Source organism: Callospermophilus lateralis, chromosome 9 (assembly GCF_048772815.1).
Source record: "Callospermophilus lateralis isolate mCalLat2 chromosome 9, mCalLat2.hap1, whole genome shotgun sequence".
Taxonomy (NCBI): Eukaryota; Metazoa; Chordata; class Mammalia; order Rodentia; family Sciuridae; genus Callospermophilus; species Callospermophilus lateralis.
In genome coordinates, this window is record NC_135313.1 from 53,305,205 (window position 1) to 53,517,778 (window position 212,574).

At 37.5% G+C, this 212,574-nt stretch overlaps 1 protein-coding gene across 11 annotated transcripts; it reads right to left on the reverse strand.

The window, feature by feature from the left end:
- Window positions 1-19,960: 19,960 nt before the first annotated feature.
- Osbpl6 (oxysterol binding protein like 6) lies at window positions 19,961-207,648 on the reverse strand. 11 transcript variants are annotated; one of them, XM_076866737.2, is made up of 27 exons: window positions 207,477-207,648; window positions 124,230-124,426; window positions 96,992-97,240; window positions 79,662-79,754; window positions 74,221-74,343; window positions 71,577-71,630; window positions 70,371-70,484; window positions 70,085-70,255; window positions 65,838-65,970; window positions 61,898-62,001; window positions 61,279-61,371; window positions 56,679-56,753; window positions 51,303-51,468; window positions 49,308-49,441; window positions 48,512-48,535; window positions 40,233-40,340; window positions 38,497-38,634; window positions 32,097-32,184; window positions 31,356-31,609; window positions 30,498-30,635; window positions 30,089-30,152; window positions 28,266-28,344; window positions 26,390-26,534; window positions 25,177-25,321; window positions 23,509-23,635; window positions 21,932-22,054; window positions 19,961-20,907 (listed from the first exon to the last, which is right to left on the reverse strand). In XM_076866737.2, the coding sequence occupies exons 3-27, from the start codon at window positions 97,091-97,093 to the stop codon at window positions 20,799-20,801; spliced, it is 2,904 nt and encodes a 967-aa protein (XP_076722852.1). In that variant the 5' UTR covers window positions 97,094-97,240; window positions 124,230-124,426; window positions 207,477-207,648; the 3' UTR covers window positions 19,961-20,798. The 11 variants fall into 11 exon arrangements, with proteins under 11 accessions (XP_076722852.1, XP_076722842.1, XP_076722843.1 ...); XM_076866727.2 differs by lacking the exon at window positions 61,279-61,371; XM_076866728.2 differs by lacking the exons at window positions 61,279-61,371; window positions 207,477-207,648 and adding an exon at window positions 173,913-173,943.
- Between the last annotated feature and the right edge of the window lie 4,926 nt (window positions 207,649-212,574).

Sequence of the window (212,574 nt, forward strand, 5' to 3'; positions counted from 1 at the left end):
ACCATGTGAAGAAGCAGCAGGAGACTGGCCATCTGAAGGCCAAGGGGAGAAGACTCAGTAGAAACCAAACCTGAGGATACCTTGATCTTGGTAGGTAAGAGCTCTGCCCCACGCTATGTCCCCAGCCCTGACACCTTGATCTTGTACTTCTAGCTTCCAGAGCTGTGAGAAAATAAAACTAATATGTGTTATTTTATTATGGAAGCCCTAGCAAGCATTTACATGTACATACCCATAATTGAGATTACAGAATCATACTGTAATTCTATTTTAATTTTGAGAAACTATCATACTCTTCCATTGCAGCCGCATGAATTTACGTTTCTGCCACAGTGTACAAGGATTCCAATTCCTATTCTTCTTCATCAGCATTTAATTTCTAGTGTTTTGAGAGTAGCCATCCTCCTGGTATGATATGGTATCTCCTTATGGCTTTGATTTGCATTTCCATAATGTTTACAATGTTGAGCATCTTTCCCACGTGCTTGTTGGCCATTTGCGCATCTTCTTTGGAGAAATGTGTCTTTAAAAGTCCTTGGACCATTTAAAAACTTTTTTTATTTGTTCTTTTTGGTTATACATGACAATAGAATGTATTTTGACATATTATGCATATATGGAGTATAACTTCCCATTCTTGTGGTTGTACATGATGTGGAGTTACACTGGTCATGTATTCATATTATGAACACAGGAAAATTATGTCTGATTCATTCTACTGTTGGGGCCCTTTTTTAAATCAGACGCTTTTTGTTGTTGAGTTGTGAATTCCTTATCCTTTAAAAGTCTCTTTTTAAGCCTAAACCTTGGGTGGAACTGATGATCATAAAAAGAGTTTTCAAAGAAACTAATTTCAGAAAGAGAGGGAAATACCTAGAGTCATTATATAATTTGTTGTCCAAATCAGGACATTTTGGGGAACGATGTGCTAAAAAATATTACAATTTTATATTTGTTGAAACATTTCTTAAGTTCTGTAATAACTCATTTTTTTTTTCAGTGCTGGGGATTAAATCCAGGTCTTGCACATGCAATACAAGCGCTCTACCACTATTATGGTTTAGATATGAGGTGTTCCCCAAAAGCTTACACGTAAGACAATACAAGAATATTCAGAGGTAGGATGATTGATTATAAAAGGCATAACCTAATCAGTGGACTAATCCCCTGGTAGGGATTAACTGGGTGGTAGCTGTAGGCAGGTAGGGTGTGGTTGGAGGAGTTGGTCACTGGAGGTGTGCCTTTGGGGTTTATATTTGTCCCTGGTGAAGAGAGCTCTCTCCGCTTCCTGGCTTTCTTATCCTGAGCTGCCTGCATCTCCTATGCACTTCAGCCATGAAATTCTGCTCAGAGCAATGGAGTCAGCTCAATCCTTGAAATATTTCTTTATTGATCAACAAATTCACTTGATTATATTGGTAGGCCTATGAGAAGTTCTATTCCATTTTCAAAGACAAAATCTTCTTAAAAATCGAGAGTCGGGGTGGTGTGGAGGCGTATAGCTCAGTGGTAGAATACCAAGCACCACAAAATGAAAAACTAAATAAAAGTCTAGAAATTTTAGAAGCTTTATTTCTAAAAAGCATATGTATATAAGTACTGTTAAATAAAAAATTTAAACTTCTTCATATTGACTGAACAATTTTTAAAACCCAGCAGAATGATTATTTTTGCTGCATATTTGTATATGTTAATCAGTTTCTTAGATGCAGCTTTCTCTAGTACTGTGTCACTGACATTTCTGAAGTATGGTTTTAATATTTTTTAATTTTTTCTTAAAATTGTCTGAAATATTCCTTGAAGTTGCCCTTTCTGATTAAAAACTTTTGTAATTATTGACATCTCCAATTGCTTCTTTTCAGTAGACTATAGTATTTTTAACTGAAATGTTACTCTCTCTTTAAGTTCTGAGAAACTTGGCAAAATTTGCTACTGGAGGGTGTTCTAAAATCTAATCTATTGTGGGGTGACCAGCACCCCACCAGGTAGGTTCCTGCTCAGGAGGTGTGAGCTGCCAGAGAAATAGAAAATCTGAAATAATCAGTAAGAAACAGAGACAGAGCCAGAAATTAGATAAAAAGGGGGAGCACCTGATAGATCTTCCAGTCCTGATAGGAGCTGGAACTGAATGACTGAAAAATGGCTGGAATCTTTTAAGGGGGAAAAGTACATCAAAGGCAGGGATAGGATTCAGCAGAAGGAGTCTTCTTTGGTGTTTGCTTTTCCATGTGGCAGGGATCTTGCAGTAAACAAGTTGGCATTTTGGCAAGCCACACCCATCTCTGAGAGGCTGTGGGGCTCCAGGGGTTTATCCCCACCTTGGGTGCTGAACTTCTGAGGAAGCTAGGTCACATGAATTGGGCATTCGAAAACCTGCAGGGTTGTTGCTAGGAGTTCCCAATAGCACACTTTCCAGCCTAATGGCCTCCACGTTGTTTTAGTTCATGCACAGTTCGTGAATGGCTCACGGGTGGCTTCCGGCACTAATTGCTTTTTGTTGTAAAATGTGTAAAATTTCAGCCCCAATATTTTTCCAGGTTCTGTCTGTTTGCTATCAGTCAGAAAGCCTTAAGCAACAAATAGTTTTGATCAGACAAACATGTCAAATAAATTGTCTCCATGATTTTTTCCAATGGTTTGCCAATTTGGATGCTTCAAAACTACTGGGCATTAGACATTCATTTCATTTCAATAAATAATACAAATGTATTTATTTATCAATAAATAATGCAAAACAGGAGCTCCATCCAAAGACTCTTCTTACAAATACAGATGTTACAAAACTCAGAAAAATTCAAGGTTATATCTATATTGTTTGGGTCCCTCATCATGAGATTTGTTCAGTTCCTTTCTTTTGCTGGAAGGGATAAAATTCAATGTCTTATTGTTTGGAAGTATGTTTTCACTAATTGCAATGCACTAAAATTTTTAAAAGCTGAAGTTTTGGGCACTCTATTTAGAGTAATAATTTCCAACTGATTTTGAGCAAAGTGTAGCCAAAATTTAGAAGACTAATTACAAAAAAGTTCAATACTATTGTCAGATACTTAGGATTACTTACGAAGTAGTACTTCAAAGGCTCAAACATTTTTAAATTCAATTGATGACCAATAGTGAAAAGAGAATATAATTGTGCTAAAATTGCAAGGGTGCTTTTTTTCTCCCTACACATTAAGGTTTTTGTACTCATCAGTTTTTCTACAAAAATTTTGTATTTCAATTACTTATAGTAGGTAAGTGTAAATATTTATTATATTGGAGAACTACTTTTATTAGTAAAATTTCTCAGTTCATTTGAACAGTTATGAATTATGTTTGTATCACAGTCAATTCCTAGAATATTTCTGCTCTGGAGGTTTCTTAATTTATTAAGAACATAGTTTTTGCTGGGTGGCAGTGGCACATGCCTGTAATCTCAGCAACTTGGGAGGCTGAGGCAGGAGGCTTACAAGTTCAAAGCCAGCCTTGGCAACTTAATGAGACCCTATACAACTTAGTGAGACCCTGTCTCAAAAATAAAAAGGGCTAGGGATGTGGCTCAGTAGTTAAACACCCCTGGGTTCAATTTCTGGTATCAAAAAAAAAAAAAAAAAAAAAAAAGAACATTGGTTTTAACACAATACATACCTAACATAGTTTGCATTTTTGCAGCAAATTTGAACTTTTAAACTGAATTTACATTAACATTCATAAAACAGTGTGAGATATGTCACTTTTGACATAATTTACCTCTATAAAAATTTTACTTTGGTTTCTGTGAACTGGGTGAAAAAAATTGAACCACATTTGGAATTACTACAATTGATATTCTATTTAAAACATCCTTTGCCTCTGGAATAAAACTGACTTTTATTAACCATTTTTGTTTGTTTGTTTTTTAGTTCTAGATGGACAGCATGCCTTTATTTTGTTTATTTATTTTTATGTGGTGCTGAGGATTGAACCCAGTGCCTCACACTTGTGAGGCAAGCGCTCTTACTGCCGAGCCACAACCCAGCCCCTTAACTATCTTATCTTCTACTATGAAGCCATCATATGAATGGTTATTGCTCCATGTTAATGTGTACACAAAAAATTTGGTCTAAAAAGTGAGTAAAATTAATTTAGAAGTAGAGAACTGTGACCTGAATGCAAAGTTATGCTTTACAGACTACTATGAAAATATACTTTCTGCCGCTCTAATATGTTAAATCATCATCCTTAGGCATGCTGTGCTTAAAATAACAACAAAACTTTCAAAAACATGCTGATGCTTTTTCAGAAGACACACATCTTCTAGTTTTCAAATTGAGAGACTGAAGATACCAACTGTCTAGACCACAATCATATGTGCAGATGGAAGTCCCACCTGCAATCTCAGTAGCAACTAGCTTGGGAGAGAGCTCAGGATCTCTACAGCCATCAGCTATAATGATCAAGGAATGGAGGGTGCTGAGCCAGCAGAAGGGGATCCTGCCCTCTGAGACCAGGTATACAGTCAGGTGTGGTCAATGGCTGCCTTAATTTGCCTCTCTTCCAACCCAGGACCAACAAGAGAAAGTCAAAATTGCTCCCCAAACCAAACACACGACATGCCCTGCTTCTAGTTAGCCTTCCTACATCTTTCCCATGCCAATAATTTCCAAATCCAACATCTGAAACTTTTCTCAATATAAAATTTCTCTTATTCCCCTCCTGCCTTAGAAATTCTGCTAAGTATGAGTGATGGAGGCTGATTCTCTTGCAATAGCCAACCCCAAACCAAAAACCTCTATTATCATTTGGGTGACCTTCATTTATTTCCACTCCTTGGTTTCATGATGGGTGACATTTCCAATAACAGATGGCAAAACCTGACTCACATTTTGGGTGAATTACATATTCCTCATCATTTTTTGTGAGAAACCGAAATTTAATTCTTAATTTATTATTATTATTTTTTTTACTTTTAAAAACTAACTTCTCGCATTTAAAAATTACCAAATAAGAAAATAAATAAAGTAAATAGTTGCAGATTTTTTGTAAAGGTGACAGTCTTTTGCCATTTAATAAAGAAGTACTAGAGTCATTATAGCAAGAGTGAGCCAAGGAAAAGTCAAGCAAGGTGACTGAATAGAGGCACCCAGCACTCACCTGTTCCTCCACAAAGAAGATGTGAAGCAACAGGTGCATTGCTGCATGGGAGAACACTGGAAATCAACAGGAGAAACACGAAAACTTTGTAATCCAGAGGCCTGGGACAACAGTATAGTAAGAGAAAATAAAATATCCCAGTACTTGCCACCCTACCACCACATCCAGGGGAAGACGAGTCTATCCCCCATGCAGGGGTAAGGGTGAAAGGGTCCCAGCAAACTCTATCAATCTTAGCCATTGGGAAGTTTCACAGCCCTCACAGGTTTTCAGCCTAACTAGATAAGTAACCTGAAATCTGCACAGCAGGCTTGCTTTGAAAAAGGATTTCACATCATCTCCCATCTCCTGAGCCAGGGTATTGTAGCCAGGAGCCATCTTGAGAAGGGACCCCTTGTCTGAATTTGAACAGCTTTAAGGGTCAGAACTCCTGTGTGTTCCCATCTCTGGGGCCCCACAGACACTCCACTGCACTGGATCAGTGTGTGGGTAGCTGCTTCGAGAACAAGACTTAGCTCATAGAGTGACTCTGCCTCAAACCTGCAGAATGTGCGACGGGTGTTACAACAGGGAGAGGAACAGAGGACCCTGAACCAGGGCATGGGGAGGTCTGCCCTAGCAAACCAGGTGCAGAGCTAGTTGGATGCAGATTCACATCTGTGCCACCACTGAAGGCATTTACCCTCCTGGTTCCCGCCACCCCACCCCCAGCACTGTGCACAAGCACCTTTCACTCACCAGTTTGGGAAAGAACTCTGGTGGCATTTCTGCTCCGCCAACAGGAGCAGGCTGGGACAGTTTTCAGCAATGCTGAAGCTCGGGTTGCCACCTCGTCCCGGGCACACCACCTTAGAAAGTCCACTGAGAAACTCTGCCTTGTGCTGGCCGCATTATTCTCTCATTTGCTTCCAGGAGCACCTCAGCTGAAGGGAATTCTGCCCACTCCAGTCAGGGCCACTCCCACTTGCTCTCCCTGGTAGGCACTACAGCTGAACTAGTCCGAGGGAGCAAAGTCGCTGGCTGTTGCTCTGTCCCTGATGCACAGAGCCAACAGAGTTCCCCAGAGGAATTTTGGACATGGCCCATTCCTGTTCAGTACCTGGTGGGCACAACAAGTGGAAGAATTGAGGGAGAGAAAAGTCCCAGGCAATGTCCAATTCCCAAGCATGCCCAACTAGGGAGATCTGAAAAATTCCATTCCTGGGACACAAAGCAGCAAACAGGAACACAACTACTACTGCCACCACACCTGTGAAGCTCCCACCTTTGGCAGCCCTGCACTTTTCTGATTACACACTGCTGTCAAGACTGGGTGTGAGCGACACAGAAGGGGTTGCTTTGACTACTGTCCTCATCAAAATGTTAATGATATTCTTCATGGATAGGGAAAAAAATCCCAAAATTCATGCGGAAGCCCAGAAGATCCTTCATAGCTAAAATAATCTTGAGCATAAAGAGCAAGCTGGAGGTGCCCCAACTCCTGATTTGAAGACTTACTATTGGCATAAAACAGACCCATGGAACAGAATAGAGAGCCCCCAAATAGGCCCACACATCATAGCCAACTGATTCTTGAGAGAGGTGCCCAAAACATAAAGTGGAGAAAGGACAGTGTCGTCAACAAGTGAGAAAACTAGATCTCCACATGCAGAAGACTGAAACTTACCGGCTATCTTTTTACCCTTTATGGAAATTGACCCCAAATGGGATCAAAGACGTTGATGTAAGACCTGAAATGAAACTATTGGAGTAAAACAGAAGAGAAACACTTCAAGTTATTTGTACAGGCAATGATTGTGTGGATACGTCTCCAAAAGCACAGGAAATAAAGGTATAAAAATGACAAAATGGGATTATATTGAACTAAAAAGCTTCTGTACAGCAAAGGAAACAATCAACTGAGTGAAGAAATAACCTACAGAATGGGAGGAAATACTTGTCAGCTAGCTATACATCTGACAGAGGACAAATATCCAGAAAATAAAAAGAACTCAAAAAAAAAAAAAACTATTTTGACAATAAAAAATGAGTAATCTTTTTTTTAATATTTATTTTTTAGTTGTAGTTGGACACAAAACCTTTATTTTATTTATTTATTTTTATGTAGTACTGAGGCTCGAACCCAGGGCCTTGCACGTGCTAGGCAAGTGCTCTACTGCTGAGCCACAACCCCAACCCCAAGTAATCCATTTTTAAGAAATTGGCAAATGATTTGAATAGATGATTCTCAAAAGAAGAAATACAAATGGTCAGTAAATAAATGAAAAGATGCTCAATATCATTAGCCATCAGGGAAATGAAAATCAAAACTACAATGTGATAGCATATCACCCCCATAGAATGGCTATTCTAAATAAATTAATGAATAAATAAATAAAAAATAAATAAATAAATAAATAAATAAATAAATAAATAAAATGCTGGTAAGAATGTGGAGAAAATGGAATTCTTATATCCTGTTAGAGGGAATGTAAATTAGCACAGCCTGTTATGGTTTAGATATGAGATGTCCTTCAAAAGCTCAGGTGTGAGACAATGCATAATTGCCAGAGGTGAAATGATTAGATTATGAGAGGTGTGACCTAATCAATGCATTAACCCACTGATGTGGATTAGCTATAGGCAGGTAGGATGTAGCTAGAGGAAGTAGGTCACTGGGGGCATGCCTTTGGGGTTTACATTTTGTCCTTGATGAGCGGAGCTCTCCCTCTGCTCTCTGGTCGACATGAACTGGGCAGTTTTTCTCCACCATGCATTTCTACCAGGATGTTCTCCAGCAACTTGGGCCCAGAGCTATGGAGTTGGCCAGCCATGAGCTGAACCTATGAAACCGTGAGCCAAAATAAACTTTTCCTCCTCTAAATTGCTGTTGTCAGGTATTTTGGTCACAATGGCAAAAAGCTAATTAAAACACAGCACTTTGGAAACAATACGAGGTTCCTCAAAAAATGAAATATAGAACTACCATATGATTCAGCTATCCCACTTATGGGTGTATGTTTACACACACACACACACACACACACACACACAAAAGGAAATGAAGTCAGCATGCAAAAGAGATACCTGTATGTCTATGTTTATTGTAACTCTACTCACAATAACTAAGATATGGAACCAGCCTAGCCTACATGCCCATCTACAGATTCACAAACACAGAAAATACGGCATATTTACACTGAAAGAAAATGAAGGACAATAAAAAGAGAGAAAGAATCGGACATAGACCTCAATGGATCAGCCATGCTTTATTAAGCAGTGGAGGGGTACATTTTCAAGAGGAAAATGTTGACTGGCTTCAACAAGGGTCTGAGTTTTATAGGGTTAGTTGGGCCATGTCATGGGAGGAGTTTGTCAGTTACCTTTGGTGGGCTTACTTTGGGTAGGCAGAGGAATTTTTGCTGGTAAGGGAAATTATGAAAAGTCAGAGTCTTTAGTTTCCTTTTACCTGAGGGTGTTATAAATTTTCCCCCTCCTTCATACACAATGGAGTATTACTCAGTCATAAAGACAAATGAAAATTTGTCATTTGCAGCAAAATGGATGGTACCATGAAAAGTGAAATAAGATAGAAACAGAATTACAAGCATTGTATGTTCTCTCTCATATGTGGATTTAAAAAAAAAAAAGTCAATCTGTGCAGGGGCTGTGACTCAGTGGTTGAGTGCTTGCCTTGACGTGTGAGATACTGGGTTTGATCCTCAACACCACATAAAAATAAATAAATAAATATCTTGTGTCCATCTACAACTAAAAAAAAAAGAAAAAAAGACAAGAAGAAGAAAGAATGCTGGGAGCCATCAGCCAAGTAGGTATGACAATTTCCTTGCCAGCGTACCCCCATGTTTCTTTAGTGGAAGGACTCATGGAAATAGGACATTTTGCAGGACATTGCATGTAAGGTGACCTTGCTCAAGGACCAGGGCAGGATCCGTGTTTAGGGTGTTCCCCCTTTAGAATAGGGCGGTTTAGCATAATAGGAGATTAGGGTGTTCCCCCTTTAGAATAGGGCGTATCCTGCTGCTGAGTTCATCTTGAGTTCTTAGGGTCAGACAGTATTTTGGGAGACAGAAGCCCATGCGGAGTGGATTTGGGCAGAGTAGTGGATTTGGGCAGAAGTGGATTTGGGCAGAGAACGTGGATTCCCCCAGAACGTGTTTGTAGACGGCCGGTGTGAGTTCGGGAATAAAGAATTGCTGTTTGAATCTACAAGCTGTGTGGAGACTCGTGATTTGTGCCCAGCCAGAGACTGCGGCAAAAGAAAGAAAGAAATGTCAACCTGGAAATTGAATAGTGATTACTAGGAATTGGGAAGGATGCTGGGTTGGGTGGCAAGGGTGGAAAAAGGGTGGATAGATATGATCAATGCATGCTGTACGCATATATGGAAATAACACAGATAATACCTTTAATATATATCATTAGTATGTGTTGTTAAAAAAAAAAAAGAGCAAGCAAACCCTTGTACACCCTGTGGTAGGGCTTCTCAGTATCTAATGTATAGCTTTCCACATTTTATTGATTTTGCTTCATACACATTGTACTACGGTCAAGGTGACGGCCGTAGTACAATGAATAGTTATGACAAGTAATTGGCAAGGGCAGTAGCATCATCTGCTCCTCCCAACAATACAGGACTAGAAGGGGCTTAGCTGTTCCTAGCCTCGTCCTAAGCACAGTTTGTTTTATCAGAAAGTTTCCTGCCTGTTCTCCTTGAAAGGGAGCATTTAGTTATATTGAATCTGGCAAAGGTCTGGGAGAGAGAGAAAGGTTGTTATGAAGGCTTTCACAGGTCGTTCTTTCTGATTTAATTGTGTGCTAAGTGAGAACCTTGTTCATTGTACAAATCTAATTGTATTCTGCTGAGACCATGGCACTAAGTGGAAAATATACAGTAGAACTCTAGTAAATTCATGCTGGCTTATTTCAATACAAATGTTAGCAGTAAGGATTTATTAAAACTGAAAAACTTGGGGACATATATATCCAGCAGGACTCAAGGAATGCAGGCAGCCATGGAGCTGGAAGAGGCAAAACCAGGTTTCCTCCATAGCCTCCAATAGTCATAAACCAGACGTGCCCTGGCTCGATCTGCATATATGTTCACACTACAACACTTGGAATGATAGATAATGTTCCAATGGAAAAATTGCACAGTTGTCATTGTTCAAAGGAACAGTGGAATATGGAATGCTCCTGCTGCTGCCCTTGTGTCAGTGTGGCTTTCCCGGGTCCTAGAAGTAAAATAGACCTGGACAGCACTCCCAATAGAGCTCATCTGTTATTTTCTGTGATGATTAATCTTGATTGCCAGTCTGATGAGAGTCACCTAGGAAATTAGTAAAGCACACCTCTGAATGTGTCTGTAAGGATATTTCCAGAGACAACTGGCCTGTAGGGACTGTAAACTGCAGAGGGACACCCAACCTGAATGCGCCTGGCTGGAACAAAAGTGGAGAAGGAGAAAGCCCACCAGTGTGTGCCAGCTCAACTCTTCTTCAGTAGGTTTGCCAATTAATTGCTGCTACGATCTGTGGACATCAGACTCCAGCTTCTTCAGTCCTTCATTGTGGATCACACCAGTGATTCTCCAGAAAGCTTTCAGACCTTCAGTCTTGCACTGGGGCAGCATCATTGGTCCCTCTTGTTCTGAGGCTCCAACTTCTTGGACTGAGCAGCCACTGGCTCCTTGGGCTTTCCAGTGATCAGACAGCCACTGTGGGGCTATTAGTCTATGATTGTGTAAGCCATTCTAATAAATCCCATTTTAAAATTGTATGTATAGGTTTCGTTTCTCAGAACTCCAACACATTTCCATTCAGAAAATAGCTGGACGTGTGTGTGTGTGTGTGTGTGTGTGTGTGTGTGTGTATTCTCCTGCTATTGCTATTGAAAAACTATAGTTCAAATGGCATGGAGGAAAGGAGGTAACAGACATAAAATAAATGAGGTTAGGTGATCCCCTGATTGGAATTGGAAGTATCAATATGGACTCATAATGTATCTTATCATCTTAAAAAACTATCACCTGGCTTTCAAAGCTCTCAAAGATCTAAGAACAAGGACATATTGGTAGCAATAAACAATAATAAACATGTGGCCAGGTTTGGGTCTCTAGATGCCATTTTCCTGACAAGAAACACCACTCCTTAGGGAAATGACAAGTCCAGGTCTGGGACAGGAAATGTAGACAATGAGTCTTATGAGAAACGAGGAGGCTGTGAAGACTGCTGGACAGCATGTCAAGAGGCTTAGGAAGCAATCAAGAGATTCCCCCAGCTGAAGACAAGTTGAAGTAAAGATGAGAACTGTAAAGAGTTTAAAACCATGTGAATAGATTAAAATATACTTAAGAGCATTACTTCTATTTGTCAGATTATTAAATGGTTAGTGAGGGTCAATTTGTCTTTGAATAAGCATTCCATTAATGAATGAAAAAATAAATGAATATTAAAATATTTCTATTTTGCAATTCCTAATGAATCAATTCATAGAGGCAATGATCATCAATATAGTGATGTATTTTTAATTCTTCAGCTTTGGTTTTGTACAACTCAGTTCCTCCTTTGTGGTAGACTGAATAATGGAATCCAGAGATGTCCTCATCTTAATCCCTCAGAATGAATGAATATTGCCATATATTGCCAAAAGGACTTCGCAGATGTTATTACATTAAGAATTGTGACATGGGAAGAATATCCTGAATTATCTAGGTGGGCCCTAAATGTAATCACAAGTGTTCTTATAAGAGGAAGGCAGGAAGAAAGTCAACTGCAGAAGGAGAGAAGGAAATATGATTACAAAAGCAGAGAGAGGTTAGGAGTGATGTGGCTACAAGCCAAGGAATGCAGGCAGCCGTGAGGATTGGAAGAGGCAAAAATAGGTTTCCTCCACTGGCTTCCAAAAGAAACCAGCCCTACCAACACCTAAATTTTAGCCCTGAAAGACTCACTGGATTTCTGGCCTTCAAAAGTGTAACAAAATAAATATTTGTTGCTTTATGCCATTAGATTTATGATATTTGTTATAGAATCAATAGGAAGTGAAAACAACTATAGAGTTTTGAGCATCATTATAAATGAAAAGGTGGATTTCTGAATATCTCTAAAATCACTAATGTCATTCATGAGTTTGTAAGTAGTTTTACAAATTTTCCCTATTGGCTAGGAAAATTACTGAGGGATTCTCCCTTATGGTTTCCAAATCTGTTTGAGGAGGCAGTATCCTATGAGATGGCACTTTGGAGACAGGACTAGGTTCCATCACACTTTTCATCTTTAAAGTGTGGATAATAATGGTCACATAAATTTTTCAAGATTTGTCCCAGGTGCTAACAAAAAATAAAGCTTCTAAGACTGGGAATGTAGCTCAGTGTGGAGCATTTGCATAGCATGCTGGAGGCCCTGGGTTCCAGCACCAGCATTGAAAAACAAACAAACAAACAAAACACATATCAATGAATAGCCTATGGGCCTCTAACATAATATTAGCGGTCTCACTCCATTATTTTGTCTCACAGTTCTGGAGTCTGGAAAGTCCAGGAACACAGTGCAGCATCTGGTGAGGCTCATCTTGCTGGGTTGTAATCTGGCCAAAGGGCGAGTGAGCTTGAGAAGGCCAACTGGCTTTTACCCACACTGCATAACTAACCTGTTCCCTAGATAATAGTACTAATCCTTTCATGAGAGTAAAACCCTCCTGACCCAATCACTTCTTAAAGATTCCATTTTTTTATTACTGTTACAATGACAATTAAATTTCAATCTGTTTTGGAGAATTCAAACCATAGCTTTAGATACTTTCATCAGGTCAGCTATACTCTCTGTGGAAAAACATCTTCTTTACTGAATAAAATAAGAAGTTTAGAATGTTCCATTAAATATCATTACCCATGTAGGGTAGAATTGTGAAGAAGTTAGAAAATGACTTTGAACTCTCAGGACTGATACTATGAACCTGAACATTATTGACTCCTGTGTAACCAAGCCCAACATATGCTATATAGATGCCTGCTTAGGTCCTGCCTATTCAAGTACCACTTAGAAGTAACTATGCGAATCTAAACACAAAGAGTCCATAGATTGCTTTCTATGGCACTCCTTGTGAAAATATTCCTTCCTCTACCCCTTTTTAAGAAATTAGAGAAAAGCTAATAAATATCTTCTTTAACTGCATATACAGATTAAAAACAGGATACGTTGCTACTATTTTATTGAAAACGGCTTCACCCATGATAGAAAATATTCCCTATAAAAACTCAATTTCCAGATGGGTGCACTGGTGGATGCCTGTAATTCCAGTGACTCAGGACACTGAGGCAGGAGGATTGCAAGTTTGAAGCTGGCCATGGCAAGGTAATGAACTCCTGTTTTGAAATAAAAAATAAAAAGGCCTGGGATGTAGCTCAGTGGTAAAGCTCCCAGAGGTTCAATCCCCAGTACTACAACACCACAACAAATAAACAAAAACTCAATTTCTAAAAGGAAAACTATTATAGATGAGTGAAACAGATCCTTAGGGCTTTCCCAAGCGACCAGAGATTGGAAAAAATCTGAGGAATTCTGAATTTCTTGCAGTTTTCCTAAACTACAGTTTTATTCTCATGAAAAACTGAAGCCTGCTTTCAACAGCTTTTAATATAAAGAACTTCAAAATTCAGGGAAACGTTTCACATTCTAGTTTCTGCTTTGAAAACTACAAGAAAAAAAAAAGACCTGGAAATACAATTCGACTAAGTATTCAACCTTCTTTATGTTGTATCTGAAGTCTCTTACTGAAGGTAAAAAATATTGAGCAAATTTACTAATTTCTGTAAAATCAGTAATTTTATGGAAAAATCATAACAGTTATACACAGAAACAAAACCTCTTTATGTAATTTATTTAAAATTTATTGAGCTTCCTGTGCTGCTACAATCCTAACATTCTCATCAATTCTCATCCAAGAGGCAGCGTTTTCATTGAGATGACATAGGTGAGAATTTTTTTTAAACGGAATAATATATCCTTCATTAGGAAATTTAAGTACAAGCTGTTTTTCTGTAGAAAGTTGCTTGACATTCTATTCCTAAGATAAAATTAAAAATGATCTGTCTCAAAATGACATAAACAAACTACCAGTACATGACCAATGTCTTTTCACATCTTCAATTATAAGCAGAGTAACTTCACTGTGGGTCTCTCCCCCGCCCCCCAAGCAGGAAATTTAAAAATACATCGCGTTTAGGGTAAAGAATTTGGTGCTAAATCTCATTATGAAATTATCAATCAGGAGTGGACTTTGGTACCAACACTGGCCTCATCAGTCAACTCAGATGGTAGAGGCCTGTGAGGGGCAGATGAGGCGGAGACCGATCCATGTTTTGAAGGGTAAACTTCTGGTTATCTGGCTGGTGAGAACTCCTCATGAATGTCCATTGGTGCTCTCTGGTGTAACACCAGCCCTGTCTCTTAGGTTGCAGGGTTCTGCCCTCCCCACTCTTTATCTCTGTATTATAGCACTGGCATTGGAACAGAAGTTAAAAAAGTGACAAAGTAGCAAAATGAGTCACAAGTCACTGAGCTCTAATTAGTTTTTGGCTCTTGAACTAGGTTTTCTTATTGATATGGGAATAGTAAAGAATAGCAAAGAAGGCTGAAGTTGAGGCAGGAACCATGTAGTCCCTTCCTCAGGTCCCTCAAAATCCCCTGGGACAGAAGATGCTTGTTATAACGAGTATTGTTGATCCAAGTCCTGGATCTCGAGAATCTTTGGAGGGAAATTCAGAACTCTGTCTGTAAACAGACATTCCATGATTCTGTGGTCTACCTGGGATCCATCCATGTACTCCATGGACCATGATCCTTGCTCCACTTAAAGAATCTTTTCTTTCCCAGATTTCCTTTCTCTTTCTTGCCTTTTCTCTTTATTAGCATCTAATGTTAATCATGTTGCATTGGCTCACCTCTGGAATTCTTTTTTTTCACTTTCAAATAAGAGAGTTTGGGGATCAGGATATGAGGAATACACACTTTCAGCTTGCATATCCACAAGTTCACTTCCTTTCCAGTTTGTTTTCAAAATTAGGTTTAGCAACTTTGTTTTCAGGTGAGTGGGGGCATCTGACCCCACAGAAAAGCAGACTTCCTGAGCACTGGAAGTTTCAAATGTTTGTGACCACAATAGGATTATTACAGATAGCAATGTATTATTCATTTCAAAAAGCTATGAGAAAGGATTGGAAGTTTCCATTATAAAGAAATGTATACATGTATCCAAACATCACCATGGCAACATATTTATATAATTTTTGTGTATCAGTTAAAAATAAATTTAAAAGTATGATGTAAAAGTAGGGCTGGGGGAACAAGTAACTCAACATAGGCTGCTTCTCTGATCACCATCATCAAAACATCATCTCCAGTGTCATATAGGATCGCCACAGCCTGTTGACTATTTCACTAAACACCAGAGAAAAACACTTCCCAGGGCTTCCTTAGCACCCCTAGCCAGTTGTGTTAGAATTATTTTGGATTCCCAAAGCACGACAATTAATCTATGCATTTACATGGCCATTTCAAGATGAAAAGCAGTCTAGTTTTCTAAGCAAATTAAACTTTTTACTGGGCTATCAGGACCAGAGCTTAGTGGGATCCTCTTTCTCTTGCAATGTATTATTGGTTACTGCCTGATGGTTGATGTAGATGGGGTAACGGCATGGGAGGAGATGGCAGGCATTTGTCTATCCATGTACACACAGTCTTTGAAGAAAATCTTGTGTGAAATAAATATAAGAAAATTATGCAGACTTTTAAAAGTAAAATAATCAGATCAGTGATTGCCAAGGAGGATGGGGAAAGATTACATAGGGATAGGGGAAACTTTTGGGAGTGATGGATATATTCAATATTGTGGTTGTGACAGTGTCAAAATGGAGTAAGTGGTGCAATTCATATATGAGAAGTTGATTATATGTCATGTACATCTGAACCCTAAAAAAACAAAACAACTTAGCAACCACTTTGGAACAAACTGGATGAGAATAATTAAGGGGGGGGGGTACCTAAGATAAAAGAAGTAGTCGTTTTAGCATTATTTGTTCCTTAACAGTTTTAAGTTCAATTGCTTATCCTATTAACTAAAAGTGTTGAAAGAAATGGGTGGAACCCAAATAGGATTACATCTGGTTTCATGAAAACTTAATATTGTTCCTGCTACATCTAACTTATATTTAGAAGGAAGGCATGGCTAGAAACAATTTTTTTCAGAAAACAAGAATATTTTTGTTATGTTTTTTCTTGCCAATCTGTAGACACCAAAGTAACTAACATGCAGGTATTTATGGATAATTTTTAAGTGCTGAACAGGACTTCAAATGAAGTAGGACTAAATGAAGTAGCTTCTGATATTGAATGACTCTGAAATTTGTGCACCAACATGTTTCACAGTACAAAAGTGTAGACATATACATCTGTACCCTTCTCTATGTTAGGGCCAGAAGGTTGGAGAAAAATGAATTGAGTCAGGTACTATTTTAGAGAACAAAAGGATGCATATGACAGACCAGTGCTTTTCCACTTGAGTCACCTGTAGGCTCCCCCAACAATAAATCCTTATTTGCTTAAGATGGTAGGCATGGTGGTTCATCATAGCAATTTTGAAATAAATCATTCTTTAGGTCTCAGTTTGGAAGAATTAAAACTGAATTTTTCTTATGCAATTTGCCATTTTCTTTAAAAGCAGAGGCTGCAACAAAAAGGTCTTACAATTCTGTAACAAATGTATGCTCTTAAAAATATGTATTTAAATCAGGTTCCATTTAAGAAAAAGATACATGCAATGTACAGTTTAAAAGTATAAATTTTACAAAATAAATTCATTTAAGACAGAGAATCTAATCTTGGTTTGATATGCAGTATTTCTCAATAACTGGAAAGCTTTTTGGAAAACAAACAATCCAACACTTTAATTTTAGCTTCACTGACACATTTTTTCCATGTTTTCCCCCAAAGAACATTTCTAAGCACAAAATAGATTCGTAATGGTTTAATTAGATACATTTTATATATCCTGAACATAATGGCTCCCTTAGAAATAAACTAATATTTTGTACACAAACTTTATTTACTGTGCCACATTCATAATATACTGAGCCAAGAGCAAACATTTATTACACCCCCCTGGTGTGTACGGAGCTCTGCTCCCACAAACACTTCATTATCAAGGATGACAGAGAACAAGATTAGACAAGATGGATAATTAAAACCCACTAGGTAATAACAAAAATTTACTTTATATTATGATTAGAAACTCTTCTCCAGCCACAGCTGTAAGCACTATTAAGCAAAACAGTTAATCAGGTTTTCCTCCCTCATCCCGCCTCTCACTGCTCCTGGAACAGGATCTGATGACTGATTAGCAGAGCTGCTGAAAGGAATTGGGCCAGAATAATCAAGAGGAGCAAAGGATTGGAAAATTGACAACTAGGCATCTTTTGTATTAAAAAATCCCTTGGTTTCTCTTACTCAGAAAATTACATTTGGGACCCCTACCCCCACATCAATTCATCTGTATCTTAAAAGGTATCTGAAATGAGGTTTAATTTTACAATTGCTGGGTTATAGGGAAGGTTATTTTAAAGTAATCTGTGGAAAATAATAATTTAATAAACAACCTAACAGCAAAATTGGAGAGTAAATTTGCATCTTGGATAGCAGCAGCATAATCAGAATAGTTTCTGGCGGACCTCTCAGAATATTGGTGTGTGACATCCATCTGTTCATTCTGGCCAAGTCCATGGGGCCACTTTCACTTATTACTGCTTTCCTAGTGACCATCTCAAGTGAGAGGGAAAAGTTTGTAAGTAAACCATGGGAATGGGTACAGACATATCAAGTCCTCCTCTATCCTAGACTGCTCTAGGAAACAAATAAAATAGTGCCCTGAAATAAAAAAGCTTACAAAAAATTCTAAGGACATTACAGTTTATGTCTGGAGAATGAGCTAATAGTCTATCCTTTTGCTGTTCAATCTCAAAAGTCTAAATATTATGTAAATGAAAATTCCAACAGGGTAAACTTCATAATTCTGTAACTATCATGTCAATAAACAGTGAAAAAGAAAAGGGGGATGGGGCATTGCATCAAGATGAGTATTTGACATGGGAGATTGGAGAACCAGGTGTTAGGGGAGCACCACCCAAAACTTAATCCATCACTTCAGTGGGAATGATCAGGGCATCTGAATCCGCCCCCCCCCAAAAAAAAAACCCTAAATCTGGTATATTATAAAATGTGTTGATTTTTAGTTTGACAATTTTTTCTCAGTCTCATCTGACCAACATTCAACCACTTGACTTATAGCTGGACTCATCTTCTAGCCAAGGTTCTATCCACTATTTTTTTCTTAACTATAACCCAAATGCTAGGTATGGTGGTTGCATGCCTGCTGGATCCTAGGTCCTCTTCAACCTTTCAATTTCTCTATGTATGATATCTTTATTTTGCAGAATTCCTGTATTTAGTCTGTTTTGAAACTGTTCAAGGAAATGCTAGTAAGTTCAGGCCAGAATTATTTTAGTATTTTAAGCTTTGCCAATCAAAGGAAAACAGACTTCTCTATGAGGGAGTCAATAGGAAGCTAACTAAATTCTAATTAAAATTAAAGACATGCATCTGAGGATGCAGATAAAAGGACATCAAAATAAATGAACAGAAAAATAGTCAATGACAAGGGGAAGAGTTTACAACCACCTATGGATTTAAAGTGGGAGATGAAGGAATTGAGAAGCTCACAGAGGGTGTTGTTCATGTTACACCTGGAGCTGGATTGAGAAATTTAGTGGAGAGTGAAATTCCATTCTAAACAAGTGCATGGATTTATAGGAAGGGAGAAATGAAATTTTAGGGTAATCAAAACACTGCTCCATCTAGTGGAAGTTTTAGAGTTCTCCCTTAAGTTTTTTTGTTTGATGGTATATTAGCCATTATTAGCAATGCTTTGCTAAGAAGAAATAAAGCTAAAATCAATACCTCACAACAAAATATAAAATGTCATAACCTTGTTATCAGAGTTGAAAATAACACTTAAATTTTGAGGGGAAGAATCTAAGAATAAAAATCTAACAATAAAATATATGTAATTTTATAATTCTCTAGAAAACTCTCTAAGGAGACTTTTTAAAAACATACAGGCAGGGGCTGAGGCTGTAGCTCAGTAGTAGAGCGCTTGCCTGGCATGTGCGAGGCGCTTGGTTCCATCCTCAGTACCAGATAAAAATAAATAAATAAAGATATAGTGTCCAACTAAAATATTAAAAAAATACAGGCATTAATATAGACATCTATGTGAAGAAACTTAGGAATACCAATGCAAGTTTCCTACAAAACCTTCTGTATATTAGTGGAGGAAAATCAAATTCCAAAGTATGCAAAACACACTTCTCCCTCCCACCACCATTTTTTGGGATGGATAAATTCTTTAGCTTCAGGTTTTTATCTCTATCTCTGGTGAGGTAAATGCTTAACATGTAGCTGTGTATCATTCTGGAATCACTTGATAAAAATAAGAAATATGATTTTGCATAGGACTCATTTAAACAATGCAAATAAGCTACTGGCATCCTTACTTCTGTTCTCATTGAAAATTGAATAGTGTCAATGAGTTGTGGGTGGGTTAGGGATGTGTGTCCCATTGTGCTTTGCTCAAACACTTTGGCTGTTTATGGTACTACTAAGCCCATAAAGAAATTCCATGTGAATGTGTCTTTTTTTTTTTTTTTTTTTTTGTCATTCTTTCCAAAGTTTTAACACTGATGACAAATGTCCAAATCAAACACAAATTTTGCCAAATAACAGGGCACACTGTGAGGTTAGGTGGAAGAGGGATGGTTTATTATCTGAACGCAGGACAGGATAACGAGCAACGTGAATACAGAGATCTACTTAGCGCACCTTTTCCTTCTTGACCTTCAGATACACCAGATGGTAACTGACGTGTCAATGTAACATACGTGTTGTTCAATTTTCAGTCCACTTGTCAGTCAAATCATTGTTCTGATTGAGAAAGTGAATCATGCCATGATTCAAAAGATCTGTCCTTCACATAAACCTATGAGTACACATTTAAAAAATGGTTTATTGTACATCTTTGCATTTTTTAAGGCATGAACAATGGCATACAGATGGAACAGGTTCTGGGAAGCATCATGTCTTTTATAAGGAGGCCAGCCACAAGCACACCACATCAAAAATTACTTGAAGTCTGATCCAACCAACTGCTGGGGCCCAGGAGCTCCTGTGACAAGGGGATGGTGCTTCCGGACAATGGACCAAACATGTGGTTTGTGTGTTGTTTTTACTTTCTTGATCAGCTTTAAGCACCGGTTACAGTTTGTTTGTTTTTTTCTTTACAAATTCTTCAGACTTTGGATTTTGTACTCTGCTCCTTTTTATTCTGCTTTCTGAGATGGGTGTAGACTTGTTTTGTTTTGTTTTAAGGAATATGGTTGCAGCAAAACAGAAAGGATCCAAAAGTGGTTAGGGGCCTTGTCTAATGCACTTTTGAAAGTCCATTATAAAGATGAATAGAAAAGCAAATGGTAGGTTTTCAGTCGACCCAGAAACCACGCGTAGCTATAAGAAACATAATTGTGCATAGTTATTTATTCATTCAGAGTGTGATATGTGGGCTAGCTCTACGTTCCCAGTTTACCAGAGAACAGGGCTGTCTACTTTGCTAAACCCAGGGTCCTTTCGAAGCTCCCAGTAGGTGTCATTGGAAACCCAGGCTTCTCTTTGATTTGCATCAATAACTTTTCTGTGAAAATATAAAAATGAACGTTAGCCACAGATTGCACCAAAGTGACCTGATAATTGGACCCTCTCCTATGGATTACACATGTATACATAGGAGTACTTTGTAAGCCAGAGAGTGTCCCATCTGCTCACAATTGGGGATTTGACTATTTTTGAATAGGAATGAACTCATTTTTGTTGTAAAATGTTTTATGTGAAAGCAGGTAGAAGAGGAACTGAAGGGAGGGACAGATCATCTTCAGGCAGGGACAGAGAGCGAAGAGCCCCAAACAAAGTGCATACAAATATTATAATCAAGAACTTCTGGTTCCAGATTGGCAAGCATAGTTTCTGCTTTACTTTCAGGGACAAGTACTCAATATTGGTAGTTCTGAGAGCCTCTGCAGCCGTGTATAATGAGCCCACTTCTGATATTTCAAGGGCAAGGCTGCATTTCTTCCCCAGAGGGATAGGGGGGTAATGAAATGACAACTTTAAAGGATAAGAGGTTTTCTTGAGCTTTGGAGGGCAACAGATGAATTTGGAAACTACAGACTAATCTGTGTGATGTATATATAATCCTGCAAATAATCACTGACTATCGCACCCCAGAGGCACTAAATCTGAACAGATACAAGCTCCATGTGACACAAATAAGATTAAAACCTAATGAAGTCAGGGTGACCTTGTGGGTGTAGGGGCCATTCCAGTCCCTGGATGAGGGAGTGGGAACAGGTTTCCATCATTCTAAAGGGTACAGCTGAAGGAAAAAGCTCTCTGGGTAATACCCTCACTCTTTTGCTATCCACAAAAAGAAGAGACCTGTAGAGAAGAATTTCTTTTTATGGTTACTACCTTTTTACATGTGCAAAATCTGACTCAATTATTTTCACTGCTTAAAAGGAAAGTAAACAAAATTAGTTTTCTACCTTTAAGTTCCCTGGATACTATACTATCCCCAATTTTTTTTTTTATACCTGAAGTTTCTTATGGCCTATGGCAACCATCTGAAACACATGAATTGTTAAGGGAATGAACTGACTTACTTAAAAAATTTTGGTATATGTTCAAGGTTGTTTTCTTCCATATATCGTCTTCGAGATCTCTGGAGTTCCTCTACTCTTTGCTTCTCTGCCGCTGCAGCTTCTAAATTCCCTTCTTCCAAAAATCTAAGCATAAATAAGTTGATATTTCATTATGTTATCCTCTTTTTAGAAAAAAAATATCACTTGCATAAAATTACACTCTGGTTGCTGTGAACATAACATAAGGCACAGTGATATACTCTTGATAATGTCCCTTCACCTCTGTCTCAGGACACACTACCTCTTTCTGCCCATCAATTAATAAACTTTCTGTGGACATGGACTGAATTATGAAATCTAACAAAATGAGGGTAGGAGGGAGAGGGAAGAGGTTTGGCCTTGCAGATTCTCTGTGCTGTCTGGGGTTCTGCAGGTTGAGATTTTCAGGACAACTGCAGAGTTCAGGATGAGAACATCAGGCAGTTGCAAGTTGTGCTCCTTTTCCATAGTAACAAAAGCACTTGTTAAAGGTGACAGGATGGAGCATGGCAACTGGAAGCTCTCCATCTATTTCGAGAACAGATTGAGAGGCAAGGAGCTTTCCTGTTTTATTGGAGAGAGTAAGACTGGTGAAAACAGAAGGTAACAGCTGGGGAAAATTACCAAAGGCCACAGAATAGGAAATGAAATTCAGAAAGGGAATATTGGAATAGAATCAAGAAGGAAAAAGAAGACCCGGGGTGATTTGCAAATGTTTATATATCAAAACCAGAGCAAAGAACAGGGATATATCATGGTATACATTGTACAGGGTTAATTGATAAAATCTAAATGTCAAACGGCAAAACTACGTGTTCTGGAAAGAGCATAATTAGGAGAATTAAATAGAAGAACATTCAATACTGAGAACACTTTGCAGAAAACAGGTAAAACCACAAAAGTATGGGAAATAGAAAACTGCTCTTGGATGGAATTCGTAGGTCATATAGAATTTTTGGGAAAAGTAAAATGAATTCTGTAGGAGTAAACATCATGAATATTATAAAATAAAAAAATAAGAATTAGAAGGCTTTGGAGATACTGTATTTCCAGTACATCTCTCACTGTGGGACACAAAGCATGCTCGGGAAACTCTATATTTTCACTCAAAGCATTTCTTGGTATCCCTATAACTTATCCTCTTATTCTTAAGTTTAAAAGATACTCCATATTACAGGGTAATAGACACAAAGACACACACACACACACACACACACACACAAACACACACATGAAACACTGGGTTAGAAGTAATTCGGTACATAGCAGAGTTCATGGGTCTGTTGATCTGTAGTCAGTTTTGGGGGGGATTTGAAACCTTTTATTAAAACACAACCGTGTCATCATCCATGGGAACTTTGTGTTGAGATAAGTATCTGTTATGATGATACTGCAAATACTACTTTACCTAGGGTCGAAAAATCCAATACTGCTGAGTGAACAGGGAACAAAGGAATGACTGAATGAGTAGCCAACAATGGTGGTAAAGAGAGTCTCAAAGATGGTTGAAGCCCACTCCATGACCTAGGCTGCATCTCAAATGCCTCTGCCATCCCTACCTTTGATCTGGCCGAAACCGGGCGTCTGTCGGTGGAAGGAGATCTTTTAGTACAGGATCTAACTCATTGAGCTCAATAGCAAACCGTGTGAAGCCATAGTAGAGCTCATAGTTGGTTGGCATGGAACCTGGAATGAGGCCAATGAACCACTGTGAGAGGAGCAAGGCTGATAGAAAGAGAACTGGACCTACATCAGTGATGAATTAACATACGCTAAGATAGACACTGCAGTCACAAACTCTAGATTGAGAATCTGTTTCAAGTGGATTAAATTGGTTATATTTTGCTAGGTGGGGAAGTTTATGTTGATGATCAGAAGTGACAGACTTCTGTATTTAATAAAATTCAGTCTTTAAAACCTTGCACATGTAGTATGGTCTTCATTGGCTAAACTCTCCTCCCTCATATTCAATTGGGAACTAAGTGCCATTGTGGTTAACTATGAACACTAAAATTTCACCAGAAACCCTTATTATTTACTTTTTTTATAAAATAAAAAGATATAGATCTAAATTAATCCTTACTGGCACTTATTTCTTTTTCTTCTTCTTTTTCATTTTTATTTTTGGTACCAGGGATTGAACCCAGGGGTGCTTACCCACTGAGCCACATCCCCAGCCCTTTTTTGTATTTTATTTAGAAACAGGGTCTCAATGAGTTGCTTAGAGCCTCACTAAGTTGTTGAGGCTGGCTTTGAACTTGAGATCCTCCTGCCTCAGACTCCTGAGCTGCTGGGACAATAGGTGTGTGTACCACCATGCCTGGCTGAAAAGTCTCAAAGACTGCTGAGGCCCACTTCACGATCTAGGCTGCATCACTTCTTTCTAAACTGAAAGGCAGGATCTTTGTGTGCTTTGTTCATTGATGTATTTCCAAGTCCTAGAATGAAGCCTGTTGCACAGTCAGTACTCAATAAGTAGTTACTAATGAATGAGCTAATTGCTCTACTAGCAGGAAATTTAAATAGGCATCAATACCTCTTTAGGAAGCCAATAACTAATTTTAAAATTAGAGATTAATTGACAAGCTCCAAAGAAAGTAAATGTCATGTTGAAGACTTGCTCCATTTAAATATGATACACAGTTATATGTTAATGCAATACCAGAACTTTGTTGATGTCTTTTACTAAATATCAACATATTGAAGCTTTTTGCCACTTGAGTGAAAAGATCACTTATTCTGGTGAATTACTGAATTTGTGGATTTAAAGATGTTTGTAAGCTTTCCTTTGTTTTATTGAAACAAAAAAATAACATAAGGACTTAAGCTTATATATTTAAATTATTTAAACTCTTTAATAAATATACTTAGCTTTTGAAATACTGTAGGCATTACATTTAGAGTGATTTTACATGTCAGGTTTGAACATGTCATGTCACCACATATATACATATATATATATTTGTATAAATATAACTAAGCATTTTATATCTACCTATCTATCTATTTATTTAGTGGTGCTGGGGATTGGATTGAACCCAGGGTCTTGTGCATGTGAGACAAGCACTCAGTATATCAAGTAAGCCATATCTCCAGCCCCATGCACCTACTTTTTAAATCTCACCATTAAAGAAAATATAAGATGAGTTACATGGGATGACCTGCTACTTCCTTCCCCTCTGCCACTCACAGGCCTTCCTGATACAGGGCACTCGCACCAGTCTCACCTGGTCTCCAGATGCACTTTGCAGAGGGGGCCACACCACAATAGAGACCTTCATGCCACTTCCCAAATAGCCGGTGCACTACCTTTCCTTCCTGATCCATCACAACCCCCTGGACTTCATTCACGTTAGAATTCCAATAATTCACCTGGAAAAACCAAACCCCAGTCATTTTAATAATACTGATCTCTATAATTTCCATATGGAAAATTTTCCTTACCTTGAAGTCTCTTATTCTCACCATTTCCGGGAATCTATCTCAAAATTTTTTTATATGGAAGATTGGTTTTCTAAATATGTGTTAGCTTAACTTTTATTATATGCTGGTACCAATATGTCACAGTGATTCCCATTATTATTTATCATTATAATACAACAATCAATTAAAAAAAAAGAAATGGCTGATATCCACTCCAGGCTATATAGCATGGTAGCACGACACAGAGAAGGCTGTTTCTATCCTAAGAATCTAATATTAATTTACAGGTTAGAATTTTTTCCCTCAGATCCTCTTGTCTTGAATCCTCCCTTTTTTTCATAGATTCTGATGAATTTCCAATGGCTATGTTACAGAAATAACTGCTGAATTCTGTAACAGACCCAAATAAACATGGAAGTAATGCTGTATGTTCTACTTCAGACCAGAGTGTGGGAAAATGGCATCCTATGTGCATTTCTATCCCAAACATTTATTTTTGTCACTAAACAAAATGCTTTGCATTGAACGTGTTTGGATTATAAAAATGGCAGGGTTAGATAGGCTTGTAGGGACTGGTAGCTACCATTGACATGGCTGTTCTACTCAAGTATTTTCAGAAAATGACAATTGCATTATAATTGGCTCCCTAAAAAAAGATCGCTTGAACATGTTGAAATTAAGCAGGAACAGAAAAGGAAAACAGAAGACTTGGTATAGGCAAAAAGTGTTTTCTGGAATTTTACTGAATGAACTGACTAGCTACTTAGAAGATTCTTTAGAAAGAAATTCGTTTTTATTTTCTGTTCTGAAATGGAGCCTTTTTTGACTTCCACTTTTTCAGAAGCCTACATGTCTTGAATAATTCCATAAAATGGTCCTGATTTCTTATCAAAAAATGTTCTTAAGACCAATGATACAGGACAGATTTGATTGCTACTAGATAAGGTAAATGTTCTATTTCTTCCTAAGGAAACACTGTGTGTTATTTTTCCTTTTCTGTCCCATGGCATTATTTACCTTGACAAATGTGAGTTTGCAAATGCAAACGCTGCTTTTGGTATTTCTGATTGTTATTTCTCCATAATGCTCTATCCATCTCCTCCCACTGAGGATGTTGTGAATGCATGTGGTCACCTTGTTCCACACATAGTAATCTCCATACCTAGTGAGGAATAGAACATTGATTAAAAATGAGGAAGGTCACAGATATGTTACTATTTCTACTAATGAGAATATTATTTGGCCCGAGCTTCCTTTCTCCCCATTTCCCTCTCATTTTTTTCTTGAAAGTTTCTAGGCAAATATTTATGACATGATTCATTCACTTGAAGAACAGTGAAGTGTTTCTAAGGCCAGGTGCTAAAGCTACATAGTTGAAGAGGGCCTATTTGCTGTTCCTCTGGGGCCAACAGTATGGTAGGAGTACATGGACATGTAAACAAATACTTAAGGTCAAATATGATGAGGGCTGTAACAGACAAATGAACAAAGCATCATGGTAACACAGAAGGTGAGTCTTTCATCCTTAGCTCACAGGGAATCTGGGTGAGTTTCAAGGAAGATATCTAGAAGAGGCTGGGTGGATCTAAGCTTGGGTGGTGGGTAAGAGGGTACTACCTGTTGGAGAAAGTATGGACAAAGCTACAGGGGCCAGAAAAGCTTGCTGCATCTGGGGGTGTATGAGTGGTGGGCTCTGGTTGGTGGCTGTGGAGGGAGTCAGGGCAGGGAGGCCATCAATGACCTTTCAAAGAGTATGGCTTGACCCTTCAAGCATGGGGCCATTATGGAAGGATTTGTGGTGGAGAGAGGCTCAATAGGGTGCACATTTAAGACTGATTACTCTAAGAACACTGTTTCATACAGCATGTTAAGACCAAAGAAGGGAACAGTTATTTGGGGGAAAAGACAAACAAGTGGCTGAGCAAGGTGGCACAGGCCTATAATCCCAGCTACTAGGGAGGCTAAGGCAGGGGGATTACAAGTTCCAGGCCAGCCTAGGCAACTTAGCAGGATTCTGTCTCAAAATCCCTGGTACCACAAAAAACAAAAACCAACAAACAAAAACGTGGCAAGCACAAATCCACAAATCTAATGTAATTCTGAGGAGTAAGGAAAGTGAGGTTATGGAATTTCTGCTAAGGAACCAAATGACATGGCTTTAAAACACATTTAAGTTTGTACATTTTATATTTTTTCAAATGAAATGCTATTTTCAAAGTAAAGTAAAATGGCTCTAAGATTTTCTAATTGGCATGATGTAGGCACTAGAGACACTTATGAAAACTCCTTCCTCTTTGTGAATTTCCAAATATTGAAGGTTTATCTCCTTCTCCTTACCTTCCTTTATATCCAACCTACCAGGAACTCAGTCAACCAAATTGACAAAAACAAAATGAACCAAAGAAGAAACAAAAACCATCAAGTCCTTGGCTTTAATGAAAACTTCAATTCATGTAAAAATACTTATAGGCTATATCCTCTAAATCTTTTTATATACAAACCTAGAAGATACAAACCTAGAAGATACAAACTTAGAAGATACAAACCTAGAAGATCTCATCCTTCTTTTAAAACAGGCGCTAGAACTAAGATAAACTCAAAAGTGAAAATATAAAGTATATAGAAAAATAAATGACTAAAAGGAAAACCTTTCATCTGAAATGCGAAAAAGCATGGTGACTAGGACCTGGTAGGTACCTGGTTTTGGCTGATGAATGGAGAAGGAGAAATAAACAGGAAGCTTTGGTACAGTTGCTAAAGTTCTCATTTGTTTTTGTCGGGGCCCATCTCAGAACTGTGTTGAAAGTAACAGATACTTTGGGCGTACAGGGAAATGGACCTTCTGTTTTAGAAAAGCAGGGAAGACGCCAAAAGAGAGAGGAGAGAAACCTACTTTGGAAGCATGACATTCAGTGTTCCAACTGGCAGGATTTCCATGGACTTCCCCCAGAACTTGTTTTTCCATCTGATATCTAAATGACATGGGCAGAGGACAAAATATACACACGTCATATCTAATTGTTCTGTAAAAACTAACTTTTGTATTATACTTCACAAAGCATTTTTTTAATCACAAGTCTCTATATTGTAGATTTAACATGACAAGTACCTGACGATGGCCTGACATGAAAACATTAACCATAGTCCCCCCTAGTCTACTGTTTCTCCATTACCATGCTCCATATTTGTTTTCAATGAACAAAACTGAGAGAAGCCTGTAATAAGTGTTTCTGTGTATGTGTTTGTGTATCCACTTATACATACAAACAGACCTTATAGTGATCAATATCTAGATAGTAATAAATGTTCAGTTTTAATCAAATAGTAAAATATACTTAACAATTGATCAAGCTTGATGTGTATGTAAAAATAACTGCAGGATTTATATACACATTTTCCCCACCACATGGAATAGTTATGATTTGGGAGAAGAGTAAAAAATAATAATATAATCTTTAAACACAGACAAGAAAGATTTATGGGAAAGTGGGATTAACTTAATGAATACATCCCTACACTGGCAGCTGGGATACAGCCTGAAGCCCAGAGCTTCATCCTTTGGCTTCAGGTTTTACTCGTGGAGGTTTGGATCTACCTGACATTTGTGATAACCACCTTCTGTCATCTTGATGAACTAAGGGAGCTTAGTGCTGTCTCCACAAAACTTATGAATCTTGGTTATGACTAAGAAATGATTTATTGTCTTATTTTGCAATAAAGTACAGTTATAGGGATCTATCATTTTGTGTGTTTCCAGGTTAAGGAAATGCTTATGAGAAGAGTCATTCTGTGATCAACGAAGCACCCTTCCAAATGTGAAAGAACTATCTTGTGTGTGTATGTGTGTGTGTGAAGGAACTACTTATACTTAATGGTCAAATCAACATATATATTCTCTTCTTTCTAAAGGGGTTTCAAATTTTTATTTTATGCAAGTTTGTAACATTCTGAAAGAACAATGGGCGTTAATAACTAGAGACTTTAATTTAAACTCTGGAGCCCTGGCAAGTTAAAGAACACAAATTACTGCAATGTTTATATAGACATCCTTTGTTATCCATGGAGTATTGGTTCTAGAACACCTATCAGGTGTCAAGATCTGAGGATGCTCAAGTCTCTTATATAAAATGGCAAAGTATTTGCATATAACCCATGGACATCCTCCCACATGCTTTAAATCATTTCTAGATTACTTATAATATTTAAAACAATATAAATATACATGATAGTACAGATACAATTTTTTTCCAAATATTTTCCATCTGAGATTAATCAAATCTACAGATGTGGAACCCACAGATATAGTGGGCTGACTGTATATCTAAACAGACTTTGACCACAGATGATATACCATAGAACCATCCTTCAGGATTAAAATCTCTGCATGCCCCAAAAGTAAGAAGGCCATTGATCTTACATTATAGATGCAGACATTAAGGCACCATGTGATAAAACAATGGCTTCAAGCTGGCAGTCAGCATAGAGCTCTGTGTTCCATGGGCCTTGCTTCCTAGATGCACAGTCTCATCTCCCAGAGGACACAGTTTCATATATAAACCAGAAAATTTAATTTCTCAAACTGAGTTCCATACCAATTACCAATATTCTCTGAGTTCCAAAGGTAGAAATTTAAACTGAGTATAGTGTACCTTCAGAAGCTAGAAAATTTTCCATAGACTCACAAATTTGACTATAAGTTATAATTAAAATACAAACCTTGCCAAAACACAAAATTCTTTGATTCACAGTGACAGGCAGAAATGGGTGGATGATGGCTAACCTGATAATTAAAAACAAAAAAGAAGGCAATGATGGCAGTGTTAAGATTTTCATAAGTGATATTTATTTACAATGTAAAAAGGTCACCTCCCAATGAAAACCATAATCCATCCATCTCTATTAGTGAATTATTCTCAGGATGGATAAGTAAATCTTTAACTTTAAGGACTTTGTGCTTAAACACAGAGAGCTTACACATACATAGAGGAGGTAATGACACAGACAAACCAAATGAGTTTTCTGTTAACTACAACATGATGCATCCGAAACACATCTGTATCAAAAGTATCAAAAGGCTGCTTTCATCACCAAACTGCCCTCCTACCTATATAGAAACCTCACTTACTTGTTCTGAGAAAAATCGGAATCCTTTGTCTTCTCTAATGCATTCATAAGTCTCCCCAAGGACTGGGTTGAATGGCTTACTTCCTGCTCTGAAGTAGGTGGAGCAATATCCTGAAACTGCAAACGCAGCAACGAGAACCTGTTAAGACATTCAAGAAAGGAAAATAATATAGGAGCCATGGCTGCGGGGTCTGTTTGTCCCTATTCCTGTGGATTTTACCAACACTGATGGGTGTTGACTTGATGCCTTTTGCAGTTTTTATTACTTGTACAGAACTGGCCTCAATGCAGGGAGAAAAAATAAGATAAAATGAGGTTGTACTTCTTCCATGGGAACCAGCAGGCCACTGAGGTCAAGTGCTTTCCATTCATATGTCTACCCAATTTCATGAGTGTCACAGAGTTCAAAGGATCTGAAACCCAATTATAGGTTACACCATGTGCTGTTTCAGTACCACAGACAGGAGGGTGGGGCTGCTGGTGCCTGTTGGAGGACAGCAGGGCAAATTTTCCCATCTATGGAATAAAGGGCAAAGCACCAACAGCAAGTCACTTTCTTAAAAATAAGTTCCTGGGCATATGGACTGTGTTGGCATTCAGGAAAAGTTGATAAGGCAAGATCTAGCATGACTTGGCTACCTTTGCATTCTAACGTTAGGGACACTCTAGATCACAGATACAATCACAAAATGTGCATCTTCCAGTAAGGATATCTAGAACTTACTTGGCTCTGCTTGATTATGCAAACAGGCCAATTCCTCTCTTACCTATGCAGTGGGAATGTCATGCAAAACCCGAATGTGTCATCATAATGGTTTGTGGTCTAGCCAAGGACAGGTGCTGCCCTGTCATTTATTACCATGCGCTCGTAGGGATCATCCGTCTCTGAGGCCTTGTCCAGCAGCTCACTGTATTCAATTTCCTCACAGAGATGCTGCAGGGTGTTGAGCGGCTCGTTGAGCTCCACAGGCATCGAGACTTTCGACAGGTCTTTACCGATGTTGTTTCTCAAGATATTCCACAGGTTGATGTTACTAGTGTCAGGACAAGGAGCAGGCAGGCAGGTGCGACGGCCATTTCTGAAGGCACCTCCTGTGAGCTCCCCATTCAGGACTGGGAGAGGAAAATCACAGTGAAAGATACTTTTCTTTTCTGATTTCATAAAACCAGGGAAGAACTTCTTCAAACAATTCTGATGGTGATACACTTATTGAGCCTTTATTATATTCCCTTGAGACTAAATGGAGTTATTTCTTCATGAGGTATTTCACAAAACATCAGAGGATATTTTTTTTAAAACAAGATGTTAAATATACTCAAATGTTATTTTAGAAAAGACATGTCAAATTTTTAAAGGTACATTTAATAAGAAGGATTTAAAGTGAGTATAAGCAAGATGTAAAACCTTTTCACTAGACTATGTATTTAACAGATTTTGCAACCATTGATCTCAACAGATAATGCAAAATAAAATTTATGGACCAATCAGCTGGAAAAAGAATAGTTAGTGAGGGGGAGAGGGGAGTTACTGTTCATTAGTTCACCAGTGTTGTAATTTGGCATGTAGATAGAACAACCTGGAAGCTCAAATGATGCATACTTTGCCGAGAAATATTGTCCGCAACACTGGTGTTGTCTTCAGATATATTATCGCTCACATCGCTGATGTAAGACTCGTCATCTGAAGCCTAAGGAAAGGAAGAACAAAAAAATTAGAATTCTTGATCTGATTCTTGTCTTGAAAGCCCAGATAATCAAATGATTAAGAAAAAAAAAAAAAAAAAAAAGAAAGAAAGAAAAAGTGCTTAAATGAGAAGCAGAGGTGGTAATGGGAAATGTACTTGGCATATGTGCAATGAACACAGAGAGGAATTAGGGTCTTCCAGGAGCCAGGATAAAGATTGCTAAGAAGGAGCCCTTGTCTTAAATAGCTCCTTGTCTTAGTTGGGTTGGGAAGCTGAAGAGGTCAGTATATAACTAGAAATACTGGAGGACAGTACAGTAAGAAGGCCCTGGGACTCCACCTAGAGGACTCAGGAGAGGTAGCCCGAAGGAAATATTTGAACTGTTAAGAGAACGAATGGGAGATGCCCAGTCATCACCATGGTGGGGAAGGGTGGGGATGGGGAGCACAGGAAGAAGGGGCAATGTGCAAAAGCAAAGGCTAAGAGAGCAACATTTATTGTAGGAATACTAAGACATTGAGAGCAGGTTGACACAGGGTGGGGAGGACAAGCGGAGGGCATGACAACGACAGCCTTTTCAGGCCAATCAAAGGAGTCACGTAGAACTCCATGGGTTATTAAAAAAATGCAAGGGAACTCTAGAATCAGGTTTAGTTTCCAGGAAGATCAGTGGCAGCATTCCCTAAGGAGGCTGGATGATAGGGCTCTGCAGATCCAGGTGAGGAACACTGACAGCTAAGAATCAGACAGCTGCACTGAGGTTGGGGAGAGAGGAGGATTCAGCCACTCTCTTCAGGAGAAGAAAGCATGGAACTAAAGTGAAACTAAACTTAGCATAAAATGATATTAAGGAACAACATATACACTAAGGGGAGCTAGAAAAGCATATAATAAAAGAGAGGAATAAGAACTCTAACAGAAATGGGGAGAAAAAGTAAAAATTTTTACTACAAGCAAGAAAACTGTTAATACTTATTTACTATCTTCAAAGTAAAAAAGGCTATATGTTTTTTTTCCAAGCATGAAAACAAAACAATCATTTTAAAAATATTAGAAATTACATGAGGGTAAACAGATAAATATGAAAATCATCTATAATCTCATCATCCAAAGGAAACCACTTGACCATTTGGGTGGTATTATTATCCCCTGATTTCAAAATGCTTACATAGACACATATCTCTGTGGTTACTGAAAAAGGAGATCAATTTCCATGTTGTTTTGTAGTTTCTAAATACATTTCCATTACTGTGGGTATGGCTCTTCATGTTTACTTGGAAAAGTAGCATGTTTCATTATATATTTATAGCATAAGGGATTTAACCATCATTTAAGTGATTTCCAACTTTTTACTCTTCTAGACAATAGCTGGATGAATATCTTTGTAAATATGTTTTTGTAATTTTTCCTAATGTTTCCATTAAAACTTATTCCGTTTGTTTCATTCAAAAATTTTGTATATTTTAAAATAGATCAAATGGGTCACTTTTAGGTATTAGACTTATGTTGTCAAGTTGCTCTTCTCAAAGACTTTATTAATTTGCTCTCTCCAGTAGTATAGGGAAACACCCGTCTCTCCATATCTACTTAAACACTACAAATCACCATTTTTTGTCACTATCTACCTACCTAATACACATCAAAAGATCTCTGGATTTCATCGTTCATGAACTTGTTTTCTTTCACACATTTTTCTGTTTTCATATGTTCCACATTTTTTCCTAGCTTGAAATTTATTTTTTAAATTTTGTTTTTGTCAACTTCTTCTGCCATTCAAGGTTTCAAAATTGTATGTAATAAAAACAATTCATCTTTATCTCTAAGGTTACTGGATTTATTGCTAATGCTTTTAAGAATAGGGTTGAAAGGAGTATTTGGAGTGGTGGACAGCATGACTATATGTATGATGATTAATGGGAGTTTTGCTTTTGCACAGTGTAAATCTATAAGAATGGCAGGTGGAAAATAACATTTGCTTCTGACTCATAGTTTCCTGCTGCACCTGGTTCTCACAGCTCTCAATGATTGCAACGGAAAACAAACAGGCTCTTGAAAGCTAAGTTATTTAACTTAGTAGAAAAAAAAAAGTGAATGAAACTCTGAAAAATGTTCATCACACTCAATTGTATTTGAAGAAACAAATGCCTACCCCAAATCAAATTCACATAACATACATGTTTATTGTTTGAAGGTTTGTTAAGAAAACCCTCATACTGCCAGGCACGGTGGTACATGCCTGCAATCTAAGCAATTTGGGAGGCTGAGGCAGGAGGATCCCAAGTTCAAAGCCAGCCTCAGCAACTTAGCGAGGCCCTCAACAACTTGGCAAGACCCTGTCTCAAAAAAAAAAAAAAAAAAAAAAAAATTCTGGGGATGTAGCTCAGTGGTTAAGTGTCCCTGGGTTCAATCCCCAGATCCCCAGTACGAAAAAAAAAAAAAAAAAAAAAAAAAAAAAAAAAGAAAGAAAGAAAGAAAGAAAGAAAAAACCACTTGTGCTTATTTTACAAAAAACTATAAATATGTTCTATTCCTCTTTAACTTTGGACCTCTCCTAAACTAATATATCATAGAAGTGATCCAATATCACTGGTGTAAAAGAATTCTCCAACGAAGGTGGGCACTACATAAGATGTGTACACATAGTGTGTGTGTGTGTGTGTGTGTGTGTGTAGTAACTAAGTTTGGGCTGTCTTGCTATGATCCCCTTACGTTGTCCTGTATACAGCTGAAGACTCTGCAGTATTATAATAAACAATTTGTTTTCACCCCCATGATCAAGAATTCTTGGAGTCAAATATTTCTTGTTATGAACTTTGGAGTTCAGAAGAGTTCAAGAAGCTTCCCCCCATCCCCAAATGTGACCAGGGATACAGCATTGTAAAGAACTTTAAAAGCAGAGGTAAGGCAAGTAGACCATTCTGGAAGCAAGGTGACCTGTGTTTTTAAAAGGAGGCGAGGATTCATTAAGCAAAGTGCATTGGTAAATACCACTTAAAGATTTTTCCCTCACTCATGGAAAATGTGGATGTAAGACAGCTAATACCCAGATGCTCTTAATAATCCCACATTAATGTGTTACAAGCACTCTTTCCTCCATTCAGTTAGCAAATATTTATTGAGCACCTGCTCTGGGTTCACCAGAACTGTTCTAGTGTTGGATGCACAAGGGAAAGTCTCTGACTTCATGAAGCTACATTAAAGTGGGGGAGACAAAACCAACAAGTTAATATAGGAAAGACATATTCTGTTAGTGGTAACTATAAAGGAAAATAATGAGGGAAGAAGGATATAAAAGGTTAGAGGAGAAGAGGAAATGGCAGCTTTAAGTTTTAGAAAGGTCAGCTAGTGTGGGCTTTCCTGAAGGTGACTTTTGAGTAAGGAACTAAATTGAATGGAGGCCGTTAAATGTGTGTGGGAGTTAAACGTAATTTGTTTATGGACAAGGGCTCCAAACACAGTGGACAGCAAGTGCAGGGGACCAATCTCCACTGAGAGCTGTAGCACAGAACATGTTTTTTGAGCCTGCCCTGCAGTTGCTGCTAGGATTCACACAGACATGGCAAAACTCACCCAGTGGGCTTGTCAAGTCTGTTAGTATGGAGACTCGAGGAGCCTTCTGGGGGGACCATCCCAAAGAAACTTAGGGACTAGGGTGGATGAGTAACCAAGTAACCAGTAACCAAGCCTTAGCCAAAGAGGATAAGCAGCTCTGAAAACATCATTGTGACTGTCACTTGAGTTTACTTCCTGGTCTGGCCCCTTAAAATACTTAAGATTGAGGGCTATAAAGGGAGAAGGGGTACATACAAACAGTTATTTTTGAAAACCTGTAAAATAGAGACAGGTGCCAGTTCAGGTCTTCCCACAATGAGATCTAGGGGAGAATCACTCTCCTTGCTACATCAAGGGTCACAGGTGTTTTTATCAAATTGACAACACTAGAATTACCCCTTTTGCTGCTGGAGGTCTCAAGAAGAACAGAGGTAGCTTAAGGCTGCACCTGAGAACAGGGATGAGATTATAAGGGTCTTCATGTAATATCTTAAGTAGTTATATTGTTATCCTAGGGACACTGGGGGATGAGGACATGATCAGATTGCCTTTTAGAAATATTAAACAGGTTGCCCAGTGGAAAACAGATTGGAAGGGATGAGAAAAAGGCAGGAAAACTGGATTTGAGGTGGATGGGTAATCCAGGTGTGGGGGATGCGGGGGTACTGGACTGGACTGGAATAGTGGTAGTGAGGCTGCAGAAAAATGTTTGGGTCAGAGAGCACTTAGATGACAGGAGCTACAGACCCTGATGAGTGAAACAATATGGGTGGCAGTAAGACAAAAGAAGGAGTAAAGGGGAATGCTCCAATATCCAAGGTGAACACTTGGGGAAAGTGAATGAAGGGTATGGGTGCATGTTTTTTATTTTTTGGGGTGTGGTGTGTGTGGAAAGGGGTTTGTTGATAATTTTATTTGCATGTTCTGAACTATGGGTATCCAGGTGGCAATGTCTAACAGGTAGCTGTTACGTGGATCCTGAGTGGACTCAATCTGTCTCCAGACCTGCCCTGTCCTTGAGCTTTGGTCTTGCCTATTCCCATGCCTGGCAGATAACCCCTATGGACAGAGGTCCGACAAACTCATGATGCCTCAAATTGAATGATCCTCTGCATGCTGCCCTCTCTCTCCTTATCTCTCTCTCTTCCCTAGCTTCATTCTCCTGGGTAAGACAAGGGCAACACCATCTTCCTCGGACTTGTGCAATAGTCTACTTCACAGTCTCTTCATTTCTGTATCCCTAATCTAGCCAAAGAGATACCTGGACATCCAGCTGGGTGTGTACTTGGAAGCAAGGAAATAAGCTTGCTTTCTCTCAAAGAGATAAGCTAAAAAATCATCAGATGATAGGTCCAAGCTCAGATGATATGCAGTCAAGTTTAACTGTATCCTGATTGAAGGATGGAGGATTGGTCAACAATGGGAACTCAGACAAGTCAGAGTTAAAAAAGAAAAAATTCTGGTAGCATGTTTCCAGCAAGGTCATCCCTGGGGGTAAGGACATAAATGTCTGTCCAAGTGGTGGAGTACCCCAGTAAAAAGGAGGAAGTATGAAGCTGTCATATCCTGGCCCTCCTAACCTTAAGTTCACTGAACTCACTTCTGTCCCCATTTGTTGCTCACCAAGCAGCCTCTGGACTACAATTAGGTTTGTCATGAAGATTTGTCTATAGGGAAAGAGGCAGTAATAGCAAGCAAGATCATTCTGTTTATCTGTTATAGTATCAATTACCATTGCACATAACTAAACTAGCCCTCTGCACCGTGAATGGGAAGTCTCTCTGAACCCATTAATGCGTGCCTGGGGATCTGAGCAACAGCTGCAGGCCCTGGTATGCCAACAAAGTCAGCTTCTGATTCAAGAATTCTGTTTCACATTTCCCCACTATAAAAATGATATGTGTCCATTATTTCTTGTTTTTTTCCATTTTATTTTTGTTTCTAAAATCACTCATAATTTCAAGCATTCCAAAATAACTACTACTGTCAGGATGTTTCCTTCCTTCCCATCTATTTTCTATGCATACAGAAATAATATTTAGCAACTATTTTTTTGGTAAAAATGCAGTACAGACAATTTCAAATGATAAATTTCATAATTGGTTATATAGGAAAGAATTTTGGCTGCTTCCCCATACACACAACAAAACAAAACAACAACAAAACAAAGCACATTTGAGTGAATTCCAATAATTGAATCATATCCTGAAACCTGACCTGGAAAAAAGTTCCATATCTAGACCTTTCCAAGACTCATGAAAATGAACAATTCAATAAAGCTTCTGTGGTAGTGTCTAACCTCCAAGAACCACAATTACCCAGCTAGATATATGCCAGACAGTATCATTCTATGCTCAAATTCATGTTACTGGTAAAGATACATAACATGTATGTGTTTGCCTGTACACATGAATGATGGTTTTCTAATTCTCACATTTTTTTCTCTTTTAATAGCTAGTCTCCCATAAAGAACTCTATTGTCAACTATTTGTTAACTCTGAAATATGAATCACAGAAGAAAATCAGAATAAATGTGTGACTCTTTCCCTTTATTCATCAACTTTAAGAGTACTAAGCAAGCAGATGCCCAGAAGTGTTGTTAAGTGCTCAGCCTATGGGAACCAAAATGGCTTGCATACTTTTGGCTATGTTACAATTTGATGTAAACAAACAAATACAACCAGAAATTTCTACAGCTTCACTTTCTTTAACCCAAACTCAAGAGTCCTAAGCAGCTGAGACAGACACATCCAGGATCCTCACCTCATTCTCTGATGAACTTGCAGAGAGGAGCACCTCTTGGGCATCGAAGAACTCAGACACAGACTCTGACATGGAGAGGCGGCTCTCATTGGCTACTTGCTGTGAAAGGGGGAGACTGACGTGGATTTGCTCACCAGGCTACAGAAAAGAGAAGCACACTGAATAATCAATTTTTCCCCTGGTAGAATAACTTCTTTTAAATCAGCCATATTTCTAGAGAAATCCATGCTATGTGCTACAATATTGGTGACGACAAGTAATTTTCACTTGCTATGACCTTACTTTCCTTCCAATATATTTAAAGATTTTAGAAGGCAGAGTTGAAGCGGGCTGGTACCGTGACTTGATTTTAAACCTATACTCATTGATATTAAGAAGAATTTAACAGGTTAAGGTTTACTCATAACCTGCATGGGTTGCACAGATAAGTTCTTTCTCTTATTCTTAGGAATGTCATTACTAGAGACATGGTAAGAAAACAATATATGAGACTAATTTTTGAAACAGAATATGTAAAAAACATTTTCAAACTAGGTCACGAATTTTAACCAGGAAAATGACCAAAGCATTAAATACTGTATCAAATTGTATTTTTATTCACTAAATAATAAATAACTGTTTTCAAGGTGCTTTTTAAGTTTTACTCAAAAACTATGTAAGAACATACACACATATATATTCTAATGTACATTAGGTTGAAAAGAAGGTCTCATTTGAGTATTATTAAATGACTTTTGAATTATAAACTTCAGAAATACTTCCAGATTCTGGGCAGCTGAATGAATATAAATGCAATCGGAGATCCAAGGGCTTCTGGAGTTGAATGAACCTGGGGAGGCAACTTAAGTTCAAGATAAGTGGTCTTGGATAATATTTCCTAAGCAGCTGGATGGTGTAACCTTCGAACCTATAGATTGCTAGTGAAACATATGCTTTTGGTACAAATATGACTTGACTAAAGTTAAAATTCTCACCTTGGTACATGTATCACTCTGCATAAAGCTTTAATATTACTGTTGAACAGTGTTAAGTTCTCATGGCTATAAAATGATAATTTCATAAAGGGCCATAAACAGAATTACACACTTAAGTTTAACCCAAATTTTGATTGTTTTCCTATTCTCTTATCATTTCTTCAATTTGAGAAATGAAACAATAATAGTATCTACCTGAGGGAGTTCTTGGAAGTGTCAAGGGAGACAACACATGCAAAGTGGTTAGCACAACACCTAGCACACAACAAGTTCCACTTGACACCTGTTAGCTATTAACTGCCATCATCACCCTCAGTGGTAGTTACAGCAGCACCATTAGTGTTATTCTAGCAAGATCAGGCGACTTTCAAAACAAACCTTAGGAAAACTTTCATTTAGCAATTTCTCAGCTAAAAATGTTTTCTTCCAACATGTCATTGGTTATGTGATGTTAATGAGCATTTTAAATGAGAAATGTGACAGAAGAAAAATTCACAAGCAGGAGTAGACATATAAATTAAATATTTGGTGGCATCAGGTGAACACAGGAATAAATAAAATTAGACCCTGATCACCAAGAATAAATGATGTCAAGCTCATGTACATCCTTTACTCCAGATAATACTGAAGTGTCAGCATCCCAAGTATTTATGGGGGGAATCTTATTAATAGAGAAGGAACTGTATAAGAATAAGTGAAAATATACAGTGAATTTACATGCTATAAAATAGATACTCTACATTTATTAAAAATGAGTCTTACCTCATCAGGGCTAGGAATAATATTTACACTGACAACCTGATCACAAATAATAGACTCTGAGTGTATTCTGTTCAACCGACTCCTTAATTCAGCGTTCTGGTTGAGTGCCTTAAAACAACAAAAACAGCCCTTGTAATTTCTAATCAACAAGCAAGCATAAGACAGAACAAGTACACAGGTAAAAACTTAGACAACAAAGTCTGTGATATTCTTAACTCCAACTTTTGGGATCATCATGAGCCATATCTTGTTGGTAGAAGGAAATAAATGGCTCAGAACTAAGGAATTATTATTTTTTTTTATAATATAAGATCATGGCTTAGTAAGTTAGTGAGCTGAAGGAGTTAGTGGATTTAATAAAACTGATTCATGGATTTTTTTCTCTTGTAGATTCAGGCCCATTACATCCAGGCCCTAGCCTAGCATCACTTAGATATTGCTTTTTGCCGCCTGAGATGATTCTTTCATTTTTTTAGTTCTAGTTTCTAAAGTTTGAGAGTCACTTTAAAGTCAGGTGGTTATCTTAAACATTATTTGGAAGTGGAATGAAGAATGAATTGGCTTTAGTTTATAGAATTGTATTTGAACTTGATTAAAGCAAACAGTTGCATCTTAAATTTCCAGAAGCATATAATTAATACACATGTCAGTGCAACAAAACTAACTTGAGCATAAACCCAAAGATGCCTTCATGGAGCAGTGTAGACTTTGACAACCATAATAGAGAACAAAACACCAATAGTAAACCAACTCTAAGTTAGCTCCATCACACTACTTTCAACATACTACACACACACTAGCATCAGTTAAACACCATTTGCTATAACAGAGTTCAGTACATGCAGCAACTGCATTTATTATAAGAGCAGAACAGCCTCACATACAAATGGCCTCCTGATTAGGCCCTTGTGGACAAAGGTATAGTGTCCTCCATGGAGTGCACATCACATTGATGGATAGGGATATTTTCCATTTATATAATAGAGATGTGGCTTACTGGAATTATATCAGGCCTCAAATGTAACCCCTGGATGAGGATAAGACCCAGTGTAAAGATGTGCAACTCCTTTCCTTCCCATTAAAATTAGCAATTAGAAGATGGAGGTGAATAACTAACTAGAACAAATAAAAAAAAATATTATTAAAAAAAGAAGATGGAGGTGGATGTTTTAGAGGATGTATGTTATTAGGTCTTACTAAAGAAGCCATCTGCCCCAGGAAATGGGCATTCTGCTTCATTCAAGTCAATAAATACAACAAACCAATACATGTACAAATGTAAACTCCTAATTATAACTCTGAATCTATTAAACACTTAGGGTGGATACAAGAGAGTCAAACTTTATACTTGGGCAGGAAATACTCCCTGAGCATGTGTAAGGACATGCCTCTCTTCTCCCCATTCTGGTTTCCACTTCTTCCCTCTCTTCAACCCTGCTTTTGCTTTTTGAGAACAGAATTATTCACTCATGGATTTTGGCTTTTGTTTAAAGCCTTCAGATCCAGTTTATAAAATACATCAAATAACACACTTGGTCTGATGTGCCAAGTATTGGTGGATACAGATCCAACAGCCATTGAATTTGGAGATAGGAGGAAATGTGTCCCTGGTTATTTGAGAAATCACGGCTGTGTTAGAAAAAAAAAAAGAGGCGATTATGTTATTATTAAATAAACCATGTGCCCCAAAGGAAGAATCCTAATATCTTTTTGCCTTGTAAAACTGCTCAGGATCATTTTTCTTGGAGCAAAACCTTGAAAACTCAGAATTTGAAAAAAAAAATACTGTGTTAATCTTATCCTTTATGACTACTATAGACATGTTTACTTGTTCTTTTCATTATTTCTCTGCTTACACTATGTGTAAAGTTATCTTAGCTACTGAAATATCTGGAACAAGACACACTTTGCCACCATGTCAGTGGGAGGCCTCATGGTAAGATGCTTGATGGGTTTAATTGCAGAATCACTGTCTTGACCTGAGGGTTTTATATAAACCTCAACTAATGGTTCCTCTAAAGTGACTGCACCTTCTGTTGCCGCTGGAATGGTGTTAATGAAATAACCCTGCAAAATCTCAAGGGCAAGGATAAGTAAGGCTTTTCTTCAGGGTGAGAATGTTAAACATAGGTTTGCCATTTATAAGGAAAGTTGTAGAATTGTTTGCTCTGGATATTTAAAAATATTAACTTTTCATTAAGTTCTCACCTTATCCAATGCAATCCTGCTGATAAGTATGTGTGAAGGGCATACAAGATAACTTCTAGCCATTAACATCAGAAGAGGAATAAGCTAAAAGGGGTTTTTAAAAAATCACCTGAAAATAATTTTTCTTTTTTCTTAGATATAATGTGAAAAATTAAAATCCTGGCCTGGGAGTCAAAAGATGAAGTTTTCTTGATTCCAAGGCTCAGTGGTCTTTATACTTATCCCTTGTTGGGCCTCAATTTCTTTCTCTTCTCTTTTAGACAGATCTTGCTAAGTTGCTCAGGCTGGCCTCAAAGGATCCACCCGCCTCAATCTCTTGAGTAGCTGGGATTACAGGTGTTAGTCACCATGTGCCTTAATTTCTTTAGTAAACAATACTGCAGTTATATTAGTTAACCTTTAAAGTCCATTTCAGATTTGATTGAAATGCTAAGTTAGAATTTTCAACAGTGTTTTCTGGTTATCAGCATGAACAATAACTACCAATTCCAGGATAACATAAAAGTAATTCCGGGTTTGGGATGGGGGAGTTGATTTCATTGTGGTTAGCAGGAATTTTCTTGTTGTTACATAGCACAGAAAGCATGGGAATAAATAATTTCAGCTCTGGCAATCCCCATGGTGGAAAGTATAATTGAGAACCCAGCATGCAACAGCCCACTTCTGCCCATCTCACTAGACCTGGCTACTCCTTTTGCCTTGATCACAGACTATTTTTTATTTGCTACAGCTGAATGTTGTGAGCTCTGTGGTGTAGCAGTCTTGCGTTGTACTCCAGATCATATTGAGTATTTTCCTCTCTGAAGTTCACCTATTTTTTTCCTAATAATATGGAAATCTTGAAGAATTAAGTCATCACAATGGAAATGATGCCTTTAGTGATAATTACCATGAAAGAGCCTAGAAAATGGCAGAAATAATGTAGGGGTTGCACCCAAGGAGAGTGAACAGTGGTAAAGCAAGGAAAAAGGAGGCAGATCACTAGCCACTGGTGCCAGCCAATGAGCAAGGAAAGCTATGAAGACTTGTCAGTAGTAGCATTGCTTTATCAGTGGCATGTAGGATCACAGACTGACAGGGAGGAAAAACTTGGAAACTAGGAACTGTGCCTACAGCCTTCTCCAAACAGGCTTTACACATATTTCACTACTTATCTAGTGAATTTGGACAGTGCTAAAAACTCTATAGCGCATGCTCATTTCCCCATGCTTCATGCCCCTCACACACATTCAAGTCTAATATATCCAAGAAACATACCATTCTTTCTCAATCCATAAAAGAAGTTTCCATTTTGAAGTTCTGAGCCAGAATCAATTACCTAAATACATACTTTTTTAGCTATAGACCCTCTCAGATATGGGGGAGAATTTACCTTAGACTGAGTGAGACAATGGCATAAATACTAAGTGGAATGTGAGTTCTGGAAAGAAAACAGGGCTGCCTGGTGGCTGGAGAAGGATTTGAAACACATGGCAAGATGGAACCGCCATAACACCAAAGTATTTGCATAAAAACAAAACTGGTTCAGAAGAAGTGAGAAAACAGATACATCTAGGACTGCCAAAAGCCAAATTCTGGGCATCTCTTAGAAATCATCTTGTTTTTTTTCAATTAAAAAAATACTATTATATTTGGAAAATGCAAACAAAGTAGGAAAATATTTTTAAAAATTCATATCTTACTACCCAATTGTTGGCAGTTTGGTTTCTTTCTTTCTAGCTCTTTCTTAAGTGTTTTTTCCATATTGTGTACTGAGTCTGTAGTTCCCAACCTGTAGCTGCCCCTTATTCTTTGCACATAAGCATTTATTTTATATTGCAACCTTTTCACTAACATGAGTTTGATAGTTGCATAATAAGCAATGATTTCCTATTATTGGGCACTTATATGGTTGCTGACTTTTTACTAAAATAAGTAATATGCCATGAAAATTTATGTGCATAATTATTTTCTGATTTCACATTACTTCCTTAGACTAGTCATATTAACAAGGATCTACCGGATCAAGGAGTAAAAACTTTGAAAGGCTTTTAAAATATTGCCAAATTATGGATAAAACAATAGCAACTTGAGACAGAACTGAAAATGATGTAAAGGAGTTTATGAAAAATATCTTTACACATAACAAATTTGGCCAAGCCCCAGGGAACTGTGGAATTTGGAAATAAATAAATACACTTGAAACTTTTATCCCATAACAGAATATTTATTTTGGTTATGTGAAATGTTGTGGACAGGCAGAATGACAGATTCTACAATTGGGATTTTAAATTACAGTACTCTGAGCCTTAAGCCAATTTTTTTTTTTTTGCCTACAATCTCATACAGACCATATTTCACTGATTCTAAGATGCACATTTCCCCCTACACTGAGCACCTCTGAAGCACTGTGTCAGTTCAATTGACAGTAATGGTTTCTTTCTTTCTCAGTAATGCACAAAATAATGATGCATCTAACAATTGACAGCATATTGACTTAATGAACTATAGTAATTCTAGCTAGAATAGATGGTCATATTCAGTTGCTCCCATTTATATGGACCCCAATTCCTACTACATTCTGCACAAACTGTGCACAAATTCCAGGGCCAGAAATCAAACTAGTAACAGTGGTAGAGGGTAATATACTGAAGACAGACTCAAGTAGTCTTGAATCTTCTATTATTATGGTAATCAGGAGTGCCAAGGTTGACTTTGTCTTATTATATATTATTTAATTTTGGGGTTCAGAGTACTACACAAATCAGGACATGACATTAGAGCTGAAATTATAAGGACAGATGCTATATAAAATGTCCTGCCCTACAAGTGTAAGTCCAACATGGATGCTTTTGCTCCAGTGTGAAAGTTAATTTAAGTTTTATGAGGGTAAAACAACAGAATTATGTGTGCGTGTGTGTGTGTGTGTGTTTGTGTGTGTACATATATTATAGTAAGAGAAGAAGTCATCTGGCTGTCCATCTTGGCAAACTGTTACTTGCTCAAGGCAGGCAACAATTTATGCTGAGCATGTAGTGAAGAATGCTAATTTCATGTGTTTTATATACTATGTGCCTGCTAAAAGGATGATGGAATTTGCTGAAGTGATGTATCTACTTAACAGTCTCATTGAAAAGCAGCATTTTAATAATTAGATATATATCGAATAGGTCTTATGTCAAATAAAATATACAAGCTTTAAAAATGTTAGACTTTAAATTATTTAAATACCATCTCTCTCTTTCCTTCCCTCTCTGGGGGAGAGACCCAGTCATGAAAAAGTTATCTGAGGGTTTAACTGATGACATTTGAATATGGACCAAAGATATCCTTAGGCTACCTAAAATCACACTACAATGTGAAATTATGCTAATATAAAATACACTCAGAACTTGGAGAACAACTGTCTCGATGTATGAAAGCTATTTGGTATTTGTAAAAAAATTTTTTTTTCTTTTTGGTGCTGGGGATAAAACCCAGGACCTTGCAAGTGCTAGGTAAGCACCCTACCACTGGGTTACACCCCAGCCTTACTGTTCAATCTCAAGTGCTATATTAAAAAGGAGACTGAAAATAGAGCTAGCCAACTAGGATGGTTGCCCAGTTGCTTCCCACCTTCAACATCTCTATACCTGCTGGCTCTTTGCCCTCATGATACAGTCATACTAAGACACTGTCAAATTCCATGGCTGACTTTTAGTCTACATTTTATTTTCTGCTAAATTGGATGTTAACTTTTTCCTTCTTGAGATCATCAAAACTCCACCCTTTATCTCAATAGTCATCACTCCTAAATTCCTTGGTTGCTTCCCCTGGGTTTCCATCAAAGGAGCTCTTTCTTAGACTGTCCTTAAAATATTAACATTCTGTATAGCAGCTCCAGTATCCCTGAACCCCTTTTATTCTGATTGAAAACACAACTGATCAACTTCTATAACTTCACGGGTATACTAGAGTATCCACATCTTTTTCTCTGACTGTCTGTTGATTTGTGTAACCTGCTGGATGTCCCTCAGACATCTCCTTCTCTGCAAAATCACTCATTGCACAATAAATCAGTTCCTCTTCTATGATCTCTCTGAGGAGAAAGAACTATCATACAGCCAGTTATTCAAGTAAAAGGCCTGGACTTGTCTTGGCTCTGTTTTGTGGTCCCTTGCTAATAATGTTCAGCTGTAAACCAAGCTGATTATGTGTCTCTTTGTGTCTCTGAAACTGATCCCTTCCTCTATAAAGGCTGGTACTTCCTTAGTTCAGGAATATTACCTTGAGTATCACAAAACATTCTCAAATTATCTTGAATACTATGTGCCTGCCAAACTAGTTTTGCTTTAATTCTACTAAATTTCCATACTCTACAAGACTAATCTTTCTAATATACAGAAATATGCAATAATATTTCCAATCTCTGGCATTATCATTCACCAGTTAAATTTCCTTAAGTACTCCCCAACACTGAAAGGAAAAATTTAAACTCCTTCATGTAGCCCCAAGGGGCTGATTTCCACTACTTAACCAGTAACTCTTAAACTAGCTTCCTTGTTCACTCCATTCTCCATACACCTTTCCAGTGGTCTAACCATGGATAGTAATTCACCAGAAAGCAGTGAAATGTCAGTAAACTTAAATCATAGGCTGGGGTGATTTCTAAACCAGAGTCCAAACTTAGAACTTATGGGAAAGAAGGCTAAAGAGAGAAGGACTGTCCCAATTGGAGGGTCCGGATGGACACAAGAATGTGAACAAACGTGAAATTCTGTGGTAATACATAATTGCAATCACTGGATTATCTAATGAATAGGAGCATGAGTCTTTATGTCCCAAATTATTTTCATATCTTTTGATTCCTTTTAAAAAACTAAACAAAATAAACAAAACCCTCCAAACCCCAGAAAAAAGCTATTGGGGCTCTGACTTTAGATGCTAATAAATATGTCTTTGTAAGAGAGAGAAATATTTTAGCCCAAAGGATACAGAGTTGATATAATTTTGCTTGATTTTACTTTTATCATGTTAGTATCAGTTTCTTCCTTGTTTGCTCAGGAAGTCAGATCTGGACTGTGCTCTTAGCTCAGGGATCTACCATTCTTCTAAACAACCAGAGCTCTGGAAATCTGCACCACCATACTCCGGGAATAGTACAGTATGGTCCATTTAACTGTTTCTTTGGAAATACTGCTGATCTCACTAATCAGAGCACGAGCCTCCTGGGAAACAGGTGCATAGTATGCCAAATCTTGCATAATACCTAGTAAAGTCAGTTGAACGAGAAATGAATAACTTTTAAAATTTCTCTTCCTAGTCATTTCTAATTTCACCTGAAGCTCAAAAGCAAGCAAGCAGCAAGCAAGAGGCAAATTTTCTTATTTATCTTAGCATAAGCTTGATTTATATCATTAAGCTTCTATCATTAAGCCCACCTTAAAGAAACACTGAAACATTTAGGGGATCAAGAATATATTTTATGTGTATTTACAAGGTGACATTTGCATGTTTATTTGTTCACGATTTGAAAGATCAATTAATATCAGCTGAGTATTCAACAGATAAATGGCATGAGAAGAGTCCAGGGAGAACATTTAAAGTACCTTTCCTGTGTGTGTATGTGTGTGTGTGGTACTAGAGATTGAACCCTGGGGTGTCCCACAACTGAGCTACATTCCCAGTCCTTTTCATTTTTTTGAGACAGGGCTTAGCTAAGTTGCCTGGGCTGGCCTCAAACTTGAGATCCTCCTGCTTCAGCCTCTGAGTCTCTGTGATGACAGAGTCTCTGTGATTACAGGCATGCACCACCACTCTCTGCTCTTTAAAGTATTCTTATGAATGAAGCCCTCTGCAGCCTGGCAGAACAGGTGCACATGCTTCTGAGGCCCCTGGCTTAGCACTGGAAGCAGCGTATGCACCTCAGCCAACAGTGTTTCATGGTGAATGCTGAAAAGTGGCCCAGATGGCAGCACTCCATAACATGAAACAACACTGAGTATATGCTGACAGTTCAGGTACATAAAACATGTGATACAGTTTACATCTAAGTTTCAGGGACTGAGGGAAGATATTCAAGCAGGATCTGATCCACGTGGAGAACCACTTACCCAGGATTTGCTTGCTCCTTCACTCTGATCCAAGGCACCAGGAAGTGAACAATATTTTACATAAACACTGAGTTCTCACAAAAATCATACAAAACATTAAATTCTTAGAGGAAGTAAAATAAGTGCATTTACGGACTAACTGAAGAAAATATTTACTTCAGAGGAAGTGCTTGGTATAAAAAGGCATAAGCACAGCTTTAAAGGATTTGTTTCAGAAATCTCAAGTTTGATATATGCAGAGATTTGGTTAGTTTTAGCAAGAGCAACTAAATAATACATATTGATGTATAATAGTCTAGCTTCGGGGAGCATATCTTAGCTTGGAAGAAAATCCCTAAAATGAAAACCAGAAAAGAAAAGAAAAAATGGGTTCATAGTAATTGGCAATTTTCAACATATTAAAAATCTAAGTGGGAGAAATATTAAGAGTGAAGGACCTAGGAGATTCTATCTTTAACCATTGGACTGGATATATTCTAGAATATACTTTAGATATGCAAATCATCTATAAATTCTGTTTTTTTTAAACCAGGGTCAATCTTGAATAAATGACCTTAGGCATTAAGTATTCAACTGGTCAAAATAATGAATATATGTATGTAAGCAATTGGTTTATTTTCACTCTTACCTTGACATTTTGGGAAAGAAACATAATAAAATTCAATCCTGACATTGCAACATCTTGGGAGATTTCAGAGGAATGTGTCATTGCTAGGACTGACCACCTCCACCCCCATCTCTTGCCTGACAGGATTGGGACTGTGTCATGCACATGAAAACAAACACTCTCATTTACCTGAGACAGTGACTGTCGGAGCCGGGCCATCTGCGAGCTGTGGCCTTTATTGTGATCCTGCTCAGAAACCATCTGCTTCAGCTTCTCTTTCTCAATAGCTATGCTATTAAATGCAGACTTCAAAAGAGAATGTACTGGATGGGGACAAATGTGAGAAGCAAATATAAACACATTCAGAACGAATATACAAAATGATAAACTTTTCATACCTAGACATTGTTTGCAAAGGCCATGCTACACTTTAATTAAAAATCAGCTTTAAAAATGAATTTATCAGAATATCTATACTTAAAACAAGCATGGCAATTGTAATGAATTAGGGTGAAAATTTTAGGGTTTCATATCAGACAAAGCATCAAAGATTTGGAACTAGCATATGCAATATCAAAATCTACTCTGAATATCAGTATTCAGAAATGAATTTATAATGCCTAGAAGTAACAGAGAACACGTTTTGTTTGTCATATTTGATAATATTTTGAACAGTTTTGTGTAGCATAAAGTGTCATACAAATCATTTAGAGTTATTCAAAATTATTTCCCCAAAGCATACACCCAAAAAAGAGCATTTATGAATCATGTCAATATAAAATAGGCAGCTGATCTAGACGTTTTGGTTAGTTCCCTTGGCGGTAGGAAATGATTTGGCTTTAAGAACAGCACTTGGATTTCTTTCTCAGCCAAGAATGTCTAGATGTCAAAAGTACTTTGATTTAAAAGCGACAATAAAAAACACCACCTCTCCCTCCATTTCCTGCATACCTGACAACTTATATTGGTAAAATCTGAAACAGTCTTTCATTTTGAACTACAAAAAAGGATGAATTTCCAACTTCTATTTTCTACAATAACAGTTACTATAATATGCAGCTTTTAAAAATATTTATTTGAGATATATATATATATATATATATATATATATATATATAACAGAAGTGGAAAATTTTCAGCACAAAATACAGCCACTAAATCAAAGGGGGAAACTGCAGGATCCCAAGGGATTCGCATCTATTGATTTGTATGTTACATTCCATCATCCATTTAAAGGTAATAACTTGATAGCTGAAATGCATTAACCCTGCCAGTAACTCTAAAAGCAGACTCCACACCAGTTTTAAAGTTCATAATGCTTTCTAAAGAGTTCACCCAACAGTCATGGTAAACACCCTCCTCTTTTTTTCTAGCATAGAGAATTGGTATGTCTGTTGAAAAGAAAACATGTAATTTCAACAGAGGCTTTAAAAGTCTGTTGAAACTTGGGTCTCCTGAAAGCTTCAGGATTGCAACCAAATACACAACGTTTTCCTGGGGTGCCTTCAAATTAACCCATCTCCCTTTAGCAGTTCTGCTATGCTCACATGCTTCTCTCCACTCATAAATTTGCTGTCTCATTCTACCTGATGCCACCCCATCCCAGAAGTAAAAGTTACTGGCTTGAATCTATGCTATTATATGAACAAACTATTGTTGCTTTAATTGAATAACATCATTAGCATCCTGTTAATAATGCAATGAAAATGCATTTACTGGGAGTAAAAAGGCAGGTGGGAGATGTTGGCCTTACAAAATCTCAACTGACAAACAGAAAAAAAGATTAAGCCAATTTTAGGATTATGGCATGGAAGAAACATCTATGTTATCTGATGATCTCTCAAATACCTGATATCTGAAACTTGAATAGTAAGACTAATCTTGGAAGCCAAGGTTCTTGTTAAATACCCCAGAGTATCTTTGCTGATGGTTTGATTTCTTCAAGCTCAGGATTTTCAGAGACATTCTCAGGGTACACCCCTCCCTCTTTCTTTCCCTGGGCCACCATGATTTTGAGTGTTAAGAGGCACAGAGATGCTCCATTTAACTTGTATTTTCAATAATATTTTATAACTTACTATCAGCAGCCCCAGGGGAAATAAATGATTAATTCACAATTAAGTGTTAGTGACTAAAAACACAATGTATATTTCTCTTTAAAGGGCACATTACATTTGTCGTTACCTTTCTGTGCAATTAGACAAAATTCTTCTTGCAGCTTTGTATAATCTGTTGAACTTTCCAGAGGGTCAGTGAGGTGGCTGGGGGGAGTCTGAAATTCAATATCTGCGCAAAGGTTGGGGTTGGAGGAATGCAAGCGAACTGGTGACATGGTGGCACTGAAAGGAACCTGAAAGGGGAAGATACAAATTATTAAAGAGCAATAGTGCACTGTTCCACCTGCTCCTACATAGAGAAGATCTCCCTTAGTCTTTAAAATAATAGATTCCTCTCTAGTGACACACTCAGAGACTCAGTACTCATTTATTTTACAGGTAGTTGGGCTGGGACGTGGAGTCTTGTTTCCTAGAGTTGATTTAGAACTGCCATGGACTCACTGGTTTCACTGTTACAGAGAGAGATGACAACAGAATGACAGCAAGAAGAGGCATAGCCTCATCTAAGCTTCAACTCTGAACCCACACAGGTACCTGAAAAATAACTGTCAGAAAACTGAATTGACTACAAGTGTTGCTCATTCCTCTCTGAGCTGGGAGTAGGATCTTACTGATATATAAAAATTTGAGAGATATGTATAGAAAAAGATTCATTTGCTCCATAGCCTAACCTTAGACAACATGCAAATAAAGTTTTGTAGAAAATACAATAATGGCTTAAAGAGACTCACTATTATTTTTGAGATGGATTTATTAAAATATATATTAGTAAACAGAATGTACATCAATCACTGTAGTTTACCTTTGTATGTTATATATAATTATGTTATAGCTATATGAACATGGCTTTTGAACAGACCAATCTTAAAAAGCATTAAGTAGAAAAAGTCATATTACTATAGATTTTCCTAAAAGGTTAGAATGCTTACCTGCCCAGGCTGGCTCTGGACTGAGCTTGTGACAGGTGGAGGCAAAGCACCTTTCCTCCCCTCCCCTTCAAGAAGACTCTCCCTGAGCATCACAAATGCTGTTGGCCAAACATTCTTAAAAACACCAATTCCTCTTGCAGTCATTTATAGCTAAATCTACTGCATAGAAGTTCATTCAGTTGTCCTCAGGAACTATACTCTAGACTCCACCACAAGCTGAATTTTATAGAATTGAAGGAATGTTTCCTATTCCCTAACAGGAAATATGCCAGGGGAGGAAAGAACAATTACTTTCTCTGATGTGTGTATTATGTCAGAAACATTTCTTTTTTAATTTTTTTTTTTTTTTTTGCTTTAAACTTAACAGATTTGGTGAGCTAGATAGGGCAGGGAAAGAGGGCACCGTGTCTCTGAGAGATAGAGGACAGATGGAGGAGGTGTAAAGCACCAAAAATTCTGGCCTGAGGTGAAACCCAAGGGCCGTTAAAGCCAGACAGAGAACCTCTCTGATGTAACTCTGCCTTGGCAGGGAGTTATTTACCTCAAAAGATACCCAAGGTTTACCAGGGAAGGAAGCAAACATGAAGTTTTCCCTCTGAATTCACCTAAGGTAAGCATGTTAACATACATGATCCAAAGCATTTGGTACCTGGAGTTATCAAAGTCACTCTACCTCATCCTCCATGAGAACCTTGACTACCCTGAGCTGGGAGATATCAACTGCTTGTTCAACTTATCATGCACAAAACTTCTGTCTGTTCCGGATTGAAAGAAAGAAGTGGCAAAGAAGCCATTTGAGAAAATAGTACAACGGGGTTCAATAATTTGCTGAAATCCTGCCTCAGTTACTTTTAGAAGAATACTGAGGTCCTTTAGGGATAGCTACAAAGGAATGGGATTTACGTGGAAGAAAGTCTGGAGATAGACAAAGGAAATCTAACTGTGGTGATGCTGATCTAGAAAGAGTAATCTGCTCAAATCTCTATAGAGTAACAGAGAATCCATGAAAAGGTTAGTGGAGATTAGAAGCTCAAGGAAAGAGACAGTGAGTTGAAGACATGGGTGGACCAAGAAGTTTTCACACTTAAGGATTCAGCTTCCTCATCCAAGGAACTAGAAGAACACTAAGAAAAAAGAATGTGGGTGTTGGGTAATGGGAGGGGTGGGCGAATGTGCTGAATATCACAGAAGAGGGTTCATATGCACTCAGAAGCCCTCCATACTCCAAGGACCCACCTGGCTTAGGAGTCCCTTCTGAGTGGGTGGGGAGAAGGTCATGAAAGCTGGGGGAGAGTATGCATGGGGGCCATTACACAGTGAAAAGTAAGGACCCGCACTTGTCCCTGAGATAATGGCCTTTCAAATGTTGGAGTCAGATACTGAGAACATATACATAGTTACAAATTTATATTTTGAACATAATGGAAATTTAAATAGGCTATTAAAACAATGAAAGTGGTTTTGTATATTACCCACAGGGAAAGGAACGCAGAATGCTCCATTCAAACTGCAATCAGATGGTTCCCTGGGAAATTGAAAACTGATTTCTATATACTTCTTACTGAAAATGTTTAATGTATTGATACTTTTTTGTTAAAAAAGTGTGTTGAATGGGTTATTTTAATTGAGGAATTCATGAAATGAAATGAGAATACAAGTTGCGTTGTATTATCTAACTGAATATCTCTTCACTCTGGGGATGAACTTTTTTATTTATTCAGGTTTTTTTACTTATCAATTTGAGTATTTAGGGATTCAAATACTTAAATGCTAGCTTATTTCTCTATCAGTGATGGCTACAATGGGAGTTACCAACAGCTCTCCATTGTTATGCTTGAGAATCCTCAATGTTGTATTTGGGCCTTTCTATTCTGCTCTGGAAGGAAATCCAAAGCTTCCTTTAAGTCCTAAAATTCTGGAATATTTTGGCACAAATAACTTTTGGAATGGGGCTACTAGGAGTTGCTCATAAAAACTGTCTATGAAGAAGTCAAAAGAGAAAGGAAATGAGAGTGAAGTTTAGCAAGTCAACATGAAAGAGCACTTGCCAGGTTTGCAAAGGTCTAAGATAGATACTAAGCAGATGCTAAGTTTATAGGATTTATTGAGGTAATGTGAAAAGTCCCTTGTTTTTGTTATTCTGGCATTATGGGTACTGGGATCCTTTGGGGGACTGCTTGGAGACCCTCAGTGTCCTTCCACAGGAAGAAGCAAGTGTATCTCTGCTTCCAACCTGTTCTGTGGGGTCTGGCTGATGTTGTGAGCTGACATTCTGAGTACTAGCACTAAGGGTCAACAAGAATAAATTCTGGAAACATCTGCTTGGACACCCTTTGCTTTGGCACAGTCTCAGTTGCCCCAGACACCTTGAGTGGGTGAGGAAAGTTAAGTGAGTAGGAATAATCCAGAGGGTTCTGGGTGAAAGACATCTAACAGGATAGGAATGGCTCAAAATGTGTGGGATAACTTCAGTGCTGGGAAGAGAAAGGAACAGGCAGACCTCAGCACTAAAAGAAATAGGGGTGCTGAGTTATCAGTGCAGCTCTCTGGGACCAGGGAGAAGGGCTAAGGAAGCCAGCTGAGGGTCCTGCTTAGTGTTGCTCTTTTTTACTATGGCATCCAAGCCACAGTTTCTAGAGCATTTAACACAGACATTCCCCCTAGTTATTCCTGAAAATGTTATTAAATGTTGCCAGTAGCTTTTATCATTGGACACACCTAGATCATTTTTATGATTTCTGTGACCAATGTGGATGTTAAAGCTTTCTTCTTTTAAAAGATTTTTCTCTTCTACATTCAATTAAAACATAAAAACTTATTCTATCCCAATAGAATAAGTGGTAATCCTAGTTTTATTATCATTCACTGAATGTATCCGCAATTTAATAAATGAACACAGGAAAGACACAATCACTTCCACATGTGTCACCCCAGAAGGATGTTATTTGAGAAAACAATATTTTCATAAAATGACTCATTTTTCCCTCCCCATACTATAATGTTCTCTCTCTAATAATCATTTGGATTTCTTAATTTTGTAAATAAAAAATTACATTTGAGTAATTTAATTGATTATATATGTATCTATTGTCAGAATTTGAATACATGCATAGCATATTCATTGAATGTGAAAGCAACTTCAATAATTCATTTGTTCCAATGTTCTCAAGACTGTGAATTTAATTCCCTAATAAAATCCAAGTCATGGGTTGTTTTAATAATCAAAAACAATTCTGTTCCTCAAACAATGCAGCCCAACACATAGATGGAAAGCCAGAGTCAACTACCAATCATAAAGTAGAAAGCCAATAATCCTCACACCAGTTAGCCACTCACCTACAGTGCAACCAAAATCTTTTCATAGTTTTCAGCAACTCTGGTCTTAAAATATATCTCACCCTTAACAAGAGCAAGACTATTCTTAATTCAGGAAATAAGCTGTAGCCAAAAAAAAAAAAAAACAAAACAAAAACTAATATCCATGATTATGCTTAGCTCAATATATTGTATTTTTAAAAGTTGCCAGCATCTCATAATTCAGCAAATTTATGATTCACTTTCATTCAGCAAAAAGTCCTTTTTGTTTTGTTTCATTCTGTTTTGAGATAGAGTCTTACTGTGTTGCCCAGGCTGGCCTCCAACTCCTGGGCTCAAGTGATCTCCATAGTAGTTGAGACTACAGGAGTGTATTATGGCATCTGACTCAGCAAAGGGTTCTTCTATTTTAAATAGAATATTCTATTTTAAATTTAAATATTCTATTTTAAATTCTGTATGGATATTCAATATTCTCTGCCTTAACTACTTCAATATTTCCTCTACTACCCTTATATCTATTCTATTTTCTTTTAGGAAAAACAAAAACAAAATGAAAAACCAACCTTGGCTATGGATTAAACCATCTAACTCTGTTTTTTTTTTTCACTTCTACACTACATTTTCTTATTTTCATGTCAGTATTCTTTCCAGAAAACAATTTCCCCTTGCTAAGTGTAATTTGGGTAGCCATTTAGAGATGACATCGAAATGTACCTTTTCTTACCCTCTCATTTCTTTCTCACATCCTTTTCAAATAGTCACATTGCTACAAAAAAAAGCACAGTTTATGTCTGTAGTAACATGACTTGTCTTAGAAAAACAGAAATCAGTTAACAAAGGTTCCAATATCAGTATGGCAAAAGAAAATGAAACAAAACCAAAAATGATATCATTAAATAAATTCTCCCACCATAGGGCACTATAATCAGTTTGGCAAACTTGAGTTCAAATTATTTCTTACACTGACAGCAGAAGAAAAAGAACTGGATTATGTAATATTTCTCCTTGCAAAAATGAACACCCGTGTCTGACTGCTGCCATGCAAAGACAGCCAAACAACATGCGAAAGCTATGGCAATATGAGTGGGCTACGGTTGATGCCATCGCACACGGGTGGCACTCTCTGAACAGGGAGTTTACCCTCATACAGGTTCTCATTCTTATTAAACTTCCACTTGAGATTGAAATCCACTCACTGTTGTAGCCACTGCTGCTGCTAGCCTCTGCCGGCGCCGAGTTGTGCTGAACTGGCCCTTCGCGGGTGGCCCTTCCTGACAGTGAATGGGAGAAGAGAAGGGGGTAAAAACACAGGATGGAGGGTTGGGGAGGGGAGAGGATGGGGTATAGGAGGATGAAAGATAATCAGACAAGGGAGACGGAGAATTTTAACCAAAGTTGACTTTTCTTTAAAAACAAAACAAAACAAAAATCTTAGCATAGAAAAGAGCTCAAAAGGGCATTCAATGCCATGAGAAATGTTCATTATTCTCATTGTAGGTCACCCAAACTCTGTTAAGTTTATTTGCTGAAGATCACCCCTACCTCAAAAGGAGATGGTGGGTTATGCATTGATGCATAGCCTGTGATTTTTAAATGTGTTTTGTTTTAGTTATGTGATATAATGTTACACAAAGTCAAAAGGCATTCAATTAATAGGAGCAAAGAAAAAGAAGTTCAGGAAAAACTCATTAAATAATGTGTAAAGGCTAATGTGAACAGGTTGTAATGAGGGCTTCCTGTGACCCAGGAAGATTTTTTTTTTTTTCTTATGGAGAGAAAAAAATAAATAAATAAGGAAGGGGACCCAGGATTCATCAGTCTCCACTTAATCCCCTACCATAAAGCTTGCTCACTGGGACTCAACTTTAGGAAAAGTGTTGAGATCTTCAAGTTGAACAATTTTCCAAACGTTAAGAAAAAAAAAAATCTCAAGTTTCTCAATCCCCATAAAAATCAGCTTTGAAAAACCTGAAGAATTAGTTTCATTTAGTGATGTACACCTACACATGAACCAGTAGAAGAATTCTTTCATTTTTTCCCCCTCCTTTTGGTGGATGAGATTAAGGTATGTAATTTTCCAAATTATATTCATATTTCTCTTCCATCTTCACAAATTTTCTGTTCACATATATGTAAGTCACACAAATACATACATATTGTTTTTCATGAAAATCTTTCTATACACGTTACCTTTTTAATGTACTAAAAGGAAGAACTTGTTTTTACCAGAGATGTAATTTGAGGATGTATGAGATCTAAGATAGCTCCATGTTAATGACAGATCTGCCACTATGTACTTCCTACTATTGTTCATCATCTCCAACATTCATGCTATTGACAATACAGGAAACCTAGCAGCTCTTTCTTCTATGTCACATTTTTAAAGTCATTCCCTTTTGTCTTCCTCTACTTCATTTAAAACATAACTACGGGCTGGGGATATAGCTCAGTTGGTAGTGTTTGCCTCACAAGGCCCTGGGTTCAATCCCTAGCATCACCAAAACAAACAAACAAACAAACAAACCCCAAACCTAACCAAAACAAAACAAAACAAAACAAAAAACAAACATAGCCAAACTTTCTGCATAATGGTATTCAGATTTTCATTAGAACTAAAAGATTTGAAATTTGGGAACCAGGAAGTCCATTTTTTTAAAAAAGGTAACCCCTCCCCACCACACACAAACACAGAATATTCTAGGACAAGTGTTGACTTCACGAGTTACACAATGGATTTTCTGTGATTAAATTATAGCATGGTATCTAGAAGAAATATGGCCAAAAAGATTTGAGTCAGAAGCATGGTCTCACCCATACAAAAATAAGCAATCACACACATAGTATAACACATTCTTCATTTTCAATTTTTTATAGAATCTATTTTATATTTTAAAATTCAGTGACACCACACCAATAAAAATAACAGCAGGAACAACCACCAGCACTGTCACCCCTTGGTAGTCTGGGTTCCTTCACAACAGCTGATGGCTGGATGCAAACAACAGAGGGGATGTAAAATGGGCTGTCACAACCTGAGAGCCACTCAAGTTGGCCACAAGGAGGATCTTCAGGGGGAAATGAGATGATGATAAGCTCATAACAGATACTTGGCATCATTAGATGGAATTCCCACAGTCAAAAAGCATTTAAAATAGGAGGGGGGCGGAAACTGGGTATTAGGATGTGGAAAAGTGATAGGTATGTTCAATCCACTAGAGTGAAAATAAATGCCAAGTCTTTCTGTGGGCAGAAATACTGCTGAGTAATAGCCATAGTCATGGCTGGGTCCCCAGCAGGTGTGCATGTTGGGGAACTTTGATAACTTCCAGTCACAGAAAATGAGTGTCCTGAGGGCTCCTGGAAGACCCATTGGGTTGGACAAGCTGAAAAGGTCCAGGATGGTACACAATTCTTCAGCATTTCAGTCTATGAAAACTTCTGTTAAAGCACAAGTAGAGGACTTTGAGAGTGATTAGTGACTTACTGCCACCTGAAGTCTATTTATTTCTACTTAAAGTAGAACCATCTTTCCCTTTTGAAAAGACAAAGTTTGTCTTTGAATGTGGGGATAAGATTACATCAATTTCCCTCAAAAATATCTAAACAAAAATGATAAAGGCCAGGTTGTTTCTATCTGGCACATGAAAAATAAACAAGACAGCATAAGTAAAAGTTTAAAAAGAAGCAAACTGTTCAAAGATATGGCAGGAACATAAACAGAAAATATTTTCCTGCTTTTTGAACAATTTCTTCTGATGACTCCAAAAAAATCCTTGTAACCTCTTGGTATAGTTTAAACATTGCCTGTGACCAGCAGAAGTATTCACAGCTGCATTCTGTTTCGTCCAGTAAAGCTGGATTGTCACAGGGCTGTATGGGCTTCCTAGTTGCAGCAGCCACCAGCTACCAGCCACGGGCACTGAGCTCAGGGATGCTGAGAATGAACCATTCAAGAAATCAGCTGTGAATGGGTCTCTAACTTAATTAGAATTTAATTTGCCTGTAAAAACCAGGCAAATAATGTCTATTCACAAATGAATATGTTCTTATTATGCTAGCTTTCTTCCATTATTGTATTTAAAGGTTCTTTCATTTATAAAAATAGTTCTTTTTCTTGGCTATGAGAACCATGGACACTCAACTTGAAAACATGCACACACACACACAGACACACACACAGACACACACACACACACACACACACACACACACACCAAACAAACAAACAAATGAGAGTCTCACAAGCTCAAAACATATAAAAAAAGTGCCAAAGGCAATTCTAGATGAATCTCTTTGTCAAATTGTTTGACACATCTGTCCCTATAGTACTAATTTTATGAATAGAAGGGAAAACACAAACAAAATACCGAATAAAGAAACACTAATTATATTTACAAACTATAGAACTCTAAATAAAAATGGATCTTTAATGCTTATGAAAATTTCTTTTTAAATATATCAGATTAGAAAGCAAAGCAACAGTTTGTTATTTACACATTCAGAATTACAATACAAAGAATGTTACTAAAGCTGTTAGAATTAGAGAAGAATCATTCTGTTAATTATTTAGAAGACAGTGAAGATTTCTGAAAAGCATTTACCTTCTATTAGAATTCAAATTGATTTATAGTATAATAAAAACAAAGCTAAATCATAAGTCTAATTTTGACTGTGCAGGTTAAGAATCATTTAGAATACACAGCTAAGGTTAGAATAGTAGATAGTCTAGTTTGGTGATCTGAAAATAATGTGATTTAGATACAAGGTTTTAAGAATTTACTGTATTTGTATCACTTCAACACTATGACATAAAAGGATCTTACTTTAAAAATTTAGAACTACTTATTTCAAGTAAAAATTTTATTTAAAATCAACTTCAGTTCAATTTATTATGAGCCATTAAGACTTTAGTTCAGATTTTTATAGTGATTATTGAAGGCCCAATAATATCTATTTTGCAGATTCACAGAATTTAGAGTTAAAAGGGAATTCAGAGATCATTAAATTAAGTCCATCACTTTACCCAGGAGCAAATGGAAGCCCAGAAAATTTAATAGACATGCACAAAATTTATACAGCCAGAAAATCACAGCGATTAGATGAAAGCCGAGGCTTGTTAATTTTTATTCTAGTGCACCCTCTACTCTTTTTGTCAATAGAAAAAAATTTGGACAAAGTTGATACATAAATGGTTCTTTTAAGACCTAGCATATATAAATGGATGTTTATTATAATCTACCAGACTTTTAGTCCAGATTTTTTTTTTTTTTTTTTTGGCGGGTGGGGGTGCCAGGATTGAACTCAGAGGCACTCAACCACTGAGCCACATCCCCAGCCCTGTTTTGTATTTTATTTAGAGATGGGATCTCACTTAGAGTTGCTTAGTGCCTCACTAAATTGCTGAGGCTAGCTTTAAACTCATGATCCTTCTGTTTCAGCCTCCTGAGCCACTGGGATTACATGCATGTGCCACTACTCCCAGCTTAGTTGAGATTTTTAAGGTGACTTTTTGTTTAAAAAGTTTTAATGGTTCAAAAGCTATGCTTGAGAATGAAAATGCTACTTTGCAATCATATAATTTTATCTTTCTTTCTAATTATTTTCACTTATGACCAAGCAAGTAAAATAAATAGATTTCCCACTATTTTAGATCTAAAAAAAACTTCTGCTTCAGAAGCACTGGCTTTCAAGTAGTTAAGCTGCTCTCTCAATCCAACATCTGTGAGCGGATATATATAAAGGTGAATACTTTTAAAGTATATGAAAACATGAAGGAAGGAAAAGTAAAATCTGTACCTGCAGTTGTATTTTTGTATCTTTGCTGACACTTTTTGTTCTCCAGCGTCTTGTGACCCGCTTGTCTTTCTTTGAAATATCTACACAGTTAGCCTACATTGCACAGAGAGTTAAAGGCAACAACGGATTATTAAGTTTACACAGATGATACACATGCAGACAGAACAGTCAGTTAGTAAGGAATAATTGTTAGAGCCTTGAAGCAAACCAGGAGAGATAGGTACTCATTAAAAGCAGAGAAAAGAACTTAATTGTAAAATGTATTTTTTTCTGATATGCAGAATGAAAACAAGATTAGATATCTTCAACATTTTTTTTTCTGTGAAAAGAGTCTTCATTCTGAAAGTGTCTAAATATATATATTCAAAGCCATTGCAACAGACACATGGGAAGAATGATCCGGAGATATATTTCTACAGCAGTTTGCACTGTATTTAAATGTAAAAACATTTTAAGTTATCTTAACACAATGACACCAAGTTTAAAAAATATTAAGAATAACTCTAGAATATAAATTAGTTGTAGTTATTTCCCCTTAAATGTGACTTGTATATTCACAGAATGATTCAGGAAAGATTAAAGAGTTAACTGTTTTTGCTGGCAGCAGTAATAGGTTTACCTGCATGTCAGTAAAGTTTGGTGCTGACTGAGTTCTCTGAAGTATTTCCAAGTTTTGCAGGAGTTTGCTAAGTTCCACAAGGTTAGACTGGCAGTGTGCAAGATCTAAAAAAAAAAATCAGCAATAAAAATATGTTAGAATTGGGCCATGAATGGTGGTATTGGTAATTAAGGGGAGTCAATCCATAATATGATAAATATGATCAGGTAGATCTGTGTATACAAGGTAGTGATACCTGAAAGTGAATTAAACACATCTTCTCTGATTTAGAAAATAAAACCATTGATTATTAGAAGATTTCAAAGCCTGTTCTTACCAATTAATGGCTCTTAGTGTAGAACCCATTAAAATCTCAAATTGTGTGTGATAACTTTCCTTTTCTTTTTTAAAATTTATTTATTTATTCTAATTTGTTATACATGACAGCAGAATGCATTTCAATTCATAGTATACATATAGAGCAAAATTTTTCAAAAAATTGTCTCTGGTTTTACACAAAGTAGAGTCACACCATTCATGCCTTCATACATATACTTAGGGTAACGATGGAAAGCAATATGGAGATTCCTTGGAAAATATGGAATGGAACCACCATTTGACCAAGTTATCCCACTGCTGGGTTTATACCCAAAGGACTTAAAAACAGCATACTACAGGGACACAACCACATCAATGTTTATAGCAGCACAATTCAGAATAGCTAAATTGTGGAACCAACGTAGATGCTCTTCAATAGATGAATGAATAAAGAAACTGTGGTATATATACACAATGGAACATTACTCCACCTTAAAAGAGAATAAAATCATGGCATTTGCAAGTAAATGAATGGAGCTGGAGAATATCACACTAAGTGAAGTTAGCCAATCTCAAAAAACCAAAGGTCGAAGTTTTCTCTGATATGTGGATGCTGATTCATAATGGGGGTGAGTGGGGAGCATGGGAGAAACGGAGGAACTTTAGACACAGCAAAGAGGAGAGAGGATAAGGGAGCTGGGATGGAGGTAGAAAAGATGGCGGAATGAGAATGGGCATCATTGCCCTAAGTACATATATAAAGACACTTTCCTTTTCTGATGGCTTTTGTCACATGGGAAACAGACTCAAGGGAACTTAATAGTACTGTGGTTTTATTCTTAGGGGCCTGCCTACCTGTTCCTCCAAAATGTTACAAGATAGTTGTCTGGAATTTGTGTGGAGTCACAGTCAAGTTTAGAAAAACAGAATAAAATGTAGCTCACTAATACTCTTGTAATGAATGATTTCTTTAAAATCTATCAGAGATGTTATACCAACTAACATTTATCCCTATGGAAAAAAATATGTTCCATATTTAAATATGCTTATATATTTAAGGTCTGGACTGGTTTCCAGATCTATAAATAGTCAGCTGCTTTAAGTATTAGAACTATAAGTCAGATAAATAATGCATTCAATAGACATTACATTTTTAGAATGCAATCAATGAAATATGGAAGAAATGTTCTTACTTTTGAAATGCAACCAACCTCAATTTAGACACTCTCTGTGACAAATGATCAATATACATTTTTGTTTTTTAAGTGTAATAGGAGATTAAAAAAGAGAGACTGTGACTTTAGGTCAGCAGAACACACCAAAAACAGAGCAGATGGACTGGGGCTGTGGCTCAGTGATAGAGTGCTTGTCTGGCATGTGTGAGGCACTGGGCTCAATCCTCAGTACCACATATAAATAAATAAATAAACAGATAGATAGATAGATAAAATAAAGGTATTGTGTCCATCTACAACTAAGGAAAAAAAAATACAGCAGACATTTTTCTGGGTCTGGAAGATTGAGGGAAAGGTTTTAGCAAAACAGGAAGCTTGGGAAGGACAGACAACGCACTGAAGGTTGGGGAGAACAATCTGTATAAAGGCATGCAGGTGGAAATACCCAAGTATATCCACAAAATAGCAAAGTCTGGTTGAGACTACAGCAGGCAAGGCTGAAAGGGTATGAAGGGTCAGAAAGCTGAGGGCATGGGTTGCTAAATGCTGGGCTAAGCAGTTTGGACTAAAGGCCCAGAGCCAATGGAAAACCACTAAAGAGTTTTTGCATAAAAGCTATTTTAAAAACCAATAGTTCTCAGGGAGCATTATGTAGTGGACAAAGAATTGGCTTTGGGATTAGTCGAATGTGGGTTGGCTGGAGTCCCAAACCCTCTACCACGGCACCTGCATCTTCTTGGGCAAATTCCTTAACCTTCATACATTTAAGGTTCCTCATCCACAAAGTGCCGATAATAGCAACATCTGTGCCTGGTAGCTGAATGCAAAGGATAATGTCTGCTGAGTTCTGATCCAGGACCTGCAGTCAGGTTCAAGAATGCTAATTTCCCATGATCCTCTGAGAGGGAGGAAGCAGCAGAGCCAGAAACTGAGGCAGAGAACCAGTGAGGAGGCTGGTGATCACTCAGAGACAAGAATGGTGGGCCTCAGTCAGAAAGACAGGAGTGGAATTCAGGGGAAGACAGAAGGGGAACATGAGGAGGAGGTTTTCAAAGAAACAACAGACAGGACTTGGTCATGGCTGGATGAACAGGGAGGAGGATCAAAGATGACCCCGAGGTTTCAGTGGGGGTATGACAAAAGCACTGACAGAAACAGGGATGTAAGGTACGTGGGCCCACTCTCAGGGGAGACACGACTGAGATGGCAGAGCAACTACATGTCCAAGAACACACTCTGGGATCAGACTGCCAGAGTGAGTCCCAGCTCCACTTACTGGTCATGAAACCTTGGTAAAGGGAGTGAACTTCTCTGTTCCTAAGTTTTCCAGAGTAGAGGCTGAAATTTTCAGAATCACTGTTGTGGGTGAAGTCCAGCTTCTTTCCCCAACCTGAAGTTATTGTACTGAAACTAAAGTCTGAGTGTTTCCTTGGTGAATACATTCAAGGAAAACCTTTGGTAAGTCAGCTGGATGTGATAATGAATATAAAATCCCTCTTCAATCATATATTCACATAAAGATTGAGTTTGGGAGGTGGATCTCCCAAAGGGCTGATAAAAATGCTACAGACTTTGAGTTCACACACAGGTGGGGTGAAAAAAAAATTTTGGTCAGGAGACTAATAGATTGCCAAATTTTCATTTTTCTAAGTAAGAACATAAAAATGATATCATATCTATTTTTTTATAATTTCATAAAGGAAAAAAATTAAATTAATCTGATGTCATCTTAAGAATTCAGTCAAGCCCTAATAAGTACTCTCTACACTGCCCTTGTTTTTCTTGGTTTTGAAGATCAAATGAAAATTGTCTCACAGAATGGAAATGGCCTATGGATCAAGTTTGGACCAATGTGCTCTAGCTGATTACAAGAAAGGAAAAAGTATGAAGAGATAAAGTGGCTTGGAGATAACAGAGTGAGGGAATTGTGTATTAGTTCAGAATATTTAAAAACTGATCCCTAGTGATATATACCACTAACAGGTAACTATGGATAAAAGATGCAGCATATTAGAATTTTGCCCTTTATGGCTGGGTTGTCAGGAAATATATATTCGTTTTATGGACAAGACAGCATCAGAGAAGGCAGCCATGGAACAGAGCTAGAGAGAAAGGTAGAATAGCGAGTCCAGGAGCAAGGGCGGAGGGCTCTTCAGGGTCTGAAGGGTAGAGAACATGGAAGCCAGCAGAACCAGCAAAAAGAAGAGAGAAGGCTGAAGTGGGAGGAAGTCAAGGCAAGATCAAAACCCAGGTTCATTTATTGTGAGGGTACAGGAGAACCGGCAGGTAAGTAGCCCAGGTCATGAAATGGAAAAGAATTTAGTGTATAAAAGTAAGAAAAAGGAAAGGTCAAGGCAATCAAAGGGGTCAGGGTGAAAGATGCAGTACCCACAATTCACTTCAGTACTTTTTGTTTGGTTTGATTCGAGGGCTTATTACTCTGATAGCCCAAATGGGCAGGAACTAACCTTCTGCACACCTGTCCATTTCTTCCGAGTCCTGTAACCAGGCTGCCACTTTGCTCTGGCCAGTTGTACAGGTTGCAGGGAGGCTATTGCTACATGGCAGAGGAGACTGCCAAGGAAAGTTGTTTGGTTGCACCTATAAGGAACAAAAACAGAAATGAACCCTATGGTTATATGAAGCAGAAAGAGTATATTTCAATGATCATTAAGAAACATAAGTACCCTCACAGTGAGATTAAGAAAAGAGGAATAAAAGGCATCTTGAAAATATGGAGGAAGCCTGTTGGCTAAAGGTGGTATGTGCCCAGGAAAGGCAACATTTACAAACAGTAACTGATGAGAACCTTCCATGGGCTCTCTGTGAACTAAAAATCAGCATCGCAGCCAGTGAATAGGAGAATCTGGTATCTGAGAACTTAAAGTGGAAATTTCCTCTGGCCAAGACTGCCCAGACACAGGTGAGCCCTATTCAGCTCAGCCCCACATCCCACACAGCACCGGAGATAGGGTGACCTGCTGCAGCCACACAGCCTCTAAGAAATGGATGTAACCTGCCAAGATGTCAGTCAATCTGCTGAATACAACACGAAGCAAGACTCCACCCCTGAAACCTTATGCCTGCCTTTGAGGTACCCCCTTAAATAAACCACAGGAGCCATTTTCTAGTTGTCCAGCTCTAGCTCCTGTGTGGTCTGGACCTATCAGGCACTCTGCTTCAAAACTATAATTCGGACTCTGACTTTTGTTCTTCACTAATTATTTCTGACTTATTTTCTCTGGTGGCTTATACCCTCCTGAGCAGAGAAAAGGACCCCCTGGTGAGGCGCTGGCCTCCTCCCCATAAGTAACAACACTCCCATGAGGTTGCCAGCTCCACCAATCAGTGAAGGGGATAACATTCAAATTTGTTGCATCTCATACTCACAAGGACCTGCCAACTCAGATTCTCAGCACTTTTAAGTTACTCAGTAAGCTGCATTAGATGCAGTGTCCTTGTTGAGGTACTTTTAACTCAAGATTTAAAGCCCTTCCTTTCCAAAAGTCCTCTGTGCCCTTATAATCACTTCAATGTCTCCTCAACCACATGTGATACCTAAATCCATTATCCACCAGCAAGCAGTCTTATAGAACTTCAAATGCATACTGAAAAATTATATAAAAAGGCAGTTTTGCCAAGTCATTATCTATAGTTGGTAGAATTTCCATTCAAAGAATTTTATGTGGAATAAAGTTAGATGAAATATGTAGATACCAGGATAAGTGCAGTAAACTTCAGTGAAATAAGCAGAAACTTATTTCCCGTAAAGCTGAAATAACTTTAAAATTCCATAGTTGGTTTTAATATTCAATTACAACTGAATGTGTGTCTTCAAAATCACAAGTAAATGATGCACACACTTAGCAAACCCAGAGGACTTACTACCCACACTGGGCCACAAACCAATTCCCATTCAGGAGTCCACTAGTTTGACATGAAGAAGGCAAGCGAAATGCTAAAAAGCTCTTTTCAATCTTTATTGCATTTTGATAAATGCAATGGAAATCTTTTACCAAGTTACATCTTAGAGGTATGCCATTCCCAACTAAAGAAATAGATCTTTTGTGAAAACCAGAGTTAACGAGCTTTCTTAGTCCGAGGCAAAGAGCGGGGAGGATTTGGTTTCAGTTCACCATTCTCAGATATCACCCATGTCATTTAATAAATAAGACAAGGGATGAAAACAATGTATCTTTTGTCAACACTCAGTGCCAAAGATGTAGGCAGAAGCCGGAAGAACCAAAGAATTAAAATTTTTAATTTGAAAGATCCATTTGGGATACATTTCTCACTTAATTTGGATAATGCTGTGATTCATTTTACCCTGTGGTGAGAACACAGAAGGCTCAGAGAACCCTGGGGACTATCTTGGCATCTGTAAGTTCCCAACATTCCTAGCCCCCTGACCTTCTGGTATGATTCCTTTTATTTCAGAACTGGCTGGTATTAGTGTTAATCCAGCATTATATTCTGGAAAAAAGATAATTTAAAAAGTCCTTAGCAAGCTGCAACAAGAATGAAATAATGCAAGGTTTGAGAGTCTTGTGAAAAACAATTAATGGGACTTAACAGACATTATTTAAGTAATTTCCACTAAAATAACAAAAATTGAAGATAGTAATGTTTCATTGAATCTGATTTGATTAGTCTTGCAGTTTTTTCATGAGGTTTTTTGATGCTTTGCAAAGGAAACCTGAATCTATGTATGATGTACATTCCTGTGAAAGCAAACAGAGAAAGCAGAATCTTTTTTTTTTTTTAAATTTTTATTGTTGGTTGTTCGAAACATTACATAGTTCTTGACATATCATATTTCACACTTTGATTCAAGTGGGTTATGAACTCCCATTTTTACCCCATATACAGATTGCAGAATCACATCGGTTACACATCCACTGTTTTACATATTGCCATACTAGTGTCTGTTGTATTCTGCTGCCTTTCCTATCCTCTACTATCCCCCCTCCCCTCCACTCCCCTCCCCTCTTCTCTCTCTACCCCATCTACTGTAGTTCATTTCTCCCCCTTGTTTTTTTTCCCCTTTCCCCTCACTTCCTCTTGTATGTAATTTTGTATACCCCTGAGGGTCTCCTTCCATTTCCGTGCAATTTCCCTTCTCTCTCCCTTTCCCTCCCACCTCTCATCCCTGTTTAATGTTAATCTTCTTCTCATGCTCTTCCTCCCTACTCTGTTCTTAGTTACTCTCTTTATATCAAAGAAGACATTTGGCATTTGTTTTTTAGGGATTGGCTAGCTTCACTTAGCATAATCTGAGAAAGCAGAATCTTCACTGAAATACTTGTGGCAGCCGTTTCTGTTCTTGATTTCATGTGCCAGGTGTAAAGCTGGCACACCCCTGGGCAGTACAATGTGTCTATGTTTCAGAAAACATAATTATTGAATCAAAGGAAGAAACAGCTGCCTCCCTGCCTGTTGCCACAACCTTGGCTTTTTTTTTTTTTTTTCTTAATATAGTGATCTCATGCAGGCTCTACCACTGACCTACAACCCCAGCATTTAATTTTTTTTTTATTTTGAGATAAGCTCTTGCTAAGTTGCTCCGGCGAGCTTCAAACTTTCAATCCTCCTGCCTCAGTTTGCTGAGTAGCTGGGATTCAGGAGTGTGTCACTGTGCCAGGCTTAATCTTAACTTTTAAACAAGCAACACCTGTAGCTTTTCAATAGCATAGAAAATGAGCTCCTATGGGGGCTGGGATGTGGCTCAAGTAAGTAGTAGCGCGCTCGCCTGGCATGCATGAGGCACTGGGTTTGATCCTCAGCACCACATAAAATAAAATAATTGTGTCCACCTAAAGCTAAAAAATAAATATTAAAAAAAAAAGAAAGAAAATGAGCTCCTATGGAAGCCCAGGAACAACCTCAGCCTCCCTTGCCTGTCACCTGGTGTAAGAGAAGGGGCAGTGGTTTTGGAAACAGAGATGATTCAGGGTCAAATGCTGTGCCATTCTGGACAAATTCTTTACTGTCCCTGAACTTCGTTTTTATGAAAAATTAGTGATAAATGAATGTTAAATGCTTCATGGAGTACCTGGTCACTGAAATAGGCTACTACCTGTATTATTATTTGCATTAACTTCATTAGCGGGTTAACTTATTTGCATTAACTTCATTATCGGACTTACAAGCTCTCTCTGGGTCAAATCATTACAGCTCAAGGCAAAAAAGCAAGTTTCACTTTCAGAACTTTAGGGTATTCTTATTATCACCCTAAAATCTGGAAGGTACCTGATTACTAGGTGCTGATAAAACAAATACTTGCTCCTCTTCCTAATATTCTTACAAAGCTACATAAAAATAGAATGCCCTTTAGTCATTAAAAAGGAAAAATAACTCTTAATAATTTTGGTGACTCACATTTATGCCTAATCTATACTTGTGATTAACTCTGATGCCAATGTCATTGCTATCTCCTGAGTGTCAGTTTACAAAGCAAATTTTTTTTTCCTGCTGTTTTCTTTTTAATTGACATCACAGATACTCTGACATCTATACTCCCATGAACTTCCCTTTTTGAATCTGAAATCAAAAGACTAGTAAATATGTTTATAGGATATATGGTCTGATATACTTATGGTCTATATTGAATTAGTGAGCTGAAGGTAATTTTTAACTTATCTATGGGAAGTGGATTACCATATCTGCATAATTTTCTAAGCAATTGCCATGTTGGTTTTATAGAGCAAAATCATACCTTTCCATCAACAACAGAAACATTAGCAGCTGGGGAGGACTCCGCTGTGGAAGTTGCAGGGAATATGTGAAAACTAGCATCTCTTGGTGATCTCACAATTTCATTCTGACGGTACAGCCGATGATGGCGCAGCTTGGAAACCCAGGCATCAAACCAGTCCTGGGACTTCACCTGAAATAAAGAGCAAGAGGAGAAGGTAAGTGGGAAACCCATCTCTTGTCTGCCACTGGTGCAGATACATCAGGTCTCCCATAATGGCCCAAGAACTGTTGGAAAGCGATTTCACCTTCAAATGGTAGATGTGCTCTTCCGTGTCAAGGTCTATTCTCCGTGCTTTCTTTTTAATTGACATCACAGATAGTCCGACATCTATGCTCCCATGGACCTTCCCTTTTTGAATCTGAAATCAAAAGATTAGTAAATACGCTGATAGGATATATAGGCTGATGTACTTATGGTCTATATTGAATTAGTGAGCTGAAGGTAATTTTTAACTTATCTATGGGAAGTGGATTACCATACCTCTTTAAAAAAAAGAGAAAATGGTTGGGATTCTGAAGTTGAGACCCTTAAACTGAGAACAGTTAAAGTTCCTGTGACTTCATACCAGTTTCATTAAGTGACAATATTTATCTTATTCCTGTTTTGGAAATAGCCTCTAAGGCCAGTTCTTCAGAATTCTAGATCACATAGGTTATATCCCTTCAAAAGACATTTTCATGATTCCTAAAGTAACTATGGTCTACGTTTTGACTTATGACCCAGAACATCCCTGAACAGTGAGACAGAGCTAGGGCAGAAGTAGGCAATATGGAAGGGAAGACACAGAGCAGCCCGTTCCTCCTTCTGGCTGTCCCCTTATGATCAAAGATACCCTAACTCAACAGCAGAGATGGGGACTAAACTGTAACCTGAGCCTTATGTCATTTCCCCTACACCACATAATACGAAGGGAATTTTCCTGATTTTCATGTAAACAACTACTTTATATATTAAACAAAAGTTAGTTCAAGAAATTTTTGTGAGTTGGGATTCCCAAGATAAAACAATGTACGAAACAGAAAGAAAATTCAAAAGATGGTTTCAAAAGGTCATCGACAAGAACAAAAATGGCTTTAAATCTCAAGAAAAGTACATAAAGCAGAGTTTATTGAGAGGGCCAGGGGAAAGAAAAGACTATTTGCATTTTACTCTTCAAGAGAGAAAGGGTGATTTTATTTACGTGTTGCTCTTAGGTTTAAGCTGCTGTTTTGAACGTACATTAATTAGTTAATTTAAATCTTCATGCACTAGTTTGAGACTTTCTGCTATCTTGAGTATAAGCACAGACACACCTTCTCCGAAACATGCAGGATTGGAAGCTTGTTAAATATCAGAGGCATAGACATGCACAAAGCTGGGAACTACAGCACAAGGCTTGTACAATTAGTGTTTACTCACTTCAAGCAGAATTCTAAATCAACTTTTGAAACAAGTCCTGTGTGCTACTTACATCAAGTGGTGCCTTTGAATACTTTAACATTCCATTATCCAGGACAAAAAAACGCTGCAAGAACCAAACATCCCTAGTTATTGTCTATATTTTGAATTATATAAAACATTCACAAATGTGGGTTTAATTGCTTCACACTTAGCAATCAACATGTTTGATCATTTTAATATATGAATTCAGTGCATCTGGCCACAGTCAGTCATTCTAAGCTGCAAGGAGATCAGAGCTCTCATTCTGTGTTATTAACCTACCAGGGTTCTTTTACATGTAACTCAAGGGGGATGGAATCTTTTCACCATGGTTTTGATAACAAGGAGGAAATCTCAGGGCCTATAGTTAAAAACCTTCTGAATGAACCACATATTTCTGAAAGTGAGAAATGATAATAATCCAGATTATGTCACAATAATTCTGTGAGGAGGTCTACACAATTCTGCAGGATTCTTTTTACCCTATAGGCAAACTCGTGAATTTTCTCTAGATAATTCCTGAAAATGTTCTTGTTCACTTTAGAAGCCAATAGACTGGATCTTTGAAGAATGAATTCTTAGACAGTTTAATGGCCTTAGTAAAGTGCTTGCATTTCATTATTAGTCAAAGAGATTAAAATATTTCCAAATTATGTTAAGGGTAGAAAAAAAAGAGTTTTTTGCTTGTTTGGTTTTTGGCAAGTTTTGTCTCTTCCAAGGTGTTCTTGATCCAGTCTGAATGGATTTAGCCATTTTTGCTCCACAAACACTTAGAAACTCTCTGCTCTTGATTTCCTTTCAGTGGACAATTTATAAGAGAACAAACTGCTCGCAGGACCCAATCACACAAAGGACCCAGTGACTTCCTGTAGCTCTACCATGCAGAGAGTCTTTCTGTTGCTGGAAAATTACTCTGCTGGGAAGTTTTTATGTGATTCAGGAGCTCACAGATACTGAGGTTGCAGGAAGTCAGGTCTGGGGTCACCTGCCCAGAGCTCACAAAAGGCCACTGTAACCCCTTTGTTTCAGATTTAGGAGAACAAAAAGCAAGGAAGAATCTCCACAATTGAAAAACATACAACTATTCAATTGTCTAGGGCCAAACGGGCTGATGCTTGAATCAGTATAGGTTGGTACTGGAGATGAGAAGAAAGGGCAATGGAAAGGAGACCCTCCCTCCTTTCATTTATGCAGCAAGATGTTTACAGATGTACTCCAGAAAGTTGTCAAACCACAGTCACTTATACTGAAACATGGACTGAGAGTGTTAAATTTAGTGATTCATATAAAATGTTTCTTTGGCCTTTTTCCCCTATTTTTAAAAATTTCTATCTATCAAAGAATTTTAGTGAAGATAACCTGTAGGATGTCACAGGGAAAGAGCTTATCAAGCCACCGATTAGAGAAGTGCCAAGTCAGAGTGCAAGGCAAAGCTGATCCCAGAAAGGATCACGAGGTGACCAAAATTCAGGGAAGAAAAATTTTAAAAATTTTCACTTGCATTGGAATAATATTATAGGGTTCAGGGGAGACAGTTTCTGACAGGGGAGAGGGCATCTTAGTCAGAAGCCCCTTTGATCTGTTTTTGTTCCATCTTTGGAGACAGGACACTGGGACATCCTTTCCCATTTGTTCATTTCGAATCTTTCCCTTAAAAATGCATAAAATGTGTTTTTTTCAAGCAAGTTATAATCCATAACTGTCCTATTTTAAGCCGGTGGTCAGCTACTATCTGGACCTTTGAGTTGACAAATCTGTCCATTTAAGATGAAATCCATCAGCAGAGATGACGAGCAGATGAACTTGATCTTCCAGTGATTTCAAAGATGATTCTGAATGGTCCACCAGAGGGCTTATACTGAAGGTGGAAGAGAATTTCCTTCTCCTTAGTAACACAAAATTCTTTTTTTTCCCCCCTGGAAAGATATGGGGTCTTGCTATGTTGCCCAGATTGGTCTCAAACTCCAGAGCTCAAGGGATCATTTGGCCTCAGCCTTTCCAAGCAGTTGGGACCATAGACACATGCCATCACACCCAGCTAGCACTATGGAATTCTTACTACTTGGGTAATTATAACAATGTAGTAACAAATATTTCCTCCCTAATTAAAACTGGGAGGTAGAAAAGGATATTGGGAGGGGAGAGAAGAATAAACTACCTTAAAAAGTGGTAACCAAAATTTCCCAAATCAGCAATTTTCCAAATTTACTTTGTCCTAGTAATAATTGTAAGGTTTATCCCACAAAACTAAAAAGTGTTCAATTATAAAGATGCTCATTGCAACAACGTAATAAAAATTGGACAAGTCCTATATATCCAGCAATAAGAAATTGTTTTAATAATGGTGGAATATATAAATCCACCCAAGGGAATACACTTAAAAGCATCTCATACTTAGAAAAATATTTAATGAGAACATATCCACACTAATTTATGTGAAAAAAGTAGGTTAGACAATAATATGTACAATTTGGATTTTAAGTATTACATAAACATTTTCTCCTTCATCTATATGCTACAGATCTTGGACGCTAGTAGGTATAATAGAATGCAATGCATGGGGCCTTGAAAATGAGTTTTATGTATATGCAATAGTCTTGGTTTCCTACTGAATAATCACAAATAATATCCTTTCTATGAAGATGATCTGAAATTGAATCTGATAAAAATGTTACCTTGTGCCAGCCTTTTAAAGGCCATTTTCTCTTCTTCAACATAAAACCTTCGTGTTTGTCTGGTTTCTGGACATTAGTTTGACCTATTTTCAGCCCTTCTATAATTTCCCAGCTGTCAGCTTCCTGAAAGAAAAGAAAAACAAATCACATATTTTCTGTGTTTGATGATACACTTAAAGCAGGTTCTTAAGTAGAAGTTGCTTTTGAGGCAACACTAGACCTGCCAGAAGTAGAAAAGATTCTGGAGCGAATTCTAACATCAAACACAGCTATGCACTTCTAACTGAAGTTAAATGAGTTTCCCAGGTAGACCTGGAGGCACACAGGGTCCATCAGAGACTCACTGGGGCCACCTTGTCTACTTGGGGTGGGAAGGAATTTCAATTGCCTGTACTCAGAATGTTTAAAATGCATTTTCCCAGACAGTTAATCTCTGGGCACCAGAGGAACTTTAAAGTTTCAGAGTAGGGCTGTTTTGAGGACAAATGTTCAATTAGTGTGCAGATCTGACTTTCTGGTAGAAGCAGAAAGGCTGCAGGAGTCTAAACTGGCTGGATACTTGCTATCAACACAGAACTATGCCATGATCCTGTTTCTTCTTGGTGCGGCCATGGCATTTCCAAGTGGGTGTTAAACACCTTACTTGTCAAGTGCACACTGAGAAGTACAGGCTTTCAATGGTAGAACTCCCCTTGGAAGCCAGTGTTAAAGAGCATCGGGCTACAAGGCCAAGACTCTGAGTTCTAGAACTGGGAGTGTAGTTTGGTGGTAGAGTATGCTTAGCATGTCCAAGGCCCTGGGTTCAATCCCCAGCACAAAAAGTAACAAATGATTAGAAACAAATAAACAAACAAAAAACCTTGGGTCTAAGAGTCCACACTTATATACCCTCCTGTTAAAAGCCAATTAAATGTTTCCTCTTTCTCAAGACATGTTGTGTTCATCTGTGGTACTTCATTTTTTAAAAATGAGTTTTAAACATTTACAAATCACAATATTTCAGACTTTAAGAATCCAAATTTTCTGAAAGACTGAGATCTGGTGACACTGGGTTTGCCAAGTGAAGGATGTCTGTCTTTATTTTCCCATAGTCCCTGCTGGACTTGACAAACCCAGTTGATTCTAAGGGCCATTCAGTTATAAAGTAACCATTGAACTAGCAAACACTCTGAGAGCTCATATGCTAGAGCTCAGGCATGACATTCTGGACCACAGTGTGCCCTTTTAACAATTCAGCAGAGGCAGCAGCTCTCAAGGTGGGAAGAGGCTCCCATACCCACTGCACAGTTGCTTCAATCCTGCCCACAATGCAGGGAGGCAAAATCTCTCAGCATAACCGACTCTATTGCCTCCCTCAGAAAGTTGGATGTGTGGTCCATGAATCAAGGAAGGCTCTCTATAGGACGCCTCATCCCAAACTGACTTGGGAAGATGCTTTCCAAAATGATTTGTTCTATCAGAAATCATTTACAGTCTACATAAAAAAGAGCTCAACAGGAATGGCCAATGGAATTCATCTCAGAGAAGATGGCTTTGCTGGCCCAAGTAGGTGGGTGGTAGCTGCCCCAAATCTGCAGAATGCTTGAGAGGAGCCCACAAATCAGAGGAAAGGGTTCATAATCAGTTCCTGATGTGAGCCACAGGAAGGGAGGCAGCTGAGTCCTTACTGTCCATTCCCATACCCGCTTCTCCCATATCCACATCTCCAGATATGGCCAACATTGCTTCATTCTAACATCAGAGACAAGGAGATGCTCCTGACCTTTGAAAAGCCCTCTAAAACCAGCACCATGCCTCCATGCTACATAAGCCCAATGCACAACTACCTTATCCATACATTCCACCATCATTGCTAACCCCCTGCCCAAATGAACACCCCCAAAATGAACCCAAGACTACTATCACTTCTTCATCTTCCTGGTCATCCCTAAAGACTGAACTGTATACCTTAGAGAAACATACCTGCTGGTATCCACTTGGTGACATTAAGGACTCTTGAAAAGATCTTTAACAACCTAAGAAGTGGTTGTTAAAGATCTTTTCAAGAGTGGATAATTCTATCAGAAACTGTGATTCATCTGGTCAAAACTTAATTAGAGGTAGCGTTTTTTTAAAAAATGTTTTTGATGAGACAATTTCAGGCTGCATGGAATATCATGTTTTTGGACAAGATAAGTGCCGGTAGCATTATCACATTATCCAGAATGCCAAGTGGAAGGCTTTGGCACCCCTTTCTCACTACTGAATTAAAACTGAACAAGTGAGTTTTGTTATAAATAATGTTTAAATGACAAGAGAAAAACAGTAAGTTCTTATAAAAAGTCTAGAAAGTTTGGCTTTCTGCTGTCACCAGACAGGTAGATAACCACTCTATTCCATAGATTTTTGCTAATTTCTTTTAAAAAGTTTTAAATAATCAAAATTAAATCATTAAAATAACAATTCTCTATATAAGTGGGAACATATTCATTAGAGCTTTCTTTGTTCTTGAGAGATTTCATCTATATTTAAAGACATTTCTATTTTTAGTGGCTTCATCTGTGGATAGTATCTATAAAAGAATCGAGTTTTTATTTCTGGCTAGATCTTATTTGAAAGCTAGTATTTAACTTCTATTTTTTTTGTGTGTGTGTGCATGCGTATGTGTGATGAATGGAAATATTTAATAACAAGTATAAATGTTTTCCTTTTTTTCCTAACTGAATTCAGAATATAATAACAGCATGTCTCTGTGGAACTATGGACACAGATTTCTATCAGAGTGGCTTTCCTTTCTTCTTTAGGAGTTTAATTGGAGAGGAGGAAAAAAGGGATAAGATAGAAAAGGCAGGAAGTTTAAAGTGTATTTCTTACACATAAATGCAGTAGCTCTGAACAAATAATTCCATTTTCTCTAATGCAATATTCCTAAACCTAGCAAAAGAAATAGAAATAATCCAAATATAGTTCTTACAATTAAATAAGCTGTCAAGCTGACAAAGAGGCAAAGTATAAAATCAGAGCAAACAAAGTTCTCTTTATTTCAATTATAAATTCTGACCATAATGTTCTAAATAAGTGTGTAAGAAAAAGAAAAACCCATTTCTGTACAAGATAGGGTCTTCTGTGCTCTATGTTCCATTATGTAAAAATTCCTGCCTCTATGCCTAGTAGATGAGTTATACCTTAAGAAAACTGAATAACTTTCTGAAAATTGAAGATTTTTTTTGAAATTTCAATTGATATTTATTTCCTGTTTAAAAGTCTCAAATATTCCTAGGTTTACTTAAAACAGAAACAGAAGCAAAGGTCCTAATGTGATCATGTCAGTACTTGACTTAGGTCAGATATACAAGCATCTTTGGATTAAAGAAGTTGTAAAAATACTTATAATGCAGTAACCATAAATAAAATAGAAATCTAATATAATCTAATAATAGCCTGAGCCTTTTCATTAAAAAATAGAGAAACACTTCCTTTCTCAAGGGTATGCTGTATAGGTGTACATATATGTGCCTATGTGTGGGTACGTGCAAGGGGGTGATGGTGGTGACAGTGAGGGCATGCAGAAATGCTTTAGGACTTAAGCCATCAAACAAAGAATTTGAACAAATCCTGGCCAAGGCAATGTGTATTTAAAACAAAGTTCTGCTACGAATCAGTGCCCAGGAAGTCCATCTTTTCTCAAAGGAGCTGAAACAGCAAGGTGCTTTGCCATCTAGATGGGATGTGAAAGATTTGTTCTGTATATACTAATACAAAAACACGACAAGGGTGTGCTAGTCCTACAGCAAGATACAAATGGGCAAGAACATAGGGAAGTAATGGGAAGTGGATGTTGGTGCCCCACCCAGACCCCTTTGTTAGGCCAGGGAACCCACACCGCTGCTGCTGTGAGCTGGGATAACAGCTATTTATTTCTATGGGGGATTGATATTTAACCAAGTTGAGGTATTTATCCCTGAGAAATTATGCTAATTATCAGCAAAATGAGAATATTACTACCTACTTCAATGAGCTGGTGGCTGATGAAAGAATCTTTGTTCTACTCCAGTACCTCCTACAAAATAGGTGTTTAATTAATATTAGCTGCCTTTCCCAGTGTCTCATATTTATTTTTTTCTTTCCTTCCTTTATGCTAATTATTTCTTTCCTTTCTTCTTGCTAATTATGAGAGTGGTGATGTTTCAAAAAGATATATGACTTATATTTACTAAGTATGCCTTCTCTAATTGCTGTCTGAATGGATGTCACTTTTTATTTCCAAATTATTTTTTATAGTTTGATAACTCCCCTCTTTCTTTAGCTTAGAGGTTTACTCCTCTCTGAACAAACTTTGTAATTTGTAATGTCTTTAAAGTATAAAGTGTTATTATATATATATGCAATAACACTAGGGTAGTAATGTGTTCTTTTCTTAAAGGGTTATTTAATATAGAAAAAGCAAAGTGGAAGGATTGGCTATACTATATCTAGAAGTTGACCATATTTAGAGCTAAAATGCTATTTTTATATTTGAATTCCAAATCTGAATGCATTCTATTTTCAGCTTTCTCGATAAGGGAGCAAGTTCAATGAACCTCTTAGGGAGCTGTGGGGAGGAATAGATGCTATTTCCTCAGATGATTTTTGCATTTTAGACATAAATGAATTTAGATGTTTTTCTAGTCTTAGAGAAAGCAGGCTGAAGGGGGAGAGACTCTAGCTCCCACAAAACAGAAAAGGTCTTAATATCTGCAAAGTCCTCCCAGAGCCTCCTGCTAGGAAGCCCAGACATGGGAAGGAAAACAGATCTCAGAGTGTGCCACAGCCCCTCCATGTAGGGACTGTTTTACCTTGAAAATCCCCGTACAGCTGGAGAGCACTGGTTGTAGAGTTGGGAAAATATAAGTCTGAATTCCTGCTCTGCTATTTAAGAGTTTTTCTTTTCTTTCCTTCCTTTATTTATAACTTTGGGCAAGTTACTAACTCAGTTTCTGTATTTGTAAAATATAACACCTATCGACATTGCCTGAAGCTGTTGATAAGAATTACATTAAATGGGATAATGTATCTAAGCACTTAGCATAGTGCCTGGTGTGCAGTATGTGGGCTATCATGGTAACTGTTATGATTATTGCTGGACCCTGTGATTTTTTCTTTTTTCTTTTTTGTCATTAGCTCAGCACAAATATATTCCCTTCTCTCCCCAACAGGGAATAGCAGTAGTTTCTCTTTCCTTCTTCTTTTAAAGAGAATTTTGAACCTTTGTAAGCAACCCTGCAAATCCAAGGAATATATATTTTCCTCTACTTTCTCCTAACCGAAAGCAGAGATTGTACTGCAGACAGAAAGAAAAGGAAGGGATACCCTTTAATTGCTGTCACAGTCACCTCTGGGTGAATCAGGTGTAAAAGTCATTCACAGTTCATTTGGTCCCAGCATCAGGCCATCTGAGTAAGGAACCACATATCATCACTGACCTTGGAGAGGGGGATGGGCTCCGGTTCTAGCAACTGCCGACTTATAGAGGGCTCGGTGCTAGAGGATGCTGTTCTCTCCAAGATGTGGATACTCTGAAAGTGAACAGAAATATAGCTCAGTTAGACCACTCATTCTTCATATTTGTGGGCCTGGGTGTGAAAACACACACCTCACAGTGCAAACAATAAGTGATGTTCTAAGTGGCAATTATCTTAGAGACCAAAGGTAATAGCAAATATCAGAAAAATGTGTTTGCGCAAGATTCTGTCTTCTCCTCATGGACCTACTGCTGAACTTCTACTGTAATGCTGGTTTTAATCTTAGGCATTCAGAGTATGAAAAAACTTGAAATCACACACAGTAAAGAGGATGTCTGACATATGAGCAACTTTATGAGAATGGCACATTTACCACTTAGACTAATTAGTCTCACATTGAAATATTTGCCCTTATCTCCAACAGAAAATGGCAACAGACTAAGAAAAAGGTCTAAGTTGAAAAGTTCAGAGCCTCAATATTCTCTTGTGCCTAGAGTTTCTTATAAAAATGCAAGGGAAGAAAATAGTTAATTAACTATAATAAAAGTAGATGCTTTTACAAAGCCTATAAAGAACATCTAGATTGGCAAAAGAAAATTAAATTAGTAAAACAATATTCCAAAAGAAAAACAGGCAAGGCACGTGAACAGGCAAATCATGTGGAATGTTTGAAACGATGTTTAGCCCCAGAAGTATTAAAAAAAATATGAAAACTAAAAAATCAGCTTTTATTTTTTTCACTAGATTCAAGAATGGACCAGGTTTGAAAGAAAGGGAATATTAACTGGGTTTGGTTTCCCTAAAGAGGGCCTTTGGAAAAAGAAGTATATGCCTCATTGGTCTAGCACTCCCCCAGCTGCCTTTTTCTTTGAGACGGAGTCTCATTATGTTGCCCTGTTGGGACTGACTATAGGCATATGCCACTGTGCCTGGCTCAAGGTCTTTACCCTAAAGAAATAAAGAGAGAACTATGCAAAGAATAGGTACATTTAAAAAAGCCTTATTTATTAGAGTAGAAAAATCTAATTGATATGGGAATAGTAGAGACTTAAAAGGAAATACCAAAATGGCAATATGGACCTATGTTTACTGATAAGGAAAAAATGACCTTGATGTCTGTCAACTGAAAAATCAAGCCACATCTAGTATGTGGAATATGATGATTTTGTATATATTACAATTAAAATTTATTCCAGAATGCTAGTGATAGCTAAACAAAGGTGGCAGAATTACAGATGATTTAAGATTTTTCTTAATAGCTTTCAGGTTAAAAAGTCTTTTTTAAAAAAATATGTACTATTTGTATATTTGGAAAAAATTAAGCGCTTTCTTTGGGAGGGACATCTGAAAGGCACCAGAGAAACTCCATGAATATTCAGTTTAGGCTGAAAATGAAATGTGACATTATCACTTTGGTAATTACACCTCACTGTTTCAATGAACAGGACTTATATTTTATTTTATCAAAGTCTCCATTTTTGGATTATCACTGGAAAGATTTTAGATTAATATTTGCTTTTTTTTCATGAAGAAAACTTTGACAAAAGCCAAATTATCCGAATTTCTTTATAATATTCAAGATTTTGGTTAATTTTATTACCTTGAAAATAAGAGGCTATACATTTTATGTATCCTACCTGCGTGTACTTGTTAAAACATTTATTAGGAAGAAAATAAGTGATGTGAAAGGTTGAAGAATTGTCCCTCTTTCTCTCTTTTGTGCAGAAGCAGAAAAAATAAGAAGACGTATTTTGAGACCAGATATTAGCAAGAATTTCTAATCTGACAGTCACAGCATCCAAGGACAATATAAGTATTAGCTGAGACTCTGATCTTTCCATTTCCAGGTTTACTTGAATTATCAAAGAGAAACTTAAAATATGGCTGAGTATTCATATTTGTGTGGATGTCTTTCATGGAAGAGTCAAAAACAAAGATGTGCTCTGAGTGATAAACTGGGGATTTGTTCAGATCTTGGACAGATACCATCTTCTTTTAATTTATTTATTGTATTCCAATTTGTTATATATGACAGTAGAATGCATTACACTTGATATAACACATATAGAGCACAATTTTTCATATTTCAAAGTATATTCATACCATTCGTGTCTTCCTACATGTAATTAGGTTAATAATGTCCATCTTATTCCACCATCTTTTCTACCCCCATCTCCCTCCCTCCTCCTCTCACCCCTTTACTCTATCTAGAGTTCACATAATCCTCCCATGCTCTCCCTCCTAACCCCACTATGAATCAGCCTCCTTATATCAGAGAAAACATTTGGCATTTGGTTTTTTGGGATTGGCTAACTTCACTTAGCATTATATTCCCCAACTCCATCCATTTACCTGCAAATGCCATAATTTTATTCTCTTTTATTGCTGAATAGTATTCCATTGTGTATATATTCCACAGTTTCTTTGTCCATTCATCAGCTGAAGGGCATCTAGGTTGGTTCCACAGTTTAGCTATTGTGAATTGTGCTGCAATAGACATTGATGTGGCTGTGTCCCTGCAGTATGCTGTTTTTAAGTCTTTTGGTTATGGATTGAGGAGAGGGATAGCTGGGTTAAATGATGGTTCCTTTCCCAGTTTTCCAAGGATTCTCCATACTGCTTTCCAGACTGGCTGCATCAACTTGCAGTCCCACCAGCAATATATGAGTGTACCTTTCCCACAACATTCTCACCAACACTTCCATTATTTTTTTTTAATCAAGAGGTAGAACTATTTATAAGTCTACACACATTTAGTAGCAAGTTCACTCACTTTCTAATAGAACACCAACAAAAATTCCAGTAAAATAAATATAATAAATCAAAAGATCTGGCAATGTCAATGAAATGAGCCATTCATTCATTCATTCACTCATTTGTTCATTTAAATAATCAATCATTACTGGTACTGCGGTGCACTGAGCCAGACACAGATGACAGGGTGACAGAGAACTAAGATGAGAGAACTGTTCTTGTGATGCTTATGTTCTAGAAAGAGTCTTCTCAGACAAAAGACCAAATAATGCTAAACATCTTTTTATAAACCATGCATTCACCCTGTCCTACATGGCTACTGCTTTAGCTCATTTTAGTTTTTCCAGATGGTATGTTTGGTCTGAGCTTCTCATTAAGGATTCTCTCCTTTCCAATATTTGTAGGTTGCTGGGCAATAAAACACACATATATCACCAATTCACCTCCCTCTTCAACTCCCTTGCCCCGCACCCCTGACACGCACGCACGCGTGCACACACACACACACACACACACACACAAAGTAAGAAAAGCAAAACTGGACCTTAGCAACTACGTAGGCAGGGAATTAAGGATTAACTTAAAGCAACTTGGCCGGGGGGTGGGGCGTGGGGGACTAAGTCCCCTAATTTCCAAATCAAGACACAGACATAGAAATCAAATTTGTATATTTGAAGTGTGATAAATGTGAATTCTGCCTCTATAGATGCTGGGAAATTCTTAAAATGTTTCCAAAATGTTGCAGATCAGAAGGGTTAATAACCATGTTAACCAGGACTGATATCTGCAAGATACGTACCCCTATACCTAGCACAAACCACACAATATTACTTTCTTCTCCACTTGAATATGCAAAATAATTTATATTATGGAAGGAAAGAAGAGGTGTATTAATTTCAAGTATAGTATAATACAGTGAATATTAAGACTGAGTGAAAAATATAAGCCCCGCATGTTCATTTGCCAAGGCATAGAAAATCTAAAAACATTTACCGAGCCATAATAAAGTGAATTAGTATTTTTATTAACAAATGTATGTATGTATATATATTAAAGCACAATTTATAAAACTACCAGCCGATTCTCATTATTGTAACAAACAGCTTCTAAAAAACCTCCAGTATTATAACAAACCAATAGCTCTTCCATAAATTTGTTAGTCTTATATTTGTATACTATTAGAATTGAATCATCATTATCTATCTAATCATCATCATCATCATCATCATCATCATCATCATCCAACCAATTGCCTTGAATGGGTTAAAACTCATGGTTCTTTAAACTAAATAATATACCTAAAGCTATGTAATCACATACTTGGCTGCTCATTATTTTAAATGAAATACCTAAGTAGATGAAAGCTGTGTTTTTTAAAAATTTTATTTTATTTTTTATGTCATTGATGGACTTTTATTTATTTATATGCAGTGCTGAGAATCAAACCCAGTGCCTCACACATACTAGGCAAGTGCTTTGCCACTGAGCCACAAAACCAGCCCTTGAATGTTGTATTTTTAATATCAGCAGCTATAAAGAAAAGTTAATATACTGAGTCTCAAACACCATTCAGACTGGTGCCCTCAGAGGAGGGACCGGCTCACCTTCATTGCAGTACCCCATCTCTTTTACCCACAATACATCCAGATAAGGCTCTTTCCACTGTATGTTATGTAGCTCAGTGTACAGCCCTTGCTTAGCAAGTGCAAGGCCCTGGGTTTGATCCCCAGCACCACAAAAAAAAAAAAAAAAAAAAAAAAAAAATTGTTAACCTTTTTGGTGTTTTCTGATTAATCTGTAGAGAACAATCTCCTAACATCATTAATACATGATTAGACATGAAACTACCATCTAGCTTATTTTGACATTATAAAAATTATCATAGCTCCTATTGGATAAAACTTTTGAAAACATTTAAAGAACCCAGCTTTTAAAAATGAAAAATCTAGTGGATTAACCACAGAGCACTTATTTAATTTATAGCTCTGACTGGTCAATGGGGAACAAGTCACATTAGAATTTGCAACATCTACAGTTAAAAAATTAGTTCTTTGCATACGGCTTCCTTTAAGATAATAATTTGTGCTGTAAGTTTTTTGTGCTTTTTGTCACAAGATGGCTATTTTCATATTCTTTCATAGTGACTTGGAAACACATGCCATCACCTTGAAGGTGTTATACACGTTATATAAGCAAGTTAAATAAGGGGTTACATAAACACAGTCATTATTCTTTTAAAATCAAATTTCCTTTAAGTACTACAATTATAACTTAATTTTCAGGTCAGTTTTTAAAGGAACCTAGACCACACAGGCAAGATGGAAGTACTTACCCACCCTTTGTTCCCCTTGCTCAGAGGAAATTGATGCATATTTAGCTCAGATGAGGAGTCTAGAACACATACTTTACTGCAGCTCTGTAAATTGATGAAAGTATATCCCCTGGGTTAGTGTCTGCTGGTCTCAAACCTCCCGAGTAGCGGGTGGAAATCTGCCAACATAATTGTAGTCCTGCTTCCTCAGTATCAAAGTGGTAAACAGACAATGAGACCCTTAATGATAGCTGAGCAGTTCAGTTGCAGAGGAACATGACTCCAGAAGATATGCTGAACAGGGCTTCTTGTCATTTATTTACTTTGATTCATTTTAGAGGCATAAAGGAATTGCTAGAAATATTTTAGGCTGTGGCTACAAGTTTCTATATAGACTCACTTTTCATACAAGTTTAGGACAGTAAGAAAATTGGACTACTGCTCTGTGAATGTTAACTTCACCAATACTGTTCACCTGCCTTATACGAGCTGCTTTTATGTTCACAAATCACACAAAATATTTTCAAAGAAAAGTATCTGAAATACTTTAGAAACTTCTAAAGTAATTTTTTCAAGCTTTTGGTTACTAGGCTTGTCTTTCTTCTAGTTACAGCTAATTTTAACACAGCAATACTATTTCAGTGATACTATTAAGCTTCATAGGATACTGGTGATAGTGATGATAGCAGTTAGTATTTATTCAGTACTTTATCCCTGCCTCTATGCTTTACATGGACTATTTCATAACATCTCCATATCCAGCTGTTGAACAGTGACAGTTAAGTATATTTCATGGCCGATTGAACCATGAGGCATAGAGAAGCTAAGGGAACACAAAGTCAGTAAGTGAATGTCAGTCAAGATTTCATTCTAAAGTCCAAGCTTTCAAATATTGTCTTCTACTGAAGTCAACACTAAGGTAAATTGACAAAAACCACAGCAATTTCATATAGGTCCTCAACACTAAATGAACACATCACCAGGCACACCCTACCACAACCTTCTCTGGGTATGGAGAGGTAGAAACGAGTAAAACAAAAAAGAAAAGATTATAGAACCCTTTAAGTATTTTAACACCCCAAAGTTAATTTTTTTTTGCTAACTTTGAGCTACCTTGAGGTTAATTTTCAGTTTCTAATTTTCAAGAACTAAGAGTAAATCATCTAGCTTTTACCTTAGGGATATAGTACACAATGTACAGAAAGGAATTAAGATTTGCACTCACACAGACCAGTATACCAAATCTCATTTTATTTACTATGTGATTTAGACAAACTGTTAACCTCTCTCATTCTTAGTGTCCTCTGTCTATAAAATGGGGATAAAATAGCTCCCTTACAAGTCATTGCAAGTCACAGAGTGGGCACTCAGTGTATGTACAGTATTGCTTAGAGACTGGTAGACAGCAGACACTCAATGAAGGGTACCTACTATCCATCTGTCAATACTATATGAATAAATGTCTAGAAACCTTACATATTCCTATTGCCACAGAAAGATGCCTATAAACACTTTACAAGGAGCCCTTTTGCAAGAGGTGAATCCACATACTATGTGGCCATCTCTTTGTCCAGTCAACCCAGTACCTGTGATCAGCGCCACCTTGTGACCTACACATCGGAATTTACTGAGAAAGCTGTCAATGTGAGTGGAGACAGTTGTACCAGGCACACAAATGGAAAAGCAATGGCAGCGGTGGCAACAGGATTCGGCATTCATCTGAACAGCTGTGGTGGAGGATGCATAGGAGATGTATGCTGTTGTCTTAATAAATCCATTCAAGAATTATTTTTCTTTGCAATAGCATAAAATATTCAAATCATTGAACCTAAAAGGCTATGGCTAGAAAGGTAGTAATCCAACTATTCACTCTATAACAATAATCTTGCCTTCCCTAAAAGATAGCAGAAGAGCAATAACTGTAAGCTTCCATATAAGCTCTGCTAAAATTAAAGTAGAAAATTATAGAATTATTAGATAGAGAAAGTCTACATAGCACACCTGGGAAAAACTGAAGGGAAAAAACAAAGTAATCACAGTCTTGATTCTTCTTGCACAGAAATGGGAAGGTTATAACAAACCAACGTCTATAGCTCCACATTTATTGGTCTCTTTTTGGAAAACTTTCCTTATAAAAAATACCATCTGAATTCATTAAGGGCTCCATCAATAGCTGTGAAATAATGCAGAGATCTTGAATATGAAGGAGTAGAAATAAATATCTTTTTAATTCCCATTTTTAGGCAGAACCAGAACCAGAACTAACTGGTAAACTCATTCCTCACACTATATTTTAAAAACCTGATAGCAAACACAACCACTGGAAACCAGAGCAACACAAATTACAATAGCAAATAATGTGCACAAATATTAGTCCCTTTCAGGAGCAAAGGCTATAGAACACATAGAGTTAATTTAAAAGGCTGGAGAACAGTCCCTGTGAGTTGAAAAGAATATTAAATATAATTTGTGATTTTCCACAAGAATTTCACAATTACCCAGAATACAAAAAGATTTTCAGCATAATAATCATTCACAACATTTTGCTAACAATATAAGCAAGAAAAATCTGTTAACCTTTATGTATGTACATTTGAGGCAGAATCAGACTATTTTAACCCCCTTGCAAACTCAGAGCATGTACATGTATGGTATGTCTTATGTACTCATAAATATTTGACAAACGACAGAATGAATACATATTTGCTGTAATATCTATGGTGTCTAAGTTCCTGCTCAGGCATGATTCAATGACCATGAGATTAGATGCAAGTTGTAAAGAGTACAAAGGTGGCCCAGTCGATGCCTCAGCACCTGAAAGGGGTTTTAGAAATTTGTGCCAAGGTCTTGTGTGGCATGTACTTCATATTCAGTTAACTTTTTACCTTATACTTGTGAAGTTAGGGCTTTTCACTTTATTTATTCTACTTCAAATATTGTTTCAAAGACACACACACACACACAATTAAATTACAACCTTAAAAGTCCCATGTACATATTCACTGCAGAAATGGTGGGGGGGGAAACAGTAAAAAAGAAGACCTTATATTTTCTTTCATCTTTTTTTGAACACATATAAATACTCAATTCTTTCAAAAAATATTTATTTTTTAGTTTTAGGTTGACACAATATCTTTATTTTATATTTATGTGGTGCTGAGGATCGAACCCAGTGCCTTATGCATACTAGGCAAGCACTCTACCACTGAGCCACAACCCCAACCCCAAACTCAATTCTTAAAAATAAAATTGGAATTATACTATTTTTCAATTTAATAAACTTTAAAAAAATTAACAATATATAATTTTCCCCACAGCATTAAATAACCTTCAAAAACACTTATAGCAGCTATGCAATATTTCACTGCACAGTTATGACAGAGGTTATTTAAACATCTCTGTTGAACATTAGACAACTTCTAATTTTTTACTACTATAAAACTCCTTGGATAAAAAATTTCTACACAAAAATATTTACATGTGTCTTTAATTATGTTCTAGAATATAATTTTTAGAGGCTGATTTACTTGTTTGATGTATGATATTACTTTATTAAAGACTTTAGACACATATTGCTAAATCTCCCTTCAAAAAAGCAAAATCAATTAAAATGCTTAGCAGTTGCACATGAACTGCTCATTTCCCTGAAACCACACCAATGCTGGTTATAATAAATTTTACAAAATTAGATCTTTATTTGGATTTGAGGTAAAGAAGTCTGGCACTTGACATATGAAATACACAATATTCTAAGAAGTTTCCCTTTAGCTGTATGAGAATATTTCACAGTCTAGGAGGAAAGTAAAATTTTCTATTTGTTTCAGTTAAAAATAAAATTTTTAAAAAAGTAGTTTTATAGACTTTTGGTCCTATAATGTTTTTATAGTCCTAATGAAACACCTACAAATGTATTCTGTAAAAGCAATATTTCCAAACCCCAGTGAATAACGGTCTCCTGGGCACTTCTGTAATGAAGATTCTCAGGCCTCATCAACAACCTACAGAATGAGAGACCCTCTGGGGTTCATTATCAGATTATACTGTGGGTTCCATCCACTTGGTATTATGCCTGAGAATCTAATAGGCACTATTAATCTTGAATCCAAGAAACAGATTTGTTCCTATGAAAATGCTCCTCCAAACTAACCTAGTACAAGGTGAAGAACTGATACAGGCAGGCCTAGAGAGCCAAAAGACTCTGTCTAGCACACCAGGGAAAACAATGAATAGATTCTCATGCCAGAATGATGCAATGAGCATCTTAGTGCCAGGTGGCAAATTTCTTTCCAGTGGTCTCAATTTCAGCACATTCGACATACACTGAACACATACTGTAAACACCAAGCGACAGGGATCCTCAAATGATAAGGAAAACAAAGAAAGCTGTGGGGTGCTCATTGCCTTTAATTAAAAAGGGTTATAGAAGTTTTCAGTAAACAAATGATCAACACTTCTCATTCCAAAAGCAATACATGTAATAAAAACACAGAAAATTCAGAAAAGCACAGGTAACATAAAATTCACATATGTTACCAGTACTCCATGATAATTATAAACATTTTGGTCTACATGCCATTTGGTTTGTAGTTTCCCAGGTCAATGAGCTTGTGAAAAATCACTGTCACTGCTATGGGAAAAATGAGGAGGCAAACATAATTCATAAGTGATTGACAAATGCTGACTTATGAAGTTCACTTACAAGTACACAGAAGGCTCTCCCTTGGACATCAAACTTGACTAGGTTTACAACAGATCAACCAATGGAAAGCCCAAGAATAGGAGCTCCAAAAACAGGGCTCCAGGGAACAAATCCTATCTTCACTGCTCAGTAGCTGTGGTCAAGATATTCTACCTCAAAAAAAAAAAAAAAAAAAAAAAAAAAAAAGATATCTCACCTCTTTTGGCTATAGTTTAGTTCTCTGAAAAAGGTGCAGGTAGTGCCAACTTTTCATAGTGAGTGTTAATGAAATATTAGATGTTGCTGGTATTGTACTATCAGCTTGTTCATGAACATTGCCATTTAATATTTAGACTTCTCAGAATACCCAGTTTGAAAAATGTATCTAAATCACAAAATTTCACAGTGTGAAATTTTGCCATCAATTGTTATTTTCCTATTGACATTGATTCCAAGTCCTAAAAAGTTAGTTCCATGGAATAGATAGGATCTCAAAAAGATTAAACTGAAATCAGAAGCAACTCAAGAACTTAAAAATACTTGGAACCAAAAGATTTAGATTTTCAGATCAGGTCAGTATTTTTATGACAGCTGGGTTCAGGGTCAACCTGCAAACATGCAGGTCCACTGGAATTCTATATAGTATGAAGAATTTAAGTTCTATTGCTCCTCACCAATAAGATTGGAGGTGATTTAAATTGGAGGTTAGGTATCAAATCAAAGATGCTTGAATTTTTTTCTCTAAAAATTAGAACCTGTTTTTAATTTGAGAGAACATTATATTTCACACAATGCAAAGATGGAAAGAAGTTTCAGATTCAGCAGAGAGAGACCCTGTTTCAGAGCAGCAATTTGGTAATTTCATTTAACAAAGCTATTTGAAGATGATGCTCCGGGGGCATCATCCCACTCAGTTCACAGATATGCTGAGAGATATATTTAAACTGTTTGTCATAAAAACTTGTCATGAAAATCTTGTTCATAAAGTATAGATGGTAACAAGGAACATTTTTTACTCTCTGGTTTTCTAGGCACTGTTTCTCTTATAATGCAAGTGGCATGTACAGAAGATGCTGCTGTTATCAGACCAGGTGATCCTGTTACCAGTCAGGTTATGCCAGCCCACAGTCCCATGGAATCCCTTCTTGGGATGGCCTTCACATGCTATCAGTGGGCATTAACTGAATAGGCCCCTGTTGGTTTTGAAATGAGTTGCTCTTGATCAGATACAGGAAAAATTTTGGATACCCACTTACTCAAAATCTTCTGTAATTGTTAAGGACTGATCATGATACTGGATTTAAAACTGGCAAGAAGATTAATCATCAGTCTCTAATTTATAATTTTTTCCTTAAAAGATACTTTATTTTATGATCTCTGAGCTTCAGCAAACTCTAAATAATTATAAAGAATGGCTGGCATTTCTCTTTTGATTTATGCAACAAAAAGACTGACTCAAGGATTTATAAAACCTAAACTGGTGGCACTGTGATAATGCACTCAGAGTAGGCGCCATCATCTAGAAATTATGCATTCCAATCCCTACATTCATAGTGCCACTGCATCTGATTTTCTGGTATGTCTCAATAATAATACAAAAAAATAATAATTGCTTCAAATGCAAGTCTTGTTTTTCAAAATGCAAATTTTTGGACCTGAACTCAGAACTCCTGAAACTGTCTTCACAAGGTGATCTCAGGCATTATATTTCTAAAAAAATTCTCCAAAATATGAAAGTATAAAAATAATCATAAAAACAAAATGCAGTCAAGGGGTCACAAACATAATGACCCTATTATAAACCATTACCATAAAATAAGTACCATGATTGACTAGGCAACAATAACCCCAGTTTTAAAAATAGATTACCTCCCACTCTTACCAATATTCTTCACATATGTGCAGAATGCTCCCAAATCTTTGCTTTTGTCTGACACCATTTCCTTCACACACCTCAGTCATTTGTCCCCCCACCCCCCACCCACACACACTGTCAGGCAGGTGGAAGGGTCTGAGCTATCAGCTCCCTTCTGTGACCTGGGGATAATCCTTCTACTCCCCCAATCCAGCACTGTGAGACTTGGAACTCTCTGCTCTACGGTGGGAGGTCAACCTTATGGGTGACTGAGTTGCACTCCCCAGCTGGGTGCTGAGGCGCTCAGTCACAGAAATGGGTGTGCCTTGCTACAGCCCCATGGGTGAAGCTATGCTCACCTGTTCCTTTGTAATATAACCCCTTGCCCTGTTTAGGATAAAATCTTCCATGGAAGTGCCTTGTGTGTGTCCCCTCCTCTTACTGTGCCCTTGGGTGTGGCCTACCCAGGTGTCAGTCAATCTGCTGACAGTGGACATCATGAAGATAGACTCAGCCCCCTGAAACCTGACCCCTTGCCTCATTTGAATAGCTTCTCCTCAATAAAAGGGGTCAGCGCATGCTCTCTCTCTCTCTTTCTGCAGACCCTTAAGGTCAGAAGAACCATCACAGCAACCCCAAAGAAAAAGGTATTTGTGTCTCTTGTGTGGTTATTTCATGCAGACCAGTTAGCCCAGTTTAACTAGAGTGACCCCTGAGCCTTTTAGTCGCGAGAACAGAAACCCGGCACTCTACCACTTTCCCTTCTTGCTGTCATCTCTTGATTGCATGATAATTCCTCCACAGCTATCCAGGCATCTGGAGCCTGGTTTATAATCTCCCCTCCATGCCAACTCTTCATTCACTTATTCAAATTTATATTGAGCTGACCATATGCATGGCTCACCATACACACAGCATGAGTACAAGGGGCTAGGGATACATTATTGAATAAAGAAAACCTTGTTTTCGTGGAACTTACTTACATTCTCAAGACAGGGAATAGAGGAAGTGGATACAGACATAAACAGAGAAAGAAATATATAACCAGAGATATACCATACCAGTGGTGATTAGTGCTTTGAGTAAAATAAACTCAGCAAAGTAGATAGTGAGTGATGAGAACATTTAGGGAGAGCAGGGCAGGTTACCCAAAGAGAGTACATTTGAAAACTTGCTTAAGTGTATGGGCAAGCCAGGGATGGCTGGAGGAAAACCTAGCTAGGAGAGGGGAGCAAAAATGCAAAGACCCTGAGGTGGGAACATGTTTGGCATATCTGAGAAGCATATTGGAGAGAGCCAACTGAATGGGAACATGGGAGGAGATGAGAATCAGAGTTAGGCAGAACCAGGTTATAAATGACAGCAGCCAACAATTCAGTTATTATTTGGAGACAGATGGGTAGTCACTGGAGGCTTTGTACAGAGAAGTAGTTTGATCTGACTTAACATTTTGAAGGGAATACTCTGCTCCATAAAGAATGATCTGTATGTTGGGCAAGGGTAGAAGCAGGGAGACCAGGTAGAAAACTACAGCAATAGTACAGGTGAAAAATGATGGTGGCTCAGAGCAGGGTGGTAGGGGAGGAGGTGGTATGGAGCAGTAAGAATCTGGGTATATCTTGAAGATAAAATCTATATGATTTGCTGGTGGTTTGGAAGCAGACTATGAAATACATAAACTAAGGATGATTCCTGGGCTTGGGGGCACACCAACTGAAAGAACAGTTATCATTTATTGAGAGTGAAATTTGGAAAGGAGCAGACAGGAGAGGAAAACTAAGAGTTCAATCTTAGACACATTAAGTGTGAGATGCCTTCTTAACACCCAAGCGGAGATTTCCCTGGATAAGTTAAATATTACCATGATGGATCTACTGACATCCAGGATCAGGGTTCACAAGTCCAAATGTTTTATGGACCCAGGTAGTCAACATAAATAAGCATTGAAATCAATAAGGACAGGTGAGGACTGTGGCGTATCAGAAAGTAAATGCCCCCTCTAAACCAGAAGCCACTACTGATGCAGCCCAGTCTTGTACTGCCCATTAAGGATATGGGCTGCAGGCCCTTAGGTTCTTTCAATTTTTTTTATTGGTTCTTTTTAGTTATATAAACATTAGGATTCATTTTGACATAATTATAAAAGTATAAAATGTAATTTGCTCTAATTCAGTCCCCAGTACTTCCTCTTGCCCTCTCCTCCCCCCTCCCCATGTCCTTCCATCCACTCTACTGATCTTTCTGCTATTTATTTTAGTTTTTAGTAGCAAGAAAAATCTGGGTTTTTAACAACCAAATCTTAGAGGGGAAAAAAAAAGGTTTCATAATCTACTAAATTCTATAAGAGTTCAATTAAAGAAAGGTCTTACTTCAGCACTTATCATTGTCCTTAATTTTTTAATGCACATTACAAAAGAGATTTTGTTTAGCATTTTTCAATCTACTTGACAGGAGAACTCTTCATACCTCTGAAGGGATGTGACTTGGTAATGACTTTGGGGAATGCTGGCTTAAGGGTAAGTACTAGAGGTCTAATCAGCTCCTTCATAACCTCTTTGAAGATTTCATGGTGTATATATTTATTGTGGCTTGTAAGTCATTTGATCACACACACACACAATTTTGTTAGATGTCCTAACATCTATGTTTAGATTTGAGTAAACCTTAAGTGGAACAATTACTGATGTCTTCTAGCTTGTTAAATGCTAAGTGGAGTCTTGACCCTATCACTGGTGAAGAAACATTTTGTGAAATCACAGGGGCACTGAGTCACTTCATGTCCCAACTTCTCTCCCTTTTTCCTCTGCTGTGTTAAGTAACTTAGCGGCAGGAAGGATAGCCAACCACTACTGTGCACAGATGTTCTTTGTTTTATTTATCCATGAGGAAGGAAGAAGAGAGGACAAATAAACCTGGAATGGAAATTTTGCAATAAAAAGACAAGGCTAACATTGTTGCAGGTCTTTAAAAATATCCTCCAGGGTATATTAAAACATTTGAGGTGCAGGGCTGGGGATACAGCTCAGTGGTAGAGCACATGCCTAGCACATACAAAGCTCTGGATTCAATCCCCAGCACCCCCCCCCCCACACACACACAGACACACAGACACACAGACACACACACACACACACACACACAGAGATTGAGGTGCAAAAAAAGCTTGTCTCTGAAGAATAAGAGTACATAAGCTGTAAAAAAGAGCTCCCAAACAATTGAGGAGATCAATACATAAAAAGATGTGTAAACAATACAAAAATGTCAAATGTCGTGAAAAAGTTCTATGGAAGTTCAGAAAAGGGAGAAGGTAATGTGAGTTTGAGTGGCAAGTGGAAGTATCACATGAGCTGGTCCTTGATGCAGAGGGAGGCATCAAGCAGCCAGAAGGGCAGTGGGAATTCCATGAAGGAAGGACATGGCAGAGATGGAGATGGGACAGGCTCAAGAACCATGAGCAGACAAAATTGTGCCGGTTAGGGGGAAAATGGGATATAAGACTGGACCAGATCACGGTGGTCATGGGATACTTGTATAGGTAACTGTATAAATAATTATATATTTGAACATGAACCTGCCATATTCAGGAAATGTGAAATGATAAGATCAAGAGGGGGATGGTGAGGCAAGAATGCTCGCAGACCCTGGGAAGGCGTGATGAATCAGGGGCTCAGGAGCTGACAGTGGGAACACAAGGAAATGGTGATATTATAGAGGAAGAAATGATCAATGGGAGAAGCAAAGGAGAAAGATACGGCATTGATCCACAGCACATACAGGATCACCTGGAGCTCAGTACGTTCATTCTGAGTTTTAGGTAGTGATTGAGGTAGAGAAAGAAAAACAGAACTGTAATTATTCTTATTATTCTCCTCCTTGGGGAAAATGGGCAGATACAAAACAGGAGTCAGGAAGGAACCAGAAGAGAAAGTATTTGAGAGAGTTTCCAACTGCTGAGATAAACAGGAAAGAAAGTAAATTTTCTCCTTAAAAAAAAACAAAAACAACTATTTGCACATTGTCTCTTGTCTAAATTTAGGATAATAAATTAGGGGCTACTTTATTTCCCATCCCATCCTCAAACTTTCCACTCACAAGCACTCAGGAGTCACACATTCCATGTTTGTGCTCCCTTTGGCAGACCAAAGTCTTGGTTCTTCCTCCTGTTTTGTGTGGTGACCTTGGAGCAGGTGCAACAGGCAGATCAACAACAGCAGCCATCATTCTTTTCCATTTACAAGGTCTCCAGGGTGAGCTGCATCAATTATTTTCTTCCTGTGGCCAGGAAGATCATGCTGCTTAAAGAGCCTCTCAATGTATATGACCAGGACAAGGGAAAAATGGAGAAGGCATAACAAGAAAGAACAGGGTGAAGGGTCGACTGAATTTTCAAACCTAGAAAGCGTCTTAATATGCAGAGGCTATTTAATATACAAGTGTTTTCAATTCATGATACTCTAACTTTCTTTGACTCTACAAATGCAATTTAATAACTAATATAACCATGTGTAATCACAGTTTCAGTTAATGGTACAATTGCTTCTAAGTAACAGAATACAGATGTCCTCTGAGCTCAGCAATAAAAGACACCACTGTTATGAATGCCCCAAGACTCTGTAGTAGAAATAGCTGCCTTAGCACTTCTGAAATATATAAAGAATCTCCAATGCTTACAGTTTCTCCTGGAACTTCTTGCTAGACATGGAAGGAGGAGTGCTGGGAGAGTTTGAGACTGACAGCTACTTTAACAGCACCCCCAGCATGCATTCCCACTATCTAGAGGAATGAATTCACATCTGAACTGGTTATACAAAATCCACATATACAACGGACTATTAGTAACTGATACAGACACTTCTAGAAAATATGCTTTGAACATGTAAATTGGGGTGGGGATTAGAGATTCTGCAAGGATATTCACTAACTGAAAGTTGTCCTGATGGAAAGTTTTCATAAAATGTTAACTTGAATTTCTAGTTACACAACAAAATACTCTCACAAGACAATAATGGAAAATATTTATTCTCGGATCTGTGCCAGCTAAAACAACACTGTTGTGACAATGAACAGAATTCATATGATCAATCCCCATAAAACCCTGGCAGCAGAGAAGTCATGAAAATAGTAATGAAATGACTCTGTAAATAAAAATAACTTAAGTAATTGCCTCAAATGGGACAAAGGATGTTTTCTACCATAATCAAGCAAGGACAGTTTACTTTCTCTGTTGTCTTTAAAAATTGTTGCATTCTCATTGACTGATATTATAATTTCATTTGTAACCAAATTCCTGAATCTACCAGATTCCACAGAATACCAAACAGGGGTTAGAACTTGGCAGACAGTGAGAGCTTTAGAGAAAGAGGTCCTCTGTGGGTTCATAGAGCCTCTTCCACCTTCAAGAATGAAGAAAGAGAGCAAATAGCAAGATCTCTGTGAAGGTATAGACAACAAGAAGACAACAGAGGGCCTCCTAGGGGCTCTGTAGTCTGCATTCTAAAAAAAAAAGGTCTCAAATGATAAAAAGCAAGAAAAGGAGCTTCATGACATCATCAGATGTATTCATAGAAAACAATGAGTTTCTTGTGGAATGAAAGACTTCACAAAAAATTTGGAATTAATCAGCAATCCTATCCAATCCTAAGGATAGTATACTTGTATAAAACAACAAAATGTACTTTCTAGTCTTCTCTTACCTGCCTACTGTCCCTCTGGGAGGATGTTGAAGAGGAGGCACTTCTATGGGTTGGAGTGGATGTTTTATGAGCAGGTGACACACCCTTCTCGTCTGAACTCATCGTTGCAGTTAAGAGTCTAGTTACTTGAGATCATCCCAATCTTCCTTCAGATTCACAAAAAAGCAGGTGATTTTTCAGCTTCATTCCATTTCACGAAGCACGGCTGACTAGGAGACAGCAGGAAAATACTAAGGTTGTCCAAACCACCTGAAAGCACAACAAAGTTTCATTAAGTAATTTTAAAAAATAAATTTAAATCACTACAATTAGTAAAAATATTCTGTATTAGTAAGAGGAAGAACTTTGACACAATAGGAAATAGGATTTTAAGGTGGAGGATAAAAGTGTTCATTTCAATGAGTGGTTGCCAGTGTGGTTACAGCACACTGATATGATGGTGATGTGATGGTCAATGACAGGCAAAGGTCAGTCCTGCAGGGCCCTGGAGGCCTTGGTGGCTGTTATGATCTGAGTGTGTCCCCCAAAGTGCCTGTGTTGAACCTAATCCCCAAGGCAACAGTACTGAAAGGTGGTACCTAAAAGGAGGTATTCAGGCCATGAGGACTCTGTTGTCATGAATGGATTTAATGGCACTATGAAAAGGGTTTGTGGGAATGGGTCCTTTTATTTATTTATTTAGCTCTTCTATTGTGAGGACATGGCATTTTCCCTTCCAGAGGATACAATGTTCAAGGTGCCATCTTGGAAGCAGAGAGACTGGGTCCTAATCTGCCAGTACCTTATTCTTAGACTTTCCAGCCTCTGGGGCAGTGAAAAAGAAATCTGTGTTCTTTATAAATTACCCAGTTATGGTTATTCTGTTATTGCAATGCCAATGGACAAAAATATCAGCATTTTTAAAAATATATATATTTTTTTAGTTGTAGATGGACACAATAACTTTATTTTATTTATTTATTTTTATGTGGTGCTGAGGATTGAACCCAGTGCCTCAGACATCTGAGGCAAGTGAGCTATCACTGAGCTACAACCCTAGTCCCAACATCAGCATTTTAAGTACCATAAACATAAGCAGCATAAGGGGTATGGCATATCCAGATTTATGTTAGTAAAAGGTTACTTTGGCAACCATAAGGAAAATGAAATTGAAGTCTCAAACCAAGAGATTATGGATTAGAGTAGATGAAGGAAACCCAATACCGAGTCCTTCACACTATGACTGATAGGGCAGAGGGGAAAGGGAGGGTTCAATGACTGTCACATTACTGATATCCTAAGCAAGAAGTAGTCAAAAGAAATATAGGATTGACAGGAAGGCCAAGAGTATGCTTTCAGGCATGCTAAGTTTGAGACATCACGAAGGGGGAGATGAATACCTGGAAAATAGGTCTACAGTTCAGAGAAATCTAGGCTGGAGACATAAATGTTTAATAGATCATGTTCATGATACAAATATATCCAGTGATTTATGTGTAAACATGCACATTATTCATGTACAAATAAATTTAATTTCATACAGGTCTATAGTTTCAGATTTTTAAAATGTGAAACATTATGTTAATGGATTATGTGATCTTGAATGTGTTAATCAGGGTTTTAATGATTACCTGGTTTTAGAGAATAATTAAAAAAACAATCCCAATAATTAAGAGGGAATTTTTATAAACTGGGAAAACTGGGCATTCTAATAACTAAAACTTGTAATCTTTTTTTACCTCTTTAATTCACTGTCAACACAGGAAAAATAAGTCTCCAAATTGGAGACTCTCTCTTAAACAAAATTAGCCTTTGGACCCGTAGAAATGTAAGGAGCTACAGAGCTCTTTTGGCTAGAGAAGAAACTTCATCTTGTGTGAGTAAAAAGCAGAAATAGGCCAACACTTGATAGATGATCATCTAATCTCTTTGTTTTATGAAGGCAGTCTAATGAATGTGAGTAAAGTTTCTGGAACCTAGATCTGGTGCCAAGAAACGGAAAGCAAGACATGACCAGATCCTTGATTTGAAGTACTTGGCTTTATGGTCCAAGACATTTTATAAGTAGATGTTGACACTTGAGCCAAAACTACAGTGGTTTTGTGATGTGTTCAAGTGCCCCCAAGGGATGAGGCTGAAACAACCCAACTCATTAAACTCTTATCCACTTGCAAGTAAATTCAATCTGAGCTACATTTCCTCTGCTGAACTTTTTTTTTTTTTTTTTTTTTAAAACTGCATCCAACTGCACTTGCCTCATTAATACCAGTGCTAACACCATGATTTCTGTTTTAATTTAACATGACATTTTCAGGGTAACTTGTTTATGATGAAAGGGCAACATTTTTGTCTAATTACAATTATGAATATGTTGAATATTGTCAAAATGAAGAAAGAAAAAATAAGTAAATGAATTTAACTCTAAGATTTGGTTTTAAGGTTACCATTGTTTCTATTAATTTTGGGTCTTTTTTTAAAAAAAAAACAAAAAACAAAAATTGTTCTAAGAACCTAAGATTAAAAAGAAGGAGAAGAAGAAGAAGCAGCTAATATAAATTTGAATGATCTTTAAAGATCACTCCATCCAATTATCAATCAAGTGTTTGATCACCTACTCTATTTCAAAATGCATTATAAAGTAAGCCTAAATCTGTTAGAAGTTTTCATCTCCTCATTCCTTATTCCTAGAGTGAAGGAATTCTATAACATTAAAAAATACTTATTTCATCTGTGTTGAAGTACATTTTTACAACGTGCCTAACCAATCTTCTAAACTCAAGACCCTACACTTTAAAGTCAACACCGACATAATTACTATACTCAGAAAGAATTGTGGCTGAAAATAACAGCGACAAGAGTCAAACACCTAATTTTTCTGTATCATTCTTCCTTCATATCAGTGGGAACACCACAAGTCTTCTATGTGTTGTAACATTTGCATTTACATTGAGTGACATAAAACTCAGATTTATGACTCAGGTACCTAATGAGAGCAAAAAATGGTAGGACAAACTTCTAAAACACTTGAAACTGTGGACTCTGTAGCCTGGGCTAAGTTGTGATGTGGTCTTAAAAGAAGCCCCAACCCTCAGGGGCTTACAAAAAAGGCTTATTTTCTGCCAATTTACTTGTCCTTTAGGTCAGCTGCAGACCTATTCAGGGTCCTTTTTATCCCAGGCATGTGGAGCAGACCCCTCAAGAGCAAAGGACAAGAGCCACGGCAGAACCACGGGACAGTTTTTTAAAGCTTTTACTTGTAGGTAGAACATGTCACCTCCACCTTAGGTCAATAAGGCATGAAATTAGCCCTCTCAGTGGGAGAGGCTGTGGGTATTTGGGCATAATAGTATATAATATCTTATAAAAAGATATTATATACTATCTTTTCACAGGAAAAGATGAAAATATTTGAATTGACTCTAGTTCCATCACCCACAGATAACCTTTATTATCATTTTGGTTCTATTTAACAGAAGGAGGAGAATAATATAGATACATATCTGCAATATGATTTTTCAATCAATAATATATCACTGTTGGCTTTTTCTTATAGCAAGGAAATATAAATATCTTTCTTAACCACTACAGATCAGGCCACTAAACAAACATAGCACAAGATATTTAGCCATTCTTTGATTGGAACATTTTAAGTTGTATTCAGTATATTTTGAAACAATGAGATTTACCACAGAAGAGTTCATAAAAGCTAATATTCACTTTGATCATTATAACAATGGCCCTTCTTTGCTTTATTTGGTATCATTTGCTCCCTTTTTTGTTTGCAAGTGACTGATGACATTTTATCCTTTCATGTTCAGACTTTGTATCATTTTGTATTATATGTCTCTCTAGTCATGATCAGGGTGAGTTTTAAAAATATTTCTAATTTGAGAGAAGTTTTTCTAATTGTCACTTTATAATTTGCTTTATTATTTCACTTTATAATGTATAATCTACCTGGACAGCATACTGACTTTTCTTATGGCTTTACTGACTATAATATTTGCCAGTAATTTGAAATATATAATCTTCCTCTTAAAGTTCTATTTGTTTCTATAAATCATGATTGAGGTTCTAGCATGTCTGTAAGTGGTAGAGTCAAGAGTAAACTGAGATTTTTGTAGATCCCAGTCTTCTCTCTAATTTGGTGACTTCATAGGGGTCTTTGAAAACCACATTTGGATTCCAGATGCTAGATGCAATGGAGAGGAGCTGCTACCACTTTCTCTCATGGTCACCTGGAATCTGAAAGTGTAAGAACAATACTATATGAAAATCACCACCTGAAAAAATTGTAAAACATTTTTTTTAAGGCAGGTTCCTTTGCTTTAAGGGAAGCTAAGGTTTGCCATAATCAAAACTTGGCTAGGTTTTTCTCAGTTTGAGATAGAGCCTTTGTAAAGTTAGGGTCTAGCTGTCTACAGTTTTAACATTAGAGGCTATGTTAGTATTGAGTTTTTGATAGTTTGTCTTTTTCCAGTCTTTGAATGAATAACTATTTATAGAGAATTTGAAGGAACAACATGAGAAGATCTTAGATTCAAGCCACCTGAGGCAGGGCATTCCTATCAATTGATGACATCAGTGTAAATATCATTCTTGTACTGCAGAGTAAAAAAAAAATTGTTTTCCATCAAGATCACAAGAGCAATGAATTTTATTAATTCTAAAATGAAGGGTATGGGAATCTTTCATATCTATGATCATTAACTCACAGGTGAGAAAAAATTAAAATTAAAAGGGTAAATTTTAAGAAGATAAGCCAGAGAGTTCTACTCTTGTCTCCCAAACTGGAGAGGAGGAAGGCAAGAGGCACTGGGAAAACACTGCCCTGTGGCAAGAGCTTTCTCAGAGCAAGTACATAGCCCAGTTTTTCTCTTTACTGTTTTCTTTAGTCATAGCTTCTTAAAAACATCATGGACATGTCCCAATGTATCCCCAAAATACAAAGTCTTCCCTCCCAAAGCTGACCTCAGATATAATCAGTCATTTCTAAAACTAAGGAGGGAAAAAGTACACAAAGATTCAAGTTCCCTGATTATTCTTGCTGACCAAGACTCTACTCCCTCCCCCCTCTTCTTAGACCCTTACTAAGTGAGTAAGAGAAACTATTTCCTTCATCACCCAGTTCTTTCTCCAGGGTGAATTTAAAGAGGACAATTTGAATGCTAACCAAGTATAGTTGGGACAAATCATCTTTGGGCAAAAAGCAGATTTCACATAAAGAAAAAAACTACCTCTTCCCCATCACACGTTAAATATCTATGAAAAGTTATTCCCCCAAAGGGGGACAGAAAATTCTTATGTGCAAAAGACAGAAGGCTTACTTGGAGTGTTGATCCTAAGTGAAAGAGGGAGGTAGCTTTAGAGTGCTTTACATTCTCCTGCTGTCCCTTAAAATGGAATCTTTGATTAGGAGATAAGACAGGTTCAGATGCAATGGGAACTGGCCTAGATAAGAAACTAAGGAAACAAATAATGACATCAGAATTTAAGTTCACTAACTAAAAAGACACTAATGAAGCACAGGATGATTCTGCAGAAAAAATAGTTGGTGATAAAAAAGACAAAACTGAGGAAATCATCTTGCAAGTAGCAAAAAGGGCAAGAAAATAAGGATGAACAAAAAATAGATAAGAATAACACTGAATAATAACTAAAAAAAGAAAAAGAAATAAATTCCAATATTCCTGATCACAAGAATTCAATCTGGAAATTAAAAGGATCATTTGTTCGCAGACAAAATTAGTAAAAAGCAACTCAAAATAAGCGAGACTCTAGCTGAGGTTGTAACCTAGCAAGGACAAGGCCCTGAGTTCCATCCCCATTTCTGCAAAACATAAAATAAAATAATAAAGTTTTAAAGAAAAACCTCTCTGCTTCATATTTGCCATGACCTGAGCTTCTTTCTTCCCTTACCCGCTTCTGCCATGAAAGCATACCTCAGGTTCAGAGCTATGGAATTGGCCAATCTTAGACTGAACCTTGAAATGGAGAGCCCAAACAAACTTTTTCTGCTGCAAAGTGTTATTATTCCCCAGGCTTTATCACAGTGACAGAAAAACTGACTAAGACATTACTTGATACTGAAAAGTGTGGTTGTTGCTGTGAATAACCTGACTAAATGATTCAGAAGTCTTTGGAGTTGGTTTGTGGGGGAAGGAGTTTTGAAAAGTTTAGAGATACAAGCTGGAAAAGTTTTATATTGTTGTTGGCAGAGCTTCGTGGGCAATTCTGGTCTCAATATACCAGAAGGCTAATAGGTTTGGGGTCAGTAAAGACTGGGCTCATGAGGTTTCAGAGGAGATGAAGAACTCTATTGGAAATCAGACTAGAGGCCATTCTGGCAAAGAAGTTATCTACATTTTGCCCATGTCCTGAGATTTTTTTGTGAATCTGAATTTAAAGGTGATAGACTAATTAATCTGGTGGAGGAAATTTCAATCCCAGCATGCAAGGATTGGCATGGACATTGCTGGTAGTTTTTACCCAAATTTATTGTGATACTCAGGAGAAGAAAGACTTGTGAAACTTGCAGATTGGCTAGAAAAATAGGAATTAAACTGGAGTTAAGGAAGGTGTGATTGTTAAAGAGATTATAGCCACAAAAGAGATGCTAAATACTTTTCTCGGACACAATAGGAAAGATGGTTTTAGAGCATCTCAGGAATTGGCAAGACTACACCCACCTCAGGCTCAAAGGTATCAAAGAAAAAAATCTTTTGAGAAGAGACCACTGGGGCATCCTGCCTACACAGGGGGGCCTAGGAAATTGTTTCACCATACTCAGCCACCCAGGCACTCAGAGGCTGCTGCAGCTGTGGTCCATGGAGGCTTGGCCTCAGACGGTAACAGACTTTAGCATCAACCACATGGCACTAGTACCGAAAGAATGCAGGATACTTGGGGCTTAAGGAGGCTTCAGAGGGAGGCCTCAGAGGCAAGGCAAAGTGCAGCAGGGTTGGTGTGTCTGTGGATTGCCCCTAGAGGGTGATGCATGAAGACAGGAGAAGGAAGCTGAAGTTGCACTTGAGACCCCTGAAATTAAGCGATGCCAGTAACATGGGACACCTGCCAAGGAAAGCTGTAGGAATTGTGCAGAAACAAGCCAAGAAGGAGGCTTTGTGGGCTGCAACTAGAAAGGCTGTGAGGCAGAGCTAGAGAAACCCACTGAAGAGAACATCATGATGTCACATGCCCTAGATGCTTGACATGGAACTTCAAGACTTGTCTGCCCAGCTTAATCTGGGCAGATTTGTCTTGCTTTGGTCCCATCCTTTCTTTCCATACCTCTATATCTTCACTTTGGAAGGGAAATAACCTATGCAATTATATATTGGACATATGTAACTTGCTTTTGATCTTTATACAGGGGAAAAGAGCTAAGAGTTTGCCTTAAGTCTCAGAAGAGATTTTGGATTTGGACTTCTGGACCATGCTGAAACTGTTAAGGCTATGCAGACTCTCAGAAACAGACTAAATGTATTTTGCACTGTGAGATGGGCATGAGCTTTGGGGGCCAGGAATGGAATGGTATGCTTTAAGTATGAGGTTCTCCCCAAAAGCTCATATGTGAGACAATATAAAAATTTTCAGGGGTGAAATAATTAGATTATAAATGTTATAACCTAATCAGTTGATTAATCTATTGATGTGGATTAAGTGGGTGTTAACTATAGGCAAGTAGGGTGTGGTTGCAGGAAGTAGTTTATTGGGGGCATTATTTGAGGGTTTATATATTGTCTCTGATAAGTGGAGCTCCCTCTCTGCTTCCTGTTTGCAGTGTCCTGAGCTACTTTTCTCCATCATGCCCTTCCATCACGATGTTCTGTCTCACCCTGGGCCTAGAGCTATGGAATCATGAACTTCTGAAGCCATGAGCCAAAATAAACGTTTCTTCCTCCTCCTCCTTCTCCTTCTCAAGAAAGGAGAGAAAGAAAGAAAAAAATTGCTGAATTTATAGGTATTATATGAAGAATTCAATAAATTAAAAATTGATTCTAGGAAGTTTTTGAAAACATATTTTTCTATGTATGCATTGGGTTAAAGAAAACATAAAACTGATATTGCAGAATATTTGAAAATAGACAAAAGTAAAAACCCAAAACATCAGTTCTGTCCCTTTCCTTCTCTCTCCTCTGTCTCTCTATGTGTGATGAAATAAATTCTCCAAAAAACTCTAAAGTTAAAGACTACAGATAAAAACAACCAAATATAAAAAACAATATGAGACTATTATATACTTTTACATGTAGAGTATAACTAAAGCTATAATGAAAGGAAAAATATGGCCTTAATTATTTGCATTAATAAACATGAAAAGATAAAAACAAATTAATATTTATAACTTATGAAAATAGAAAGGACATTATAGAGAAAGCAGAAATAAATTTTAAATAGTTGAGTTGAAAAATCCATGAAGCATCTCTTTGAATTAACAAAACAATTGTACTGACTAGACCAATGAAGAAAAAAAGGAAACATAATTACACAAATAAGGTCATAAAAAGTACACTACCATAGAATAGAAGACACCAAACTATGAGATCAATGTTACAATCTATAAAATAATAACTAAAACTAAATAATAAGTCAAAGTCAAAATATTCTACAATTACATTGACTTAAAAAACATATCATCCATTCAATATCCATTCCACAATTTTTAAAACTCCTAGAAAATACTAGCATATGTATCCTTATGTTTGTAGTGTTTCTGTATAAACACAAAAACACATACACACATAAATCCAGTCTCAACTCAAGTGTGAAACATTAGTAAAACCATTTCTTTTAAGATCCGCAGTAGAGTGATTCTAGTTATTACCCTGTTAACAGTGTCCTAAAAGTGCCAGTTTGATGAGTAATAAAACGTCCATCTGAAACACCTGAGAGAATCAAATGAAAATCAGCACACAAAAATAGCTTTTAGGAAAGCCACTTGCTACAAAGCTGATAGACAAAAATCGTTTACTAATATGTCTTAATGTCACACTGAATATTTAATAAAAGAAAATGCAGACCCCAAACACCCAATCCTGTCAAGTAAGGAATATTTTGGGGATAAAAGACTTGATTCATAAAGCCATAAAATTTCTAGAAGTAACATCATGAATTTTTATAGGCTCTGATAGGATCCATATGAAGAATCCCTCCTGAGCACACAACTATCACCACAACTGTTACCCCTGTTGCTTTCCCTTCTGTTTTCAGTGCTGTCCAAGTATTTGTTTGTTTAATTATCTCAATATCACTATCAGGTGATAATTTCATAGTCCCCTTTTTAATGATGGGGAGTAGAAGCCCAGAAGGCAGTCTCCTAACTGATTAGTCATGGATCTAGGCAGGAAAACAAGCTGCCTGGCTGCAGTCTGTGAACGAGCCATTCTGTATGCAGGTACAGGTGGGTTCACTGCTGCCCAGCACAACACAGAAGCACAACCCAAATGTGTGCTCACAGGCAAATCAGTGAGTGAGTCACAGTACGCCAAACCATGTTCTGTGAGCAAACTTCAACTCCAATGGGTGGGGAATGACACAGAAGTGGGGGAAAGAAGGGTTGAAGAAGGCATCCTACAAATATGAATTTTACATTAGAATTCAATTTTAAATTAAGTATTATGAAACTTTTGTTAACCACATGTTGATGCAATTTAATAGAACCATTACCAAAATCATAATGGAATTTTCAAGAACTTGGTGATATTGTTATAAAATTTATGTGGAAGAGTAAATGTGAGCCTAACAAGGAAAATGGTGAAAAGTGAGAGAAAGCTTATTCTGTTTCATCAAATATTCAAACCATTTACAACCTGCATTAGTTCACTGTACTACCTGAAAAAAATGGAAATCCATGGAACAAAACAGAAATTCTAGAAACTAATCTATACAATTAAAAAGGGACTTAAAATAACAGTAAGAATATTTTTGGGCACACAAATAAAAATGAGCTATCAAGCTAGGAGAAAAAGTTACATCCCTTACCTCATAGTTCAGATCAAACTCTATCACCACAGACAAATTTTTTAAATAAGGGTCATAAAAGCATTGGAAATTTTTAGGTAAATATTTAATCATCCTGGAGCATGAAGTAATTAACTAATCATGGCATTAAACTCAGTATTTATGAAGAAAAAATCTGGAAAAATATATTAATCTATAACAAAGGCTTAGTATTTTCAATATATAATAAATTCTTATGAATTAGTGAGTTAAAAAATGGTAACAGAGAAGTGGATAGAGAACATGTCTTGGCAATTCACAAAGGAGACATAAATGGCCAATACATTACTGATAGTAATTTAAGCAAGATTTACCTTTCAAGGAGAGTTTAATTTGGGCAATTCTACTTATCAGAAGTTTATCATTCACCTGCAAATGCCATAATTTCATTCTTCTTTACAGCTAAGTAATATTCCATTGTGTACATATACCACATTTTCTTTATTCATTCATCTCTTGAAGGGCATCTAGGTTGGTTCCATAGTTTGGCTATTGTGAATTGAGCTGCTATATACATTGATGTGACTGTGTCACTGTAGTATGCTGATTTTAAGTCCTTTGAGTATAAAATGATAGCTGGGTCAAATGGTGGCTCCATTTCAAGTTTTCTGAGGAATATCCATACTTCCAAAGACATTTTTTAACCTCAGGTGTAGTGAAAGTCTTGTATAAAGAAGGTTTTCTCTTCCCTTAGTTCACATTGTCTTTCTTTTTTTGTGGGGAGGTAGCAGGGATTGAACTCAGGGGCACTCAACTACTTAGCAACATCCCCAGCCCTATTTTGTATTTTATTTAGAGACAGGATCTCACTGAGCTGCTTAGTGCTTTGTTTTTGCTGAGGCTGGCTTTGAACTTGTGATCCTCCTGCCTCAGCTTCCCGAGCTTTTGGGATTTGCCTCTAGTTTTTGAACCCATTTTAATGTCTTCAATGATTTAAGAATTCACTTTTCTATTTATTTATGTTTAACTCTTCATATTGAGGTCTCTGAAAATTAGCTTAAATTGGACATTCTCAAATAACACACAAGTTTCTCCAAAATTATGATGTGATAATCTCTTTATTTGAAAACTGTGATCTACTACTGGCTGATCTACTACTCTGTAATTGAACACATGCCCCTAAATTTAATAATTATATATTCTTTTCAATTTAGTTTTAATTTTGTACTTGGTATGAAATTTATATTCTAGGAATATGGCCCAGTTCTCTCCCCTTATTTTAGGGGTTTTTGTTGTTGTTGTTTTGTTTTGTTGTTGGTTCTTGTACATTATACACTAAATTGCTCTCTGAACTTGGGCTTTAAGAAATTCTTCTCATAAAGAGAACAAGAAATGCCTCCTCATCCTGAACAACTGAACTACCTCTTACTCTAATTTCCCCAGGCAATCCTTCTCTGGACATCTGCTAGTATTATAATTAACAAAATACAAATGGCCTTTCAAAAATATATCAATGAATAAAAAATAACATCCAAAATTTTACTTGAGGTCAGAGTTTTAAAATGAGAACACCACCTCCTTATAGTAGTTCTATTTCACAAAGAAAAAGCAACAATATAAACAACTGGCTCTTACCACTCAGCAAGCAGTTTCTATCTATTCATAGGATAATCCATTTATCCACTAGGTAGAGATGAGGAAAGTAGATCTTAACACATGTATTATGTAGAATCCTCAGTTTGGTTTCCTAATCTTCTTGATATCAGAGCCATGCATCAAATTCTTTCATCACTCTTTAACCTTGATTTACCAATAAATGAAAGAATAAACTAAGAAATAAATCAAATTTCCTATAGTATGGTACCTTCCTGATGACATAGAATAAAAATTTACAGAAGTCCTCATGTGGGGTTCATGATAACATATTTCTCAAACCCCAGGAATAATATGAAAAGTGGTGGATACATATTTTATTTTTCCTAGGGAGATATTTAATAGCTCTCATCAGATTATCAAACAGCTAAAAAAAGACAGTCATGGGACTTTCTATTTCTAAAAGGATTGTTATCAGTACAGTTAAAAAAAATTCCCGCGCCCAAAAGCTGTATAATGTATTTAATATAATGAGATCACAGGACACCAGATCTTTTCTTCCTTTTTTTCCTGGACACCTGACTCTTGATGGAGCATGTGCCATGGGCAAACTTGACATGGCTATTCTGATACTCACCAGAAAAGGCTCAACCAGTACTAATTAGCTTAACCAGTACTAATTTCCCAAGATCTGTCAGCCACTTTTTCATTCATCAATTGATTTCTGACCTTTGCTGAGATATTTCAAAAGGAAACTGGGTAATGTCATAAATCATATTTTTAACAAGAAAAATAACATTGGGAAATACGGCTTCCAAGGACTGCTAACATACACTGATCATCAGCAGGGGAAAAATACTTTCTGAAAACAACAGGAAATAAAAGATTTCACCTCTATTTTGCAACTTAACAATTCATAAATTCATGTCAAGTGCACTCAAATTCTTTCTAATGCATCAATGTCTTTTAATACCACATGTCCTGTTCTTTGGAGGAATTCCTGTCAAAATAACCATTTCTGCATGGAGCTGAGCTATGCTGATGACCTGGCTAAAGTAAAAATGTTCCTGAACTAACCCTTGTACAGGAACAAAAAATGGTATAGCTATTATGGAGGAAAAATAATATGGCAGTTTCTCAAAATATTAAAAATAGAATTATCATGTGATCAAGCAATTTCACTTCTAGCAAAAGACTAGAGTCAGACTCTGCAACAGATATAGCAGCATTGTAGACATTAACCAAACTGTGTAACAATTCAAGTGTCCATCACCAGATGAATAAATAAAGAAAATATGGTACATTCATGTAATGAAACATATTCAGCTTTAGAAAGAGGAAATTGTGACTCATGTGATAATATGGATTCACCTTGAAGATATTCAAGTGAAATAAAAACAGACACAAGGATAAATACCATATGATTCTATTAAATGAGGTACCCAAAGTAATCAAATCTACAGGGAAAGAAGAATGGTAGGTACCGGAGTCTGTGAGGAGAGTGAAATAGAGTTAGTACTTCATGGATAGAGAGTTCTTTTTTAGAAGATGAAGAAATTCTAGAAATGCATGGTGGTGAGGAACTATGTGATTGCACTTAATGCCACAGAATTATAAACTTAAAAATATTTATAATGGTAATTTAAAAATATATATTAATATATTACTCATATAATTATATTATTATTAATCATATTAATATAAATATGTAAATATTGTATGTATTATATAATATATAATATTATATATTATATATTTATATTGTTATATACCATATATAATATAATATTTACATAAAATATGAACATTTACATAAAACAATATAAATATATAATATATTTATATTATATTATATACTATATAATATATAATATTTATATAAAACAATATAAATATTTACATATAATATAAATAAATAATATATTTATATTATATCATATCATATATTTACATATTTATATTAATTTATTATATTATAAATTAATGTTGATATAATATATTGATTATATAATTATATATTTTATATTAATAATTTATAATGATTATATATTATACATTATATATATACCATAATAAAAAGTGTTCCTGGATTATCAGCTATAATGTCTTTTATAATGTGTAGGTATCAATTTTCTACTTTTTCATGATCATGTTTTGTCTTCTTTATGAACTCTTCTCTTAACCTATTAGAACTGTCACCTCAACCTGCATTAGCTCCATACTTACATAGCCTTATATACTTAAATAGGCACTGTGTAGTGCAGTGTGTTCATCTGACTTGACTCTGCAAGATCCTTGAGGGTGTGGACTACATGACTTTCCATTGTAGTCAGATGTCCCGTGTCACAGGAACCACTCAGAATGTTTGTTGAATTTACAGTTCCAGCAAAGACTTCAATCCTCCACAACATCCATTTATAGCTGAATGAGGTCATAGAATGTCTATTGGATATTCAGTTCTCTAATTTTACTATCTTTTCCCAAAGATAACCAAAATAATACAAATTGTTTTCACATTGGAGTTTCCTATTTTTTCAGCAGTCAGCTGGAGAGAAAGACTGTACAAAGTTCAACATTCCCCAGAGAAAACCTCTTGGATTTCCCAAAAAAGACCTGCCAGGCAGCTAATGGTCCTCTGGGGGCCTGAGGAATTATTAGGCCCTGTTCTCCCTGGTGCCAAGGCGTGCATTAGGAGTAGGAAAGAGAGGTAACATCATTAATGCCTCATAGCACAGCTGATAGAGTAGCCTGGCCACACAGAATTATGGCACCTGCCACCTACCTGATTTACTAACCATCATCTAATCTAATTACAGATATTTCATGGTCAGAATCTTGAAAAATTATCATCCTTCTATAACAGCAAGGTTATACAGACTGTTACGTACATATCAGGGTATGCACAATACTGCTTATGTTGGGCAACAAGCATGAGTATTGGTTTCAATCATTGTTCATTCATTGTTGTAGGGGAAAAAGAACAGCCATGGATCAACTGCCAGGCCCTAGGTCTTTATCCTTGTGAACTCATACATCTAAGCTTAGGAGCCCACTGTGTAAATCTTTCCCCATATCCAGTTTTAGAGGTATTTCCTTGGAAGCTTAAAATTGACCTTGGAAGTATGCACCCAATGCCAATTCTTCAAATCAGCGCTTTTTAAAAATAACTTTATTTTATTTATTTATTTTTGTGTGGTGCCTCATATATGCTAGGCAAGTGCTCTACCATTGAGTTACAACCCCAGTCCCAGCTTTTTTTCCCCTTCTTTTTGAGAGTCAATTATCAAATACCATGGCATATATTTTGTGGTGATTTGTTTGTTTGTTTGTTTTTATCTTTACACTGAAAAAAAAAAAAAAAAACTCTTATGGATTGTCTGGGTTTGAAACCAATCCTAACGGTTCCATTTCCTAGCTATGAAACCACACGCCATTTACTTAATCCCTCTGTGCTTCAGTTTCTTCATCTATCAATCAGGGATAATAAGTCTACTTTGGGGAGTTTTGAGAAGTAAATGAAATAATGTGTGCAAAGTGTTTACTACCATTATGCATCCTCTTCTAAGCCTGTTCTCCATGTAGCTCTGTGAGGGGACACAGCCTCAAGACACCCTACATATCCTTGAGCATTGGCTTCCTGGATAAGCACATTCAAGGCACAAAAGTTTCTGAGAGTTCTAAGTTTGATACGTGTTACTATTTTATTCAAAACCCCTGTGGTAAAAGGTATGCTAATTTTTCAAAAGCATACCGATTATTGAGAGGGGAGATGTGTAATTTTTTAAAAATCAACAAAAGCCAGAAACTAACATACAGGTTTATATTGTTAAAAATGGATTTTTGTGATATATCCTTATTTAAAAGACCTACATATCAATACAAAATAAGAGAATGATCAAATGTCACACTAATTAAAATTATTTTATTGTAAAAAAAACACTTGAGATATTGGTAGAAAGTAAAAGAATGGGGGTCCTAAAAGTTTGACAAATTATATTTAAGGCCCAGATAGAGCATCAGTCTTATGTTAAGTTACACTTAATTTAAAAAAAGTGAACTTCAAACAGCCTGAGCCTTCATTTTTTAGCATGTGATCTTGCATATCGAGAAAGATACAAAATGGAAAAGACATCTCTGTGCTCAACTTAGCTTGTGGCATTTTGTGGGAATGAAGAAGTAGTTCAAAATACTGGGTAAAGCTTATGGGCTAAATATCAAACCTGTTTTACTCTAAACTCCACAGAAGTACACTGAAAACAATAGTAAAGGACTTTGTTTTTGTTTTTTAAAAGAAAATACTTACAAGGGTAGAAAGAATAGGAGATAATAGCAACTGAATTGGGGGACTCGAAAGCAGATACTAACGTGGTGGGAGGACATCTGGGCCATGAGGGATGTCTTCTCACAACAATGAGAGGTGGAAGCTGAGGGAATTCAAAGAGGACTTAAAATGTCTCCTGAGGTTGAACTGGAATGAAAAAGAGGTGCTTTTCACCAAACCCCAAGCTTGGGTGATGCCAGTGCCTACCTATATGCCTGTTATGGAGATTCTTAGAGGTGACTAGGGACAAACATATCACCTGTAAACTTTCTGGAAATGCAAGTTCTTGAGCTCATCCACAATTGTGAATCAAAAACTCTGAGCCAGTGTGTTTTAACAACACGGCCACCAGTCAGCAGCTATACAGCACTGCCAACTTGGCCTCCTCTTGACTATAACGTTAGATGTAGGTCACTCCAAGTCACAGACCTGAAGCTTCCACAATAAAGGAATTGCTAAGATTTTTTTCTCAATAATTAGCTACGTATTGGAAGAAGAATTTTAACTAATAATTAAAGCATTTAGCATTTAACATTTATATATTCCTATTTTATACTACAAAAGTATGTCTTAAAACTATAGTAAGCTTATGGAAAACACTTTTTTTTTTTCACTACAAACACAGTGCCTCCACTTATGAATAAAGAAGAAAATCAAACAAAAATTTCTATTGTGAATCAATAGGAATTTGATGGTCCACTAATCCCTGCAATTGCAAAATCTCTTACTTCTCAGGTTCAGAAAGCAAGATATAACCTAGTCACTGTGTTTGATGAGATGCGGGGCGAAGTGGGGGGGAGGGAGATCAGGGCCTTGAAATTTTTTATGCAAAGGACCAGACAAAAAATATTTTAGGCCTTTTGAACCATACAACCTCTTTTGCAGTTACTCAACACAGTTGTTGTGGAAAAAAAAAAAAAAACAGTCCTAGGTAACACAAACAAATAACCATGGCCATGTTGCAATAAAATTTTATTCACAACGTAGGCAGCAGCCAGGTCTGGCCTGTGGGCTATAGTTTGCTGAGCCTTGGACTAGACTATGAAACACGAGGATACATTCTTGAATGCTGGGCAGAGCTTTCAAAGACTACAGATTACCAAACAGCTTCCCAGGGCAGGTAGGCCTATTAATCTGCACCACAGTTGACAAGTCATTTTATACAGTAGATTTTGAATTTAACTATTCTTTCCTACTTTGGATTTCTCTCCCTCCCTTAATAAGTGAAAGAACAAAATTTATTCTTGAAAACATACATATCAAAAATACTAAGACAAAATTAAGAAACTTGTCTTGATCATAACAAATGTTAATTTATGATGCAAATTTTATTAAAATGCCCATGAGAAAAAGATTTGCTAAATTCCACCTGACAGGTAAAATCCCAAGTAGTCCAGGAGTTTTAGGAAAATTCATGAAAAAAAGAAAAAAAACTTGAAAATTACTGAGAGTAGATTTTCAATATTTTGACCAAAAAAAAAAAAAAAACCCAAAACATTATATATTAAGCTATTCCACAATGTGTATAAATTTCAAAGCAATATGTTGTACATAATCAAAATATATAATTGTATCAATGAAAAAAATTCTGAAAATGTTTTCTTTTTTGAAATTATGGCCAACACCAGAATAACAGAATTTGAAAATCTATTTTCTTCTCATATTATTTCTCAAAATCCCACCCTAAATTCCAGAGTATATCTGTTGTACACATTAAATGTGACTATTTGTTCTTGGCATTATAATTATTTCATGAATATTTTTTTTTAAAATTTGAGAGTATTTTAATCTTTCCTTTCAGAAAATTTCTTTTTCCAATCAATATTTGACTAGTTTTGAGAAATCTGACAATCATGTATCATTTAATAATGATGAAGATTGTCCCACTCGTTTTCCTTCTGCCTTTGAAACCAAATCTGGAGAAAACTTCTGTTCAAAATTTTTAAGTCCTAAAAACATATTTACCTCCCTTCTCCATTAGGTTCAAAGTTGGTAGAACCCAAAATTACATGGCAACCATGTTCATGGGATAAAGTAGTGTATTTATTCTGAGTATGGGAAACCAAGTGAGAAGAAAATAGTTGAAATATAAACTGAATCAAAATACCCAGGACATGCAGTCAGTACATACACATAGTGATTGCTGACAATCTTTGTTTTTCTGAAGACTCCACTACTCAAAAGGATAAAGAAGGAAAAAGAGAAAGAGGAGGAGGAAGAGGAGGAGGAGGAGGAGAAAATCTAAGAACTTTTGACTAGTCCTAGATCCATATTTTCTTAAAAGTTTTATACTTTTACATTTAAATCTGTAACCTGTTTTTAGTTTATTTTACAGAAAGTTTAGGTCGAAGCTCATTGTTTTGCTTATGGCTGATCAATTTCTCCAGCACCATGCTGAAAACTCTTTCCCCTTCTATCATGGAATTGCTTTTGTGCCTTTGTCAAAAACTTAGCTGGGTATTTTCAAAAAAGGGAAAAAGACAAACTAACTCTATTTGTAAGTCTCATTAGATAGTTGAAATTTAAGTAGTTAAAGGGAAGCATTTCAAAAAGGCAGAATTTGTCTAGTCCAAAATCAAGCCAAGGGACAAAAGGGTAGAATGGGCATGTTCACGTAATAGATTCTCAGAATCCACCACCCTCCAGCAACCTTTTCTGGGGATCAGTGGCTCCTTCATCTTCGCAAATCTAAATAATACTATTCTTGATATAGTATGCCTTTTGGCTTTTTTTCACCAGAATTTTCCTTTCAAATGTTTCATTTTGGAATAACTTTAAATATGCAAGAAAATGTCAAAGATACTACAGAGAGTTCCCACGTACCCACCGCCCATGATGTTCTCCAGCTTTCACCAGGTTTTCAGAAGCTGACAAAACAAGAGATTTGAATCTCAAAGTTTACTTATAATGCCGGTTGAAAAAAAGAAAGTCATTTGGAAATAAAATAAAATTCAAGTGCAAAATCTGTGGTTATTGTCTAAGTGTACTCTATAGTACTTTCAAATTTAGTATTCTAAACATGAAGATTTAGACAGCAAATCACCCTTTAGTTCCCAACTCAAGTGTCACTTCAGAATAGACACAATGTCCCACCACTTTCTAATACAGTATTCTTTTCATATCCCTTGCAACACTTGTCACCCTCAACAGTTACATGATTTGCAAAATGGTTTACTGTTTACCCTTGAGACCTCACTGTCACATTTCTTGCTCTTGGTGTTGTAACCCCAGAGCCTGGAAGTGTGCCTAGTGAAACTGAGTATATGCTTGATAGCCTCTGTTGGAAAAATGAAGGAATGACATAAAAAAGTGAACATTTTAGGTATAACAGGATGATGTAAGACATATAGTAAAGGACACATACACTTAGATGAATTCTATTTTGAAATTTCTAACCTTTGTCTACCACCAGTCACACACAGGTAAATTTTAGGGGAACTGTATGTTAGTCCACCATCTTTATAGTCACTTCTTATAGGAATCATATTTAGAACTGCTACGTGGAAAGCTAAACCTTTCAAAGAAGTTCTGTGCTGCTGTTTCACTGCAACAGAACTTCCTATCATGATTCATTTGATGTACAAACTCAGTGAAGTAAAAATTTTGATCATCCTCAAAATTAAACTAATTAAAATATGAATCGTTCTTCTGTATTTAAAAACATATTTGGAAAAGGAAAAAAAAAAACTTCACAAACACTAAACTATAACCTAATGGTGGCTTGAGACCAAGACACTATGAGAAGACCAAGACACTATGAGAAAAGTCTTTAGGAGAAGTGAGTTACGGTGATGCACATCTGTAATCCTAGTGACTTGGAAGCCTGAGGCAGGAGAATTCCAAGTTCTAGAACAGTCTCAGATACTTAGAAAAGACTCTGTCTCAAAACATAAAAAGGGCTGGGGATGTAGCTCAGTGGTAAAGCACCCCTGGATTCAATCCCCAGTACCAAAAAAAAAAAAAAAAAGAGAGAAAAGAAAAAGAAGAAAGGATACGGGAAAATGGTGTAGCACTCCTTCCTCCTTCCCAATGCCTATGTCTGAGTCAGATTCAAGGAATTATCTGGTTGTAGGAAAAAGAAAGGAAGAATGGATAGATGGATTAATGGATGCAAGGATGATGGATGGATAAATGTATGGCAGGAAGGAAGGGAGGGAGAGGAGAGACTGCTTGTATATTTCTGTGAACACTTATATTCTCCCACAAAGAAGGAAATGGATGGCATTAGAGCAGATTATGCTAAGTGAAGTTAGCCAATCTCTAAAAAAACAAATGCCAAATGTCTTCTCTGATATAAGTGGGGGTGACTCAAAATGGGATAGGGAGGAAATGCATGAGAAGAAGATTACCACTAAATAGGGAAGAGAGGTGGGAGGGAAAAGGAGGGAGAAGGGGAATTGCATGGAAGATAGAAGGAGACCCTCATCATTATACAGAATACATGTATGATGTTGTGAGGAGAAAAAAAAAAAGAAGTGTGTCACATTAGATTGGGTAGAGAGATATGATGGGAGAGGAGGGGAGGGAAAGGGGGGATAGGAAGGGCAGCAGAATATTTTTTTTATTTTTTTAAAGAGAGAGAGAGAGAATTTTTTAATATTTATTTTTTAGTTATCAGTGGCCACAACATCTTTGTTTGTATGTGGTGCTGAGAATCAAACCCGGGCCGCACGCATGCCAGGCGAGCGTGCTACCACTTGAGCCACATCCCCAGCCCAGGGCAGCAGAATAAAATAGACATTATTATTGCTGTATGTATATAGGTGACTGTATGGCCAATGTGATTCTGCAACCTGTATAATCAGAAAAATGAGAAATTATACCCCATTTGATTCAAATGTAAAAAAAAAAAAAAAAAAGAATATAAATTGTGACCAGAAATCAAGACACTTGATTACTTGATTAACCAAAAGGACAGAAAATCATTCCAGAATAAGCACTATAAAATATCTATTTATCAAATGAAAAGAACTAAGAGAATTATCCTAGGATATCTTCAGGCTCTCTGTTTCATTTATATCATGAATCTTTCTTTTCTTTCTGGATCTACAGTGTGATGAGGGATGGACACTAATAAATGCATTCAATGAGGCACAAACAGATCCACCATTCAGAGTACAATAATCCCACTGTCACTCATGGAAAAGCTTCTGCTTATGATGTAATGATTGCAAATAACTCAAATTACCTGATGAACTGAAGAGTTAAGATTTATTAGATTGGATCTCACGGCCAAGAAATATATCAACATTAATATTAAAAATGGAGATGACTGAAAAATGTATCTTCTGATTTCATGCATAAATTTTAAAAGACCAAAAAAAGAGATAATAATAAAAGATAAAAACTCTTGTAGTTAACTCTTTCTCCAGATAAAAATATAAAATAATTAGTAGTTGTAAGGCTAAGATTATTCTGCAACTCTTTCATGTACTTAAAGAATAAAGTAAATGATTTCATTTTACAATGTTTTTGTGAAGCAAGATTTTCAGTGTGAGAGAATAGAAACATAATATAAAATCAATTTTAAAACTCCATTAAGTTAATGAAAAAATTCATATGAAGTCTTATGAATATTTATTTTTAAATATACATATTTCTTGTTCTATTCCCTGAAAAGACCTGGAAACACTGACAACCCATGGGAACAAGCACCCCTAATGCCCAGCAGTAGTTTCTAAATTTCACTTCCTACTAAAAGGACTCCTTGGAAATATGAGTATGAAATGCTAAAAGCAGCTTGAGACAACCTATTGTTTCAAAAAGCAGAGTCAAAGAAACTAACAGAACAACAGTACTTCTGGAACGTTCTATATTGTGTTCTGGTACAGGTTATACAAGTGAGCTCAGTATGTCAAAGTTTACTGTGATTCAGATAGGTGTCCTTTTCTATATGTATACACAGAAGTCAACTAAAGGGATTCCCAAAGATCAAAGACTTTATCTGCATATCAACAAACAGAAGAAACTGGTGTACTAATTCTGAAATTGTCAATTTTAAGGGAAATCTTACTCTGCCTTTCCTGTTTGAGCTATATTTCAGGGTCACCAAATACTAACTGGTAAGGAAGCTCTTTTTATTAAAAAAAAAAAAAAATCCCAGCTAATAATCACAGAAGAAATGCTAAAATGAGGGGAAAATCACCACTTTTCTAATGCCTAATGAAATAATGTATTCAGGTAACATTTATTAATTATCAATGTACAAAATCATTAGGTGAAAAAAAAAACTGATTGGCTAACTTCACACTAGGGAGATCAGGATGTTACTCCCTGAAGCTGCTGTTTAACCACAGCATCATGAACAGCGGGGCAGGCAGACCATATGTACCTCCTGAGGTGACTCTGCATGCAGTACACAGCACAAAGGAAGCAGAACGCTTGTCCAAAAAGTTATAGTTGAATCTAATCAAGCCTCAAGATCTAACTTCCAAGTCCTAGTAAATTTGGATGCCAGAGGAAAAAAAGTGAAGATAACAACAATCAGCCAACCCAGCACAGGAAACATTCTACCAGGGAACATTCCATCACCCACATAGTTTAGTTTCTTTAACAAATGAGTGACTTCAAAAGAGGAGGGAATATTTTAGATAAGAGACTTACATGATTCAATAAGCAAATCTAATGCATATACTTTTTTATATCTTAATCAAATAAACCAACCATAGAAAGGCAATCTTGAGAAAATCCAGGATCATGGAATGAGTAGTAGATGATATTAAAAGGAACTGTCATTCGTATTTTTAGGTATAACATGACACAGTTTTGTAGAATGTGTATATTAAAGAGATGTGTACTAAAGAATGTAGGGGTAGGCATGTCGTGATGTCTCCTTTTAGTAACCAGAATTAAAGGGGAAGGGGATAGATTAATCTTTATGTGGGGGAGGCACTGGGTATTGAACCTGGGGGTGCTTCACCACTGAGCTACATCCCCAGTCCTTCTCATTCTTTTTATTTTGAAACAGGGTCTCACTAAGTAATTTAGGATCTTGCTAGATTGCTGAGGCTGGCCTGGAACTTGTGATCCTCCTGCCTCAGACTTCAGAGTCATTGGGATTTCAGGCATGCGCTACTGTACCCAGCTGGGAAACATAGGAATCTTGTTGTATATAAGGGGATCTCTTGGGCTGGGGATGTGGCTCAAGCGGTAGTGCGCTCGCCTGGCATGCGTGCGACCCAGGTTCAATCCTCAGCACCACATACAAACAAAGATGTTGTGTCCGACAAGAACTAAAAAATAAATTTAAAAAAAGGTGGGGGGTCTCTTAATTTTTGCATAAGATCAAAATTTTCCAAGTAAAACGTACTTTTTGAAAATAGAAACAAAGAAAGAAATCCAAAACCTCCTCAAAGAAACAAATCAAAATTTCCTTCTTTCTATTTACAATATGAACTCTTTGACATTAACAGTGTACTCCTTTTTTGTTTCAAAATATTTATTTTTTTAATTATAGGTGAACACAATATCTTTATTTTTTTATTTTTATGTGGTGCTGAGGATCAAACCCAGTGCCTCACGAATGGAAGGCGAATACTCTCCCTCTGAGCCAGAATCCCAGCTCCTTTTTTGTTTTCTACTTAATCACTTCTCCAGTTCCACTTTTACTGGATGTGTATTTAATGTTCAGTTTACTTTACAAAGCTGGTCTAAATCTCTCTGGGCAACTAATTTTTCTAAAATTTTATCTACAGGATAGAGGATGAAGATAGAGCTGGCCTACAGCCTTCACGGTGCACAAACACTCTTGCCTCTCCCTTGTTCTGACACTTTTCAGCTGGGCTACAGTGAGATACTAGGATCTCCTCAGTCCTCTTATACACAAGAGCTTGCTACATGGCCTGCTACCTTCCCCTTTTGTGCCCTTATCTCTTCAGAATGAGGCATCTGTTGAGCAGAAGAGGCTCCATTCTACCAGAGGGAAATCAAAGATAGGAAGACAGAGGACAGTAAAATGCTGTTAGCACCTCCATTTCTACTACCTAAGTTCTCACTGAAACCATCTTGAAGATCAGGTTCTGCCTTACTCCCCCTGTTGATGATTGAACACCCAAGAAATGCCTGAGGCAAGAGCAAAAAGTTTTAAAGGACAGAATTTGTGTGTAGGGGGGGACTCCTCCAGGGAGGAGGGGGCCCAGAGCTGGTGCCCCAAGGAGTCGGGGTGTCCTGCCCTTTTTATAGGTTTTAGGTTTCCTTTCTTATCATGTCACCTCCTCCTCTTATCTTGCCTATATGATCAAAAGGACAGGAAGAGAGTCATCCAGAAGATACCTCTCCCTATTTTCCATATCTGCCTAGAAAGGCAGAAAGGGGGTACTCATTAACTGCTCTTTTTTGGGAGGAAAAAAATCCCTGGAGGCAGGTAGGTGATCTTGGCAAAAGGTGAGGAGGAGAGGGAAGTGTTCTGGAGGTATTAGTATTCCATTTCCTTTTGAACTAGCTCCCATCTTCCTGCCCCAATCATTCATTATCCACACTGACTCCTTTTGCCCTAGTCTCATCATAAGTTTCTTACCTGGGTTTGGTATTCTTTCCCCTTCTCCAATTTTTTGCCTAGCCCTGTCATATTTGCTGATTGTTTGTTGATTTACTGAGTTTACTTTTTTTTTTTAACCTACATTTAACCCATTTTATGTGTAATAATGGCTCCTAAGCCCTGCCTACATTTTTTCTCATTTTTTTTAGTCCTGGTTATCATTTGCTTAGGAAATTAAATGAAATATAATGTGGAATTGATAGCAAGAACTCTAGAATTGGAAATAAAAGGACTTTCTGAAATCACATATTTTTCTTTTTTGGTGGTACGGGGTATTGAACCCAGGTGTGCTCTACCACTGGGTTACATCCCCAGCCCTTTTTATGTTTTATTTTGAGACAGGGGTCTTGCTAAGTTTCTGAGGCTGGCCTGAACTCTCGACACTCCTGCCTCAGTCTCCCCAGTCACTGGATTACAGGCATGTTCCACCATTAGCATCTAGGAATACTGGGTTCATTGTCTCCATTGCCTCCTGCCTCAGTCTCCCCAGTCACTGGATTACAGGCATGTTCCACCATTAGCATCTAGGAATACTGGGTTCATTGTCTCCATTAAGTAAAGAATCAAAGAGCAGGACAAGATAGCAAGCAAAAAGCAGGTTTATTGCAAAAGTGACAGAGGTAATGGAGATAGACTTCTCTGAAGGGGCCCCAAAGCTGAGAATCTGGTGGGGGAATTTTGGTCTATCCTTCTTAAGATCTCTGGAATTTCCTCCTTATCTTCTGTCCTGTCCACACACTCCTCTCTATTATTGATTGTACTCCCTCTGCCCATGCATCAGTTTTAGTTTTCTATTGGGTCACCCATTTAGGAGCATGAGTATGAAAGTATCTGTCTGGTTGGGTCCCCTGCTTATGTCCATGAGCGCTTTCCTCAACCAGGAAGTTGACCTCATCAAAAGACCCTTTCCATGGTCCTGGCCGTGCCCTGGACCACTCACCATCATGCCCTGGCTGCCTAAGCCCTCCTACATCTCCCTCACTAACGTGCCCAGCTTTTCTGAAAGCATCTGAGTATACATGCATATAAACCCTAATTCCTGTGACAAAAGAACAATAACAACAAATAAACTTCATTAAGAATGTGAGATGTCAATCATCTGAGTTTGTCTTCTAAAAAGAAAAAAAAAAAAGACTAATTTCTTTCTTAACTAGCCAAGTCACTATTAAGCAAATGTGTGGAAGCAAATTTCCAAGAACTTTATTTCCATGAGCCTAGACTTTATAGTCAAAAGGACTCATGCACACTTCATCTTTACATGTGGTCAAGTGTTAAGAGACACTACTGACCTAAGAGATTTTAGGAGATAAAGCAAAATAATGCTGGTGGCAGCACACTAAGCTGCCCCAAAGAAAATTCCAAGCCAGACAACCTTCTTTGTTTGCTTCACCCTGAGACCTAAAATCTGTTTAAGAAACAGGCAATTACTAGTGGGAATCTTCTGTAAACCTTATGTTTTATTAAAATAATTTTGTTAAAAAATGAACTACTATTTCAGGAGTGTTATCAGTTTCCTTTAATTTGAGTTTTGGCTAATCCAGACAGAAAAGTGCTATGCCCACAAAGACCCTATGATCTGAAATGCATCCATGATTAAAGTACTTTCTAACCATATAAAAGTTTTGGTTCAATATCAAATTAACAGAAATATGACTGAATGAATTTCCCTTCACAACAAGATATAGTAATAAAAGATGGGGAAAGAAGTCTTGTGATTAACTACAACCCACTGTGTGTGAAGGCCCAATTCTGGTGGCAATATTTCTCAATGACAAAAATTCTGCCCATGTAAAAGGCAGAGCAGATTTCTCACTGAATCATTCTGGTGTCCAAAAGTGAGGGGCTGGAAAATGAATTCTAAGTCCTACAGGTGTCATTCAAAAAGAAGTTAATTTAATGAATCAGTTTCCCCTCCCTGGGACCAAAATAGAGTAGGCAACAAAACCCTTGGTCATGAAATTTCAGACTCAGAGAATGACAACCTTAACATCTGGAAAAAAAAAAAAACATTTTGGACTACATCATTATGCCCATCAGAACTCCTAACTAAGACCAATGGACCATCTTATTTTGGGAAAAGTCTTCCTTTTTTTCTAAGCAAGCCTAGCAAGTTTCAGCTTACCCTGAAAGCTACTGTTTCCAAAGCTCACACATTTCATATAAAATGATAAATGTTAAAATAATGGCAGAGAATAAAGATACCACAGTACTAGGTTACGAGTATTATTACTTTAGTACATAGAAATGACCTCATGTAATGTGAGAAAAAGAATTGGCAGTATTCTTAAAAGTCAAAAGCCTATATGTATGTACCAAGTAGGTACCACAAATCTTTAAGAGTTGCTTACAGATTTAGTAGTTAAATATTTAGGGAATGCTAAAGACTAGCAAACTGCAAACCAACTTCCTAATTCTACAATCTTCCATTCTGGGGATCACTGACCTGGACAAAGGTAGAAAGTTTTGGGTAAGTGGGAAGCCTGATTCTACATTATGAGGACCAAAACTCACTGGATCTAAATGTTAAATGGCATATAGTCATTTTAGAGTTTAGGTCTCCAGACTCATTACTCACAAAGAGAATGATAGGATCTTATTTCCACATAATGCTAGATTGCAAATAAGAAATAGAAAAATGTTAACAAATATTTTTGCATGTTTTTCTACTTTCTATCCTTAACAGAAAAAAACTTTTTATTGAGATGACTAAACATAACCAGAATTACAACACATTAAAGATCTAACATACAAACAAAAGATGTAAAGGCAGAGCTTCCTGTGACAAGGCTATATATCATTCACTTTTTACTATTATTAAGCACTGCCTAATCTTACCCTACTTTGGGTTTGAAGTTCTGCCAACTCACCTTGTACCTTGGAGTCAGACTTCTCAGTAGGTTGGCTATAGTTGGCTTCACGGTCAATGCTGCTTTGCAGTGGTTTATCCTCAGATGCCTGCGGCTTTTCTCTTTGGGACACGGTTTGTTGGCCTCGATATCTGGGTAAATTACAGGGTGGAGATTTAATTTCCTTCTTTTGCTGTTTTCCCTGCAAGGGGCAGAACCTGAAAAAGAGAGATTACAGTCATATAGTGTATCTTTGCAGAAATTTCACAAGACTCTCAGGAGGACTGCCTATGACCAATCAGAAAATTCCTTCCAATATATCTTTCAGATAGAAAGTTCATACTGGAAAGTGTCTCCACTTTTTATTTCTTTGGCTCAGTTTCACATAATCTCACAGACATGGATATAACCACTGAACTCAGCAATCAGTTTACAATGTACCCAGAGGTTGGAGTAATAAAACTCACAATTTGAAACAACAAATGTTTTCTAAGAGAGGACAAAAGTATATTTTCTGGAACCAAGATTAGTCCCCCAAATATCAAATGGGTTTTTTTAAGTAAATATGAAGTGCTATCATCAGATATGCATATAAATGTACAGAACCTACTGCTCTGATCAAAACCCATTAATAGTTTCTAATTTGACTTTTAAGAGCAAAATTGCTGCTAAACTCCTACAGCAATCACCTAGCAGAAAGAACTAAAAAGAATACAGTTGTCAACTTGACATAATTTCTCAGAAAGCAAAGAAATAGTATGTTATGGGAAAATAAATATGTTCACTTTAGGGAAAAAGAAAGATAAACCTGACAAGTAAAGATTCTACTGTGGAGTAGAATCTATACCAGTTTCTCTCTGATCCTGTGATAGGTTCCTTCAAGCCATGAACCCCTCTGAAATGTTCATTTATTCACAAAATAGCTTTAGAAGTTACTCCCCAAGTTTGATTTTTTCTAAGTCTATTCTTTCACTCTGTTTTTTTTTAATTTTTACCTATGTAGAAGGAATAAAAATGCACATGGAAATGCCCTTATCCCCCCTCTTCTGAACCACTATGATTTAATCAAACAGCAAAGGATGTTCAGCCAGCATCCTATACTGAGGGCTTCAAGTACCATCTTACTGGAACTTGAAGGGAAGCTTCCTTCTAAATCCTTCTTCATCTTTTAAATGTTTTTTAAAAAATTCTAGTATGTTATAATACATTTCCACATATCTTGTAGGTCTAAATAAAATTTGTTGATTATGATGATGACATAGAATAACTAAGGTTAGGGTCCATCAAGATTATTTTTATATGCTCAGAATTATATTTTTTTATTTTCTGCACACATGATTCAATCTATGCTCTTTAATCTCATGCAAATCTAGACAGATGGAACATAAAATGATCAGCTATAGAAACTCCCCTAACCACCTTTCCCTTGGTCTTTCCTATGATGGACTCTGCCAAGCTTTGGAAAAGGACACTGGAAAAGGAAGAGGAGAAGTATGGTTGGAGTCCCTGTGCTGTGTTGTAGCTCCGCTTGCCCCCTCCTGCCCCCAGTCTTCTTTCCCTGTTCACTCACTACAACTTCTTTACCATCCAAAAATGGCAGGTGGAAAGGTAAAAGAGGATGGAGAATAGAGAATAGAGGATCGGGGGTAGGATTAAGGTTCCCTCTTCTTCCTGTTATCTCCCCTCTAAGGAACAGCAGGGCAAAGGGAGAAAGCAGGGTGCACCAACAGCATGACCTCATGTACACCTTGTCTTCAGACTACGTAAATCAGTAGTTTAAGGAGCATTTTCCCACTTCCCTCTTTTCTTACCCCACAGTCTTTTTAATACATCCTTCAGAATCCAGCTCAAAACCACAGTGCCCGACTCTTTCTCAGCTAGGAAAGCAACTGCTTACTGTACCTTGTACTTTTGGTCATTTCTGCTCATGTGCTTACACACTGTATCTCCCCTATGGGATGAGTACCCGTTGCTAAGCAGGGACCAGAACTTAGATCCCTGCACATGGTAGGTATCAGAGCTAAAAAATGGAAATTTACAAGATTTTAATTTACATGTGCTCTGTAAGGAACTAATCTATTATCGTCTGTTTTGCTGTTAAGAGCACAAAAGTGAATACTGTCATACTGTGTATGCTGTGTCAAGGAATTTGGGCTTGTTCTGAAATAATTAATATTCATGTGGACATACTGTACACAAAAGACAACCACCAAGATGAAGTGCAGAGCCCTCTATAACCTCCCAGGGGGTCTGAGCACTCTGGGTTAAAAATTATTACCACACTATTATTAGAAATTCAGATGTAACCAATACTTCCGGTAGGCACTCAGGCCAGGAACAGTAGGAATAAGTCTTAATTCAAGATCAACACAGGATCTTGTTTTACTTTACATACAAACTGCGTTCAGGGCAGAAGTCCAAAGGTGATTAGCTTATAAAGTTGGAGCCTGATTGCTCCTCGTGACAACACACGTGGAAGATTAATTGTTAAAGCTCTAGTTAAGAAATGCACTTAGAGAAGGGAAGAGGTTGTTTCTTTAATAAAAAAAAAAGAAAAAGAAAAAGAAAAAAACATAACCAACACTGATGCTTTCCCTCTCACTTTTTAAAGTAGCATTACCAACACATACTAGTAAAAAGAATAATATTCTAATTCAAGGATACCCTCTGCAGATCAAAAGGCTTCCAACATACTTCTATTATAAATAAATCAAAAGTTGTAAAGGTTGGAAAGGTTGATTCGAACAAAGCCTCCTACACCAACCAATCCTCACGTAGGAGTCTCTGGAAAATCTCATTCAGCAGAGTTTTGGTTATCTGGCAATGATTCCTTCTGAATGGCTCAGTCAGGAAGCAAACGATCTATTATCTTTGCAACAGAATGCTTCCTCTAAGCCCTGTGACTAATCCTCCCACAACCTGAATTTTGCCCAATATACACCATGTTCTTGTCTAGTGCATTCTCCACACACTCCTCTCACTTCTTATTCAATTTCTCAGAGACCACAATGTGTTCTATTAAAGATGACTGTACCGTGGAGCTACTAAGTAAATGACTGCAATGCAAACAGAGACAAGATAAAACAAACTCCATCACTCTGTAAAATAATAAAATTTCTAAAAATAATAAAGACAGCCAGAATAGCCAGAAGAGTATTTATACAAAGTCAGGATTATACACAGCAAAGTCCATTTCATAACAAAGATAAGAGGTCAGGTTCCTGTATATATGTGGCCCATGGTTTTATTTCAATGCTCATATATTTCCATAGAGAAGGACTGATCTTAACTTAGGGTCAGATGTCATACTTTGCTTTTCTAGAAAATTGAAGCCCAAATATAGCCCAAGACCTTTCTTGGCTGTCTTAACTGACTTGTTGTCACCACCTTTAAACTAGCGAAAAGATCATTGTATTGCTTTTCTTCACCAGCAGCAGTGTTATGACAAGCAGTATGTTTTTTCTCTTCCTACCTGTGATAATCCCTCCCACACTAAGGATTTCTACACTGTATTTAAGCCCCTAGAGACTATATTTTAGTGTTGTAACTCAATAAATTTTATGCAAACAGGTTGTGTGAGGGTAACTTCTTGAAGATGAAAAAATACAAACCTCAGTCATATTACCTAATAACTGCTGTGAATTTTTTGAAATGTATCTAATCTCATTAGTGCTACTATATTTTACAGAAGTTAAAATTCAATAGCTGAAATAACATATCCGCCATATGTACACGTCTGAGTTTTTATATCTGTCATTAAATACTGTTCATCGATCCACTCATTAGTAAGTCAATTGTATAGTTATCATCAAAACCTGAGACTAAGAGGATCTATGAATGTAACAATCAATAATAAGAACAAAGTTCCCTCCCTTAGACCATTGAGAGTTCAGCCAGAGATAACAGGAAGAGACACATGAATAATCTTTTTAAGTTATAAAAGCAGAAAGTGGGTTACAGATATTCATGGCATGAAAATATAAATTCTAGCTTGGAATTTGTGGGCTGAGAGGGAAGTAGTTTAGAGGAAGTTGCTCAAAAAAGGAAACACTGGAAAGATGAGTAAAGTCAGGCAGAAATAGTCAAGTAGGGATGACTAAAGAATATTTCCAACCGTGAGAAAGGCGTATAAAAATCAAAAAACGGGAAAGTGTAGTCTGGTAGGCCCAGTACTCAGAGCTTAAGGGACAGAAAGAAAAGCAGAGTGGGGGGTGGGGGTGGTGGAACACTGTGGAAGGTCTTAAATGTGAGCTATAAAGAACAGGAGCGAAGTCCAGAACTGTGAGTCACATGGTCATGTTTCAGGGACATAGATTCCGTGGCAGAACACCCTGGAGGAAGAGGCAAGGGAGAGTCTCGGGAGATCACATTAGCAACCTAGAAAGGAGGTGGGAGCTACCTGGAAGAGTGGGCATTAGCAGAAGGAAAGCAAAGAATCTGACAGGAAAGACTGAATCTATATGGGCTCACAGGTATCTTGTCTTATCGAAACAGTCAGTGGGAAATAGAACACATTCATTTTTCCGAAACAAGATCCAGGTGAATTAAGATACAGTGGTCCTGAGGCATCTGCTGGGAATTGGTTCTAGGATACTTACAGATACCTAAATCCAAAGATGCTCAAGTCTCTGATAAAATGATGTAGTATTTGCACATAACCTACGTATATCTTCCTATATCCTTTAAATCATCTCTAGATGAATTATAATACCTAGTAAAATGCAAATGCCATGTAATTAGTTGTTATGCTGTATTGTTTAGGGAATAAAGATGAGGAAAAAAAATCTGTACATGTTTAGTATAGTCAAAGTTTTTTTGATCCTTTGCTGGTTCCACAGATGACTATAGCTGGCCATAGAGTCACCATGCTAAGAAACTTAATATCATTTTACTCAAGACAAAATATAGGTTTCTCAGACTGTTATATTTCTACAATCTAGGCATTTTTCCAATTTTTTTTGTTTGCATCTAACTTACTTCAAATTGATGTGTATTTCTGTGATGATGGGAAAGGGTTTTATTTCTTCAAATCTCAAAGGCCAAGCACAGAAAGGACTGGACACCTATTAAGCATTCAAAGGATTTTTCTCACTCAAATTGAAACATTTTGTTAATCTTGACAGAAATTCAAATGATTGATGACACAGTTAAAAATTCTGATTATAGATTACTTAAAGGAGTCCACAACTTCTGTTTTATATCCAAACACAAGTATTACAGAAACCACTCACAGTTCTATTTTTCAGGTAAATAACATTTATAAAAGCCTAAGGATTTCATTAATTCTAAAGTGCTGTAAACACACTTAGGATAAATCCTAATCTTCCAGAAGTAGTACACTCTGGAGCAAGTCAGCAAACTTTTTGTGTAAAGATCCAAATCTTTTTTATAAAGATCTTTGGTGTAAAGATCCAAGTCAGCAAATATTTCAGGTTGTGTGGGTCACATAGCCTACTACTTGATGCAACTATTCAACTCCACTATTATAACAAGAAACAGAGATAATGTGCAAATAAAGGAGCATGGCTGGATTACAATAAAACTTTATTTACAAAATGTGGATGAACTGTAATTTGCTGACCCCTGTCCACAAGAGAATCCACTGGGGCCACTGGGACGGTTTCAACATTCTTTGCTCTTCAATATGCATAACCCTAAGAAGTGAAAAAAAATATATTATTTCGAAAAACTGGGCTCCAAAGAAAATATTTAATGCTAGGGCAGTGACAAAGGGCAAATAAAATGAAGAGGTGCTAAGGAAGCGATGAGTTCAAGGACAAAAGGGAAGCTCTGAGTTACTTGAAAAGAGAATGCAGAATCTGGTGACATCTCAGATCACAGCAAAGATGGTCTAACCCATATTCTATATGGAAATATGAAAAATGTTAATCATGAAACCAATTCAGGAAGGCTCCAACCAATGCCAAACATACTCATTAACTAAGAGGAACTTCAGGGAAAGTTTAACCTATCACTAAAATATATTGAAGAAATGCATGAATCGTTAACAAAATATTTGTGTAAGAGAAAGCCAGAGAATCTGGGAATTTATTAAAACCTCAGATTATATTTCCTTCATGAATTCTAATGATCATACTATATTTACTTGACAGCAGGGGAAAAGCAAGAAATACAGTTATTAAAGTTTACAAATCTATTTTTGAATCTATAAAAGTTAAAACAAAAACTACCTTAACTCACTTCATCTGCTTAATGACACTTCCACTCATTTACCACTGCAAATGATGTACCTGCTCTGGTTACCTCACCTCTCTGTGCCTCAAGTTCCACTTCTGTAAAATGTGGCTCCATCATGAAATTGATTTTGGAGTCCATAAATGACTACACGTGAAGAATTCCGAACAGTCTGGGCATACAGAACAGGCTCAAATGCTATAATGCTGAGATGCTCTTCAGAGTCTCTTTTCCCAAATTTAGATTTATGGGTTCCTCTTCTTTTGCCCTTTTCTTTTCTTTCAAGGTTCCACACTCAGTAGTGGCCTTCTCTTTCTTGGAAGGTTTCAACCTACCATTTGCTGGCGTCTGTTAAATCACTCCAGTGTTGACCTCTTCCAGATTGCATTTCCAACTGCCTACTGGCCATTTCCATTAAAATGTATCTTGTGCATCTGAAACTCAATGGGCCTAAAATTCAAGTCCATTTCCTTTGCATCCTTGTCCCCTTCTCCTCTTCATACCACTTAATTTATGACATCACTATTTACCCTTAAACCAAGCTAGAAACTGCAGTTACTCTTCTTTACCATTCCATTTCTCTCCTCTCAAGCATTCTCTCCTCCAGGAAATCCTTTGTCATCGGAGACATCTTTCTTTTTTATGCTAGCCTCTTGGTTAATTATTCTCTAATGCTTGGGGAAAGGGGCCTAGGGACCTATAGGAGAGTTTCAGAGACCCTGGCAGTCCTCTGAAATTGAATACAAAATTCTGTGTAATAGTCTGAAAGTTTGTCCCCTCCAAGACTCATGTAGAAATTTAATTGCCACTGTCATGATATCAGGAAGTTGGACCTCTAAGAACTTTCTCAGTCACGAGGGCTCTGCTCTCATGAATGGACTAATGCTGTCATTGCAGGTGTGGTTAGCTCCTCTCCCCCTGCCTTTCTGCCATATGATGTTTTCTGCTATATGATGCTTTCTGCCATGTTATGATATAATAAGGAGGCCCTCATTAGATGCCAGCACCTTGATCTTGGATTTTCTTGTCTCCAGAACTGTGAGTTAATAAATCTTTTTTCATTATAAATTACCAAATATGAAGTAATCTGTTACAGCAGGACAATGCAGACTAAGACACAGTTCTGGAGGATAGTTGTTAACAGGCTCAGCAGGGTACAACCCACAATCTTTAACTGCATCTTAGTCCTTAACTCCTATATCTGAAACACAAAGCCTGTTTCAGACACAAAGGACATGACAGTTTTCTCCACAATGTACATTGAATGTTATTTCACCTCTCCAAGATTTTGTGTGTGCCACTTCCTCTACCTGGAATGTTCTTCTCAGTCAAGCTTTCTTTTATTCCTTGCTTAAATCTCAAAAGTCGCCTCTGTGAAGCATTAACCAAGTTGTACAACAAGCATATATGAAAAACAAAAAAGATGCTAAATAGATTGCTGGTGTCTGTGTATTATAATATTAGTCTGAAATTTCTTAAATTCAAAGCATTATATAGATTCATTAGTCATAAATAATTAGGCACACATTGTGTCTACTTAATTAAATGTAAGGTCATCCTTACTGGTGTCCCTGGATTTTAATAAGATCAAGGGTAAAGACCCTGGACCCTAATTGTCTAGGATCAAATCCTTGCTTAGGCAATTACCAGTAATGTGACCCTGGATAAGTTACAGAGCTTCTTAGTGCCTCGTTCACGACCTACCTGTCGTGAACAGTAATGGAGGGTAACTGTAGCTACTTGTTAGAATTATTCTGAGGACTGAATTGGTTCATATGTATGCATTTAAAACGATGCGCATGCTCACTATTATTATAATTATTTATTTAAAGTCAGGACTAAAGGCTGCAAGAGGTCATCACAGAGCAAACTAAACCAACTATGCCCACTAAGCCTCAAGCTTTAGTCACCTGAGTTTTTCAGTGAGAGAGTTCTAAAAAAAGATGGTTCTTTTTACTCGTATTTTTTATCAATATGACAGCGGTTCAGGCTGATCCGATAAGATTCCACTAATATAGCCTTCAATAGCTAAAAATATCAACCCAGAATATTTCCAAGGCACACTACCAACAATTCCTTGGAACAGAAAAAAGCCAGGGCTGCTCTTTGCTGGGCAGCAAACCAATGGCCTCATGGCTTATGATGTGCCCATTCTGAAGAGAAAGCACTAAGTAGGGACCTGGGAAGAAAGAGAAAGGACCTTAATGACTCATCCTTCAAACAACCTGGAGTTTGGAATATTGGGCTCTGATAGCGCTTATCTGGCCAAAATAAACAGCTGTGGGATGTAGCTACTAACATCAAGGAATCGAAGAGAATCAAAATAAATGCAGGCAGAGAGCTGAAACCAACTTTCATCTGAGTGATAAGGTCACCCAATGCATATGGAAAGTCTCTGTCAAAAATTTTAATCCAAAGAGCTTTTTTAACCCAAATCATAAATGTGTTGTGTAGTCAGACTTTCCCCCCAAACAAATGCCAAAAAGATCACTTTATTCTTTAAATGATAACTTTTGTTCTTTAATGGCAGAATAATCAGACCTTAGATTAAAATGCCTGAGTTAATAATGAAAGTTGGGAAAGAAAAAAAAAAAAGCCCCAGTTCCTTAGCCTATTACTGAAGGTCCTCTGTTATATAATCCAATCCCAACTAATTTCCTCACTTTATCTTGAAGTCTTCAACCAAATGGAGCTTCCTGAAGTTGCCCCAGCCATACACTCTTTGCTCATTCTGTGTTTCCTCTAACTTAAACAGTATTTTTAGTTACCTTAGTTATGATCCCCTTATGTTTCCAAAATCTAAATCCCATCCTTTCTTTCAAACCCTGTGTGGATAATGTGAAACCATTCCATCTGCCCAGAGGAAGCCATTCTCCAGGTTCTTAACTTTGATAATCTTTGCTCAACACCTTCTGGAATTTCCTCAGTCCATCTTGATCAAAGTTGACACATGTCTTTTCTTTTCAAGATGAACGCTCTTTGATGGCAGTGTCCACATCTGCTCTATTTGCATAACCATGGGCATGTTCACATGTGGTAGGTGCTCATATTTTTTGATAAAGTATGCAAGAAGGATGCTAAACTGTGCTAAAGCTCACTGACTAATCATTTAAATCAAATGGACAAGTATATGTACTCAGATGAACTGTGCTCAAAAAAAAAGACTTCAGTGAAAAAGAAATACAACAACACGAATCTCATGAAATGAGAGAAGAGAATTTTGTTTGTTTGTTTTGGTACCGGAGATTGAACCCAGGGTCATTCAACCACTGAGCTACATCCACAGACCTATTTGTATTTTATTTAGAGACAGGGTCTCACTGGGTTACTTAGTGCCTCCATTGCTGAGCGGAGACAAAAGAATTTTAATGCTACTTGGAAGGCAAAGAAACTACTGTTTATACTTACTATCCAGTGACTTGCCAACAACTATTAACAGTGGTACATTAAAAGCTTCCCTCCCTTTAATGTAAATATTAATATACTTCCAAATTAGATAAATCATAAGATAATTATTCCTGTGCTTCTGCTAGTGCAGACTTGAGACACTGCTTTCCTTTGATAAACAGGCCTTAAGACCTCTGTATATAGTGACGATGTCAATCATTATCTTTAATATGTCTTAAACTTTAAATATACAAAATGTAAAAATCAAAGAATCTGATACATAACAAGGCCCACAAATGCCAAAAGAGGAAAAGATTATAACAACAAACCCTTAAACCTTGGCAGTGTGATACTACATGGGCCGAAGTTCAAAAGTCCTAACATGTCACTTGGTGCTGAAAAGTATAAAACGCTTATTGGATCAGAAAGTGGGGGCTGATTTACTCTCACATGTGGCTCCAGGGCTGTGCAGACCAGTGTCTTCTTGCCAGGCCACTGGACAGAGGCCCATCGTCTCAGTCCTGTGTTCTCAGATGACATTTTGCTGCCTACTCAGTTCACAAACTGTTACACAAATGGGCTTTACTATGCACTCTTAGACACAAGTAATATTCCTAAGCTCTAAGTCATACTAGTATAGACAACCTATGTCCTAAACCTGTTGAAGGAACAGACACTTGAACTTCTTGACTCAAGTCATCCTAACAGGAGATCTGCTGAGTGATCTACCTGGTATGGCATTCATATCTATGACATCCGGAACATTTAGTCTCCAATATCATGTTCCTAGCATCTCTTAGATTACTGGAACAGCAACTGAATCCTTGGGAAGGTGGCAGGAAACATGAGGTGTTTTTAGCTAACTCAGTCTTTAAAATAACTAATATATCTATATATCCATTGAAGTATAAACTTGTCTGTCACATGCAAACTGAGGTAAAAAAATGTTAAAAAGATAATAAATAGGTAAACATTGCCAGTGGCATTGCCATAAATCATGCAATGTTTTGAACATACACAAGAGACTCTAAAGAAACATAAAGTTTGTATAATCTGTGTTTTTTATATAGGTATTAACTAAATAACCCTGGCCAAATTTATCTTTGAAATTTCTCTTCTGTCTTCTAGGGTACCTAGATGGAATTCTTTCAAACCGCCCCATTTCTTAGGCCTCTTGCGGCCCCTCTCATATCTAGATTTCCATTCTGTTTCCACAATGACTTGCTTGCTTGCTCACTAGACCACAATAAAATGTAACAACTAAATCAGGCATATTAGCATTCTTATGACTAAAGCTTCCTGTATTTAGATAGATAGCATTGGCAGTAAAATTGGAATAAATTTTGAAATGTTGAGACAGTGAACAATGCCATCCATTAAAATTCAAAGTTATTCTTCCAGAAATTTAATTTGATGTCATAAACTGATAAAAAAAATGAATGGGGCAAACAGGGTAGCCTAGATTATCACATAACAACAATTTCCTGGCAATTGAGAGCATCCCTTGGGAATAGTGAAAGTCTACAGTACCATGGCATGTCAGTCTGGGCCTTGGAGTTAAAAAAAATATATGGTTCAAATCCCGGTGTTGATGTTTCTCAGCAACAAAACCCAGGGAAGGCTACTCAGTCTAGTCTAGCTGATCCTCAAGTCCCTCATCTGCAAAACAAGGATTTAAGCTAATAAAACCTAGCTCAAATTGCTATGGAAATTATAGATAAAATAACGTGCCACCTAACATTTTGGTCAACAATGGATTGCATATATGATGGTGGTCCCATAAGATCAGAATGGAGCTGGAAAACTCCTGTCACTCAGTGACATCATAGCTTCCCAATGCCATAGTGTAGTGAGGTCATAGTGGAAGGCGGTAGGCACATGCCTGTGGTCATGCGGGGGTAAACAAACCTGCTGTGCTGCCAGACACACAAAAGTATAGCTTAAAATAATACTAGATAATGAAATAAATTACTACATTACTGGTTTATGTATTTACTGTAGTTTTATCATTTCAGAGTATACTGCTACTTACAAAAAATTTGCTGTAAAACAGTAAACAGCAACAGTGTGTTAAGTTGGCAGCAGCCTCCTACATCTTGTGTTTATACCACATTTCTCAATTGCATCATTTCCTCTTGTGCTTAATTTTATCTCATATTGTGTTGTTCATCGTGGACCTAGGAGCAATAGGCTCTATAAAACACACACACACACACACACACACACACCACAGAGCCTATGTGTGTAGCAGGCTATACTATCTGGGTTTGTATAAGTACACTGTATGGTGTTTGCACAATGATAGCATACATTTTTCAGAACATGTGCCCATTGTTAAGTGACACATGACTAGAATATGTGTTCAGGGCCTAGCCCTGCAGACTTCCTAATACAGAGCAACTAAGATGAGATAATTTTATTTTCTTTTTCAAAATGAAGACCTATAAATTATTCTAAGATCTCTTTCATACAAATCATACTTTCTTCAGACTACAAATCTGCTATCTCAGAGAAAAAATTACATGCAGAAATCATTGAAATGTTCATGACAAACATCCAACTTTGATTAGGCTCATAGGAATAAAGACCATGACTTTAAAAGTTCAAAGCATCCTAACTTACAGCAGCTGCCAGGCAGTAAGTAGCTATGGGATGAGTCTCTAGAATCATCTAGATTCACATTCCTACTCTACCACTCTCTAGCTGTTAGACCTTGAAAAAGGTATATGTATCAGTAATTTTTCCATTACTGTAACAAAATAACTGAGGCTGAGTATTTTATTAAAAAGAAAGGGTTACTTAAATCACAGTTCTGGAAGATCCAGGGCATGGCACTGGCATCTGCTTGGCTCCGGTGAAATTTTCATGGTAGATGGTACCACAATGGCAGGAACATGTGTAAGGCTGAAATATCACATTGCCAGACAGAAAACTGGAATGGGGGCAGCCTTACTCCCTGTATAGCAATTCCCACACTATAACTAACCAAGAGGTCCCATGAGAATACCTTAATTCTTTCTGAGGGCCACACCCCAATGACCCTACAAACTCCCATGAGGCTCCATCTCTTATCTCATCTGAGCAACATGAAGCCAAACACAGTTCCTGTTATAGAGCTTACTCTGTAATGTAACAAGGCCCTGGAAGTGGGTGGCAGGGTGCAGAGTTTGGAAAAATAAGTAAATATGGGAAATTTTTATTCCCTCCCTCCCTTGAATGATAATTTGCACACGGCCACAGTGGGACCAAGCTTCCAACACATAAGCCCTAGGGGTACACACTTAAACCATACCCAAGTCACAGCAGTACATGTTTCTTTATGTGTGAAATGGGGCTAACACCATCTACTAGCTAGAGTTGTAAAGAGGATTCAACAACAGTACCAAGTACACAGGAAGTACCCAATGTTAGCTTTCATTATATCAAAGTTGCTTTGCCCAAGTCACATTGTATACATTTCCCGATTCAAATTATTCGTAATCATGCTCCCTGATTAACCCTGTTCATTCTCCTTCCATCATAAATAAATAAATGAATAAGAGTCTGTCCCTTATCTTCTTTGATAAGGGAGCCAAATTGAAGAATTTCTTGGAAGGCATTAATTATCTAACTACTTCCCTACAAGGTATAGACCTGACCAGTGCCCATCCTGTGGCATGCTCCCTTTTACTGTAATGCAATCTACAAATCTGTCCTGTTCTACTCAAGGAAAAAGGGAAGCTGCCGTCATGAAACCATCCCTGGCGCAGCCAGTGTGTTATTACTGCCTGACATCCTTGATTTTATTTAGAAGCAACAGTCCAGTAAGTGTTCTCAGCAAAGAGAGGACTCTCAAGTTTGTAGGATAAATTTCTTCTTCAAACGGGCAAATGACAAAGCTGGGTGCTGTGGTCTCTGTAAGAATCAGAATTCAATAAGTGCTTGCTTCTGTGCTATGCTATACTGTAGCCCCATCTCTGGCTCCACTCAAACATGGACTGAATGCCATCATCAGGCCTGGCCCTGAGAAACCGCAATGCGAAGCCAAACACAGTTCCTGTAATAGAGCTTACTCTGTAATGTAACAAGGCCCTGGAAGGGAGTGGCAGGGTGCAGAGTTTGGAAATATAAGTAAATAAGGGAAAATTTTATTCTCTCCCTCCCTTTAATTGTAATGACCGTGGTCTTGAGGCATTCTGAATGAATTCTACTGAGCCCTATAGAACAGTTTAGAATCTGTATTTAAATTCTTACATTGCTGATGGGAACATAAGTTGGCAAAAGTAATCATACACTGTGACCCTGTAATTCTTCTTCTCCTGGATGTATATCTAAGGGAAGTGGGTGTAGATTCAGAAGATTTATAGCAGCTTTATTCAGGCTTCATGCAAAACTGAACTAATCCAGTGTCAAATAGGAATAGAATATCAAAGGAACCTTCAGGCTGGCGAAAAACTGAGGTTCTGGAAAGATGCTGTGCCCAGAGGGTATGGAACCTCTATCCCACCCACAGCCCTACTTCACCTATGAATCCCTGACATCTGGCTATTCCTGACTTTATAGCACCCTGGTAAATGATATTACAGGACAGTTTCGTGAATGTAAAGCTGGACCACGGTCTACTAATAATGACATATAAGAGAACAGAGCTACCCAAAGCAATACGAACCAATCCACAAAGCACATCCTCAGCAAAAACATAAAGTTGCATATTGAAGTTGACTGAAGACATGATTATGCAGAGAGCACTGCAGGCCACTTGGGATAATGGTGAAAAGTTCCAAAATGAATGCTAACATGCTGGGAACGACAGAAGAAAAAAAAAAATGGACAGGGATGTTCTGATGATCCTTGCTGCCCTCTCTGAGCCACTGTACTAACTCGGGTCTGGATCTACCTTATTCATTTTGGCTATAAGAATAAACGTCATTCTTTTGAAAAAAAAGAAAATAATATTGAAAATATTATGGAATATTCATATAATAGAGTAATACAGAAATGAAAAAGAGTAAACTGATAGATAACAGCAAGAAACACCATGATGAATCTCTATAAAATGACCAATGTATAATTTATTATATATGAAGTTCAAAGATAGGCCAAATTAGTGCCTGGAGATAGAGGTTATAACGGTGGTTATTGTTGGGGGGTACAAACTAAGGAGGGAGGCTGGAGATATAGCTCAGTTGGTAGAGTGCTTGCCTTGTATGTACAAGGCCTGGGGGTTCAATCTCCAGCACCACCAAAAAATAAAAATAAAAAAACTAACAAGGGGCCTGAGAAAACCTTCCAGTGTGTTACAAATGTTCTAGATCTTTATCTGGAGGTATTATTTGTATCACTATAGACATAAAGAATTAAACATGTACTTTACTATATATAAATGATATCTCTTGAGAAAATCTAAAAAGTAAAAAGAAACTTTAAAAAAATTTTTTTTTAGTTGTAGATGAACACACAGTATCTTTATTTATTTTTATGTGGTGCCGAGGATAGAACCCAGTACCTCCCACATTCGAGGCAAGTGCATTACCACTGAGCCCCAGCCGGCAACATATTTATTTTAAAGCCTTTAGTATTGTGAAGCTTTGAATCATACATCATTTCCTTCCTTCCAACATTGATTCAGTGCCTACCACTGTGCCAAGCACTGCCAGCAGCCATGCATGGTCCTCATCATAAAGAAATTTGGATGCAAGTAGAGAAGACCATTTCACTGGTAGTACTGTTCATTTGGCAATCACCACCTTGGACACCTCATCTTGTCTTCAGTTATTTGCTATTTTATATACTGATTAATTTTACAGCTGGTTTCAAAATGCAAATTCCTGGGTCATTTTAAAACTCCTTATGTCCTGAAATACCTAGCACAGTGCCTTAGAGTACACAGAAAGCACTCAATAGTTTCCTGTTTTTATAACCTATCACACTGCAGGATTTCCCTTGGCTTCAAGTTTCTTAGCCAACATTTTTTTCTCAGTTTCTCACTTTTCTTGCCCCCTATAACCCAGCTGATCTGAAAATTACTTACAAAAATAGCATATGGTTTATATTTATATATGTTATATTTTTGGCCAGTGGAGTGCAGGATGTGGCTTATGCTATTTCAAGATTTTAAAATTAAACATTAAATCAATAATAAAATTTAAGAGCTGGGTGCAGTGACATACTCCCATAATCCCAGCAGCCAGGGAGGCTCAGGCAGGAAGATCATGAATTCAAAGCCAGCCTCAGCAACTTAATAAGGCTCTAAGCAACTCAGCAAGACCCTGTCTCAAAATAAAAAAGGGCTGGGGATGTGCAGTGGTTAAGCATCCCTGGGTTCAGTCCCTGATACCAAAAACAAAACAATAAACTTAAGAATATGGGAGAGATTAAATAGAGAAAATAAAAGGATAATAGAAAGACTTCTGTCTTCATAGAGAAAATGGTAAACCTTGCTTTGATGGCTTCCAATGCACTGGTGTAAACAAAAATAGCTGTGCCTGTCTGGCTTCCCCATCTTAAAGTGCTCAAGACCCCAGCAATACCATGTTCCAAATACCCTTAAGAATGACAAGAAGATGCTATGCTTATCCATCTCTCCATATGATTTTTTTTTTCAGTGTGTGACTTTTCTAAGAGTCACCATTGAGGAAAAGATCTTAAAGTGCCAGGAAAAGGATTGAGTCTCACTATCAAATGTATTTAACAATAGTTAGAATTGCTGTCATGAAGAGATGCAAGATAAAAGAACCAGAATTGCTTTTTTTTTTTTTTTGCACACGGAGGTCTCATGTGATTTTTTTTTCTTTTTTTGGTGCCAGGGATCAAACCCAGGGGCTCTTAACCACAGAGGCATATCCCCAACCCATTTTATATTTCATTTTGAGACAGGGGTCTCACTAAGTTGATTAGGGGTAGGTTGCTGAGGCTGGCTTTAAACTCTCAATCCTTCTGCCTCAGCCTTCCAAGCCACTGGGATTACAGGTGTGCACTACCATGTCCTACTCTCAGGTGTGGCTTTAAGAAGCCACTGTTTTCACCTGGAGTTGAGACTCTAAAGGTGGCACTTTGATGTCTTGGCCTTACCTGTGTGTTAAGCCTTCACATCCATGTTCCTGTTGATCTGCAACTGAGCAGCATCTGCTCCTCATAAGACAAAAGCCATACCCACCTTCTAGATGGGGCAAGATAATCAACCACTAGCCCTTGATCCTGCAGTGAGCATGCTGACGTGAGAGAATTGGTTTCTGTTTGGTTTTCTCACTGATATTCAAAAGGAGCACCCACCCTAAGTGCAGCAGGATTTTACTTTGTGTCCTCTTTTGGCATTCCTGTCTGCTGAAAATCACAAGATATTGTCCTGGGGACAATCATGGAGATCCTGCTCCAGGTTGAGTTAAGTCAGTAAAGACCATTTGGTTATTATTATCCTGTGAAAATCAGAAACACGCACATTTTGCCACGATAGTTCAGTGGACTCCAGGAAGTGCTCTCAGGATTGAGGCTAAAAAGGTCTTACACTTCTCAGTGTGATCCGTTCCTGCCTCTCTCTCTCTGCCACATCCCATCCCATACCACTCTTCCTATTAATTCCTTTAGCACATCCTATTTCCTCTGCCTGGAATACACTTCTTTCTCTTTCCTTATCATATAGTATATCTCAATTCAAAAACCATAAAACACAAATTTGTAAGTAATTTGCAGATTTTTATCCCATGGGAACTGCAGGCTGGACCAGATCTTTTGTCACACAATCTTGTAACACCTGCATTTTTTTATTTTAGCACTTAACACAGTTCACACTCAGAAACTGCCATAATTTTTCTCAGGCATATGGTTTGTCTGAGCTTCTCAAGGCTACACGGTGCTCAATAAACATCTGTAGAACAAAGTAAGCGAGGAAGACAAAAAGGAGAGCAAAAAGACAGGAAGAATGAGGAACAGGAGAGAAAGAAAATGAAAGAGGCAAACTTTAAGAACATAGTGCATGCTTCAGTCTTGTTAGATTTAGGCTGATAGTAGAGGAAGCAAACCAACCCAGCTCACATGACTACAGAAACACTGCCATGTTTCCAAGGGCTGGCCTACATTTTCTGATTCAAAACAGTTACAAAAGAGCCTGTGACCTCTAATGTGGGTGAGGAACAATTATTTAACTCTGAAACAACAATATGAAAATAGCATGAACTAAATAAAGTGTGCAAACTTTTGGGGGCTGTGTTTAGGCATTTTACAGAAACATATTTTGAATGGGGACAACAGAAGATACAAAACTACAAAAAGTAAATATTAAAAAACCACTGCACCACACTGATAAGTGTTTTAATTTTCTCATTCGCTTTGAGGTTGTGTATACAGATTGCCAATATATGGGCCAGGGACCCCTTGGAAATTATGCAGTTATTCCAAGGGTCCTGAACATGCACACACAGAGCAAGTATTTTCTACCACTGAATTAATTAAAACACAATGATTATCAGTTTCATACCGAGAAATTTTGCATGAGGAAAGGGGTCTTCATACTCAAATATTTCAGAGCCAGGCAGTTTAGAAATTAGTTATAACAAGACCTATTTCCCGCTACATTGATGGAAGAGGTTCACTTATAAGATGAGCCCTTATGTGGCTCACATCTATAATCCCAGCTACTTGGGAGGCTGAGGCAAGAGGATCACAAGTTTGAAGCCAGCCTGGACAATTTAGGGAGACCCTATCTCAAAAATTTAAAAAAGGAAAAGGAAAAAAAGGTCCTTTTCCTCTTTCTGAACCAAAATTATTTCCAATATCAGGAAACTCTTGATGCTGGGGTGCCTGATCTAATACTTGGAAAAACAAGGTAGGAGTCACAAATCAACATTTGGGAATTGTTATAAAGTTTTTAAAGAAGATAATGTCATAAACCCATAGTGTTAGTGTGCTGTTCATCAGTTTAGATATTTATATGAGAGTGTGATGCTTCAATTCAAGTAATTTCAAAGGACTTAATTTACTTTTTTTTCATGCTTATGGGTTTTACTTTTCTTTGGCTAGATAATTTACTGAACTGAAAGATTTTACTGGACAAACCAACTGACATTCGCCAAAAAAGTTAGAGTAGTGTCCCATACATATCACAACCTCATGGTGGGTCATAATGTGGGAGCTCCCACACTGGAAGCTTCTTACCGTCATTCCCTTTGCTGGAAATGTGGGCACAGGGTGACTAAAAGTGCTGGCCAAACAAGTAATAACAGAAGCTTCAAAAATCCTGAGGCAAATTAAAACTTATCATCATCATTTTAGAAAATAGTAAGAATGTTCTGTCTCACACATGTGCATAAATGCATATAAGGCAAGTACCTCTGCAAGCCTTGGGTTTCCTAATTAAGTTATGAAAGTCAAGGTCAGGAGCCTGCCATGTCCCTGAGCACAAGTTCACTATCAGAGGCCGGAATGATCACCAAGCATCCATCCCAGTAGAGAAGGAAAACATACAAAGAGTTGAAAGTCTACATGCCTCATGGTTCTGCTCCTTCAAAGAGTGTCACTTTTTAGGTCACTGACCATCTCTGGGACTTGATCTCTTTCTTTGTCAACCAAGGGTGCTAAGTTGCTAGATGATTGCCAAGATCATTCCAGCTCTAACAGTCTATTCTATAGGTACTTTTGTTCAAGATCATATTAGCACCTTGTTTTTGGAGAAATCTATTATAGACCTAATTCTCATTATAGTAGAGATAAGGTTCAGTGTTTTAAAAATGTTTTTTAAAATAAAATCTAATGTTGACATCTGTTTTTATTGTAAGTTTAGAACTATATCATCATAAAAGAAAAATGGAATCTAGAGCCATTGATAAGGATTAATAAAGTTCCAGGGGCTGGGGTTGAGCATTATATGGAACTTGGACACGTTTTCACCAACTCTCACCTCTCTCCCATGTTTTCCCGAATTATTAATTCCCAGTAAGGGTTTAATTAAAGCCAAGGAGATTCATGTATATTGATGTCCTCTAATTTTCACATTAACCAAAGGCCAATAAGACAGTGAACATATGGCCTCTGCCCCAAAATTATACCTTCAAACAGTGAGAAATTCAGAAACTCAGGCACCCTGGTTTCTCTTTAACGATGAATCCACTGGATCACAGGACCCTAAAAACAGGTGGGCAATTTTTTTTGCTGAAATATCAGAAGAAACTATGCTCTTACCACACTCCTTTTCATTGATATCTATTTAAAAATATTAATGTTCTTTCTGCTCTAAAAATAAAATCTATTAGGTTAAATACACACAATGTCACTTCAGATATTACTTATTTTGACTCAAAAATTACTTCCCTTAGAGACAGATTCTGAACAATAATGAAATGAAGCTTTGCTAACATTTTGACACTACCCTAAAAAGCATAAATCTGTATTTTCTTCTATGATAAACAATGGTTTTTGCAATATGTATTATGGAAAATTCAATATTCAAAATCATTGAGTGTCTTTTACATATCTACTTTTGTTTTTTGAAGAATCTAAATAGGAAAACTGACACAATTTCAAGACTGCCATTTAAAAATAGCTTTTCAAGCAATGCAGAATAATTCACCTCTGCATGAAATTCTGAATTTTCCTGTAAAGGAAGTAAAATAATTCAGGTCTACAACTCAAATTATAACACACACACATGTAATACTTTGTCTTAGAACCAACTGTGTTCAGAACACATGGTCCTTACCCTATTTAAAACGAAATACTAATCTAACTGCTTTACACATTGCCTCTCATTAAGAAATAATAATAACAGCAACAATAAAGTTTGAAACCAGGAGAAATCTTCCAAAAATAATGACAGAGATCTCTCCTTGACTTATAAAGGAAACTAGAACCACTGAGGTCATGAAGGGTTTGTAGTCAATTAATTTTGTCTTGTATTCACAAACTGAATATTTCATGTCTAGAGATAAAATCCTTTCTCTAAGAAAATGTTCAAAGTGAAAAAACAGTTGAAGGAGGGTCAACTAATGTCAAAACTTGCTCAGTACAAAATTCTCCATTTGAACTACTGCAATCTGTTTTCTAATCTCTTCACTTTACATAAATCACTTCACATCCAGGCCTCTGGCCATTCCTGTACTATGGAAGCCAGTGACTAATATTTGAGTTTCACCTTCCTGAACCCCTTCTTTACTCAGACATGTTCAAACATAGCTTTTGTGAAAGGACAAAGCAGAAAACAGGCCACATAATATTTCAAGGTCCCTTTTCGTTATATTTTCTATGAATTTATAATGATATCCTTAGCTTTTTTTACATTACCTTATAGTTCTTGGTTAGTTTTCCTATATTTTTCAAACTAATCATCATTTTTAGATCATTCTCTTTATGGCTTTCTTAACTGTTTTACTGAATTATATAACATTCCTAAAGAGTAAGGTGGTAACTCTTAGGGGTACAGGGTGGTTTTTTATAAATGTAGGCAACTATGTAACTACAACTCAGATCAAAGCATAAATCATTAGTCTCCCAATCCAGAATTCTTCAAAGAACCATCATTAAGATTTCTAACATCAAAGATTAGTTCTTCCCATATTAAGACTTCATCTAGATAAACATCACCTTTTAACCTGAAATTCACTGAGAAATGAATTATATCGGTTTCATTTAACACCAAGATTTGGTGCATCAGAAAAAAAAAAAAAGTAAAGATAGAAATTGGTGAGCTTAAGTTAAAAAAAAAAAATCTCTTGTGATTTTCAGTTTGAATTGGAAGTATCAGCACGAACTAATAATGTAGCTTACTAAAAGGTAAAATTCCCTGACCTTATCCGTTGAAAAAGTCTAGAAATAATAACTAAGTTGTAATCATCACCCCTGGTGACAAACTGTGTTTTTGAAGTATACACACACACAGCTTGGCAGCCAATCAGAAGAGGTTTCTCTAGACAAAAATGGGACATTTTGATCATCAAAAAGAATAATGAATGCAAATGTATTAAAAAATAAAATGTATTTAAATTCATAGGTTCATGATGACCTAAAAAAAAAAAAAATCACTCTTCAACTTTGGAGGAAGCCAGCCAATCAATTCATTTGTAAACTGGTAAATAAAGGAAAAGAAAGGAGGCTGGGATTGTGGCTCAGAGGAAGAGCACTCGCAGGGCATACATGAGGCACTGGGTTCAATACTCAGCACCACATAAAAATAAAATAAAAAGGTATTGTGTCCACCTACAACTAAAAAATAAGTATTAAAAAAATAAACAAAAAGAACCAAGCATTTATCTAAATGGGATAGTGGTGGTGACAGTCAATTACTGTTATGATCAACAGAAATCAGTCCCACCCTGCACAAGTTTCACAGGGGGAAACAGATCATTCAGAATTGACTCAAACTTAATCCAAACAGCAAAGGGAATAAAGTAAAAGGTAATTTTACCTCTAGGGCTCTTTTCTTTCCAATTAGATGAAGAAACTACCAGAAACCTATCAACGTCGGTATATAAACTTTCTCTGGAAAACTGCTGCCTGTCAAAGGAGCCAGAGGCATCTACAAATTAGTTCATCCTTGGGTTGACTGCTCTGCTTATGAGTATTGCCAGTATAAATTTTTCTTCCCAAAAGATAAAAGTAAGAGTAATTCTGGATTTTTTTTTTTTTTTTTTTTGATCCATGTTATCTTTTTCCAACCTAAAATAGAGATAATTGAGTTAAGGAATTCAAATAAAATTCCCTACAGAAGAAAAACACATTTGGATCTAATTCTACTATTGAGTCCTCACTGATTTATTTTAAATTAAATGAAATCAAATTAAATGCAAGCTCTGGGTACAGTAATTTAACCACTATTTTGATCATTTCTCTTCTACTTAATTAGCAAAACTGAACCATTAAGTAATCCCATTAAAAATAAGGAGACAGGTAAATGGCTTTCTGGGTCTTACAATTATCAGTACTTGACCTTAAAAATATCAGCACAATCTCGAAAGGAATTTGGTCAAGAAAACTTCAAAATCGGGAGGGACCGGGGGGGGGGGGGGGGGGGGGGGGGGGGGTGGGGGGTGGGGTGGGGACAGTAATGTTTCCCTTACAAGCAAATGACTCAGCTACCTACAGGTACTAGCTAGCTACAGTACTCATCCACCATGAACCTTCCAATGACAGAATCCCCTGTCACCAGAGAGAATGAGGGATCCTTTGAGAGAGTGTGCACACGCAAGCGGCACAAACGTGCACACACTCATATACACACCACTCACACAGCTAATCTCCGTTTGGCCTTTTGTGTTTGTTTGTTTGTTTGTTTGTGGTGCTGGGGATCAAATCCGTGGTCTCAGGCATGTTAGGCAAGTGCTCTATCAGTAAGCTACCCCCAACGATCATCTCTCTGTGTGAGTTGAGCAATGATGATATGAGGCTGCTTTCTCCATCATTCATGAAATCACCTTTCTTTAACTATGAGGTGGGGCTACAACTCCAGACTCAACAAACAACACTGAACTAACTCTGGATCAAAAAACAGGAGCTTCACAGATATGAAGCTCAACAAAAGAAGCTAGACACAAAGGAGTACACACTGAGAGATCCCATTCCTATGAAGTTCGTGAACAAACAAAGCTAGTATTGACTGAGAAAAATCAGAACAGTACTTGCTCAGGCAGGGTAGGGGATTGAGGGAGACAGGCAGAAGGGACCCTTCTGGGGAGACAGAGACAGAACTATCATAACATGGTGCAGGTTATAGAGGTATATCCATTGTCAAAACTGTGCAGCCAAGATTAGTGCTTGTCAGTGTATGTAAACTTTGCTTTAAAAAGCTATTTAAAAGTCACCATCATCATCATCATGTACAGTGAATGCTGATGAATGTATAGATGACCCAAGGGCAGCAGAGTATTGGTAATTGTGGTGGCCAAGTAATGGACAACTGGGGTTCAGTATATTATTCTCCTGACTTTGTATATATTTGAGTTTCCACAATTGAGGTATTAGGAAAAGATCAGAAATTTAGTCCTCTATCACTTAATAGTCATTGGGTCCCCAAGAAAATCATAACCTTTCTGAACCTTGTTTTATTTACCTACAAGCTGGAGGTAATGCTCCCTTCACACCTAATTCAAAATATCACTAAGCTGTTGGTAAGTGAAGCAATGGATGTATAGTAATTTCTAAACTTGAAGCAATACATTCACATAGCAAATTCACAATAATAAAGATTTGTAATTACCCACAGACCACAGTCTATATCTGAAGTGATGATTAATATATTTTCTTCAAACACATGATCTATTAACTTTTCCAAAATTCCTGTTTGAAAACATAGTAATAGAACTGATATGCCAGAATTATGGATAATTAAATATTATTTATATTAGATTACAAAGTATACTATGAGATTCATTTTATAACTTCTTAATAATGGAAAAATTGGGGCCCTTAGCAAAGTTTGTAATCTTTGCACATACACCAACTTGATGGCCAAGAAAAGATGCCTAAAAGCACATTCCAGACAGAAATTGGTTGAGGATTTCATGTGATCTGGATAATCTACATGTTAATAATTAAGAATTGACTAAAACTCACTGAAGCTTGACCAGCCAAAATAATGTTCATAGTTTATATAAAATCACATTGGGGATAAGATACATTAAATTCTTAATGGAATTAGATTAGAAATTAGAAAGCTAGACATCTGGCCCTCCAAAATTAAGGCACACATATGTTCAACTCTAAGAAGCTCAGCTGAAAGTGGACATGTGGACCATGTCTTTACGTAATTTTTTAAAAGTTGTCTGCTGGGCTATCCTTAGGTGCAACTATCACAAAATACAATCATACAGAGAGAGGTAGGTGAGAGTACAGGAATTGCAGGTGTATTTTGCTGTAACATCTGGTCTAATTCCAGTGTGTGAAGGGAAAAGACAAACAGTTGGGTTGGCCTGGTGCGCTGTTGTGGGCCAAGTTTCAAAGTAAGTAAGCATGCCAGGGTGATGTTTTAAATAAGGACATTCTAGCTTGAAATCATACTTACAGGAAAACCACTTGGATAAATTATTTTGCAGTAATGTCATCTTCAAATAATAGATATATGTACCAAGAGCCTACTCACAGTGTTCTCTTAAGACATGGATTGGGGGAGAAAGTTTTTTTAATCTCTGTCCTGGCCTCTGAGCTTTGACCTGATGCACCCTCCACCTTCTGCTGCCTCAGACACCCCCTCTGCTCTTTTCCACATGACTTCCCTAAGAAATGCCAGCTCAACCTACCAACTGCTGGGTTTTAGGAGTTGCCTGAGGAAGATCATCTGAGCTGCTATTTATGAAATTACTGAGCAAAAACATGTTTGAATCTGCCTTCTTCTTGCTCCTTTGTGATGGCAGAGGAGATTACACAACACACAGCCATAAGGTTGGTCATTCTAAGATAAATCAATGCTTCAAGCTAAAGCCCCCACTCCAGGTACCACCCATTGGAAGAAAAACTTCCAATCTCAGTCCACACACATCAAATTAAGCCCTGTGTTCTATTTTCCCTAATAGTCTAATATCTCCCCTCCAAGGCAGTCTTTTCTCTAGGAAGCTATGCTTTCTCTAAATATAAACTCTGCTTTTTTCCTCCAATTCATCATAATCATTGAAGAGCCAAGGTCCCTATCAGCCTGTGAAACACAATACTGCCCATGTGACCCCCTGAGTCAGGAGAAGATGCCCAAGAGGAGCTAAGCTTCTCAACTGTTTCTCCCAGAGTCTGCTTCGACCCTTTCCATAACACAGAAATCAGGGACGTCAAGTTCACACCACGGATGAAGTGAGTGCCAAGACTTGAAAGGATTCCAAGGACTTAGGACCAAATGACTTCCTCCAAGGTCATTTTAACCTCTGCAGTTCTACCATTCAGAAAGAAACAGTGAAAACTGCAAGGACAGAGGAAGTGAGTGAGAACACAAGTTGGGATAGAAGCTCTACAGGATTTCAGAACGAAGCATTCCTCTGTCAGTTCTCTTTAAGTCACTTCAATTTGTTGTTTCTTCTCAAACATGCCTTTAAACCTGGGCCTTGACATCACACTGTGATATAAAAGGAATCAAAGTGAGAGACTGGATAATTGCTAAGAACTGAAGACAACCTCTGAAGCACTCAACCATGGCATCAATGGAGTAAACTTTAGCACAACTCAGTTAGTGTAGGATGCTGATGTCAATTTCAAACAACTACATCCTTGAAAACTTCTGTCCCAGAAAGTACCAGTAATACCAACTACCTGGGTATTTCTAATAGGTTCTTCCAGTGGGTACTAGGATTTACTAGTGTATTCTATTAATAACCACTAGCTAATATTCTCAATTTTTATCTTGTTTGCTTCCAGTAGTGTTACCAAATAAAATGCAAGACATCTAGTGTACAATAAGTAAGGATTCTTTTTAAAATATAAGCAGATCTCAAGTGTTGCATTTAATACTAAAAATGGACACTAAAAATGATTCCTTGTGTATATGAAATTTAAATTTAATTTGATGTCTTGTGTTTTTATTTGCTAAATCTGATAACTCTAAGCCCTACCTCCACTACAGTGATAGATAAAATCAACAGGCATATAAAGAACATATTATTATATCCATTTGTAACATGGTGGCTCTGAATTCATTGCTTTAGGATATATAACATGGCTAATACAGCAAAATATGAGAATGAGTGGGATGGTATTGTTGGATAATCCCTGTTCTCCAAATGAAAAATGGAAACAGTTGGACCAGATATAAAATTTTAATAAACCACTGAATTATTAATAAACATTCACCCATATCAAATTTAACCATTCATATCTGAAATTCTCATATCTCCTGGAAGAGGCTTTCTAACTGAAGAAAGTGACCACCAGCTCAATTTATCATTGAATTCTCCTCCTCCTTCAAAAGCAACTCCAGGAACCCATTCTTTTCCAACTTACCAATGGTGATAACCTCTACTGTCATACAGTGGTTTGAGTATTTGCCACCTTCTGTAGATTCTGTTCAGTCCACTCTCTTGGAAATGTTCAGGAGCTGCAGAAAAACTAGGAGTCCTCACCCTGACCACCGAAGGACCTGGGCATATAGTGATCCCTGGGGGATGCCTTGCCAAAATGTCATTATTTTAGCAGAAGATCTCAAATAATTCTAAGATGGGGTTGTATGTGAATAGTCATCTCATCAAGTAAGAAGAAACAAGCAAATATCTAATTCATGCTGACCAAGGACAGTCCATTACTATTAGCATTAATTATAAGGAATGAGGTAGGATTTACGTCTCTCTGCCTATCTATATTTGGCTCTATTTAAGGCCTCAAGTAACCCAATCTTATTTTCTGTGATATAGATGGCATCTAATGTAATCATTTTTGTTTAACAAAGATCTCCAAACTCCTCTGTGAAATGTGAATTTAGGACTGACTATATCAGAAGAAAAGTTTCCTAGTGTTTCATTTTACTCAAATCATCTTCTATGCTTTCAGTGTATGGGTTGGAGCAATTATACTAATTACATTAGCAAACTATGGCCCACAGGCCAAGTCTAGCCCTCTGCTCATTTTGTAATAAAATTTGTTTTGGAATATAGCACAACCACGTATTTACATATTGTCAACGGTGGCTTCAGTACCACAATGGCAGAGTTGAATAGTTGGCCATGGAAACCATGGCCCATTAAACCCCAAATATTTACAATCTAGCTCTTTCCAGAGAAAGTTTTCCAATCCCTGCTGTAAAGTACTACTAATATTTTATTAAAGGAGAAATGAAGTAAGAACATTCAAGGCTTTATGCCTTTGGGGCAACAATTTGCAAAAGAAAATGGTTGGTAGCTTCCGATCTAAGAATTAGTAACGTAGTACTCAAGCCATGTAACCTCTAGATGCCAGAAAGCATTTCTGGTGTGGTAGCTCATGTTTCCGAGAGCAGTTTGAAAAAGAACACTGCTCTTGACCAACAGACATTCTTCAGAACCCAAAGAACAAACATACACCCATGGAAACAAGATACTACACATTTTTTTCTGCTTGGAGTCCTGCATTTCAAAAGGCAAAATTATACAATGACAACACACAGGATAGCTGCTGCCACAATTATTTGAGGTCTGGCAAAGAAAATGCATCAGAGCAGCAAGAAGGAAACTGTCTCCATTTGGCACGAGTGCTGTGAGGGAACTGTCACCGTCACAGGATTCAGATTTTCAATCATCATGGCTCTTCTGTGGCTTCCCTGCTTTAGGCAGGAAAAGTGTGTGATCAGAAAGAACAACTACCTTCAAAACCAAAATTACAGTGAGCCTCAAAAGATCCCCAACGCAGGTGCCTTGGAGGAGAGATTAGATGGCCAGAATGACATTTTGTAGTTTCAGAGAGGCTCTTGGTGTAAACCACCTTCTCTACAGTAATCAAACATGAAGGGCCCCTTAATCTCCCTTCTGCTCCCATGGAGAGTCCTTGCAAACAGAAATGGCACACTCATAGTTAATGAAATTTTATGCCCCAGAAAATTAAACACAGATATTCCTCCAGTTGAAAGGAGCAGGAAGAAAAAAAAAAAAAAACATACCATAGTAACTGTTGCTAGGTTTGACTTTATAATATTGACAGAGTAGATGGCTTACCAAATAAAAACTTTAAGAACTGGGTCTAATTCAATCTTGCAACCCCCATTACAGATTGCAATGGGTTTTCTTACTGGGACAGAGCAGAAACCTGGCTCTTTATGCTCGGTTTTGATTCTTAACTTCTACAATATGCAACACCTTCCACTCCCTGAGCCCACTGTTCCCTTGTTAGGGGCTATAAAGTGGGTCCCAGGCCTAGGGGCCTTAGCTTCTGACTTGACAAACACAGAAAATCAAACATACACCAACTTTCCTTGGGAGGAGGAAGAGCCAACCCAGCTAGCTCACATCCAGGTGTAGTTAGAGCTTACCATGTTTATACTCACTCTATTTATCTATTTATTTATTCAAAATATTTGATAAGTGTCTACCATGTGCTTTGAGTTGAGGTTCAAAGGTGAATAAGATAGGCAATCTCCAGCCTTCTGAGGATACTAACACACTACAGGGGGGCAGATTTCAGATGAATAATCTATAATTATGAATTGTGTTCAGTGCTGTGAAGGTGAAGAGCAGGAGTCTGTGAGAACATAGCGGGAGTCCTAATTTATGTTGCAGGATCTGAGAAGGCTTCTGCTCTGTGAAAATGACATTTAAGATGAAACCAGAAGGAGGAAGATTCTTCAGGTGAAGGCTGGAGTTGAGGAGTATCTGAGGCAGAAGGAACAGTTGGTGGAGAAGCCCTGAGGAAGGAAAAGTGCAGTGTAGTCAATCAAGGAAGGTGAGAGTGATGTGGGGTGGTGGGGACAAGTGGCAGCCTTCCAAGGCAGGGTAGTGGTTTTATTTCATTCTGAGTACAATGGGAAAGTTACTGGCAGGCTTTGAACAGGTGAATGAAAATAAGATCTGCATATTTAAATGATGGTTGCCTGAGTTCTAGATCTGAGCAGTAGAAGCAGACACAGAAGGAAGGAGCTACCGAGGTAGGAGATGACAGTGGCCTAGCTAAAGGTGAATGCAGTCTCTGTGGAGAACTGTAGCATTATCAAAGATAGATCTGGAGGTAGAATCACAGGGGATACAGACAAAGGAGGAAGAAGGAAGTACTAGGATGTCTCTCAATTTTCTGGAGCTCCTGGGTAGTTAGTACACCATGCATCAAGATGGGAACTACTTAGGAAGGTGCTATAGGAGGAAGCAAGGCACATTCAGTCTTGGAACCACAAAGCGCAGCCATTAAGATCACAGATGATGTACTAGCTTCTCTGTAAGTGACTGTGCCTTTGCTTTCATTATCTGTAAAATAGGGTTTTGATAGAACATATATGGTGTTGTGATAAAACAAAGTGATACATGTAAAACATATGGCATGATTCCTGGGACACGGTAACCTCAATGAAATATTAGCAGCTGTAGTTATTATTTTACACTTGAAGTTCCAAATGTTTATTGGTGACCTTAGTGAAGATGTTTAGTAGGCATTGGGATAACCTGTCTGAGCAGCTCAGAAGTCTCCTGCTGGAAGTGGGAAGAATGATCATGGTTCAGAGTTTAAGTATGTTGATATGAGATTCTAAATAAGACATTCAGTTAGGGATTTAGTGACAAAGACTGACTTACTGGGCAATGACAGCCTATAGAAGGGAGCCAAACATATGGGAAATCTGATGCAGAAATGATCCCCAAAGGAGACAAACAGTGTGTCAAGAAATGAGCCTATCTAATGTACAGAGAGTTTTTTAAGCTCAAGCACTAGGCAAAGATTAACTGGACAGACATTAAAAGGTTTCTATACATATTATTCCATTTTTCTTTCCAAACAGAAAAATGGTAATCTTAAAAGAAGTTGATAATTCCCTTTACATATATATCATAAGCATATGCAAAGATACATGTGTCAGAATCTTCACACTACTACTACAATCATGGAAAAGACCTAAAACCAATGATAGGAGACTGATCAGGTAAAGTATGGCACATCCATATAAAGGAAGAAATTTATTGCCATTAAATATTGTGCTATAGATGATCTACTAGGAAAATGATCAATGTAGTGATATGTAAAAAAAAACAGGCTAGAAATTAGCATGCACAATATAATATTTGTCTAAAAATATAATAGACAATAGAAAGATATATCAGAAGGACAAACAACATCAGAAAATTAAAAATAGTTCATTTGGGCTTGGGGTGTAGCTTAAGTTATAGAACATGATGTGCTTAGCATGTGTGAGAACCTGGATCAATCTCCAGCACCAAAAAAAAAAAAAAAAAACAGACAAAAGACAGTTAATTCTGACTAATGAGATCTCAGGTGATTCTTTTCTTTCTTTTGTTTTTTAAAAAATATCAACATTGAATAGATGCTATTTTTATGAATAGAAAACTTTCATCTCTTCCTCTAAAATATCTGCCATTTTTCACCCTCAAATCCCTAAACAAAAAGCTCAAGAGAAAAAAATGTGCCTGAAACCCTGACATGAGCATCTTCAGCCTCACCCTGGCAGCAAAAGAAGCATGATACTGTTGTATACACCAAGAGAAATAAATAAAATAGAACCATGTTCTTCACTAGGGGATGTTCTATATAATCCTAAAGCAACTAACAGCAGCATTGCAAATTACATTATGTGAATTTGTAACTGCTCTTCAACAATATGCATTAAGAGAAAGTAATACAAAAAGTTTCATTTTGCTGGGTGCAGTGACACATGCTTGTAATCCCAGCGGCTTGGGAGGCTGAGGTGGGAAGATTGCAAGTTCAAAGCCATCCTCAGCAAAAGTAAGGCTCTAAGCAACTCAGTGAGATCCTGTCTCCAAATAAAATACAAAATAGGTCTGGGGATGTGGCTCAGCAGTTGAGTGCCCCTGAGTTCAATCCCTGGTATCCCCCCATAAAAAGTTTCATTTCATTAAAAAAATGTGAAGCCAGACAAACTTTATGTTTGTAAGTTCTTAAAGGTCATCACACCCACAACCTTAACAGAAACATTTTTTAAAAATATTTTTTTAGTTGTAGATAGACACAATGCCTTTATTATGTTTATTTATTTTTATGTGGTGCTAAGGATCAAACCAGTGCCTTACACATGCTAGGCAAGTGCTCTACCGCTGGGCCACAACCCCAGCCCCTATACCTGAAATATTTTAAACAAAACATTAAACATTTTCAGAGGACTTTTACTTTCCATAATACTCTTGAATTTTATTATGGAACCTTAAATTGCTCTTCCACTATACCAATAAATAAGTTTTATAACATGGGATTGAAATTTCTCATTAATACCTCTATCTATACACATATAAGAGAGCAATGTCTCCTTATATCACGGTACATATTAACTGTGAAACCTTGGCCAAATTATTTAGCCTTTCTGAGTCTTATTTTTCTCATCTACACATAGGGAGAATATAATGTTCCTTGCCAGAGCTTTCACACTTAGAGCACAATGGTTGCCTCAAGGATCCATTTTTTTTTCCCCAAAACCACAAAACCAATGAGAGTAAATATCATATTCCCAATCCACTCAGCATTAGTAGGAACAGAAAATACCACAAACTTCAAATTACCTGTAAGTGAAGAAATAGACACTAACTCCCCATAGAGCTCCTACTGAGGGTAGGAAGAGTGGCAAAAACTGGTAAGGGAACATGGAAAGGGCTTTGATGATGCAATAACAAAATAAAGAGAGACAGTTCTTCACCAACTGCTAACATTTCTAACTCAAGTCTGACATCTGACAGTTCTCAGCCCCGACTATAAGCACGGAAAGGTTTGAAGGTGAGAGAGAGGGGAGGGTTCAGAGAAGTGTAGCTTCTAGTAGAGAAGAAGAGAGAAGGAGTAATGTGCTGTGTTGGTGAGAGAGGAAGGAGACCCTGAGGATACGGCACCAGGGAAAGAGAGGCGAGACCCTCGTCATCTACCACCAGCACCTACCACCTATTAAAGAAACTGTGTCTCCGGCTGGGGCTGTAGCTCAGCAGTAGAGCACCTGCCTAGCATGTGTGAAGCTCTGGGTTCGATCCTCAGCACCACATAAAAAAATAGAACAGAAGCATTGTGTCTATCCACAACTTAAAAAAATAAAATAAAAAAGAAGCTGCATCTTCTCTGCTGGCAGAAACAAGAGCTCATGAACTAGGAAAAGTGCCCAAGTTTGATGATGTGAAGGGACAGGTCATAGGCAGGTACAATTAACCAGTGAGGCTGCAACCAGACTCATTCAATGAATATTATTTGAGTGTCTCAGCATGCAGGGCACAGCTGCCAGTGCCTGCAAGTGGAAGTGGCTCTCCCTACAAGGAAGACAAGGAGGGAGTCAGAGACTTTAATCAGGAGAGTGATATCATCAAACTAAATGAAGAGAAAGGTAACTGGAGAAGTGGAATGGAAGACTTTCTGGAATGGGGCACAACTTAAAGGGAGGCTAATGAGGAGGCCACCATAAATAATTCTAAGATAAAAGCATCAAGGTTTCCAGATGACCCCAAATCAAGGCACCAAGGCTTTTACTTTAGGAAACTGGAGAATGGCTCCAGTAATAGAAGAAAAAAATTTCAGCTTCCTTTTTGGCCATGGTCTGATAATAATATACAGAGATTGTAACCTCAGGAGAAAGTAGGAACTGGAGATCTTGGGAGTTGTATCCTTTTAGACAAAAGAGGCAGCTACTGGACAAGAGGAGATGGCCCATGGGTAAGTCAGTTCTCATGCTAGGCCATGGGACAATTCTGGTAGCCTCAGTATTTGGGGGTAGGAGTAGAGAAAGAGTACTTCTACCATAAGAGAAAGTGCCTAAAATAGCTATAAGAAGAGAAACTCAGGAAATGGCGGTGGAATGCAGATACACAGACTGCATGGAGGAGAATTTGAGGACAAATAAAGGGGGTGCAGACACCACCAGTGATCTTGCGGATTAGCAGTTTCAGGTTGAGGGGTGAATGGCATTCACAGAGGAGAAATAGTGAATGCTCTCACAGTGAAGGAAGGAGACAGAGAAGGGTGATATGAAGGTGAAGTTTACTAAGGACAAATGTGGGAGTGGAGGGACAGGTGAGAGCTAGTGGTAAGGTCAAGACCGCAGGAAAGTTAAGAATAAGATAAAACTGATGGAGCGGGAGAGAAACGGGCCAGGGTCTGGATGGAGACCATCCAATCAGCTTTCTGGGTCTTTTCCTATGAGAGTAGAAGCTATGGGTAGGATGCTATTAGGTCACCATCCTAACGGTGCATGGGCTACAGAATGTGCTTTGAATGAAGAGTTGGGAGCCTAGAGGCCGAGACATAGATTTGCATGCCAGTTTTGCCACCTACCAGTTTTGTCACTTACACCTTTGCAGATGTCATAACTCGTGAAGCTCAGTTTTCCCATCAGTGAATGAAGTATAACAACCAGGTCCTCTTCCTCCCCCACCTATCTCACAGGGATGTGGTGAGGACCAAATGACACAGGGTATGTGGATGTGCTCTGAAGACAGAACAGCCATGCATCGGTTATCAGACTGGTATTCATTATTTCACGTAGACAGCATTCGTTTCTCGAAACAGCGTTTGTTCAATCTGCAGTGCGCTCTGTACAGGGTCTAACCCAGTATTAAGCACTGAGATTTTAAACACACACTGACTGGGAATAAGCGCCAGTCTCCTCTTCATAGAATGTATATTGCTGAGCTGATTCTATGTCCACACCAGTACACCAGAAAACAGAAGGCTGACCCCTGGGGTAGTTTCCCAGCCTGCACTCAGCAACAGAGTTCAACTACATACACTTTGTAACAGCAGTTTCAAATTAGCAGAAATGCCACTATGAAAAGGATGCCATGTGTTAGAGTCAATAATTTGTTGTTTTTAATTAAGAAGAAACCAGGAAGAAATCATGTTCTAAGAGTACTCGACCATTTGGTCTAGAAAAAGGCACCCACAGAAAACCAACCAGCCCCTCCTATCTGATCAAGGGAACTGCTCTCAAAGGGTGGAAACCCCCCTAGGCACTGAAAGACACATCAGAGCTCTGTCAAATCATCACGCAAGAAGCTGCTGCAAGTCAAATCCATCCTGTCCCTTCACATTTGCATCCCAGTTGTCCCCTAAATGCAGCAACTGCTAAAAACGCACATCTTAACACGGCTGCTGCAGCCACACCCACCCCTCAATCATAATCTTTTCATTACAGAGATAATATAGCATCTATAACTTGGCCCATTGTTGGAGGGAAAATAACACATGTGGAGAAAATGGTTTTTTTCACTTCCAAAGCAGCAAATCATTTTAGCTATTCTACACAGTACAGAGAAGCTCATACATTTTAAGAAACCTAGATAAGTTCTTTTTTTCCATCTGAGGCAAGTCTCAGTAGAGACTTAAAATTAAATTGTTAACCAAGTGTCAGGAACCATGAAATAAGCATAAGCAGTATTCTCCCTCTGAAAAGCAAAAAACACACATTAGGAGCTCTAACAATTCAATAGCTTCTAGTCAAGAAAGCCACCTATTATGTTTAAGAACCACAATCAAGGGAAAATATTATGAATGAAATGATTTTATTCTCTTTTTGTAAAAAGACTTTCACTTATTCATCCATTCAAATAAATATATTGAGCCAATAATACGTGCTAGACAGTGCTTGGAACTGAGGATATGGTATTTAACCAAATAGGCTTGTCCATAATCTTACAGTCTAATGGGAAAGACAGATTAAGATAATAAATGGCTATTCCTATGATTACAAATATTAAATGTCAGAGGGAAAAGTTCAAGGTACTATGAAAACGAAATGAGAGGGACCTGGTTTAAATGTATGGGAGTAGGAGGCTTCTCACAGGAAGTAGCATTTTAAAGCTAAGACCAATGTATCATAAAACAATTTTTATAAAACAGCTAATGCTAAAGGGCAAAGAATGTGGAGTTTGGGCAGTGTGTAAAGAAGAAGAGGGCATGGAATGAGGTGATAGATTTAAGAGACAGTATTTGGAGGATCTCAGTTTTTTTGTTTTGTTGGGTTTTTTTTGTTGTTGTTTTTTTTTTTTTTTGGTAAGTACAGTGAAAGGTGGTGAACAACTTCCACCAGAGCAGAAACAGGATCATATTTTTGTTTTGAAAAGAATGAATAGAGGGCTGGGGATGTGGCTCAAGCGATAGTGCGCTCGCCTGGCATGCGTGCGGCCCGGGTTCGATCCTCAGTACCACATACAAACAAAGATGTTGTGCCCGCCGAAAACTAAAAAAAAATAAATAAATATTAAAAAAATTCTCTCTCTCTCACTCTCTCTCTCACACTCTCTCTTAAAAAAAAAAAAGAATGAATAGAGAGAACAAGAAATGGGAGCACTAAGGCAATGAAGATGGGAGGAGAAGAGTGATTTTGAGATGTATTCTGGAGATGAATGGAGAGGACCCTTCTACGTGGGTGGGGGAGTGCAGGAACGAACTGAGGCCGAAAGATGATCCTGGGGTTTCTAGGTGAAGCATCAGATTGAATGAGAGAGCCTCATACAAAGATAGGAATAGTGGGATGCACACGTGTAGGTGAGAAGCAGGGTATCAAAAGATTGATTTTGTTATGGTATTATGTAAAAATGTTGATGTGTAACCGATGTGATTCTGAAATCTTTGTAATGTTTTGAATAACCAATAAAAAAATAAAAAAATTAAAAAAAAAAAAAAGATTGATTTTGAACAAAAGTTAAAAAGTGGAAGATGCCTTTGAGACCACCAGATGGAAATGTCAAGGAAGTGGCAGAATTGAGTGAAACAGAAACATGACACATGTGCCATTCCACTCTCAAAACCTATTATGGTGGCTTAAGACTGCCTGCCTTCCTCTAAGGAGTTGTTTCCACTTGCTCACTCACCTCTGGACACATTTTCATGCAGGACAACAAGATGGGAACACAGGTCCTCTCCAAGAACTATAGGCAGGGCTACTTCTCAATTTTAGCAAAAGATAATCTGAGAAAGTAAAGATGTCTGTTATAAACCAACTATGTAAGATTACAGATCTTATAAATTTTGTATATATTATATATTTTATGTATCTTATAAATATGCAAAAGGTAACAAAATATATTGTGAATACAATTTTAATATATTTTATAAATAAATTTTATATAAGAAAATACAAATATATTTTCTAAGTTTTTTTTTTTTTGTTTACATTTGGTGCTAGGGATTGAACACAGAGCTTCATACACACTAAGCACATGTTCTGTCACTGAGCTAAGCTCCAGTCCAATTTTCTAAGGCTTTATGTGGATAGATTGTGCTGGTTATTTCATAGCTGTCTTATTAAAAAAAAAGAACTTAAATGTATTTTTCTAAATGTTAAGATAGTCCTTAGAACTTTGATTGGGCAAAGGAGAATGTGGGAAGAGGAGGGGTCCTAGAGGCAGGAAAGATGGCGGAATGAGATGGACATCATTACCCTAGGTACATGTATGACCGTACATACGGTGTGACTCTTCATCGTGTACAACCAGAGAAATGAAAAGTTGTGCTCCATTTGTATACAATGAATCAAAATGCATTCTGCTGTCATGAATAACTAATTAGAACAAATTTTTTAAAAAAGTAAAACATTTGAAAGGACAGTACTTAGATGGTTAATTGAACTTACATACCGTTTCTTTGATAAAGACTTAAAGTATCGATATGCTACATACATAGCTAAACACTTTAGCCACATACTAGTAATTTGAAAATCACCATGAGATGATATGAAATAACTGTCTCAACCATCAATTCAGTGGCAGGTCGTAAAAGACTCCAAATATGGGTTCTGGGTTGATTTGGGTGTTGTTTTTTTAAACCAAATTATCATGATTCAAAATCATTTGTTCACTAAAAACTTCCATGGATTTAAATAAGAGTAAAAACTGGAAGTAGGCTCATCAGGCTTGACTTCTGACAGGGCGACATTTAACACCAGGGAGACTGCCAAATAATAAGGTGACGTCATCCACATCTGCTGATTCACAGGAAAGGGGGAAACAAGGAAGAGACAGTGAGGCCAAGAGAGATGTAGAAATTGTGATTACATTTTGCTGGAAAACACGATGCTGAGCTAGACAAGTACTTAAAAAGGTTACTGGTAACCAGTGAAGAAAGAAAAAGCACTTTGTTAAATGAGATCAGAGGAGAGAAATAATATTTGTCAAGTGCAAGCAGAAGGCAGGATTTTAGCTGTGAGGCATTGATACCAAGTGTCCCCTTATCTTTTTCTGAGTACATATTCTCCACCTCTGACTCACTTGAAAATAGTTTCTCAAGCATGCTTTCACAAGATACACTTTAAAATCATCTTAAAGCCACTCTTGTTTCAGGCAATCACTTAACCTTGGAACAACTTTGAAAATATCTTTTAAAAAGTCACAAAGTGGGGGCTGGGCTATAGCTCAGTGGTAGAACTCTTGTCTTGCACGTGTGAGGCACTGGGTTCAATCCTCAGCACCACATAAAAATAAATAAATAAAATTTTTTTTTAGAAAGTCACAAAGTAGGGCTGGGGCTGGTGCTCAGTGGTAGCGCACTTACCTGGCATGTGTGAGGCACTGGGTTCAATTCACAGCACTACATATAAATAAATAAAATAAAGGTCTATCAACAACTATTTGTATATCAGTGACAAATCCTCTGAAAGGGAAACAAGGAAAACTACCCCATTTACAATAGCCTCAAAACAAAACAAAACAAAACAAAACAAAAAAAACTTGGGAATCAACAAAAGAGACGAAAGGCCTCTACAATGAGAACCACAAAACGCTTAAGAAAGAAATTAAAGAAGACCTTAAAAGATGGGAAGATATATCTTGCTTTTGGATAGGCAGAATTAATATTGTCAAAATGACCATACTACTAAGAGCACTATTCACATTTAATCCAATTCCAATCAAAGTTCCAATGACATTCCACATAGAAACAGAAAAAGCAGTCATGAAATTCACCTGGATAAATAAGAGACACAGAATAGCTAAAGCAATCCTTAGCAAGAAAAATGAAGCAGGAGGAATCACAATACCAGACCTTAAACTATACTATAGAACAATAGTAACAAAACAGCATGGTATTGGCACCAAAATAGACTTGTAGACCAATGGTACAGAATAGAGGACACAGAGACAAACCCATATAATTACAGTTATCTTATATTAGACAAAGATGCCAAAAACGTACATTGGAGAAAAGATAGCCTCTTCAACAAATGGTGCTGGGAAAATTGCAAATCCATATGCAACAAAATGAAATTAAGTCCCTATCTCTCACCATGCACAAAACTCAACTCAAAGTGGATCAAGGACCTAGGAATTAAACCAGAGACACTGTGCCTATTAGAAGAAAAAGTAGGCCCAAATCTCCATCATGTGAGATTAGGCCCCAACTTCCTTAATAAGACTCCCATATTGCAAGAATTAAAATCAAGAATCAATAAATGGGATATATTCAAACTAAAAACTTCTTCTCAGCAAAAGAAACAATCAGTGAGGTGAATACAGAGCCTACAATTTGGGAACAAATATTTGCCACATGCACATCAGATACAGCGCTAATCTCTAGGATATATAAAGAACTCAAAAATATTAACACCAAAAAAACCAAATAACCCAATTAATAAGTGGGACAAGGAACTGAACAGACACTTCTCAGATGATGATATACAATCAATCAACAAATATATGAAAAAATGTTCAACATCTCTAGCAATTAGAGAAATGCAAATCAAAACTACTCTAAGATTTCATCTCACTCTAGTCAGAATGGCAGCTATTAAGAATACAAACAATTATAAGTGTTGGCAAGGACATGAGGAAAAAGGCACACTCATACATTGCTGGTAGGACTGCAAATTGGTGCAGTCAATATGGAAAGCAGTATGGAGAATACTTGGAAAACTGGGAATGGAACTACCACTGGACCCAGCTATCCCACTCCTTTGTCTATACCCAAAGGACTTAAAAACAGCATACTACAGGGACACAGCCATATAAGTGTTTATGGTAGCACAATTCACAATAGCTAAACTGTGGAACCAACCTAGATGCCCTTCAGTAGATGAATGGATTAAAAAATGTGGTATACATGGAATATTATTCAGCATTAAAAGAGAATAAAATCATGGCATTTGCAGGTAAATGGATGGAATTGGAGAATATAATGCTAAGTGAAGTTAGCTAATCCCCAAAAAACAAATGCCGAAAGTTTTCTCTGGTTTAAGGATGCTGATTCATAATGGGGTTGATGGGGCATGGGAGGATTAGATGAACTCCAAGTAGGGCAAAGGGGAGGAGGGAAAGGGAGGGGTAATGGGAGTAGGAAGGGTGGTGAAATGAGATGGACATCATTACCCCAAGTACATATATGAAGACAAAAATGGTGTGACTCTACTTTGTGTACAACTAGAGATATGAAAAATTGTGCTCCATATGTGTAATATGAATTGTAATGCATTCTGTTGTCATATATAACAAGTTAAAATTTTTAAAAAATGGAGAAAATTTTTTAAAAGTCACAAAGTAAAAAATTTTAAACAGCCATTACATTCAGAAACATAATTTCTAAAGCAAAAAGTATATTTGGGTTATATATGCTTTATGACCTTACTTATAAATTTTTACCTGGCATATGAATGAATGCAAAGTGTTATTAGCCCACCTGAAGTATCAAATTAAAATGAACTGTATATTTAATCATAAGTCATGTCCATTTTCACAGAATTAAATCTCTAAAGAAATGTTTGAAAAAATGTTTGTGATCCATTGTTGGCATCAAAACATTTATCCAGTAATTATCTTCTGAGTACCTACTATGTATAGGGAAACACAGTGATTGATCAACTGTTGAGTCAAAATTAAGACACTAAGAAGTATGAGCAGAACTATGGGGAAAATTAAAAAATAATAATGGCAATTATTAACATTAACATTTATCAACTGATTATTATGTGAATGGTTCTCAAGTACTTCTTTTTAATACTACTTTTAATTATGGTAAAATACACATAAAATTCACCATCACAACTGGTATTAAGTGCATAGGGCAGTGAGATCAATATTAATCATCTCACACTATGAAACCATCACTATCATCCATCATCTTCCAAACTGAAACTCTTGTGTCCATTAAACAAAACTCCCCACCCTCTCATCCTCCCATTCCCTACCACTAGCAAACACCATTCTACTCAAGCATCATGATTTTCTAAGCATAGCCAACAATATACTTCTTCTATTTGAATCTAGAATATCTTCCTCACCTAAGACATTAAAATCAAGAATCAAAATAAACTGTACTTAGATTTATGTGTAATAAAGTATTAAATATAGAATTTTTAAAATGAAGCACATGAAATTACTAGTAACATCTTCAAGTAAAAGGATTTTATTATTAAATTTTTAAATATTAATTTCATCTTTCCTCATATTTATAAAATTTCTGTTTCATGTTTTATAAGGATGCTACTATACATATATAAAATGTATTAATAAATATTATATTTTAGCTATCACATGCTCAAAAATGTTTTATTGATGTGCTGTGCAACCAAAAAAGTGTTTAGAGAACCACTGTACATAAGACCATAGTCCCGTTAATAGCAGTTGATGAAGCAGGGGAGGCGATGAGTTTGACTTTGAATATGTTGATATATATTGAATTCAATGTGCTATGTAGATGATTCAGTGGACACCTCCAAAAGACAAAAGACATGCAGCCTGGACTTCAGCTGACATGGAATCTATCCTTAGGAATTATCCACAGAGGGGGGACCATAAATGATGGGCGAAGGAATGAGAAACATGAAAAAGGACAACAGCCCAGGCCTACACAGAGGGGAAGAACAAGCCTGGAAAATGGAGGGGGAAGCAGATCTAAAGGACACAGGGAGACAGGAGGTGACCCAGAAGAATATATAAAATGGATACCACAACTAAGACCACTCAGTTAAAAGCTGATGAAAATTAAGGAACCAAGAAAAGGCTGCCCACTGGATTTGCTTACCAGGTCATTTCCTCTTAGAGCATTTTTCAAGCATGGGAAATATCAGAAGCCTGAGTGAGAATTGGCTGGATGATGAGCCTTGGAGATTGGAGCTGGAGGAGTTCACAGGGAAATCTGATGATGGTGGAAATGAAAGGATGGCGATGGATGTAACCCCTTGTTTGCACGAAGACTTCCTAAAGCAGTGGTTCTCAAACAGGAGTGACTCCATCCCTTGAGGGACATTTGGCAATGTCCAGAGACTTTTTCTTTTTAATTTTTTATTTGTTTTAATTAGTTATACATAACAGTAGAATGCATTTATGCACTTTGATATATCATACATAAATGGGGTTTGATTGATTGTATGAATAAATACAATCAATCAACAAATATATGAAAAAAATGTTCAATATCTCTATCATCTTAAAAGGAAAGATTCATTTAGTCAACTCCAGGGTGCCATTCGCATCTAGTGCACAGAGGCCAAGGTTGCTGTTAAATATCAGTAACACCCAGTACAACCCCCACAGCAAAGAATCCTTCACTTCAAAATGTGGAGAGTGCTGAGAAGCTCCATTCTAAAGGAACAGAGAGATCTGAGCATTTTGTGAGCAAAGAAACTACCAAATTTAAGTTATAAGAAAGGAAGGAAATAAGTGATAAATTTGCTTCTCATAAGAGTGGGAAGGTATATGATTAAGGGCAGAAGTACGTGGGTGAGCACTAGAAAAGAAGAGCTTTTCAATTTTGGGAGACGGATCAGAGATCAAAAATCAGAAAACTGAAGGAATTCATAATCTGATAGTCTTAATCTTATTTGAAAAGCAAGCAGCATGAATTCTACAGAGATACAGAGGTGGAACTAGTATCTTCAGAGAGGAAAACACTTGATATAGCCCCTAAGGAGGTAGAATCAATTACAAGGTTATGAAGGAATTAATATGTACAGGTGAAGGCCCAGCAGGGGAAAAATATCTAAATATCTTTGGCATAAAGGTCATTTATTCAGGGTGTACAGGTCACAGAATGACCTTAGGGTTTTCCTGAGGGCTAATCAGCCAGGAGAGAACAAAAGATAAGAAAACCGAACAGTCTACCTGTCCAAGCTAAGGCCATGAAATCAGAAATGAGAAGACCAGCAGGAGGCTGGGGCCATGGTCAGGACAAGAGCAGCATGGGTGAAAGGAAGACTGAGAGGAGGAAAGAGGGATAGAAAGCCACTACAAAAGAATGGTAACTCTGGGGTGTCAAATTTGAAACAAATTGTTCCAAATTATAATGAGAACCAAGACATGATCGTAAAAGGCTATAGACAAATTCTGACATCCATGCACCGCAATCATCCTGGATTGCACCATGTTCGATACATTCCTACCAGCATCAGTCTTTGGTGATGTCAATGTCTCTGTTTAGGTAAGTCAATCACAGTACGCCTGGATCCCCTTGTATCTCCCATAGCACACACTGGTCACATCATCATCTAAGGTAAGTGTCTGGGTGAACAAGCCTTCTGTTACCAGGCTCATGTAGATCTCAAACCTCTGATACCAAATCTTCCAGAAAGGGCTACACATGCAAAAAGATACCATGATAGAGTAGCACATAATATTCATGATCACATGAATGATATTCACAGCTATTGTTCTTCTGTGACCGGTGCACTGTGGAAATGGTAAAATCCAACTTGACATTCAAAGAAACGTTCAAAAAAACTGTCCTTTCTTGCCATCTGAATTCTAAGTGACTAAAGACACAAACTTCATTAAGCATCATTCATTAAATTTATAATTTTTCTGAGATTAAAACTTAAAAAAAAACCCAGATCTATTTCATCATCATTTTATCTGATACCTTTTAGCCCAAGACCTGTTACAGCAGGCTCTATCATCTTAAAAGGAAAGATTCATTTCTAAGGGACTGTAGCAGCCAGAAATGTGGATTGAATAGAATCAATGACTCAGAAGAACACACAAAATAAGAACTTGGAAAAAAAATACCCTAGGAACTAGGGCTGGAGCTCAGCGGTAGCATACTTTCCTGGCATATAAGGAACTGGGTTCTGGGGCTGGGGATGTGGCTCAAGTGGTAGCGCACTCGCCTGGCATGCGTGCAGCCCGGGTTCGATCCTCAGCACCACATACAAACAAAGATGTTGTGTTGGCCGATAACTAAAAAATAAATATTAAAAATTCTCTCTCTCTCTCTCCCTCCCTCTCTCACTCTCTCTTTAAAAAAAAAAAGGAACTGGGTTCAATTCTCAGCACCACATATAAATAAATAAAATAAATGTCTATAGACAACTAGAAAAATATGTTTTAAAAAATAGCCTAACTTGTGAAAATAAATGTTATGAAGTTGAAACATTAATAAATGGTTTGATTGCATTCCAATATCAAATAAAATGTCCATCTTTGAAAGTCATTTTTTTCATTAAAGTACTGAAAAGTTAGTTCTTCATGCTAATGAAAAAAATATTTTAAAATTTCTAGGGCTAGGGTTGTGGTTCAGCGGTAGAGCACTCGCCTCACACGTGCAAGACCCTGGGTTCCATCCTCAGCACCGCATAAAAATAAATAAGTGAAATAAGAGTATTGTTTCCGACTACAACTAAAAAATAAAAATAAAAATAAAATTTCTAAAAAAGAAACTAAACCATCTAAAATTTAGGTTGGAAGCAAAAGCAGTACTAATATACATCAAATGATATGTATTTTTCTCCAATTAGAGAGTGTATCAAATTATCTGGTCCAATGTAAGGAAGAAGAGATAAAACTAAGACCCCCAAATAAGTAAGTAAACCAAAAATTACTTATTCATATTCATATAAATAAATAAGCCCAAGATTACTTATAAATAACCCCAAAGTATTCTGTAATTAAGTAACTTCAAGCATGGAGGTAAATTTCTGGCCTGACAGATGATCTACAAACATTAATTAAGATGGTTCTTATTCTATTATTCACTATTCATAGGGGTATAGAAAAGAATCTAACCAATAATCCATGTATTAAAGATGTCCTGTGAATAGCAGGAGAGTATCCTGCAAGATAATTATTCCAGAGCTCATCAGAATGATTGAGTGTATAGATTTAGAAGCAATCTGTACCCGCCTGATGATATAAGTTGCAAAAATGAATGGGATGATTCACATTCAAGGTAGAACAAGAAGAAAAATGACCCAGGGCCAATCTCTCTGAATGAGTATTTCTCAGCTTTTAGGGAACTTCTAAGACAGACTTCCATACAATGTCCAGAGTCTTATTCAAAATGCTTAGTATGGGGCCCAAGCAAATGGGTTTTGTAACTAAACACTTCATTTGATCCCAAAAGCAGGTACTGAGTGAACCAACCTTTGAGAAACATTACCCTAGACCATAAAAGGAAGAGTTGATAAGAAAAATATTTTTCTTTAATTTTTAAGTTTTTCTTAATGATAAGAAAAACTTTTCCTCTATGAAAAAAGATGCCATGAAGAGAATGAAAGTATTTTCATATCTGAACAGCTCTGTGGATTCTATCAACATCCATATCCCAGTCCTGATATTGTACTATAATGTATGGTTCTGAATCATACTATAATTATGATGTTACCCTTGGGGGAAACTGTGGAATGTACATAGGAACTTTCTGTGTATTTTGGGGTGACTTTCTACAAATCTATAATTATTTCAAAACACACATATTGTCTTTTTTTTTAAATCTCTCTTTCCCTCTCTGCCTTTCCCCCCACCACAACATACATATTGGTAACAAGTTGGCTGATTATACACTACAGTGTGAAATAAATTTTATTCTAAAGAGTTGAAGCATAACGAAGGATGACAATTCACAACCTGTGAAATCCTTAAAACCACTCCCTGAATTGGACATTCTCTCCAACTCCATACTAATTCAGATGCTAATGCAAAACGTGTTGCTGTCGTTATCATTATTAGTTCACTTTTCCAAGTATTATTATAATATGTGTCATAGAAATTGAATAAATGATATGACTTCAGACATATGTAGTAATGAACTTTAAGAACTGTTATGAAAATACTTCTATTTTTCTCCTATTAACATAATACTGGGTGAACATTACAATTTTAAGACTGTATGATTAGTATTATTTAAAAAGCTGAATAAAGTAAATTACTCAACTTTTTTGAGAAAAGAAAAAAAATAAACTGCCACTAGAGAACTATTACTGTCTCGATTCATAAAGTGTGCTGGCAGGAGTATTTTCAGTGTCTCTAGAATTGTGCCTACTGTGAATAATAAGACTAATGATAATTGCTAGTACTTATGAAAGAATTACCATGTGCCAGATACTGTGCTAAGCTCATTTCCTAAGTGGATCAGTCCAACACTTACAACAAACCACAAAGCAGGAGGTATTGCTATTAAAGATGTGAACAATAAGGACATTAAATAGCTTGTCCATGGCCAGATCTTTCCTGATGCCAAAGCTCAGGCTCTGCCTCGATGTTTCTGGAAAGTGAGGGATCCCTTTAAAGCTCTGAAAATGCAAGTGAAATCAAAGACAATGGCTTCCAGCAAGGTTTTTAATCTGACACTAAACATTTTAATACCTAAGTAATGAAATCCACAGTAATTTTAGTAACTATGGGTGAAATAACAATGAAAACAGAACCACTGGAAGCAAAGGAATTCTATGCGCAGCCTGTTGAGAAGACTCAACAAAGTCAAAGGAAGCAGCCATGATAAAGTAAGGCCATAGAAGGAAACCCACGAACATGGCCACAGTTATAAGAGAGTGAGACCATTTTAAGGAATTAGAAATTCTTCATCTGAAATTGGCAGTTATCTGAGTTCTGAGTTTACTTTTACTGAGTATTTTGTTTCTGAAGCCAATTCCAAAATTTTAAAAATTATTTTTCGATCTTAAAAAAAATAAGACTTTTCCAAAGATTAAAGAAGCTCCTCTTCCCAGTTATACACTCAGAATATTGAACATGTTTCCACGTTTCTGGATTGAAAGTGCTAGAAGGATTGTATAAAGTGGAAAATAGTAATTTACAGTACTCCTTTTTTTAATTATATGTGGACACAATTTATTTATTTATTTGTTTGTTTGGTTGTTTATTTTTAAGTGGTGCTGAGAATCAAATCCAGTGCCTCACACATGCGAGGCAAGTGCTCTACTACTGAGTTACAGCCCTAGCCCCTAATTTAAAGTTCTTGATATTATGAAAATACACACATTCTAAGCAGTACATGATAGATTGTTTCAATTCAGGCCATTAGGAAATATCTTTGTGTAACTATTTGATATCCAACGTTATTGTAAGTTGACAGTTAAAAATGAGAAACAGGTGTTCTGGGTCACTCTCAAGTGTATCTCAGAGGTGGCAATTATGAGTACTTCCATGAGATCACCTGAGGTCCAGGGACAAGTCCCCTGTTCACTACACAGACTAGGAGGGATAGTGCTGATGTTGCTTTTGAATGACCAAATGGGAGTTGTTAATACAGAATGAAGTACTGAGCTGAGGGGAAACTTCAGTGTTCTGGTAATAAAGCAAAGCATACTATATGATTTCACAACAGTGGAGACAAGATGCAGAATGAAATGTTATTTAAACCCAAGACAAAGGAACAAGGTAAATCAGTTTCTTCCTTTTAATGAACTAATCTAAAGTGTCTTAATAATTATTTACAGAACTGTGACCAATGTAGCACTAAAATTTTGATTTAGCTATCACAACTATCTTATAACGTAGGCACTATCATTCCATTTTACATATGAGGAAACTGAGGTTCAGAAGTTTCAATAACTTGCGCAATATCGTACAGCTAACAGGACCCATGCTAGAATTCAAATCCAAGCACGTTGAATCCAAACTTTCTCCCCTTAGCCATGGTGCCCTTTACCTCTTGGATTAGTGATTTCCAGACTTGTTTATTTTGTTGAAGTTAAGGTACTTATTCAAAAATCTGATAAACTAATGACATAGTAATTCTGAACATATGTATATGGATGTAGTATCAGGTCATCTTAGACTAGGTTTCAGAATAAGTGCGCACCAAAATATGGTAAATATTTAAGAAAAAAAAATGTAAGACAAAATTTAAATAGAGGAAAGCCAAGTGAGAAAAGATACTGTTTTACTCAGTAAAAGGATTTTTGAGCAGCAAGACACCTGTATCAAGTTCCTATGGCATAGGAGCAATTTAAGAAGCCCTAAGACGGATGTCAAAGACATGGAAATTTGAACAAGGATTAATCACATTCATTTAAATTTATAAATTTGCTTATTAGATTTGCAGAGACTAAAAAGAATGCTGAGGAAAAAAATAAAAAGGATGCTGGAGGTGGTGAGGGTGGGGGAAAGGGCTACTCATGGACTGCTGTGGGTGGAATGTACATAGATGGTGCTAATTATAAAACAGAGTGGAAGCTACTGAACTATCCCACAATCAGAATTTGTTAAATCACAGCATGCTATATAGTCTGCCAGCAATGCAGATCTATATTTATTGAGATGTCAGGTATTTGTGCTATACAGTTGGGGGAAAAGTAGACTCTGAAATAGCACAAAAACATAAGTCCATTCCTTTTTAACATATAGTCTAGGGAGGTAATCATATTCCAGTGTTAAAAGCTAATATCTCTGTGGGGTAGGGTTGGGACAGTCATACTTGTCCTTTGAACAGTTACACCTAATTTCTGTCTCCCATGCAGTGCAGCACATACAACCATCTCTGCTTTAAAGGAAGGTGGTCAGAAGCTGATCTTAGTGACTCAGGTTCTGACTGGCACATTTTAAGTGACATATTTTGTAGCACCTGTAAGCCTCCTTAGGTATTACATGCATCCATATTTCATCTCCGTGACTTTTCTAAAGAACCTAGTGCATTTGATCAGCACCACCACACTTGATTCCTATCTAGTTGTAGACAGTTCCCCATACATGTTCTATAGCATTGGTCCCATACTTAGTATAAGAACCAGTAAACATGCTAGCACAGAGGAGATGATCAAGTGACATGTTGTTTTATGGCTAATAAGGACAGCAGATGTATCTCTATTATGGCCTCTAAGAGTGCCAGAGCTGTAGCTGATAGGAAATTCAGATTCATGATTCCTCCCTATTTTTCACTGAAACAAAATAAGGTAGAGGCCCAGCACTAGAAATAAATTGTTTTATAATGAAACAGAATACTATAGAAGACAAATTTTTCCTGAGAGAGGGTAGAAAACCATTATTCCATCATTAGTTTCTATATGCCAGGCACCAGACTAGGTGTTAGAGAAACCAAGACAAAAGGAAAGGAAATTCATAATCTAAAGGACCAGGCATTTGGAAGGCACATGCACATAAAAATAAGTAACAGTAAGTGTAGAATACATAACTAGACTCAGTAGAGTATAAGCAAGGGAGCAATCAACTGGGAAAATCAGAAGACTGATCAGTATCCCTGTTCTGCTTCTCAGCTGCTATAAAAATATCCCTTTATAAATAACTTCTTTTCCAAATGCTTATGCATCCAAAGGGCAAGGAGATCCTTACAGAACAGAAGTATATCAGCATACTGTGCAGGTTGTTCATCATTTTCGCCTCCCCACCCCATATCCATTGTCTAGCCTTCTCTGTCCTTCTCTGTGTTCCAGGAAGCTGACCTCAATAGGATTCATCACCCAGCATCTTTGGCCCTCTAACTTCCAGCTAACTTTGACTTTCTGAAGAGACCAGCAAGAGAGTGAAGGGCAGAAGGGTTGAGGTATTTGCCATACACCATCTCTTTACTCTGGCCCTCCAGCTGTAGCTGTCTCCACACTCATTGCTCCGTGGTCTGAGCTCTTAATGGGTCCCAGGAACACAGCTTCCTCCTCTGCTCCTTCTGGCTCTCCGTTGCTGACTTCAGAGTGATTTGTCATCACTGGGGAGTTCCCTGAACTCTGCCCTTACTCACTAAATGCTCCTCCGGTAACCTTTAGGATATGCCATCCCTTACCTAAGAGGACTCTGACTAAAACCAGATTTTCTAACAGTACAAAACCCAATCTCTAGAAATTATCTGAGCAATCTTAAGGACCTGAAATCTGGACAATTTCATCACTGTCTGATGATAGCACGCTCTATCGAGGACTAGATGTACAAGTTTCAAGTACAATAAAATTTGTATCCTGTACTCAGTTTGAGATCTGCAAAAGGACAGTCTTGGGTCTTTGGGGCAGTTCTGAGTATTTCAAGAGTGAGTCATAGACTTCTATTTTTTAATTTTTATATAACAAGCATGTAACTGAGGGTCCCGAGGGCAGAGAAAAGTCAACTCACTGCTATCCATAGAGAGACTTCCATCCAAGGCTACATAATGTCTGTTACCTATTAGAGCGGTGGAAACATGGCCACCTGCCATAATAACCATCCTGATACATCTGCAGATGTGTTTAAACACACACGCACACCCAACCAATTTTATACTAGTTTCACATTTGTAACAGTTCTGATTCATGAAAGTAACAAATAAAATATGTCCTATGATTCTGAATGATATCATTCTGACTCCGGAAAAATCATTCATGATTCACTCAAGCTACAGTGGAGACTACAGGAAGAAAACAATGTTGGTTCTTCGCATCAGAGTTAATTAAACACATTACACATACAAATCTGTTCCAGTGAGAACAATATTTTTATTGCTTACTTTTCAGAAATCTCCCTTATTCTTCTCTCCTCTGAGAATTGGTGGCAAAGGGATTTTTTTTTTTTTTTCTAAGCATCACTCTCTGGTCTGCATTCTCAATGCCCTCCTGCTCATTTTGTGCCCTGGTGTTTTGTTCTGCAAAAACAATTTGTTCTTATTTATTATTTTGATTTCAATCATTTGCTTCAATGCAACCTTCTCCCCACATTCGCATCTCTTCTATTCCTTTTCTCTTGATTCCCTTTCCTTTATTCTCCCCTTTCCCTTCATTCACTGTCAGATTATGGCATAACCTCACACCCCACTAACATTAGCAAAGTATCCTAAAATCCACAAATGTACTTCCATTGCCTCTCTGAGGGCAGAGTTCCTCCTTTCACATGTGGTGTTTCCCCTGGGACTTGGGTTATCCTTGGGGCATGTGACAGAAGCAAGCCAGGTTGCCCAGGCAACCGCTCCAAATTGTCCTAGGATGCCTGGCAAGTGTGTTTTCCACAGCCTGATGTGAAGGTCATACTAGCCAACCCTGTGACAGTTAAAGGCAAAGTGCAGTGCAGTCAGCCAGGGACTGTGAGAACATCCATCAAGATGAGCTCAATAACATTTGCATAATCATAAAACTGTCAGATTCCCAAGGCTACAAGGACCCCACAACCCAGGACCATTTCAAAAAGCCAAAGATATAAGATTTGAGAATGAATAACAATAGGTGAGCATGCTAAAATCATTACAAAGAACACTTTAAAAACCAACCACATGGAATCCAACCACTTAGCTGGTAAAAACACATTAGCCACTTAAGTTTTCTCAAAAGATTTAGGAACAGTTCTACCCTGAGGCAAAGCAATACACTGAAGGGGGTCTGCAAAAAGTCACAATGGAGCCTTTTATTTTTTATAACTTCCTTAGATCAGAAGTGCTTAAAATATTATTCTCAAACAGCAAGACCCAATATTGAAGAAAACGCCCATACCCACTAGACTAATGTTACATTTGACTAAGTCTCAATCAAAATTTGAATCCAGTGGGAAAAACACCATCAACAAGGCAGAAATCCATGTTTCTAATACACCAAGTTTTCTCACAAAACAATAGGCTTTGAAACAAGAATATCTCCACAGAAAAAATTAAAAGAGAAATGAAGTAGCCAATTTACCACAAAATTCAAATGTCCAATGTGATACAGGTCAATGCTTAGTATGAAAAAAAAATGCAACTTAAAACATCATGAAACCACTTCTCACACAATGGGTCGATAAAGAATCAGAATAAGCTTTTGGGACAGCAGACTAGTAATAAGTCTTGCAAGCTTTCAACACATAGACTACTTGAAGAAATTATCTTAAATCAGGCACAGTGGCATACAGCTGTAATCATCCGGCTACTTGGGAGGCTGAGGCAGGAAGATTGCAAGTTCAAGGCCAGTCTGGGCAACTAAGTGAGGCCCTGTCTCAAAAAATTTTAAAATAAAAAGGGCCAGGAATGGAGCTCAGTGGTAGTGCACACCCCGGGGTTTTATCCCCAGTACCACACACACACCACACATGCACGTGAATACACACACACACACACACACACACACACACTCCACACTATATATGTAGCATATAATCAATTAAGCATAAAATCATATATACAAAGATCAAACTTGTTTATCACAGCATTGCCTATTATAACAAAAAGCCAGGATACAACCTATGTCCAGCAAACCTCTACAGCCATTCTAAATGGATGGTAAACATGTATTTATCAACATGGAAACCCTGTGGAAGGGAGAGGTTTATAAAACATCATGTGCAGCATGACTCCATATCTACAAAATAAATATAAACATAATAAGTGACTAATAGGAATATAAATTCTAGCGGTGAAAATCTGACACCAAATGCCTTCTAGTTGTAATAGTGGGATTACAGGTGATTTTTATTTCTTGTGGGAGGATCTTTTATTTATTTATTTTTTTGTTATGAACAGATATAATATTTACTTTTTAAATGCTAAAAGAAGTTATAATAAATTTTCATGCATACCAAGATTGTTTTGTTTCAGTAAACTTTTGATTTAGGCTAGGATTATGACATCTCTCTGTAATCTGGAGTCTCTATGAATTAGACTATAGAAGATTTGAGAACATCTATGCATTTTAAGTAGATGGATGGACAGGGGATTAAAATGACATCATCAGCATCAATTCCTGCAAGCCAGGCCAGTGGCTAGGAAAGCTGCATCCCAGGGTTGTTCCCTGGCACAACCACACAGTCAGAACTTACTGGGGCTAGATGAGAACATGCTGCAAACATCACTGGTAGCAGCCTCCATAAAGGTGACTGGAGCAGATGGCTTTCCTCCTTTCTCTTCATTCCCAGTGCACAATATAGAAAAAGAGGGAGATGCTGGCAACAAGGGGAGAGTGTAGGATCTGAAGAGCCTGCGCACTTTCAAACACAACACTCCCGATTGGCTTGCCCCAGGAGGACAATTTACATGCTGTGCCTGGGAGGAGACACTTGACAGTACGAATTTGAGCTCAGGAAAGCAAAGCTATTCTTTTGTATCTGTTTGGCCAGGCAAACATGTCTAAAACTTGCTATTTCACATATCACTGATGGAGGAAACTGTCCCTATTCCCCCTAAAATTCAGGGCTGTTTGACGGGTTCAGTTATTCCAAGTCTCACTCACTAAATACAGCTACATCTTTGCAAATTCTAATCTATATCTCTGTAAGAATAGATGGTATTTGGCTGATGAATAGGACTTTTATCCTCAAACTTAACATCAGCTGAACTCACTCTAAAGATACTTATATGCTTATTACTTGGGAAAGACTGGTGAGAAACTTAGGACACACACACAGCCAACAAAGATTTAGGACTAAATAATTACTCTTAGAATTTAACTTCTATTTCCAGTAAGTCATGCTCATGGCTTCATATACCCTTGCAGAGTGCTTTCCTTCAGTTTCACTCAATAATGACACAATTCCCTACTAAAGGGCTATATAATCACTTTACAACACATTCCTTCAAGTAGCATTGCATGCTTATTAGGTGTCTCCTAGTGATGTTGTACCCTACACCAAATTAGTTGATAATATTCTATGCCCACGTCAACATAAAGTCTCTGTTAATTTGGGTTTGCGTTTCCTCCCCATTTCCTACCCACCCTCCTCTATCTCTGTATTGGGTAAGAAGTCACCTTCAAACTGCACATAATGGGATTTCCAGAGACTGTTTTGAGATGAATAGAATTTATATTCTACATGAATAGTCTACTTGAAATATCCAAGCCCCCGAATGAAGGGGGAAACAAAGGGGATATTTACCAAAGGGAGTCCTTGAATAGTGTCTGTGGGCTGAAGTCAATTACCTCTGTACTAAGCCCATCAGAAAGCTAGTGTTCTGGGGCAGACCCTGACTTAATGGACATCTTCCAGTTCTCCCACGAGGGCAATTTTTTTTCAGATGCTTTTACTGCTTAGCCATACTCCAGCAACATCCTGTTAGTGCATTTTCCCGTGCAGTGTCTCAGCAACATCCCAAATCCAAAACCCAAAGGAAAATCCCCCTTTAGGCCATAATCCCAATGGCAGCAACATAAGCAGAACCACAAGTGACACAGTACAGCTGTGTTTACAACTCACCTGTCGATGCTTCTGCATTAAACTGCACTTCCCAAAGAAATATGTTTTATGTTTTGCATTTTTCTCTATAAAATTGACTAAGAATATATACCTAAGAGATATATAAACAAAGGTTACAAATTCCAACTAGAAGTTTTGTTATTTAAAAAAAAAAAAAAAGGTGGAGATACACTTCCAATTAATCTAAGGTGGCCAATTAGCACAACAGAAGTTGGGTTCTTAAGCCTCAGCCCAACCAGTGTGCATATCCCAGCATTCCATTATGTGTATGTCTCAGGCTGAAACCAGACATAACAGCTATTATACTAGAGTTAGTAGGAACTGAGGCATCCTCATGACAGCTCACAGGCCAGGAAGCATGACCTCATCCTGTCGGTCTCTCCAGTCTATTTCCCAGGCACTCAAAAACTTACAACTCAGAATTAACCATATTCTTGTGCTCCTGAAATCTCCAGAGTACTGCTTAGGAGGATATCTGGAATTAGTTGCATTGAAATAGTGTCATTCATGTGGCAGTGAGAGAATGGTGGGCACAGTTATTTAAACCTATCCATCCTGATGGAATTCACTGTCCACAGTGCAGCGTATTGAATACAACATGTCACAATGTCACTAATTGCTCCTGACATAGGAAGTGTACCACTGGAATCTCAGAATATGAAATGGATCTTGAATTCAACAGCACATTATTAGTTCCTGCTACACTCCAGCAGGAGAAACTTGCCAGAAAGGAGGTCTGAGTCAAAGACTTTCAGCACATTCAGCAGCAACATGCACTGATTGTAAATAATTACTTACCAAGCATCCACCATTCCTAGGTTGACATGTAATTCAGCACCTCCCCACAACAGACATCCCCCACCAAACTAGGACAATAATACAAGACTCCTTATCCCTGATTTGTTGATACTCACCTAAATTACATTAAGTCCTGAAGATATTCTTTCTCTAGAACCCAACTGCTATGGAATTCATACCCTTGGGCTATGAGGTAGGACTGAGGCATCAAGAGTTTAGAAACTGGCCTTGGGATTTTGAACCAGATTTGGGATTTCCATATCTTATTTTGGGTAAGTTGTTCAACTTCTGAGCTTTCCACTTCCTATTCTGAAAAATGGGGATAAAACCACACACTCCAAAATGCTGTTGCCAGGATCAAATGTTACTATAAATAATGCATCCAGCATAACTCTTGGACAACAGCAAGCATTTGGCAAATGGTAGCTATTAATAAAACTTCATTTGTTACAAATTGTCTATTGTTGATTCTAATTCTGACAATCTCATCCAGATTGGCTTTTCCTGTGAATAAAAGCAAACTGGAGTAGTAGCATTATATCTAGATTCAAGGCTACAACAAAAAGTGTGTCAAAGATTCTGAGTAGGAAAATAACTGCAAAGACAGAGAGAACAGAAAGACATGAGCGAAGAATTTGGTGTCAGAAGGGGAGATTAAGGTCTCATAAGAGGAGGGGGGATGAAACACAAAGAGGAAAGAAAATTCAGAAAAAGAAGAAACTGAAAGAAACATGAGAAAAGAGATACCAGAGGTAAGGAGGCAGTGGAGAAATAAGAAGGCAGAATAAGAGTCCGGGGAAGATCATTTCCATTACCAGTCAGAGTACTTCTATTAATAGAATTAATAGTACCGGAAATAATACCACCTGTCCCTGCACAGCATTTTGTCAAGAATAGCTTACATTTTTATAGCATTCTCTCCTTTTGAAAAATGATGTTTACATATTTGTGTCATTTTATCCTAAGAAGGACTCATCCAACAAGATCGGACATGAAGATATTGTCACCCAGAATTTACATTCAAAGACAAAGAATCAGGGATGGGGTTGTAGCTCAGTGGTAGAGCATCTGCCTTGTGTGCGTGAGGCACTGGGTTCAAACCTCAGCACCACAAAAACATAAATAAATAAGGATATTGTGTCCACCTACAATTTAAAAAATATTTTTTTTAAAAAAGACAAAGAATCAAGACACTGACCCATCTATAGATCCATCACTTAGGCATTTCCTACTCAGAAGTGAAATCTTTAGCATCCTTCAAGCCTCCTTTATAAAAGCATAGCCTGGTTGGCTTTTTTCAGGGGGAACAAATTTCTACCCTATTCTGGTCAAACAAAAAGGAAAATTAAAGTTTGGACTTCACAAGAAAACTTTTACTTTAAAAAAACTTTTTAAAACAATTTCAAACTTACAGATAAATGGAACAGAACAAAGAACATTCATATCCACCTTCATCCAAAACCCCTCCTGCAGCTTCATCAACTATCCCAATGACTTCCTTTATAGGAAAAGGATTCAACCTAGGACCACTCATTGTACTTAACAGCCATATCTCTCTATCTCCTTCAATTCAAAACAGTTTCCTGGTCCTTCCTCAAGCTTCATAGACTTAAAAAAAATCCACTTAAAAATAATTTCAAGCTCATGAAAACCTGCATGAATAGTACAAAAAACTCCTACTTCTCTTTCCCCTTCAGCCAGATACTCACTTGCACAGTCTTCAGCATTTTTTCTGAAACAAAGTTTATTTCCCAAAACAAGGATACTCTCTTGAATAATAGCCATCTGACCATCTCAATTAGTTCCTGAATATTGATAGATACTACCCAATACACAAATGCCATTCAGCCTGTCCAAACAATGGCTCTAATCCGGGACCTCAGGATGGAGTCCAGGATCATTCAATGCATTTAGTCATCAAATGTTACCCACCTTCTTCAGTCTAGAACAATTCGTCAGTCTCTTCCTGGCTTGCTCATTCTTGACAATTGGCAAAACTTATTATCTCAGATGACCTGGCCACCTTCAATTTGGGTCCCTCTCATTTCTTCATGGCCATACTTATACCATATATGTCTGTAGGAAGAACCCCCACAGTGATGCCATGATCCTCTCAATGCATAACATCAGGAGACACAGATGCCACTGGTCATCTACCACTAAAGATGCTCACCTCAATCACCTAGACAAGTGTGTGTCACACTTGCCTTTTAAAAAAAGCAGATTCAGAGAATATGATTTCACCTACTGAGAGCTATGTTCAAGACCAAACAATTCTGCTTTCTCGATTCTCTTTGGGAATTTTAAGACAATACAGAGAAGTCATTCATGATGTGTACCTAAATATACGGCAAAGCTTTGAAATATAGGGTAGTGTTCTGCCTCATCTTGCATCTCCATTGCTCTGGGCTCAGTAAATGTTTACTGCACTAACAAAGAAGTGTCTTTTTGTACCAACTTGGCTACAAGATAGTCTCTAGTTGTTATTCAATCAAACACTAACCTGTGTTGCTGTGGAGAGATTCTGTAAAGATGATTTAAGTCTATGATCAGATGACTTGAAGTAAAAGACATTATCCTATGTAATCTGGGTGGGCCTGAGTCAATCAGCTGAGAGATCTTAAGTGTAGACTCCTCTAAAGAAGAAACTCCACCTGTGGACTGCCGGGATTACAGGAACCCCAGCCTGCTCTTCCTGACAGCCTGCTGGTCCCCTCAATCTCAGAAGTGGATTCCTACATTAAATCTTTTATCTTCTCCTGGTTCTGTTTCTCTAACAGAACCCGGACCAATATGGTCCACTTCTAGAATGAAGAGGGAGAGAGGATGCAAGAGCCTAACAGTTAACAAGATCTGAATAAGGCCTTCACAATACAGCTTCATTACAGAGTAGGAAGCATTTAAGTTTCTAGAACATCAGATGCCCCCTCTTCAAACATAAGAACAAATACACTTAACATATGCCACGGCTTCTGTCCAACCCTATTCATGATACATTCAGTTGGCAAATATTTGTTATGAAAAGCAATGGAGAGAGAATGGTGAGCCAGATAGGCATGATCCCTACTCTCGGGGAGTTTACAGGCTAGTGGGAGAACCAGGCACAAACCAGTCATTATATAAATATGCAATCACAGTTATAAAGAGTTCTAGGAATTACAGGTGCTGATGGCATATTTAGTAGGGGAAATCTAACCAACTGGAGAGGGCTTCTGGAAATATCCCTGAGGAATGATCCTGAAGCCAAGACTAGAAGGCAGTAGCCAGGCAGGGCATAGGAGGAAGAGCATCATCACAGGCACAAGGAACTGCATGTGTAAAGGCTTTAAGCAGGAAAGGTCCAGATGAATTCAAGCAGCTGAAAGATGACTAGTCTGGGCTGCTGTGAATTAGGGATGAGGAGCACAGAAGATCAAATGCTCACACTAATAAAAGACATTGATCTTCAATCAAACAGCAATGGAGAATCACGGTACCCATAGGCAGATAGTGACATGATCAGACTTGTGCTTCAATACTTTTCCCTCAGCTGTGTGTAATCTGGAAGGAAAGCAAGCCATATTTGGGGAGACCAGCTAGAAGGCTTTCATTATGATCAAGGAAGGAGCGTGGACAAAGGCAGAAGGAAGGAGAGAAGTGGTTAGTAGTGGAGTCCACAGGACATGCAGTTTTCTTAGACAACTTCCCATGCTGAGGAGCCAGAGCAGGGGACAAAGGTAGAGAAGATCACAGTTCTGTTTTGGCTATCTTAGAGAAATAGCAAACTCAAAGATAAGACATTCCTCTAAGATAACCACATGGAAATATGCATCTGGAATTCAGGAGAGAATAGATTTAAATAAATAAATCTTGGATTTGTTGGCACATAGTCAGAACTTGATGGAGTCAAGGAAGGAGGGAGTATAATGTGGGAAAACCTAGGACAGAGCCCCGGAACACTGACATTTTCAGTAGGTGGAAAAAAGTTTCTAAAAGAGCCTGAAGAGGAGCCATCAAGAAGCCATGTTCATACAGTACAACTATTTAAATAAAAAACCTCTCCACAAGCTTTTTGAGTTTAGCCTTCAGGTTTAAAAGGTGCACATTTTCACCAAAAAGGAAATAACCAAGTATAAGGTAATGACTTGAGGAAAATCCAATTTGAATAGACATGAATGACTTCCAGCTAAGGTATTTTATACGATGGGAACCACCTCTTTGATTACTGTTTGCGATAGTTATTCAGTCTTTGGGTCAAACTGTACTTTCTGAAGTCACTTCTTATTAACACTAGTGGCTTGGCTCTTTCTGTATAATTAGTTCAGGCAATCAGTTCTAAGTTTCACATTAAAATGCACTGCTTTCATCTTTTGAAAATCGCTGGGTGTCACATTATTTGAAAACTGCCTCACTTGAAAGAAAACACTGAACCAATAGGAAGTACTAATTTAAGAAATACACCCGGTCCCCAAAAGAACCACACTAATTAGTGCAGGCTCAATAACTAAAAGAACTAGGGCCCCAGGAAAGGGCATATTTAAATTGAAATTGTGCTTTTTCATACTAGGAACACTTCTCTCCTCAATCTTCCCCATGAGTGTGACACGCGATATGCCAGGGACAGTTCTACAGTGTGCTGAGTTCAGAGGGCAATTTGTTAGGCAGCCCTATTATAGTTGATAAAAATCAGCCCAGCAGAGGGTCCACAGATCTAGCAGTCACAGCAGCACGAGGCACAAGTAGGCGCCTCATACATATTTGATGATGACATTTTTCCTCCCTTTCCTGCTGCTGCAAGGCAACTCCCAACTAACCAATGGGACTTGTGCTACAAAGTTGGCTTTTCAAAATTTATTACCTGGAACTTAAAATATACTTGTCTGTTAAAAAAAAAAATGCTATAAGTGGTGGAATCCTAGCCATGTGCTAAGCCAGAAGGGAGTTTAAGTAGAGTTCTTAATTACCATTTATAACAATGTTCTTACGAAAAAAAAAACTCATTGAGTTATGATTTAGTATTCCGAGCATGTATCTCTCCTCCGCAGCAGTCCCAGATGGAGAAGAAACCACTCCTTCCAGCATCAGGCAAAGGGCTCATTTGGCTCCAGGCAGGGAATCTGATTAGAGGGTCATGGAACTAGGGCTAGTGACTGCCACCTAAGAGATCCAAATCTAAAGATTAGGATGTAGGAGGTACTTCAAAGGAAAGTACTTAAGCCCTGGTGGGGCTATGGGGATGCAGGGTGGCACCGGAATCCATACTAAAATGGCAAGAAGCTATGGTCAGGAAATAAGCAGTGAGTGCTGGAAATAGTCATGTTCTGGCAGGAGCTCTGAGGGCACAGGTTCTGGGGCTGGGAGATCCAGAAGGTAAGTCCTTGGAAAGGTCACATGTTAATCAAGGACCACTGCATGGGCCTTCAGTACTTGCTGTTATTCAATGTTTCTGAAACTATATGAAAAGCTGTGTAGCTACTCTCCAATTTGTACACAACAAGCTCCTTTCTAGGGTTGGCTAGAAGGTTCCCAACCTCCTTGACTTCATGTCTTAGTCTAGCCACACAATCAAGCCCTGTTTGCACTTAGTAGCTTGGCTTTAGACAACTCTCTTTACCCTTGTCCTGGTCTCAGTCTGTGCTCCATCTCAGGAGAGAGAGTGGTCATTTGTATGTCCTGTATATATAAGCATATTGTGTCTACATTTGTCTGCCAAAAATGATCTCCCAATTTGAAAGTTCATCAAGTTCATAAAATATGGCCATCAAATAATATCCTTCAGTGGCATTGTGTCAACCACATAAACTGATTCCTGCATTAAATCTTTTATCTTGTATCAGTTCTGGTTCTCTAGTAGAACCCAGAGAATCATTAACAGTAATAGGTGATTAGTCACAGATGATTAGCCAGTCCTAATTGCAGAGAAAGATCAGTTTAAAAGTCTGTGCTGACTTTAAATTTCTATTTTTAGCTGTTATTTTTAATAGTCTTATTTTTCAGAGTAATATGACAGCAATATGGAAAGAGATAAAAGGTTAAAAGGCCCTATGTCTTTGAAAGTCTTGTAAATTGTTTAGTAGAGAAGAAACATGGCAGCCAGGTCTGTGGACTTCAGGCAGAAGCTTGGGAGACCATTCTCAGTGGAATCTGCCAGCCCAACAGGAAAAACCTCAGGATACTACTGTTGTGGTGAGGGTGGGGTTCCTCATGGGACTGGTTCTGTCCATGATGCCCTCACTTTAGAAGCTTGAAGCTCTCAGATCAGCTCCCTTGTGGGCTCACTCTTTTTTTGTTTTGTTTTAATTAGTTATACATGACAGTAGAATGCATTTATGCACTTTGATGTATCATACATAGATGGGATATAATTTCTCATTTTTCTTAATGTACATGTTGCAGAATCCATATTGGTCATGCAGTCACATACATACATACACTGATAATTTCTGTTTCATTCTACTATCTTTTCTATCTCCACTATCCCCTCCCCTCCCCTCCTATCACTTCCCTCTATCTAATCTAAGGTAATGCTATTCTTCCCTAGTGCCACCCACCTTAATGTGAATTAGCATCCGCATATTAAAGAAAACACTCAGCCTTTGATTTTGTGGGATTGGCTTATTTCGCTTAGAATGATTTTCTCCAACTCAAACAGCTAAGGTATTTTACATGATTTACTGGCAAATTCCATAAATTTACTCTTCTTTAAAGCTGAGTAATATTCCATTGAGTATATATACCACATTTTCTTTATCCATTCATCTATCGAGGGATACCTAGGTTGGTTCCATAGTCTAGCTATTGTGAATTGAGCTTCTATAAACATTGATGTGGCTGTGTCACTACAGTATGCTGATTTTAAGTCCTTTGAGTATAAACCAAAGAGTAGCTAGGACAAATGGTGGTTCCATTCCCAATTTTCTGAGGAATCTCCATACTGCTTTCCACAGTGGTTGCACCAATTTGCAGTCCTACCAGCAATGTATGAGTGTACCTTTTTCACCACATCCTCACCAACATTTATTGTTGCCTGTATTCTTGATGATTGCCATTCTGACAGGAGTGAGGTGAAATCTTAAATAAAAGCATAACCAAGGATCATGAGGTATCTCAGGAAAAATTGTAACACAAAAGCAACAGGGAGGGAAGAAGGAAGGGAGTATCCGAAAAAGAAAGAGGAAGATAAGCACTAAAGGAAGCAAGAGATCCAACACAGAGGGAGATGGAAGGGAGCCCTGGATGAGACTAAGGGGAGAACCGGATGACAGATATTCCTGTAACACAGAATGCAACCCATCCAGAGAAGTACAAACCAGAAAACTCTGGTGTGTGAAGTAATACCTTTAGAGGAAGTTTATATCAGGCTTCTTGTGCTTTAACATGCACAGGAGTGACCTGGGAATCTCATTGAAATATAGTTGCTGGGGATGGGGCAGAGTTTTCACATTTTTAATCTGCTCCTGGGTGACACCAAATCTGCTAGGGTCAAGAATCACCATTTGAGTAGCACGGATACTGATAACGATAAGGATTTAAATTCATGATAAAAACATAGAAAACTAAGAGAAACACAACCAAAAAAGACAATCATTAGCTTAAAGGACAGCACAAAATATTACAGCAGGGAAAAAGTAATCATGGCCTACTCCATGGCTCAGCTATGGTGAGTGTTTATACAGTTACAATAAGATGCATACCAAATACTGGTTGCTATGGTTTGAAGGTCCCTACCAAAACTTGTGTTGAAATGTATTATTTACCACTTACTATGTGTGTGACCCTGAGCAAGTTACATGCCTCATTTTCTTTGCAGATGAGACTGTAAGCAGAATTAATGGTTATTGCTCACAAAGAGTTATGATTTTTTTAAATGTAAAGAAACTAAAAGAAATAAAATGTAATAAATATAAAAATTGCTAAATGTAAAAAAGCACAGAACAAATCTTGTACATTTTAAGGAGTGTGTTAATTTTTTTTTAAATGGTTTAAGACCAAGTTGTGAGCAACAACAGGGAAAATACCCTATTGGATAGCACTTTGCTTCTAATAAAGCTAATAATCTTCACATTGGCACACATGTTCTTTAAACTCAATTTCCATAATTTGATAAATATTTGCTTATTATCAAATAGTTGAGAAGGAAAAAAATACCTTCAATAATAGCTCTAAGTCATTACCTCTTAAATTAGCCTTCCTCAAACCAGTATCTATCTAGCTTTAAGAGGGCCTCTGGTACTGTTGATATGATTAGGAATCTTTGAAACTACTGTTTCCACCTCCAACTTCTGCTTCCTCCCTGACATTCAGGAGCTACAACTCCAGCTCAGCACACCTGAGGTTCTTGCAGGTGAATTCTTAGTGTGCAGATGTTCACAGGCATCTCCTGATGGCAGGTGTACTCAGAGCTGGAAAAACCAACTGTGGCTGAAAAAATGCACCTCCTCCCTTGTTCCTAATTCCCTGAATTTGTGGGTATATCTTAGACACTCTATGGCAAAAAATATGAGTAAGACAAGGATACTAAGAGGAAGAGCTGATCCTGGATTACCCAGGTGGGCCCTGAATGCGGTTATATGTATTCTCATAAGAGAGAAGCAGAGAGAGTTCTGACATAGGTAAAAGAAAAATAAGATAAACACAGAGGAAAAGGGGATGGAAATATTATGAATTACATAGGCTACACATCCATGGCTTCAGAGTTTTGTATTTTGCTTTTTGTTCTGTTGATCTGCTACACAAAAAGGAAGACTATCAATAACGACATTAATTTTCCCAGCAGCTTGTGACCTCAGTTTCATTTCTTTGTAATTCTTGAACACACATTATTAAGTAATAAGAGTACTTGCCTTTCTTTGTGTTGACATAATATCAATAGCTTTTTAATCATGCAAGAACTCAAAAAGTGTCTTTTTCTTTTCATTCTATCTACAGGAAAATACTTCAATCTTTCATACAACACAAACATTAGATGCTGACTTTCTCACAACAGCCAATAAGATAAATTCTAATTGCAAGATCTTCAAATCTTACATTAACCAAAGAATTGTTGAAAGTTTCTTTAAAAAAAAAATCAGATGCATAATCTGATTAACCAGTATACTGAATGTGCTTGAATAGGTGAAGGTTACATACTAACTCAATTGTGACTAGATTTTAACAGTTTGAAATGTAATTTTAAAAGATGGCAGAGGGGCTGGGGCTTTGGCTCAGTGGTAGCACACTTACCTGGCATGAATAAGGCACTGGGTTTGATTTTATGGGTTCGATTCTCAATACCATATATAAATAAATAAAATAAATAAATAAAGATCTATCAACAACTCAAAAAAAATATGTATTAAAAAAATGGCAGAATAATACTTCCTTGCCCAGTCTTTGATACTTCCATAGCCAGAAGCCAAATGCTTCTAAAGTGTGACAAATGATAGTTTTAATTAAACTGATCAAACCGTTAGCTGTGCTTCTTAGTGGTATAATGCCCTTAAGAGGATTAGACAAACAATTCTGAAAATATACAAATTCATCATGTTTGTTAATGAATTAGCATTTCAATAAGTGACTATATGTAACTTTTCATTTGTCAAGTCACTGACCTAGTGATTTGGATACATGTACTAGAGTTATCATCTGCTTTTTTCCCTCTGCACAATGTTTTTAATGGGAATAATTTTAAATATGTCCAATTTGTCTTTTTTTTCCTTTATGATGAGCATTCTACACATCCTTTGTAGGAAATCTTAGCTTATTTTCTTTGTTGAAGCTTTGTTGTTCTACCTTTCTTGGATGTACACTCTATCTGGAACTATTATTAGATATCCAAGACTTCCTTTAAAAAATCAGACAAAATCCTAGCACTTCTTTATCCCATATCAGCTTTCAGTGCCATCACATAGGGGTAATTATAACTCCTTTGATTCTCTTAAGCCGCTGCAGATACAACTAGCTCTCCACCCAACAGTGACATCTGAACACGGCTGGGGACACCTTCCACCCAGCCAGGCTTTCAACAGTGAGACACCTTGCCCATGCACCACACTGGCCTTGCTAACTTTCACCACCCTGGCTAGAGGCCTCCATTCTGCTCCCTGCCTGCCTCCTCACTCTCAACAACCTCTCTGGGGACTTCTGCCTCTAGTCAAGGAAGTAACAAGGGCTGGATTTATCTTCCTGAGACAACTAAAAACAGATCATACCAAAAACCAGTTCAAAATAATACCAACCAACAGAAGACGATGATGCCTGAGAAATGGGAAAGGAGGGAGGTGAGTCCTAGGACTGTTCCAGCTTACCAGGCAAGGCACAGGGAGGAAGAACCCAGGCAGAGACCAGCTGAGCTGCTGAACTGAGAGTCTGGGAAAAACCAAGGCAGCTGCAGTTTGAAAGAAGGAAGAGAGCGTCAAAGAGAAATTTCCAGAATGTTTTTTAAAAATTCTGTGGAGTCCTCGTGGGTATGAGTAAACTAAAGAAGCTGAAGAAAGAACCACCAGAAAGGATTAGAGATTATAGCACAATGACAGTACTCACAGAATCAAGAACAGTCTGTTCTACCTGCCAAGACCTCATGATTTAAGAGGTACTGAGGAGAGTGCATAGAAAGGTCTCTCCCAGTTATGGGAAACAATTCTAAATTAAACATTGTTGGGACCTACCTAACAAATCTCAAAGTGAGACTTAAAAGAATCAAATTACTCCCAAGTAAAATAAATGTATCCACAATAAAAAGCTCAAGAATATTTATAAGAATTCAAAAAACGCTCAGCACCCAACAACATAAATCTTACAGTATTTAGCATCCAATCAAGAATTAGCAGACACACTAAGAAGCAGAATTATATGACTCATAACAAGGGGATCCCAAAACAGAACTGACACAGATATTAGAATTGGCAAATAAGGATATTAAACCAGTTTTAATTTTATTCTTTATGTTTTGTTAAGTAGAAACACAGAAGATATTTTTTTAAAACTTCTAGAGTTCCACTTCTAGAGATGAAAACTACAAGGTCTTAGATAAAAAGTTTAACCTTGGATGGAATTAATTTTTTAGATATTGCCCAAGAAAAGATTACTAAACATGAAGACACAGAGGTAGAAACTACCCAAAATGACACAGAAAGAAAAGAGAATTTTGAAAAACAAACAGCATCAGTGAGCCTTGAGACAATTTCAAACAGCCTTGAAAAAGGTGAATATATCCCCACACCCTCCTTACTGCTCCAAGCAGAGAAGGGCAAAGATAAGGTAGAAAACTAGGAATGAAACCACCACTTGACCCAGTTATACCACTCCTTGTTATATATCCAAAGGAGTTAAAATCAGCAAAAAACATACTACACTGAAGGAGCCACATCAATGTTTATAGCAGCTCAATTCACAATAGCTAAACTATGGAACCAACATAGGTACCCCTCAACAGATAATTGGAAGAAGAAAATGTGGTTTACATACACAATGGAATATTATTCAGCCATAAAGAAGAATTACTTTATGACATTTGCCAGCAAATTGATGGATCTGGAGACTATCATGGTAAGTGAAATAAGCTAATCACCACCACCCCCCAAAAAAGAACAAAGGTTGAATGTTCTTTCTGATATGTGGATGCTAACACACAAGGCATGAGGAGGGAGTGGAAGTTCAGTGAATTAAATAATGGGGAATGAAGGGAAAGGAGGCAAATGGGTATAGGAAAGACTGTGGAATGAATCTGACTTAACTTTCCTATGTACCTCCATGAATATACTATACTGAATCTCAACATCATGTACCTCCATAAGTCTGGGATCCTAAAAATAATAACATATACTCCATTTTTTATAAATATGTAAAAGTAGACTCTACTGTCATGTATAACTAAAAGGAACAAATAAAAAGAAAAATTAAAAAAGAAATAGTGGCAGAAAAAGTTCTAACTCTGGAAATCAAAACTCACAGATCCAAGAAGCTTAATAAACCCCAATGGCACAGAAGACATAAAACCACCTCAAGGCTGGAGATATAAGTCAGTGGTAGAGAGCTTCCTTAGCATGAATGTGGTCCTGGGCTTATCTCCAGCACCACACACATACCAAAAAGAAAAAAAGAAAGGAAGAAAGGAAGAAGAAAGAAAGAAAGAAAGAAAGAAAGAAAGAAAGAAAGAAAGAAAGAAAGAAAGAAAGAAAAGAAAAGAAAAGAAAGCCACATCAAAGCACATCATCATAATCAAATTGTTCAACATTAATGATAAAGAAGAAAATCTTAAAGCAGCCGGAGAAAAGAGACTTAATATGTACAAAGATAAGGATAAAAAAACAGATTTCTCATTGGAAGCAAAGCAACCAGGAAGTAATACCTTTAAAATCCTAAAATGTTACCCAGAATTTTATAACCAATGAATATATCTTTCAAAATCAAAAGATTAAATAAAAAGGACATCTTCAGACATACAAAAGCTGTAAGCTGTAAGAACTCATCACCATCAGATCAAGAAATGTTAAAGGAAGTCCTTTAAGCAGAAAAAAATGATTTTGGATGGAAATGTGAATCTATAAAAAGGAATGAAGGGATACAATAAATGGTAAATACATGGGCAAATAAATAAGACGTTTAATTTGTTTTAATTTATCTTATCTTTTCTGTTTAAAAGATAACTGACTGCTCAAACAAATATGGTGGCAGTATAATGTGGTATTTATTACATAAGTAATTTTAAACATACAACCAGTGTTCAGAAGAAGAGTAATGAATAAGGTTCCAATCCTATAAGCATTCACTGTATTGACACACTAGAACAGGTGACTAATATCTACAACCCAAATTCTACCTGGGTTCTGCCACTCCCAAAAGAATCTATATGTATCTACTATGTGGCTCAATTTTAAAACTGACATTACATTTGAAAAAGCTCTACAATTTTAGTAACCGGCAAATGTAAAAAGACTCATGAGTCCTAATTACCTGACACACTTTTCAGAACCAATAAGAGTACCACTGGTCTCTGTCAGCACTTTTTCCTACATCTGTACATATATTTGCAAATCAACCCTAATAAGTACTATACATTCAGGTCAGAAAGGCTTGGTAGCCGGGTATGTGATCAATAATCAGTAAAAGTAACAGTTCAGCACTGGCTTGGCGACTTCACTTAACTCTTGGAACCTCACTGTCCTCATCTACAAAGTGAGGAACGCTGACCTGATGACTTCTGTGATCTGGGTAATGTTGGAAAAGCTAATGTACTAGTGAAGCCTTAGGTACAGAGGTACTAAGAGAATATGATGACAAATACTTTTGGTCATCTGCTTCTTATAAAGCACTCTGCAGGTAATGCCAAAAGAACCATTATCTAGAAGGAGCTGAGCTGATTTTACAAAAATCTGCTGCCCACCAATTCCCAACATCATTCACCACTATTTTCTTTAGACAGAATATTAGCCATGGTTCTTAACTACCTTCAAATCAGAAAGGTGAATTCAATCTAAATATTCAACAATATACTAATATAATTTGTAGACATACAATTTTAAGAATATTTCTCTGGAATTCCTGAATAAACTCAAAATTTCAAAGAATTCTAGAAAATACTATAAAATTATCCAAGTATACCTCTGGATAACACTCCACCACCAACCTCAAAATGAGACTACAAGGGTCCTATTAATACTGTCATCATACTTACCCAGCAGAGGGGAAATAATATTGGGATTTGTGGGTAGTTTTTATAAAAGTCTGAAGAAACAGAACCTTGCTTGCATTTAACTCGTAAGTCACTGTTTTACAAAGACATATCAAATGGTTTACTTTAAACAAAAAGTAGCAACTAAAAAGCTCCAGTACTTTTCCAACTTAAAGAAAAGTAATTTAACCTTTCTTAACTTTATTGCTCCTTTTGAAAAACGTAATTCCTAAACCTTGTCATTTTACATTATTTGGCCAGCTCACAAAGAACCATTAGACATTATTCTCAAAGAATTTTTTTAAAAATCTTTTTATAGTTGTAGATGAAGAGCATTCCTTTATTTTGTTTGTTTATATGTGGTGCTAAAGATCAAACCCAGTGCCGCACACATGCTGGGTAAGCACTCTGCCACTGAGCTACCCAGCCCAATTCTCAAAGAATTTTTAAAAATATTTTTTACATAGAGAAACATAAATAATTGTCAGTTAGCTACCTTATAATGGACATTTTGAGACTAGAAGTACAGCATTGCCTTATTCAAATATGTGTTTTCTATTAAAGTTTAAAGTGATAAAGCTTCAAGGTTTTTTTCAGTGTTCCCAAAGACTAAAGTGTAAACACAAACTAAACAAACCTATAATTTGCCTCTCTAATGGCAAACAACTACAGGGTCATTTTATATGAGTCAATTAACAAAAATTACATATTTAACGACACAATATTGAATAGCCACTATGTACAAGGCAATGTGATGGGGGAGTTGAAAAGATGAATACAGAGAGCATTCTGTTTCTATGAAAAGCCCCTTAATAGCATTAGTTTGGGGGATTTAACAAATGGGTACAAAAAAAAAAAAAAAAAAAACAACTCTTAATGGTTTTCAGTCCTGCTGAGGCTCCCCATGACATCTGAGCAGTCACTCAGAGGCAGCAAAAAGTTGAAGACTAGGTATCTCAGAGAGCCAGGGAACCATAGGATTTAGCTACAAAACAAGGCAATAAAATAAGTCTTCTAAAAAGACCCAGAAAAATTCTTAGCAGTAAATACCCAAGCATCCCCTCAGGAGAAAATCAAGAGAAATATTAAGTATGTGGAAAGGGTAATGGCTGGAGCTTGGGGAAAAACAGAAGAGAGAAGCGAAAAGAAGATAAATTTTTATTTATTCAAAGTAGACTTTGAATGGTAAAATCAAAAAATAAAATGCTGCCTCTGGATAGTGATGCATGGAAGCTCCTGTTTGATTTTTTTAGATTGAGTTTTATGTTAATGTTTCTTTTAGTCACCAAAAGGGATTACTAATTTTGGCCATATTTTGCCACCTACCAGATAGTATTTATACACTGAACATAGCAAAGCCTGAATTGAGCATCTAAGACATCCTATGGACATATGCTGCATCCAGTTTCCTCTCAATATGTAAAAAAAAAAAAAAAAAAGTTCACTGTCATTATGGTATGATAGACACCAACAATGTACCAAATGCCTGTTGAGTCAGACAAAGTTGAACTTGAAGAACTTTTTCTATTTTCATATGCATTATCCAAAAAACTGAGATCAAATTAAATTTTCCTTGGTCATTTTAGTTGTATCTTTGAGAGTCTGACTTCTAGAACAGTGACTCCCTAATACTTCTGAAAATATTTGCTGAGATTTTACCATGGGCCAAGAGAGCCCAGACTACTTAATGCAAATTCCAGAGGTAAGTCCTAAGATGTCTCAATATTATAGATGAGGAAACCACTTTGGGCAACTTATTTAACCTTGTGCTTTGTTTTTCTCATCTTTAAAATGGAACTAATAATAATACTAACCAATAATATTATTGTGAGAATTAAATGTAAAGCATTTAAAAGTGCCAGATACATAAACTGTACATGCATCAACTATTATTACTGTGTCTACATTTTTATAGTTCACAGGACAATTATTTTTATTAAGCCCTCTCATACATTCTTAAAGGGAGTAAAATATGATTTAGAAAAATATCTGAATGTTGTCAGGGGGTGCATAATAAAGGCCTTAAAATGTTCACTTCCCTTAATCTAGCAATTCTAGGAAATAATCAAAGTTGTACACAAATAATTTATGTACACACGTAACTTATCAAGTTATGTATAATACCAAAAAAGCACCTAAAAGTCCAACTAGAATTAAATAAAATATGCATGTTCATAAAATGGCATATTCTGCATTGTTTAAAAAATTAAGTTTAGCTATCAACACAATAAGATCAGTGGTTGGCAGGGGGTGGGTGAAGGTGGGATGCACAGAAGAGCACAGAGGATTTTTAGAGTGGTGAAACTCTTCTACATGATACCACAATGGTGGGTGCAGATTGTTATACATTTGTACAAATCAGTAAAGTGCACAATAGCAAGAGTTAATTCTAATGTAATCCGCAGACACTGGGTGATAATATGTATCCATGTGGATTTACTGATCCTAACAGAGGTGGAGGGGGTTGATGGTGGAGGCCATATGAGGGGGATGGGGGTAATGGTGAATCTGTACTTCTGCTCAATTTTCCCGTGAAGCTAAAACTGCTATAAAACATACAGTTTATTTTTTTAATTATGTTTAAGACAGTAACTCATGACCAAAAATAAACATGAGACAATACTGAGTTACATAAAGCAATCTGTAAGCAATTGAAGGATATACCCAACTGTTAAGAGTTAGTTTCCAGAAGTAGTATTATAGTTTAAAAATAGTTTTTCTTTGTTTCTAAATGTTTTTATGACAAACTTGTGTTACCTTAAAAATCAGGAGGTTGGGGATACAGCTCCTTGGTACAGCACATGCTTAGCCAGCACACAATACTGGGTCTAATCCCCAGCACCATGAAAGGGGAGGAAAGTTATTTAAAGATCAAGAGACGGTTTTAGGACTTTCTGTTAAAATATTACCTAGTTTTCAAGTCAAAGCTATTTTTAAAAGGAATATAAGCTAAACATGAAGAAAGCAATGACTGGCAATGAAATGATGTTCTAACATCTCCACAAACTGAAAAGATCTCACCAATTACTTAAACCCAACTCATTCATTCATTCTCCAGATATTTATTGAATACCCATCATGTGCCATGTCCTGAAAACTCAGCAGAAAATAGACACTGAAAATGTCAAAGCCAGGGGCGGTGGCACACATACTGCTACAACATTAAAAGGCTTAAATGTTGCTAGGTGATAGGACTTTCTTGACTCCATTATAGTCTTCTGGTCATGCATGTCATGCATGCTGTCATGCATGCAGTCTGTCACTGACAAAATAATCATTATATGGTACACTACTGTATATGAATCATATAGGTACAGCAAATTGTAACCACCTGACTTAAAGAAATTCCACTACATATTTATCTTGTTAACAAAAGCCAATGAGTCCCTGTATTATCAGGGATCTCCAGAGGCACAAAACCAATAGGTATCTACATGAATATATGAGCGAGGACTTAGGACAATTAGCTCATGTGATCAGGGAGGCTGAGAAGTCCCAAAACAGATCATCTGCAAGCCATAGATCCAGGGATACTTATAGTGTGGTTCAGACTAAGAATTAAGGCCTCAGACCCAGGGAATACAGTGATATAATTCTCAGTCTTAGGCTGAAGGCCTGAATCCAAGAGCTGCTGGTTTAAGACCTGGAGTACAAAGACCAGAGAGCCAAGGATAGGAGAGGAATTTTGTATCTCAGTTGGGAGAAGATAGACATGTGCACCCTTCCTCAGTTTTTGTTTCCTCTGACCTGTACTTGATTGGATGGTGCCAGTCACATGCTGATTCCTCTGGAAACACCCTCGGAGACACACCCCCAAGCAATGCACCAAGGTTTTTAGGTATTCTTTAATCCAGTTACACTGACACCCCAAATTAACCATCATTTTCCCCAACTAAATCTCACTGCCCGCCTAGAGTTTGCAGAGGAAGTGCTTTCCAATCTTTCTTAATCCTCACCCCCCTTGATACTTCTGAAATATTTGTGAACGTCCATTTCTTTTCCTAGGAATTCTTCCCTTTCTTGACTGGGACATGATTCTCAGTCTTTCACCAGTTAATCTGACTATTCTTTTTCTCCCTCAGATTTCTCCTCTTATTCTTCCCGTTTCTCCAAAATGTCATCAGTTCCTAAATTTCCATCCCTGGTCCTCTAAGATACAACATCTCCCTGCATGCTTCCCAGCCTCCAGGGGTCCTCACAGCATTAAATCACACTTTTACTTTACTACACACCATATTATACAAAATTATGTCTTTCCCTTCCTGTAGGATGGGCTGGTTATTGACAACAGGATCAAAAACTTAATCATCTTTCTCCCTCAAGATCTAACAATCTTTTGAACACAGTCACCGCTATAAGTACTGAGCAGGTAAGCATTTAAAATACTTTTAGCAGGCTGTTAATATTAAGACAGAGTCTTGACAATTTCCTTTCACTGTCAAATTAGGTCTGATTTATAATAAAGTATAAGAGGCACTATGGCAATATTTCCATTTTACATAAGTCTTCCAAATTAATGAATGTATCTAATTTTTAATTAGCATGTAAAAAAAATAGTTAGCACTTATATAGCACTTTCTACTAGCCCTGTTCTAAGAAACACACGTGAATTAACTCACTGTATCCTCCTAACAACCCTACATGATATGTACTAATTTTTATATTTCCTATTTGACAAATGAGGTAACTAAGGCAGAGAAGGGTCAAAAAATTTATTCAAGGTCATGTAGCTAGACAAAGCCAGGATTTGAATCATGTAGGATTGGTCCCAGTCTATGCTTGAAACCCACAGCCTTACCTAAGTAGCCATTATTATAAAAATCTAATTTTGCATGAACATTTTGAACTCACATTTAGAGCTTTTTATGGAGGCCTGTTATCTCCAAGTAATGGTTTTTCTGCATTAGAGAAAACATATCTGTATTTACATCAGCATTCTGTTTACAGCATACATACACAATGTGCTAATACATATTTCATAATGTCTATATTACATTAAATATTATAATATTTTAAATTACCCTGTCTACCTATAAATACTAAAAGGTGTTAACAGCTTAATATAAAATCTTCCTAACAATCCTGAGAAATGTAAATTTCCACATAGATTTTTAAATACTTTTTAAATCAAAGAATTTTCATAAACATGGAACCTAAATCAAATTAGTGCTACTTACAGAGCACAACCACAACAACATCGTAATCTTGTTGAAAAATCGCTATTTTTAACATCTTAGGCTTTTCAAGACTATAGTTATCCTTAATTTCTTACCACTAGAAAATAATCACAACTATTACAAGGTCAGCTTACTTCTCAGATGTTGTTAGAATTAAGGCTTTTAGGTTAATAAACCTATGTACAGTGATGAAGAAATCAATCAACAAGTACATGAAAAAATGCTCACCATCTCTAGCAGTCAGAGAAATGCAAATCAAAACCACCCTAAGATACCATCTCTCTCCAGTAAGATTGGCAGCCATTAGGAAGTCAAACATCAAGTGCTGGCGAGGATGTGGGGAAAAGGGTACACTTGTACATTGCTGGTGGGACTGCAAATTGGTGAGGCCAATTTGGAAAGCAGTATGGAGATTTCTTGGAAAGCTGGGAATGGAACCACCATTTGACCCAGCTATTCCCCTTCTCAGTCTATTCCCTAAAGACCTAAAAAGAGCACACTACAGGGACACTGCTACATCGATGTTCATAGCAGCACAATTCACAATAGCAAGACTGTGGAACCAACTTAGATGCCCTTCAATAGATGAATGGATTAAAAAATGTGGCATTTATACACAATGGAGTATTATTCTGCATTAAAAAATGACAAAATCATAGAATTTGCAGGGAAATGGATGGCATTAGAGCAGATTATGCTAAGTGAAGCTAGCCAATTCCTAAAAAACAAATGCCAAATGTCTTCTTTGATATAAGGAGAGTAACTAAGAACAGAGTAGGGACGAAGAGCATGAGAAGAAGAAGATTAACATTAAACAGGGATGAGAGGTGGGAGGGAAAGGGAGAGAGAAGGGAAATTGCATGGAAAGGGAAGGAGACCCTCAGGGTTTTACAAAATTACATACAAGAGGAAGTGAGGGGAAAGGGGAAAAAAAAACAAGGGGGAGAAATGAATTACAGTAGATGGGGTAGAGAGAGAAGAGGGGAGGGGAGGGGAGAGGAAGGGGGATAGTAGAGGATAGGAAAGGCAGCAGAATACAACAGACACTAGTATGGCAATAGGTAAATCAATGGATGTGTAACCGATGTGATTCTGCAATCTGTATACGGGGTAAAAATGGGAGTTCATAACCCACTTGAATCAAAGTGTGAAATATGATATATCAAGAACTATGTAATGTTTTGAAAAACCAACAATAAAAATTTTTTAAAAAATGCACCAACTGTGTTCCAAAGGGCGAATACTTCCAGTATCCTTTCTCTTTGAATTTTTGCCTGTTGAGGATTATTTATGGCAATACCACATTCTTCTATTAACACAGAGTGAGTCTTAAAGTTGCAGAGAAATTCTATTGGTTACAAGTACTCAACATATTTGATCAGCACAAATGATCCTCAAGAAACCAAAAAAAAAAAAAAAAAACCTATCTTGGTTTGAACAGATAATTTGTTTATGTGTTTTAAAATGCAAAGGGGAGTGAAGGATGGTCAGTTAAAAAGAAAAAAAGTGTCCCTCCCATTCCCACCCCACCCTTCTAGAGTCAACCACTGTTACCAGTTTCTTGGGTAATCTTCTAGAGACAGTGTTCACAGTTACATGCATAAACACATCACATATTCATATTTAACACAAATGGCCATCTACTACTCTGTACCTTGATTTATTACCTTACAAATCTTTCCATATCAGCAAATATAGAGTGGTCTCATTCTTTTTAACAGCAATCTAGTTTTGTTTCTGTTCCTAATTAATTTGGCCAATTGTTCTTTTAAGTTTTTTGCTATTGGACAATTCTATAATAAGTGTCTTTGTCAAACTCAGTCTACAAAGTATAAATACACCTGTAGACAAATTTTTTAGAGTTTCTGGAGTGAGAAGGTAGGTAAATTTTTAATTTTGGTAGATTTGCGAAATTGCTATCCATACATACTTTACCATTTTGTTCATCTACCAACCATGTATGAGCCCACTGGTTTCCCCAAAGCCTTGCCACCATAAGATATTAGCAAATGTCATGACTTTTGCCAAACCAATAGGCTAAATAGTGTAAAATGGCATTTCTCCCAACATCACTTATTTGTAATTCCTTTACTGTGAACTGTTTCTGCATGTCGTTTGTCCCTGTACTAATCGGTCATTTTTTTTTCTTCTTGATACATAGGAGGTCTTTGGATATTAAGAATATTGTAAGTAGTATCTTTCTAGTATACTAAAGTTTATCTTCTGCTTGTTATACATGTAAGTTTTTCTCAAATGGAGTTTAACTAATCAATCTCTTATCTTGCAACTTTTGTATTCTTCTAGATGTTTTGATGTTTAAAGACTTTTTTTATATAATGGTAGAGACAGATACCTTCCCTAACATCTAATCTCCTCAAGACCTCAGACTCACCCTGTTATTTCCTCTGTTGGCACTTCTTGAAATGAGACTAGAAGACAGACAGGGATATAGTATCCACCCCTTCTCTGCTGACCTTCCTGCTTCCTTACTAGTTCACATGGATTTTCTCTGTTCTCCCTGGATTCTGAGAGTTACATGTGAACCCTCTATTTGCTTTGCCTATGTTAGAATTCATACTCCCTTTATAGTTCTGGTTTCAATTTGAAGTTTATTAGGATCGAAAAGAATTTCATTAATGTCTTTTCATAATCAACATGCCATTCAAACTGTGCTACTTTGTGCTACTTTTTCTATTCTAGGGAAATTATATGGCAAAAAAAACTGTTCAGATGTGTTGCCTGATGGAGTGAGAATATGCAAAAGCTTGTCTAGCTGCTAGAGATAAACAAAAAGCAAAAATATCATAATTTTAAAATAAAATCAGACTTTCAACTTCAGCTCCAGAAATGGCATGTAACAAAATTTATTTATTTTAATATGCTCTTTTAGATACTTCATTTGGCAAACTTTAGTAGCTGATAAATTTGTTACATGTGGTAACATTGTATTATGTATAAGAAAAATCAAGGAAACCTCCTCATATTTGTAATAAGGATCCTGAGGATATGTAGCTTAGTAAAGGAATGCTTACCTAGAATGTGACAAGCCCTGAGTTCAATCCCCAGCACAACAAAAATAAATAAGTAAATAAAACTTAGGCTCTAGTTTAGAACATGAGAAAGAAAACTACAGCTTGAAATTGAGGCCAGGTTTATTTTAGGTTTGACTTTTTAAAAAAAGATTCTAAAAATAGACTACTGTTGTTCTCCCATCTATTTCTATACTCTTTTCAAAAAGGTAGATAGGTCTGTCTCAAGTGCTATACTGAAAATTGCCTCAGTAAGATTCAAGATTAAAAAACAAAAAGTTAATGTTCTATTCCTGACCCAATTCCCCCTACACTTTTATTTTTTTTCTTTTATTAGCATATGGAAAAGAGATAGAGAAAGCATCTAGCACAAGGTCATTTTTCTCTATTCTTTCCTGTTAAATGACAAAACAGCAAGTATTAAAATTTTATTGTTGCTTTGGCTCACTTCTAATTCATTTACTCTTAGTTCTTTAATTTAGGGAAGAGCTTTATTTTCTGTGACCTATGAAAGAACTAAACTATTTGACACACTCTTTTCAAACCAGATCTACACAAAGGGCTAGGTTTCACTGGACAAGTCTCTGGGCTTCTGTTTTCTCACTTGTAAAAATGGGAGATGTTGGAATAGAGGATTTTTAAAACTGTTTTTAGCCTTAACATCTTGTGAGTCAAATATAAAGGTTATTCAAGCATCAGGCCAGTTAGCAAATAAGAGTATTTCTAGTGTCTGGTTATTTTCTCTCTCTCTCTCTCTCTCTCTCTCTCTCTCTCTCTCTCTGTGTGTGTGTGTGTGTGTGTGTGTGTGTGTGTGTGTATCAATCATACTGTGGACTGAACCCACAGAACTCTACCACTGAGCTACATTCCCAGTGCTTTATAATATTTATTTTAAGACAGGTTGCTCAGACTGCCTTAGAACTTGGAATCCTTCTGCCTCAGCCTCTTGAGTCAATGGGATTACAGGAGTGCACCTCTATGCCCAGCCTCTTCATATATTTTATAAAATGACATGCAGTTTTGCTTGAACAGAGATAATCCATCATTTCTAAAGGAGAAGATAATTTTTATATTAATTATGAATTTTTTGCACTCAGTATCATATACTGGTGAAATTTATTCAAATGACAGTCTTCCAGTATTTTATTTAAATATTATTTATTTAAACTTATTTTGGCTTATTTAAATTTACTTATTTATACTTACTTTAATAGTTAAATTTCATACTTAATGTTTTCTCTAGCCCATTCATCCCTTAAATAGTACTGGATATTAAGCTACTTGTGTTTGGCTCCTCTCCTAGCTCTGCCTTTGGTCAGCTTCCTATAGATTTTTCTGAGACACTGGCCCTGTGAAATGGGATTTTCTTCATACAGTGTAGTTTTTACTTTCAAGTAATGGACCAAACCATTGTCAGAAGAAATCACTGGAATTTTCTACTCCCTATAATTCACTGCCTCCTTAACATAACCCTTATAATTTACAGATTTTTAACATTTATAAGTAATTTTAATACCATGACTACACTCATACACAAAGGTAATGAACACAAACTCACAATAGACAGCTAATCTAACCCGACAAGAACTTAACTTCATCTTGAGACTATCATGGCTCAAAATATTCAATTCCTTAATAGTACCTAAGTTGGGTCTTTTAATAATTATCTCCATTTTCTACTTTTTCCTTTAAAAATCAATTTAACATTAAATCCTATTCCATTCCTAACAACTCTGAATTAGCCCATCCAATTGTCCCTTCCCTAACCTTTGTCTGGTTACTCTTGGATAATATATAAATGCCTTTATGACAAGAGGGCTTACCAAAAGCTTAAAGCCTTCTCTGCTTTAAGAAAAAACAATAAACTAGAATTACATTTAAAGTAACTATTCTTTGCAAGGGCTGACTTTTTTCCTACAGCATTCAAAACTCAAGAAGGTCTAAACATAAATTTAGATAAAGTTTAGGAAACAAAAGAAAATAACAGATACTTCCAAAACCCCACTCAGAGCCACCCCACATACATGGCTACATATTCAATAATGACTGGTTTGGGTGGATCCTGTTTCAGCTGGATGCTCCAGAGCAGATGTGTTTGTGATCAGCAATTAATACAGTGTCCGGCACACACCTGATGCTCAACAAACACTGGCTGGATGAATAAGACAGGCACTAGATGCGCCCATGTCATTTTGACACCAACAGACCTTAGTTACCTCTCTGAAAGTGATCAGCCTGGGTTCAGTAATTGAAAAAAAAAATAGAAAAAAAAATGCCTCCAAGTTCATGAAAAGTCAGAACCATGCCAGAATGGCAGACAACCAAGTTCAGTAACTGGGATATACTTCATGCTATCCCTAAATTTAGTTATTCCTAAAATTAACTTATTTCATTGTTTTAACCAAAGCTATTAAGTCCATTCTGAATTTCAACTCATTAAACATAGCCATTTTGGGAATGTAAGGAATAGTACCTTAGGGAGGGATGTGGATATCAGCTCCCCAAAACAGAAGCTATCAATAATTTTGCTCTTAGGGATTTTGATAACTTCTGACTTAATGGTAAATGACACATTTTTTTCCCCTTAAGAGATCATCATTCCTAAGAGATCAAAATTCTTTTTTTTTTTTTTTAAATCACAGATGCAGCCACATTTCCATTTAACCTCTGTTGAGTGGGACTACTGGCAAGATGTTTTCCAAATTACTATGCTGGGAAAAGGCTATGGATTTTGTTGGAGACAATGATAGTCATCAATTATTATAACAGTTGATGCAAAATCAGTAAAGAAAATAGAGTTAGAGATCATGAAAAGATGTCAAGAAACATAAGCAAAATCAGAAAGAATTTTAGACTATAAGAAAATGCTGAAAACCTATCACAATATTTATGAAATAATTAACTACCTGAAATAATATTCAGTCAAAATGACATTTTATATTATTCCAGAATACCCTAAGGCGGGAGGGGGAGCCTTTATCCTTATCCTTACAGGAAAGCATAAGCAACTCTTTATTATAATAAACAGAATTTAAAGGTCTTTTTCAAGGGGGTGTATGTGAGAGAATATAAATGCATGTGCTGTTATCTTGCAACATGTGATCGGCAACAGTAGGAAAGCAAACATCACCCCTAAGGGTTCTAGTCCCTCCTTCATCCTGCTACCTGTGCCCATGTCAGGTGGCTACCTACTATCTTCATTTTAGATATGCAGAAACTAAGGATCAGAGGTTCCTGCCCCCAAAATCTCACACCACAGGTAACCAACTTGATTCAATTATTCTGACTTGATCTCAGCACTCAACTCCTGAACTCCACGCCTCGCTGTCAATGCTGAGACATCTTCGTGCCTTAACCAAGATATTAATTACCTCATTTATGTCAGTAAATAATAGCACAAAAGGATTTTATATCATCTTACCTCTCAGACTGCTCCACACACTCATACATCAGCAGAGGGTCATATTCTCTGATGTGAGAGTCCTAACCGCTCACCAGAACACCAAGTCCGTGTGTTCCAGTGAGAGCTTGCTTATCTATTAATTCCATACTTGTTGTATCTTAACCATAGTTAAAACTCCACTGCAGCTTCCCTATTTCATTTTTTTTTCTTTCCATATTTTTTATTGGTGCATTATAGTTGTAAATAATGATGGGATTGTTGTTACATGTTTGTACATGCACACAAATATACCAATGTAATTTGGCCAATACCACTACATTCAAACATTTTTAACTCCTTCCTCTTCTTTTAAAAAATATTTTTAGTCATAGATGGACACAATACCTTTATTTTATGTATTTATTTTTATACAGCGCTGTGGATCAAACCCAGTGCCTCAAACATGCTAGGCAAGCACTGTACCACCAAGTTACAACCCCAGCCCTCTTTTCTTGTCTTTTTACCTAGTATCATAAGACTAGAATTCTTCCCCCTGTGTTTTTGAATCCATTCTTCCTTTTCTTTTTCTCCAAACTCAAGAACATTTATTCCTATCTGCAGCGCTGAGGAGGGGTCCTTCCTTGACTGCCCCTATCACCATCCTTCATCTTTCAGCCCCCTAGACTTATTTTATAAGTACCACAGAGTGGTTCACTGTTGGAAAATTTCTCATGGCTTCCTCCACTTCTGCTCATATCATTTCCTCAGTTTAAGAAAAACTTCCCCTTCTTGGCATGGCCACTTCCTACTCATCCTCCTCTTGGCATGTATTTAAACAGGGACAGCTTCCTCATCTTTCAGCTGACATCTTGTGGGTCTTCTGCTACAGAAGCCTATTGTCTTGTGACAAAACTGTAGTGCTTATTTTCTTTTTTTCTTAAAACTTTAAAATCATCATTACTGATCCATGCATAATCCTCTTTTTCTTTTTTAAATGTAACAATCACCTATGAACTTTTGACCAAACCCAAGTACTAAATCATTACCAATAACTTACATCCATCTATGTGTTCTCCCCTGTGTTATCTCTAACAAAAGACAGCTGCCATCCTAAGTTTTATGTTCATCAATCTCTTGCTTTAACAACAACAAAAAAAAGACTGTGTGTTTCAACATATACATGTATAAACAGCTGTTTGTATTTGTTTATTAGTTTTTTTTTCCTTCACTTGTAATAAATTAGTACAACTATTCTGGAACATAATTTGACAATACCTAATAAGCTGAATATTAATGCAACTATACAAACCAACAATTCTATTCCTATTTTTACCTAAGATAAATGTCACACATATGCCCCAGGAAACATGAATGATCAGAGCAACACTGTGCTTTATAAAAAATGAAAAACAAACAAATGAATAGCCACTGGTAGGAGAATAGAAAAACACTGTGCTGCAGGACACGTAATGGAATGTTGTAGGACAATGAAAAGTCAATGAACATACAGCATGAATGAATGAATCTTCGTGATACAGTGATGAATGAATGGATAGTATAAAACCCTTTACAGAGGTTTTTAAAATGAAAATTATTACTTAGCCCTTGCAGGAAAAAAAAAAATCCCTCTTTTGAGAATTTATTATCTTTTCAACCAGACTATAAACGCTTGAGTGCAAAGACATCCCTTTATTCTTACTTGTGTCTCCCACAGTGCCTAGACCAGTCTCTTGAACACAGTGGATACTCAATAACTAATTATCCACTGAATGATCATTGAACGGTAGCTAACCAAGACATTTTAATAAAATTTAAATCTTCTTCTTAATCTACTAGCTATTAGTTGTCACATGAAACTTTTGCCCTCTTACAATTTTACTTAATTCTCTATCTGCAGTACTACTACAAACCTCCAACCACAAACATTTCTTCTTAGAAGGACTTTATCCTTCTTGTTGGAGTAAAGTTAACGTAAGGGTAAATCAACCTAAGGATAAGAAAACATATATTACATGATCCTGCAAAGTCCTACAAAACTACATCATACTAGAGCCACGAGACATAGGAGAAATCCTTATCACATCAAACCAAGTTATCCCCAAAGGTAATAACCCATCTACTGAATGTGTAATTATATTATCAACATCACAACTGAAAGTACAAGCAAACCGGGATTTTTTTTTTTTTTTTAAGGCTTCCTAAAAGCCAGGATTTAAAATTTCAAAATATTTTGTATTTATTCTGAGGAAAAAATATTTAGGGAAAATACATTAAGTCTAGCTGTAAAGTATAATAGGAATGACATTCCACCAATCAAGACCTTTTTTTACAACCCAATGAGGGTTGTGCATATTCTCCTAGGTGATTATAGCTGAGTTACACTGCAGCTTCCCTTCGACCTTGGGAACCCTGCTCACTCCCAGAGTTACTGCGAGGTCTTCCCTTTCACTTATTATTAGTCTTTGTATCTGCAATGCTGTAACATTAGAGAGGAATATCAACGTTGTGAAGTTGCAGTACCCAAAACTGTAGAAATGCTTCCAAAAAAGTAAAGTGAGGGGATGTGGAAGAAGGACAAAATAAAAACAAAAACTAACAAAAGGAAAACAAAGTTTAATTATAGTGTAAGATGGGAAATTTCTTATTTTTCCTTTGAAAACTACATTCATTAATCAGCTCTGTGATACATAACTTCATTAACATGCAATTTTCTAATTTAAGAAAAAATGTTTAAGAAAGATTATTTTGCTACTTTGGGAAAATATCACCATTGACTATAATATACAATTTTATAAATCTAGCCCAGAGATTTTAAAATGAAAATTCTTAGGAAAGGCCATGTAGGAGTTTTTGTCCGGAAGAGAGAAATAATCCGGTAACCCAGTAGGTTCACTTAGTTTTGTGTCGTTTGCTTCACATCCATTATGTAATGCTTTCCCCAAGCTTTAGCTCTCCAGTTTAAGCAACCCTTCGGGGATATTACAGAATTGCCACAAAATCAGTATCTGGTCATAACTTTTCAAAAACAGCTTAAAAGCTAGCTTGCGCCGTGTCTATATACAGTAGAGGCTTAAAAAAAAAAAAAAAAATCTGCTGGTGTCATTAGTTCTTCCCGGCTTCCTCCCCAGGTTTCCCATCCCCTCCTCCCCCAGCATCTCCGGCGACACGATCTCGTATCGGGCAGCTCCCGGCTCGTTGCAGGGGAAGCACGTCTTGACTGCAATGCAAACCCTGTCCCGATCTGAACCAGGGAAGGCAGATTCGTCCCTAGCCACGAGCGTGGACGAAGGCTGCAGAGAGGGATGCAGGGGCGCCAGCAGGGGGTGGGCAGGGGTGCCCCGCGAGGGCAGACCGCAGTGCACGCGCACAACAAAACCCAATGCACAACTTCCCCAGCAGCTCCTCTTGGCTCCCCGGATTCCCTGAAAGGTGCGGCGTAGGCGTTAGCTCGCGCGGACGCGGACGCTCTCACCCGCGCGGGTTCGGTTCTCCGCTGACAATTACATCAGTCCTTCTCCCGGCTTCAGCTTCAATCCCCGGCCAACCTGGGGGTGGGGGGACTGGGGCGCTGGGTTGCGCGGGGGAATGCGGGCGCGAGTGCCAGCCGGCCGGAATTCCCCCGGCAACCAGGGGAGGGAGGGCGGCGAGTCGGCACCGTGACACAGACGCCCCCTCCCACCCTTGCCGCGCTAATGACTGACACTACCACCCCCAGTTCCAGGTCACCCAAGCAATCTCGATGGGGAGCCTCCAGGAGTCCGCGATGCTTTAGGGGCCCAAAGCTACGTCTGATCACCCGTGCGTCTCTTGGGGTCCTCGGCCCGCCGGACGCGCACAATGCCCCGGGCCGCGTTGCGGGCACTGTGGTGTCCGCCCCAAGCATCCCCTCTACAGCTAGGACACCTACCTGGGGGGCAGGCAGCAGTGCGGCGGATGCTGCGGCGATCACCGCGGGAGGCAGGAGACGGGAGACGAGAGACGGCCCCGGCAAACAGCAGGCGCGCGAGCTGGCGGAGGAGCAGAGGCACGGGCGCCGCCTGTGCGCGGGGCCGCGGTCCCCAGCACCGGCAGCGGTGGCGGCGGCGGTGCTGCGCCTCCAGTGGTCCGGCGCGCCGCAGCCCCTCCTCTCCCACGGGCGGGGCGCGCTGGCGGGGCGGCGCTCCGGGCTCCCCGCCCCTGGCTCCAGCTAGCCGGCCGGAGTGGAGTGGAGCCACTGGCGGCGGGCGGGCGCTCCCGCTGCGCACCCGCCCGCTGAGCGCCCCTCCCTGCGCCTCCGTGAAGCCGGGCGCACTGCGTTCGGTTTGCTCGAGGTCCGACGCCTGGGCTCACCCCGGGCCTGGCCGCCGTTGGAAGCCCTGGGGTCTGGAGATCACCCACCATTGGACACCCTAACCCGGCCGTGGAGGTGGGCTGACGGAGCCTGAAACAAATGGCCTCGAATGACTCCAGCGCTCAGGCCTTGGAGCCCAGCCACCACGAGCTCCGTGGGAGAGCAAATTCAGAAGGGAGCAGCTGCTTGGCGGCCTCCCCTAAGCGCTATCAGGCCGCTGTCCCTTGGCGCCCTTAAGAGATCGTCATTCATTAGTCCTATACTGTGTGCCCCTTCCCTGTCCCCGTCACTCGGGAGCAAGAACTTCCTAGACCCAGAGAAATACTTGGGTTCTTTCTGTAAATGGAAGGGCTGGCGGATTGCTTCAAGTCCTTGGCAAAGCCTGGCAACGTCAGCCCCACCTTTCCACTCCTGAAACGTTTCCACACTTAACGCTGTTCTGGCCCATGTCCAAGAGCAGACTGATCGAAAGGCAAATTTGCAGGGAGGGACTGGGTAATTTAAATATTTGCACAGACATTTCTTCTGTGAAGGGATGACTGAGGAAATGTCAGCATGTCAAGACATTTCTGTCATCACCATCTTCAGGGAGAAAAAGTCCAGGGGACATTGACTGGGCCTCACAGGAATGCTTACAAAACAGCTCTCTTGGATGCTTTGTGGGCTCTCTAGGAGGGGATAGGTATGATGCCAAGGTGACTTTAAAAATTAAAGAACTTCCTCCTCACTGAGGCAACTTTGATGGCATTTCACTGTTCTGTCTGCTAAATAAAATCCCAATTTACTATGTAACATAGTAAACTATAAGCACTCTTTCCTACATGCAATTTGTCTTGAATCTCACCTTTTGGATTAATTTCTTCCACTTTTAACTAGCAAGTTCTCATATCCTTCAGTCACAAAATAACAGATGGGGGACCTCGTGATATACAACAGCCTCACCTTAACTGCTGTCCTGTGAAGTCAGTCACCTCAAGGGAGCAATGAGGCTTATGACTTTCACTTGATCATAGCCACCTTTTTTCTTCTATCTGGGTTCCATTGACAAAAATTCTACTGAATCAAAATTTACAAACATGCATGCACATACATATATACATATACATACAAAAATATGTACATATGTATATATGTATATCTGTATGTGTAAGAAATATAACGGAGAATACAGAGTCTTTAAACAAAAAAATTCACTGAATCCCTATTTACTGAACAATAAACTATGGGGGAAAGTGAGAACTACCACAATACAAATCTCATGTTTTTCTCATAAGAATGCTTCACTCTTTTCATTCTATCCATAATATCTGTGTGTGCTTTATTATTTTTAAAACCAGACTTCAGAGAGAAGTCTCTACCTGTCTCATTGACAAATGGTCAAATAAGATGTAATGTCACTACACCCATCCATCCAGAGAAATGGATGAATTAAAAAGAGCTGGATGTATGGAACTGCATACCAAGGCAATTTCTCCACTCTGTTTGTGCAACACAACATTTTGAAAACTCAGACTGGCATAGATACGTAAATATGAGTAACAGGCTTTTCACTGCTTCTTAAATTATGGCAGGGTTATTGCTCAGAAAAGTGCCAGAGAGCAATGTTTTCATTGTGTGTATATTCTTTCTGAGAATTTAAGTCACAAGTTATATGTTTGCTAAAAGGATCTTTGCTCCCTTTATTCATCTCTTTTATTTGTCTCAAAGAAATACTTGTTCAAGGACTTTTTCAGGGAAGAAAGACAATGGTGTTCTTAACTGGTAATATTAGTGCTATAATTCCATCACAGCATATTAACTGAATCTCACATGAATCGTAGTCCCAACCATCCATTCATGCAATTCACACTTTATTTTCATTGCAAAATTTTTGTGGGTACTATTTTACCTGGGCTTACTAGAAAGGATGAAGTGCTAATACTTCATTGAAACATGCAATCCCAGGGCACTGGGAGTGAGGAAAAGGAGAAGTGAGAAGGGAAGAATAGGAAGCAAATTCATGGTTGTTTTTGTTTGGATATGAGGTGCCCCTCTCCAAAAAAATTCCTGTGTCAATGCAGGAATGTTCAGTGTTGAAATGGTTAGATTGGGAGAGCTGCAACCTAATCAATGGATTCATTCATTTATGAATTAATAAACTGAGTTTTTAACAATAGGAACATGGGGTTTAGCTGAAAGAAGTAGACTGCTGTGGGCATGCCTTTGGAGTTTATATTTTGTGCTTGGAAACTTGACCTTTCTCTCGGCTTTCTGGTTGTCAGCAGCTTTCCTCCACCATGCCCTTCCACCATGATGTTCTGCCTCATCTTGGGCCCAGAGCAATGGAGTTGGCAAACCATGGACTAAACCTCTGAAACTGAGCCCAAAATTAACTTTTCCTCTTCTAAGTTGTTCTTGTCAGGTATTTTGGTCACAACAACAGAAAGTTAACACATGGTAAGATAACTTAGCCTACGTTTCATGAACCTGAAAAGACATCACTAGTTGCTTGGTTATGCAGTGTCTATGGACAGGCTATAGCAAACTGTGCTCACACCAGGCAAAGTGGCACATGCCTATAATCCCAGTGACTTAGGAATCTGAGGCAGGAGGATGGCAAGTTCAAGGTCAGCCTGGGCAACTTAGAAGACTCAGTCTCAAACTACAATATAAAAAGGGCTAGGAATATAGCTCAGTCTTACAGTGCTTCTGTGTTAAATCCAAAGAAGGAAGGAAAGAAGGAAAAACAAAAGGAAGGAAGGAAGGATAAAAAGAAGGAAGATATGCCAGGAACAGTATGTTCAGGGGAGGGCAAAAGAAATTTATCAGTAAGCTACCTCCCATATCCTATCTCCTTTTGTCCAAAATTTATCTCATTGGAGGTTAGTTCTTCCAGTTACCAGGTTGAGTGATCTGACCCTTTGGCAGGTGCCAGAGAAATAAATCCCATGTTCTGAAGCCTAAGTAAGGTACTTGAGCTGGATTGTCCTTGAGACAACCTGGTTATGTTGGGACCTATGATTCCCACAATTCTCCTCTCCTTTATGCTTATAGATCTCTATTTGTTCAGATGGACAAAACTGAAGTTGTCTGATATTCGAAGTTCAAAATTACACAGCAGCCATTAATTCTGACGTTAACGTTGATCAAAGTGGCAGAAGACAAATGCCATTTCTAACCAAGAGGGTTTCTGTTTGTTCTCACTCCTCCCTGGTCTGTGTTCTCTTCTGCCGCATAACTATGACCACAGGCCAGCTAACAGACTCTTCAGAGAGACTCACAGAAGTGGTGGTCCCAAAGAAACAAAAACCTTCTGTAGATTTCTATACCAGCGGTCTTTGTCCCATTAAAACAGCCTGATTTACAGATTTCCTTCAAGCTTGGGCTCCTTTGTCTGCATTAAGACTTGTCAGTGATTCTTTAATTGTCCCTTTTCAGATTTTTTACTTCTCTTTCTCCTTCCACAAGTGTGAAGACTAATTCCTTGATAAATTTCCTTATTCAACTCACTCACAGTGGTTCTGCTTCCCTGATGAAACTCTGTCTGCCAATAGCTTAAGCCTGTGACTGAGTTGCTTCAGGGCCTGCACTGAGACAGTGGCTCGGGAGCACCAGTGACCTGGCAAATAGCTCAGAGGCCTGGAGAAATGGGAGGTCAACATAACTGAGACAGGGATCCATCATAGGATTCCATGCAGAGGAGTGAATTTATTTGACTCCTTTTTAGAAGAGTCACTCTGGCTCCTGTGTTGAAAAAGGACTCTAGGTGAGCAAGCATGAGATTAGAGAGGAAATCTGTTCCTTCAGCCCAGTTGGTGATAAAGGTGGTGTTAGAGCCAGGTGGTAGAGTGGCTATGGTAAGAAGTAGTAGAATTCAGCATGCATCTGAAGGTATAGCCAATTGGGTTTTCTGATGGATTAGATTTCTGATGGTTTAGATCACGCTGATAGGTATTTGCATGAGTTATGATGAAGACATTTTTATTCTACTATTAACTTAGTGAGATTGAAGAGAGGAAATGTAGAGCCCTCCTGCCTCAGCTACCATGTAATGTTGATCACTGTCAAAGCTCCTAATACCTGGGAGTGACCATTACAGTGTTCCATTTCCTGGGATTGCCACACACACACACACACACACACACACACACACACACACATACACACACAGAGACACTCTCTCTCTCTCTCTCTCTCTCTCTCTCTCTCTCTCTCTCTCTCTCTCTCTTCTCTTTCTATCTATCTATCTATCTATCTATCATAGATTTAATCCACATGGAAAAAGGAATGTTTGGGCATACACATGATAAATTCTTTAAAAATACCAAAGTATGATATGAAGTTTCCCCCAAAGATTGCTGAATAAAATTAGTAAAGTAGAAGAACCTACTGCTTCCCTTTCCCATGGAAAGACCAGACTTTCCTGTTAGTAAACTCAAACCTAGAACATACGTACTCAGCCCCCAGACCCTTCAGAGAACCAAACTGTTAAAATTCCCTTGTTATATTAGTCCTCTTAGAAAACATTAGCATAATTATAGATGCTTTTCTAACCTGAGGCAAGTCAGATCTTTCCTCTCATGCCTTGGAAAGATTATTTCCATATACTTATCTGAAAACTCTACTACTACTTTGAGAAATGGGTCATATACCAGAGGTGTAGTGAGATAATTTAGGTGGCTCCTAGACAGGGCAT

Bases quoted from the DNA above. Each gene is read 5' to 3' on its own strand.
- Osbpl6 (XM_076866737.2), bottom strand. From the start codon at position 97,093: ATGAGTTCAGACGAGAAGGGTGTGTCACCTGCTCATAAAACATCCACT. The intron at 25,322-26,389 runs GTAAATAATGCC...TGGTTTTTCCAG, and splicing joins GCAAACTCACATTTGTCAAG to GTGAATTATTGGAATTCTAA. The intron at 20,908-21,931 runs GTAAGTCAGTTC...ATATTTTCACAG, and splicing joins CATATACCAAAATTTTTTAA to AAAAGTTATTGATGCAAATC.